At 44.8% G+C, this 288,358-nt stretch overlaps 1 protein-coding gene and 2 pseudogenes across 1 annotated transcript; all 3 read right to left on the reverse strand.

The window, feature by feature from the left end:
• Positions 1 to 32,407: 32,407 nt before the first annotated feature.
• On the reverse strand, positions 32,408 to 165,583 carry LOC126263297 (aminopeptidase N-like). Its single transcript, XM_049960384.1, has 15 exons — positions 165,477 to 165,583; positions 149,168 to 149,323; positions 134,845 to 135,031; positions 129,651 to 129,769; positions 119,976 to 120,159; positions 111,494 to 111,659; positions 101,776 to 101,857; positions 96,523 to 96,706; positions 84,903 to 85,086; positions 78,962 to 79,236; positions 64,376 to 64,566; positions 57,314 to 57,481; positions 45,980 to 46,114; positions 39,960 to 40,023; positions 32,408 to 32,653 (listed from the first exon to the last, which is right to left on the reverse strand). The coding sequence occupies exons 1-15, from the start codon at positions 165,581 to 165,583 to the stop codon at positions 32,408 to 32,410; spliced, it is 2,448 nt and encodes an 815-aa protein (XP_049816341.1).
• Positions 124,287 to 124,404, reverse strand: LOC126263828 (5S ribosomal RNA; annotated as a pseudogene).
• A 25,599-nt stretch (positions 165,584 to 191,182) lies between the features above and the next one.
• On the reverse strand, positions 191,183 to 191,300 carry LOC126191794 (5S ribosomal RNA; annotated as a pseudogene).
• Between the last annotated feature and the right edge of the window lie 97,058 nt (positions 191,301 to 288,358).

Here is a 288,358-nt window from a genome sequence, read left to right on the forward strand (position 1 = left end):
TACTTGCTACATTTGATTTCTTTTTCGTTTCTATAATGACTGCTACACTGATATTATAATCTTTGAGTAGTTTGCTAAGCTCGGTCTCTAGTGTGCCCAGACTCTATGTGTCCCATTTGGCAACATTGAGCAATTCTTTTATTCCATAATCCTTGACCTTTTCCTTGCCTGTTCGTCATCCATGATTTCCGGTTTTTATCCGAGGTTTACTTGGAGCCTTGTGAGCGTGCAAATTTTTACAGGGATTGGTTACCAGCCTTACAGTATAACATGTAACTTGGAGGAGCAGGGTTTGCCTTAAGGGTTTGTTCCCCTAGGAAAGCGGGCTTCACCAAGCCTGGGGAGGCCTTCCTTCACCGTGTATGATGAGATTAGACAATGAAAATGAAGGGCGTATTCGGGCCTCACAGCCTAATACCGTAGGGGTCGAAAAAAAAAAAAGAACAAGAACTGGCCAAGAGAGGTCGACAGAAAAGAAGACAGAAGTCTGACACAAGTAAGTAGAAGCCAAGTCAGACTTATCTAACGCGCCATGCTGTTCCCGGCTAAATATTCCCAAGAATGGAGTCACCTAGGGTGACTACACTTTGTCTGATGTTTCTTCTAATTTCTATTAATTACAATGAATGATTCTCACTTATAGTGTAACTTTGTGTTATCAAATTTATAATTTGAGTCCAACACAGAATCTGCAACTAAACTGATATTGTACGTTTCGAATCAACTGCTTTAACAGTCACTACGGCAATGAGAGTGTACCTTAAGGCAGCACTAGCCAGCTAGCGATGTTGTGACATGGCCACATTGTCAATTGGAAGATGCATTAACTCTTTGTTCCAATCTCACTGGAGATCTAGACTCTTTGTTAGCTTTGAGCCACTTCTCCTACCTAGCTGCAAGCTTCCAGATCGAAAATAGATAAGTAAATCTCAACTTCGTCATCTTAAGTCGCCTTGCAACCTTGAATTAGTGCCCCATTGATCTAACGCTGTAAAAACTAAGAAATTTCGACATTTCGTCCTTGTGAAAACTGTTATTTTCTTCTCACACCGATTGAATATATGTGGTATTAAATAATGTGTTAAATGGGTTTCTTTTAGAGTTTACTCTCATTGTAAAATTTATATACTTTCGCGATAGTCCTCAAATACTTATTGGGTATGAAACAGGAATTCGCACGGCCATAGATCAATGTCGAAAAAGCGCAGTATCTTACTAAAGAGTGAAGTTGGGCAGGCTCGTATTATAGATACTTCTGTTTCAGTGTAAGGTTATCATGGCAAGTGGTAATTCATTTGTAACAGAACAGTGTACGTGTCTATAGCTTTGTCACTGGTTTATCGAATAACACAGGAAAACATGAGATAAATCGTCAAAAATCTTGTCTGTCACACTTTACACACACTGACAAAGCTCGGGAAATTGTTGGATTCCACAGAAGTCTGTAGGTTGGAGGTAAACACGCATTCAGTTCAAGATGAAGCGCATTTTCGTCTAGAAAGAAACTTTCTTCATTGTCATCCGAGTAGGAGTGAAAAAGATAAGTATTTTTTTTAGAGCGTAAGGCCAAAATGAAAGGTGTAGTGACGAGTTTCCTCCAAACCAAACTGCTGGAGAATTATTTTTATCATATCAGCAGTGCAGCGCTTTATGTTTTTCTCTTGGTCAATTTTCTTACCTAAAGCGTTCTCGGATGTTGGCAAAAGTACCGATGTAAAATACACTCCTGGAAATGGAAAAAAGAACACATTGACACCGGTGTGTCAGACCCACCATACTTGCTCCGGACACTGCGAGAGGGCTGTACAAGCAATGATCACACGCACGGTACAGCGGACACACCAGGAACCGCGGTGTTGGCCGTCGAATGGCGCTAGCTGCGCAGCATTTGTGCACCGCCGCCGTCAGTGTCAGCCAGTTTGCCGTGGCATACGGAGCTCCATCGCAGTCTTTAACACTGGTAGCATGCCGCGACAGCGTGGACGTGAACCGTATGTGCAGTTGACGGACTTTGAGCGAGGGCGTATAGTGGGCATGCGGGAGGCCGGGTGGACGTACCGGCGAATTGCTCAACACGTGGGGCGTGAGGTCTCCACAGTACATCGATGTTGTCGCCAGTGGTCGGCGGAAGGTGCACGTGCCCGTCGACCTGGGACCGGACCGCAGCGACGCACGGATGCACGCCAAGACCGTAGGATCCTACGCAGTGCCGTAGGGGACCGCACCGCCACTTCCCAGCAAATTAGGGACACTGTTGCTCCTGGGGTATCGGCGAGGACCATTCGCAACCGTCTCCATGAAGCTGGGCTACGGTCCCGCACACCGTTAGGCCGTCTTCCGCTCACGCCCCAACATCGTGCAGCCCGCCTCCAGTGGTGTCGCGACAGGCGTGAATAGAGGGACGAATGGAGACGTGTCGTCTTCAGCGATGAGAGTCGCTTCTGCCTTGGTGCCAATGATGGTCGTATGCGTGTTTGGCGCCGTGCAGGTGAGCGCCACAATCAGGACTGCATACGACCGAGGCACACAGGGCCAACACCCGGCATCATGGTGTGGGGAGCGATCTCCTACACTGGCCGTACACCACTGGTGATCGTCGAGGGGACACTGAATAGTGCACGGTACATCCAAACTGTCATCGAACCCATCGTTCTACCATTCCTAGACCGGCAAGGGCACCTGCTGTTCCAACAGGACAATGCACGTCTGCATGTATCCCGTGCCACCCAACGTGCTCTAGAAGGTGTAAGTCAACTACCCTGGCCAGCAAGATCTCCGGATCTGTCCCCCATTGAGCATGTTTGGGACTGGATGAAACGTCGTCTCACGCGGTCTGCACGTCCAGCACGAACGCTGGTCCAACTGAGGCGCCAGGTGGAAATGGCATGGCAAGCCGTTCCACAGGACTACATCCAGCATCTGTACGATCGTCTCCATGGGAGAATAGCAGCCTGCATTGCTGCGAAAGGTGGATATACACTGTACTAGTGCCGACATTGTGCATGCTCTGTTGCTTGTGTCTATGTGCCTGTGGTTCTGTCAGTGTGATCATGTGATGTATCTGACCCCAGGAATGTGTCAATAAAGTTTCCCCTTCCTGGGACAATGAATTCACGGTGTTCTTATTTCAATTTCCAGGAGTGTATTATCTTTTGTTTTCGCACACTACCCTTTGCTTTAGGAGATGTTTGGCATTAGGACTCACCCATTAATATCTTTGTATGTATTTGACATAAAGGCACCCATCACGTCAGCTATGGCTGTACTGGATAGGAATCCTTGGTGAACAACTGAGGACACTGAAGCAAAAATGTAGACCTGGCCACCCTTTCTAATTTCTGTTGCTTTGAATTACAGCATGTAGTATCCATACACCCAACTTTCTGGCCACCCCTTTCATTTCGTTGCTTTACATTAGAGTATGTAGTATCCCCACATCCAAATTTCAAACCTTGTTCGTTGAATGAAAATTCTGCATAATAGTTAAATGTTCATAGTCCACGTATTTCGGGATTATCGATTTCTCTGACGTGGATCATGGTACTAACTACAAGCACATTCTTTATTAAAGCCCAAAGCCCTTCGTCTTCCTAAACGTCGAATACTTCACGTCAAAATGATCCTATCTCAAACGAGAAAACCATTTGTTGAGATGATTTCGTCGATGGCGTTTGCTCCATACACGGAACAAATGTTCCGAGCTGTTCCACTGCCTTCTCGTACGCTACAGATTGTAGGTGCAAAATGCGATGCATTGTAGGCGCCCGGCCTGCTCATAGCCAATGTCAGGAGTTCCGGTGTGCGCTACCACGCATCTTCCGCACCGGTCTGAAATTGACCTGCTTTGACCATGAGATCTTTCACGGAAATCTTTATGGATGTTTTGCTATTATTGGCGCGCTAGAACCTGAAATGAATTTTCTTTGAGCTTCCATCAGAGTGATAGTTTTAGTAGACGGAAGAAATGCGGTTTAAAAGATCTAGGAATTAGTGATATCGAGCTGTCATCCCTGCATTTACATTGTACGATGTATACCATTAGTCCTGAACACGTGCAGCACCGGAACAGTCCAGATGGATGGCAACACTTCCTGTATAAATTTCCACATACTATAGTGTTGCCAATTTGTGTAGATGGCCGTTTTGTGAATTTATTTCTGTGTTTCAGAATCAAGTCTAAAGTGCGCACTGGGTAGCCGAAGCAGCTGGTGAACTGCAATGTGGTCGAACAAGGAAATTAATGCATTGAACAGGTTGTAATCCACGTCTACGTACTCGGAATTTTCATTCGGTGTAGCTCATCTCCTTTTACAACAAAATCATGGTTTAGCAATTTATTGGAGGTAGATGATATGCTGGAATGATTCTACCTTAGGATGCTTAATCCTATCAATACCAACGCGTTTTCTAGGACGTGCGGTAGGCTCATATAACAACATATTTTTAAAGAGATACTGATGCGTAAATAGGTGCCAGAACCTGAAAACAACATTTAGCATACGCTTAGCAGTATTAGAGCACTTTCAAAGCGTGTGCTACCAACTGTACTATGTCCATCAAAACAAAATTTTAAAACGAAAATTCCGTTAATTATGGGTAACTTTTACTCAAAATATACATTTTAAAGAAATACTGATGTGTATGTAATGTCCTGAAACTGAACATTTCTAGAATCTGGTAGAAGAAATCATTAAAAACAATAAACATTTTTTTCAAAATTTGAAAATGTAAAGAAACTAGCACTTAGCAACGATCTTACGCCGATATACGTCCTCGTAAAAGTAGGAAACCTTCAGCGTCCATGGACCACGGTACCGGTATGTGAGCTGTCCGGGGAGTGTGACCGAGCAGACGTATGCTAAATGGTCGGTGAAAGCTGTGGGCCACAGTTCCGCGTCCCCTGTCGCGCCGCGGAGTCCTCGGGAGACCTATATCCGGTCGAGGCGACTGGCACAGTGGTCGGCGAAATATGTGTAGCCACGGCGGTCCCCGTGTAGGAGACGCCACGTGTCATGTAGCGCCAGATCTCGCACGAGTGCCCGTAGTGTCGGGTATGTGGTGTAGTGCGGTGTCTGGTCTGCTGGATCCAAGACGCTATTAAAATCGCCGCCTACGATGTAGTGTTCCGTATTCCCATTCATGAGTGGAGCAATTTCGTCGGAATAAAAGGTGACCCTTTCACTGCGACCAGATGACCCGGAGGGCGTGTAAACATTGACAATGCGGACTACTCACACCGTGATGGCAGATACGTGACTTCCGATGCCTCGATGACGTCGGGTAATAGGATGGCGGTTGAGCCAGCACCGTCGCTTGATGGGATGCTGTGGACCGTGTATCCATAAATGTTCAACTGTAGCTCTGGATGGCTTCTTGGAGGAGGATGATATCCAGGTCTGCCGCACGAAGCATATCATGGAACATGCGCGTTTTGATGAGAAAGCGTCTGCCGTTAACGTTGACGGTGCTCACACAGTAGGATTGAGACATCTTAATACGGAGTGTGTAGATGCAAATGGCGGTGATAATGGGGCTGCTTGGCTGCTGTGACGTCCCCCCCTCCGCCGCGTGCTGGTGTTGTCGACGCCGTGGAGCTGTTACTGCTACAGCTCGGTCGGTGGAGTCGAGACGCGATGCGCGATGATGGATGTCTCCGTCCGTTAACGAGAGACAAGATCTGAAAAAGCTCTTAAGAAATCGTTCCTCGCATAATGATTAAAGTTTGATTGCGAATCCGCACAGTTTCCTTATTAATGCGAACTGCGCACTCTGTCTCTTATGGTTTGAAGTTGAATTATTATAGGCCCGGTTAACACTTTAGTGCAGTAATTGATGAAACTTCCCTCATGCGCATCGTCAAAATCACCGAAAGCGAGGAAAAAGTTCAATTGCAGATCGTATTGGTCGTTGTTTATTCGTTGCTAAGTAAAATGGTTCGCTCTATATGACGCGAGATCCGCAGATACTCTTTAACAATGTCTCAATTATCTTGCGTCGCAATATTATGTGTGTCCAAACCTTCCTTGTCACAGCTAACAGTCCACGAATTTGCTTCCAAGTTAAATAGTCACTGTTCATTAACTTTTGATAAGCAATTACCAAATATTCATAGAAAGATGGAGGCGACACGTTTAATTTCCACTTTTGATGAACAATTTTATTGTTCCTTTTCGCTAAATACTTTATGAACATCACGCCACACACACACACGGTTAATTAGCACTGGCAGTTCTGTTAGTGTCAAGTATCGTGACAGTTACGACAGCTTTAACCCTCGGCGTAATTGTGTCTTCTTCATGTATTCGTGTCAATGTCTCCTACTCGAGACTAAACGTGTATTATAGTCTTTTGAAACTTTGTCCATTCCTTTCTATAAGTTCACTTATATGAATGTTAAGTCCAATATTGTCTACTTCCGTTAATAAAGTCCAACAACTCGGTATATACAGTCAGCATAGTACATCGGTTCAAGTCGCTAATCTGAAGATAAGTTCACAAAATCCGTGTGTCTACGTCACGCGACAACGACTCTTCAAACTAAAACAATCTCGTCGCGCTCCTTTCGCTCAACTATGGCAAGAGATGCTCTAGTATGACTTGATAGCACGATAGCTAGCAAGCGACTTACTTTTTCCGTGAATGAGTATTGTAGACGCATTAAATTTGTTCGTTGCGTTTACAACTCTCTTTCACATAAGTTATCTCTGACCGACATTTCTTTGGACTTAACTTTCATGGTATTAATTTGCAATTATTACTTAGATGTTTGGCAAATAACTAACGATGACCTTTCTTTCTTCTTCCTTTCTACCAAAAAACTCTCTGTAATGCTTAATGTTGGTGTTTATCAAGACTTTCTGGTGTTGTGTCATCGGCTAAGTTGTCGTACCTGTCAGGATAACTTTTCCCTACTTAACATCATGATGGTCTTTCCTAATTGGGTTTTGGGTTCATTATGGTGTTACACTACCCATCCTTGTGGCAGGTACCTTTAACGCGGCCCTTCTGCGGGTGCTAGGCTCTCCCAATGTGGGGTGCCGGTCCCGTGTGGCGAAGGAGCCTCAAGGGTGTCTGGTGCATCTTCTGCTCCATATCAGCTGTCCAGTCACTGAGCGGGGAAGGGGTTGGTGACGGCACGTTGTCATGGGCATTGGACTCCATCACCTGGTCTTTGTCCTGGGAGGCTTAGTCGTGGGAACGTCTGGGCTGGGTGTGGCAGGTATCTTTAACGCGGCCCTTCTGCGGGTGCTAGGCTCTCCCAATGTGGGGTGCCGGTCCCGTGTGGCGAAGGAGCCTCAAGGGTGTCTGGTGCATCTTCTGCTCCATATCAGCTGCCCAGTCACTGAGCGGGGAAGGGGTTGGTGACGGCACGTTGTCATGGGCATTGGACTCCATCACCTGGTCTTTGTCCTGGGAGGCTTAGTCGTGGGAACGTCTGGGCTGGGTGTGGCAGGTACCTTTAACGCGGCCCTTCTGCGGGTGCTAGGCTCTCCCAATGTGGGGTGCCGGTCCCGTGTGGCGAAGGAGCCTCAAGGGTGTCTGGTGCATCTTCTGCTCCTTATCAGCTGCCCAGTCACTGAGCGGGGAAGGGGTTGGTGACGGCACGTTGTCATGGGCATTGGACTCCATCACCTGGTCTTTGTCCTGGGAGGCTTAGTCGTGGGAACGTCTGGGCTGGGTGTGGCAGGTACCTTTAACGCGGCCCTTCTGCGGGTGCTAGGCTCTCCCAATGTGGGGTGCCGGTCCCGTGTGGCGAAGGAGCCTCAAGGGTGTCTGGTGCATCTTCTGCTCCATATCAGCTGCCCAGTCACTGAGCGGGGAAGGGGTTGGTGACGGCACGTTGTCATGGGCATTGGACTCCATCACCTGGTCTTTGTCCTGGGAGGCTTAGTCGTGGGAACGTCTGGGCTGGGTGTGGCAGGTACCTTTAACGCGGCCCTTCTGCGGGTGCTAGGCTCTCCCAATGTGGGGTGCCGGTCCCGTGTGGCGAAGGAGCCTCAAGGGTGTCTGGTGCATCTTCTGCTCCATATCAGCTGCCCAGTCACTGAGCGGGGAAGGGGTTGGTGACGGCACGTTGTCATGGGCATTGGACTCCATCACCTGGTCTTTGTCCTGGGAGGCTTAGTCGTGGGAACGTCTGGGCTGCGTGTGGCAGGTACCTTTAACGCGGCCCTTCTGCGGGTGCTAGGCTCTCCCAATGTGGGGTGCCGGTCCCGTGTGGCGAAGGAGCCTCAAGGGTGTCTGGTGCATCTTCTGCTCCATATCAGCTGCCCAGTCACTGAGCGGGGAAGGGGTTGGTGACGGCACGTTGTCATGGGCATTGGACTCCATCACCTGGTCTTTGTCCTGGGAGGCTTAGTCGTGGGAACGTCTGGGCTGGGTGTGGCAGGTATCTTTAACGCGGCCCTTCTGCGGGTGCTAGGTTCTCCCAATGTGGGGTGCCGGTCCCGTGTGGCGAAGGAGCCTCAAGGGTGTCTGGTGCATCTTCTGCTCCATATCAGCTGCCCAGTCACTGAGCGGGGAAGGGGTTGGTGACGGCACGTTGTCATGGGCATTGGACTCCATCACCTGGTCTTTGTCCTGGGAGGCTTAGTCGTGGGAACGTCTGGGCTGGGTGTCGCAGGTACCTTTAACGCGGCCCTTCTGCGGGTGCTAGGCTCTCCCAATGTGGGGTGCCGGTCCCGTGTGGCGAAGGAGCCTCAAGGGTGTCTGGTGCATCTTCTGCTCCATATCAGCTGCCCAGTCACTGAGCGGGGAAGGGGTTGGTGACGGCACGTTGTCATGGGCATTGGACTCCATCACCTGGTCTTTGTCCTGGGAGGCTTAGTCGTGGGAACGTCTGGGCTGGGTGTGGCAGGTACCTTTAACGCGGCCCTTCTGCGGGTGCTAGGCTCTCCCAATGTGGGGTGCCGGTCCCGTGTGGCGAAGGAGCCTCAAGGGTGTCTGGTGCATCTTCTGCTCCATATCAGCTGCCCAGTCACTGAGCGGGGAAGGGGTTGGTGACGGCACGTTGTCATGGGCATTGGACTCCATCACCTGGTCTTTGTCCTGGGAGGCTTAGTCGTGGGAACGTCTGGGCTGGGTGTGGCAGGTACCTTTAACGCGGCCCTTCTGCGGGTGCTAGGCTCTCCCAATGTGGGGTGCCGGTCCCGTGTGGCGAAGGAGCCTCAAGGGTGTCTGGCGCATCTTCTGCTCCATATCAGCTGCCCAGTCACTGAGCAGGGAAGGGGTTGGTGACGGCACGTTGTCATGGGCATTGGACTCCATCACCTGGTCTTTGTCCTGGGAGGCTTAGTCGTGGGAACGTCTGGGCTGGGTGTGGCAGGTACCTTTAACGCGGCCCTTCTGCGGGTGCTAGGCTCTCCCAATGTGGGGTGCCGGTCCCGTGTGGCGAAGGAGCCTCAAGGGTGTCTGGTGCATCTTCTGCTCCATATCAGCTGCCCAGTCACTGAGCGGGGAAGGGGTTGGTGACGGCACGTTGTCATGGGCATTGGACTCCATCACCTGGTCTTTGTCCTGGGAGGCTTAGTCGTGGGAACGTCTGGGCTGGGTGTGGCAGGTATCTTTAACGCGGCCCTTCTGCGGGTGCTAGGCTCTCCCAATGTGGGGTGCCGGTCCCGTGTGGCGAAGGAGCCTCAAGGGTGTCTGGTGCATCTTCTGCTCCATATCAGCTGCCCAGTCACTGAGCGGGGAAGGGGTTGGTGACGGCACGTTGTCATGGGCATTGGACTCCATCACCTGGTCTTTGTCCTGGGAGGCTTAGTCGTGGGAACGTCTGGGCTGGGTGTGGCAGGTACCTTTAACGCGGCCCTTCTGCGGGTGCTAGGCTCTCCCAATGTGGGGTGCCGGTCCCGTGTGGCGAAGGAGCCTCAAGGGTGTCTGGTGCATCTTCTGCTCCATATCAGCTGCCCAGTCACTGAGCGGGGAAGGGGTTGGTGACGGCACGTTGTCATGGGCATTGGACTCCATCACCTGGTCTTTGTCCTGGGAGGCTTAGTCATGGGAACGTCTGGGCTGGGTGTGGCAGGTATCTTTAACGCGGCCCTTCTGCGGGTGCTAGGCTCTCCCAATGTGGGGTGCCGGTCCCGTGTGGCGAAGGAGCCTCAAGGGTGTCTGGTGCATCTTCTGCTCCATATCAGCTGCCCAGTCACTGAGCGGGGAAGGGGTTGGTGACGGCACGTTGTCATGGGCATTGGACTCCATCACCTGGTCTTTGTCCTGGGAGGCTTAGTCGTGGGAACGTCTGGGCTGGGTGTGGCAGGTACCTTTAACGCGGCCCTTCTGCGGGTGCTAGGCTCTCCCAATGTGGGGTGCCGGTCCCGTGTGGCGAAGGAGCCTCAAGGGTGTCTGGTGCATCTTCTGCTCCATATCAGCTGCCCAGTCACTGAGCAGGGAAGGGGTTGGTGACGGCACGTTGTCATGGGCATTGGACTCCATCACCTGGTCTTTGTCCTGGGAGGCTTAGTCGTGGGAACGTCTGGGCTGGGTGTGGCAGGTACCTTTAACGCGGCCCTTCTGCGGGTGCTAGGCTCTCCCAATGTGGGGTGCCGGTCCCGTGTGGCGAAGGAGCCTCAAGGGTGTCTGGTGCATCTTCTGCTCCATATCAGCTGCCCAGTCACTGAGCGGGGAAGGGGTTGGTGACGGCACGTTGTCATGGGCATTGGACTCCATCACCTGGTCTTTGTCCTGGGAGGCTTAGTCGTGGGAACGTCTGGGCTGGGTGTGGCAGGTACCTTTAACGCGGCCCTTCTGCGGGTGCTAGGCTCTCCCAATGTGGGGTGCCGGTCCCGTGTGGCGAAGGAGCCTCAAGGGTGTCTGGTGCATCTTCTGCTCCATATCAGCTGCCCAGTCACTGAGCGGGGAAGGGGTTGGTGACGGCACGTTGTCATGGGCATTGGACTCCATCACCTGGTCTTTGTCCTGGGAGGCTTAGTCGTGGGAACGTCTGGGCTGGGTGTGGCAGGTACCTTTAACGCGGCCCTTCTGCGGGTGCTAGGCTCTCCCAATGTGGGGTGCCGGTCCCGTGTGGCGAAGGAGCCTCAAGGGTGTCTGGTGCATCTTCTGCTCCATATCAGCTGCCCAGTCACTGAGCGGGGAAGGGGTTGGTGACGGCACGTTGTCATGGGCATTGGACTCCATCACCTGGTCTTTGTCCTGGGAGGCTTAGTCGTGGGAACGTCTGGGCTGGGTGTGGCAGGTATCTTTAACGCGGCCCTTCTGCGGGTGCTAGGCTCTCCCAATGTGGGGTGCCGGTCCCGTGTGGCGAAGGAGCCTCAAGGGTGTCTGGTGCATCTTCTGCTCCATATCAGCTGCCCAGTCACTGAGCGGGGAAGGGGTTGGTGACGGCACGTTGTCATGGGCATTGGACTCCATCACCTGGTCTTTGTCCTGGGAGGCTTAGTCGTGGGAACGTCTGGGCTGGGTGTGGCAGGTACCTTTAACGCGGCCCTTCTGCGGGTGCTAGGCTCTCCCAATGTGGGGTGCCGGTCCCGTGTGGCGAAGGAGCCTCAAGGGTGTCTGGTGCATCTTCTGCTCCATATCAGCTGCCCAGTCACTGAGCGGGGAAGGGGTTGGTGACGGCACGTTGTCATGGGCATTGGACTCCATCACCTGGTCTTTGTCCTGGGAGGCTTAGTCATGGGAACGTCTGGGCTGGGTGAGGCCACCTTCCGGTCCGTAGTGTTGGACGCCTGCGTTGAGGTGGCTTAACCAGTCAAATGGCTACGACGCGTCAGTGATGGTGTCGGCAGCTTGCTCCCCGTCTCCGCCCCGTTGGTCGTCATCCGTCGAGAGGCGGCGTTTCTAATGACGCTTCGGCGACCGTTGTTTCCGCGTCCGTGTGTCCGCTCCCGTCCAAGGACTGGGGTCAATATCTACGGCCGTGAGACCGGTATCCGGAACCGACACCTCTGGTACGACGACAGTGGTGATGGTGGCGGCAGGCGTTGTGCCCTTCAAGGGCTTCTCGTCTTGCGGCGCCGCCGTCACGGCGTCGTCGGTGGCGGAGCTCGCGGTCGCGTGGGACTGCAGCATGGTGAGAACCGGCATCTGTGCACACCGATCATAAATATAGTTTAAATTGCAAATGGCAAAGTGTGTGCATGTTTAAAATAGAAATTATGTCACATGAAGATTGTTTTGACACGGAAGAACGAACACCCACATCTTTTCGTACTAGCTCTGGTTTCCCTTTTTTTTATCGTGGTCATCGTTTCTCACTATTTCGCATTCGGAGGAGAAAGTTGATGATTGGAATTTCGTGAGAAGATTCCGTAGCAACGAAAAACGCCTTTCTTTTAATGATGTCCAGCTCAAATTCTGTATCATTTCTGTGACACTCTCTCCCGTATTTCGCGATAATACAAAACGTGCTGCCCTTCTTTGAAGTTTTTCGATGTACTCCGTCAGTCCTATCTGGTAAGGATCCCACACCGCGCAGCAGTATTCTAAAACAGGACGGACAAGCGTAGTGTAGACAGTCTCCTTAGTAGATCTGTTACATTTTCTAAGTGTCCTGCCAATAAAATGCAGTCTTTGGTTAGCCTTCCCCACAACATTTTCTATGAATTCCTTCCAATGTAAGTTGTTCGTAATTCTAATACTTAGGTATTTAGTTGGATTTCTGCCTTTTAGATTAGACTGATCTATCGTATAACCGAACTTTAACGAATTCCTTTTAGCACTCATGTGGATGACCTCACACGTTTCGTTATTCTCGGTCAACTGCCAATTTTCGCGCCATTCAGATATCTATTCTAAATCGTTTTGCAATTTCTTTCGATCTTCTGATGACTTTATTAGCCGATAGCTGACAGCGTCATCTGCAAACAACCGAAGACGGCTGCCCAGATTGTCTCCCAAATCTTTTATAGAGATAAGAAACAGCAAAGGACCTATAACACTACCTTGGGGAACACCAGAAATCAGTTCTGTTTTACTCGATGAATTTCCATCAATTATTACGAACTGTGACCTCTCTGACAGGAAATCACAAATCCAGTCACATAACTGAGACGATATTCCATAAGCACGCAATTTCACTACAAGCCGCTTGTGTGGTACAGTGTCAAAAGCCTTCCGTAAATCCAGATATACGTAATCGATCTCAAATTCCTTGTCAATAGCATTCAACACTTCATGTAAATAAAGAGGTAATTGTGTTTCACAGGAACGATGTTTTCTAAACCCGTGTTGAGTATGTGTCAATAGACAGTTTTCTTCGAAGTAATTCACAAGGTTTGAACACAATATGTGTTCCAAAATCCTGCTGCATATCGACGTTGACTGTGGGAACTAATTACACAGCCGCCATCACGTGAATGGCAGACAGCAGATAATCGTCTCAAAGCTCGCCTACTCCGTCTCACCGCGGAGCAGCTTGACGGGCGTGTCCAGGCAAGGGTGCAGGATACCATCCCCACCGAAATGGCATCCGTATATCACGTTATCAGAGAGAGACGCCACCGGAAGCCCCACCTTGTAATATCAGCAGAGACAGCACAGGGTGGAAGCGTCGAACGCAGTGTGCCATCGCTGCGGCAGTCGTCGAGCATTACAGGATGTTTTATACCGAGGACCCACAGACTGTTCGTGAGTACTAAGACATCCCGTGCGATCTGCCTGACCCCAGACTACTGGCCCAAGATGACGCCCTGCTGGTTCCCATAACTGCAGAAGACTTAAGAGCGGCCTTGGCAAGCGGTTCCCTGAACAAGTCAACGGGCCCAGACGCGTTACCGAAAGAATTCTACATCGCCTTTTATTCCCTGAGAGACGCTCAGTGAATTCAGATGTTTCTAGACCTTATTCTTGAGGATTTTACAGTTCCCACAGATTCAGTCCTGAACAACACCTTGCAAGGCATCCGAGATGTGCTCAATAATGTTCATGTCTAGGGAGTTTGGTGGCCATCGGAAGTGTTTGAACTCAGAAGAGTGCTCCTGGAGCACTCTGTAGCAATTCTGGACGTGGGGTATCGCATTGTCCTGCTGGAATTTCCCAAGCGTTGGAATGCACATGGATGCAGGTGATGAGACAGGATGCTTACGTACGTGTCACCTGTCAGAGTCGTATCTAGACGTATCAGGGGTCCCGTATCACTCCAACTGCACACGGCCGGACCCTTACAGATCCTCCACCAGCTTGTACAGTCCCCTGCTGACATGCAGGGTCCATGTTTTCGTGACATTGTCTCCATACCCGTTTACCTCCATCCGCTCGATACAATTTGAAACCAGTTTCGTCCGACAGGGTAACATGTTTCTAGTCTTGTTGGTGTTGATGGGCCGAGGCAGGCTTAAGGTTTTGTGTCGTGCAGTCATCGAGGGTACACAAATGGGTCTTCGGCTCCGAAAGCCTGAATCGATGATGTTTCGTTAAATGGTTCGCACGCTGACACTTGTTGATGGCTCCGCATTCAAATCTGTAGCAACCTGCGGAAGGGTTGCACTTCCGTCACGTTGAAAGATTCTCTTCAGTCGTCGTTGGTCCCGTTCTTGAAGGATCTTTTTCCGGCCGAAGCGATTTCGTAGGTTTGATGTTTTACGGGATTCCTGATGAAACTTCCTGTCGGGTGAAACTTTTTGCCGGACCGAGACTCGAACTCGCGACCATCGCCTTTCGCGGGCAAGTGCTCTACCAACTGAGCTACCCAAGCAGGACCCAAGCCCTGTCCTCACAGCTTAACTTCTGCCAGTACTTCTTCTCCTATCTTTCAAACTTCACAGAAGCTCTCCTGCGAACCTTGCAGAACTAGCACTCTTGTTAGAACGGATATTGCGGAGACATGGCTTAGCCACAGCCTGGGGGATGTTTCCAAATTCCTGATTTTCACGGAACACTCGTAAAATGGTCGTACAGGAATATCCCCACTTCAGCGCTGCCTCGGAGATGCTGTGTCCCATCGCTCGTGCGCCAACTACACTCCTGGAAATGGAAAAAAGAACACATTGACACCGGTGTGTCAGACCCACCATACTTGCTCCGGACACTGCGAGAGGGCTGTACAAGCAATGATCACACGCACGGCACAGCGGACACACCAGGAACCGCGGTGTTGGCCATCGAATGGCGCTAGCTGCGCAGCATTTGTGCACCGCCGCCGTCAGTGTCAGCCAGTTTGCCGTGGCATACGGAGCTCCATCGCAGTCTTTAACACTGGTAGCATGCCGCGACAGCGTGGACGTGAAGCGTATGTGCAGTTGACGGACTTTGAGCGAGGGCGTATAGTGGGCATGTGGGAGGCCGGGTGGACGTACCGGCGAATTGCTCAACACGTGGGGCGTGAGGTCTCCACAGTATATCGATGTTGTCGCCAGTGGTCGGCGGAAGGTGCACGTGCCCGTCGACCTGGGACCGGACCGCAGCGACGCACGGATGCACGCCAAGACCGTAGGATCCTACGCAGTGCCGTAGGGGACCGCACCGCCACTTCCCAGCAAATTAGGGATACTGTTGCTCCTGGGGTATCGGCGAGGACCATTCGCAACCGTCTCCATGAAGCTGGGCTACGGTACCGCACACCGTTAGGCCGTCTTCCGCTCACGCCCCAACATCGTGCAGCCCGCCTCCAGTGGTGTCGCGACAGGCGTGAATGGAGGGACGAATGGAGACGTGTCGTCTTCAGCGATGAGAGTCGCTTCTGCCTTGGTGCCAATGATGGTCGTATGCGTGTTTGGCGCCGTGCAGGTGAGCGCCACAATCAGGACTGCATACGACCGAGGCACACAGGGCCAACACCCGGCATCATGGTGTGGGGAGCGATCTCCTACACTGGCCGTACACCACTGGTGATCGTCGAGGGGACACTGAATAGTGCACGGTACATCCAAACCGTCATCGAACCCATCGTTCTACCATTCCTAGACCGGCAAGGGAACTTGCTGTTCCAACAGGACAATGCACGTCTGCATGTATCCCGTGCCACCCAACGTGCTCTAGAAGGTGTAAGTCAACTACCCTGGCCAGCAAGATCTCCGGATCTGCCCCCCATTGAGCATGTTTGGGACTGGATGAAGCGTCGTCTCACGCGGTCTGCACGTCCTGCACGAACGCTGGTCCAACTGAGGCGCCAGGTGGAAATGGCATGGCAAGCCGTTCCACAGGACTACATGCAGCATCTCTACGATCGTCTCCATGGGAGAATAGCAGCCTGCATTGCTGCGAAAGGTGGATATACACTGTACTAGTGCCGACATTGTGCATGCTCTGTTGCCTGTGTCTATGTGCCTGTGGTTCTGTCAGTGTGATCATGTGATGTATCTGACCCCAGGAATGTGTCAATAAAGTTTCCCCTTCCTGGGACAATGAATTCACGGTGTTCTTATTTCAATTTCCAGGAGTGTATAATACCCGACTCTTGTTGTCTTATAGAGGCATCGCCGATCGCAGCACCGTATTCTGCATATTTACGTATCTCTGTATTTGAATACGCATGTCTGTGCCAGTTCCTTAGGCACTTCAGTGTAAAATGTACTCTTTCAGAGAGAAATTGCTATATATGCATAAATAAAGCTTAAAAAATTACAGTGCTTCACTTATTTTTTCGTAACAAGCGTATATATGTATTTAATGAATATGGAAGTCTTACCGAAAAGTAGTCCTACTAATAAACGTAAGTTTATGCGTTGTGTAGCGATTGTACACTTGTATCATAATATCACTACGGCGATTATTACGTACCAGTTGCCAAAAATGTGTGATATATTGAATACAACATGTTTTTGGACTACACTGCCTCACAGTACATTTGTATAAAAGAAGGAAAAATCATATTATTACAGCGCATTACTTCACATATGAACGTACACTATCTAATCAAAAGTATTCAGACACCTATCAGTAGACACTAATATGGTGTGTGTGTGTCCACCATTTACCTTCAGGCGCCTTCAACTCTGCTTAGGAAGCTGCCAATAGGACGGCTGAAAGTCTGTGTAGGAACAGCAGCTTATTATTCCTCAAGAGCGGAAAGCAGATAAGTTATTAATGTTGGACACTAGGTTTGGAGCAAAGTCGACGTTCTGACTCATCGGAAAAGTGTTGTATTGGGTCGACAAACCATTGCCGAAAGATGCGACTTTCGGACAGGGCGCTTTGTCATGATCACAGAAACACCGACTCCGAACTGTTCCTCTGGCATATGCAGTACACAATTCTGTAAAATGTGTTCATATTATTCCTCATTTAGCGTTTTCTTAAGCGTTCTTCATTGTTGGCGCTACGCATTATGGCAGGTAACGTTCATTACATATCTGCCAAACCCAAACCCTTCCGTAGATTTGCCAGAGGATACAGTGTGACTCATCACCCCAAATCGGTCTTCTCCAGTCGTCCATTGTTCAGCTGTATCGCTCTAAGCACCACCCCAAGAGCCTCTGAGCACTGGCTAAAGAAATGTGTGCCTGATGAGAAGCTACTAGGACACTGTTCTCCAGTCAATGTGCTAGATGGAGAGCCGGCAGCACTTTGGAACGTGATTCCCTTAGCTGATTTCATGCGATTTTTTACAACCACCCTCCTCAATAAACTTCCTGGCAGATTAAAACTGTGTGCCGCACCGAGACTCGAACTCGGGACTTTGCCTTTCGTGGGCAAGTGCTCTACCAACTGAGTTACCCAAGCACGACTCACGCGCCCCGTCCTCACAGCTTTACTTCTGCCAGTACCTCGTCTCCTACCTTCCAAACTTTACAGAAGCTCTCCTGCGAACCTAGCAGAACTAGCACTCCTGAAAGAAAGGATGTTGCGGAGACACGACTTAGCCCCAGCCTAGGGGATGTTTCCACAATGTGGACGGGGTTTGAGTCGTGCTTGGGTAGCTCACTTGCTAGAGCACTTGCCCGCGAGAGGCAGAGGTCCCGAGTTCGAGTCTCGGTCCGGCACACAGTTTTAATATGCCAGGAAGTTTCATACCAGCGCACACTCCGCAACAGAGTGAAAATCTCATTCCACCGTCCTCAATGTTCGACAGTCCCTCTCCATTAGTACATGAGGTCTGCCTGGTCTGGGTACAGTTGTGATTATTTTTTCACGAGTCCGCTTCACAGTCACGTCACTGGCAGTCACCTTGGAAGGGTTGAAATATACTGATAAGAGAAGATTGTGGCACAACTTGACCAGAAGAAGGGATCGGTTGGTAGGACATGTTCTGAGGCATCAAGGGATCACCAATTTAGTATTGGAGGGCATCGTGGAGGGTAAAAATCGTAGAGGGAGACCAAGAGATGAATACACTAAGCAGATTCAGAAGGATGTAGGTTGCAGTAGGTACTGGGAGATGAAGAAGCTTGCACAGGATAGAGTAGCATGGAGAGCTGCATCAAACCAGTCTCAGGACTGAAGACCACAACAACAACATTTGTTACAGAGGTGACATCCAATGAGAAGGCCACGTTTGATGTCATCTCTACTGACTGATCCATTTTGCTGTTACTGCTTCTCTACTGACAATACGATACTCCCGGCCTGCTTTCCTTTTATACTGGTGTGTTTGTCTCTTGTGATATCTTCCGCATTACGTAGGGTATCTGGATACTTCTGATCAGACGGCTTATGCAAGTCTTTCTATATTGCATTTTAGTATCTCTACATCTACATCTACACCTACATCTAAATCTACATGGATACTCTGCAAATCACATTTATGTGCCCGGCAGAGGATTCATCGAACCACCTTCACAATTCTCTGTTATTCCAATCTTGTACAGCGCGCGGGAAGAATGAACACCTATATCTTTCCGTATGAGCTCTGATTTCCCTTATTTTATCTTTGTGATAAAATGTAAGTCGGTGTCAACAAAATATTTTCGGATTCGTAGGAGAAAGTTGGTGATTGGAATTTCGGGAGAAGATTCCGTCGCAACGAAAAACGCCTTTCTTTTAATGATGTCCATCCGAATTTCTGTATCATTTCTGTGATACTCTCTCCCACATTGCGCGATAATACAAAACGTGCTGCCTTTCTTTGAACATTTTCTATGTACTCAGTCAGTCCTGTCTGGTAAGGATCCCACACCGTGCAACAGTATTCTAAAAGCGGACGGACAAGCATAGTGTAAGCAGAATCCTTAAGTGGGTCTGTTACATTTTCTAACTGTCCTGCCATTGAAACGCAGTCTTTGGTTAGCCTTCCCCTCAACATTTTCTATGTGTTCCTTCCAATTTAAGTTGTTCGTAATTGTAATACTTAGGTATTTAGTTGAATTTACGGCTTTTGGATTAGACTGATTTATCGTGTAACCGAAGTTTAACGCGTTCCTTTTAGCACTCATGTGGATGACTTCACAATTTTCCTTATTTAGGGTCAAATGCCGCTTTTCGCACCATTCCGATATTTCTTCTAAATCGTTACGCAGTTTGTTTTGATCTTCTGATGACTTTATTAGTCGATAAACGACAGCGTCATCTGCATATAATCTAAGACGGCTGGTCAAATTGTCTCCCAAATCGTTTATATAGATAAGGAACAGCAAAGGGCCTATAACACTACCTTGGGGAACACCAGAAATCACTTCTGTTTTATTCGATGACTTTTCGTCAATTACAACGAACTGTGACCTCTCTGACAGAAAGTCACAGATCCAGTCACATAACTGAGACGATATTCCATAAGCACGCAATTTCACTGCGAGCCGCTTGTGAGGTACAGTGCCAAAAGCCTTCCGGAAATCCAGAAATACGGAATCGATCTGAAATCCCTTGTCAATAGCACTCAGCACTTCATGTGGATGAAGAGCTAGTTGAGTTTCACAAGAACGATGTTTTCTAAATCTATGTTGACTGTGTGTCAATAGACCGTTTTCTTCGAGGTAATTCATTACGTTCGAACACAATATATGTTCTAAAATTCTACTGCATATGGACGTTAACGACATGGGCCTATAATTTAGTGGATTACTCCTACTATCTTTCTTGAAAATTGGTGTGACCTGTGCAACTTTTCGGTCTTTGGCTACGGATCTTTCGTCGAGCGAACGGTTGTATATGAATGTTAAGTATGGAGATAATGCATCAGCATACTCCGAAAGGAACCTAACTGGTATACAGTCTGGACCAGAAGACTTACTTTTATTAAGTGATTTAAGTTGCTTCACTACTCCGAGGATATTTACTTCTACGTCAGTTACCTTAAAATTAATATGCCGTTAGAGGTAGAAAAAATATTAAACAAGCCTAAAACGTACATTTTCGAGCGTACACGACTGTTCCTTATACATAATATGATACAACAGTCTTAATTACCGGCGCCGAATAACGGTCTCACAGATCTCTGTTTACTAATGAAAAACAACTGCCAATCACATACCAAAGATCGTACTATCCTGCTTCTTCCAGAGCCACCAACACTGCTCCTGTTGGTACTAAAATCTTTGAACATTTAGGTGTCATGGCAGCAGCCAAAGTCACGGATGCAAAATACTAACGCGAATTCTTTACAGTCGAATGGAAAAACTGGTAGAAGACGACCTCGGGGAAGATCAATTTGGATTACGTAGAAATATTGGAACACGTGAGGCAATACTGACCCTACGACTTATCTTAGAAGCTAGATTAAGGAAAGGCAAACCTACGTTTCTAGCATTTGTAGACTTGGAGAAAGTTTTTGACAATGTGGACTGGAATACTCTCTTTCAAATTCTGAAGGTGGCAGGGGTAAAATACAGGGAGCGAAAGGCTATTTACAATTTGTATAGAAACCAAATGGCAGTTATAAGAGTTGAGGGGCATGAAAGGGAAGCAGTGGCTGGGAAGGGAGTGAGACAGGGTTGTAGCCTCTCCCCGATGTTATTCAATCTGTATATTGAGCAAGCAGTGAAGGAAACAAAAGAAAAATTCGGAGTAGGTATTAAAATCCATGGAGAAGAAATAAAAACTTTGAGGTTCGCCGATTACGTTGTAATTGTGTCAGAGACATCAAAGGACTCCGAAGAACAGTTGAACGGAATGGACAGTGTCTTGAAAGGAGGATATAAGATGAACATCAACAAAAGCAAAACGAGGATAATGGAATGTAGTCTAATTAAGTCGGATGATGCTGAGGGAATTAGATTAGGAAATGAGACACTTAAAGTAGTAAAGGAGGTTTCGCTATTTGGGGAGTAAAATAACTGATGATGGTCGAAGTAGAGAGGATATAAAATGTAGACTGGCAATAGCAAGGAAAGCGTTTCTGAAGAAGAGAAATTTGTTAACATCGAGTATAGATTTAAGTGTCATGAAGTCGTTTCTGAAAGTATTTGTATGAAGTGTAGCCATGTATGGAAGTGACACATGGACGATAAATAGTTTAGACAAGAAGAGAATAGAAGCTTTTGAATGTGGTGCTACAGGAGAATGCTGAAGATTAGATGGGTAGATCACGTAACTAATGAGGAAGTATTGAAAGTAATTGGGGAGAAGAGGAGTTTGCGGCACAACTTGACTAGAAGAAGGGATCGGTTGGTAGGACATGTTCTGAGGCATCAAGGGATCACCAGTTTAGTATTGGAGGGCAGCGTCAAGGGTAAAAATCGAAGAGGGAGTCCAAGAGATGAATACACTAAACAGATACAGAAGGATGTACGTTGCAGTAGGTACTGGGAGATGAAGAAGCTTCCACAGGATAGAGTAGCATGGAGAGCTGCATCAAACCAGTCTCAGGACTGTAGACCACCACAACAACAACAACAACAACAACAACAACAATTATGACAGATCCTAAAACCTATATTCAGTGTTACAATGTTTCCGTCTATTGAGAATCGAGAGAATATGATATTCACTTATATACGAGTACCTTCCGAAAAATGCACCTATTAGGAGCCAAATGAAACTCACCACTAACCCTTGATCGACATTCGAAAATATGCTCGCCACGCTCATTAAAAATTACAAACAGGAAACATTGAAACTTCATGTCTACTAAACAGACTAAGTTTATAATTGCTTTTCACTAGAACTTCGCTAAAATAGGCACTGAAATGCTCCAGATCCACTTCTGTCGTTGAGGATGGTCTTCACTAGTTCCCCGACTTTATGCACCTTTATCCTATTTTTCATGCATGGAGGTTGTATGAGGTTTTCTATTTCTTTTTGAGTAAATAAAAATTGAGGTTCTTTTAAATGTTTTTTTTATCTTGAAGAGATGAAAGTGCCAAAATGTTAAACGAAAAGACAGAAGCTTCCATTGGGCGTTTCAGGGCACACTTTAGCTCTGTTGTTGTGAAAAGCGGCTACCAACCTAATCTTCTTAGTAGTCACTAATTTGTAATATTTACTGTTTGCAATTTATAATGTATTTATTGAATATGTTTTGAAATGTGAATCAAGAAATAATCATGAGATTCATTTGGTTGCCAAGAGTTGCAAACGTGAGAATATATAGTGGTGAATATTTACATTTCCTTCTTTGCACATAGTAAGTGATATGTTCCTAGTTTTGTTGAAGTAGATCTAGGAGTTTTGGAAGAGATGTGGAACTTTCATACAATCAACGACTTTTTTAGTAATGCAGAGGATATAAAATTGCTTTATTTTTTTCTCTACTACTGATCTTCATATTTCACATTTTTTATTTGTTGGTTTGTTTAGTATTTATTCATAGCGCAATGCATAGAAAAGACATTCAAGTTCGCATACATATGGTACAGATATCGCATAATGCGAATTTTTGATGGTTACCGAACTAACTTTTACATTTTTTAATCCGGTTTCACAAAATGATCAAACGAAGTCATATTACAGGTGTCGCTTAAAATGTCGCTTCTAAGCGTATTTGCGATTATAGGCAGTTCACTGAGAAGACGGTAGTCTACATATGTACTGACTCATTACTGGACAATTCGAAATACACTCCTGGAAATTGAAATAAGAACACCGTGAATTCATTGTCCCAGGAAGGGGAAACTTTATTGACACATTCCTGGGGTCAGATACATCACATGATCACACTGACAGAACCACAGGCACATAGACACAGGCAACAGAGCATGCACAATGTCGGCACTAGTACAGTGTATATCCACCTTTCGCAGCAATGCAGGCTGCTATTCTCCCATGGAGACGATCGTAGAGATGCTGGATGTAGTCCTGTGGAACGGCTTGCCATGCCATTTCCACCTGGCGCCTCAGTTGGACCAGCGTTCGTGCTCGACGTGCAGACCGCGTGAGACGACGCTTCATCCAGTCCCAAACATGCTCAATGGGGAACAGACCCGGAGATCTTGCTGGCCAGGGTAGTTGACTTACACCTTCTAGAGCACGTTGGGTGGCACGGGATACATGCGGACGTGCATTGTCCTGTTGGAACAGCAAGTTCCCTTGCCGGTCTAGGAATGGTAGAACGATGGGTTCGATGACGGTTTGGATGTACCGTGCACTATTCAGTGTCCCCTCGACGATCACCAGTGGTGTACGGCCAGTGTAGGAGATCGCTCCCCACACCATGATGCCGGGTGTTGGCCCTGTGTGCCTCGGTCGTATGCAGTCCTGATTGTGGCGCTCACCTGCACGGCGCCAAACACGCATACGACCATCATTGGCACCAAGGCAGAAGCGACTGTCATCGCTGAAGACGACACGTCTCCATTCGTCCCTCCATTCACGCCTGTCGCGACACCACTGGAGGCGGGCTGCACGATGTTGGGGCGTGAGCGGAAGACGGCCTAACGGTGTGCGGGACCGTAGCCCAGCTTCATGGAGACGGTTGCGAATGGTCCTCGCCGATACCCCAGGAGCAACAGTGTCCCTAATTTGCTGGGAAGTGGCGGTGCGGTCCCCTACGGCACTGCGTAGGATCCTACGGTCTTGGCGTGCATCCGTGCGTCGCTGCGGTCCGGTCCCAGGTCGACGGGCACGTGCACCTTCCGCCGACCACTGGCGACAACATCGATGTACTGTGGAGACCTCACGCCCCACGTGATGAGCAATTCGGCGGTACGTCCACTCGGCCTCCCGCATGCCCACTATACGCCCTCGCTCAAAGTCCGTCAGCTGCACATACGGTTCACGTCCACGCTGTCGCGGCATGCTACCAGTGTTAAAGACTGCGATGGAGCTCCGTATGCCACGGCAAACTGGCTGACACTGACGGCGGCGGTGCACAAATGCTGCGCAGCTAGCGCCATTCGACGGCCAACACCGCGGTTCCTGGTGTGTCCGCTGTGCCGTGCGTGTGATTATTGCTTGTACAGCCCTCTCGCAGTGTCCGGAGCAAGTATGGTGGGTCTGACACATCGGTGTCAATGTAGTCCTTTTTCCATTTCCAGGAGTGTATATCGGAATGTCGCGCAATACCTTCACGCTTTTCGTTGTAATGAATACAACTTCCTTAATTTCTAGTGCGATCTTTAGTGAAGGAAACAATTGTTAATGTAAGAGTGCACAATTAAATAGGTTTTTTTTCACTTATGTAAGTAACTCCTGCAGAAAACTCCATTTCAAAACTTCAAGGTGTGGGGTAATCTGCGTGCAAACATAAAGGTCACAGTGCAACCAGTTTGACATGCAATACAATGATCGTAATAAGCTGCTGAGCGGAATTTAACAGACGTAACATCGCTGCAGCTCATCTAGTATAATATGTGGCTCAGATTTCGTAATTCATCCGAAGCACCCACCACGTATCACCACCAACCAACAGTGAAAAAGGTAAAGGCCGTGGCGGAAGCCTGTTGCCGGAATTCGACCTGGCTGCAGGTGCGATTGAACCCTTTTTTCCACTACGGCACTAGGAGCACATTTTGTTCATCGGCTAAGCAAAATTCATACTGGCTGTCCTGACAAAGGCCATATCGCTAATTTTGCACACTGCTGCTAACTTGAAAGACAGGAAGAGCATCGACGGTCGGTCGAAAATGGTAATCGGTTGCTTTAGCAGATCGCCTGGACCAGGAGCTATAGTGGTAGAACGCTTCAGAGAGAACTTCTAGAGCATCATTAACAATTTTCGTGATCGTATTTTTGTACTGGGGGACGGGGGATGATTTCAACTTTCCAGGTATACACAGTCAGAGTAAAGCTGTCAATACTGGTGCCAGAGACAAACAATCGTGTGACATTGTTCTGAATATCTTGTCCGAAAAATACTTGAGGCAGATAGAGTACCAACTCGTGAAGGTACCGACTTACTCCCCCTAGCAACAAACAGACCGGAACTTATCGAATAAAAGACGTAGATGAGGGTATCAGTAATCACATGACTGTGATAGCATCTATGAATGCAGATATCACAAGGTATGCCTAGAAAGTTAGGAAAATATTTCTGCTTACGAAGAGTAACAGGATACAAATCCCATTGTATCTGAGTAGTGAACATCAGATATTCAGCACCGGGTGAAGATGTTAACAGAAATGGATAAAATTCATAAGCATGGTACAGTATGCTTTAGACAAATATGTTTCGAGGATGGTTTAAGGGGTAGGAAAGACCACCACGGTTTAATAGCCGTGTTAGAAAACTGCTCCGTAAAGAAAGAGACCTTCCTAACAGATTCAAAACAAGTCAAAATCTAGGCGAAAAATAAAAGTTTAACAAAGCGAAAATGAGCGCAAGGAGTAGAATGACACAAGCATTCAATTACTCTGAAAGTAAAATTTTTTCTATCGATCTGAGTAAAAACCCTAAGAGGCTTTCGTCTTACGTTAAATCAGTAAGCGGTTCGAAAAACCCTATTCACTCACTCAGAAAAAAATCAATAAGGAGCTCAATACTGGGCACCGAATTAAGATTAAAATACCTGTATCGCAATACCTTACTAAATACCAGCAGGCAGATTAAATTAATGTTCAGTTGGAATACGTAAAAGTTTTTGATAATCGCTTATTTGCGGTAGCAAAAGCTGCGCCAATAATCGAATGCCAGAGGATGCCAGAGGAATCAACAAATTATTATTCCTGTAACAACTCGTCACGAAAAGTTGGAAGAACAGTTACAACGGATCTACGGTGTTAAATACTTAACATTGATAGATGTGAGAGCTTGATGCTGATAGGTTCGGTTAGATGAATACTGAAAAAAAAATATATGGCTTTTATGTTTGCTGGCGGTAGTTACCAATGTAGGTCGTATTAATACACTCCTGGAAATGGAAAAAAGAACACATTGACACCGGTGTGTCAGACCCACCATACTTGCTCCGGACACTGCGAGAGGGCTGTGCAAGCAATGATCACACGCACGGCACAGCGGACACACCAGGAACCGCGGTGTTGACCGTCGAATGGCGCTAGCTGCGCAGCATTTGTGCACCGCCGCCGTCATTGTCAGCCAGTTTGCCGTGGCATACGGAGCTCCATCGCAGTCTTTAACACTGGTAGCATGCCGCGACAGCGTGGACGTGAACCGTATGTGCAGTTGACGGACTTTGAGCGAGGGCGTATAATGGGCATGCGGGAGGCCGGGTGGACGTACCGCCGAATTGCTCAACACGTGGGGCGTGAGGTCTCCACAGTACATCGATGTTGTCGCCAGTGGTCGGCGGAAGGTGCACGTGCCCGTCGACCTGGGACCGGACCGCAGCGACGCACGGATGCACGCCAAGACCGTAGGATCCTACGCAGTGCCGTAGGGGACCGCACCGCCACTTGCCAGCAAATTAGGGACACTGTTGCTCCTGGGGTATCGGCGAGACCATTCGCAACCGTCTCCATGAAGCTGGGCTACGGTCCCGCACACCGTTAGGCCGTCTTCCGCTCACGCCCCAACATCGTGCAGCCCGCCTCCAGTGGTGTCGCGACAGGCGTGAATGGAGGGACGAATGGAGACGTGTCGTCTTCAGCGATGAGAGTCGCTTCTGCCTTGGTGCCAATGATGGTCGTATGCGTGTTTGGCGTCGTGCGGGTGAGCGCCACAATCAGGACTGCATACGACCGAGGCACACAGGGCCAACACCCGGCATCATGGTGTGGGGAGCGATCTCCTACACTGGCCGTACACCACTGGTGATCGTCGAGGGGACACTGAATAGTGCACGGTACATCCAAACCGTCATCGAACCCATCGTTCTACCATTCCTAGACCGGCAAGGGGACTTGCTGTTCCAACAGGACAATGCACGTCCGCATGTATCCCGTGCCACCCAACGTGCTCTAGAAGGTGTAAGTCAACTACCCTGGCCAGCAAGATCTCCGGATCTGTCCCCCATTGAGCATGTTTGGGACTGGATGAAGCGTCGTCTCACGCGGTCTGCACGTCGAGCACGAACGCTGGTCCAACTGAGGCGCCAGGTGGAAATGGCATGGCAAGCCGTTCCACAGGACTACATCCAGCATCTCTACGATCGTCTCCATGGGAGAATAGCAGCCTGCATTGCTGCGAAAGGTGGATATACACTGTACTAGTGCCGACATTGTGCGTGCTCTGTTGCCTGTGTCTATGTGCCTGTGGTTCTGTCAGTGTGATCATGTGATGTATCTGACCCCAGGAATGTGTCAATAAAGTTTCCCCTTCCTGGGACAATGAATTCACGATGTTCTTATTTCAATTTCCAGGAGTGTAGATCGCTTGCTAGGTCCAAACTTACAAGACAGAATCACATTGTATGTGGACGACTTGTTAATTGCCACCCAAACTTGGCAGGAAGATGTTGAATTACTAAGAAAAGTCTAGAAAAATTTCACCATTGTGGTGTGACTGTTAATTTACAAAAGTCTAAGTTCCAAGAGAGAGAAGTAAATTCTTGGGACGTACTATTACAGCCCAAGGAATCTTACCTAATGAAAACAAGATACAAGCCATAAAACACTTTTCTGTGCAGTGAATAAAAAATAAGCTGAAAGCGTTTCTGGTTTCACTATATTCTGTCGTCGTTTTGCGCCAGATCAGATTCTTAAATTTCGAACTACTTCTGAACTTGCTAGAAAGCAAGGAACATGGATTTGGTCAGCAGGGTGTCAGTCAGCGTTTTGAAAAAAAAAAAAAAAAAATGAAGGATGCTCTGGTCAATTCACAATTATTGTAGCATCTAGGCATATTACAAGACTTTTGCTTGGCTACAGTGAAGACTTATCCTTTTTCAGGCTAGAGAAATTGGCAAGAAACTTACTGTTTGTACTCTCAAAGGCTATTTGATGAAAGCAAACAGATTTTTCAAGTGAGATGAGGCAGTATAAACTAATTAAAGTAGAATGTATATTATTCTTGTTTTTATTCAATACTTATACATTACATCATATTATCCATAAAAACTGTACATTAACAATTTATACAAATAAGTTTAAATAATATTATAACTAAATCAATACTGTTTAAGGTTTATAATATGCTTGTTATGTAATATTTGGCTCAGAAAACATCGTTTTATTTGAGGAGGAAGAAAGCAGTTCGTACTTAATTCCAGAGCGCTATTAATGAAAAACTAGCTTTCTTGTGATATATACAATGTGTTGTCTAAACTCTGCTAAAATGTGAAAGGCAGAGTTTTGAGTGTGGGTAGATGATGTGGGTAATTTTTCCTGAGCTACACTTGCAACTTTCTGAATGTACGTTTCTCCCCTGTGGCGATATTCAGTTCTACACCTCTTGTTTCTCCGGAGCATTATTTCTCCCCGCACGTATGACCAATTAAGAAAGTCTTTACAGTTTCAAAGTTCTCTCCATATTTTTAAGGAAGCTCGTACTTGATCTCCGGGCATGCATATGTAACATGACGCTGATGTAGTTTGTGCTCATAATTAACTGTTAGCCTTTAGTTGAAAATAAATTTAAGATTAATGACACGTAGGTAGCGTCTCGTAAGACGGCGCATATTTATTCTAGCGAAGCTCAAGATCACGACTGTATGACAGGAACCTATGTGTTATATCTCTTGATGATTCTGTGGAAAGTGGGTGATAATTGGACTATGTGTGGATGCGACCCTGTTACGAATACGAGAGGGTAACAAAAATGAATCAACATTGTCGGAGAAGGTGGCATGGTCCATGCTGACCTCGACGAATAGGACGTTTACCAGTCGATTATGTACACTCATGAGGAGGCGGTAGTTAATTACTGAAGTCAGCCCAAACAGGGTGTCAAAGAGGAGCTATAACAAAAACTCGACGCTACAACGCAGCTAGTTGGGCTACGGCCTGATGTACCTGTTATTGCATGTTTTCAAAATATTCATGGTTAAAGGTATGTAATCTATAGGTCGCATTATCATTTACGAGATAGGAATCATTCGAAGTTTCTGAAATTTCTCAGTCTTTTATCTAATTAATGTATAAGCTGGCACACACAGTTCTTGTGCAGTGGTTTTGATTTACCGTTTGCAATGTCCCTCACTACTGCTTGATATTACAACAGTTGCAATTTTCTACCTGCGACATATCTTGGTTCCCTACATCTTACTCTTCCGTTCAATGCTGTATGACAGTGCGGAATGAGAACCAGCCTGCGTTCTTTTCATACTGTATTGTACTGCCATCTCTCTACTGATGTGATAGGGAAATTAATTTAAAAATACAACATGAAAAACTTTGCAGTCATTAATAATATTCCTTATTTTTATGAAATTATTCTCAGGTAACTCTACCTTTAGCAACATGCTCATCTGGTAAAGACTGAACCACTAATGGCACCAAAACAACGTGGTAATGGACAGTCATTTTTCATGGAAATGTCGTGGTTATGGATGCAAAGAAAAAGACTGTTATATTTAAGTAATAATGCAATGAAGCAAATAATTATGGAAGCACATATTTCGTATCTGAAAATACAAAAAGAGGTAACACACATTGTAACTTCTAATTTTTAACATCGAGAGGTGAACAGTGTCGATTTTTTACCCGTATAGAGTTAGTATTGTGTTCAGGCTTTCAAAATTTAAGGACTCGGACATAACAGGCGCTAGCTTTCGTTGATTAGTGCGTGGGAACAGAGGTGGTTTGTCTATAAGCCGAGAGACAGGCTGTCAGATGCGCCGCAGTCAGCCTGCTATTCTTTTTCCAGGGAAAATTAACCTTTAGCAGTCTTGAATAGAAAATATTAACGCTGTTTAGGAATATGTACACATGATTTTGCAATATTTCTAAAGCACTGTAAATAATAGACGCGTCCATGGTGATCTGGCAGATAAAACACTAGACACGAATAATGGAGGTCCTGTTTTCATCTTGGATAGGGGCAGGCATTTTTCGAATCCCTTCAGGACAGTTCCAGATCCACAGGGGTTCCTTTTCAGGAGTAGAATGTGGCTGTGACGATGGGCCTGCCACCCTTCCCTTCTTAGTAATGTAGTGAAGAAAGGCAGTGCTCTACCTGCAGTCACGCCTATAGCCCTATCACAGGCTCGCAACACAGACTTTATCTTTGTTAGGAACAGATCACTGGCGTGAGAATGTGTCCTTTTTCCGAATGTCTGATGAATTTATTTTAGGTAATTCTATTTTATTACGCCATCTAAGCTCAACTAACATGGTATTTTAATATATATACTCGTAAAAATCAACCTGGACCACTCAGCGAAATCGTCGGAAACCAGAATATTCCCAATCCGTGACTGCTGCTCATCTGAATTGAAGTTCTGATAATCTAGTTCATTTAGTACCGATTTTGTCATCTTGTTACATCTTCCTTTCACTTGTTTGAGTTCAGGTACAGTCTGTGTTTGCAGTATGTTTCTGTTAAATTTTCGTGCGTACTTTAATGAGAAAGATATTCTGATGCGCCCATGTGCCTTCAGGTTCAAATGGTTCAAATGGCTCTGAGCACTATGGGACTCAACTGCTGTGGTCATTAGTCCCCTAGAACTTAGAACTAGTTAAACCTAACTAACCTAAGGACATCACAAACATCCATGCCCGAGGCAGGATTCGAACCTGCGACCGTAGCGGTCTCGCGGTTCCAGACTGCAGCGCCTTTAACCGCACGGCCACTTCGGCCGGCGTGCCTTCAGGATCTCGTGATGTTAGGCTTCCAGCTTCCACCACTTAGTAGGACTCCATTAGGCTTTCCCAACTGGTATGCTGTGACATTTTACTGTGTGAGGCACAGAAAAGAGATGTGAGTCGTGGAATTTTATACCACATAGAGATGTAAGCTTTATGTTACCTGTTACAGACAGTATAAATGTGTGTACGTCCAGATTCTCCTTCAACATCCCTGTATTAATTTGAACCAAATTTGGCATAGACACAGCAGGCCTTGTGAGTGTCACTAGCATGCATTAAAAACCTCCTAGATGCCACAGGAGTGGAGATATAGGCAAAAACGTGTTTTTTCCAGTCCCAGGGATAGTAAGTTGCCATGTACAACAGACATTTTGTTTGGGAACGGTATCAGCCTGCCGTATCAGCGTGCTTAGCAGGGTAACCTACAAGTCAGGGGCAAGGAATAGTTTTAGAGGCCCTGACATGTAGGCTGCCCTGTATGACAGGCATGTTGTGGGAATAGTATCGGCCTACTTCATTGAACTATATTGCAGGGGCTACATGTGCCGATGAGCATAGCTGGGGACAGGCTGACATGAATAGAGGAGGGGATGAGTGATAGGGAGTAGGATAAGGACAGAGAGAGGGGAGAAGGGGCGGGTGCATGAGGCAAATGGAAGATGTAGAGGAGTAGTGGAAAGGTGGAAAAGGAAGACTGGGAGGCAGACACAGAAGAGAAAGAGGGATATGGTCAAAGAAGAGAGGGAGGAGGAAGATATAGACAGATAGAGGGGGTGGGGCAAATGGACGAAGAGAGGGGAAGAGGAGATGAAGATGCAGAGAATGAGGAACAGAAAGTAGATAAAGATGGGAGGATTAGGTAGACAGATAGAGGGATGAAGAAGATAAAGCGTCTTATTCTTAACGTGAACTACAATAATTTATGATCATTTTCGAGACTGTGTGCACAACTGAAAGGATGGAATGGTGTGTGACTGTCAGTTCTGCATGCAGATCGAGTGATGGTAAAATCCTTACAGCAGTTATTTTATTCTTCCCTCTTACAGAAGACGACTGTAGGAACACGCTGGTCATTTGGTCAGTTTCTGTGTTACAGGGCCTGAGTATGTAGTGGTCCAAAAGTTTTACTTCAGTTTCATGATGGAGAAACAACACTTTTCCTCGCTATGTGGAGTCAACTGCTATGGGTAATCCTAATGTAATGTTAACTGTGTTGCCAAGATAGTGGTTCAGATACGAAACAAAGGTGCACAGCAGGTTTTAAAGCTTAATTTAGGTGTATAAAAGGTTATTGCACGTTAGCTCCACGTATTACGTGGAAGTAAAATACACATTAGGAGCAAACGGGTTCATATCGGTGAACAGGTTGTCTGGACTTCATCAGTGCTACATGGGCCCTGTGTGTGTTTGCGTGAGACAAACATGCGATCAGCTCTGAAGCGATCGGGAGGTAGGCCGAAGGGAGAGGGGTTGGAATGTCGTGAATTGTTGATGACGTAGCTGCAAAGTCAGCTTGTGAACTGTGGTGATCGACCAGTTGACGGTTTGAAGAGACCTAGGCGGCGAACAGGGACAACAGCAGGAACGACAGCAGCAGCGCCGCGGCGGAACCCGTGGTAACTACTGGCGTGGCGCCACTGCCGGGGTCAGCAGTGGTGGTGGACGTTTCCACGCGGGCCGCCAGCCACGCACCGACGGCCGCCTCGTAGCGCTGGTTCCACTGCACGTGCTCGGCCGTCGACTGCTCCAGGCTCGCGATGGCTGATTCGCTGAGTTCCGCTGCTGTCGCCACCTCCACCAGCTGCGAACACATTGGCACGTTCGTCATTTCATACCACGCAAATGGAAGTGCATAAAACCTGTTTGCTTTTGTTATTGAGTCATTAGACTACATCCAGATTTTAAGTGCTTATCATTCTTTTTCCGTTCCGAAACAAATTCTTCTCCTATCCTGTCTCCTCGCTTGTCACGACTTTGTCAACGATTTGGTTATATCTCAGGGTGTGCCTGATTAAGAGTAGTTAATGTCTTACCTTAAGTTGTGTTTTCCACAGAAATTTAAAACTTACACATTCTCGACTCAGAATGCTCTTTATATATTCCCTCATCAAGTAGTAAAAGCGATAAATAATGATACATCGCCAGTTCGTATTTTTGTGAACTTTTCAAGTGTTTTGATTGTGCAAATTATGTTAATCTATCAGAAAAATTTACGTTTTATAGAACTGATGGCTTTACACGCAGCTGGTTTGAATTACACTTAATAAACAGAATACAAAAGGTTGTGCTGAATAATTCAGAGAACGCTGGAAAGGTAGAAAATTTTAGTGAACAGTGGAAAAAAAAAAGAAAAGAAATCACGTAGTGGGTCCCGCAGGGGTCCATTTTGGGTCGACTCCTATACCATATGTATGTGAATGCTCTTCTACTTAACACTGAACTAGCTAAATAGTTACTTTTTGCAGATGATACTAGTATTATAATAAATCCCATTAGAAAGAAAGCAACAGAGAAGTTAGTAAATGATATTTTCCAAACAATTATTAAGTGATTCTCTAAAAACAAACTCCCAATAAACTTTGGAGAAACACACTACGTTCATTTCTGTACAGCGAATTCAGTCATACCAGCAATTGATGTAGCATGTGAGCAACAGTCAGTAAATGTAGAAGAATGCTCCAAATTTTTGGATGTACGTGTTGAAAACTTGAACTGGAAGAAGCTTTTCAAACAATTAAGTTCAGCTAGTTTTGCTCTTTGTATAACTGTTAATTGTGGAACATAATCGTTTCGTTCTCCTAACCTCCGACATATTTTGCTTATTTCCACCGAATACTGTTTTACAGAATAATTTTATGGGGTAACCAATCATTTAGAAAGGAAGTATTAATTGCATAAAAGCAGGCAGTAACAATAATATTTGGTGTTCACACACGGACGTCATGTAGGTACCGCTTCAAGAAGCTAGCCATTTTAGTTAGGCATCACAATACATATGTTCACTTATGAAATTCTTCATAAATAATTCATTACAATTTGGGAAGAACTGTGATATCCATGCCTACAACACTAGAGGGAAGAATGACCATTATTACCCAATGTTAAAGCTGTGAATGGCCCAGAAATGTGTTCAATATGCAGCAACAAAAATTCTTTATCGTTTGCCCAATAACATAAAATGTATGAGAGGTAGCGAAGCAAGTTTTAAATCTAATGTAAAATCATTTCTCCAGGACAACTTTTTCTACTCCATGGACAAATTTCTGCTTGAAAACTGGTAGCCAGTGAAAAATAAGTGTAGCTGCGTGAGTAGGACTAAAAATAATGATGTGTTTGCTAATTTTAATACTAATCATGCAAACACATCCTGTAAAGTGACTCGTTCCATATCATTACGATAAAAGATTCTTTCAAATTATCTATGGAACATATAACTAACTTATTACCGCTCACTCGTGCCAACAGCCTTGCCTGTGGAAACATCCTACTGGCATTTCAGTAGGAAAACTTAAAAGCCGTTAACTCTACTGGTATCATTTCTTTTCCTATCTCACCCAACAGCTTTAATAACTGGCGCCAGGTGAAAATGTCATTCTGTTTTTGTTCGTTCGACTAACACTGTTGACGTGAAGATGAGAGCGCACTTGCCGGCGCCCCGACCATTTTCTATAGTACACTTACGACAACGCCTTCCTTTATCCTCCCTCTGATCATCTCAACGGCCCCTCAAAGGGCTTATCTCCTGAGGCAACACCTCAAAACCAGTCTTGTGAAAACCCAGACAATAGTGTTAGGATGTACTTCTTTCTCCCAAGGTTCCACCTCGCCATCCATCAGCTTGTCATCTGTCTAGTGAACAAACTAAAATACACTGCCTGAGAGAAAAGTGAAGCACACAGCTCACAGGATAAGGAACTGAAATGAAGCTTCACGATTTGAGAAGGCGTGTGAGTCAAATTCAGAAGGAACTTAGTAGTAAAACTCCATTTATCAGTATGTCGTTGCACCTAATCTAATCTGATCTGCATGCTTTCACTCGTGGGTTCGGGAATGTGCCATAAAGTCACTGTATGCTCGCCCGCCTGGCTAGCCGCGCGGTCCAACGCGCTGCTTCCCGAGCGGGATGGCGTGCCGGTCGCTGGCACCAATCCGCCTGGTGGATTAGAGTCGACGTCCGGTGTGCCGGCCAGCCTGTGGATGGTTTTTAAGGCTGTTTTCCTTGTCCCTCGGCGAATGCGGGCTTGTTCCCCTTATTCCGCCTCCGTTACACTATGTCGGCGATGCTGCACAAACACTGTCTCCAAGTACACGTACACCATAATTACTTTACCACGCAAAAATTTGGGGTTACACTCGTCTGGTGTGAGACGTTCCGGGAGGGGGGCTCACTGGGGCCCGAACTGCACAATAACCCTGTGTTCGGTGTGGGGTGGCGGTGGGGTCTGTTGTGGGGTTGTGGGGTTGTGTACCATTAAAGGCTACGGCGGGACGAAGCCTCTCCATCGTCTCTAGGTCCCCAGTTCAATACACAATACACACACTATATGCTCTCCTGAAACAAAGCGGCTCACAACTAGTCCTTCATGACCTGGACACTAACACTGTGATAGAGTTGACATCAGAGATGGTATCACACACTTTGTATCTGGGACTCATTTGGGATCCTTGCTGGTCACAGGAGTACCTCAGCATCACGCAGACAGTTCACATTCATGTGCCGTGTGTGGCTGAACATTGTCCTGCCAATAATGATACCACGATACTGTCGCATGAGATGTAACACGTGGGGACGTCAGATGTCTGTCACGTGTCGTTCTTCCGTGTCACTACTAGCCATAACCTGATAACCCGATAGTTCTCTGAGCTATGACGCCATGAGTAACACCGCTGTGCCTCTCCAAAACACTGAAAGGATGGGACCTCTTCCCAGGCCGGTCTGTGTGGCCGAGCGGTTCTAGGCGCTACAGTCTGGAACCGCGCGACCACCACGGTCGCAGGTTCCAATCCTGCCTCGGGCATGGATGTGTGTGGTGTCCTTAGGTTAGTTAGGTTTAAGTAGTTCTAAGTTCTAGGGGCCTGATGACCTTAGAAGTTAAGTCCCATAGTGCTCAGAGCCATTTCAACCATTTTGAACCTCTTCCCAGACCACCGTTATACTCGGCGACGGTGGACACCAAGGGTAGTGCAGAAATGCGCTTCATCGCTGCGCTTCATCAAAGCTTGTTGTGACTCAGCAATTTACAGGTTTTCCTGTTTTCAGTGGTGTCTTCTGCTTGGTTCAGCTTTCATTACGGTGTTAAGTATCAATTTTCATACGTTTCCAAGTCAGTAAGGGTGTATACTTTCTTGGTTAAATAGCATCAATGCCACGTTAAGCTGTTACAGTTGATACACTGATCAGCCAAAACGTTTATGACCACTGCCCACCGCGACGTTGTATACCGCTAGGGGGCGCTGCGGGCAAGTTCAAAAAAATGGCTCTGAGCACTATGGGACTCAACATCTTAGGTCATAAGTCCCCTAGAACTTAGAACTACTTAAACCTAAGGACATCACACACACCCATGCCCGAGGCAGGATTCGAACCTGCGACCGTAGCAGTCCCGCGGTTCCGGACTGCAGCGCCAGAACCGCTAGACCACCGCGGCCGGCTGCGGGCAAGTGACGTGGTAATAAAAGTATATAAGCGGAACAGACACGGACGTGGGATCACCCTAGCAAGGAAACGAGCTGCAGAAGGGGGAAATACATTAAGATAGCGTTTTTGACGAAGGGTAAATTATTGTTACGAAGAGCCTGTGAACGAGTATCTCTAAAACGGGAAAAGTGGTCGAACGTTGACGTGCATCTACGGAAAGAGGTAGGACAGTGTAACTACCAAAAGGCGCTAAGTGGTTGGAGGTCCACGACTCTTCACAGAACGTGGCGTTCGCAGTCTTCTTTGTTCTGTAAAAAAGGATAGAGGGTGATCTGCGGCATCTCTGCAGAAAGAACACAGTGCTAGTGCATACACAAGCGTTTCGGAACACACCGTTCGTAGTACACTGTTGGACATCGAGCTCCGCAGCAGACTACCCAACGTTGACCCAACGGCATCGTCAATTACGATTTCAGTGGGCACGGGGCCACCGGGATTCGACCGTCAATCAATGGCAATTTTGGTGAAACACATTTTTGCTCCACAAACATCGAGGTGAACGGCGGCTCTTAAACGTGCAACGCGCCACGGACGCAAGCTAGTGGGAGCAGTATTATGATATGGGATAAATTCTCCTGCGTTTGCGTGGGATCGGTCATAGTAATCGAAGACATGCTGACAGCCACGATACACCTACATCGCTTCACACTTGATGTCTTCCCCGACCCCGATGTCATCTTTCAGCAGTATAATTGTCCGTGTCTCTGAGCCAGAACCGTGCTACAGTGTTTGAGCAACAATATAGTGAACTAACGTTGATGTGTGGGCGAGAAAATTCGTCTGATGTAGATCCTATGGCACCCATCTGTGTCGTTACTGATCGCCATCACCGCATACGCAAATCATCGGCCCGTTATTTCCCCGAGTTACATTTCCTGTGCGTACACATATAATGCCACATACCTCCACAAATCTATGAACAGACTGTCGGATCACTGATACGCAGAATCAGTGATGTATTTCGTTCCAAAGACAAATAAAAAAACATTGAGCAGTTGGTTATAATGTTTTGACTCGTAAGTGTATTTTTCCACTGTGAAGATGGTCCATGATTGAAAACGGTAGTGAATAAATGTATTGTAAGCACAGTGTGTATCAAACATTTCTCCAAGTATATCTATGAAGTCGACAGTTGGCTGAAATTCTTTTTGGAAAGTCGGAAAGAGATTTTAGTGGAATAAGTGGAAGCATTCTACCTAGAAATTAAAATTAAGCAGGCTGGTTGAAGCAATGAGGATATCAGATATTAGCACACGTGAAGACGGCATTCTTCATTAGACAGAGGTACTGGTATCAGATATTGACATGAAACTGAGGAAGACGGGCTTGAAAGTGTAAGCCAGGAGCTCATCATTGTGAGGATACATTATACAAGGTGTTACAAAAAGGTACGGCCAAACTTTCAGGAAACATTCCTCACACACAAATAAAGAAAAGATGTTATGTGGACATGTGTCCGGAAACACTTAATTTCCATGTTAGAGCTCATTTTAGTTTCGTTCTTCCACCTACGCTCAATGGAGCACGTTATCATGATTTACAAGTACGACACAACATGTGGTTCATGCACGATGGAGCTCCTGCACATTTCAGTCGAAGTGTTCGTACGCTACTCAACAACAGATTCGGTGACCGATGGATTGGTAGAGGCGGACCAATTCCATGACCTCCACGCTCTCCTCACCCCAACCCTCTTATTTATGGGGGCATTTGAAAGCTCTTGTCTACGCAACCCCGGTACCAAATGTAGAGACTCTTCGTGCCCGTATTGTGGACGGCTGTGATACAATACGCCATTCTCCAGGGCTGCATCAGCGCATCATGGATTCCATGCGACGGAGGGTGGATGCATGTATCCTCGCTAACGGAGGACATTTTGAACATTTCCTGTAACAAAGTGTTTGAAGTCACGCTGGTACGTTCTGTTGCTGTGTGTTTCCATTCCATGATTAATGTGATTTGAAGAGAAGTAATAAAATGAGCTCTAACATGGAATGTAAGCGTTTCCGGACACATGTCCACATAACATATTTTATTTCTTTGTGTGTGAGGAATGTTTCCTGAAAGTTTGGCCGTACCTTTTTGTAACACCCTGTATATGAAGTTTGAGGAAACATCTCAATAGTGTTGCTGTTCAAAAATATTAAAAGTTAACTGGACAAGTAAGATATGAAATGAAATACTGAAAGAATAGGTGAGGAACTGACGCTATGGAAGATGCTTATTAGGAAAAGGGTCAGACTAGTGAGACACCCGGCAAGCTATCCGTGAATAGTTAATTCCATACGGCAGTGAACAGTAGAAGGAAAGGTAGTAGGAACAACACAAGACTATAATAAACAAAACAGGTGGAAAAAGGTGTTGGGTATAAATGTATATTAGTACAAGATAAATGAAGACGAGGACAGTCTCAAACCACTATTGTTGTGTCACCTGTTGTCAGCTTATTGAGTTATCCCCTACAGGACCTCACCAGATGGCCCCTAAAGTACCAATTAAAAATCTCTGGTTTTCTTTTTCGCCTCAAGGTGGCCATGTCCCATTTTTAAACAGCAAATGACTTGCTAATGCTAACTGAAATTTGCAGAATGTGCATTAACCGAAATGCAGAACCATTTGATGAGTGGACCTGTATTGATTCTCAGAAGACAGAAAGTGTTACATTTTTGAATGAAGGTGCTCCACTTTTCTCTGACGACATTTCTACACGTCGAGTGCTGTTTATTACCCTCACGTGCGGAACCGGTTGTCGAAAATTACGAATCATCTGCGATCATTGAACTACTACAAGCTGCACAGGCTTTTCAATGTTCGTCTGCTGTCTGTTTGGACGATATAGGTTAACGACGGTGCCCTTTGTGTATCCGAAGTCTTGGAGTAGAGCCGCTATCTTAATTAACTCATTAAAGAACTGCCCTCCTCAATATAAAGAGTTGAGCGCTCAAACATCAACGCAGTACAGCTTCATTGTTCGTCCACATGGCCTGTGTCATGTTACATGTAGCCACTCTTCATGATTATACGATCCAGGTGCTGATTCGGGAGACGCCAGCGGACTTTTGTGAATGAACTAAAACGATACAAAAGGTCTTTGTTCTGTGAGACATGAGCAAAAATTCATTTTCAGAATAATGGACTAAAGAGGTATCAGTAAATATTTGTGATGTTATACATGACGGCACACTTTTTGATACTGTATCTGAAATCTGATTTCTGACGAGATGCGAATGTGATATATAAATGCACATTTTTATCAAATATTATTGTGCAGTGGAACTCTTGCACAGTGACAGTACCTTACGAATAGCAGTTCGTTCGGTGATTTTGACCAGAATTTTTCTATTGATTTAATACGAATAAAAATGATGTTGCAATTGTGAATGAGCTGCACGCAGTACACACTACTTACCTTTTGCACGTGGTCTTGGGAAGTAACCTTTGACGCGAGCCCAGCCAGGATTGTAGACGCACCACTGTAAAATAGATTTGACATCAACGCCATGAATGCATCATTACAGATTTAGTTAACATTAATATATCTTCCAATCAGTTTCCTCTTTGTTAATTCACATAGCTAGGAGGGATGGAATACCAAATGAACGATTGCCCAGAGAATACTTCGTTACAAGCTGAAGCATGAAGAAATTTATTGATGAATCTGTAGAAAGGGACACACCTCCGAGAGATGGGAGGAGGCAGATGCAGCTCGCTAAACAGTAACGCTTCGACAGTTTTCCACAAGGCAGGTAACACAAGGTTTCTTGTTTTTCACGTAGATGGTGGTAGGTGGTCTGGGGGTAGCGCCCTTCATAATCAAAACATCTTGGGTCCTAGGTTCGAACCCAGGCCCGGCTTATATTTTGAAAAAGGAAATAATCATCAATGGCAGCCAAAGTTATAGCATAAGAAGTCAGCCTCGCTCTGCCTTGTCAAAGAGGGAGGAGAAGCGGACAGCGGTTGAGGGCATTCTCAGTCATGGACTGTGCGGCTGGTCCCGGCGGAGGTTCGAGTCCTCCCTCGGGCGTGTGTGTTTGTCTGTAGGATAGTTTAGGTTAAGTAGTGTGTAAGCATAGCGACTGATGACCTTAGCAGTTAAGTCCCATAAGATTTCACACACATTTGAACATTTGAGGGCATTCTCTTTGCCCTTGGGGTGAAAACCTGCCTCAAAAAGGCGGATGGACCAGGAAAGATCAAGCCATGAGGATGCAGAAGGTAATGGAAACCACTACATTAGCGACACATAATCTGAATCCTCAGGACATGCGGCCTATATTTGAAATTTGTCGTGATGAGCTTTACATTGTAAAAATATTCCGGATCAGTCCCTCATTCGGATATCCTGGAGGTGACTGCCAATGGGGAGGCGAACATGAAAAAATGTTGGATTAACAAAAGAACGGATAACATTTCACGACTCGGAGCATGGAATGACAGAAGATTAAACGTAGTAGGAAAGCTAGGAAATCTGAAATGGGAAATGCAGAAACTCATCCACTGTGGGGACCAATGAAGTGACATGGAAAGAAGACACGGATTTCTTGTCAGACGCACGTACATTAGAGTACTATCAACAGCAGCAAAAAATGGTATAGCAGGGGTAGGGTTCGTTATGAATATGAAGGTAAGGCGTAGAGTGTGCTACTGTGAATAATTCTGTGATAGGCTTGTTCTTATCAGATTCGACATCACACCAGCACTGACGGTAGTTCAGGTATACATACCGATTTCACAAGCCGAAGATGAAGAGATATAGAAAGTATATGAGGATACTGTATGAGTAATTAAGTATGTAAAGGGAGATGATAATCTAATAATGATGGAGGACTGGAACGCTGTTGTTGGGGAAAGTACAGAATAAATGGTTGCGGGAGAGAATGAGATAGGAGACACATTAATCGAGTTCTGCAATAACTTTCAGATGGTAATAGGGAATTCTCTGTTCAAGAATCACAAGAGGAGGAGCCGTACGTGGAAAAGAGTCGGAGACATATGAAGATTCCAGCTGAATTACATCATGGTCAGACAGAGTTTCCGAAATCTGATATTGGAATGTAAGTCGCACCCAGGAGCAGGTATAAACACAGATCATAATTTAGTGATGATGAAGAGTAGACTGAAGTTAAAGAGAATCGTACGGAAGAATCAGTGTGGAAGTATGTGGCACACTGAAGTACTGAGGAAAGATGAGACACATTTGAAATTCGCTAAGGATGTGGATACTGCGATAATGAATATCACAGTAGGCAGTTTAGTTGAACAAGAGTTGACATCACCAAGAAAGGGTATCACAGATGTTGGGCAGTCAGAAATAGGTACAAGGGCTGTAACTCTGAAGAAACCTTGGGTACCAAGAAATACTTCAATTGATCGACGAAAGGAAGAGGTACTAAAATATTCAGGAGAAGACCAGAATACAGCGATTGAAATCAATTAGGAATGAAATAAAGAGGAAGTGCAGGGCAGTCAAGGCAAAATGGGTGCAGCAAAATTTGAATAAGTCGATAAAGAATGAATTTTGGGAAAGACTGACTCAGCATGTAGAAAATTCAAAATAACCTTCGGTGAAATTGAACGGTAGGGTGGTAACAGTAAGAGTGCAATGGGTATTCCTCTGTTACACGAAGATGACAGAGCGAATAGGTGGCAGAAGAGACGTATAGCAATACACTGGAATTTCTAAAATCATTGGAGGAAATGGCAACCAAAAGACTGTTCAAGTTGGTGTGTAGAATCTATGAGACTAACGACGTACCATAAGAGTTTCGAAGAAACATCATTCACATATTTTCGAAGATAGCAAGGGTCAAAAGGAGCGAAAACTAACCCACAATCAGCTTAACATCTCATGCACCCAAGCGGCTAACAAGGATAATATACAGAAGAACAGAAAAGAAAATTCAGGATGTGTTAGATGACGTTTAGTTTGGCTTTAGTTAAGTTAAAGGCACCATAGAGACAGTTCGGATTTTGCGATTGATAGTGGAAGCAAGACTCAGAAAAAAAATCAAGATACGCTCATAGGATTCGTCGATCTAGAAAAAACGCTTGACAAGGTGAAATGGTGCACGATGTTCTAAGTTCTGAGAAAAACAGGAATAAGCTGCACAGAAAGACGGGCGATATACAATATATAATAGAACCAAGTGGGGACAATAAAATTCCAAGACCAAGAACGAAGTGCTCGGATTATAAAGGGTGTAAGACAGGGCTGCAGTCTTTTGTTCCTACTGTTCAATCTGTACATCGAAGAAGCGATGACGGAAACAAAATTAAGATTCAAGTGAGAAATTATAATTCTGAGTGGAATGATATCAATGATACGATTTACCGATGATGTAGCAATCCTCAGTGGAAGTGAAGAAGAACTACAGGCTCTGTTGAATGGAATGAACAGTCTAATGAGTACAGAATATGGATTGAGAATAAACTGGAAAAAGGACGAAAGTGATGAGAAGTAGCAGAAATGAAAATGGCGAGAAACTTAACATCAAAATTGTTGGTTACGAAGTAGACGAAATTAAGGAATTCTCCTACCTTGGAAGCAAAATAACCCATGACGGACGAAGTAAGGACATCAAAAGCAGACTAGCGTATGCAAAGAGAGCATTCCTGGCCAAGAGAAGTCTACAGGTGTCAAACATAGGCCTTAATTTGAGGAAGAAATTTCTGAGAATGTTCGTTTGGAGCACAGTATTGTAAAGCAGTGGAAGAACCTGTGCAGAAGAGAATCGAAGAATTTGAGATGTGGCGCTACAGAAGAATGTTGACAGTCAGGTGACCTGATAGGGTAAGAAATGAGGAGACAAAAAAGAAAAAATGTAGGAGATAATGCACTACAAAGGATCCTAAGAACACAATGATTTAAGATATAACTGGACCCGGAGTTCTCTAGATATCAACAAACTATACTTTATTGTTTATTCATCTTTGGACAGTACTACAGCACTGCTGCTCCCCAATAGTTTACTGATTTGATGATTAACAGCTTCATTTGCAAAGAAGTTTTTAACAACATGTGTAAGTCATATATTCTTAATTTTGGTGCAGGAGCGGTTTCGGATTTTACATTGAACGCATTTTCCAGTAGAATGTGAAAACTCTGCTGGGCTGAAGCGAAGTCAGTATTCACTCGGAAACTGGTCGAGACGGACCCGCATTCAATGACAGTAGCAATTCTTGTCGGGTCTGTATTTGTCACTGGCAAAGCGTGACACCCGTCTCCAGTTCCAGCTAGTTAGGATATCTTCACGACTTCTGTCTCAGGCATGTTGAAAGGCAGAGACATTCATACAGTTCCACTGGAATATGCTAAAACTAAGGCACTATGAGTCACAGTGTAGATTACTGTTAAAATGACGAGAGTATATGTTCTTTGAATAGTCAGACTATATTTTGCTCCCTCCAACAAATATCTCGTCAAAAGTCCGCGAAAGTATAAACAGAGAAATTCGACCTCACTTCGCAGCTTACCAACATCAGTTCTTCCCGCTCACTATTCACGACAGGAATATGACACGGAAAGAGGTACATGAGGTATCTTCCGCCACAAACCATGAAGTGGTTGCGGAATACAGACGTAGATATACACTCATGCTCATAAATTAAGAATAATGCTGATACATGGTGAAACAACGCTCTGGTGGGCGATTTGTGGGTTTAAATCATCTCGGGTTATGACCATGCGGTGCATTTGACCTGTGGCCGTCACACGGTGGTGCTGGCAGCAGTCCACATGTGCAGAGGTGTGTTGGTGCATGTCAGAGTACGGTGCAGCAAGTAAGTGCGCAGATGTTTTCAGACGTTTTAATGGTGAATGTGTGTTGAATATGGCTCAAAGAACACATATTGATGACATTATGAAGGGTAGAATACAAGGACGACTGGAGGCTAGTCAAACACTGCAGGTCGTAGTACGGGCCCTCCATCTGCCACAAAGTGTGATCTCAAGATTATGGCAACGATTCCAGCAGACAGGAAACGTGTCCAGGCGCTACAGAACGGGACGTCCACAGTGTACAACACCACAAGAAGACCGATATCTCACCACCAGTGCCCGCAGACGGCCACGGAGTACTGCAGGTAGCCTTACTCGGGACCTTACCGCAGCCACTTGAACAGTTGTCTCCAGACACACAGTCTACAGACGACTGAACAGACATGGTTTATTCGCCCGGAGACATGCAAGGTGCATTCTACTGACCGCTGGTCACAGGAGAGCCCGTAAAGCCTGGTGTCAAGAACACAGTACATGGTCATTGGAACGGTAGTCCCAGGTTATGTTCACGGACGAGTCCAGGTATAATCTGAACAGTGATTCTCGCCGGGTTTTCATTTGGCGTGAACCAGGAACCAGATACCAACCCCTTAACGTCCTTGAAAGGAACCTGTGTAGAGGTCGTGATTTGATGGTGTGGGGTGGGATTATGATTCGTGCACGTACACCCCTGCATGTCTTTCACAGACGAACTGTAACATGTCAGGTGCATCGGGACGTCATTTTGCACCAGTATGTCCGCCTTTTCAGGGGTGCAGTAGATCCCACCTTCCTCCTGATGGTTGATAACGCTTGGCCCCACCGAGCTGCCATCGTAGAGGAGTACCTTGAAACAGAAGATATCAGGCGAATGGAGTGGCCTGCCTGTTCTACAGACCTAAGCTCCATCGAGCACGTCTGGGATGCTCTCAGTCGACGTATCGCTGCACGTCGTCAAACCCATAGGACACTTCAGGAGCTCCGACAGGCACTGGGGCAAGAATGGGAGAATATACCCCAGCAGCTGCTCGACCACCTGATCCAGAGTATGCCAATCCGTTGTGCGGCCTGTGTACGTGTGCATGGTGATCATATCCCATATTGATGTCGGGGTACATGAGCAGGAAATAGTCGCGTTTTGTAGCACGGTTTCCTCAACTTATCACCAATACCGTGGACTTACAGATCTGTGTCGTATGTTCCTTATGTGCCTGTGCTATTAGCGCCAGTTGTGTGTAGTGCCACGTTAAGTGGCACCACATTCTGCAGTTATCCTTAATTTATGAGCATGAGTGTAGATGAAGATTGTCTGGCTCTGTTTATCCACCGCGTACATGGTCTGTACAGCATGAAGGTTACTTCGAGTGTTGGAACAGATAAGGGATTTCACATTTACAAACAAGTGAGATCGATAGCTTTCTGTTAGCAAATGCCGGCCGAAGTGGCCGTGCGGTTAAAGGCGCTGCAGTCTGGAACCGCGAGACCGCTACGGTCGCAGGTTCGAATCCTGCCTCGGGCATGGATGTTTGTGATGACCTTAGGTTAGTTAGGTTTAACTAGTTCTAAGTTCTAGGGGACTAATGACCTCAGCAGTTGAGTCCCATAGTGCTCAGAGCCATTTGAACCATTTTTGTTAGCAAATCAAGAGTGTAAAAGTTGGTGTCTGTGCGCACCTGACGCCTTTGTTGTTGGTGACGTAGTTGATGGCGGCCTGGTAGCCGGTGGGGTTGCTGTACACGGCTGAGTACACCGCCGAGAAGTCTTGGCTCCTGATGTCCATGCTGCCATCAGACGTCGTCGCCAGGTACCTGCAGAGTCAAACACCATGACACTGAAAGCTCCAATTAAAGTGTGTGTTAAAAGCTACATGTAATGTTTAATTTTTTTCCGATATTGGTATTTCATTCACTCTCCCGCGTAGCAAATCATTTCATTTCGAGCAGCTACCCTAACGGAGTCTGATAGAAAACAACAGCGAAATTAAGACTTAATTTCTGATGTTAAACGTCATCTCTGTATACAGTTTGTCTGTGGAATTCATTCTGATTGGCTTTAGTTAAAATACTAGAATACAGTGCTTTCTTTCTTTCTTGCTGAGCCTCGCTGCTAGATAGCTGTATTATTACTGTATCTTTACTCCTGTTGCTAAATAATAATGCACTTCATCTTTAGTTTGTAGTCTAGGTCATAACCCTGCCTTCCTGTAATAGTGAAGATTTTTTTAATTTTTTGGGCCATTTACCTAATTGGAAATACTGAGTTTGGTGATGTGACAACCGCACGATTCAAGCCCTCTAACGTCGACTCATTTCAACATTTGTAAGTCGAATCTGCAATCTATGTTTTTAAACGAAGTCCGTTTATTATTATGCAAAAGATTTATTTACATTCACAATTAACAACAAGGTTTCTAGTCACAAAGCTCGCTGCATTTCAGTGACGACTTCCTGGGTTGCAGCTAATTGTTTCATGGCAATTAAATCAAACCCTCATAAAGCAAAATGTGATAACGTATTTTATTTTCTTGCTGGCATTGTAGTGGATCATTTCTTTCGATAACGTTTAACCATCACAAGTAAATTTAAAATAGTTTCCTATACCGCAGAGACAAAGGGTACATGACATTGGCGATTGTGTCAGGACGATTCTATAAATACTCTATGGATGACATTTTATTTTATCCGTTTCATGTACTGAACGGAAAGTTTAAAATACTGAAAACAATGGGCTAAAGAAAAGTGAGCCATATTGAGGGAAGCAATATTAGGAAAAGGAATTTCAAGCTGCTAATGAAACGAAGAGAAAAAACAGTCAGAATAACTTTTTTTTGAAATTAAAATTAATGATTTCCACTATTAAGCAACATGTAAGGTAAGGACAACAATACTTATTTCCCTTGACTATGGGTATCATAACTGTTGTAAGTCAAATTGATCGTTCATGGCCCCTCTATTATTCTAATCTGATAATTTAAATTTTTTGTGATTAATTGCAATTATCACGAACATATTTAAAATAACTACCTATACTGGGGAGAAAAAGAGTGCGCTACACTCGACCAGACATGGATTGGCTGCCAGAAATATATTGTCGCACTGTAGCCGACAGCATACACAAAGACATGGTCTGAAAAAATATAAGTATGTATAATTTTAAAATTATTATTGATACGTTGAAGAATTTAAGTAAAACATGGCTGCATTTTTAAAAATACTGTCAATTGATGACAGTCTTCATAAAAACGGACTAAAATGGAACCTCGTTTGTCCAGAAGTAAGTAATCCGACAAGAAAGACATCATGCCACCGCCTACCACTAAGATGGCCAGATCCAGATTAATATGGCGACCCGTGAAGAAACGGGATACGGACAGGAAAAAAAGAAGATTGCGAGAGAACTGCCTGCAATGGATATTTGCATTTGGGATCATCGAAACACACCACTAGTCACACCAGCTCATAATGCTGCACGTCTTCGATGGGCCAGCCACACATAAATTTGACTGTAGGAGAACAGTTGCGTGTAATGAGGTCCGAGTGTCACAATTTTGTCTCTTTTGAAATGATACAAGGCGTTGGTGCAATGATCACCTGGCGTGCACTTAACCTGGCGTGTGTGCAGTGTGTAGGTCATTCCGGAGCTGGTTTTGGAGGCGTTTCTCCTACCGTGACATGGGTCTAATTCACATTACCGTTAACTTGAACCAGGATTGTATGCGAACAGAGGCTTTCCCGATGTACATGCTACTTCCAAGGTTCTCGGGGGAGGGGGGGGGGGGGAGGGAATGCCCCTTACATCTGTCGAAAGTCCATAATATATCGGTGAACGGCTGTTCCATCATCAACAGGCGGTGTTGATGGAATGAAGTGTCCGTTGTGTGCTAGCGGTATTTGTACCTGTTGGTCCAGAGTTCGAGCCTCGTTGACCCCGCACCGTGCTCGACGATAGGTTGGGTTGGGGCTGGGGGGGGGGGGGGCGGAGGGGTTGGTGACTGTGGTGGTGAAGGGGAGAAGCGAAGGTAGGAGTCTCATTTGCTTTCCGTCCGCCGTCTGTCGCATCTCATGTTCGGACGTCACGTTCTGCTTTGTTGAAACTTAGTATTGGCTACCATGCCTTTCTCTGTGGGACGTCCGTGTCCTTGTTGATTAAATTATCAGTTACACGGATTTCAACTGCCTCTTTGAAAATGAAGTCCCCATTAACTCTGCAGTAGCGGAACACTACACTGAAAATGGGCATAAAATGAATTACCAGTGAATGGAAAGTCTTGGTTACCACCGATAAATTTTGGGACTGCATTTTAAAGCCACAACTTAAATTCGTCTAACTGATAATTTAATCAACAGAGACATGGGTTTCCAACTGTGCAAGAAACGGGAGCCAATCTCGAGCTCCATTAAAGCGAAACTTGGGTTCTGGGCACGAGATGAGATAGGGACAGTGCGCGGAAGGTGATTGGGGTTCTCTCCCTGCCTCCCACCAATGCAGTCGCACACCCCCCCCCCTTCCCCCCTCCTCCCCCCCCACTCCCATCCGCCAGACCACACACGCTCAACCGATCATAGTGCGGGCCGACAAGGTTCAAACTCCGAATCGGTAGATTTAAATACCGACAGCACCCAGCAGACACTTCATTCCATCTGCACCACCTGATGTTGCCAGAACTGTTGTTCGTCAAAATATTGTGATCATCAGTAACTGGATTCGGCAGTACACCCAAGCACCTTGGAAGCAGCATGCACCAGGATGTTTATTTCAACATTATTGGTGTTGCCCTTTCTTCTACATTTTCGTGAGGAATATCCAGTGGAAACTCCTGCCATCCAAGAGAGGTCAACAGCCATGTTCAAAGGGTTGCACCCATACATCGCTGGTTTCACGAACAGTCAGGAACTCTGTCTCATCTAGCCTAGCCTACTAATTCACCCAATTTTTATCACAAATAAAATGTCTGTCACTGTTTGTGTGGTATTACATCTCGGTACCATCCTACCAAGATATCACAGCTGGCAACGGAGTTGCCACTCTCCGTCCAATGCCGATAATAGTCGTGCGGGATCCGGCAGACCTAATGAAGCACGTCCGCTGCGCCACGCCTCCAGTGGCTCTGGAATACGACCGCCCTCTGACGCCATGGTACAGAACGTCCGGCGGCAACGACATAGCCCACTCGCACTTGGAGCTAATTCGATAAAGGATATAGCGACCACCTAGTCACTGCTCCGACTCCATCGCTGTTATTGTTGTGATAGCTGGACTCTGTTTCTTCCTGCCTGGGGATATATAAGAAAATCTTCTATTTGATGTCTTAATTTGTTCACTTATCACTTTTGCTCCTGTCATCTTTCCTACGACAACAGTTGCTGCACTAGTCTGTAGCCCACCACTCCTTACTTTTGTGTACGAAGTAGTACAGAACAGTCTGAAGCAGCTGTTGAAACTTAGCAACCGACATCTCCGACGTTAAGTATCTTATGGGATTTAACCACCAGTGAGAGGCTTCAGCTGGATATGACATAACTGTAGAATCTTGTGCAATGTCTAGTTCACCAGATTCCAGGTGAAAGGCTGTGCTGCGTGGCATTAGAACGATTTCTGCTGGAGATGACCTTGAAAGGTCTCTACATGAGCCTCTTCATAATTTTGCTTCACATTTAACTTAAAATCCTCACCTCTGGCACCTCAATTCTGAGAGCAAACTGTAAACTATCTTTTAAAAAAAGACTGAACAGCTGAGTGTGTCTGTAGTGGCTACAATGTATGTTATCTTTATTTAACTTTTCATTAAGGTTTTCGGTAATTATCGGAGCCCCAAATGTACACTCCTGGAAATGGAAAAAAGAACACATTGACACCGGTGTGTCAGACCCACCATACTTGCTCCGGACACTGCGAGAGGGCTGTACAAGCAATGATCACACGCACGGCACAGCGGACACACCAGGAACCGCGGTGTTGGCCGTCGAATGGCGCTAGCTGCGCAGCATTTGTGCACCGCCGCCGTCAGTGTCAACCAGTTTGCCGTGGCATACGGAGCTCCATCGCAGACTTTAACACTGGTAGCATGCCGCGACAGCGTGGACGTGAACCGTATGTGCAGTTGACGGACTTTGAGCGAGGGCGTATAGTGGGCACGCGGGAGGCCGGGTGGACGTACCGCCGAATTGCTCAATACGTGGGGCGTGAGGTCTCCACAGTACATCGATGTTGTCGCCAGTGGTCGACGGAAGGTGCACGTGCCCGTCGACCTGGGACCGGACCGCAGCGACGCCAAGACCGTAGGATCCTACGCAGTGCCGTAGGGGACCGCACCGCCACTTCCCAGCAAATTAGGGACACTGTTGCTCCTGGGGTATCGGCGAGGACCATTCGCAACCGTCTCCATGAAGCTGGGCTACGGTCCCGCACACCGTTAGGCCGTCTTCCGCTCACGCCCCAACATCGTGCAGCCCGCCTCCAGTGGTGTCGCGACAGGCGTGAATGGAGCGACGAATGGAGACGTGTCGTCTTCAGCGATGAGAGTCACTTCTGCCTTGGTGCCAATGATGGTCGTATGCGTGTTTGGCGCCGTGCAGGTGAGCGCCACAATCAGGACTGCATACGACCGAGGCACACAGGGCCAACACCCGGCATCATGGTGTGGGGAGCGATCTCCTACACTGGCCGTACACCACTGGTGATCGTCGAGGGGACACTGAATAGTGCACGGTACATCCAAACCGTCATTGAACCCATCGTTCTACCATTCCTAGACCGGCAAGGGAACTTGCTGTTCCAACAGGACAATGCACGTCCGCATGTATCCCGTGCCACCCAACGTGCTCTAGAAGGTGTAAGTCAACTACCCTGGCCAGCAAGATCTCCGGATCTGTCCCCCATTGAGCATGTTTGGGACTGGATGAAGCGTCGTCTCACGCGGTCTGCACGTCCAGCACGAACGCTGGTCCAACTGAGGCGCCAGGTGGAAATGGCATGGCAAGCCGTTCCACAGGACTACATCCAGCATCTCTACGATCGTCTCCATGGGAGAATAGCAGCCTGCATTGCTGCGAAAGGTGGATATACACTGTACTAGTGCCGACATTGTGCATGCTCTGTTGCCTGTGTCTATGTGCCTGTGGTTCTGTCAGTGTGATCATGTGATGTATCTGACCCCAGGAATGTGTCAATAAAGTTTCCCCTTCCTGGGACAATGAATTCACGGTGTTCTTATTTCAATTTCCAGGAGTGTATATTCAGTACATTTATGTGCAATGTATCAGTATGTACATCTTTTCCTCCTCTCACCTGATGAATGAAGAGCACGGATGAGACTGTACAAGATAAAATTCAGTATGTAGATTTGTGAGAGTAAAAGTAGCCTGCTACTGTGGCAGAATAGCCAACCGTATAAAGCACGCACCAAGTACCAAAGAGGTTTCTCTTCGCCTTACACGAAACTCTTGTATATATGCACCAGACAACAGGGAGCTCTCTAGACACTTCAGGAGGAACGGGCCCCTTGGGTTTCACAAGAGTTCGCTCGGCAGTGCTCCGGGAGACGCGAGACCGACTAAGTATGAGTTTGCCTATTCATAGTCAATTCAATATCTTATTTTTGTAGATTTCAACTCCAGTCAAAATTAACGTCTTGCTCTCATCGCTTATTGCTCGTTCAGCGGTACATGGAATTTTTCTTGCTAATTTCGGAACATTATACACAGTTGCACTTAACCACACATGCAAGCTATTGTTCTGCTCCACATTTGCTCAAACATGTGGACGCTTGATGTATCTTCTCAGTTCAATGTGATTTAGTTCGTTGATGGTCTCACGAGTATAGTATAACTGAAAAGATTTCTGAAACTTCGCTAATTTCGATTTCAGTTCGTAATCTAATTTCCACATATCTTTGTTGTCTCAGCACGTGTTAAGACGGATCTGAGAGCCTTAAGTTAGCAGATCGTGTCTCATAGTAAGGTATCTTGCCCAAGTTGCTTAGTTATTCTGAATTGTACCACTTATTTCATTCACAATTTTTGTTTGTCACGACCACATGTTCGTAGATTGTGAGGATCCTTACATGTCACAGTTAGTGATTCTCGGGGTAAAACTTCCAAATTAGTTTTAGGGTTTCGTGTATGGTGCAATTATTAACGGTTTACTTTTATCGATGAATCCTTGTTCACTTGCTCCGTGCACTCAAGCCAATGGAATGACCGTTTGCTAACTACGTGCACACTGGTGAACTTTTTCTTTATTCTTACATCTGTCGTGAATCTCTATGATATGTTTATATTCGCGTCAATGTCGCCACTGAAAGATTCCCCTGACCCTTCCATGATTAATGATCAATCATGCTGCGGTCTCCAAGACGCAGATGTAAATGTAATTTGATAACTCAGCTGAGAGTGTTGTGAAGAATAACAATGATCAGCCACTTTTTAGTTGTTTAGTTTGTTAGGTTGATCAGTTATGTCTTGAATGAACATGATATTTTTACCGGAGCACGTGCTTACGTATTCTCTCGCAAGCTTGCATTTTTACGCCCTACTGGTGTCCGTTGTGCAACAGATGAATATGGCCAAGTTATTTATTTAGTACGAGGGTTGCCCAGAAAGTAACGCACCGCATTTTTTTCTTCAACAATTCTTTATTGAACGTAATGAGAATTACACACACGAAAGAATCGTATTTAACCTACGAACCCTATTTTTCCACGTAATCTCTATCCCGCGTTATAGCCTTCTTACAGAGCGAAAGAGGGGCATGTACACCCTGTCGGTACCTATCCTTGTCCTGGTGGCGGAGCCAGTGCATCACTGAGTGAATCACCTCCACCTCGTCTTCAAAATGCCTTCCACGAATGGCATCCTCTAAGGGCCCAAACACATGGAAATTCGTGGGGGCTAGGCCACGGCTGGAGGGTAGATGGGGTAACACTGTCCAACTGTGTTTTGCGATGTGTTCAGCAGTCCTCAGATTTGTGCGGGGTTGGTTTGCTGTGGCGCCGAAGTCGCCAGAGGCTGTCTTCATTTTTTTTTATGTGTTGACATATGCTTCTGAATTAATGGTACCACCTCTTGGCATCACATCAATGAGAATCACACCTTCACAGTCCAAGAACATGGTGGTCACGACCTTATGGGCAGAAACAGTTGCTTTGAATTTTTTCTTTTGGGGGAGTGGGAATCGCGCCATACCAAGGGCTGTCTTTTTGTTTCGGGCTCAAAATGGTGAACTCAGGTTTGATCACCTGTCAGAATCCGGGACAAGGCCTTCCCCTCATCTTCAAAACGTTGCAACAAATCAAGACAAATGTTTTTTCTGTGCGATTTGTGATCCACTGTTAGACACTGTGGGAGCCATCTTGCACACATTTTTGAATATCCAAGAGGGCGGATAATTAAATCCCCACTTCATTTGCTGATTGACAGATCCAGTGCCAACTGACGAGTCGCACTGCGTCTGTCCTCGTAAATGACAACATAAGCTCGCTGCGACGTGTCAGGTGTGACAGCCGTGGATGATGTCCCCGACCGCTGCAAATCGTGAAGCTCCGCCGGACGCATTCTGATTACCTCACCCTCTGTGCCCAGCGACTAACTGTGCTTCTGTCGACAGCAGATGCTCTATATACTATACACAAACGTTTGTGAATATTCCCCATACCATCTTTCCCTGCAGTGAGAAATTTAATGATGGCACGTTGCTTGTAACGAGCATCTCCTACAGACGCCATTTTGAAACTGTCCTGCAGCTACGCTATCTGTCGGAAGTGACGGAAACTTGGCGGGCTCTCTCAGCAGACGTAACGTTTCGCATTCGTAGCATTGTTTTCGGCTGAGAAAAAAAAATGCGGTGCATTACTTTCTGGGCAACCCTCGTATGTACTCAGCGAACATAAATGTGCAGATCTGGCAACTCAGTTCATTTAAACATCAAAGACTTTTCTTTCATGTATATCCACATGTCATCTTCCCACTTTCCATGTTAACGAATACAGCATTTTTCACTTTCACCACGAGCACTGATGCCTATCTTTTATCCCACTGCTGGCATCCCCCAGGGCTCTGTCCTCTCCCCTCTCCTTTATCTCTTGTATACGGCTGATATGCCCAAGCCACCTCCACCTGTCCACCTTCTCCAGTATGCTAATGACACTGCCTTTCTGGCTCTCTGTCCTACCCTTCAACGGTCCCAAAGCACCCTCCAAACCCACCCTAACCAGTTCACCACTTGGTGTAACCAGTAGTTCCTCCATCTCAACCCCTCCAAAACGCAGGCAATCATCTTAGGCTGCACCCCCTGCTCCTTCCGTCTCCATGAGCTCTACCTCACCCTTGATGGTCGTCCCATCCAGCTCACACCCACCCTGAGATACCTTGGTCTCACCCTCGACCGTCACCTCACCGGGACCACTCACCTCCAGACCATCCAACAGAAAACCCATTCCTGCCTCTGCCTCCTGAAACTCCTGTCTCGCTGGACATGGGGATTGCATACTTCCATCGTACTCCACACCTACATATCCCTCACCTGTCCTATCCTCTGTTATGCCAGCGTTTCCTGGATCTCCACCCCCACCCGTTTTTACAAGGCCTTCCAAATCCCCGAACGCCATGTGCTCCGCCTTGCCCTCCGTATTTGCCTTCCTCCCCCCACACGGCTCCTGTATGAACTCATCCCCTTCCCCCACCTCCTCTTGTTCCTCCAACATCTCCGCATCCTTTAAATTGTCCGCAGGCTTGATCCCGCCCAGCCTCTGGTTTCCTCCTTCTTCTCCACCTCCACGCCCATTGCTGCGCATCTATCGCTGTATCCCTCCCTCTCTCCACCTCCACACCCTCTGTCTCCTTCATCAGGGCAATTTCAAGCACCTCCCCCTCCCAGATGATGAACTTTGCAATGACATATACACTTCCTTCCAACTATAATCTGGCCTTGTTCCCCCCTCCCAAGGGCCCCCTTTTCCTCTCCCCTCCCACAGCGGATTTTCCTCCTCCCCCCCCCCCTGAGACCCTGCACACCATCCTCGCCTCTTTCCCTCCCACGTCCCTCCCTACCTGGCCCTCCTCTGCGCGCCCCCTGCCCACCTCCCCCCTCTCTTCCCCACCCTCCCTTCTTCCCTTCACCCTCATCTCCTTGTGCCTGGCAGATCCTCAATTTCGATCATCGTCAGTGTGCCATGTCAGTGTTGTGTTTAGTGCTGTTCCTCCTGTGTGTTGTGAGGTGTGATTCTAATTGTGTGCTGGCTTTGTACTTAGTGTTTCTGTCAGTGTTTGTTATGTGCTACGCAAACAGACGATACTTTTATGCTCAGGTTATACTGCGCCTAGTGTTCTTTTAATTGTCCCATTGTGTGGTTTTTTTGTGTGCGCTACATTTTACGGTTATGATCTCCATTTTACAGTCGCCCCTTTTTTTGTCTATTGTCTTCCATGATGTTCCCCCTTTTGTTACAAGGTGCATTCAAGTTCTAAGGCCTCCGATTTTGTTTTCTAATTAACTACTCACCCGAAATCGATGAATCTGGCGTTACTTCTCGACGTAATCGCCCTGCAGACGTACACATTTTTCACAACGCTGACGCCATGATTCCATGGCAGCGGCGAAGGCTTCTTTAGGAGTTTGTTTTGACCACTGGAAAATCGCTGAGGCAATAGCAGCACGGCTGGTGAATGTGCGGCCACAGAGAGTGTCTTTCATTGTTGGAAAAAGCCAAAAGTCACTAGGAGCCAGGTCAGGTGAGTAGGGAGCATGAGGAATCACTTCAAAGTTGTTACCACGAAGAAACTGTTGCGTAACATTAGCTCGATGTGCGGGCGCGTTGTCTTGCTGAAACAGCACACGCGCAGCCCTTCCCGGCCGTTTTTGTTGCAGTGCAGGAAGGAATTTGTTCTTCAAAACATTTTCGTAGGATGCACCTGTTACCGTAGTGCCCTTTGGAACGCAATGGGTAAGGATTACGCCCTCGCTGTCCCAGAACATGGACACCATCATTTTTTCAGCACTGGCATTTACCCGAAATTGGTGAAAATGGTGAATCTGTGTGCTTCCATTGAGCTGACTGGCGCTTTGTTTGTGGATTGAAAAATGGCATCCACGTCTCATCCATTGTCACAACTGACGAAAAGAAAGTCCCATTCATGCTGTCGTTGTGCGTCAACATTGCTTGGCAACATGCCACACGGACAGCCATGTGGTCGTCCGTCAGCATTCGTGACACCCACCTGGATGACACTTTTCGCATTTTCAGGTCGTCATGCAGGATTGTGTGCACAGAACCCACAGAAATGCCAACTCTGGAGGCGATCTGTTCAACAGTCATTCGGCGATCCCCCAAAACAATTCTCTCCACTTTCTCGATCATGTCGTCAGACCGGCTTGTGCGAGCCCGAGGTTGTTTCGGTCTGTTGTCACATGATGTTCTGCCTTCATTAAACTGTCGCACCCCAGAACGCACTTTCGACACATCCATAACTCCATCACCACATGTCTCCTTCAACTGTCGATGAATTTCAATTGGTTTCACACCACGCAAATTCAGAAAACGAATGATTGCACGCTGTTCAAGTAAGGAAAACGTCGCCATTTTAAGTATTTAAAACAGTTCTCATTCTCGCCGCTGGCGGTAAAATTCCATCTGCCGTATGGTGCTGCCATCTCTTGGACGTATTGACAATGAACGCGGCCTCATTTTAAAACACTGCGCATGTTTCTATCTCTTTCCAGTCCGGAGAAAAAAAATCGGAGGCCATAGAACTTGAATGCACCTCGTATATCTATGTACACCATGTTTTCTCCTTTATGTTATTTTCAAATGTCTTCTATTGTTTGTTCTACGTCTTTCGGCTGAAGAGCTGCCAGCCCGCCCCAAAGGGGAATTGAAATATAATAAAGAAAAGAAAAGCACCGATGCCCAACCGAATCCTCCACATATAGATACCCTTCAACACTTTTTATTGTGCGGTGTGCTTATCCGAGCAAGGCGAATCGCTGCCAATATTCTGCGCTATGCTACTCACTCCTCGAGGACCGTGACGTTGCTTGAGCAGCCGAGTGCGGCGATGACGACGGTCTTCTCGGAGGCGACGTTGGTAGCGAGGTAGTGCTCCCACAGTCTCTGCCAGTCGTCTGCGCTGCCGCGCCGTACGCCGTTGCAGTAGACCACGCTGCGCACGTCGGCAGCGACGCTACAACATCGACAAGGAACGCTCCAATACACTACACTGCCAGTAGACTGTCAGGTGTGGCATTTACCAAAAAAATGGTTCAAATGGCTCTAAGCGCTATTGGACTTAACATCTGAGGTCATCAGTCCCCTAGACTTAGAACTACTTAAACCTAACTAATCTAAGGACATCACACACATCCATGCCCGAGGCAGGACCGTAGCAGCAGCGCGGTGCCGGACTGAAGCGTCTAGAACCGCTCGAACACAGAGGCCGGCGTGGAATTTACACTGAAGCGCCAAACTGGCATAGACATCCGTATTCAAACACAGAGATATGTAAACAGGTAGAATACGGCGCTGCGGTCGGCAACGCCTATATAAGACAACAGGCGTCTGGTGCAGTTGTTATATCAGTTACTGCCACTACAATGTCAAGTTATCAAGATTTAAGTGACTTTGAACATGGTGTTACATTCAGTGCACGACCGATGAGACACCATCTTCGAGATAGCGATGAAGTAGGGATTTTCCCACACGGCCATTCCAACAGTGTACCGTGAATATCAGGAATCCGTAAAACATCAAATCTTCGACATCTCTGCGGCAGGAACCAGATATGGCAAGAAGGGGACCAATGACGACTGAAGAGAATCGTTAAACGTGACACAAATGCAGCCCTTCCGCAAATTGCTGCAGATTTCAATGCTGGGCTATCAACGAGTGTCAGCGTGCTAACCATTCAACGAGACATCATCGATATGGGCTTTTGGAGCCGAAGGCCCACTCGTGTACCCTTGATGAATGCTCGAAACAAAGAACAAAGCTTTTCGACTCGCCTGGGACCGTCAATACCGACATTGCATGTCTGAAAAAATGTTGCCTGGACGGACGATTCTCGTTTCAAGTTGTATCGAGCGGATGGACGTGTACTGGTATGGAGGCAACCTCATGAATCCATGGACCCTGCAGGTCAGCAGGAGACTGTTCAGGTTGGTACAGGCTCTGTAATGATGCGGGGTGTTTGCAATTGGAGTAATGTGGGACACCTGATACATCTAGATACGACTATGAGAGGTGACACCTGCATCCATGTGCATTCCGACGCTTGGGCAATTCCAGCAGGACAATGCGATACCCCACGTCCAGAATTGCTACAGAGTGGCTGCAGGAACACTCTTCTGATTTTAAACACTTCCTCTGGCCGCCAAATTCCTCAGACGTGATCAGTATTGAGCATATCTGGGATGCCTTGCAACGTGCTGTTCAGGAAGATCTCCACTTCTCGTACTCTTCCGGATTTATGGAGAGCCTTGCAAGGTTCATGGTTTCAGTTCCCTCCAGCACTACTTCAGACGTTAGTCGAGTCCATGTCACGTCGTGCTGAGGCACTTTTGCGTGCTCTCGGGGATCCTACACGATATTAGGCAGGTGTACCAGTTTCTTTGGCTCCTCAGTGTATGATTTAGAAACATAACTGAAACTTAAATTTGAATGGTGCTATGGAATAGAATTTCACAGTATGATTTAGAGCACAATAACAGTTTTCTTCATGAGATGATAATTTGAATTTTATCTACGGAGAGTGCAGTAGAACAGTCGAGAGAAGACTTTGTGTACATCGAAAGCATTCTCAAATCCCTAAGCTCGGCAGTGACGAGGGTCGCCGAAACCCAATACAAAGAGTTCAGGCATCTCTTTGCTACGGTAACAAATGGCTCAAAAATGGTTCAAATAACTCTGATCACTATAGGACTTAACATCTGAAGTCATCAGTCCCCTAGCCTTAGAACTACTTAAACCTAATTAACCTAAGGACATCACACACAACCATGCCCGAGGCAGGATTCGAACCTGCGACCGTAGCAGCAGTGCGGTTCCAGACTGAAGCGCCTAGAACCCCTCGGCCACAACGACCGACTATTAACGAATCTTCGATCCTAGAGCGGGGCGCGTATCCTGATGGAGGATGCGTGCGTTAGCGGCAGAAACATTGGTTTATCATTTCGCTGTGCGACGCGATCTGCAAGACAGAAGAATTTAATTGGAACTGACTAAAGCAGCGAAAGCCTACTAAATATGTATGTTATATTCTCTTTAATGTTGTCAGTGACCTCTCTTATACAGTCGAATTTACGAAAGATGCTGGCGTTAGTACATTCTCACTATGTAATTCATGTACACACTGCCTGATCAGGAATATCTGGGCAGAAGAGGTGAACTCACGGCACTATCTGATGAGAGGTATATGGACAAAAGAGGCAGACCCAGAAGTGTAGATGGAGGCGGGGAGTAAATTGCTGTCAGCAGAGAAACTGTAACAGCAGAATGGGTCTGTCAGGAGAACTCACTGCCTTCCGACCTGGACAATAGTCCGATTAAAATTACTTGACAGTTGACGTCTGTCACTAGCCGCTACGGTTTTGCACCATCGGCTCCCGGCTACCGCTCGGTTATAGGTTACTCACAAACAGGGCGGGTCACTTCACAGATGCTGTTAATGTCTAACGCGCTGCAATGAGGTGCCCGCTGCGAGGTAGGTTAGAAATGAGAGACGCTCTGTCGACGGTTGATTTCAAGTGACCAACTACTGAACTGCGGCAGACGACCCGTTTTGTAGCCAGGATTTAAATTCGCGTCCTAACCTAACAACAGCCTCACGATGTGCAATTTATCCGATGAAACGGCGGTCAACAGTCTGCGGCAGAAGTACACTACTAGCCATTAAAATTGCTACACCAAGAATAAATGCAGATGATAAACGGGTATTCATTAGACAAATATATTATACTAGAACTGACATGTGATTATATTTTTACGCAGTTTGGGTGCATGGATCCTGAGAAATCAGTACCCAGAACAATCACCTCTGGCCGTAATAACGGCCTTGATACGCCTTGGCGTTGAGTCGAACAGAGCTTGGATGGCGTGTACAGGTACAGCTGCCCATGCAGCTTCAACACGACACCACAGTTCATCAAGAGTAGTGACTGGCGTATTGTGAGGAACCAGTTGCTCGGCCACCATTGAAGAGACGTTTTCAATTGGTGAGAGATCTGGAGAATGTGCTGGCCAGGGCAGCAGTCGAACATTTTCTGTATCCAGAAAGGCCCGTACAGGACCTGCAACATGCGGTCGTGCAATATCCTGCTGAAACGCAGGGTTTCGCAGGGTTCGAATAAAGGGTACAGCCACGGGTCGTAACACATCTGAAATGTAACATCCACTGTTCAAAGTGCCATCAATGCGAACAAGAGGTGACCGAGACGAGTAACCAATGGCACCCCATAATATCACGCTGGGTGATACGCCAGTATGGCGATAACGAATACACGCTTCCAATGTGCGTTCACCGCGGTGTCGCCAAACACGGATGCGACCGTCATGATGTTGTAAACAGAACCTGGATTCATCCGAAAAAATGACGTTTTGCCATTCGTTCAAAAATGGTTCAAATGGCTCTGAGCACTATGGGACTTAACAGCTATGGTCATCAGTCCCCTAGAACTTAGAACTACTTAAACCTAACTAACCTAAGGTCATCACACAACACCCAGCCATCACGAGGCAGAGAAAATCCCTGACCCCGCCGGGAATCGAACCCGGGAACCCGGGCGTGGGAAGCGAGAACGCTACCGCACGACCACGAGATGCGGGCTTTGCCATTCGTGCACCCAGGTTCGTCGTTGAGTACACCATCGCAGGCGCTCCTGTCTGTGATGCAGCGTCAAGGGTAACCGCAGCCATCGTCTTCGAGCTGATAGTCCATGCTGTTGCAAACGTCGTCGAACTGTTCGTGCAGATGGTTGTTGTCTTGCAAACGTCCCCATCTGTTGACTCAGGGATCGAGACGTTACAAGCATGCGGATAAGATGCCTGTCATCTCGACTGCTAGTGATACGAGGCTCTTGGGATCCAGCACGGCGTTCCGTATTACCCTCCTGAACCCACCGATTCCATATTCTGCTAACAGTCATTGGTTCTCGACCAACGCGAGCAGCAATGTCGCGATACGATAAACCGCAATCGCGATAGGCTACAACCCGACCTTTATCAACGTCGGAAACGTGATGTTACGCATTTCTCCTCCTTACACGAGGCATCACAACAACGTTTCACCAGCCAACGCCGGTTAACTGCTGTGTGTGTATGAGAAATCGGTTGGAAACTTCCCTCATGTCAGCACGTTGTAGGTGTCCCCACCGGCGCCAACCTTGTGTGAATGCTCTGAAAAGCTAATCATTTGCATATCACAGCGTCTTCTTCCTGTCGCTTAAATTTCGCGTCTGTAGCACGTCATCTTCGTGTTGTAGCAATTTTAATGGCCAGTAGTGTAAAATCACGTTCGCTTTGTTCACGGCGATTAATACTAAGGTCAAAGAGCAAAGTCAAGACAGAAAAAATTCATTTTCAGCGCTAAAAGCAGACCGTAATTTCTCATTGGTTACTTGAAATTATCACCGAGCGAGGCGGCGCAGTCGTAAGCACACTGCACTCACATTCGGGAAGACGGCGGCGTAAGTCGCCATGCGGCCGTCCTGATTTAGGTTTTCCGCGATTTCCCTAAATCGCTTCAGGCAAATGTCAGGGTGTTTTCTTTGAAAGAGCGCGGCAGACTTCCTTCCCTGTCCTTCCCTAATTGAATGAGACCGATGACCTCGCTGTCTGGTGCCCTCCCACAAACCAACCAACTAACCAACGTGAAATTATCTTCACATTGACTTCAGGAGCTGCAGCATTACCACCCGATGAGCTGTCCTTATTGACACTTGGTTGCAGATTAAGGGTAACACAGGCCGGTTCCAAACGCAAAAAGCATGACGGGACAAAAAAGAGCAAATAAAAAAACCAATAGGATGATGTAATGACGCGGTAAAGTATTAGAAATAAATTATTACGTTTGAGCCAATTAATTGAATAAAAATAATATCAAACGGTTTTAGAAATCAAGCTCTTTTGGAAATAAAAAAAATCGCACTGTATTTGCTAAGTTTCGAATCTAACCCTTTTACACGTCAGGTTTATAGACTGCTCATTGCGCTATGCTACAATGCTAGATTAAGCACTTATGTTTATCACTGTGGTCCCACTCACGACGATGAATTACAGTCTTAAAAAATTTGGTTTCATGCAATATTGTGCGAAGCTAATCTAATGTAAGCCGATCTCTCTGATTACGATAACTGTATCTGTGACGCTGAACCGTATCTTGTGCGGAAATATCCGGTAGTGTCTGGTTAGTGCTGCGTATGAAGCTTGTTTATTGCACTGGTGTCGTTGTGTGTGTGTTCGTGTTTGTGTGTGTGTGTATTGTTTGATGTGCTTATCATGTGTGTTGAAATACGAAAAAAAAACCAGACCCATGATTCGAGATACACACACCTCAGGAAAGAATGCCGATAAGGAACTGGAAGTGAAATGACCAATTGTTGTGCCAGTCTGGCAACTTGGTAACAGCGAACAGTTCGGGCCTGAAATTGAGCGCTCTGTTTTGAGGGAGGAAACCAGCTCCAACGCGTGAAGTGTCAACTATCAAGTAGTTTTAACCGGACCATAGTCACTGGATGTCACATGAGTGACAAATCTATCAGGTACGTTTCAACCTTCTAAGGCTGCACAAGTGAAGTGGAAACGCGAAGGAACAACCACGGCTAAATAAGTACCACGCAGGGACCGTCAAGCTTTGCAGAATGTGGTTGTAAAAAGTCGCATGAAATGAGCGGAAGGAGTCACGTGGGAGTTCCGAAGTGCTGCGAGCAGCCCGGCTAGCATAATGACTATGCGTAGAGTGTTAAAAAGAATGTTTCAACGATCGAGCAGCTCCTCATACGGTGCGCATATTTCTGCAGTCAGTGCTTGTGGACGCTTGAGGTGGTCAAAACACTAGGCCATTCGGCAGTGGACGACTACAAACGATTGAAACATGTGTACCCAGTGGCAGTCCGGTGGAAGTGTTTGGGTTGGGCGAATGCCTGGAGAATGCTACCTGCCATCATACGTAATGCCAGCAGTTAACTACAGAGTAGGTCGTGTTACTGTACTGGCATGTTTTTCGTGGTTAGAATGTAGACTCTAGTTGTGATTAAGACAATGGTAAATGCGAAAGGATATGAACACATTATACAGCTTCAAGTACAACAGAGGAACAGTTCAGAGACGTTGTCCGTTTTTATCAACATGACACAGCTTTGTAGAGCATCATGTGTGAGGCAATGTTTTTTCGATAACAACATTCCTGAAATGGACTGCCTGCCCACCAGAGTCCCACCCCGAACACAACAGAACACCTTTGGTATGAGTTTAGGGCGTCGACTTTGCTGCACACCCCAGCGTGTGACATCACTAGCTAGTATCACTAGCTTCTCTGATTTCGGAACGAGGAAGAATGGGCTGCCATTCCTCAAAAGACGTTTATATGTGTGTGAAATCTTATGGGACTTAACTGCTAAGGTCATCAGTCCCTAAGCTTACACACTACTTAACCTAAATTATCCTAAGGACAAACACACAAATCCATGCCCGAGGGAGGACTCGAACGTCCGTCGGGACCAGCTGCACAGTCCATGACTGTAGGAAAGACGTTTAGACACCCCACAGTTAAGAAGAGAGCAGGTGGTGTTACGGTACTGGGATGTTCTTCGTGGTTAGGAGTTCAAGCGCCACAAAGGCGACAGAGATGGGCAAAGCCACTTAACTGCCGCACGACAGCCAACAGATTAGCTATTGTTTTATCTATCGACTGAGAATATACCACCTTTCGCTTATGGATCACGCAGCAAATACATAATTGCCTTATTCCTCAAGATAATATTTGCATTAAGGCAAAAAAAAAAGTTTAAAAGTTTCATGCCACCTTTTTATCGTGGGAAGCTACCCTGAGGAAAACTTCTGCGCATGTGTCTTGAAATCAACTCACCTGCTGCTCCCATCTCCTGTGATGTCGCCAAAGATCTCGGCAGCCTTTTCCTGGCATGAGGTGTCCCCTAGTTCGCAGACCCACGTAAGCACTTTCTCCATTAGCAGACGATCCGTGTGCGACATTTCTGAGCTTACTTCGAAATTCTTGAACTTCTCGTACAGCGGGCTCAACAACTCCAACATGTAAGTCTGAAACAATAAAAGCATCAAGTTATCACAAATAACTTTATTTGCTATTACTGCTGCTGGCCGATGTTTCCACATCACGTAAGAGTAAGTAAACTTTGTAACTGCCTCATTCATATGCTACTATTAGCTTTTGTGACGTGCACAATTACTGAGCTGACGAGTTAGTTCGGTATGAGAAGTGCCTTTGTTTTTGGAAAATTATATGTACAGATTCGTATTACTTCGATGCCTTAAACAGATCAAAGAATGGGTTTTTATCAAATCCAAAAGCGGTCATAATTTTCTTTAAAAAGGTATCTTAGTCTATGAAGTAAAAAACTTTTGGATCCGAGAGATTTTGTTGTACATAGTCTGCAACGAAAACTTTGTTGAAGACGTTACGTTCAGACTGAAAACATCTCAAATCTTCCAAAGATTTTTTTCTGAAGAAAGCTAGCGTGGGCATCAATAAGGTTAAAGAACAGGATGATCAACCCAGTAAGCAATATAAGTAAGAATGAATGGTAAGGCCGTCCGCACACGGAGCAACTGAAAGGGGACGCAACTGTCAGGCAACCTACATCGACAACTGGTTGCCGACCAGCTGGCAACGCAGTTCCGCAGAGAAGGCACCTCAGAAATGAGAAACTGCAGTTGCTTGAAGGAGAGGGAGTACTGCTTGCCGCAATCGAGCATATTTCTGTTACACACGGCATGTTGAGGACAGATTTTAGCTCAGAGGAAGGTGTGGTTCTCTGTTATTATTACTATTGAATAAGAAAACGCAGAAAATCCCGGATTCTTCCGCACATCCAAAGAAATATAAACTGCAGACTGTATGTAGCAGCCAAGGACAGATTCGAAAATCATAGCTCTTTACAGAACGACTAAACAGTACTACAGTGTTTTGGCGCGGTTGATTTCTTCCGCCATAACCCATCGTTACTTTTATTTTGAAAACTCAGATATCTTCAGATTTATATACGCAGAAATATGGTGCTGAAGACTTGTGCTCGTTAAATCATTTTCATGAGAACACCAGTGTGTTTACACGTATCAGAGATATGTGGCTTTCTCACTGTTCTTTTTCACTTGACAGTGTAATTTTACAGAATGTCAAAGGCTGCTAGTCGTACAAAAGAATATTATCGGTATAATTTGCTATCTCTTGTACATTTGCTTCCTCTGACGTACCGTTAACTTTACTCTAAACAATAGATGTACAGTACATTGCACATGTAATATGAAATTCTCGTCCCATTTCAAAATCTGCTTTCTCTGTTAAATCTCTCCTGCAGTAACCTGGAAGCTTTTTGTTGCATAAAATGGGATGTTTTTCGACTTCCTATATGAAGATGGTGTTCACAACCAGCTCGTTCACCTTCAAAGTAAACTAGTACAAAGCTGTGATCGAGGACATGTAATTTTCAGATCGCTTGACAATGCGGGTGTAGAGTCGCTGGCAACAGGTTAGCCAAGCATTGCAAGCGATTTACTGGGGATCTCCTCTGCTGTCGCGCCGTCTGCGGAGCCCTATTTAAGGGGAGCCGGAACGATCCATCTCCTCCACGTTAATTTTAGCAAATAGAAGGAACATTTTTTCTAAAACCATTAAACATATTGCTCTGAAATTTGGACTACATGTTCAGTGAATATTTCTCTACAAAACTATAATGCCATGTTAAGAAATATTTATTGGTGTTTGTTTTACATTTTTTAAACAGATCCTTATTTTTTTCACTAAAATTTTGCACTTTTTCTACTATAACTTTTGAATTATACATTTTTTACAATTTGTTTTACATTTTTTAAACAGATCCTTATTTTTTCACTAAAATTTTGCACTTTTTCTTCTATAACTTTTGAACTATACATTTTTTTTACAATTTGTTATAAAAATGAAGGAAAAGAAGTAAACAATATTGTGTATAAATTTCATGTTTTGAGAAAATGTTCCTCAAAGATGAAAATTTTAAAGTTACGGGAAATGGCTTCCAAAGCTTTTTAATACATTCCTGCCCCATATGATGGATTATCAGCATTCTCTTCTTTCTCCAGTTTTAGTTTCCTTTTCACTGGTCTCTTCTTCCTTTTTGCTGCATGTTGTAGGCTTTTGTCTCTTCTTCCTACACCTCTTAGTCTTTCTTCACCAATTGGGTGCATTGTGGAAATGGTGTTGTGTCCTGGTTGGAAACCTAAACGTTTCAGCACATCACATTTGTTAGTGTTTCCTTCAATGTATGTTGCCACTGCTTCATACACTCCAAAATCCAATGTTTTATCTGTACAAACATTTTCTTGGGAGTCCTAATCCAAGTTAAATTATTTACACTTTCATTTGAATTTTGTGTTTACCCATGTAAACACTTTTCCAATAAACTTGGCTGTGATAAATCTCTGAATATGGGCTTAATTACATCAATTACAGCGTTTGGCACACTGTTTTTATGGGCGTATTCCTTTTCTGATTGGTACTTACACCATGAGTCATCACCTGTGGGGCACAATGCATGTTGTGGATACTCATTTGTTGATGCAGTATGAAGAAATAATGCCCATACTGCTCTCCTCATATGCTCAATGCTTCTTGTATTTTGTCTAATTGCACACCCATAATACCTCTGCAATCTGTCAATTGCTTCATCTGTCAATCTTCCTCTTCCTCCAAGGGTTTTACCATCACTAAGCTTCTGGGATCCTAATGTCTGCTTTAGTTAGCGCAAGCGAGCCCCCATGTGCTTCTGCACATGTCCAATGCACTCCTGTTTTTTAATGTGAATTTCATTGCCATAAGGTTTGAGTTACTCCACAGCTTTATATCCCTTAGGATCACCATGTCCTAGATAGTTAGTGCATCATACATTATACCACTCCTGTGATCTGGAAAAAAATTGCTTTCACTCTCGCTACTTCTATTGCTCCACTCGTGCCGTGAAAATTTGCTTCACAACTTTCACTATGTTTTCCTTGGTATTATTCTTACATCTAACAATGTTTTGAGAGAATAGCAACATCAATTACTTTGCAACTGTCTCCACTGGTAGCTGTCACAGCTCCATTTAGAAATTTATGACCTCTACGTTGCCTTAATCCATCTAAAGCAACAGTTAAATCTCTAAAATTCCCATTATCTGTCACAGGTTCTTCAACTGCTTTCTTCATTGTTGCTTGAGCAATATCTTCAGCAGAAGATCCCACCAATTCATTATAAAATCCAAACTTGGTTGATGGTTTTGGAAAGTTCGTAATTCCACATAACATTGTCCCTGCAGCACTGCCCTTGCCAATACAACGCAGATCACACACTAGCCTAACATTTATATCATACACCTTCTTTCCGCTATTACCATTACGAGGAATACTGTTAGAATTAGAAAACAAAACTTTTGCAGCACATTTGTTATACTTCAATAACATTTTACATGCCAAACCAATGTGTGAAGTTATTTTCAATTCCAGTCCTCATTCTTTGCAAAATATATGTTGCAAAATATTAGAGAACAAGGAAATGTTAATTATTTCATTCACATCATTACTGTCACTTTCATAGTTTTCAAATTTTTCTTTCCTGTCACAAAGTTTCTTGCTGGAAGTAGTTCTATCACATTCATTTGGAGTAGTCTGTGAAGCAGTCTGAGCAGCATCTCCCTTCGAAACAACAAAAGATTTCTTCTTCCACTCATTGTGCCTTTTTTTAAACACTCGATAGCTGAAACGGGGCATATTGATATCCACAAACCAAATACGTAAAACAGGTACGAGCAAAATTCGTCAAATAGCAAAATTGAACAGCTAAACAATGCAAAGCAAGCTCGACAAGTCAACACATACGGTATAACGTTTATGTTCACCGATATGAACAATCACTTGTCACAGATATAAAGCCATACAACGTTGGAAAACGAAACACTATCTAATTCCCCAAAGATATCCTGCTTGCAGCCAGTGAGCGGCGCCGTTGCATTCCAGTATTATTCGTAAAGTGGATGTGGCAGTGAGATGATAAAAAGCTAACAGTGATGCACATGTATAGAGATATTTTCCTATGGTTTTCGCTAGTCCATAACGCTATTGCATTAAAGTGGTGCTAATAATCGCCAAGATGGCTAATTCTGTTGAAACCTAGACTCTGCAGGAATTGGAACGCTTACACATGCCTGGATAATGAGCCGTGTGTAGCTCGCGTTGATGCCGTTCATAGCTTGTCATCTTGTAATAGCGATAGTGGCGTCTCGTTTTCTTAGTGTGTTCACTGGCGCTACTACGTGTGCCTGCCTTGTCTGTCCGTGAGTAGCAGAACCAGCACTTATCGATAGCGCGTACTGTGGTACCATCTTTGGAGCGGCCTCTACTATTTCCGCGTCGTCGTGTGTCGAAGGACCTCACCCACTGGTTGCTCCTCTCCTCTCCCATCCCCGCCCCCTGCCACGTCTTCACTGTTGTGTCCCCCCTACCCTCCATCTCTACACTCTACATCTCCTTTCCCAAGGTGGCTTCCATCAACTCCCCCTCCCGGATGGTGCCCTCTCTCCCTCCATTTATCCCTAATATCAACTGTGATCCTCACTCCCCTCCTTTCCTCCGTCCTTTCCCTGGGCTCCCTCTTCCTCCCCCCTTCCATCCTGTGTTTTCTCCCCACCTACCCTCTCCCTATCTCCTTTCTCCCCCCCCCCCCCCCGAGTCCTTTTGTACTCCCCTCCTCTGCCTTCCCCACTCCCCGGCACGTCTGCTCAGCACCCCCCACCCCTCTTATGGATCCTCATCTTCCATTGGCTCCTTTCCCCCCTCCCCCTTCACTTTTCCTCTCCGTCACCCCCTTTTTTTCCCGTCATCTGACCAGTTTCCCCCCACCTGCTCTCGGGTGTGGTATGTCATATTTTTGCCAACTTTTTAGTGCAGATTTTAAGTGAGTGTTCAGTGTTGTGCGTCTTTCCACAGTGTTGCGAACAGAAATCATGCTGTCGCTGGGCGTGCATTTTATATCTCTTGCGAACAGAACCCAGATTGTCGCCGTGTTTTTTAATTGTCTGTCTATTATTTTTCTGCTTCCTGTGTATTTTATTAGCATCATCAACCCTGTGTTTTATGTTTTAAGCTCCAGAATTTTCTGCCATTTTTCCTTTAAGTCAACGATTTTATCGCCAACTGTTATTATTTTTTTATTATCTTCATCTTTTTAAAACAAACTCTGTAGGCTGAAGAGCGGCGTAATAAGCTGCTGCCAGCCCGCCCCCTTTAGGGGGAATCGAAACTCAATAAAGGAAAAAAAAATGTGTCGAGGGAATGGAGTTGGAACGGAGCATCAGTGAGGTCCTGACAGCCAGTACTCGCCCGACCGCTGGCGAAACACATGCACTGTCCGACGGAAGGACGTGATTGCGAGAGTGCACGACCACGTCAAGGACTGAATTCAGCGAGTTTTAGTTGAATGGACCGTGATATACGAGCACTGCAATGTTCACGGGTGTGTGTGTGTCCGCCTGTCGAAGTGACCTCATGACAATAAGTTGTCAGTCGACGATTTATACTGGGATCTTTCCCGTGCCTGACTTGAGTAAGGACGACCGTTGGTTGGTCGTTCGGTCGGTCATCGTAGCGGGCGACGTGCATTTGGTCTTCCGACCGCTTCTGGCTTCTCTGTGTTTGTGACGACTTATAATTCGTCCGTGTTGTTTCACAGTGACTGGTTTTAGTATTGTGAGTTGTTGGTGGAATTGTTTTCCCGGATCCGTGTGTATCTTCTGGTTTTGAATGTGCAGTTATTTTAATGCTGTCTGCGTACTGGATTTGGTGAGTTGCGAACGGACATCAGGTCGGTTGGGGGCGCAGCAGGTTTTCTGAAGACGTAGTGCTACCTGTCTCTTCGCCCTTGCCTAAAAATATTCCATCGTTGTGCCGGTGATCGAACCTTAGGCGGATTAGTTGGTCGGTCGGTCGGCGCTTAAGTTGCCATCATGTTACGTGAGTACCACTTTTGCTTGCCTGTCTCGCCTTACCTCCTCAAATGTTTGAGTTACCTTCCCAGGACGACCCTTGGAACACTTGCTGAGAACCGCTTGTACTGATTCCTTGGATTGTGATGTTCGTTTCAAGGCTATTTGTAATTTTCTAATTATCGTTGGTATGGCCTTCAGCAGAGCAATAATTTCACTTCTTTGGTAATAAGGCCTTCAGCCGTGTTACTGTTCGTTTTGAAACGAAGTATTTATCTTAATATGTGCTATATGAAATTGTTGTTCTGACCTCTAATTCAGGTCGTCAGCCGTTTGTTGTTCGAGGTTATTGTTGGTGGCCTTCGACCCCAAAACTGTGGAATTTTTCCTGTGATAAGGCCTTCAGCCGTCATATAGTCAATGTGTTTTTTACGAGATTCTTTTAAAATTTTACGTATTTGTTGTGCAACCGAGAGTAACTGATTACGGCCCCATCCTCAATCGTAACATTATCCTGTCCCATCCTGAGAAACCAGCTCTGTTACACCAGCGAGACATGGTTGGCTGTTAGGTGTGGCACCTTAGCTTCGTACGGTGGTCCTTCCAGAACTGCTGCAGAATACATAGTGATGTTATCCGTAAAAGGTAGAGCTACTATTGCCTATTTTCTTTGCGATATGAGGTTTAAAATAGCACCCAGCGCAAGCAGTGAGTCTGTTTCACGACCACTGTGAGGAAGTCAACGTGCATTTCTCGCGATAGATACACTGCCGAGTAGCATACAATGTCTGACAAGTATGAAAACAAATTCAAAACTTATAAATGAAAAGCACAATGTTTTAGATATTCTACAGAACAATTTTTTCAGTTAACCAGTTTTCAGCTTACAAGCCCATCATCAAGTGATCCGAAATACAGTTAACCAAATAAATTAATCCTGTATAACACCCACATTACATGTTCTACCGAGAAGTGACGGAAGAATCAGTTAACTAGTTTAAATCTAACCTTAAATCATTTTTTCTGGACAATGCCTTTTACGCTATGGACGAATTTTTAATTTAAAAACACTTAGCCCATAAAAAAATGCTGTTAAGTGTAATTCCACGAGTACGATTGAAAAATATGTTCATTAATGTTAAATACAGGCTGTGTGCCATTTAGGAACTTGTAAGGGGCCAGCATGTAGCCATCTCCTGAAAGTAATCACAAATAGCCGGCTGCGGTGGTCTAGCGGTTCTAGGCGCTCAGTCCGAAACCGCGCGACTGCTACGGTCGCAGGTTCGAATCCTGCCTCGGGCATGGATGTGTGTGATGTCCTTAAGTTAGTTAGGTTTAAGTAGTTCTAAGTTCTTGGGGACTGATGACCACAGATGTTAAGTCCCATAGTGCTCAGAGCCATTTGAACCATTTTAATCACATATACGTATCGTGTAAATGACGCGTTCCACAACAGTTCCGTAAGAAATCATTCAAGTGATGTATGGAACATGTAACTGATTCTCAAGTTAACATAGACCAATGGTTTACGCATCATGTCGTAGCGGTGATCATGAGTGTTGAGGTTTAGTGCAAGCTGCCGGTTTTCAACGAAGAAACCATGTATGCATCGTGTAGCTTCTTCGTCGCGACAACTAGATTAATAAATATTACAATGATGGCTCGGAAGTACGACCTCAGTCGAACCTCTTTGTGACTCGTTCTGCTGCTTAGGTAAGGCTAAAAGTTCTATTGCAGCCGTGTCATGAATCGTCAAAACCTCTCCCTCGCTTGCATTCGTTTCTCGCATATTTCCTCATTTATTGTGTGTGTTTTCTCCTGTTGACCGAATCGTTATTGTCTGTCCAATAGCCTGTACAAGTTCAATAGTTTAAGCACAGTTCACCACTCAGTTCACTGCTAACTTATTGAATGACTGAAGTTAGTTTTTTGTACCTGTGTTTGAAGGTTTTATTCACAACAGCTTTTTTTTTATTCTGTATATGAATCCTATTTTAGTATATAATCTCCCCGTCTGTCCTTAATTTTCGTAATAAGGCGGAAATGAGTGAGTAGGAAGAGTGTTTCCCCGATCTTTTCCTGCCCCCCCCCCCTTCTTGTAGGCGGAAGGGTGCGGTTGGGAGAACTGTTTCCCCGATCCCTGACATCCGTGCCCTCATGTAGGTGTCCTGAGTAGGACTCTTGATTTTTTAAAAACATTGTGAATCCGATATATAGATATTTATAATATACATCTTTATCGACCCTCGACACATCGAAAAAAAGTTTAGATATATCGACGGAAAAAGATGCGACGTACTGGGCCAAAAAAATATTGGTTGCACATTGTAAATACACTGCCAGTTTTACAACTGTATATTTAAGTATTGCTTTATTATTGGATATTCTGTATATCAACTAGCTAACATCCTGCTTATCCCCCTTAGAGCAAGAATTGAAAGGAAAACGATGCACATTTACGCTTGGCGATAACTACTTTGCTAACAATGGTAACTGCTGGTAATAGGCACACTAGGTGTCCGATGGGTCCGTCATTCTGTTTCCTCACAAATCGGATCTGTCTGGAACACTTCATGTCGACTTCCCTGTTTTTCGTTTTTGCTACGCCAGCGACGTAGCATCTGTAGTGTAGTTGCTTGGTGAAGTTAAATCTTGCAGTTTCTGTTGATTGCACCGAACACCGATTACGTCAGAATTTTCCGTCGCACGTCTCCACCCACCGCAAAGACCAATCGCGTCATTTAGATTTTAGTTCATCAATTTCAGCAGCTGTTTTTGAAGAATACTGATGTGAAGAAATAGCACATTAGTTGAGTTAAAATTTGTTTTTTAACGCAACTGATGAATTATTTCTTTACGTCGGGTATGTTGTTATTCCACTCACACCACCAACCCCCAGTGCAATCGATCTTCTTCTCTGTGCCATCTATATTTGCTTCACAAAGTCAAAGAGAAAGACTGGACGTGATAAAAGCTCAAAAAGTACACTACTGGCCATTAAAATTGATACACCACGAAGATGACGTGCTACCGACGCGAAATTTAACCGACAGGAAGAAGATGCTGTGATATGCAAATGATTAGCTTTTCAGAGAATTCACACAAGGTTGGCGCCGGTGGCGACACCTACAACGTGCTGATATGAGGAAAATTTCCAACCGATTTCTCATACACAAACAGCAGTTGAACGGCGTTGCCTCGTGAAACGTTATTGTGATGCCTCGAGTAAGGAGGAGAAATGCGTACCAGCACGTTTCCGACTTTGACAAAGGCTGGATGTAACCAATCGCGATTGCGGTTTATCGTAACGCCACATTGCTGCTCGCGTTGGTCTAGATCCAATGACTGTTACGAAATATGGAATCGGTGGGTTCAAGGAGGGTAATACGGAACACCGTGCTGGATCCCAACGGCCTCGTATCACTAGCAGTCGAGATGACAGGCATCTTATCTTCATGGCTGTAACGGATCGTGCAGCCACGCCTCGATCCCTGAGTCAACAGATGGGGACGTTTGCAAGACAACAACCACCTGCACGAACAGTTCGACGACGTTTGCAGCAGCGTGGACTATCAGCTCGGAGACCACGGCTGCGGTTACCCTTGACGCTGCATCAGACAGGAGCGCCTGCGATGGTGTACTCAACGACGAACCTGAGTGCACGAATGGCAAAACGTCATTTATTCGGATGAATGCAGGTTATGTTTACAGCATCATGATGGTCGCATCCGTGTTTGCCGACATCCCGGTGAACGCACATTGGAAGCGCGTATTCGTCATCACCATACTGGCGTATCACCCGGCGTCGTTGAGTTGGCATCCCTTCGCTCCCAGCTTCAGGCAGTGTTGGCTTCGGTCACACAGCTTGAGGCTGTTGCCAATGGGCATCACTGTGGGGGTCCGGATGGGGGTTTGTCGGGGACAGCCAGCTCGTCCCACGCATCCCCCGATCGGACTACGACTGTGGTTGCCCGGGATACTGCCCGCATTGACGCTGATCCCTCACCTGTGGTAGAGTGGGAGGTCGTCTCAAGGTGTGGCAAGGGGCGAAAGACATTCCGGAGGGCTGAACGGAAGGCCTCTCCAGTTTGTCTGACGAACCGGTTTCAGGCTCTGTCTCAGGCTGATACTGATCTTCGGCATGACATGGCTGCTTGTCCTGTTCCAGAGGTTGCCCTTCAGTCTGCAAGATCCGGGCGGTCGCAGAGGGTGGGCTTACTGGTAGTTGGGAGCTCCAACGTCAGGCGCGTAATGGGGCCCCTTAGGGAAATGGCAGCAAGAGAGGGGAAGAAAACCAATGTGCACTCCGTGTGCATACCGGGGGGAGTCATTCCAGATGTGGAAAGGGTCCTTCCGGATTCGATGAAGGGTACAGGGTGCAGCCATCTGCAGGTGGTCGCTCATGTCGGCACCAATGATGTGTGTCGCTATGGATCGGAGGAAATCCTCTCTGGTTTCCAGCTGCTATCTGATTTGGTGAAGACTGCCAGTCTCGCTAGCGGGATGAAAGCAGAGCTCACCATCTGCAGCATCGTCGACAGGACTGACTGCGGACCTTTGGTACAGAGCCGAGTGGAGGGTCTGAATCAGAGGCTGAGACGGTTCTGCGACCATGTGGGCTGCAGATTCCTCGACTTGCGCCATAGGGTGGTGGGGTTTCGGGTTCCGCTGGATAGGTCAGGAGTCCACTACACGCAACAAGCGGCTACACGGGTAGCAGGGGTTGTGTGGCGTGGGCTGGGCGGTTTTTTAGGTTAGATGGCCTTGGGCAAGTACAGAAAGGGCAACAGCCTCAACGGGTGCGGGGCGAAGTCAGGACATGCGGGGACCAAGCAGCAATCGGTATTGTAATTGTCAACTGTCGAAGCTGCGTTGGTAAAGTACCGGAACTTCAAGCGCTGATAGAAAGCACCGAAGCTGAAATCGTTATAGGTACAGAAAGCTGGCTTAAGCCAGAGATAAATTCTGCCGAAATTTTTACAAAGGTACAGACGGTGTTTAGGAAGGATAGATTGCATGCAACCGGTGGTGGAGTGTTCGTCGCTGTTAGTAGTAGTTTATCCTGTAGTGAAGTAGAAGTGGATAGTTCCTGTGAATTATTATGAGTGGAGGTTACACTCAACAACCGAGCTGGGTTAATAATTGGCTCCTTTTACCGACCTCCCGACTCAGCAGCGTTAGTGGCAGAACAGCTGAGAGAAAATTTGGAATACATTTCACATAAATTTTCTCAGCATGTTATAGTCTTAGGTGGAGATTTCAATTTACCAGATATAGACTGGGACACTCAGATGTTTAGGACGGGTGGTAGGGACAGAGCATCGAGTGACATTATACTGAGTGCACTATCCGAAAATTACCTCGAGCAATTAAACAGAGAACCGACTCGTGGAGATAACATCTTGGACCTACTGATAACAAACAGACCCGAACTTTTCGACTCTGTAAGTGCAGAACAGGGAATCAGTGATCATAAGGCCGTTGCAGCATCCCTGAATATGGAAGTTAATAGGAATATAAAAAAAGGGAGGAAGGTTTACCTGTTTAGCAAGAGTAATAGAAGACAGATTTCAGACTACCTAACAGATCAAAACGAAAATTTCTGTTCCGACACTGACAATGTTGAGTGTTTATGGAAAAAGTTCAAGGCAATCGTAAAATGCGTTTTAGACAGGTACGTGCCGAGTAAAACTGCGAGGGATGGGAAAAACCCACCGTGGTACAACAACAAAGTTAGGAAACTACTGCGAAAGCAAAGAGAGCTTCACTCCAAGTTTAAACGCAGCCAAAACCTCTCAGACAAACAGAAACTAAGCGATGTCAAAGTTAGCGTAAGGAGGGCTATGCGAGAAGCGTTCAGTGAATTCGAAAGTAAAATTCTATGTACCGACTTGACAAAAAATCCTAGGAAGTTCTGGTCTTACGTTAAATCAGTAAGTGGCTCGGAACAGCATATCCAGACACTCCGGGATGATGATGGCATTGAAACAGAGGATGACACGCGTAAAGCTGAAATACTAAACACCTTTTTCCAAAGCTGTTTCACAGAGGAAGACCGCACTGCAGTTCCTTCTCTAAATCTTCGCACAAACGAAAAAATGGCTGACATCGAGATATGTGTCCAAGGAATAGAAAAGCAACTGGAATCACTCAACAGAGGAAAGTCCACTGGACCTGACGGGATACCAATTCGATTCTACACAGAGTACGCGAAAGAACTTGCCCCCCTTCTAACAGCCGTGTACCGCAAGTCTCTAGAGGAACGGAAGGTTCCAAATGATTGGAAAAGAGCACAGGTAGTTCCAGTCTTCAAGAAGGGTCGTCGAGCAGATGCGCAAAACTATAGACCTATATCTCTGACGTCGATCTGTTGTAGAATTTTAGAACATGTTTTTTGCTCGAGTATCATGTCGTTTTTGGAAACCCAGAATCTACTATGTAGGAATCAACATGGATTCCGGAAACAGCGATCGTGTGAGACCCAACTCGCGTTATTTGTTCATGAGACCCAGAAAATATTAGATACAGGTTCCCAGGTAGATGCTATTTTTCTTGACTTCCGGAAGGCGTTCGATACAGTTCCGCACTGTCGCCTGATAAACAAAGTAAGAGCCTACGGAATATCAGACCAGCTGTGTGGCTGGATTGAAGAGTTTTTAGCAAACAGAACACAGCATGAAGTTATCAATGGAGAGACGTCTACAGACGTTAAAGTAACCTCTGGCGTGCCACAGGGGAGTGTTATGGGACTATTGCTTTTCACAATATATATAAATGACCTAGTAGATAGTGTCGGAAGTTCCATGCGGCTTTTCGCGGATGATGCTGTAGTATACAGAGAAATTGCAGCATTAGAAAATTGTAGCGAAATGCAGGAAGATCTGCAGCGGATAGGCACTTGGTGCAGGGAGTGGCAACTGTCCCTTAACGTAGACAAATGTAATGTATTGCGAATACATAGAAAGAAGGATTCTTTATTGTATGATTATATGATAGCGGAACAAACACTGGTAGCAGTTACTTCTGTAAAATATCTGGGAGTATGCGTGCGGAACGATTTGAAGTGGAATGATCACATCAAATTAATTGTTGGTAAGGCGGGTACCAGGTTGAGATTCATTGGGAGAGTGCTTAGAAAATGTAGTCCATCAACAAAGGAGGTGGCTTACAAAACTCTCGTTCGACCTATACTTGAGTATTGCTCATCAGTGTGGGATCCGTACCAGATCGGGTTGACGGAGGAGATAGAGAAGATCCAAAGAAGAGCGGCGCGTTTCGTCACAGGGTTATTTGGTAACCGTGATAGCGTTACGGAGATGTTTAACAAACTCAAGTGGCTGACTCTGCAAGAGAGGCGCTCTGCATCGCGGTGTAGCTTGCTAGCCAGGTTTCGAGAGGGTGCGTTTCTGGATGAGGTATCGAGTATATTGCTTCCCCCTACTTATACCTCCCGAGGAGATCACGAATGTAAAATTAGAGAGATTAGAGCGCGCACGGAGGCTTTCAGACAGTCGTTCTTCCCGCGAACCATACGCGACTGGAACAGGCAAGGGAGGTAATGACAGTGGCACGTAAAGTGCCCTCCGCCACACACCGTTGGGTGGCTTGCGGAGTATGAATGTAGATGTAGATGTAGATGTCATGGTATGGGTTGCCATTGGTTACACGTCTCGGTCACCTCTTGAACAGTGGACGTTACATTTCAGGTGTGTTACGTCCCGTGGCTCTACCCTTCATTCGATCCATGCGAAACCCTACATTTCAGCAGGGTAATGCACGACCGCATGTTGCAGGTCCTGTACGGGCCTTACTGGATACAGAAAATGTTCGACTGCTGCCCTGGCAAGCACATTCTCCAGATCTCTCACTAATTGAAAACGTCTGGTCGATGGTGGCCAAACAACTGGCTTGTCACAACACGCCAGTCACTACTCTCGATGAACAGTGGTATCGTGTTGAAGCTACATGGGCAGCTGTACCTGTACACGTCATCCAAGCTCTGTTTGACTCAATGCCCAGGCGTATCAAGGCCGTTATTACGGCCAATGGTGGTTGTTCTGCGTACTGATTTATCAGTATCTATGCACCCAAATTGCGTGAAAATGTAATTACATGTCAGTTCTAGTATAATATATTTGTCCAATGAATACCCGTTTATCATCTGCATTTCTTCTTGGTGTAGCAATTTTAATGACCAGTAGTGTAGTAAGACTCTTTCACACAGTGAAAGTAAAATTATGTTCTACTACAATTTCTACTACAATTTTAAAAGAACAATTTCAAATATTTAGCGAAAATAGCGAAAAAGTATAATATGAATTAAAAATATCGTCACTCGAGATTGGCATTTGAGGATTGATTTGTCGATATGGAGTAGGGAAAGGTATCGCCGACATATAACAATACTTTTGGAAAAAATATCGACGTATCGATTTATCGATATCTATCGTCAGTCCAAATACTGAGCTGCCTCCCGCACTCACCTTGAAGTTGCCGTAGTGGTTCCCGCCGTAGAGGCGGTCCTTCAGGTAGGAGAGCACGCCCAGTGCGGCCGACCACGGCACGAAGTCGTCCACCTGGGCGAGGTGCAGCGTCGTGTCCAGCGCGACGCCGTAGTCGAGCAGGCCGGCGCGCGCCAGCCAGAAGGCGTCGTCCACCAGCTGCGCCTGCGTCAGCACGGGCAGAGCCGACGCGTTCTGCTGCAGCGCCGACGACACCTGCGCCCACGCGTCCGCCTCGTACAGCACGCGGTAGAAACCTGCGGATCACAAACACTGAGGTGACAGTCATGGTATAGCGATATGCACATATACAGACGACGATGGTATCGCGTAAATAAATGGGCAATGCGTAGGCGGAGCTGTCATTTGTACTCAGGTGATTCATGTGGAAAGGTTTCCGACGAGATTATGCCCGCACGAAGGACATGAATAGACTTTAAACGCGGAATCGTAGTTGGAGTTAGACGCATGGGACATTCCATTTCGAAAATCGTCAAGAAACCCAATAGCGAGAAATCTACAGTGTCAATAGTATGCCGAGAATACCACATTTCTGGCATTACCTCTCACCCCAGACAACGCAGTGACCGACGGCCTTCACTTAACGACCGAGACCAGCGGCGTTTGCACAGAGTTGTCAGTGTTAACAGACAAGCAACAATGCGCGAAATAGCCGCAGAAATTAACGTGAGACGTACGACGAACGTATCCGTTGGGTCACTGCGGCGAAATTTGGCGTTACTGGGCTACGGTAGCAGACGACCGACGCGAGTACATTTGTTAACAGTACGATATCGCCTGCAGCGGCTCTTCTGAATTCATGACCGTATCGGTTGGACCCTAGAGAACTTGAATGCGGTGGTCTGGTCAGATGAGTCCCGACTGAAGTTATGCTATGTTAGCCGGGGACCTAGAAACGACGGAGAGGCTCCGTCCCCGCCGCAGCCGCAGTGGTCCGCAACCCCACGACGACTACCGCAGTCCACTTCACCCGCTCCGCCGCCCCACACCGAACCCAGGGAACGTCTCACACCAGACGAGCGTTTGCGTGGTAGAATAATCGTGGTGTACGCGTACGTGGAGAACTAGTTCGAGCAGCAATCGCCGACATAGTGTAGCTGAGGTGGAATAAGGGGAACCAGCCCGCACTTGCCGAGGCAGATGAAAAACCGCCTAAAAACCATCCACAGACTGGTCGGCTCACCGTACGGCGCTCCTTCCCGCCCAGAAAGCCGTGCGTTAGACCGCACGGCCAACCGGGCGGGCTCCCGACTGAAGTTGGTAAAATCTGATGGTAGGGCTCGAGCGTGTCACAGACCCCACGAAGCCGTGGACCCAAGTTGTTAACAAACCACCGTGCAGGCTGGTGGTGGCTCCAAAATGGTACTCGCTATGGTTACATGGAATGAACTGGGCGTTCTGGTCCAACTAAGCGATCATTGACTGGAAATGGGTATTTTCGGCTACTTGGAGACCATTTGCAGCAATTCGTGGACTTCATGGTTCCAAAGACGATGGAATTTTTACGTGTTCACCATTGGTTTGAAGAACATTCTGGACAGTGCGAACCGGACATGAATCCTATCGAACATGTATGTAACCTAATCGAGAGGTCAGTTCGCGCACCGCCAATACTTTCGGAAATGGACAGCTATAGTGGTAACACAACTCAATATTTCTGTAGGAGATTTCCAGTGACTTGCTGAGTCCACGCCACGTCGAGTTACTACGCTAAAAAGGAGGTCAGACGCGTTGTTAATAGGCATCCCATGACTTCCTTCACCTCAGTGTAAACAATATAGATTTAGGTGAAGAGCTGGCGTGCGGCACGAGGGTCACATTTGCACGGCAGAGCTGCGCAGAAGCGAGAGGCTGATAACCAATCCGCATAAGTTTACTACTGAAATTTCTAGAGGATTCTTTCCGGGAAGAGCCGTCGAACGTATTGCTTCCTCCCACGTCTCTTGAGATGATCGAGAAACTCGAGATGAAACAGGGGCTTAGTGACAACCATTTTTCCCACGCGCCATTCGCGAGTGGAGCAGGTAAGGACGTTTAAATGGTTCAAATGGCTCTGAGCACTATGGGACTTAACTGCTAAGATCTAGAACTTAGAACTACTTAAACCTAGCTAACCTAATGACATCACACACATCCACGTCCGAGGCCGAATTCGAACCTGCGACCGTAGCGGTCGCGCGGTTCCAGACTGTAGCGCCTAGAATCGCTCGGCCACCCCGGCCGGCCAGGTATGGAGGGATCAGTTAGTGGTACCAGAAGTTCCCTCCACAACACACCGTCAGGGGGCTTGCGGAGAATTGATACAGACGCAGAAATAATGTGCAGTGAGGGCTCAGACAAAGGGAGGGCCCTCTTAGCACTGCCTACACTCGTGGCGTTCTATGACTGCTGGGTACATGCACTCAGGCCAGCATATGTAGGCGACATCGCATTGTAACATTTCTGGTTTTCGCTACCATAATTACAGCATTGTCTTTGGAAGCATCTGACGTGTTGTGGCAGGGAGCTGCTGTCACAAGAAGGTACTAATCAGTGTATGCGACCAAGTAATGATGCGAAGTGTCGGTTCACACCCCCAGAACAGTTTGGTGGACTCCTTCATTTACATGGCGTGAAACTGCTGAGGAAAGCATGCGCCTTGATTGGATACTATCAGGATAGTGCTTCTCAAAAAGTAGAATATTTTGTAAAAAAGCCTGATATTTTATTTTAGTAGTCCGCCAAACACGAATATCCGAGTGACGTATAGCAGCAGTATTTGACCAACAATACCTTGACCACAATCTGAGGCCTGGTCTCACACTACATTGGTACAGCTACGTGGAGTGAAGACGCCACGTCAGTAGAGTTTACAGAATTTCGCGATCTCTTCCGATACCTTAAGATGCGACTGTGACCTCAGGTGTCCACAAAAATATCGATGCGTGAAGTATACAACTCCCACCGTCATACCTTAGAAAAAGATCTATGCGAGATACCGAGAAAGTTGTGGGCTTTGTAGAATCGCTAAGCCATTTCAGTCACTCGTCGACCAAGCTGGTGTGACAATGTAGCAATACAAGGCAACAAAACGAAAGCTGATGTTATAAATCCCGCGTTTGAAAAAGTCATTCACGCAGGAGGATCGCACAGACGTACGTTTATTTGACCGTTTCATAGACGTCTATTAGGAACACACAGAAATAGGCATTCCTTGGCGCTGAGAAACATATGAAAGATCTGAAAACAAATAAATCACTAGGTCTAAATGAAATCAAAATTTGGTTTTACAGAGAGTACTCTTCGACAATGGCGCTTTACATACAATATCTCTCCCAGTGCAAAGTCTCAAGCGACTGAAAATAATTAAAAAATGTCATTGTTATCTCCTTCATATGGGGAGAGGAAAAGGGCGGACCCGAAAAATTACAAACCAATATCCTTAACACAGATTTGCTGTCGAATTCTTGAACATATTGTGAGTTCAAATATAATACATTTCCTTGATAACAAAAGCTTGTGTCCACTAGAAGCCTTCTTAAATAACAGAATCCAGTACGTTGTTCTGGATGGAGAACGTTCGACACACGAGTATCATCAGGAGCGCCCTAGCGCAGCGTGACAGGACTGCTGTTGTTCTCTGTATACACAAAGAATCCGACGGACTGAGTGGACAGTAGTTTGCAACAGTCTGCCGATACGCTCAGTATTTGGTAAAGTGTTGTCGTAGAGAGACTGGAAGAAGATACAAGACCACAGTGATGAAATTTCTGGTTGATATATGTCAATTGAACATCTAGGAGTAACTCTGAAGTACACGCCAAGTTAGCCGAGAGCGCTAACTCGCTGCTTGCTGGACCCAGTTAGGCGCGCCGGCCCCGGATCGAATCCGTCTGGCGGATTAACGACGTCGGCCGGTGTCGGCCAGCCTCGATGTGGTGTTTAGGCGGTTATCCATATCCCGCTAAGTGAATACCGGGCTGGTCCCTAAGTTCCGCCACAGTTACACGACTCGCAGACATTTGAACACTTTCACTATTCCATGGATTACACTAGACGCAGATAGTTGGGGTACACTTGGGGTACACTCCAACCACCCCTTAAAATTAACCTTGCTATATCTGTCCTAACCATGCCGACCCTGCGAAACTGCGAGACCAGGCACCAGCAAAAGAAGAAGTAACTCTTTGAAGAGATGTGAAATGGAACGAGCACATTAGATCGGTTGTAGGAAAAGCGAATAGTAAACATCGGGGTATTGAGAGTATTCTATGAAAGTGTAGCTCGTCTATAATGGATGGCGCATATAGAACGCTTATGAGACCCATTTTTGAATACTGCTGGAGTGTTTGGGATCCCCACCAGGTCAGTTAAAGAAGAGATTGAAGCAGTTCAGCGGCGTACTGCTAGATTTGTTGTTGGTAGGTTTGATCAACACGCGAGTATTACAGAGATGTTCTGTGAACCTAAATGGGCATCGCTAGAGAGAACAGTAATTGAGAAAGTGTAGAGAACTAAATAGAGAACGATTCTACTGACACCAACGTATATCTCGCGTAAGGACTGTGAAGACAAGACAAGAAAAATTAGGGATCTTACGGAAGTATATTCGAGCCGTTTTCCCCTAGCTTCATTTGCGAGTCAAACAGGAAAAGGAAAGACTGGCAATGGCATAAGATCCCCTTCACCAAGCACCATACGTTGGTCATAGAATGAAGGCTTTCACGACCGGATGACATAGCTGCTGGTAAAACTTTCGGGATGAGAGGTCGTGGTCCAAGAAACTCTTCTGTCCCTGACGTTTCGTCCAGGATTGCAAGACTCAGCGGAGGGGCGCCTGTGAAGATCTCCAGCGCAGTCCTGGACGAAACGTCAGGGACAGAAGAGTTTCTTGAACCACGACCTCACATCCCGAAAGGTTTAACAAAAGGTATACCATACATTGGCTTGCGAATTATGTACGTACATGTAGATGTTCTGTGTTTTCATCTTCCGACGTATTTTCGCAGGTTTAATAGCTCTACTGTTAAAGAAACGTATCACAGATCGCTGTTCCAACACGGTGCAAGTCCCCAATGGTGCGGCCATGTCTGTACTAACACAGCTTCATTTTCTGTGATGCAACAGGGAACCAGCTATACATAATTCGTCGAACACAGAGATAATAGCTCTTGACAACTGCAAAATCGATGGGACAACTATCAGGAATTTTATTGGACTTTTAAGTTTTTCATTTGAATTACCCTAGTGCTATACCTGTTATTCCTCTTCATTATTTATGTAGTAGTTATTTCAAAGCGTTGTACCCATGTTAAATCTAAGTCTTTGTATAACATGTGTCGTTATGTGAACATAACGTAAAACTTGTAGAAGGCCCGGTAAGATATACGAGGGGGAGTGGAATGAAAACCTTAAAAATGTATCGTGCCATTGTTCTGTAAGTTCGCAATACTATAGCCAATGATGTAATGAACGCCCTACAGGCGGCAGAATACTAAAGACAAACGAAACGCGTCCACAATACCAGTTCAAAGGGCTATCCCAAGAAAGAACAGCGTTCTGTCATACGTTTTCTGAACAGTAAAGGTACGAAAATCGGCGAATGAGGGTCCAGTATGGAACTACATGTCTGTCACTGCAGCAAGTGTATGAGTGGAGTAGAAAGTTCGGAAATGGGGAGACTACTGTGAAAGATGCTCAGTGCCCAGGTCAGGGATACCGCGTTGTGACACATGTGTCTACCGCAGCAGTTCAGGCCACTGTGATGGAAAATCGCTGTGTGACGGTGGACGAAAAAGTCGTAAATGTGTTGAGAACATATGGTGAAAGTGCTACTGTGATACGAAAAGAGTGGCACTCGCTAGGGCCGCATAAAACCAGCTACAAAAGATACAAGCGACACACAATGAGACAATTGGCTCACCTGTGCGCTGGTTGTTGAGCAGCAGCCAGCCGTCACCGGGGACGTCTTGCAGGGTAACGGTGGCCCCTGCCGCCAGCCACTGCTGCGGGCTAGTGTTCTCCAGCTGTTCTGCGGTCATCGCCCACGTCAGGGGCACGATCCACTGCGGGCTCTCCGTCGTCTCCTCAGTCAACAGGAAGCGGGACTGCAATGGCAAACACACACTCACTTGTGATGTTTATATGCAGACTGGAGTGAGGAATCTAAATTTGTACCAAGGCCGGGATTCGAACCCAGGTTTCCTGTTCAATAAGCAGATGCGCTAACCGCTATGCCGCCCTGACACCGTGACTTTGCACAACTGCACGGATTCCTCTAGCACCCTTGCCTAGTCGAAACAGATTCCCATTCACGCCTCAGGCCACTTGTTATGCCCCTGAAACTCAAACAACATAGTGTACTCAGAGTGTTTTGTGGCTGCATAACTGGATAAATTCTCGAGATTCCGATGGCTAGCTCCACCATCGTCGTCAGAAGTAAAACCACTGGCTGCCAGGACTCCTTGGGAGAGCCAGTCCTGACAAAACTCTACCATCTGGTGAGCAAGATGTATCAGACAGGCGAAATACCCTCAGAATTCAAGAAGAATATAATAATTCCAATCCCAAAGAAAGCAGGTGTTGACAGATGTGAAAATTACCGAACTATCAGTTTAATAAGTCACGGCTACAAAATACTAACGCGAATTCCTTACAGACGAGTGGAAAAACTGGTAGAAGCCGACCTAGAGGAAGATCAGTTTGAATTCCGTAGAAATGTTGGAACATGTGAGGCAATACTGACCCTACGACGGGCCGGCCGGGATGGCCGAGCGGTTCTAGGCGCTACAGTCTGGAACCGCGCAACCGCTACGATCGCCGGTTCGAATCCTGCCTCGGGCATGGATGTATGTGATATCCTTAGGTTAGTGAGGTTTACGTAGTTCTAAGTTCTAGGGGACTGATGACCTCAGATGTTAAGTCCCATAGTGCTCAGAGCCATTTGAACCATTTTTTTTGACCCTACGACTTATGTTAGAAAATAGATTAAGGTAAGGCAAACCTACGTTTAATGCATTTGTAGACTTAGAGAAAGCTTTTTTCAATGTTGACTGGAATACTCTCTTTCAAATTCTGAATTTGGCAGGGGTAAAATACAGGGAGCGAAAGGGTATTTACAATTTGTACAGATAGCAGATGGCAGTTATAAGAGTCGAGGGACATGAAAGGGAAGCAGTGGTTGGGAAGGGAGTGAGACAGGGTTGTAACCTCTCCCCGATGTTATTCAATCTGTATATTGAGCAAGCAATGAGGGAAACAAAAGAAAAATTCGGAGTAGGTATTAAAATCCATGGAGAAGAAACAAAAACATTGAGGTTCGCCGATGACATTGTAATTCTGTCAGAGACAGCAAAGGACCTGGAAGAGCAGCTGAACGAAATGGACATGGTCTTGAAAGGAGGATATAAGATGAACATCAACAAAAGCAAAACGAGGATAATGGAATGTAGTCGAATTAAATCGGGTAATGCTGAGGGAATTAGACTAGGAAATGAAACACTTAAAGTAGTAAAGGAGTTTTGCTATTTGGGGAGCAAAATAACTGATGATGGTCGAAGTAGAGAGGATATAAAATGGAGACTGGCAATGGCAAGGAAAGCGTTTCTGAAGAAGAAAAATTTGTTAACATCGAGTATACATTTGTCAGGAAGTCGTTTCTGAAGGTATTTGTATGGAGTGTAGCCATGTATGGAAGTGAAACATGGACGATAAATAGTTTGAATAGGAAGAGATTAGAAGCTTTCGAAATGTGGTGCTACAGAAGAATGCTGAAGATTAGATGGGTAGATCACATAACTAAAGAGGAGGTATTGAATAGAATTGGGGAGAAGAGAAATTTGTGGCACAACTTGACTAGAAGAAGGGATCGGTCGGTAGGACATATTCTGAAGCATCAAGGGATCACCAATTTAGTATTGGAGGGCAGCGTAGAGGGTAAAAATCGTAGAGGGAGACCAAGAGAAGACTACACTAAAAAGATCCAGAAGGATGTAGGTAGCAGTAGGTACTGGGCGATGAAGAAGCTTGCACAGGAGAGAGTAGCATGGTGAGCTGCATCCAACCAGTCTCAGGACTGAAGACCACAACAACAATTGTGATTTCATTCCCCAGCTCTAGATGGGCAGCGGAGGGCTGGCAGCGGCACAAACTGCCGTTCTTCAGCCCAGTGGCATTACAAAAAATAAAAAGTGGAAACTTATACATAAAAGGGCGGAGGCGATAGAAATACACAGTAAATGGAGACAATGGAAGTTAAACTAGACACTGATATGGGGACGTTCATTCAGGGACAGTTAAAAAATTCGACATAAAGTTAAAAAAAACGCACTGGAGTCACACACGCAAGCTAAAAGTCGGCCGCAGAATAAAAACACACAGAGCGAGAGACACTTAAAACCACTGTATGTCTCAGAGCATACACGAAGAATAAATACCGGTGGTAGGGACCTATCGAGGGATGGGAAGCCCGAGAGGAGGGAAAAAGAGGGGAGAGGAAGGTGCAGGGGGAAGAGGAGTTTGGAGGGGGTGGGAGGCAAAGAAGAAAAAAATGGCTCTGGGCACTATGGGACTCAACTTCTGAGGTCATCAGTCCCCTAGAACTTAGAACTACTTAAACCTAACTAACTTAAGGACATCACACACATCCATGCCCGAGGCAGGATTCGAACCTGCGACCGTAGCGGTCTCGCGGTTCCAGACTGTAGCGCCTAGAACCGCTTGGCCACTCCGGCCAGCTAAGCAAAGAAGAAAAGGGGGGTCAGTGGGCGCACAAAGAGGCTGGAGATGGGTGTGGTCGGAGAGGGAAGGCAACTCAGGAGGGAGTGCAGAGACACAAAAGGGAGCCACGGGAAAGGGGGGGACATAGGAGGGAGGAAATTCCGCTCAGGGAAAGGTAAGATGAGGGGAGAGGGAGCCCTGAGGAGGAGGAGGGGGAAGGTGGGTTTCGAGTTGGTAGGAGGGGTAGAGATCAGGGCATAGTTCATCATCAAAGAGGAATCGGTGATGGAAGTTGCGTTGGGAAAGGAGGTGGAGGGTGTGGAGATGGAGAGAGGACGGGACACAACAGCAAAGTCACGGCAATGGGCTGAATGTGGAGGGGAGTGGAGACACCAGGGGGTGGAGGGGGATCGAGTCGGCGGAAGATGTACAGGGTGCGGATGTGTTCGAGGAAAAGAAGAAGATGGGGGAAGGGGATGAGGCCATCGAGGATTCGCGTGGGGGACGGAAGGTGGATACGAAAGGCAAGGCGGAGTGCGTAGTATTCTACGATTTGGAGCATATATATATATATATATATATATATATATATATATATATATATATATATAAACAAAGTTGATGTGACTTACCAAACGAAATCGCTGGCAGGTCGATAGACACACAACCAAACACAAACATACGGTTGCTTCGTCAGGAAAGAGGGAAGGAGAGGGAAAGACGAAAGGATGTGGGTTTTAAGGGAGAGGGTAAGGAGTCATTCCAATCCCGGGAGTGGAAAGACTTACCTTAGGGGGAAAAAAGGACGGGTATACACTCGCACACACACACACACACACACACACACACACACACACACACACATATCCATCCACACATATACAGACACAAGCAGACATGTTTAAAGACAAAGAGTTTGGGCAGAGATGTCAGTCAAGGCGGAAATGCAGAGGCAAAGATGTTGTTGAATGACAGATGAGGTATGAGTGGCGGCAACTTGAAATTAGCGGAGGTTGAGGCCTGGTGGGTAACGGGAAGAGAGGATATATTGAAGAGCAAGTTCCCATCTCCGGAGTTCGGATAGGTTGGTGTTGGTGGGAAGTATCCAGAAACCCGGACGGTGTAACACTGTGCCAAGATGTGCTGTTGTCAGCATTCGCATCCCGCAACTACCCTCCCAATCTGGTACAGAAGCAAATAAACAGAGCCACTTCCTCATCCCCTCAAACCCAGAACCTCCCGCAGAAGAACCACAAAAGTGCCCCTCTTGTGACAGGATACTTTCCGGGACTGGACCAGACTCTGAATGTGGCTCTCCAGCAGGGATACGACTTCCTCAAATCCTGCCCTGAAATGAGATCCATCCTTCATGAAATCCTCCCCACTCCACCAAGAGTGTCTTTCCGCCGTCCACCTAACCTTCGTAACCTGTTAGTTCATCCCTATGAAATCCCCAAACCACCTTCCCTACCCTCTGGCTCCTATCCTTGTAACCGACCCCGGTGTAAAACATGTCCCATGCACCCTCCCACCACCACCTACTCCAGTCCTGTAACCCGGAAGGTGTACACGATCAAAGGCAGAGCCACGTGTGAAAGCACCCACGTGATTTACCAACCGACCTACCTACACTGTGATGCATTCTATGTGGGAATGACCAGCAACAAACTGTCCATTCGCATGAATGGACACAGGCAGACAGTATTTGTTGGTAATGAGGATCACCCTGTGGCTCAACATGCCTTGGTGCACGGCCAGCACATGTTGGCACAGTGTTACACCGTCCGGGTTATCTGGATACTTCCCACCAACACCAACCTATCCGAACTCCGGAGATGGGAACTTGCTCTTCAATATATCCTCTCTTCCCGTTACCCACCAGGCCTCAATCTCCGCTAATTTCAAGTTGCCGCCACTCATACCTCACCTGTCATTCAACAACATCTTTGCCTCTTCACTTCCGCCTCGACTGACATCTCTGCCCAAACTCTTTGTCTTTAAATATGTCTGCTTCTGTCTGTATATGTGTGGATGGATATGTGTGTGTGTGCGAGTGTATACCCGTCCTTTTTTCCCCCTAAGGTAAGTCTTTCCGCTCCCGGGATTGGAATGACTCCTTACCCTCTCCCTTAAAACCCACATCCTTTCGTCTTTCCCTCTCCTTCCCTCTTTCCTGACGAAGCAACCGTTGGTTGCGAAAGCTAGAATTTTGTGTGTATGTTTGTGTGTCTATCGACCTGCCAGCGCTTTCGTTTGGTAAGTCACATCAACTTTGTTTTTAGATATATTTTTCCCACGTGGAATGTTTCCCTCTATTATATATATAATTACATCCGCTGGCGCCGGCCGGTGTGACCGAGCGGTTCTAGGCGCTTCAGTCTGGAACCACGCGACCGCTACAGTCGCAGGTTCGAATCCTGCCTCAGGCATGGATGTGTATGATGTCCTTAGGTTGGTTAGGTTTAAGTAGTTCTTTGTCCTAGGGGACTGATGATCTCAGATGTTAAGTCCCATAGTGCTCAGAGCCATTTGAAACATTTTTGAACATCCGCTGGCACCAATCAGAGAGGGCCGAAACGACGCGAGCGCGGAAGGCGAGCTGGGTAGCTCATAATAGCTTCGGCCCGCTACGGGGCCGAGTGACGTCACGTGGCGCCACGTTTTGGAACTGCCGCTCCTGCCTCCCTACAAGCTTTATGTGTCCACCGTTGCTTCCTTTCAACATCCTTACGGCACTGGAATTGATTGACTTGAAAACCGAGAAGATTTCATCCTCAAACAGCATTTCCGAGGCTTTCCAGCTGTATTGGAATAGTACCTCAGCATCGAAGGAAACGAGGGATTCTGCCTGAAACACAGGTGTAGATGCTACAATCAAATGAAACTATAAACCGTACACTTTCATATGATTAAAGCCTCAGAGGAATTCACTTTGACACTGATGAAGCAATGGAAGCAGAGATTGGATTGTGGCTCCGTCGACGAAGTCAGACATTCTGCAGTGACGGTATCGACAAACTGCTCTCTCGTTGGGAGAAACGTCTTCGTCGCCAGGGTGAACGTCTTCAGAAAAAAAAAATGTAGACATCATGAATAAAGATGCAGAATGTAAATAAAGCTTTTTTTATTTAATAAGCTTTAAGAGTTTTCACTTTAAAAATTTCGGAGACGTTAGGTTTCAGGACTCCCTCATATATTGTTACTCTTTATCGACGACAGTAGGATACCCGTCTTTTATACCAAACTACATATAAAATACCCCTGAAGAGAGTAAAAAAACCTGTCTGTGAGCTTCAGGCGCAAGCTTTAGATATCGACTATTTCACTGGACACTGATTACACCTGTTTAGGTACTTTTAAGAATTTCTTCAAGACTAATGGTCTTATTTAGAATATAAATTCTCAGTTGGGAAATTAAGCTATGTCTGCATAAGAAGTATCAATATCACAATGGATAATGTATACAATCAAACATGAGGCCTTACCTTAAAGTTTATCCCCGAGATAGTTTGTGGAAGACAATCTGACTGCAGGTGCACTGAGCAACAACAAATTTACTTCTGCTCTGTCTAGTACGTGTGCCATATCCTCCGCTTATAAGCATTTCTTACTGCTGGGACTCGCCTTGATCTGAGCTGCCTGTGACCGCTAGAGAAGGAGGGATTCCCCTATAGTTGTGTGATAACCAGTTCCTTGCTAGGCTAAATTACAACGGGATACGTTTCTTGAAAAGCACTCTACCAAACATTTATTTCACACGTATTTGAATAGCGTGGTCTGTAGGTAGTGTCTTTGACTAGTAAAGAGAACGTTCTGTGTTCGAATACAGCCACTGCATAAATTTTAAGAAAAAAATCGTCAGCAGTGATGGTCGAAGACTTCCGGTGTAAAGAGTCACCCCTGTTCTGCCAATAGCCTTGTCAAAGAGGGCTGGGAGTGGACAGAGCTACAGGGCAGCCTCTTTCCCTTTGAGTGGGAAACTGCCCCCAAAAAGGCAGAAGAATCAGCAATGATCAACGGCATGAAGATGTAGAAGGCAACAGAAACTACTGCATTAAAAACACACAGTGTGTATCCACAGGACACGTGGTATCTAACGGAAAAAGAATTACGATGATCTCTCCAATGCCAAAAGATTCCGGATTAGTTCCACATTTGACTCTACCGGAGGGGACTTTCAGACAGCATGTAACCATGAGAAAAAGACTGAATAGGAAAACTAGAAAATCTGAAAAGGGAAATATAAAGGATTATGAATAGCAAGGTAGGGTAGATAGTTAACTGTGAGCAGTTTAGTGATAGGGCTGTTCTCATAAGAATCGACAGGAAACCAACGCCAACAGCAATAGCACATTCCACACGCCGACGTCGGAACCAGAAGATGAAGAGGTCATAGTTTCGAAGAATCCTTAGAAACTAACTGTCTGGAGATATGTGATACCAGCTGTCAACGCACAGGTCACACAATTTCCGTAAATTTCAGGCCGGTGATTCGTTGGCACCCAGCTGGCAGACAATAGCGTACTAGATGGATTCCACTGGGTTCAGATTGGCGAAGCTAATGGCCAAGATATCAACATAAGTTGACTGTCATGTTCCTCAAACGACTGCAGCATGATTGTAGCCCTGCGACACGGACAGTTACCCTGCTGGAATAAGCCATGACAGTTAGTGGGAAAGTTATCAAACACGAAGGAAAACAGGTGGACCGCAGTAACGTTCCCGGAATCCAAAGCTGTTGTGGCGCCTTCGATTACTACTGACACGTCCCACGGAAGCCCATATTAGCCTCCCCCACAGCATAATACCACCCCATCGACCTGTGTGTGGTGAAGTCCATATTTCAAGTAGCATGGGATGACAGCGTATTTGGACAGGACCACCGACCTTGTATAACAAGAAACATGATTCATATGACCAGGTAACATGGATTCCATTCATCCACGATCCAATTTAGATGATCGTGCGCCCAATGAAATTGTAATACACGGTGTTTTTGGATCAACATGAAAGCTCCTAGAGGTCGTCTGCTGCAGAGCATGAAAGTGTGCTCATCATTGTGAGAACTGAAGGTGAACGATTTCAGTTCTGCTCGCAGATAGCACCCTGACGTTTAAACGGCACTGTATCAACACCGAAGCGAAGGTCTATGCCAGGAACATCGTTATCAGGTCGCTGACGAGGAGGTCATGAATTGTCGATCCACCACTGTTGTGGACGTCAGTGTGTGTTTCTTACTGGCTACACTGCTCCTTTGTGCAGCGCATGTGCACGTGCAAAGGAAGTGGACGTCGCTGTGAACGAGTCAATACTGGTAGCATTGGGCGCCTGAGGCCAACACCAGGGCAGAAACAAGAAACCCATTGTATGGCATGGCACCTCCTCATGACTGTCAGAAAATTAGCAGATGTGGAGAGGTCGAACACGATAACAGACTCCCACCACCCAACTTGCAATTCACATATCGCTGAGAGATGCCTGCGAGCCAGCAACCAGGAACACCTTCACACAAAGAATGCATGTCTTTGTGGATGCCCATCAGAAGCATGGTGTAGAAATATGGAAGACTGACCAGGCGAACCTGGACATCCTCCCAATGCAAGAATCTCTCTTTCTGTCCTGTGTGGAGAACTTTGAAACGGATGAGGATGGGAACGCCGCGTTGTAAGATCAAAGTTCGCAAGTGGTGAAGCACATCATATGTACGAATGTGCCAAGACGTAAATTCCAGACCACCTGGTTCAGATGGTTCAAATGGCTCTAAGCACTATGGGACTTCACATCTGAGGTCATCAGTCCCCTAGGCTTAGAACTACTTAAACCTAACTAACCTAAGGACATCACACACATCCATGCCCGAGGCAGGAGTCGAACCTGCGACGGTAACAGACGCACGGTTCTGGACTGAAGCGCCTAGAACCGCTCTGTCACAGCGGCCGGCCCAGACCAGCTGCTCAAATTTCCAAATAACTTGGCAGTATGATCCCACTTATGAATATGGCATTGCGCGAACTCTGGACTCGACGCATGCACTGATTCGACTGGACCACAACTGTCGTAAGTGGGCCTTCAGACCCTGAACACTGACATTGTGACAGAAATAACACGCAAACCAGTCCAACACATGTTCTACTGGGGACAGATTTGGAGATTTTGCTGGCCACGGGGGTACCTCAGGATCGCGCAGACAGGTCTTACTAACACGTGCGTGTGTGTGTGTGGATGAGCATTGTACTGCTGAAAAAAGGACGCAGGATATCGGTGACGTACCGTAGTGCCATCCGAGTTCTCTCACTCATACCAGCCGTGACCTCAAGTCATAATTGACACCAGACCATGACCCCTGAAATAACAGCCACTGCGTCTTTTCCAAATACTGCAAGAAACGGAACGCCTTGCAGGTCGCCACCATACTTGCCTACGGAGGCAGTCCAGGACAGTGCAGAAACGTGACTCTTCGCTGAACACAATGCTATGTCATTCATCAGCAGTCTGTGTTCCTTGTCAGGTCACCATTCCAAACACATCCATCCGAGTTAGACTGTTAACGTTAGCCTACACATGGGACGGTAATACTATGGTCTCCCTGCTGCAAGTCTCCGACAAATGGTGCGGGATGACAGAATGTTGTAGGAAGCCCGTTACTTGTCACTGGACGGTAGGCGCAGATGTGAAAGAATTAAGATGTGACTGGCTCTCAATACGACGACCTCCCCTTTCGATGGTAAAATGTTGTCGACCTGAATCTCGACGACGAGTATACTTGCCCTTACGTTCCAATGCAGTCCAACATTGCACTCTGTCACATCCGGATGCTCCACAAATCTGGATACTGCACGTTTCGACCAGCCAACCAAACAGAGATCCACAACCAAGCCCTTTTCAAACTCTGTTAGGTGCTGCTAACGCTGTCTCACACGAGTATGCAGCATCTCCGTGTCCCCTTTCAAACTCTGTTAGGGGCTGCTAACGCTGTCTCACACGAGTGTGCAGCATCTCCGTGTCCTTTACAGTGATCACTGTTATCACTTAACATCTGACGCTATTCACGCACCTTGTATACCCTGGTAACAACACTAAACTCAAACAAAACTAATGCACTCTGGTGGCCGTTCTACCAGTCACAGAGAATTGCAACTCTAATCATTTTCAGTGTCACCGATAGTGTGTACGGAGTTACATTGAAACCCATCAAATCTTCTGGATGCTTTACCTCTTTCGTCAGGCAGCGTAAATAATAAATAAATATGTCTGGAAGCAACCAGTAAATGTGGGACAGGCATCTAGATGGCGAAAGGTGAAATGGACAATAAAAAGTTGTAGCCATGTTATTGAATCTGTGCTAAGAAACAATACAGAAAACAAAGGAAGTATTTAGAAATGGAATTAGAGATCAGAGCGAAAAAGTAATTACATTGATGTTCGCCAATGGCACTCTATGACCCTAATTACGTCTGCGATATCGAAGTACTTGGAAGATGGGCTCAAAGGTATGGAAAGAGTCTCAGAAACACGATATAGGAAAAAATCAATAAAAGTAAAAAATGATGTTGACTTGAATAAACACACACCGTACTGCGGGAACTAGATAAGCAAATTAGATATTGACAGTAGTAGAAAAATTTTATTCTTTGGAAAGCTAAGCAATTGACGAGGACCGAAGTGAAAGGAAAATAAAATTATCGACATTAAACTAAAAATAATATTCTTGAGTCCAGTGTTTGTTTCGAGTGCACTCTGTGGTGCGTTCATCATTAGATACAGTATGGAGCTATAAACATAGTTCACCACACACCAGGCAATCTCCAGTATTGTGCCACAAAGTAATAATCAGTCGCCACACAGGTAGCGCATGTAACAGCAACTGCATTATGCTTCTTCCCTACGACTTCCAAATTTTCTATAAATGTCCCAATAGTGTCGTCTGACGTTACAGAAGGTGCTGACAGTAGCGCTGCCTCCTGCTTCTTCCTGACGTCAGACAAATTGTTCGCAGATGAAAATATTTCGTCAATTGCAGGTTTAAGTGCCCGCACACGTTCACTCGGCCGGTTGTCGCAGATCGAGCAGTCCCATTTCCGGTCATTGCACCAGATAAGCACCAGTCGGTAAACAGCTGTTAATGAGTGATCGTCTACCATTCAATGACGTGTGTCGAGGTGTTTATTCACTGAGAGCCTCAACTTATAACTGTCTCCGACGCTAGTCCATACTAAGTTAGAATAGTTAGTCATCTCTGTCAGGTTAGACCAACGCTCAGAACTTTTACTTCAAATGGCTCTGAGCACTATGGGACTTAGCATCTGAGGTCATCACTCCCCTAGAACGTAGAACTACTTAAACCTAACTAACCTAAGGACATCGCACACATCCAGGCCGGGGCAGGATTCGAACCTGCGCCCGTAGCAGTCGCGCGGTTCCGAACTGAAGCGCCTAGAACCGCTCGGCCACCTCGGCCGGCTTTTGCTCCAGTGGGATACCTTTATTGTTAAACTAAAATTGAGTATTTATATTTACTAAATGATGGTTATTTGTTACTTAAGGTGTTTCCAACATTATCAAAGTTTAGGTTACATTGCCCTGTCACCAGACAGTCGCACCGTGCCAGCAGGCCACCTCATCACAGTAACTGATTCTGTGGTAGCTGGTTCCTTCTGCTACGTTCATGTGGGGCGCCAGGCTTGTTTGGTGAATACACCAATCTGTCACATCCAATCCACACTTCATGGCTTCCTGAGTCTAAAATCAGGCTGACGAGGAGGGAGCTGAATACGGAGTCCACTGTGGCTTGTTTACATTCGCACTCGTAGAGAAGTTGGTTGTACCTGTGTGACGGTGGCGGTGTTGGCCTCGCGGTCCCGCGTGACTCTGAGCACAGGGTATCCGGCGTTATTGGTCCATGAGTGGAGAATGTCGAGAAGGTTGTTGCCCCCGAAGCTGAGATTCGCCTCAGTCGCTGCCTCCACTAGAGAGGTGAGCAGGTCGTCCTGCATGGCCGCTTCGAACTTCCTGCAAAATAGAAACAGACCACATCCACTAAAACTGTGTATTGTGAACAGAAACCGACAGTGGTTGATTTGTTACAGTAAACACTTGTATCCTATACTGATGCCTCTGACAAAAAAAAAAAAAAAAAAAAAAAAAAAAAAAAAAAATCAGGAGTGCAAATTTTGGGAAATGGTACAATAGAACTTTCTTTTTCATCTGTACAGATTTTATATTCGCACTGTTGAAATGATCAGAAAAGCGTTAACACCAAGTTTTAAGGAGCCTAAATTTCAAAAACATCCCCCGCAAGGTGACAGTACTGGAAGTATCTTTTTTTTACAAATCAAGCACTGCAAGTAAAATATCGTCTGATTATCTACTTAAAATGTGAACAGCTTTATTTTCTTTTCACTCAAAGCTTTTACACTGAAGCGCCAAAGAAACTGGTATAGCCATGCGTATTCAATGTTAAAATGTGTTTGAAATCATATGGGACTTAACTGTTAAGGTCATCAGTCCCTAAGCTTACACACTACTTAACCTAAATTATCCTAAGGACAAACACACACACCCATGCCCAAGGGAGGACTCGAACTTCCGCCGGGACCAGCCGCACAGTCTGCAGCGCCTGAGACCGCTCGGCTAATCCCGCGCGGCCATGCGTATTCAAATACAGACATATGTAAATGGGCAGAATACGGCGATGCGATCGGCAATGCCTATATGAGACAAGTGTCTGGCGCAGTTGCTATATCGGTTACTGCTGCTACAATGGCAGGTTATCAAGATATAAGTGAGTCTGAACGTGGTGCTATAGTCGGGGCACGACTGATGGGACATAGCATCTTCGAAGTAGCGATGAAGTGGGGATTTTCCCGTACGACAATTTCACGAGTGTACCGTGAATATCTGGAATCCGGTAAAACATCAACTCTCCGACATCGCCACGGCTGGAAAACGTTCCTGCAAGAACGGAACCAACTACGATTCAAGAGAATCGTTCAACGTGACACTAATGCAACCTTTGCGCAGATTGCTGCAGATTTCAATGCTCGGTCGTCAACAAGTGTCAGCAACGGAACTACATCGATGTGGGCTTTCGGAGCCGAAGGCCCACTCGTCTATCCTTGATAACAACACGTCACATAGCTTTAAGTCGCGTCTGGGCCCGTCAACACCGGCATTCGACTGTTGATGACTGGAAACAAGCCGGCCGATGTAGTCGAGCGGTTCTAGGCGCTTCAGTCTGGAACAGCGCGACCGCTACGGCCGCAGGTTTGAATCCTGCCTCGGGCATGGATCTGTGTGATGTCCTTAGGTTAGTTAGGTTTAAGTAGTTCTAAGTTCTAGGGGACTGATGACATCCGATGTTAAATCCCATACTGCTCAGAGCCATTTGAACCATTTTTGACTGGAAACATGTTGCCTGTTCTGACGAGTCTCGTTTCAAATTGTATCGATCGGATGGACGGTACGGGTATGGAGACAACCTCATGAATCCAAGGACCCTGCATGTCAACAGGGGACTTTCCAAGCTGGTGGAGACTCTGTAATGGTGTGGGGCGTGTGCAATTAGTGTGTTATGGGATCCACGATACGTCCAGATACGACTCTGACAGGTGTCACGTAGGTAAGCATCCTGTCTGATCACCTGCAGCCATTCATTTCCATTGTGCATTCCGACGGACTTGGACAATTCCAGCAGGACAATGAGACACCCAACACGTCTAGAATTGATACAGAGTAGCTCCAGGAACGCTGTTCTTCCGCTGGTCACCAGACTCGCCAGACAGGAACATTACTGAGCATATCTGGGATGCCTTCCAATGTGCTGTTCAGAAGAGATCTGCATCCGCTTTTACTCTTACGGATTTATGGACAGCCCTGCAGGATTCATGGTGCCAGTTCGTTGCAGCATTACTTCAGACATTAGTCGAGTCCATGCCACGTCGTGTTGCGGCACTTCTGTGTGCTCGCAGAGGCCCTAAGCGATATTAAGCAGGTGTACCATTTTCTTAGGCTCTTCAGCGTAGATGCCTTCAATATTGCACTCGTCTCTTCGTTTCAGAGAATGTATCTTATATATCTTACTATTCACCCATATATAAAATGTAAGTTTCTGTGAATCACGCTCATGTTTGTGCCTACCACAATGTAGTTATATCCATAGACTTATTACAATATTCGCTATGTTTGGTCCTGTCCCAGTCACTGTATCTAGTAGTATCGTTGACGATATTTCTCGCAGTTTAACTAGTGGCACCTTTGACTTACAGCAACCACAAGCAGCAGTAACGATAGTGATGTCTCTGACTTACAACTCTGGCGTCAGCGTTACGCAATTTCCTTTACCTCCTGGTTTATTTGACACTGTGTGTGGAACCATATGTCTCAATACGTAGTAGAATTTGTCCTACTACTCCATACACCTTATGTGTTTCCAGTCTGCATTCTGGAATGATTATGGTTCAAATAAATAGAACATAAAATCGACAACCAAATTATAAGAATAGATTTTTTTAATTTTCATTGTCAATTTCCTTCGAATCAACATGAGGATGGGGAAGAGAGGCACGTAGCGGCCATATCGCTTCTCTTCGCCCTAATTATAAGTAGATACCTACGTATTTTTGTACAGTTAAGAGATATAAGATATATACTCTGTCATAGTATCGAAGTATAGTTCTACGCACAAACTTCTTGTCAATATCGTCAAATTCCGTAATTTCCGTTTTCATTTATATCCCTCTTTTGAAGAATCAAAACGCGTGCTCACTACTAGAGAGTCTGCAAGTGAAGTGTTAGTGCACTATTAAGGTGGAATGCAGGCAGTTCGGAAATATCAAGTATGGCTAACTATAGGCCTATGTCTGTACTGTCAGGGTTTTCGAAAGTTATTGAAAAAGTGTTCCTTTCAAAACAAACTACATTCTTTGACAAGAATAATATTATTTCTGGATGTCAACATGGCTTCAGACCCCAGCGATCAATTGAAACAACCACTTTTAATCTGATAAACCATGTTTTTAAATGCAGTGGGCAACCACATAAATATCTCAGGTTTATTCTTGGTCATAACAAAAGCTTTTGATGTGACTGATCATTCTGTGCTCCTGAGAAAGCTTGAACAGTATGATGTAAGAGGTGTGCCAAATCAATGGATTAAATCATATTTGTAATATCGCTCTCAGGTAACTGAAATTAAGTACATGGAAGGAAGTGAACTCCAGGTACACCTTTCAGAACCATGTGGACTAAGTCATGGTGTTCCACAGGACTCCATTTTAGGTCCCTTTCTTATTTTGGTGTACATTAATGATTTCCCATCACACGTTAGGGATTCTAAACCAGTACTGTTTGCAGATGACACCAGTTTATTGATTGAAGGGAATAAAGAAGAAAATCTTACTGCATTTGCAAAAGGTATTACAAAAGGAGTGTCTGAATGGTTTACCAGAAACAGGATAATAGTTAATCCCCAAAAAACAGTACTCATGAATTTCCACACCAAGCAAAATAAAAATGCGGCACAACCCGTAATATGTGTAGATAACTAAAACATTAGTGCTATCAATGAAACCAAATTTCTTGGGATTCATATCCAGGAAAATCATAGGTGGAACACTCATATCACATCTCTAAATTCAAAACTAGCAAAAATGAGCTATGTAGTAAGAATTCTTTGCAGCAATACTAGTGCAGAAATAGTTAGGTCTGTATAATTTGCTCATGTACATTCAATACTGAAGTACAGTATCATTTTCTGAGGAAATGAACACTAGACAATAACAGTTTTCAGGAAAAAAAAGACAATTATAAGAATAATGAAACAAGTGAGCAGCAGAAAACCATGCAAACCTTTCTTTAAGATCTAAAGATCCTACCATTTCCCTGCATTTATATACTGGAAGTAGTCATGCATGTCAAAAATGTATACTGAGAAAAGAAAACCTTTTTCCTCAAAACAAAAGTGTCCATGGTTACAACATCAGGTCAGAAAATGACGTACGTGTTAATCTTTGTAACACCACAATATGCCAAAAAGGCGTATATCATGCAAGAACAAAACTATACAACAGATTACCAAGACATATAAAATCTCTTCCTGAACTACAGAGCTTTAAAAAGTCTGTGACAGCCTACCTTCTGAAAAACTGCTATTATTCAATCTCACAGTACCTTACGCAAGAAAAAATGTAATTTGTATCTTTAATTGTAGAAATAAGTTATAAATATACAGTATTTTTAAAAAATTGTAATCATTAACTGTATAGATCCAAGTTGTTATAAAAATTTAAATAATGTATGTTTGACATTTGAAAACCCAGTAGATAAAAAGGTTTTTTGTCCAATACCCTGTGTACGATGTATGTACTGAAAAAGAAATTTATGTGGACAAATAAACAGTTAAATAAGGTTTTGTTATCATTTTATGAATTTACTCAAACTTTATATTATTCTTGGCTCCTCACTCTTGGCCATATCTGTAAAAGAAAATCTTCAGTACGTTCGATGCGGCAATTTTTGATTGTTTTTGAATGTTTTTTCAGCCTTCACGCAATTGGGCCAGAGTAGTGCTGCACGTGGGCCCTTGCCCCTACATTTCGCTCACTACCAAACACAAGTCAGCCCACCGTTCCTTGGAAAACTGACACGACGCGTGAATACATGATAAAGCACGGAAACACAGGACATTCAGCTTGCACTGACCAATGTACATGAGGCAACAAAGCTATGAGGCAGACGAATCACAGCACTTAGCGCTGGCGGACTGCAGGTAGCGTGTGTGACCACGGGGTGTCTACTTTCATGAGGGCCACTCTTGTAACAGACTGGATCCTACTGTGTAACTTTGCCCAACTCTGATTATAAAAATATCCATGTTACTGCCAAGAAAACGTGTATTGTTGTTCTTTATTATGCATCACTGAACAATGAGAAAGTCAACTATGAAGAAAAAATCCCGAATAAATATCTTTTCAATTAACTCAGCTCTCAAGGCATATTTATTGTTATAGTACATCACCTATGTTACAACATAAAAATGCAGTTTTTTCGATCTAATTTTATTTTCACGACAACATACTTACATTTTTGTCAGGTACTTGTTGAGGCCTTTCTTCCACACTTCGGTTCCTAGAATGTGTTCTATCATCCTTAGTACTGAGCCAGCTGTGGAATAAAAGTTTTTCAGTGAGATATTTGAATTAGTAAGCGAGTAAAACTATTTGTAAGTACTATCAGTTTTAACACAGAGTCATGTAAACAATTAAGTTCGAAATAATATTTTTGTACGTTTCTCTCCGGTAAATCATTTCGCACATACGCACAGACACATACCCGACATGATTACAAAGGTAACTACTGATTGTGTTATCATGTTAAATGGGAAATAAGGTGACGGGGGTGGTACTATGCCACTGCTAGTAAGTTTCAGTGTTTCTGACTCAATGGGACAAGATTTGACACATGAGAAGAATACTTGAGCTCAATACCTTAGGTGTTATTTAAGTTGAGAATGATTTAGGAAATAGTAGATTATGCAGTCTGGTTTCCGTACAGCAGGAGAGGTACAATAACGTCAAGAAAAGAATTATCCTCACATCACAGCAAACTTAAAATAACTAGTAGAATGGGGAGAGGAGTTAAATAACACCAAATTGGGAATGGTAGGGTTGTTACAAGTACTATGAAATATTGAATAAACATAGTTTTATTACATAGGGAAAGAAGAACAGAAAATTTTAACGTGAATGCGGGACAAAAGCTGAAGAACGAGTTTTCAGTCCAAAGTTTTATTTATTAATATACCAGATACCTCAGAAATTAATGGAATTGTCCGTAAAGAACATGCTTGTCTCTAAATTGTTCTTAACTGTATGATTTGTATAATAATGTATAGTTCTATAACATGGATTTGGCGAGGACTAAATCGAACTAAAATGAAAGTAATTACATTGTATTAAAAATAAAGGAACTTCAATAATATTTACTATCAAAAACAGTCTTGATCACAATTTATTTATTCCGGTGACTGGTTTCGACCACTACCGTGGTCATCTTTAGACCAATGAGTAAGAACCTCCTTCTGGTGGTCGAAACTGGTCACCCAAATAAATAAATTGTGATCAAGACTGTTTCTGATAGTAAATACTTGTAACAACATTGATCACTGTTTATTCCCACAACGTATTCAAAAGTAATTACTTCAATAATAATTTAATCATAATTTCAGTTAATTATAGAATATTAAATGTAAAGCAAGAAAGAAACAACTTACAAGAGAAAGCAAGAGTATCATGCCAATGTAACAATAATATTATAGAACACACTGAATGTAATAAAACTATTTGCATACGTTCTTGATAGAATGAGAGAAAGTACAAAGGAAATTTTATTAGGGATACGCCTGAAACCAATAAGACTGAGAAGAAAACAAAATAGTATCTGACATTGAAGAGACATACCATTTAATCAGTTCAGAGGGTTGGAGGCACAATGAAGAACAACAGAGGGACAACTGTATAACCAATCGAAGCTTTACTTAAGAGGCTGCATAGTTGAAGAGATGAATAAGTAACACAGACATTTAATAATGCAAATCATGACAATATATGTATTAATTCCTACAACAATACTGCTTATTTAAAAATGGTAAAATAAAGTACTACAGTACAGTAGTGAAAGCGCAAAAATGTTTAGCACTGAATTATAAAATTGGTACAGTGGTGAAAGCGCAAAAATGTTTAGCACTGAATTATAAAATTGGAAAATTAGAACTATAACAAAAAGGAGAAATAAGGAAAACATCGGGTCCGCTAAAACATCATAATTTTGAAATTAAGAAGTAACAATAAAAGATGAAAGTAGGAAACATGTAAGAAAATGAAGAAAATTGCTTTTCTATTGACACATTTAGGTAATGGATGACAAGGATCTTCAAATATCTTTGTGAAAAAGTGAACAACTGTCTGGATTCAGGATGTCAAAAACATGTTTTGGTAAGAAACACCATAAGATAAGAAGAAGGAAAGAGAAATGTTTAGGAGGAGTGTTTCCAAGGGGTCTAAGGTTTCCAAAGGGGGTAAGGGAAAGAGAACACACTGGAAGTGGCCTGAAGAAAGGAAAGAAAACCACAGTAAAACAACCAATGAATACTGGAAGAAAAGGAAGGAGCAACGAAAGATGAATTACAATTTGCAACGCATTTCCTAGAAGGCTGTAACGTTGAGAGCAAAGATTGTCATTCTGGAAGTCATGGCATGTGAGGTACGTAAAACTGTTCAAGATATATGAAAAGAAAAGGCAGCGAAAGATACTAAATTGTTAAAGATGAAGAGAAGTTGAAGTATAAGGTACTTGCAAAATTATTTACAAATTTCTGTGGATGAAGAGAATTTATTAAAGTGGGAACAACTGAGTAATTACTATAATACACAGGAGAAAACAGAAAGCTGTAGACGTAACAGCCACTCTCCGTCACGTACAAGATATTCACAAAAATATCACACACCACATAAAGCAACACCATATTTGGAACGCAAAGGAACAAGCTCTCTTTAGAAGCGTATACAACACCATAATCTGAAAGTCTTAATACAAATTATGTGATGGAACAATGAGTATGTATTTGAGATTTATAGATTCTGAAAATGCTTTTGACTCGGCTTCAACGAAATGTGTACTGATGGCCCGTAAGAAACGAAACACTGACGCAAATTATGTTAATGTACTGAAGAGCATATACATGTCAGTTCTGATTATGCGTCAGACTTCATCTACACAATGGGGAATTCTCATCCGGAGTGTGAAGACAAAAAGAGATTTCATATCATAAAAAATGTTCTCAGATACAATTTTCAAATATTTAAAACGGGAGAAACAAAGATGGAATACCCATTAATGGAACACTATTTCTTCTTCTTCCTCCCATTTCTCTACAGATTATATGCACGATGTCCCGGAAATATTTCGATGAACATCGAGAGACAAAGTTAAGGAAGGGCAACCACAGTTGCGTAGTTATCTTGGCTACTAATAAAAGGCTTCTAATGTATTTAGTCGTTTGTTATTGGATCACTACCGGATTTGTAGCACTAAAAGCTACATATCTGTGGTGAACATCAGCGTAACGATGGAACCACAAGGAATAACAATCCTGAGATATACACTGCCGTGGTAAATTATTTTAAGATTTTCAAAGTTTTTTAAAATAATAAATCTTTTACACGAGAATATCAAAATGTTAGTACTCGCATAAATAAGACATTAGAGCGGAACAGCTCGAAACCTTTTCATGCAAGATTCGTTGTCCGTCAGAACGAAATACCGCTAAAAGGCGGTATGTCATAGAATAAAACAGCAAGATTCCAATATAATGGATTGGCCTAAACAAATCATACAATGGTGATCCATTATCAAGGAGAAAATAAATGAAACTAATAAGACTTAATATTGGGCCAAAATGAAAAACCAATAAGTGGTTGCCACAAAATGGAGGGGTGTTCTACCTGGACCACATTCGTCAAGTAAATAGCTATTGATGGAAAAGCAGAACCTGAAAACAGCACTTACCGCTTTTCCGATCTTTACGAAATCACGAACAGCGGATGCGGCCGCATGCTCTGTCATACTGAAAGCAGGAAAACAACAGTTTATCTGTGGATGGGTCGCTCATGCGCTGATGATGCGCGGGCTCGACCGAGGAATACACGAATGGTGGTTGAGAACAAGGAATATTGGGATAAATAGTTTTTTTTTTGTTTTGTTGTTGTTTTTGGGGAGGAGACCAGACAGCGAGGTCATCAGTCTCATCAGATTAGGGAAGGACGGGGAAGGATGTGGGCCTTGCCCTTTCAGAGGAACGTCTTGGCATTTGCCTGGAGCGATTTAAGGAAATCACGGAAAACCTAAATCAGGATGGCCGGACGCGGGATTGAATCGTCGTCCTCCCGAATGCGAATCCAGTATGCTAGCCGCTGCGCCATCTCGCTCGGTGGATAAATTGTACAAAAACTTTTTTCGAAATCAGCCTGTGGAATAACAATATAATAGTGACAGCTGACATACTTTTAATTAATAACGCCGTAAGTTTTTCTAAAGATAGAGCGTGAAAGAGGAAAATCATATACATATAATACAGCAACGAAAAAGATCTGCGGGCAGTGTCCACTGAACAAGCTTTTTTAAATAAACTGTAAGAAATTTAAAATTCTAAAAAATGTTGTTTCATAAAAAATGCTTAGAAAAGTTTTTGTACTTTTTATCCCAATATTCCTTGTTCTAATTCATCATTCGTGTATTCCCCAAAAGACCGCCTATCATTGCGCATCATCAGCGCATGCGTGAGCGTTCCACAGGCAAGCTGTTTACTTTCTTGCCGTCAGTAAGACAGAGCACACGGGCGCGTCTCCTTTTCGCGATTCCGTATAAATCAGAGAGGTGACAAGTGCGGTTTTCAGGTTCTGCTTTCCCGTCAATAGGTATTTATTTGACGGATTTGGTCCAGGTAGAACATCCCTCCATTTTGTGACAACCACTCATTGGTTTTTCACTCTGGCTCAAAATTAGGTCGTAATAGTTTCATTTATTTTCTCCTTAACAGTGGATCACTGTGATATTATTTGTTTAGGTCCATCCACTATATTGGAATCCGGCTGTTTCATTCAATTATATACCGCCTTTTTTAGCGGTGTTTAATTTTGACAGACAACGAATGTTGGGTAAAAAGATTCCGATTTTCTCCACTCTAATTTCTTAGTTATGTGAGCAATAACATGTTGATATTCACCAGTAAAAGCTTTTGATATAAAAAAATTAATCTTAAATAATTTGCCACACCAATGGAAATCTTAGGGTTGTTATTCCTTCCTCATTTATCGTTATACAGATGTTCACTTGAAGACGTGGCTTTTAGTGCTACGAAACTGGTAGTGATCCAAGATGAAGGACTAAATACAGCTGAAGCGGTTTATTTATACCCAAGATGAAAACTTCGAGACGTTGTAGAAGGTGTCTTGAGACACAATCGAGGGTAGAAACCCGTGTCCGGAGACGTCAACCAAGCAGTTATAGCGACTGACTGCCACGATTGCCAGAGGAGAAGATGGAGCTAGCTTCTGCGCAAGAAGACCTTGTCTCCTACGAATGCGATGCTCTACGAGAGCTATTCGGAAAGTAAGGAACGATAGGCCGCGAAGTGGAAACCACAGTGAAAATCGAAACTGTTTTATTTGCAACAGTTAGCTACAACTTCCAGCTACTTATCTCGGTAGCCGCCGATCGGACTTAGAGGTTTGTCGTAGCATTGTACCAACTTTCCAATACCCTCGTTATAGAAGGCAGCCGCCAATTCTCTACGCTGGCCTACAGCTAGTTGTCTGTGCCAAAATGTTGTCTTCATAGCCAGGGGTTCATGTGAGCAGAGATGAATCTCAGAGGGAGACAATTACAGGCTGTATTGTGGGTAATCAAACGTTTCCAATTGAAAACGTTGCAGGAGCATCTTCATTGCCCCTGCCGAATGCGGCTGGTAATTGTCTTGAAGAAGTAAACGCACGACAGTTATGTAATGTTGGCTGCATTTCTTCAGGCGAAATTTCTCACCAGGCCCTCGTACTTGGCGGGAGACACTATTGTTCTATGTATCTTTACGTGTTCCCTGTGTGCTCAGAACTAAAAAAAGAAAAAAAGGAACGACGTAACGCGATCGACAGCCGTACTAGAGACACTGTCCAATACACCTGTGCAAAACTTCATCGGATTTTCACTGCGGTTCTCATTTCGCGACCGATCGTTCCTTATTTTCCGAATAACACTCGTATTACGTCGGTGGACGACGGTACCGGACACGGATTCCCATCTGCAATTTATTATTCTCCTGGAACTCTCTAAAATCTCCAATGTTTTCCGGTATACCCCGATGTGAGTCACAAGAATTGCTGATACCGTGTCGTGTGAAAGTGTCTTCATCAGTAAACAGTTTTAACGGGATTACTTGGCAATTTGCAATCAGCCAGCGACAAAATTTCAATCGCTTACCTTAGTCGCCTTCTGGAAGTATTGATTCTGCGGTGGATGATAAGGATGGACGCCCTGAACACCAAATGTCCGAGACAGTCTTATATGTGGACCATCGGCACATTTTGAAATTGTGTCGGCTGGTCCCGGCGGAGGTTCGTGTCCTTCTTCGGGCATGGGTGTGTGTGTTTGTCCTTAGGATAATTTAGGTTAAGTAGTGTGTAAGCTTAGGGACTGATGACCTTAGCAGTTAAGTCCCATAAGATTTCACACTTACTTGAACTTTTTTTTTAAATTGTGTGTGTGTTTGTTGAAGAATAATGTCTTTTGATTCGTCCAAACTGTGTTGATTTGCACGTTGGGATGACGCATGTCTGTTGGGGACTGCAACCGTCTCGCGCTGTTCAGTGAAAACACGAGTAAGCACTCTTGAATCTGGTATTCTGCGGTTAGGAAATCGTCTGCTATGTTTCCTACAAGCAGCAGCGTTTCCATTGCAAAATTTGCACGCAAACATCACATCGCCACACTCATCGTTTGTAAACGCGAGCAGAATACTTCAACGGTACAGTAATATTTGGAAACAAGTCACATTTACTGTTAAAAATTTAATTACGTACTTAAGAAGAACTTCACAGCTTGATGTTCGGAACAAAAATGACAGTCGATATATGCGAGGGTGGGTCAATAAATAAGTCCAAACTGGGATAGAGAGATCAGAGTCGCGTGTACAATATATCCCCCTCGTAAATTTAAACACTTGTCCATCTTTCGTCAAGGCTTTGAAAGCCTGCAGCATAGAACTCTTACGGCAGCGCTCGCATATAAAAAATGATCTCTTGGGGATATAACAAGTTTACTCGTTTTCTTACATTGCTGCAACCCACAAGGCCGATTTGTCATGGGGGTAGCGAAATACCCCTAGAAAGGGAAATAACTGCCAAGACACACAGGAATTAAGGACGATTGCTGCCAGTGGCATTAATATACATCAATGGGGCTAGCTGAAAATCTGTGCCAGACGGGCATTCGAAGCAGGATCTCTTGCTTACGAGGCAGAAGCCGTGACTGCTACGCTATTCGGACACAGTGATCACCACAACCGCACAACGTACAGGGTGGTCAATTGATCGTGACCGGGCCAAATATCTCACGAAATAAGGGTCAGACGAAAAAACTACAAAGGGGAAAACCAGATGGCGCTATGGTTGGCTCGCTAGATGCCGCTACCATAGGTGAAACGGGTATCAACTGCTTTTTTAGAAATAGGAACCCCCATTTTTATTACATATTCCTGTATTATGTAAAGAAATATGAATGTGTTAGTTGGCGCTGTAATAGTCACAAATATATGGCTCAAATTTTAGACGAACAGTTGGTAACAGGTAGGTTTTTTAAATTAAAATACAGAACGTAGGTACGTTTGAACATTTTATTTCGGTTGTTCCAATGTGATACATGTACCTTTGTGAATTTATCATTTCTGAGAACGCATGCTGTTACAGCATGATTACCTGTAAATATGACATTAATGCAATAAATGCTCAAACTGATGTCCGTCAACCTCAATGCATTTGGCAATACGTGTAACGACATTCCTCTCAACAGCGAGTAGTTCGATTTCCATAATGATCGCACATGCATTGATAATGCGCTGACGCATGTTGTCAGGCGTTGTCGGTGGATCACGATAGCAAATATACTTCAACTTTCCCCACAGAAAGAAATCCGGGGACGTCAGATCCGGTGAACTTGCGGGCCATGGTATGGTGCTTCGACGACCAATCCACCTGTCATGAAATATGCTATTCAATACCGCTCCAACCGCACGCGAGCTATGTGCCGGACATCCATCATGTTGGAAGTACATCGGCATTCTGTCATGCAGTGAAACATCTTGTAGTAACATCGGTAGAACATTACGAAGGAAATCAGCATACATTGCATCATTTAAGTTGCCATCGATAAAATGGGGGCCAGTTATCCTTCCTCCAATAATGACGCACCATACATTAAACCGCCAAGGTCGCTGATATTCCACTTGTCGCAGCCATCGTGGATTTTCCGCTGCCCAATAGTGCATATTATGCCGGTTTACGTTACCGCTGTTGGTGAATGACGCTTCGTCGCTAAATGGAACGCGTACAAGAAATCTGTCATCGTCCCGTAATTTCTCTTGTGCCCAGTGGCAGAACTGTACACGATTTTCAAAGTCGTCGCCATGCAATTCCTCGTGCATAGAAATATGGTACGGGTGCAATCGATGTTGATGTACCACTGTCAACACCGACGTATTTGAGATTCTCGATTCTCGCTCAATTTGTCTGCTACTGATGTGAGGATTAGTCGCGACAGCAGCTAAAACACCTACTTGGGCATCATCATTTGTTGCAGATCGTGGTTGACGTTTCACATGTGGCTGAACACTTCCTGATTCCTTAAATAACGTAACTATCCGGAGAACGGTCCGGACACTTAGATGATGTCGTCCAGGATACCGGGCAGCATACATAGCACATTCCCGTTGGGCATTTTGATCACAATAGCAATAGATCAACACGATATCGACCTTTTACGCAATTGGTAAACGGTCCATTTTAACAGGGGTAATGTATCACGAAGCAAATACCGTGCGCACTGGCGGAATGTTACGTGATACCACATACTTACACGTTTGTGACTATTACAGCGCCATATATCACAAAGCGAAAAAAGTTGTCCAAGTAAAACATTCATATTTCTTTACGTACTACACGAATATGTAATAAAAAATCGAGGTTCCTATTTTTAAAAAAACGCAGTTGATATCCGTATGACCTATGGCAACGCCATGTAGCGGGCCAACCATAGTGCCATCTGGTTTCCCCCTTCAAGCTAGACGAGTTTCATTCTTTGTAGTTTTTTCGTTTGATTGCTTCGTGAGGTATTTGGCCTGGTGACTATCAATGGACTACCCTGTATATAATTAAGGCGATCGCGGCCAATGGTGCATATGCACACCAAGAGCGAAATCTTACGGGAATCGTCGAGATGCCGCGCGTAATGAGGCTAATGAGCAGGGGCACTACATCAGTAGTGTGTGGTATAAGTTGAGAATTCGACTCTGACAGGAGAAATTCTAGGGTAGCATGTGCAGTTGCAGTGCCCACTGTGTTAGAATGGCGTAGTTGTCAATACATGTGCTTGGTAAGCAGGAGACGCGGTTCCGGAACCCAGTCTGGCACATACTTTCAACTTACCCCATTGATATAAATCGATGCCCAGTGGCAGCTTATGTCATTAATTCTTTTGTGTCTTGATTCACAGTGGCTGCAAGATCAAAACTGTGTCCGTTCTTTCGGGCTTACCGAAAGAACGGACACCACATATCAAAATAATGTGCCCTGTTTGTGACTTTGTTGCCTTTTGTTGAATACATGTATCCAGCCTAAACAAATACTTCCATGAAACATAATTTTAACCATATATAGGACGAATTTCGCTAAGGGCAAGCTTTATGGACAGTCTTTCGGCTCACAAAACTTGCATTGCTCTAGTCGGGTACACTCACCTGCCATCTTGGTCTGACAGCAGATCATTAATACAGAATACTGTGTATCGGCTACCTTCCACGTGACATGTGCTGCCACCTTCTAGACACCAGTAGGCCGGAAATTTTAAACGATGTCGGTATTCCGGAATTTTATTTATTGACCTACAATTGTACTATTGCTCCTCAAACAGCGTTTACTGAAGCTGTTCGAGCAGCACATCATGTGACCACGGTACAGGAGAGCGCGGAGGCGTTACCTTTGGCGTAAGCGATGTTGTCGAACTGGTCCGAGATCTGGGCTTGAGTAAGCACGGCGTCCTCTTGCGGCGTCATGGCGCGCGTGCTGAGGCGGCAGTCAGCAGACAGGCCCAGCTGCAACTCATCCAGCACAAATTGCTCGTCCAGACGCCACTCCGTCTCCACCTGTCAAAACACGAAGTGGAACATACCGAAACAGCACCAAAGTAGAAGCGCTGTGATCGTCAACCCTAAGGTTTGATACAATTGCGTAAGCTCCCACGACCTGCTTCAGTTCGAATAAAACCCTTTTGGGCCTGAGATGACGTCAGTTTGAAACCAAAAACAAATTTTAAACCGATCTTTCATTCCTCTTTGAAGTGGTACTCTTCACAGCCACTAAACTGTTGGTTTCGAGAAATGGTCTATCGTTCTATTTCGGCTGCCGGCTATTTTAGTCCAATGGGCTTCGTGTGTTCGCCAGTCAGAAGCTCCTCAAGGTACGACTTTATTTTGTTTTTTGGGTCATCAGTCTTATGACTGTTTTGATGCGGCCCGCTATGAGTTCCTCTCCTGTGCCAACCTTTCCATCTCAGGTAGCACTTGTAGCCTACGTCCTCACTTATCTGCTGGATGAATTCCAACGTCTCTCTTCCTCTACAGTTTTTATCCTCTACATTTCCCTCTTGCACCATGTAACTTATTCCCTAATGTTCTATCAGATGTCCCTCCATCCTGTCACTTCTCCTTGCCAGTATTTTCCATATGTTCCTTTCCTCGCCCATGCTACAAAGAACTCCCTCATTCCTTATGTTATAAGTCCCCCTAATTTTCAACATTCTTCTGTAGCACCACATCTCAAAAGCTTCTGTTTCGGTTTTCTCACAGCCCATGTTTCACTACTCTACAGTGATGTGTTCCGAACATACATTCTCAGAAATTTCTCTCTCAAATTAAGACCTATGTTTGATACCAGTATACTTCTCCTGGCCAGGATTGCCCTTTTTTACCAGTGCTAACTTGCTTTATATATCCTCCTTGCTTCGTTCGCCATGAGTTACTTTGCTGTTTAGATAGCACAATTCCTTAACTTCACGTATGTCGTGAACACCAGTTCTGATGTTAAGTTCCTTGCTGTTCTCATTTCATCTACTTCTTATTACTTTCGTCTTTATTTGGCTTATTCCCATTTCATATTGTGTACTCATTACCATTCACACCATTCTGCAGATCATGTAATTCTTCTTCACTTTCACAGACTATAGCAAAGTAATCAGCGAATCTTATCATTAATATCCTTTCGCCCTGAATTTTAATCCCACTCTTGAAGCTTTCTTTTATTTCCGTCATTAATTCTCCGATGTATAGGTCGAACAACACAAGTGAAAGACTACATCCCTGTTTTACACCCTTTCTAATTCTACCACTTCATTCTTGGTCTTTCACTCGTATTGTTCCCTCTTGGTTCTTGTCCATCCTGTATACTGCCAGTCTTTCCCTATAAATTATCCTTATTTTTCTCAGAATTTCGGACATCTTGCATCGTTTTTCACTGTCGAAAGCTTTTTCCAGATCGACAGATCATATGAATGTCTCATGGTTCTTTCTCAGTCTTGCTTCCATTATCATCCGCATCGTGAGAACTGCCTCTCAGGTGCCTTTACCTTTCCTAAAGCCAAACTGATCGTCATCTGACAGATCCTCAGATTTCTTTTCCATTGTTCTTTATATTATTCTTGTCAGTAACTTGGGTTGATGAGCTGTTAAGCTGATTGTGTATTCTCGCACTTGTCTCTCTTGCTATCTTTGAGATTTTTTGGATTAGCTTTTTCTGAAACTTTGATGTATATCGGCAGTCTCATACATTCCACTCACCATCATGGACAGTCATTTTTAAATTCTCATTCTAATTCTGGATCCCCTGCCTCTCCCTTGTAAAACAGAATAAACAAGCGGCCACAGAAAAATTGTCTTGCAGCATCGATGTAGTGCTACAGGTAAACGCAGGTCCGAGTAGAAGGCATCGATTCGTTGTTGTGAGAGTAGGAGAGGCCCTCTGTGTAACTACCAATGACGTCAGGTGTCACGTGAAAACCGAAATTGAAGGGTGTACAGGAAAGACCACCCCTAAAAATTAACTGTTCAGTTGCACTGAAGACTGCCACGGAAAGACTACTGGGACATCGTGTTTAACAGTTGCTTTTAGTTACAAAATGACCCCGGCTTAGTGATCAAAAGGATTTAATTAAAAAGAAATGCAAACCGAATATTAGTTTGTCACTGATGCTTTCAAAACACCCCTTTGCAATAGATTTTCGTGCTGATGGATATTTATCCCGTCTGAAGTATTACCTGAACACGTCCATAAGGCTGCTTCACTTGTTAAAAAAACTTAACTGACGCTTTTCAGACATGGCCCATAGGCAGAAAAATAGAAAAAATGATATAATCTATTGTGTAAAATGGTAATGCTACAGACGTCGGTACTACAGTTACCACTTGACACGATACTTTTTATCAGGTTTGTTTGCACCATACCCGAAAAGCACCAATGAAGTATTTACACTCCCTGACAAAAGAAGCGAACCATCTACAAGGGAAGGATACTTCATAGGTGAGAGGGTATGTGATGTTATTTCATTGATTACAAAGTCGAGTCAAATTTTCAATGATCTTCGTAGTACGGGTCGTCTTGTCAGTACGACGTTACACCACCACTGGCCTGCATCCATGCACTGATTTGGTTGGGCAGGGTGTCATAAAGTCGTTGTATCTTGTTACGAGTCAGACTGGCCAAAACTTGATACACTATGTGATCCAAAGTATCCGGACACCTGGCTGAAAATGACTTACAAGTTCGTGGCGCCCTCCATCGGTAATGCTGGAATTCAATACGGTATTGGCCCTTGATGACAGCTTTCACTCTCGCGGGCATACGTTCAGTCAGGTCCTGGAAGGTTTCTTGGGGGATGGCAGCCGATTCTTCACGGAGTTCTGCGCTGAGGAGACGAAAAGACGTCGGTCGGTGAGGCCTGACACGAAGTCAGCGTTCCAAAATATCCTATAGGTGTTCTATAGAATTCAGGTGAGGACTCTGTGCAGGCCAGTACATTACAGGGATGTTATTGTAGTGTAACCACTCCGCCACAGGCCGTGCACTGTGAACAGGTGCTCAATCGTGTTGAAAGGTGCAGTCGCCATCCCCGAATTGTTCTTCAACAGTGGGGAGCAAGAAGGTGCTTAAAACATCAATGTAGGCCTGTGCTGTGATAGTGCCACGCATAACAACAAGGGGTGCAAGCCCCCTCCGTGAAAAACACGGCCGGCCGCGGTGGTCTAGCGGTTCTAGGCGCTCAGTCCGGAACCGCGCGACTGCTACGGTCGCAGGTTCGAATCCTGCCTCGGGCATGGATGTGTGTGATGTCCTTAGGTTAGTTAGGTTTAAGTAGTTCTAAGTTCTAGGGGACTGATGACCACAGATGTTAAGTCCCATAGTGCTCAGAGCCATTTGAACCATTTTTTTTAAAAACACGACCACACCATAACACCATCGTATCCTAATTTTACTGGTGGCACTACATACGCTGGCTGATGACGTTCACTGGGCATTCGCCATACCCACACCCTGCCATCGGATTGCCACATTGCGTACCGTGATTCGTCACCGTACACAAGTTTTTCCACTGTTCAATTGTCCAATGTTTACGCTTACCAGCGTGATGCGTGGCTTATGAGCAGGGCTCGACCATGAAATCCAAGTTTTCTTTACCTATCATAGTACTTGTTGCGGATCCGGATGCAGTTTGGAATTCCTGTGTGATGGTCTAGAATTACGACCCTCTTCAACTCTCGGCGATCTCTGTCAGTCAACAGACGAGGTCGACCTGTACGGTTTTGTGCTGTACGTGCCCCTTCACGTTTCCACTTCACTATCGCATTGGACCTAGGGATGTTTATAGGCGTGTGGAAATCTCGCGTACAGACGTATGACACAAGTGACACGCAATCACCTGACCACGTTCGAAGTCCGTGAATTCTGCGGAGCACCCCAATCTACTCTCTCACGATGTCTAATGACTACTGAAGTCGCTGATATTGAGTACCTGGCAGTAGGTGGCAGCACAATGCACCTAATATTAAAAACGTATTAAAACGTATTTTTTGGGGGTGTCCGGATACTTTTGATCACATAGTGTATCTTGTATACACGTTTTGGGGTAGAGTTGACGTCCAATCTAGTACCACACGTGTTCTATTTGGGACTGATCTAGGGGCTCTTGCTGACCACACAAGCACATACGCATACGGCTGATACAGTCACTTTCCGTATGTGTATAGGCATCATCCTGTTGAAAGATGGCACCTCGATACTGCCGCACGAGAGATAAGTCAAAGTTTCCTCAGTCGCTACTATTCGGGATCTGAAGTGATACCCAATGGCTCCCCACTCCATGACGGCAGAACTGCGCCTCTCCAAAACATTTGGTGAATAGGACTTCCCACAGGTTGCCGCCATACTCACCAATGCTGGTCATCCTCTGTGGTGCAGAATCGCGATTCTTTTCTGAGCACTAAGGAAGCCATTCATCGGCAGTCTATGCCTCCCGACCACGATATCATTCCAAATGCAGGCGCTTGTGGTGTTAACGGCAGCCCAGACATGGGACGATGGCCTCCTGATCCAGCTGCTGCTGGTCTCTGACCGATGGTGCAAGATGACACAGAATGTTGCAGAGGGTTCAGTACTCGTTGCCAGATGACAGGACCAAATGATATGGTCAGTGGTTAGCACACTGGACACGCATGCGGTTGACGGCAGTACAGATCCCTGCCTGGCCATCCAAATTTACATTTTCCGTGATTTGTCTAAATATTTTGTAGCATATGCCTGGGTACTTCCTTTGAAAAGGACACAGCCGATTTCTCTTCCCCATCCTTTCTTAGTCTGAGTTTGTCCTCCGTCTCCAATGACTGCGCTGTCAACGGGGCGTCATACCCTAATCTTCCTTCCTTCTTTCCTTCCTTCCCGTGGCAGGTGCAGATATGAAGGCGGGTACGATGTACTTCATAATACGGTGACACAGACGTTGTCGACCGGAATGTTGACGACAGTTATGCCTGTCCTCACTTTCTCGTGCAGACCACCATCGGGCTGCTGTCACATCTGAATACCCGAAAAGTCTGGATACTGTGCGTTTTGACCAGCCTGCCAAATGGAGAGCTGTAATGAGCCCCTCTCAGACTCTTTCAGGTGCTGGTAATGCTGTCTCACACGAGTACACTGCATCTCTACAGTGGTCATACGACATCTAGTTTTGTTCACGTTTCTTACACTGTCGAGTCACATTAATGTGACCACCGCCTAAGTTCTACGTCAGCGTGCAATACCTACTCACAGACTGCAGGTGTCAACACTATTAGTGGAGGGTACATAAAGCATTTCGCTGGGGAACTAGGAGAAATTGCAGTCGTTGTCCTAATGTAGAAACGGAGCAATTTATCTGACGTACAAAAGGGCATCATCATTGTCAGTCAGGCCAAGGGTGGTAGCATTTCGAAAACGGCTAAGTCTGTAAAATGTTCGCATGACACCGAGATTAAAGTACACAGAGGTGACGAAAGTCATGGGGAACCTCCTAATATCGTGTCGGACTCTTTTTGCGCGACGTAATGCAGCGACTCGACGTAGCATGGATTCAACAAGTCGTTGGAAGTTCCCTGCAGAAACACTGAGCCATGCTGTCTCTATAGCCGTCCATAACTGCATGGATTCAACAAGTCGTTGGAAGTTCCCTGCAGAAACACTGAGCCATGCTGTCTCTATAGCCGTCCATAACTGCATGGATTCAACAAGTCGTTGGAAGTTCCCTGCAGAAACACTGAGCCATGCTGTCTCTATAGCCGTCCATAACTGCATGGATTCAACAAGTCGTTGGAAGTTCCCTGCAGAAACACTGAGCCATGCTGTCTCTATAGCCGTCCATAACTGCATGGATTCAACAAGTCGTTGGAAGTTCCCTGCAGAAACACTGAGCCATGCTGTCTCTATAGCCGTCCATAACTGCATGGATTCAACAAGTCGTTGGAAGTTCCCTGCAGAAACACTGAGCCATGCTGTCTCTATAGCCGTCCATAACTGCGAAAGTAATCCAGTGCAGGATTTTGTGCACGACCTGTCCTCTCCTTTACAATGATAAGCCAAAATATTATGACTACTACCCACCGTTGCGTCGGATGCCGCCAGGTGGCGTTGCGGGCATGTGACGCGGTAACAGAAGTATGTAAGAGAAGCAGACGCAGACAGGGGTCACACTAGTTAAGATATGGGCTGCAAATGGGGAAATCGATTCAGATAAGCCATGCTGACGAAGGCAGATTATTATTACGCAAAGGTTGTGAACGAGTATCTCGAAAACGGCGAAGCTGGTCGAATGTTCACGTGCTTCTGTCGTGACCGTCTATCGAGAGAGGTAGAAGGACACTGAAACTACGACAATGTGAGAAATGGTTGGCCGTCCACGACTCTTCACAGAATACGGGGCTCGGAAGTTTGTCTGCTCTGTAAAGTGGGATAGGTGGTGATCTGCGGCATCTCTGCGGAAAGAGCCCAATGCTGATGCACGCACAAGTGTTTCAGAACACACCGTTCATCGTACATTGTCGAACATGGAGGTCCTCAGCAATCCACTCCTACGTTTTCACTTGTTGACCCAACGACATCATCTGTTACGACTGCAGCGAGCACAGAGCGATCGGAATTCAACCATCTTTCAATGGAACCCTGTCCGCTCTTCGTGTAAATCACACTTTTGCTACGCTAGGTCACTGGAGTACAACAGAGAGTTTCGCCAGTGCACTATCCTTTTATACCTTGTGTACGCGATACCACTGCCATCTGTATATGTGGATATCGCTATCCCAAGACTTTCGCCACCTCATTGTATATTTTCGTGTCATATTTCCTTTTGGACGGCATATATCCATTACTTATTGTCCCGTCTCCACAAACGCCGTCATCGAAAGTTGGGGCGCGCCCAGCGCAGTCCGGTGGGAGTAGTCTTACGTTATTGGACACGTTCTCCTACGTTTGCATGGGAGCAGGAAGTCCAGAAATGGCTGCAAATGGTCTCGAAGTAGCCGAAAATAATTATTTACAGTTAATGACGGTTCAGAAGACCCAGCTCATTCCGTGTAAACACAGCCCATTCAATTATGGAGCCACCACCAGCCCGCACACTGTCTTGTTAACAACTTGGGCCCATGGCTTCGTGGTGTCGGCGCTACTGTAGCCCCTACCGTCAGCTCGTAGCAACTAAAATCGTGACTCATCTGAGCAGGCCATTGGTCTTCCAGTAGTCCAGGGTCCACGTCACTACTCTCGGTCGTTAAGTGAAGGCCGCCGGCTACGGCGTTGATCGTGGTGAGAGGTAATGCCTGAAACTGTTGTATTCTCAGCACACTCTTAACATTGTGGACCTCGGAATATTGAATTCCGTAACGATTTCCGAACTGGAATGTACGTACCATGATTCTAGCCTCAACTAGCATTCCGCATTCTAAGTTTGTTGATGCTCGTCGTGCGGCCATAAACACGTCGGTAAACTTTCCACATGAATCCCCTGAGTACAAATGACAGCTTCGCCAGTGCACTACCCTTTTATACCGTATGTACGCGATACCACCGCCATCTATACATGTGCATATCGCTATCCCAAGACTTTTGCCACCTCAGTGTATACTTTCTTTACAACGAAAGTGTCTACTGGTGCGTCTCATGTGTTTTCGTGTCATATTTCCGTTCGGACGGAATATATTGATAACTTATTGTCCCGTCGAATTAATTCACGCCTGAAGACAGGCAACGCAATGAACAATTTCCAAAATGGGCTACTGTCGTTTCGCAGCAGCAACGTCAATGAAATGCACACACTTGATTTTACGCCCATATGAACGTTCAACGTGTCACTAATGCTGCCCATGTTGAGCATGTACTCTAACCAGTGATTGGTGTCCGTTTTCTGTAGTTCTTGTAGGTTTTGCACAGTCATATTTTGTGACCCCTGACGTACTGATGAATGAAGGTAAATCAGTCATCAATCTGTAGAGTGTTTTGAACACCACACTGCTTTACTGCGCAAGGTCCTGTTGAAGGTGGTTTGCCGTTGTCTCCCTCAAACCTTTGAACATCGAGGCAGTTACATCGGAGGCTACAGTTTAATGTGGATTCCGGACCACTGTGAAATTCGGCGTTTTCACATCATCAAACATTGCCAAAAATGCAAGAATTGATACATGACAGAACAAAATCATAGGAATGACCAGGGACTGAATGCGAGACCTTTTCATTATCAGTCTAGCACCTTACCACTGACCCAGTGAGTCACTTTACTAGTGTCTGTTTAGAATATAAAATACGCTTGTTCAGAAAACTTTCAGCCTCCAGGAAACAGGTAGTTGGCGGGGGCGTGAAAGTTGCTGGAATAACAGACGAGAGGAACTCACAGCGTGCGTATTGAAGTACTCGAAGAAGGTGGCGAAGCCCTCGTTGAGCCAAAGAACGTTCCACCAGGAAGGCCCCACCAGGTCGCCGAACCACTGGTGCGCGTACTCGTGAGAGATGACGTTCGCCACGCTCTTCCGGTACGACGTGGGTGTCTCTCGCTCATCCACCAGGATGCGGCGCTCCCTGCAACACACAAGTCAAGTCCTGATTTTTGCATTACGAATCCAGGAGAGCACTAGACCCCCCTTAGGACTTTCGCAAGGCGCTAAAGCGGACATACTCCAAAAGAAATGCATACTATTTCTTTTAAAATCCATATTTTATCCTATATGTTTGAAAGTTTTACAGTGTGTAGATACATCCTTTAGGAACAATATTTTCATTTCCTCACATAATTTCCATCCCTCTCAACTGCGTTACGCCATCTTGGAACCAGCGCCTGTATACCCGCACGGTAAAATTCTGGACCAACTTGTTGGAGACACTGTTTGGCAGCGTGCACAAGGGAGTCATCATCTTCAAACCTTGTTCCACGAAGAGGGTCTTTCAGTTTCCCAAAGAGATGATAGTCACATGGAGCCAGGTTAGGACTGTAAGGCGGGTGTTTCAGTGTTGTCCATTCGAGTTTTGTGGTCGCTTCCATGGTTTCTGGACTGACATGTGGCCGTGCATTGTCGTGCAACAGCAAAACATCCTGCTTTTGCCGATGTGGTCGAACACTACTCAGTCGAGCTTGAAGTCTCTTCAGTGTCGTCACATATGCATCAGAATTTATGATGGTTCCACTTGGCATGATGTCCACAAGCAAGAGTCCGTCGGAATCGAAAAACACCGTAGCCATAACTTTTCCAGCAGAAGGTGTGGTTTTGAATTTTTTTTCTTGGGTGAATTTGCATGATGCCACTCCATTGATTGCCTATTTGTCTCTGGTGAAAAATGATGGAGCCATGTTTCATCACCTGTTACAGTTCTTCTAAGAAATTCGTCTACACCATTCTCGTACTGTTCCAAAAGTTCGCTGCATACCGTTTTCCTTGTTTCTTTGTGAGCCACTGTCAACTTCCTGTGAACCCACCTGGCAAAAACCTTTTTTAACGCAAACACTTTCAGTCTTCTGCGAACACTTCCTTCCCCTATCCCAACGCAGCGTGACAATTCGTTTACTGAGATGCGTCTGTCAGCAGTCACCAATTCGTTAACTCTCTGCACATTGTCTCGAATGTGTGCAGTACGAGGCCTGCCGCTGCGAGGACAATCCTCAATATTGCCGTGCCCGCTTTCATCACGTAACTTGCTTGCCCACCGACTAACTGTACTGAGATCGACAGCAGCATCTCCATACACCTTTTTCAACCTCTTGTCGATGTTTCCCACTGTCTCGTTTTCGCGGCACAGGAATTTTATGACAGCACGTTGCTTCTGACGAACGTCGAGTGTAGCAGCCAACTTGAAGATGTGCTGTGACGGCGCCACTCACGGGAACAGGTTGAATTAAGTTTGATAACAAGCGGGAAGGATGTATCTACACACTGTAAAACTTTCACACATGCAGAATGAAAACTGTATTTTTACAATAGTGTGCGCAGCCGGCCGAAGTGGCCGTGCGGTTAAAGGCGCTGCAGTCTGGAACCGCAAGACCGCTACGGTCGCAGGTTCGCATCCTGCCTCGGACATGGATGTTTGTGATGTCCTTAGGTTAGTTAGGTTTAACTAGTTCTAAGTTCTAGGGGACTAATGACCTCAGAAGTTGAGTCCCATAGTGCTCAGAGCCATTTTACAATAGTGTGCATTTCTTTTGGAGTGACGCTCGTATTATTGTTAAAATTCATGATGAATCCTTCAGATGTCATTTGCAGGGTTATTCTAAATGAAGGATCCATTTTCAAAAATTCGTATTTATTCAAGTACAAACCCAAAATGAACAAGGTTTATACCAATGAAAAGAGGACTTTTCAAAGTTTTTGGCGGTCGTTGGCGGAGTTCGCGAAAAATGAGTCGCAAATTGCAGTACAGGGGCATTTCGTACCAAATTCGGTATTCAACCACCAACTCGCAAAGCGTTAGCCGTTGGTTTAACCAATTTAAACAGACTGGGAGTATGTGCAAAAGGAAAAAGCACAGGCCGATCGCGTGTGTCAGAGGATGATGTCCGACGGATTCAAGAAAGTTTTGTGCCCAGTCCCAGTAAGTCTACCAATAGAGCCAGTCGAGAACTTGGAATACTCCAGCCAACTGTATGGAAGGTTCTGAGACGGTGTTTGCTGTACAAGCCCTTCCGATAACAAATTGCGTTGGCTCTCAACCCCAATGACAGAGAGAAGCGTCTCGCATTTTGTGTTTATATGGTAGCAAAGATGAGGGATGACGCATTTCTACAGTGTGTAATTTTTAGCAATGAAGCGTCGTTCCACCTTAGTGGAAAAGTCAATAGACACAATGTTCGCATAAGGGATTTGAAAAATCCACATTCACCATTGCAACACGAAAGAGACTCACCGAAGAGCAACGTGTTCTGTGCCGTATCCCGTACAAAGGTTTATGGACCATTTTTCTTTGGAGAAAGAACTATGACAGGAATCACGTACCTGGACGTGTTGGAACAATGGCTGTTCCCTCAAGTTATGCAAGATTCTCAGGACTTCACTTTGCAACAGGATGGAATTCCGTCTCATTGACACCGTGATGTACGAGGCTTTTTGAATGACTTCCTTCCTCAGCTCTGGATCGGACGCGGGAGACTTGAGGACCTGGCTCCGCACTTATAGCCACCGAAATCTCCTGATATCACACCCTGGGTTATGGGGTTATGTGAAGGAAGCTGTTTACCGATCTGAACGATCTGCGGAACTGGATCACTGCTGTCATGCACTCACAAGGGAACCTCCCCATCGCACCCCCCTCAGATTTAGTTATAAGTTGGCACAGTGGATAGGCCTTGATAAACTGAACACAGATCAATTGAGAAAACAGGAAGAAGTTGTGTGGAACTGTGAAAAAATAAGCAAAAATATACAAACTGAGTAGTCCATGGCCACATAGGCAACATCATGGACAATATGAGCTCAGGAGCGCCGTGGTCCCGTGGTAGCGTGAGCAGCTGCAGAATGAGAGGTCCTTGGTTCAAGTCTTCCCTCGACTCAAAATTTTACTTTCTTTATTTTTGCGTGGTTATTATCTGTCCGTTCGTTCATTGACGTCTCTGTTCACTGTAATAAGTTTAGTGTCTGTGTTTTGCGACCGCATCGCAAAACCGTGCGATTAGTAGACGAAAGGACGTGCCTCTCCAATGGGAACCGAAAACATTTGATCGCAAGGTCATAGGTCAACCGATTCCTCCACAGGAAAACGCGTCTGATATATTCTATACGACACTGGTGACGGCATGTGCGTCACATGACAGGAATATGTTGTCGACCCACCTAACTTGTACACTTGGCGAATGGGTAAAAAGATTCTTCTACCTTTCCTGATTTAGGTTTTCTTGTGGATGTGATAATCACTCCCAAAAAAGTGATGAAAACATAAGAGTTTGTCACATAAACTGAAAATAAAAAATTAAACTTTTCACTCAATGGAAGATTTGAACCAAGGACCTTTCATTCCGCAGCTGCTCACGTTACCACGAGACCACGGCGCTCCTGCGTTCCCGGTGTCCTTGACGTTGCTTATCTTCCCATGAACTACTCAGTTTGTATATTTTGCTTATTTTTTCACAGTCCCACACAACTTCTTCCTGTTTTCTCAATTGATTTGTGTTCAGTTTTTCAAGGTCCATCCACTGTGCCAACTTATAACTAAATCTGAGGGGGGTGCGATGTGGAGGTTCCCGTGTCAGTAACAGCAGATACGCTTTCGTGTGTTTGGGACGAGTTTGGCTACTGCGTCGATGTCTGCCGTGCAGCCAACGGTGGCCACATTGAACATTTATAACATTTATCACACTTCTAATTATTAAAAACTAATTATTTACAAATTATTGCAAATTATTAAATTTATTAAATTGATATAAAAAAATTTAAAAAAGTTTTTTTGAAACTTCCTCTTTTCATTGGTATAAAGCTTGTTCGTTTTGGATTTGTACTTGAATAAATACGAAGTTTTGAAAATTCCACTCCGTCTTCAGGCCACAAGTGGCCCATTGGGACCTTCCGACCGCCTTGTTATCCTCAGCCGAGGATGTGGATAGGAGGGGCGTGTGGTCAGCACACCGCTCTCCCGGTCGTTATGATGGTTTTCTGTGACCGGAGCCGCTACTGTTCGGTCGAGTAGCTCCTCAACTGGCATCACGAGGCTGAGTGCACTCCGAAAAATGTCAACAGCGCATGGTGGCCTGGATGGTCACCCATCCAAGTGCCGGCCACGCCCGACAGCGCTTAACTTCGGTGATCTGACGGGAACCGGTGTATCCACTGCGGCAAGGCCGTTGCCAAGTTTTGAAAATAGGTCAATTATTTAGAATAATCCTATGTTTTGCACACTTCGCTATTAGTGTCGGTCAATGACCATTATCAGCCTTAGCTTGCATAAACGGCAGGGAAGTTCTACCAGAATTTGAACAAAAATAACTTGGTCTTTTAAGCCCACCATAGTACGTAAAATATTTCTAGCAATAATAGCTGTGTACGAGGATTTTCGTCAAGAAATAAGTCCACATTGACTTAAGAAAAGCCTACATCACACACATGCTATACTAGGATGGAAAGAAACCGGCGGGTGGAAGGTGACTGTCAGCTCTCGCACCTCTCACTCATCTTCCAGTGAGAGACCTTCTGGTCAGACCGACTTGGTTTGTGACACCAAGCGTACGCTCTAACCACAATATAATTTCTGCGACACTGCTAACAACGACTATCATGCTTATAAACAACGCAGCAAAACCACAAATGGCCTGCCGTAATAGAGAAGTTAAGACTAGCTCCTAGTATATAAAAAAAATTATTTTCTTTGAAAAATAAAAGATTCATTCGAACTATTGGCAAAACTTCGAAGGGTATTCAGTGATACTTTGAGTACTTCTGTGTAAGGCACGTGTGGTCACTGGCGGCTCGTAAGAGTAGTAATGAAATTATAGACTATTCGGTAAACGTATGCATACTGCTGCGTATCAGCGTTTACGCACAACCAACACAGCCTGTAAAACAAACACGTGACTGAACGTGGACTACTCAGTTCAAGCTAGAGGACAAAGAGTAAAATGGGACATTGCAAGTGCAGTGCATGAGACAATTTTTTTAAACAAGACACACAGCACATCCGCACATACTCGTACTGTCGACGTTTGCACTGTTGTGCAGATATTTTCAGTGTATTAAATATACAAAGACAAATTCGGCACAAGAAATTAGATGAAATGCAGTTACACTCTAACTAGTCACCGGAGTCAATGGATCGTTTATACTAAAATAATCAGAAAATATTCCTGAAAAACTTCGGGAATTTTGTCGGGGGTTTGGATTCAGCTTGTTCTAGCGGAAAAATGTTCCTTTCGGAGCACAAAAAAAGCGAATCTGCTCCTTTTTAAGAGACTCAGACTGGAAAGTCGGGTATCAGCTGCCTCATTAGACCTTCTTCAGCACCTTCAAAAATATTCTCAAAAATTTTAGCATGTGAACATATTAGCGCTCTTTGTAACATGCAGCTAACCTCTCGCTGCCAGAAGTTCCCCTAGCTACAACTCTCTGACACCCACCAGCCCATCGCTGTAAGTCGCTCGTCGCCATCTACTCCCAGTTGCCCATACATCCACATTCATTCAGCCCAACTCGTTGTCATTATCTCTTTATGTCTCTCTCTGTCACTGTCCCCTGTCTCATAGCCACAGTCTCCTTCGTTCTGTTCAAATGGCTCTGTGCACTATGGGACTAAACATCTATGGTCATCAGTCCCCTAGAACTTAGAACTACTTAAACCTAACTAACCTAAGGACACCACACAACACCCAGTCGTCACGAGGCAGAGAAAATCCCTGACCCCGCCGGGAATCGAACCCGGGAACCCGGGCGTGGGAAGCGAGAACGCTACCGCACGACCACGAGCTGCGGACCATTCGTTCTGTACTACTGCTATAGCCTCCTATCTCTGTCACTAGTTCCCTCTTTCTCTTACTACTGCTATCCCTTCCAGTTCTTCCCAATGCTGCCGCCTCTTCTCACTCTCGTCCTCGCTGTCACTGTAATAGACTCTGACTGTAATTATCGTTGGCTCTCACCCACTTCCACTTCCTTCTCCTTATTCTTCTCCCAGTGGCACTGTCTCCTTCATTCTCTTCCTAGCACTGTCCTGTCATTCTCAGCCGGCCGGGGTGGCCAAGCGGTTCTAGGCCCTACAGTCTGGAACTGCGCGACCGCTACGGTCGCAGATTCGAATCCTGCCTCGGGCATGGATGTGTGTGATGTCCTTAGGTTAGTTCGGTTTAAGTAGTTCTAAGTTCTAGGGGACTGATGACCTCAGAAATTAAGTCCCATAGTGCTCAGAGCCATTTTTTTTTGTCATCCTCAACTATAATGCCACTGTGTCCTCTCTTTCTCTCACACTGTCTCTGTCTCTTCCACCATTTCCGTACCACAACCACAGTCTACTATCTCTCAATATTTTTTAATTTTCCGTCTCTTTCCCGCTGCTACTGTCTCCTTGTCTCTCAGCATCAAAAAGCGTGAATATGTTCGCATGCCAATATTTTTGGGAAAGCTTTTAAATGTGTTGAAGGATGTAGAATGAGGCAGTAGCCACCCCACTTTTCATTCAGCCTTTTCAATAGGAGGTATTCATCCTTTTGTGTTCCGATACGTGCATTTTCCCACTCGTTCTCTAATTTTCCTGCCACAGCGAAGCATGTCATTCGTATGAAAAGAACTTTATGCGTCAGTAAAATTTTGATGTTCTACTTACGTGAAATCGTAATACGGCAAAGTTAATTTTACACCTCAGACCGGATTTTACGTGCCCAGAAATTTTGCGTGTGGTTCAGTGCAATAACATGGGCTTTCCAGAACCATTCTAATGATCATGGAAACACTTTAGAGCATAATTCTCCGTACTGCGTTACTTTATAAACTACGTTTCCACCTCACACCGGATTTTACGTGCCTATTTTACGTGTGTAGGTAGAGTAATTTTTAACATTTGTGTCGCGGATGAAGATATCAAGTAATTTTTCAAGGTTATTCGCGTGTGAGATCTTTGGAATATATCGTAAAAATTCTAGCTATTTGCTAAGGGCAGCCGTCTTGCAAACCGATGATGGGTTTTGCTACCCAAAAATTAAGTTTTTTGGGTGCTTATCGATAATGGATAAATATTTTTGAAAACGAAAAGATGATACTTCTAGATAAATTTCTAGAGAACATACCGTTAAAATATAAGCAATTTCCTGCGTTTAGGTATTTAGATATCCCCTGCTGACCGCGAAAAAATGGTGAAAACGTTTTTTTCCCTTTTCTGAAGAACTGCCGAAGAGATAAATGGTGCTCCCTTAAGCACATTATGGCACAGCGTAGACCACATTTAAAGCACAAAGAATAACCGATTTGCTCCATTTGCCTAAGGTGCGAGAAGTGCGTAATATTCGAACTTTGACCCTGTATTGCAGAATAGTTCCAATAAGATGGACCTTACTCTGGCCCCTAGACCATGGACTGTCCAAAACACTTAGTCCTCCTTTCTATTACCAACAGGTATGAGCCCCTAAAAATGCCTGATTTTATATGCGGCGTTTGCCGTGGCATGCCTACTGAAAAATCAAATAAGATAAGTGATGGATGGAAGCTCGTGGCGAACAGATCCGAACAATATGATTATTGCGGCTTTTGATACTGGATTATTGCAGAAAGGACCCACAGTACGCGATGTACGAGGGCCATTCAATAAGTAATGCCCCATATAAAAAAATAAAAATAAATAAATAAATAAATAAAATAAATAAATAAATAAATAAAATAAATAAATAAATAAATAAAATATTAATATACATAACCACGTCCTTGTTGGTGCTGCACATTTGTGTTTGTTCTTTGCGCCGGTGAAGTTTAGAACCGTTCTGGGAGATAGCAGAGTCGTAGTACAGCGTCCAAATGGCGTCTACATCCATAAACGTTTGCGTGCAGTGTGTGGCGATGCTGCAGTTGAAAGGAGTGCAGTTGGGCGAAGGGTAAAAGAAAGTTGCAGCCTCAGCAAATGCAGAAACAGAGTTCCACAATCAGCTACGCTCGGGACGTCCTGTCACAGCCACTGGTCCAGACATGCTGAATCGTGCGGATGCCATTATTCGTGCCGACCGACGCATCACAACTCGACAATTTGCTCACAGTTGTCGGTCAGCTTTGGAAGTGCCTCTGCAATCACAGAGCCTCTCGGATACTCACAGAGGTGCTCACGATGGGTTCCATGAATGCTCACAGTGGACTACAAGATTCAAAGATAGACCATTTCATCTGATCTGCTGGAGGGTTGTGAGACACACTTTAAAGATGAGGAGAGTGTCAGTCATGCAGTGAAAATATGGCTACGCCTACTGGACGAGAGCTTTTACCAGCACGGAATATATGCTCTTCCACAACGTTGGCGTACGGCTGTAGAGCGTGATGGAGACTACGTAGAAAAATAGGACATGGACAAGACATTTTGATGTATATTGTCACCAAATTCTGACTCTTAACAATAAATATGCTCTGAGAAAAAAAAAAGTGGGGCATTGCTTATTGTACGACCCTCATAACATGGCTACATGGTGCCCTTGTTAGGCATGTGTAACGTTCCAGTCTGCTGTATTTTATACTTCAAAGAATCTCCACATCTGCACGTCGTGACCAATAAGAGAATAACACATGACAACACAGGAACTTCTGTTTCGGGAAATACAGTTCGGTAACAGATACGTTAACATATATTATTTGAAGAAAATGTTTAGTTTTTCGCCAAATAATGCCTCATTTATAAGTCTTGTGATCTGCCGTCCGTAACAGTCCGTTACACAGTATTGCTCAGTGGCTTGTGCATATGCAGCCTTCAAAAACTGATAGTACATAAATACAGAGTTTTACAGATTTTGATAGGTGGTAGACGAGACACACCTCCCTATTTTAAAATCAGTTTTACTCTCGTTTGAACTAGTGTAACTCCCCTAGATGTAGTTGTGAAACAGAGCATTTGGTTGTTGTTTTGTGGGATTTATTGTCACGGTTGCCAATTGCAAAACTGTAATAATTCCAATCTACTGCCAGTAAGTAATCCCCGTATAGGAAATCAACGGTCTAGTTGAAATTCTTTAAAAATGGATATTAAACAGTCTTGATCGCAATAAAATGTTTATTTGAAATGGTAACCGGTTTCGACCAGAATGTGACCATCTTCAGAACATTTACACCACGGTGGTAGGCGGTGGCGGTGAACGAAGCAGTTGTCGTGGCTCCACGAACGTCAACTGTTGGAGCAGTTTCAGTTCCCATTTCTGACAGAGTATTGACGCAAACCCTGTGACAGAACTTCTGGTTGTAGTGCTCGGAGCAATGAGAGGGAAATTTTAGTGATATTGGAAAACTGGGGCAGACATGCTTTGATGGTCTGCAATTACTTGCGATAAGCAGTAGGTCCTCGTTCGGACCCCTGTACCGTACTTATTTACATTTGTCACGATGTATTCAGATATCCAGAGATGCAAACAGCTGCAGCGAAGTTACCTGTAGGTGACGAGGCCCCAGTTCTCCATGGCGCCGGCAGAGAAGTCAGGGATGGACAGCTGGTCCATCTTGGTAATAGTAGACTCGCTGTATTTGATGCTAGTGTAGTTTTCCATAGCCTGTGGAAACACACACAGAGAAATCAATCTCTGACACTGCCACCTGCAGAAAAGACTTTGCTGAAACTATGTCGAAGTCGATAGTAATTTCAGGTGGCTCCAGATCACGTGAAACGATCTGAAGCGGAGGAAACTGCCTGGATTGGTCACCTGTTTCCCGTATCTTAATATTTGTGGTCTGATACTTCCTCATTTATCCAATGTGCTCCCATAGAGTTTTAGTAGTTATACAAGGCGCATTAAACAAGTAACGCAACACTTTTTTTTTTTTTTTTTTTTTTGAAAGCAGGTTGTCTTATCCCGTATTCCAACGAACCATACTATTCCATACTCTTTTGGGTACAAAACACTATTTTCCAATATAACCACTGTTCAATGCAATGGCCTTACGCCATCTTACTGGGAGGGCCTGAATGCATGCATGGTACCAGTATGCTGGTGATGAACCTATGTTTCGTCTTCTCTGACGTTGTTCGACATAAAATTATCACGATTAGCTTCGTAACGTGGCAAGCAATTCGGCACAGATGGTTCTTCGTTACTTTTTATGGTCTTCTGTTGGCAGTGGGGAACCCAGCGGGCACATACATTTGAGTTCCCCAGTTGTTTGACCAGTGTGTCAGCACTACCAGCAGAGACGTCCAGTTGTGCAGCGAGGTATTTCATTGAAATCCGTCGATCACCTCGAATGAGAGTGTCTGCACGTTCCAACAATGCAGGAGTCACAGCTGTGTGCTGCCGACCGGCACGTGGGAGATCGGACAAGTTTGCGGGACCTTGTTGCGATGGTGACAGATGCTTCGCCCAACTACTCACCGTGCTTTTATTCAGTGCCAGGTCTCCGCAGATATTATGCTAATGCCTATGAATACCTGCGATGCCCTGGTTTTCCGCCAAAAGAAACTCAACGAACCCTCTATGCTTGGAACGCACGTACGTTACAGATGCTATTTTGAAGACTAGTATAGCGCTGTCACCTTTCAGAACTTCATGAAACTATAGAGACTGATCTGGGAATGTTCAACGATGTCCCACAACAAATTCCGCATTTTTCCAACCGAAACTGCCAAAAAAAGCATTATTTGTTGAACGCCCCTCGTACAGGACTGGCTATTAAAATTTATACACCGGAAAGGATAGCAAATGATGAAATTTTATGTACTGCATGTATACAGTAGTAAGAAAAATACGATATTAAACTGTAGGTGATTTGGGGATAAACAGTGTTTGAACTTAAGTACACAGAACTGCCATCTCAGATAGCAGCAATGGCTCTAGCACGTCCCAGAATCGAACTTACGTTGGATGACAGTTACGGGCACGTCATTCCACTATTTTTTTTAAAGATTTATGGGACTTAACTGCTAAGGTCATCAGTCCCTAAGTTTACACACTGCTTAACCTAAATTAACCTAAGGACAAACACACACACCATGCCCGAGGGAGGACTCGAACCTCCGCCGGGACCAGCCGCCACTCCACGTTGCTTCAGCTCTGCGCCAGACCTGATCATTCTTAGTGACCGGTGATTAGTGCTGTAACACATGACCAAATTTTTTCAGTTAGTGAGAACTTTGGTTCAAATCTCCGTGTGGCCACCCTAATTTAGGTTTCCTGTGATTTCCCTAAATCTTTAAGACAAATGCTAGGTGGTACCTTCGAATTCCTTCCTCAATCTGAACTTGTGCTAGGTCTCTGATGACCTCGTTGTAGACGGGTCGTTAAACACTAATCATCTTTTTTTCAGTGCATGCCCTCTTGAGATCGTGCTGGCTGCGGCAACAGTGGAACACTCTCTTTAAATAGAGCAGGTCAGGACAGCAAGAGCACCAAGGGGTCCTATGTTATCTTGTTGAAAGATAACGTCACAGAGATCTGGAAGTTATGGTACAGCCACTGGCATTAACACATCAAAAATGTACTCCTGGTATCCAGGTTACCTGCTGTGCGAACGAAAAGTCATCGTATTTTCTTCATGTAAGGTCCACGGCCAGTAATATAATTTATATGCAGGGTGCATTAAAGGAATAAAACTGATAGCCTACAGTGGTTAAAATGGTTCCATCATTTAGATGTCATGTCACTCGGCTGAAGAGCGGCGGATTGTGCCACTGACGGCCCTCCCCTGCCCATATGGGGCAGAGGAATGAAATCACAATAAAAGAAAAAAACTATGGTAAACTTGTAAAATCTACAAGCAGTACCTAAGTACCTCACCTTTTTCTGCTCCTACTTGCTTACTACATTTGGCTTACCTTTCAGTTTACAGGTGCAGATCCACGCCCCGCCTAACCGGGCGGGATACAAAAAAATCGAGGATAGGAACTCGTGTCTGGCAAAGTCATCCAACGGCGCTGAAGAGAGTCCAGCTGTAGACATCAGAGTCTACCACTACGCTACCCGTTCTGTAGCAAACGTGGCTTTGTAGGCTGATGGACCGTAGACGGAACGTCTCGCAACGTCGTTTGTTATTCAGTGATGGCGATTGCTTGTCAGGATCACCACAGGAGAAGATGGAGCCAACTGCTGCATAGACAGGCCTTGTCTCCTATGAATCGATGCTCTGTTGCTTCGGTGGATGACGGTTTTGGACACGGGTTTCCATCTATGTACACCGAGAATCATTGAAGACTTTGGAGGATTCCAAGAGAAAAAGAAAGTTCAGAGGAAAACCCATGTCCGAATCTTTTATCCACCGAGGCAACAGAGTAGCGCATTCGTAGAAGAAAAAGCCCGTTTGCGCAGCATCTAGCTCCATCTTCTCCACTGGTGATCGTGGCAGTCAGTCGCGCGCGATCACTGAATAACAAAGTTGCGAGACGTTCCGCCTACGGCCCGTCAGCGTACAACGTTGCAACGTTGCAGAAAGGGTGACCTAGTAGCAGAAGCCGGCGCCTTTAACTCTGACGTTCTGCTGCGTCGTTGTAAGCGTTTCCGGACTCGTCTTTCTGTCCTTGATTTGTTCCTCAAAACACCCTTTACAACCCGTCGATGTTTGTCGTAACATTTCTAGGACCCCTATATAAAAAATGTAGTCATATCTGCGTTGTGTGGTTGCGCTGCAATGCTACTCAGTTGTATACCCAAACATGTAGTACACCAAATGCCATTGTGACGTACACTATTGGCCATTAAAATTGTTTCACCACGAAGATGGCATGCTACAGACGCGAAATTTAACCGACAGGAAGAACATGCTGTAATATGCAAATGATTAGCTTTTCAGAGCATTCACACAAGGTTGACGCCGGTGGCGACACCTACAACGTGCTGACATGAGGAAAGTTTCCAACCGATTTCTCATACACAAACAGAAGTTGACCGGCGTTGCCTGGTGAAACGTTGTTGTGATGCCTCGTGTAAGGAGGAGAAATGCGTACCATCACGTTTCCGACTTTGATAAAGGTCGGTTTGTAACCTATCGCGATTGCGGTTTATCGTATCGCGACGTTGCTGCTCCCGTTGGTCGAGATCTAATGACTGTTAGCAGAATATGGAATCGGTGGGTACAGGAGGGTAATACGGAACGCCGTGCTGGATCCCAATGGCCTCGTATCACTAGCAGTCGAGATGACAGGCATCTTATCCGCATGACTGTAACGGATCGTGCAGCCACTTCTCGATCCCTGAGTCAACAAATGGGGACGTTTGCAAGACAACAACCATCTGCACGAACAGTTCGACGACGTTTGCATCAGCATGGACTATCAGCTCGGAGACCGTGGCTGCGGTTACCCTTGACGCTGCATCACAGACATGAGTGCCTGCGATGGTGTACTCAACGACGAACCTGGGTGCACGAATGGCAAAATGTCATTTTTTCGGATGAATCCAGGTTCTGTTTACAGCATCTTGATGGTCACATCCGTGTTTGGCGACATCGCGGTGAACGCACATTGGAAGCGTGTAATCGTCATCGCCATACTGGCGTATCACCCGGCATGATGGTATGGGGTGCCATTGGTTACACGTCTCGGTCACCTCTTGTTCGCATTGACGGCACTTTGAACAGTGGACGTTACATTTCAGATGTGTTACGACCCGAGGTTCTACCCTTCATTCGATCCCTGCGAAACCCTACATTTCAGCAGGATAATGAACTAGAGCATGTTGCAGGTCCTGTACGGGCCTTTCTGGATACAGAAAATATTCGACTGCTGCCCTGGCCAGCACATTCTCCAGATCTCTCACCAATTGAAAACGTCTTGTCAATGCAAGCTGAGCAACTGGCTCGTCACAATACGCCAGTCGCTACTCTTGATGAACTGTGGTATCTTGTTGAAGCTGCATGGGCAGCTGTTCCTGTACACGCCATCCAAGCTCTGTTTGACTCAATGCCCAGGCGTATCAAGGCCGTTATTGGTTGTTCTGGGTACAGATTTCTCAGGATCTATGCACCAAAATTGCGTGAGAATGTAATCACATGTCAGTTCTAGTATAATATATATGTCCAATGAATACCCGTTTATCATCTGCATTTCTTCTTGGTGTAGCAATTTGAATGGCCAGTAGTATATGTTGCACGACACCTTCATGGTGTAGCGTTTGATGAGCAGCAGTGTGTTTCGAGCAGCAGTGTATTTCTTGAGAGAGAGAGAGAGAGAGAGAGAGAGAGAGGTTGGGGACCAGCCCAACATTGGCCTAAACGATCGTGAAACACAACTTAGTAAAGACACTAAGGGTGAGCGGTTTACGAGACCAGCTGTCATTCAACAAGGAGGAACCGGATCACTTATTTGTCTCACAATTTGCCGGTCGATGTGGCCGTGCGGTTCTAGGCGCTGTAGTCTGGAACCGCGAGACCGCTACGGTCGCAGGTTCGGATCCTGCCTCGGGCATGGATGTGCGTGATGTCCTTATGTTAGTTAGGTTTAAGTTCTTCTAAGTTCTAGGGGACTAATGACCTCAGAAGTTGAGTCCCATAGTGCTCAGAGTCATTTGAACCATTTTGTCTCACAATTTAGCCTGCTGCTCTTCATTCTACAGGGTCATCTCTTAGTGCGTTTGAGCTGTGATGAAATAAAAAGAAAATTCCAGTGTCTGGGGTCTGCCACGTGGAGAACTGTTGAGCGTACCTGGAGTAGGGCGGGGCTGAAGGACGCTGCGTAGTTGCGTTGCTCCGTGGCGCTGGGCCGCGACCACAAGTTGTGCGACTCGTCGTCGGCCGACGTCGTCTCGTTGAACTTGGACACAATCACGGCGAACAGGTAGGTCGACATCTTTGGCGTCTGCGCGAACGTGTACTGCGTGCTGCCGTCCGCCCTGTGGGAAAATGCCTGTCAGCTAGGCCGGAGAACTATGGCGTACACTCCCCAGAATCCTTGAGTTATCGTGGCCAAATACACGAAAATAAAATAGAGAAGCTATACAGAAGCAAGGATACAGTTATGCAAGCCGAAGAATACGATAGGGAGGTATTGACTGAGTGAGCCGTGGCGAACTGGCACCAGTGTAATTTTGTTCATGTATCGTTTAGATCGATTGTGGTTGAGCTAAGCTATCTTTGCTTTTCGCGTGTCTTACCTCCCGGGTTGGCGGGCGAAGCGCGTTGCGTTACATTCTCTGGGAGACGAGTGTCAACGGCTGCCGAACGAGCGTGATGACCGTTAAGCCGTCGGCACACGGACCGTGCATCCGAATGCTAAGCGTTGACCAATGAGATGGCACAACGCCACCTACGTCAGACACACGCCGTCTCCCTTCAGTACAGAGCTGTGAGGCGCCATATTGGCATTTATTTCAACCCTATATATATATATGCCGTTTCTGAGCACCAGAAAATTGAGAATCACTGGAAAAGGCGTTGTTAGTTGTGTGATTCGTTCCCATAAAATAATGAGAAACATGATATTCGAGATAAAAGAATTATTGTAATTTGCGTATTATGAGAGCTGGCTATTTGAAGGCAGCGACACACTGAAGATCCGCCAAAAACGCATTGTTCTTGGTAAAATTTGTTATAATTAAATTTCAATTAGTAACATAATTATCTACGATTAACGTTTTTAGCAAAGGTTAATACAATATGATTAAATACAAGAAGCATGTTGTTGGTTTGGTGCTCGCCGGTGCGGTAACTCAGCGTGTTCGGTCAGAGGATTAGCTACCCTCTGTAATAAAAAAAAACTGAGTTAATCGATCAACAACGAACTTAAACGGATGTATTACGACGTCCGCTCCGAGCAGATGCAACGAACGAAAGCGAACAAAATGAGATTAAAAAAAGGGTTAGCTGCTCTCTGTAATAAAAAAAAAACTGAGTTAATGGAGCAACGACGAACTGAAACGGGTGTCTTGCGACGTCCGCACGGAGCAGATGAAACAAACGAAAACGAACAAAATGAGATAACAAAAAAAAAGTGTAATGAGTGGCTGAACTGTCCATTCGCGTTTTTATTAAGTTCTGATAGTTTATTATTAGTTTAATATAAGTATATGCTATAATATTTGATGTTATGTAAATATTAGTTCACCTTTTTTGAGGGGTGACGCTGTTCGATTCGCTTAATCTACAGGACAGCTTGCGCTACTTGTATAAAGATATTTTGCTCCTTTTTCTTTTACGCTTCGTAATTCACATGTTGCAAAGATTCTGCTACTGGGTAGGAACAGTGGTCAAGCAAGACTGGCCTTTGGGTTTTACTAAATTGTGGGAATAATTAAATAATGTGTATCTTATGGGGAGAAGTATTCCAAATTTGTACCGCACTATTTGTAATGGCACTTTTATAAGCCTGTGTCCTTATTGATTGGACATGGTACTTTCCTTTTCGTGGACGATGGAGGAAATGTGCGTTTTAATAGATTTTTTTTCTTTATTGTGATTTTAAACACCTTATACAAAGGCGGGCTGTCAGCAGCACAATACGCCGCTCTTCAGCCTTGAGGTTGATAACAAGTAATACATAAAGGTGGCACAGAGTAGACAGTAAAAACGGTGGGCAAAAAATGTAGACACTAAAAATCGAAAAAACATGGAGCCGCTCACGCTGGACGAGAAACATCACTAACACTAGGCGACACAGTGCAAGAAACATGGATGATGGCGACGGCCCGTGAACGGTGGTGGCGTGACGGCGAACAACACTACACACAAACGAAGGCACACACACGAAACACTGACGGCGATGATCTCCGGCGCGCGAATGTTCACTGTGCGTGTATGAGTCCGGGGACCTGCCAATAGAGGAGGAGGAGGAGGAAGGGGAGTGGGAGAGAGAGAGGGGAGAGCAGAGATGCCACGGGCAGGGGAGATAGGGGGAGGGAGGAAGGGGGAGGGGAAGCCCGGGGGAAGAGGAGTGGAGGGGGGGGGACGGGGGAAAAGGAAAGAGAAGGGAAGGGAAGAGAAGGGAGGGAGGGTGCCTAAAGGAAAGGACACCGGAAGTGGGGGTGGGGCAGGGTCAAAGTTGATAGGAGGGGTAGATGGAGGGGAGGAGGACATCATCAGGGAGGGGGAGCTGGCGGAAGCCACCTTGGGAGAGGGTAAGGAGGGTGGAGAGATGGAGACCGGGTGGGATGTGGGAATACAGGCGCGGCAGCGGGCGGGGGTGGGAGAGGATCGGGGAGACGAGCGGGTGAGGGGGATCGAGTTTACGGGAGGTGTACAGGATCTGTATCCTTTCAAGGAAAAGGAGGAGGTGGGGGAAGGGGATGAGATCGTACAGGATCCGCGTAGGGGAGGGGAGACGGATGCGATAGGCGAGGCGGAGAGCATGCCATTCAAGGATTTGGAGGGATTTGTAAAAAGTAGGGGGGGCGGAGATCCAAGCCGGATGGGCATAACAAAGGATCGGGTGGATGAGGGATTTATAGGTGTGGAGAATGGTGGAGGGGTCCAGACCCCACGTACGGCTGGAGAGGAGCTTCAGGAGACTGAGTCGGGAGCGTGCCTTGGCTTGGATTGTCTGGAGGTGGGGAGTCCAGGAGAGACGACGGTCGAGGGTGACGCCAAGGTATTTACGGGTGGGAGTGAGGGCGATAGGACGGCCATAGATGGTGATATAGAAATCAAGGAGGCGGAAGGAAGGGGTGGTTTTGCCTACAATGATGTGCGTTTTAATAGAGCTAACATGGGAATTTTACGCGCGCTCGATGAGTAAACAGTGTGATTTACGAACTAGAAACATCCCTCAAACTGCCGCTGGAGTGCGTTGCGATCGCGTATACCACGATGGGCCCTACGTACCTATGCACAAGTCGCATCGTTCCTGAGCGTTCAGCAGCATGTTGAACTTGGCATGCTCAACGTTAACGTTCGACAGCGCGGTCCGTGTGCCGACGGCTTTATATGTTGTGGTATGAAGTTGGTCGGGCGTTTTGGTGACATGAGCAGCTTGGAGATACAAGTTCTGTGACTTCGCTGGGAACAAAATTTGAAGTGAATCGGCGAAGCTGTGCAACCCGCTCCTTCGTACTGTGTACGTGATATGAGTAAGTGGTCGTAATTGTGTTTTGTTGACCGACGCACTCAGAGGCATTTACATTTTATTATTATTGTGAAACTTTCATAGTCGAACTTTAAGATGGTGTGGAACAGTTCAGTTGGCCTAGTTAAATGGTGGCCGTTATTTGAATGCTTTCTCAGAAATTTTACTAGTGCTCTGTGTTTCTTGTAATCAAATGATTTTATGTTGGCATTTTCAAAGCCTGCACTCTATTAATACAGTTGTCCATGTGTAAAATGCTTAAGGTTGAAGTTGCGAATTTGTCAGTAGCGTAACGTGTTCATTTACACGCATACCCATATATCAAGTGAAAGGTTCTGCCGAGTGTTTCTATGTTTCAGAGTTACTGGAATGTCTTTGTGATTCGCGCAAAAACCTTTGATTGTGCCAGCGCCTTGACGGGGAGTGAAATGTCATCCGAGGTGTTAAAGAACCTGGCCACTCCCGGGAGTTGTTCACATACCGCCTTCCAGAGTTTAGTATTTGTCTCTCTTCCGCCAAGGCGGGTTAACCTGGTAAATACATTTATGTATATTGTATGTAACCCGTTCTTATACGAACCTGTTTCCTTAAATATTAGCGACTGGCAACTGGCTAAACTTTAAATTGCATAGCATCTGCTGAGTTCCTTGCTCAGCTCTTTCTAGTAGTCTTTTATTAACACGTCTCAGCACGTGAACATTCATTTTTAAACATCAGTGTTTCTGTTGTAGTTTTTTATGTAAGTGGTTCTGTCATGTTATGTAATTGGATCTTAGCTTGGCACTAGTGTTCAAAAAATGACTCTGAGCGCTATGGGACCTAACATCTGAGGTCATCACTCCCCTAGAATTTAGAACTACTTAAACATAACTAACCTAAGGACATCACACACATCCATGCCCGAAGCAGTACTCGAACGTGCGACCGTAGCGGTCGCGCGGTTCCAGACTGAAGCGCCTAGAACCGCTCGGCCACAAAGGTGTTGAAGTTTTGAAGAGTCATTAAGTCACCCTTTATTGGTAACTGTTTTCGTTATATATAGTTTGAGGGAAATCGTATATGAGAGTTTGAATATCTGAAGTTTGTCAGTAATTCTGTTTTATTAATAAGGGAAAATAAAGCGAGAAGGATTAGTGCCCGGCAACGTTAAGTTTTTAATTGACCTTTTAGCAAGTGCTTCTTTAACGGAGTGAAATAGTAAGTTCCTAAGGGTATTTTAGTGAAGAATCTTTTAATTGTGGCCATCTTAATGTAATAACTGGTTTTAAGGAGTTTATGAAGTTGCTATGTGAAGTAATTGATAATTGCTATGCTTAAGGTTTCTATAAATGCCTGGCACATAAATTTTTTTAACTTTCTCTTAAGGGAGTGTTTGAGTACTGAGTACGTTGGGTTCAAAAATGGCTCTGAGCACTATGGGACTCAACTGCTGAGGTCATAAGTCCCCTAGAACTTAGAACTACTTAAACCTAACTAACCCAAGGACATCACAAACATCCGTGCCCGAGGCAGGATTCGAACCTGCGACCGTAACTGTCGCGCAGTTCCAGACGAGTACGTTGGGTTCCTAACTGTATTTGCAAAGCTTTATTCTATATTGGCTCGTCCACAATTTGTAATTGTCAAAATCCTTAAAATGCGTAATGTCAATAAACTCTCGTAATTATAAATTGTGATTACCAACCAGGATTCCATCCCGCTTCCTCTTTTATGGTATCTAAGAGAACTTTTAACATTGCAGCGCGTCAGCAATCGTGAATAATTTAATGATTATAAAGAATCCGCCTCGATCGCAAATAGAAACCGGATGTTGACCTAGGTTTCGGCGCGTATAACCACGCCTTCTTCAGAACACACTAAAACTACAAACTGCCTAAAGAGGCATGGTCCAACGGGCTCACAGGTAAACTTTGGCTGGGGTGACGAAGCACGCTTCTGACGTTTGAGCTGAGTATAGCTACTGACATGGTACACACGTACCGTTTATTTTACATTTTATGCGAGTCTTTTGGTCTTTTTGGCGTTCTGTATTAATGATGGACCATGCCTCTTTAGGCAGTTTGTAGTTTTAGTGTGTTCTGAAGGCGTGGTTATACGCGCCGAAACCTAGGTCAACATCCGGTTTCTATTTGCAATCGAGGCGGATTCTTTATAATCATTATCTAAGATATGGTGGGTAAGTGTGGCACGAACTAGGGAATCCACGTACCACTGAGAAGGCTGTCAGACAGGGCTGTATAATGTCCCGTATGGCATTGTTTCTTGGGGCGGGGACTGTGCTTGGAGGTAGTGCACCTGGAAACACACGATGGTTCCTTGCTGGTGTTTCCGTCCAGGAGCCGATAACAGAATCCACTGAACGGACGGCTACAGATCGCCACTAGCAGTTTCTGGCATTTCTGTTTTTGTTAATGTGTTTTCTGCTGCATTTCTAAGTATTACGAGTCCACATATTTAAGTGCTGTTTTATAAAAAAGAAAGTGACGAACCACGTAGAAATTATAGGAATGGGTCAGAAATTGGTAGATGTAATGTACATGTACAGACAAACAAAGATTACACTTCCAGAAAAATTGGATAATTTATTCAAGAAAAAGGGATTCACAAGTTGAGCAAGTCAATAACGCATTGGCCCAACTCAGGCCCTTATGCCAGCAGTTATTCGGCTTTGCATTGATTGGTAGAGCTGTTGGGCGTCATTCACTCAAAAGAGATAAGGCCTATGGACCTGATGGGATAACAGTTCGATTTTACGCAGAGTACGCGAATGAACTTTCCCCCCTTCTTGCAGCAGTGTACCGTAGGTCTCTAGAAGAGCGTAGCGTTCCAAAAGATTGGAAAAGGACACATGTCATCCCCGTTTTCAATAAGGGACGTCGAACAGATGTGCAGAACTATAGACCTGTACTCTAACGTCGTTCGGTTGTAGACTTTTGGATCACGTATTATGTTAGAGTATAATGACTTTTCTGGAGATTAGAAATCTACTCTGTAGGACTCACCATGGGTTTCGGAAAAGACGATAGTGTGAAACCCAGCTCGCGCTATTCGTCCACGAGACTCAGAGGGCCATAGACACGGGTTCCCAGGTAGATGCCGTGTTTCTTGACTTCCGCAAGGCGTTTGATACAGTTCCCCACAGTCGTTTAATTAACAAAGTAAGAGCATGTGGACTATCAGACCAATTGTGTGATTGGATTGAAGAGTTCCTAGATAACAGTACGCAGCATGTCATTATCAATGGAGAGAAGTCTTCCGAAGTAAGAGTGATTTCATGTGTGCCGCAGTGGAGTGTCGTAGGACCGTTGCTATTTACAATATATATAAATGACCTTGTGGATAACATCGGAAGTTCACTGAGGCTTTTTGCGGATAATGCTGTGGTATATCGAGAGTTTGTAACAATGGAAAATGGTACTGAAATGCAGGACGATCTGCAACGAATTGACGCATGGTGCAGGGAATGGCAATTGAATCTCAGTGTAGACAAGTATAATGTGCTCCGAATACATAGAAAGAAAGATCCTTTATCATTTAGCTACAAAATAGCAGGTCAGCAACTAGAAGCAGTTAATTCCATAAATTATCTGGGAGCAGGGATTAGGAGTAATTTAAAATGGAATGAATATATGAAATTAATCGTCGGTAAAGCAGATGCCAAACTGAGATTCATTGGAAGAATCCTAAGGAAATGCAGTCCGAAAACAAAGGAAGTGGGTTACAGTACACTTGTTCGCCCAGTGCTTGAGTACTGCTCACTGGTGTGGGATCCGTACCAGATAGGGTTGATAGAAGAGACTGAGGAGATGCAACGGAAAGCAGCGCGCTTCGTTACACGATCATTTAGTAATCGCGAAAGCGTTACGGAGATGATAGATGAACTCCAGTGGAAGACTCTGCAAGAGAGACGCTCAGTAGATCGGTACGGGCTTTTGTTGAAGTTTCGAGAAGATACCTTCACCGAGGAGTCAAGCAGTATATTTCTCCCTCCTACGTGTATCTCGCGAAGAGAGCATGGGGATAAAATCAGAGAGATTAGATGCCAGACAGAGGCATACCGATAGTCTTTCTTTCCACGAACAATACGAGACTGGAATAGAAGGGAGAATCATCGATAGAGGTACTCAAGGTACCATCCGCCACACGCCGTCAGGCTTACGGAGTATGGATGTAGATGTAGGTATCGTGCAAAATTCTGTCCAACTGATAGATGTATTGACAAAATATGAAGCTGGTTGGAGAGCCTTGCCCTTAATTGCGGAGAGATCCGGCGACCTTGCTGGCCAAGGCAGGATCTGGCAAGCGCAAGCAGTAGAAAGCCTCGCCATATCCAGACTGGTATTGTCTTATTGAAATACATGCCCAGGATGGCTTGCCATCGAGAGCAGCCGGCCGGGGTGGCCGAGCGGTTCTAGGCGCTGCATTCTGGAACCGCGCGACTGCTACGGTCGCAGGTTCGAATCCTGCCTCGGGCATGGATGTGTGTGATGTCCTTAGGTTAGTTAGGTTTAAGTAGTTCTAAGTTCTAGGGGACTGATGACCTCAGATGTTAAGTCCCATAGTGCTCAGAGCCATTTGAACCATTTTTGAACCATCGAGAGCAACAAAACGGGGCGTAGAATATTGTCGACTTACAGCGGGTGCCGCGGATGACAACCAAAGGGGTCCTGCAACGAAAAAAAATTGGTACCCCGGACCATCAAGCGTGCTTGTCGGGCCGTATGGCGAGCGGCGGTCAGGTTGGCACTCCACTGCTGTCAAGGCTATTTCCAAACAAGTTTTCGGCCTGGAGTCACGTTATCTGCAGTGTAATTGTCTTCCGTGACGATATCCGCTTCGAAGTGACCCATGATAACCAGCGAAGACGTGTCTGGAGACTCCGCACACATATGTGGGGTAACAACCTTAGTGTTGCCCGTTCGTGTCCGCCAACCAAGAGTGACGATCTTTGGTGCCATTTCTTTTCAAGGCAGGATCCATTTGGTTGCATCTGCGAAAAACTTATAACGCAGTGATACGTCGATGGTACTCTATGCCCCGTTTTGTTACCCTTCATGGTAAGCCATCCTGGGCCTACATTTCAACAAGATAATGCCCGTCCGCATGAGGCGAGAGTTTCCACTGCTTGTCTTCGTCCTTGCCAAATCTTATCTTGACCAGCAAAGTCGTCGAATCTCTCCCCAACGGAGAGCGTTTGTATCACTGTAGGTACGACTCTCAGACCGTCTCGGGATTCTCACGATCTAATGCGCCAATTGGACAGAATTTGGCACGATACCCCTAAAAAGCAGTCAAACAATCCTATCAATCAATGCGAAGCCGAATAACTTCTTGCATAAGGGCCTGAGTTGGACCAATGCGTTATTGACTTGCTCAATTTGTGAACCCCTTTTCCTTGAACAAATTACCAGTTATTCTGAAATATTATTTGTTAGTCTCTACATATACATCTCATCTACAGATTTTTGTCCGATTCTGATGATTGCTTCGTGGTGCATTTATTTTCCTAGAGTGTATGTTGAAGTTATTTTGAGCTACTGTTAATTCTTCAGTTACATATTCTTATGGTGAATAAAATTCTATATATTTCTAAAAAGAGTTACGTAACGTATGGTCGATTAAGCTATAGTCCGCCAGTCGTGCAGCACCTTGAAATGGGAGGTCCACTACCATGGAACTCGTGATATTCGCAAATTAACTCTTTTTTATTGTCTTAACAAACCTTTGGGTTAGTTGTTAATAGCTTCAGTTTCAAAATCTTTTTAACTTGTAACTAGTTTTGACAACATTCCTGCTTAATTCGATTTCTCTTGCTGATTATTTGTGTTTATCAGAGTATTAACGCAGTAATGTGTTATATAACACATTGGCTTTTGCATTCGTTTTAGTATGTACACAACAGATTTCACCTGAAGATTTAAAAATAAGAATTCTATGGACGATGCAACGGTGTTGTGTACTGCTAGTACATTTATAAAATTATGTGTGGGAGGTTAATTCTCTGCAAGTTTTTAAAAGTAAGCCAATAACAATATTTACATAACTTCATTACTTAAGTCAGTTCTTCTTTTGATTTGTCTGTCCTCAGATCTGAAGATGGTAGATACTGGTAGCCATTTGCAAAAAGAAGTCTTTTTACCTTTTTGAAAAATGCGATTGAGACAGTATAAGATATAATTTTTATAGTCTAAATTTGATTATAATGCAAAATATTCTTCGTCCTTCACCTTTCACCTTCCATAAACAATCAATTCATATACGAAATGGTCGCACCAAGCGGCGAAGGGCAAATAGATCTAAATTAGAAACATTTCCCACAGCAGAATCACATAGTTCATTACACGAATTTGTGAAATGGAGGCTTCATCTTCCATTGTTTGAAGATGAAATTTTTTTCCTGGAATTCGACTACAGCTTTCCCTGCTTTAAATGCAACAGCAGGTGATCAATTCAGGTGAAGCAATTTTACGAAATACGCATGTTGATCTCCATCTTCTGAACCGTTATGTAATCAGGGAGTTCAGACCGCGACATTCTCACGGGCCAAGTACCACGAACACAATTAATAAATGTTGAAGGAATCTGAAGCCTATGAAAACGACGCAGTTTGCGAACGCGCCTTCGTTTTGACGCGAAAAGATCTTTCTCTGATTCCTGATCGCATAGCCGTGGAGATTAGAAGCGAAGATTAAGTGATAAAGGTAGGACTTTTGTAACGCATGGGACCGTCTTATCTCTTTGTGGAGAGGGGATTAGAGATCAGGCCAAGAACATCGTTTCAAATCCGGAAGACTCGGCTTAATAACATTCTATATTTGGGTTATCGATCATTAAACAGTCCCATTAACACTGACACACAAATCCTCTTATCACTCTCTGTTAAGAAATTGTCCCTACGGTCGTGTTCTTGCCTCAAGAAATCATGTTTGGCCCAGAAGTATCGCCGGCCGTAGTGGCCGTGCGGTTCTAGGCGCTACAGTCTGGAATCGAGCGGCCGCTACGGTCGCAGGTTCGAATCCTGCCTCGGGCATGGATGTGTATGATGTCCTTAGGTTAGGTTTAAGTAGTTCTAAGTTCCAGGGGACTGATGACCTCAGAAGTTAAGTCGCATAGTGCTCAGAGCCAACCCAGAAGTATCAAGTAATTCAGACTCCGACTATTGTGCTGCGAACAGCGATTCATCAGTCTAAATAATAAGGAATATTGAAATTTAATATTTGCGTATTTACAGGGTGATTCTTTAGTGATGCTACGAACTATCAGGGACGATAGTCAAAAGTAAATGTATAAATTTGAGGTAAGGGACTCTAATCCGGTAACCACAGAGTCGGAAGTTATAAGCGAAAATCGTTCTGACAATGGACCTCTTTTACTGCAGTCTTTTTCATTGTCTTTGTGTATGTGAAATCTTATGGGACTTAACTGCTATGGTCATCAGTCCCTAAGTCTACACACTACTTAACCTAAATTAACCTAAGGACAAACACACACACACCCATGCCCGAGGGAGGACTCGGACCTCCTCCGGGACCAGCCACACAGTCCATGACTGCAGCGCCTTAGACCGCTCGGCTAATCACGCGCGACTTTCAGTGTCTTTGCTTTCCCTATTTTGGGAGGAGGCCGTATCGATGAAAACAAGAATTAATGTTCAGTAAATATGGGTTCTAAAGTGCACACCTAGAGACTGAGACTTGTTCGTCTTTTGTTACTGTGAAATACACCTCTTCTACGGAACAAGTGCTCGTAACTCTTAACATATGCACTTTAGAGTCTTTGTTTACTAGACTTTTTATTGTTTCAGTCGATATTACCTCCTTCCAACATAAAGGAAGCATAGAGCTTGCAGTAGAACGGATCCACTGTCAGTCATCAGTACGATTTCCGCAAATAGCATTCGATTCGGTCGTTTCTGGACCAGGGCTCCTTAACTAAAATTGATTCGTTAACCCTTTTCTCAATATGCGTTGGATCAGCGCGACACGTGCGGAATATACGCGTCGTGCTATACACGTTTCAATTTGCACTTAGCCTTAGAGACACTTACTATGTGTCGACGAGTACTGTCCTTTTAAAATTGGCAACACATTACAGTCGCATAAGAGGTTACACATGAGGACGCAGGATGTGCACGACGTAACGTTATGCCATAATAGTTCCCTTAATCACTACCAGCAGTAGCTTGAAGTTATACACGATGGCTCTCCACATCATGATGCCAGGAGTAACACCTCTGCCACTGTCCAGAACATTGGAAGGAGAATGGGACATTTTCCCAGGGCGCCGCCGTACTCACCGACGAAGGTCATTTGGGGTAGTGCAGAGCTCCGAACCATCGCTGAACGCAATGCGACGCCATTCGATAGCAATCCATGCTTCCCTGTAGCGACACAGCCCCGCGCAGCCGTTTGTATAGTGGTGTTAACGGCAGCCCACGCATGGGACGGCTATTCGCTAGTACCACTGCCTCTAGTCTCTGACCAGTGATGCGGGATGACACAGATTGTTGCACCAAGCCCAGTCTGGTTCTCGGATGTCAGGCGCAGAATGAAGGGGTTACGATGTGCCTGGTGCACAGTTCGGCGGTCCTCGCTCGTGGTGGTGAGATGTGGTCGACCTGGACTACGACGACGAGTATGCCTGCCCCCACGCCTTTATACAACCCACCATTCGACTCCTGTCGCGTCCCAAAATATCTGGGTATTGTACGATTCGACCAGCCGGCCAATCGGAGACCCGCAATGAGTCTCCTTTCAAACTCTATCAGATGTCTCACAGGAGTTCACGGTGTGTCTGTGTCCTTTACGGTGATTACTCACCATCTGACGTCGTTTACGCCCCTTATATTTGTTGTAGAATCGGGGAACATATTTTGTGTTCAGACATATTGACCTTTCTAGACTCTGAGAAACTCATCTGCAGAAACCAGCTCGGTTTTAGGAAACAGCGGTCATGCGAAACACAGCTGGCCCTCTTTGTGCGTGATATACAACAGGCTCTAGATACCGGCTCCCAGGTTGATGCCGTGTTTCTCGACTTTCGAATAGCGTTCGACTCGCTCCGCACGGTTGCTTGCTCCAAAAAGTGCGAGCTTACGGTCTATCCAATGACGTATGCGGTTGGATAGAAAGTTTTTTAACAGACAGAGTAGTATGTCGGCCTGAATGGGGTGACTTCGACAGAAACAAGCGTAACATCAGGTATGCCCCAGGGCAGCGTAATAGGTCCTCTGCTTTTCACGTTTTACATAAACGATCTGGTTGATAGTATTGACAGCGAATTGGACTGTTTGCCGATGATGCTGTAGTCTACAGGAAAGTAGTATCACACAGAAGTTGTGAACAAATCAATGAGGATATGCAGAAAACAAATGCGTGGTGTAATGACTAGCAATTAACTCTCAATATTACTAAGTGTAACCTACTGCGTATAACAAGGCGAAAATCCCCATTAATGTAAGAATACAAAATAAATGCCCAGTCTTCGGAAGCGGTAACATCCATCAAGTATCTGGGTGTGACTATTCGAAATGATCTCAAATGGAATGATCAGATTACACAAGTAACGGGCAAGGCGAACTCTAGATTGCGCTTTATTAGTAGAATCCTGAAGCGATACAGTCCTTCAACAAAGAAAATAGCTTACAATACGTTAGTTCGTCCAGTCTTAGAGTATTGTTCGTCTGCATGGGACCCTTAGCAGTTGTGTCTCATTAAAGTGATTGAAAAGGTCCAAAGAAGACCGGCAAGATTCGTGACTAGTACATTTAGCCATCGCGAGAGCGTTACAAATCTCATAGAAAGTTTGAAGTGGGACACACTTGCAGATAGACGACGCGCTAAACGGAAGGGGCTGCTCACTAAATTCCGAAATCCGATCTTCGCCGAGGATGTAGGGCATATATTATTACTACCAACATTCAAATCGCGCAATTATCACTATTGAAAGATAAGGGAAATTAGAGCTCTTACTGAGGCGTTCAGACAGTCGTTTTTCCCTCGTGCGAACCGAACTTAGATCTATACTCGATGTTAACAAATTTCTCTTCTTCAGAAACGCTTTCCTTGTCATTGCCAGTCTACATTGTATATCCTCTCTACTTCGGCCAACATCAGTTATTTTGCTCCCCAAATAGCAAAACTCCTTTACTACTTTAAGCGTCTCATTTCCTAATCTAATTCCCGCAGCATCACCCGATTTAATTCGACTACATTCCATTATCCTCGTTTTGCTTTTGTTGATGATCATCTTATATCCTCCTTTAAAGACAAGGTCCATTCCGTTCAGCTGCTCTTCCAGGTCCTTTGCTGTCTCTGACAGAATTACAATGTCATCGGCGAACCTCAAAGTTTTTATTTCTTCTCCATGGATTTTAATTCCAATTCCGAATTTTTCTTTTGTTTTCTTTACTGCTTGCTCAGTATACAGATTGAATAACATCGGGGATAGGCTACAACCCTGTCTCACTCCCTTCCCAACCACTGCTTCCCTTTCGTGCCCCTCGACTCTTATAACTGCCATCTGGTTTCTGTACAAATTGTAAATAGCCTTTCGCTCCCTGTATTTTACCCCTGCCACCTGCAGAATTTGAAAGAGTATTTTTTTTAGAATGAATATTTAAGAAAATAAATACAGAGGAAGAACGATTATAGTGTACCTGCAAAATTATATCACTGTACGATACATAGTTCGGGAGATATGACGTTTTATACATGGGAGTTCGATTCCTTAAAGTCTTGAATGGGGGTCTTACTAGTTCGGAACAATCGGTAAAACGTGGCAGGGCTGTATGCAGTGAAGGGCCTAATTTATATTATTACTATTGAGTAGTTGTCATGTAGTAGGGCAGTGGAAAACAATAAAGTATCAACAGATAATTCTTTACAGTGAAGTGCACTGGGATGTGGATGTTGTGGCCACATTACAACCTGAAAGGCGACTCAGAGCGCCGATGAGAGAGTGATATACTTACATGGGGGCTGTGCTCGTCGCTTCGGTGTTGGCGCGCGCCGTGTAGCCCTGAGGAGCGATCACCGTCGTCTGGAAGGTGGCCCGCATTCCAGGCTCGTCGAAGCAGGGGAAGGCGCGCCTAGCTGCCGTGGGCTCCATGTGCGTAGTCGCCAGCCACCTGCAGGCATCAACACCGTCACTGCTAGTTTCCAGGTTCCACATGTCATCAACTATGTATATCAGGGGTCGTTGAAAACAAAGAGACTTAAATCAGGTTGGTTGTTGCCGAAAGTATCCAATATTCTGACTGGACAAAATATTAGTAACCGTCTTAAAACAGAAAATTGGTCGCTTTGGTTCAGCGCAGATAGTTTCTAAATGGTTCCAGGTGATCATGTCAACGTCTACCACTGACATAAATCTTTGGAGTTTGTCAGTTGTGCACTACATAGAGGCATTCGCCCTCACTACAAGCAACCCTTCTCACTCCTGCGTTATGCGTGTGGCCTAATCCTGTGAAGCCACAGGGGTCATAACGACAGACTGTAGACAGAAGACCACGCACGTTCAGCGGGCTGGCAGGTGGCAGCTTGAGTGCCACCAACGGTCTCTGACCCTACGAACCTGCCTCGTTCTGCGTGTCATGTGGCCGCAAATTCATCCAGCTGTATCACTAGCGCCGCTCGTATACCGGGTGATCAAAAAGTCAGTGTAAATTTGAAAACTCAATAAATCACGGTATAATGTAGATAGAGAGGTACAAATTGACACACATGCTTGGAATGACATGGGGTTTTATTAGAACCAAAGAAATACAAATTTTCAAAAAATGTCCGACATATGGCGCTTCATTGGATCAGAATAGCAATAATTAGCATAACAAAGTAAGACAAAGCAAAGGTGATGTCCTTCGCAGGAAATTCTCAATATGTCCACCATCATTCCTCAACAATAGCTGTAGTCGAGGAATAATGTTGTGAACAGCACTGTAAAGCATGTCCAGAGTTATGGTGAGGCATTGGCGTCGGATGTTGTCTTTCAGCATCCCTAGAGATGTCGGCCGATCACGATACACTTGCGACTTCATGTAACCCCAAAGCCAATCATCGCACGGACTGAGGTCTGGGGACCTGGGAGGCCAAGCACGACGAAAGTGGCGGCTGAGCACACGATCATCACCAAACGACGCGTCTAGCAATATGGGGTGGAGCGCCATCCTGCATAAACATCGTACGTTCCAGCAGGCGTTTATCAGCCAGGCTGGGGATGATGCGATTCTGTAATATATCGGCGTACCTCTCACCCGTCACGGTAGCAGTTACAAAACCATAATCACGCATTTCCTCGAAGAAAAAAGTCGCGATAACAGTGGATGTGGTAAATACAACCCATACCGTGACTTTCTCGTCGTGCAATGGAGTTTGCACGACAATTCTAGAATTTTCGGTAGCCCAAATTCTGCAGTTGTGGGCGCTGACAGACCCTCGGAGCGTGAAATGAGCTTCATCGGTCCACAACACGTTACTCAACCAATCGTCATCTTCCGCCATCTTTCGAAACGCCCACACCGCAAATGCCCTCAGCTTCAATAAATCGCCAGGTAACAGTTCATGATGCCGATGGATTTTGTACGGATAGCAACGGAGGGTACGCCTAAGTGCCAACCAAACAGTAGTGTATGGAATGCCGGTGCGACGTGCGACTGCACGAGCGCTGACTTCCCCGTGCATAGACGAACCCGCTACAGTCTCCATTTCTTCCTGAACTGTCTCAGCAGCATTACGCCTTGTGCTCGGTCGGCCACTACGGGGTCTATCGTCTAAACAACCCATGGCTTCGAACTTCGAAATCATTCTCGCCACAGCTGCATTTGTTAACGGGCCTTTACCCGTTCGAATCCCCTTCCTATGGCAATAGGATCGTAACGCTGAACTAGCACATTCTCCATTCTGATAATACAGCTTCACTAAAAGCGCCTTTTCAGGTAACGTCTACATGCTGCGACTGCTGGCGCATCTGATTCTCTCTCTCTCATTACAGCTCCTTTTATACACGATTGTCATGCGCAGTCACTGAAGTTTTGCTGTCCAGCGCCATCTGTCGGACATTTTGTGAACTTCGTTCTTTTTTTTTGGTTCTAATAAAACCCCACGTCCTTCCAAGCCTGTGTGTCAGTTTTTACCTCTCTATCTACATTATTCCGTGGTTTATTAAGTTTTCAAATTTATACTGACTTTTTGATCACCCGGTATATCACGACTCTTTGAAAACAAAGAGACTTACATCAGATTGGTTGTCGCCTAAAATATCCAATATGCTGACTGGACAAAATAGTAGTAACCCTCTTAAAACAGAAAATTGGTCGCTTTGGTTCAGCGCAGATAGTTTCTAAATGGTTCCAGGTGGTAATGTGAACGTCTACCACTGACATAAATCATTGGAGTAAAGTGGCGTGGGTTTGTGTCAGTTGTGCACTACGTAGAGGCATTCGCCCTCACTACCGGCAACCCTTCTCACTCCTGCGTCATGCGTGTGGCCTGACCCTGTGAAGCCACAGGGGTCATAACGACAGACTATCACTGGCGCCGCTCGTATATTTAGGCTGGCGCCGAGCCTCTCTAGGCTAGTCTTTTCCTTAAAGTCCTCTAGTCAAGGTGTCGATCACAGGAGCGGTTCATAAATCAGAAATCCCGCTAAGGGAAACATAGGAACAAGGGACACCGTACCGCATCTAGTTACCGCTACCAGTGGAACCGCCAATGAGTACTTCAGGCATTGCCAGAAAGTGACCACTACTAAAGGACTTTGGTATTGGCTGTCACCATTATCTCACATTATTACTGTTCTGCTAAAGAGCGAACTGTGACATTGACTTTATCCATTATTGCGTCACTCTGCCAATTTACGTACTTGTGTAAATTAAGTGATTGCCATGAATTAATGCAAACAGTTCCTGTAATTAACTTACTCCAGGAAGGAGATATTGTTTACGTGTTTGTTCAACAGTGTTCATCTGGACTGTGTTCTGACTGCTTAAACCAGTGCAGGACATATCAGGTTTGTTGTACGGAATCAGTGCAGTGATGGATCGACACAGAGACATGAAGAATTTCGGAAATGAGTTATCGTGTTTGGAAGTAACCATTACAACACCGTGAATGAAGTTCCCCGATATGTCGGTGTACCAGTGCAGACTCCCCAATGCGTCTACCACACGGGTGGCCAACATTTCGGCTCTTGGGCCATGCCCGCTCATAAGTGCTAAAGCGTTCAGTCTCGGTGCACATTTCTTCCATCGCCACGCCGCGCTGTCTGAGCGTCAGGAGGGAGAAGGGAAAACTGCGGTTGCACCGCATTTAAATTGCAGTGCAGTCGCCTTGGTTTTATATTTCACATTTCTCAGTAGCATACATCACAAACAAAAGAAAGTTTTGGTTTTATTTATTTTGCAGCGCACTGAAAAATACTTTTCGTGTGGTACAATCTGTCGGCTTGCAGACAGACGCAGACAGTTTCACAGGGTTTCACATTCAAGTTGCCACGTAATCATGACTTGCTTAGTTTCATAATAGAATCAAGGTCATTCACACAAAGATGTCGATCAAAATACTGTAGTACTTTCGCAACCTCATCATGGAGAGTTGGAAGCTCTAATTAGGAAAAGCATTATAGATGTTCTGGTCGGTTTAACGTAAAAATATTTGTCATTAGAACTGGAATTACCTTGCAGATAAGTCAGTTAAATATGTACACCTACTGGGACATATTCAACTGAAACGACGAAGATCTGGAAAACAGTTCCAAAATAGATTTGAGATTGACTCCTTCCTAAAAACTCTTTAGAAAACTATCCTCTTAATTCTTTCAAGGCCACAATGAATTCCTCAAACCTCACGTTTTCTTTAACGATAGTGAGCTTAGGGAAATGGACTGTCTTTTGTCAGAACGTGTCCCTTCTAGAACGCAGTTTTATTTTTAAACACATCCCCATCAAATCGGAAGAAGTTAATTCGCAGTCTCTTACTGTGAGCAGTGTTCAGTTAAGTGTATTTAAAATGCGAAGTCTGGAATCCATTCTGGATGTTCTAGTTTTCGTTCCTGCACTCATTTTTCTTTCATAAACTTGTCTCAGACTTCAGAAATTTTACTATTCGTACTACCAATTTCTTCACGTGCTCCAAGCCTGTAGCTTTAGCCCAGAGGTTGAAAATACTGCTACAGTTGTAAAGTTCTTTTATTATTACACGACCGGTTTTGGGCTCTTATACGCCCATCTTCAGGTGTCGTAACTTGGTGCTGTGACCCCCGAGCGCGGTGGTGGACGTGTACGAGGCGCGGTGTGCTACCTACGAGCGCAGAGTATGCTCTAAGCTCGATTATGTCCATTAATGTTCGATGGGATTCATATCGGGCGATCTGTGTCGCTAAAGCATTCGCTCAAATTGTTTAGAATGTTCTTCAAACCAATCACTAACAACTGTGTCCCGGTGCATTGTCACCCATAAAAATTCCATCGTTGTTTGGAACATGAAGTCTATGTATGACTGCAAATGGTCTCGAAGTAGCCAGATATAACCATTTCCAGTTAATTTTCAGTTCATTTGGAGCAAAGAACCCGGGTTGCTCCAAGTAGACACAGCCCACCCCATTATGGAACCACCACCACCTTGTAAAGTACTTTGTTGGTGACTTGGATCCCTGGCTTCATGTGGTCTGTGCGACACTCGAATCCTACCTTCAGTTCTTATCAGCTGAAGTCGGGAATCATCTGATCAGGCCACGATCCAAGAAAAGACGCTGCAGGCGATGTCATGCTGTTAACGAAGGCACTCGCGTTGGTCGTCTGCTGCCACAGACCATTAACGCCAGATTTCGCCGCACTTCCCTAACTGATAGTTCCGTCCTACGTCACATATTAATTTTTTCGGTTATTTTAAGCAATTTTTCTTGTCTTTTAGCACTGACAACTCCACGCAAACTACCGCCACTACGTTATCAGTGGTGGAATTTAATGCTTGAAATTGGTATTCTCGGCAGACAAGGATACTATGCATCTCGGAATATTGAATTCCCTAACGATTTCAGAAATTGATTGTCCCATGCGTCTAGCTGCTACTACCATTCCGCGATAAAAGTCTGTTAATTCTTGTCTTGCGGCCATACTCACGTCGCAAAACTTTTATCTTGTATCACCTGAGTAAAAATGACAACTCTGCCAATGCACTGCCCTTTTATACCTTGTGCACGCGATACTACCGCCATCTGCAAATGTGCATATCGCTGCACCATGACTTCCGTCACATCAGTATATTTTTCCTTAAAAGTAACTTCATTTCCCTCCCAGATAGGGTATGGGCAAAGTGACTGGTCTGTCGCTGCTCTTCTGATTGTTGTTATTATTCAAAGTGAAGATAAAGTTATACAATATAAAATGAATCAGATAGGAAGCGTTAAACAAAAAGAGACGATTTTTACTAATGACATTTTTTACATACAATTTTCTGTCTCTGTGTTGTCGATCACGACGCTACATCTAAAGCTACATTTACGTATAGTTTTCACAAGCCACCGTGAAGTGTGTAGCTGAGGATAAATAGTCCACCACTGTAACTACCTGCTCCCCCCTCTCTCCATCCCCTTCCTACTCCAACAGCAGACGGTATACCGAAAGAGAGAATGTGGGTACTGTAACGTTATGACAACTTCATACGTAAGCACATAATAAAAAAATTAGTTTTTCTGATGAACTATCTAATTTAGATCTATATTGTGATGTTAAGGAAGATTGTATCACTATATTAATTGTTTTCATATATGGATTATTAATTGCATTATGATGCGAAATAGGCTATGATCATTTCGTTTAAAGAGTAAATGAGTGTTATAGTCCCAATGTAAATATACAGGGTGATTCAAAAAGAATACCACAACTTTAAAAATGTGTATTTAATGAAAGAAACATAATATAACCTTCTGTTATATATCATTACAAAGAGTATTTAAAAAGGTTTTTTTCACTCAAAAACAAGTTCAGAGGTGTTCAATATGGCCCCCTCCAGACACTCGAGCAATATCAACCCGATACTCCAACTCGTTCCACACTCTCTGTAGCAAATCAGGCGTAACAGTTTGAATAGCTGCTGTTATTTCTCGTTTCAAATCATCAATGGTGGCTGGGAGAGGTGGCCGAAACACCATATCCTTAACATACCCCCATAAGAAAAAATCGCAGGGGGTAAGATCAGGGCTTCTTGGAGGCCAGTGATGAAGTGCTCTGTCACGGGCTGCCTGGCGGCCGATCCATCGCCTCGGGTAGTAGACGTTCAGGTAGTTACGGACAGATAAGTGCCAATGTGGTGGCGCTCCATCCTGCTGAAATATGAATAGTTGTGCTTCTTGTTCGAGCTGAGGGAACAGCCAATTCTCTAACATCTCCAGATACTGTAGTCCAGTTACAGTAGCACCTTCTAAGAAAAAGGGACCAAAAACTTTATTGGCTGAAATGGCACAGAAAACGTTCACCTTAGGCGAGTCACGTTCATACTGAGTTGTTTCCCGCGGATTCTCAGTGCCCCATATACAGACATTGTGACGGTTGACTTTCCCGTTAGCGTGGAAAGTTGCTTCATCACTAAACACAATCTTTGAAACGAAAGATTCATCTGTTTCCATTTGAGCAAGGATAAAATCACAGAAATCGATTCTTTTAATCTTATCAGCTGCAGACAGTGCTTGAACCAGTTTCAGACGATAAGGTTTCATAACTAACCTTTTTCGTAGGACTCTCCATACAGTTGATTGTGGAATTTGCAGCTCTCTGCTAGCTCTGCGAGTCGATTTTCCTGGGCTGCGAACAAATGCTTGCTGGATGCGTGCTACATTTTCATCACTCGTTCTCGGCCGTCCAGAACTTTTCCCTTTGCACAAACACCCATTCTCTGTAAACTGTTTATACCAACGTTTAATACACCACCTATCAGGAGGTTTAACACCATACTTCGTTCGAAATGCACGCTGAACAACTGTCGTCGATTCACTTCTGCCGTACTCAATAACACAAAAAGCTTTCTGTTGAGCGGTCGCCATCTTAGCATCAACTGACGCTGACGCCTAGTCAACAGCGCCTCAAGCGAACAAATGTACAACTAAATGAAACTTTATAGCTCCCTTAATTCGCCGACTAATAGTGCTTAGCTCTGCCTTTTGTCGTTGCAGAGTTTTAAATTCCTAAAGTTGTGGTATTCTTTTTGAATCACCCTGTATTATGTTGAATTTATATTTGCAATAATCATACCATAAGCCAGGAAACCACAACGTTATTTTGGTTGGTACGAAGGTTGGCTACCTTGATGTGCTTTGCGACCGATAGCAGAAACCAGCTGCGGGCAGAGTGGGGCTGGCTTGTTGGCAGTGAAGTAGTGCAGTCAGTACTGTGGAGCCCTCAGTTAAAAATACTCACTGTCCTCGGAAAAATAAAGCCATGGCCGAACCCACCCATTGTGGACACACATGGGGAAGGAGCACTGTGTCGCAATAATGTTGGCGAGAGTGTGTGCCGTGTTCAAAGGTCTGGAGGTCAGTGTGACCATGCAACGTTATGCCTCCCCATACCGTTTACAGGCAACGGCCTTGCCGCAGTGGATACACCAGTTCCCATAAGAACACCGAAGTTAAGTGCCATTGGGCGTGGCTGGCACTTGGATGGTTGACCATCCTGGCCGCCATGCGCTGTTGCCATTTTTCGGGGTGCACTCAGCCTCGTGATGCCAACTGAGGAGCTACTCGACCGAATAGTAGCCGCTCCGGTCAAAGAAAACCATCATAACGACCGGGAGAGCGGTGTGCTGACCACACGCCACTCATAACGGCATCATCATCTGAGGATGAAACGGCAGTCGGATGGCCCCGATTTTCCACTTGCAGCCTAACGACGGAGTGCTAAATACTGTTTACACCTGGACCACCAAAACGATCATGTTCGACAATGTTTCTGGGTGCATTACATATTCCCAATTCTCGCCACATGTGGGTACGTCCAGAATTGTCGAAGACGAACGTTTGGTGGTACAGGTGTCATTTTGTGGGGAGGCATAACGCTGCACAGGTGTATGGACCTCCAGATTTTTGAACACGGTACACTCTCGGGTCAATGTTGTTAAGACGTGCTTCTCCCCCAGGTGTGTCTATTCAGGAGTGCATTCGGCCCGGACTTCATTTTTATGGATGACAATGAGCGACCGCATCGCATCGCGCAGACAGAGGAGTTCTGGGACGAGAGGATATTCGGTGAATCTATTGGCTTGCCTGTTCCCCCTGACGTAAATTCCATCAAGCGTTGGAGAGACGTACCGAAGCACGTCCACAGGCACAGTGACCATCCAGCAGTTGTCAACCGCTTTGGTGGAGGGATGGAACGCTGTATCACAAGAACTCCTTACCAACCTTGTGGCCAGAACGGCGGGCATGCTGCGGAGTATGTATTGCTGCCCACGGTGATCACACACACTACTAAGAACTTTGTCTCGCCTTTTGTAATGTCCACGAAAACATCATAAATTATGTAGAATTTACTACCTGATGTTTTTGCACAGTCATAACTGTTCCGTGAAGTGGACTATACCTGGCATTATAGACTAAGCGCATTTTTACTTCAACACCTAACCTGCTGCCCAAGGGAAAATAAACATTAATGTCTTTCCTGTGCCACTCATACTTGGAGGTACTAACCAACCTAAAAACATACTACTCATAGTAGCTTCAATTATTAGACTGCAAATGAAGCGAATATTATGTTAACATCGACTATAGATTTAAGTGTCAGGAAGTCTTTTCTGAAAGTATTTGTACGCAGTGTAGCCATGCATGGAAGTGAAACATGGACGATAAACAGTTTAGACAAGAAGAGAATAGGAGCTTTTGAAATGTATTGCTACAGAAGAGTGCTGAAGATTACGTGGGTACACCACATAATTTATGAGGAGGTACTGAACAGAACTGGCGAGAAGAGAAATTTGTGGTACAACCCGACTAAAAGAAGTGATCAGTTGGTAGGAAACATTCTGAGGCATCAAGGGATCACCAATTTAGTACTGGAGGGAAGCATGGGGCATGGGGTGTGGGGTGTGTGTGGGGGGGGGGGAGGGGGGGGGAATTGTAGAGGGAGACCAAGAAATGAATACAGTAAGCAGACTCAGAGGGATATAGGTTGTTGTAGTTACTCGGAGATGAAGAGGATTGCACGGCATAGAGTAGCATGGAGAGCTGCATCAAGTCAGTCTATGGGCTGTGTGTGAAATCTTTAGTCCAGTTGTATGCTATTTTCGATATAAGGGTAATCAACGTTTCAGAAGATCGATGTTGTGTTATGTAATTAATAACGTTGTTTCAGGGAATGGTACACTGTGATGCATTTTTTATCCGTCTTTACGAGAGGAAATGAATTACCGAATAAAAAATACAGGGTGCCATTTAAAAAAGTCATACCGCTGTTCATGTCTTTGTAAAAAAAACAAAGCTAGAACGAAGGCAATCATGCAGATTGATGTCTCCTTGACGGCTAAAGAACAATAGTGTGAAACATTTTGTAATTTGCATCTGGACAAAGTGATTTATGGTGGTCAAGATAAATGGGACACCCTGTATATATGTATTAGTTAAATAAGCACCTACTTCAGTAAATCCATTATCGACCCTCTCATAGATTGAAATGAGCAGCTCATTTTAAAAGTCATCGGACAAAATTCGTTGTTCTAGCGACCTACGGTAAATTGATGCTAGAAGAGGGCTCAGTTCGTCCATATATTCAAAACAATACATGTTTTGTAGACAGTGAATATTGTTGTGCATGATGGTAAATTCCCAGTAAGTGTTAGGAGAGGGGGCAACAAGGATGGGACACTGTGTCTGGGGACTAGGTGTGGTTTTGAGTATTGTGCAATGTGTGAATAGTGTGTGAGAGTTGAAACAATGAGAAGGGTGTCACTTTCAGTAGAACAATAATAAATTTCCAATTTTCTGATTTTGCTCATAATTTTTGACTCAGTAGTTCTGGACAAGGGTTATTTATTTCAAAATGATAGATTTACCATTCTCCACTATCCATAAAGATAAGTATCACAATCATGGAAACACCCTGCATCTTGTTTGCGATGGTAGAAAAGAGAACGTATATGGTACCGAAGAAGTCACTTTACTAGTCTTGGCCTTGGGGATATGCGCAGCAGTTTTACTGATATCTCTGCTTTGAAGCTGAGAGAAAGTAATGATGCTAGTATTGCTTTTTTTCGGTACTGGATTGTTGCAATTGCAAAGTCGTGACTGATGTGCACGGATACAGCTCCATTGATGAGGGACGCTTATTGGCGTGTGTACGAGTGTACAAAGCAATCCTGCTTGGTTGAAAGAAAAAAAATGCTTTCGCTTCACGGGGTGTCACAAACAGGCCACACAGTGGATGTAAGGAAACAACGTGTGCCATCATCGCTCAGTCAACTGAGCAGTCTCCAATGAAATCCATTCCCAAACGTTCAGCTGAACTGCAAGTACTTTGGTTGGCAACGCATGATCAGATTACTAAAAGATTTGAAAACGGAAGGATTTAGGCTGATGACTGTGAGTGAATTACCTGACAACGACATGGAAGAGCAAGACTGCAGTCTTACGTGCTATATTGGCACAGTTTCCTAATGCACAGTTTTTCCAGAGTGTTACTTTCTGATGAATGTTTGAAATACTGCCGGACGGAGTGGCCGAACGGTTCTAGGCGCTACAGTCTGGAACGGCGCGACCGCTACGTCGCAGGTTCGAGTCCTGCCTCGGGCATGGATGTGTGTTATGTTCTTAGGTTAGTTAGGTTTAAGTAGTTCTAAGTTCTAGGGGACTGATGACCTCAGATGTTAAGTCCCATAGTGCTCAGAGCTATTTTTGAAATACTGCAAGTTACACAGGAGGAATTCAGTTTTCTAGTCCAAGGAAAATTCCCGTTATGAGCAAGAGTTGGAAAGGAACCTGCCTCATGTTATAATATGGGTCAAGATGTCATCACGGTAACTGTCCTTTCAGTGTGTGTTTTCTAAGGATATACAAATATTATTTCTTACTGAGGCATGCAAACATGGTCAACATCTCAACTCAAAGACAACATAATTATATACCTTGTTTGGCTACAGTAGGAATGGAGTTCCAGCACAAACGAACTGCTTGGTGAATAATTTCGAGGCCACTGGATTAGGCATGGTTCAGCAACATCTTTGGCCCCAATGAAATAATCATAACTAAGCCCGGATCTTACAACGCCATAAATCTCATTACGTGGCTCATCTTCGGTACAAGACTAATGTGAAATAAAAAAAAAACGAGCCATAACTCCTGGAATGTTTCACAAGATTTCAAAAAGGACATGATACCCCGTGTAAGGAGCAATGGTGCATATACTGATCCGCTACGTGCATGGATTTTTTATACATAAGTACTCAATACTGTTTTGACCTGCAGTATGGGGACATCTCAGACAAACTGTAAAGCGGGACCTAGTGCAGAGACACTGATAACTTCAACGTTTTATTTATTTTCTGTTGTTACTTCGTCGCTAGCATAATCATTAGTATCTTTTGAGGATAGAAGCGAAGCAAGTATGACAAACAAACAAACATTTTTTTTGACTTAGTCAAGAGACGGACCTTATCATCTAAAAAGATACTAACAGACGTGGCTAACTGTTTTAGGACACCTCCAACATTGCATCCTGGCATACCTTTCTCGTGCAACCAGCGTATCACCATCAGAAATGTCACATGTCGTCAGTCTATGACACTCTACAAATGCTTTTGGAACTCAGCTTGTGGAACTGACTCAGGTTTGGTAATTAAGATTCTTAGGCGACTATCTCTTCCACGACGAATTAATAGTCATAATATTTTTCCACCAGAAGAAACGGAACGAAATATCTGCCACCTGAAAGTCACCCAAATAGAGCTCATAGAGACCTCTGTTGCACACATTGACCGAAATGGAAAGTGTTACATGAACAACTTAAACCAATGCTACTAAATCTATATTTCAGTGTTGACTACAGTTTCATCCTGATGTCAGCTCATTTCCAGTATTTTCAGTGAAGTAAAAAGCCATTCCCACAGATGAAGAATGGTGTGAGCCCTTGATGACTTTTCGGATGTCCAATGTTACTGGAAACTTTCCAGGAGGAACCCGTCAACACAGAGGACGTGCAGGAGCAGCTGATCTCCATCTTTGAGAGACACCGAATCATTGACACAATGGACAGTATAGCTTCTCACCGACTGATCGCACAGACAGTTGGCTGAGTGCATTGACTGCAGGATGGGTGGTGACAAAATGGACTAATCAGTGTGGCAAGAAGAATAGTCACTAGTCTTTCCATAATCACATCACCACGAGAAGACCATAGGATTTTATCGACTAGTTCTGATAGATGAAAACAGATGAAATCCGGTCAAGGGTTACGGGAAATGAGTCACCACGAACCATATGGAATACATTACTGGATGCTGAGCTGAGGTTTCAAATTGCCATGCGTCGTTTACAGCTGACACCATGTCACAACCAACAGAAACTTGCATGGTGAGAAACCAGAGTTAGCGGGGACATCCAGTGTCATTGTGTGCTGTTCAACAATGATGTACGTCCCTTTCTGTGGCGATCAGATCGACGCCGAAGTGTCCAGAGGCAACCTGCTGAAACGTCAAGGGAAGCAGCGATTCTCGAAAAATTCAAATGGCTCCAAGCACTATGGGACTTAACATCTAAGGTCATCAGTCCCCTAGACTTAAAACTACTTGAACGTAACTAACCCAAGGACATCATACACATCCATGCCAGAGGCAGGAATCGAACCTGCGACCGTAGCAACCGCGTGGTTCCGGACTGAAGCGCCTACAACCACTTGACCACAGCGGCCGACAAAATTTGTGCCCCGACGATTCTTGAGACCCATACCACTTCAGCTCCTGAAATTGCGATGTGGAGAGCTGCTGGATACGACAACAGGGAACTCAGGTTGCTCTTTCCTCACATGATATCCTACAAACAACATATGGAGGACAGCAGGCAGATTCTACACTCCCAGGTTTGTGAAAAGCATTTGACACGGTTCCCCACAGCAGTTTGTTGACGAAGATCCGAGCGTAAGATTTTGGTTCTCAGATATGTGAGTGGCTCGAAGACTGTTTAAATAATAGAACCGAGTACACAGTCTTGGACGACAAGTGTTCATCCTAGACAATGGTTTCGTCAGGGGTGCGCCAGGGAAGTGCGACAGGAGTACTTTTATTGTCTATTTACAGAAATGACCCGACGGACAGAGTGAGCAGCAAATTACGGTTGTTTGGTGATGATACTGTGGTGTACGGAAAGGTGTCATCGTTGAGTGACTGTAGGAACATACAAGATGACGTGGACAAAATTTCTAATTGGTATGATGAATGGCACCTTGCTCTAAATGTAGAAAAATGTAAGTTTAATGAGTTGGAAAAACAGGGCTGTAGCGTTCGAATACAGTATTAGTGGGGTGCAGCTTCTCACTTCGATTAAATATCTAGGCGTGATGTTGCAGAGGGACATGAAATGGAATAATCACGTCAATTTGGTGGTAGGGAAGGCGAATAGCCGCGCGGGATTAGCCGAGCGGTCTCAGGCGCTACAGTCAGGGACTGTGCGGCTCGTCCCGGCGGAGGTTCGAGTCCTCGCTCGGGCTTGGGTGTGTGTGTTTGTCCTTAGAATAATTTAGGTTAAGTAGTGTGTAAGCATAGGGACTGATAAACTTAGCAGATAAGTCCCATAAGATTTCACACACATTTGAACATTTTTATTGACGGCGAATACTCGACTTCGTTTCATTGGGAGAATTTTGGGAAAGTGTAGCTCATCCATAGAGGAGACGGCGAATAAAACGCTAGCGCTATCCATTCTTCGGTATTGTTCGAATGTTTCGGATCCGCGCTAGGTCTGATTAAAGGAAAACATTGAAGACATTCAGGGGCGTGCTGCTAGATTTGTTACCGGTAGGTTCCATCAGCACACAAGTATCACGAAGTGCTTTCTAAACTCAAATGTGAATCACTGGGGGGGGGGGGGGGGGGGGGGGGGAGAATGCTCTTTTTTCGCAAGGCACTATTGCGCAAATGTAGAGAAACCTCATTTGAGGCTGACAGCAGTACGATTCTACTTCCGCCAACATACATTTCGCTCGAGGACCATGAGGATTGTGGAATATATATGCAGGTGTGCAAGTACACTCATGCTCATAAATTAAGGATAATGCTGATACATGGTGAAACAGCGTTCTGATGGGTGATTTGCGGATTTAAATTACCTCGGGGTATGACCATGCGGTGCAATTGACCTGCGGTCGTCGCACGGTGGCGCTGGCAGCAGTCTACGTACGCAGAGGTGTGTTGGTGCGTGTCAGAGTACGGTGCAGCGATTACGTGAGCAGAAGTTTTCTGGCGTGCTAACGGTGACTGTGTGTTGAAAATGGCTCAAAGAACACATATTGATGACGTTATTAGGAGTAGAATACTATAGCGACTGGAGGCTGGTCAAACACAGTAGGTCGTAGCACGGGCCCTCCGTCTGCCACAAAGTATGATCTCAAGATTATGGCAACGATTCCAGCAGACAGGAAACGTGTCTACGCACTTCGGTACGGGACGTCCACAGGGTACAACAACACAAGATGACCGATATCTCACCATCAGTGCCCACAGACTGCCACGGAGCACTGCAGGTAGCCTTGCTTGGAGCCTTACTGCAGCCACCGGAACAGTTGTCTCCAGACACACAGTCTACAGACGACTGAAAAGACATGGTTTATTCGCCCCGAGACGTGAAAGGTGCATTACACTGACCCCTGGTCACAGGAGAGCCCGTAAAGCCTAGTGCCAAGAACACAGTACATGGCCATTGGAACATTGGTCCCTTGTTATATTCACGGACGAGTCCAGGTATAGTCCGAACAGTGATTATCACCGGGTTTCATATGGCGTGAACCACGAACCACATACCAACCCCTTAATGTCGTGGTTTGATGGTGTGGGGTGGGATTATGATTGGTGCACGTACACCCCTGCATGTCTTTGACAGAGGAACTGTAACAGGTCAGGTGTATCGGGACGTCATTTTACACCAGTATGTCCGCTTTTTCAGGGGTGCAGTGACTCCCACCTTTCTCCTGATGGATGATAACTCATAGCCCCACCGAGCTGCCATCGTGGAGGAGTACCTCGAAACAGAAGATATCAGACGAATGGAGTGGCCTGCCTGTTCTCCAGACCTAAAGCCCCTCGAGCACGTCTGGGATGCTCTCGGTCGACTTATCGCTGCACATCTTCAAACCCCTACGACACTTCAGGAGCTCCGATAGGCACCGGTACAAGAATGGGAGGCTATACCCCAGCAGCTGCTCGACCACCTGATCCAGAGTATGCCAACCCGTTGTTCGGCCTGTGTACGAGTGCATGGTGATTATATCCCATCTTGATGTCGGGATATATGCCCAGGAAACAGTGGCGTTTTGTAGCACACGTGTTTCGGGGCGGTTTTCTCAACTCATCACCAATACCGAGGAGTTGCAGATCTGTATCGTGTGTGTTCCCTATGTGCCTATGCTATTAGCGCCAGTTTTGTGTAGTGCCACGTTGTGTGGCACCACATTCTGCAATTATCCTTAATTTATGAACATGAGTGTAGATTTGGAGACTAATTTGTTAATTGTTGATGGAAATCTGAATGCTAGCAAGAATGGTACACCTTGTCCTCATATCCTTCATGAGCAGGGTACCAAACATCATAATCCATAAGGATAATGACAGACCACACACAGTAGTTCACAGCTCTAACGACTTGCGGAGTATACGGATCCCTGACTGGCTTGTGTGGGCCCGTAAAATCCCATCTGTAAAACATGTATAGGATGCGATGGCAGTCATATACTTACATACTAGCCTCCAGTCAGCAATCTAAAAGAACTGACACTTCGCGTGTTTTTGGTGCGGCGAGGAGTTCCTCGAGATGACATTCGGAATCAGCTGGCTTCCATAAGACATCGAATACAAAATACCTTCGTACCCGTGACGATCAGACATCATACAGATGCTGTTGGTAGGTATCAGTTCAGCATGGAATGAAAATTTAACGATTTAATGCTTTTTATGTGATGAACATCTCCTCAAAATTTGGCACCTAACTGTGATACTTTGATTTAGCCATCGTGTTGTCCTCGAATGCGTTCATTGCTAATCACTATCACAGAACATTGATGTAGAAAAACATGGAGAAACTGTGTAGTGTATACTTACGTCACGACGCCACTTTCGTTGTACCAGCTCCTGTAGAAACCACGCATATCATCATTGAGAATACCGGTGTAGTCAATTTCGATCACTAATTGGTCAGTGGGGTCCATCCCTTCTTGGGATGTGATGGCAGTGCCCAGCGTTATAGTGTAGATCTCACTGTCACCCACGGCTTCTGTCTGAGGAGTTGCTGTGAGGCTGCCTATGCCATACTTAACTGTGACGCCTGTCACTGTGATGTCTTTGTGAAGGTGTAATTTCAGCTCCTTTATTTCCGCATTGGCTGCGAAATCAGGAGTTGCTGTGATAACGACTTCGCCATCGAAGGTAAATGCCTTATCACCCTGAAATGAAAGAGGAAGTACTGAATTAGTGGATAACCATTGAAAAATAAAACACAAAATAAAGATTCGATTGATTCTTGAAAATCGCTCATTGCGCAAATTGAGGATTTCTTTCTGTTCTTTACTTTTCTTTCCTTACACGAGAGCCTAAAAGTTTTACTGTGGGCAGTTTGATATTTGAGTCTGCCACAGAGCTCGGATCGTTTCAAACAATTTGGGGGTGGGTTCCATTTTTCCATTTGGGAATATAGCAAGCTCCTTTATGCGGACCTGAGACTGCTACTCACTGTAGTCACAAAACTTGCTACGTGTCACATTTTAAAGCCCACAGCATTAATTACCAGTGGTTACGACTGGCTGCGCATGTATGCAGATAACCACATCCCGTGATGCGCTCACAACGTGCACACCTAGCACACGATCCACACCGGTTGAGAGCGTAGTGGGGACTGTCAGTGTGAGTGAAGCTGTGCAAAGGGGACGATGGTACTCACAAGGGGGTAGCGAGTGTTCGTTTTAGAAAGTCACGTGACAACGAAGTCGTGGAAATAATGTGATCAGTTGTTTGCTGAAACTTTTAATGGTGTCGAAGTGCCAGCAAATAGTGCAATGTAAAGCTAAGTCGGAGAATGGTATCAGACAGGATCTGTTTTGAACAAGTCAGAAAACTTTCCGAAATGTGTCCGCAAATCAGAAAATGTGGCTGCAGTTCACCAGAAAATGCTTCAGGGTCCTAGCAAATCAACCCGATGCCTGTCGCAAGAGACCGGTATATTACGTCGATCATTCGGACGAATGCTCCACCTGGACCTGTAGTCTGGTTGCGGTGCTAGCTTGCCACTCAGGACACTTACAATTGTCAGTGTGCGATTACATTGTGTGGGGAGCCCTGATGTCTAATGTGTTGCAGTTCTTAAAGACTGTGAGGGGTGTTTCGATACACAACATTTCGGATGAGACTGCAGCAGTTCCAATAGTCCAGCTTCGATCTACCTCCAGCACCTTGCTGACCAGGCACCAAAATTGCCAAGAATGATGGTCACTTTCAGCATCTGCTATACTTCGGTAAGTAAGTAGTCACAATCAAGCTACAGTAGCCCATTACAAACAGTATTGAAAGGTGCTTAAAAATGTTATTAGGAAGGCAAAGAGTATGTGGTATGCAAATAGAATAGCTAATTGACAGGATAAAATTAAAACCATATGGCCAGTTGTGAAGGAAGTGTCTGGTCAGCAGCACAAGGTCGACGATATAAAGTCAGTTCTCAGTAAAAATATTTCTGTTACTGATAAATCAGATATGGGTACAGTATTTAACAATCATTTTCTGAACATTGCTGGTGTATTAAATAAAAATTTAGTTTCTACAGGATATCATATAACTTTCTTGGCAAATGCCTTTCCGAGATTGATGTCGGAAATACTCCTCTATGATACAGACAAGAGGGAGGTTGAGTCAATAAGTAAATCACTGAAGACCAAGGACTCTCATGGCTACGATGGAGTGTCTAGCAAAATATTAAAGTACTGTGCTGCGCATGTTAGCCCTGTATTTAGCCATATTTGTAATTTTTCCTTTAGGAATGGTCAGTTTCCTGAGTGATTAAAGTACTCAGTAGTAAAGAAGCTTTATAAAAAGGGAGAAAAGGATAATGTAGATAATTTTAGACCTATTTCTATGCCATCAGTGTTTGCTAAAGGTATTGAAAAGGCTGTGTATGTAAGGATAATTGATCACTTTATATCATACGATTTGCTATTAAAATGTACAGTACGGCTTTAGAAGTCGTTTAACAACTGAAAATGCTATATTCTCTTTTCTCTGTGAGGTACTGGATGGGCTAAACAAAAAGTTTCGAACACTTGGCGTATTTTTTGATTTAACTAAGGCATTTGATTGTGCTGATCACAAAATATTGCTCCATAAGTTGGACCATTACGGAATATGGGGAGTAGCTCACAATTGGTTCACCTCTTACTTTAGCGACAGGCAGCAAAAGGTCATTATTCACAATGTTGATAACAGCGGTGATGTGGGATCTGAGAGGGGTACTGTAAAGAGAGGGGTGCCCCAGTGATCAGTGTTGGGACCACTCCTGTTCCGTATTTATATAAATGATGTGCCCTCTAGTATTACGGGTAACTCTAAAATATTTCTGTTTGCTGATGACACTAGCTTGGTAGTAAATGATGTTGTGTGCAACATTGGCTCGGTTTCAAATAGTGCAGTACTTGACCTCAGTTCATGGCTTGTCGAAAATAAACTAACATTAAATCACAGTAAGACTCAGTTTTTACAGTTTCTAACACAGAAATCAACAAAACCTGACGTTTTAATTTCACAGAACGGGCATATGATTAGTGAAACTGAACAGTTCAAATTTCTAGGTGTTCAGACAGATAGTAAGCTGTCGTGGAAAGCCCACGTTCAGGATCTTGTTCAAAGACTTAATACTGCCATTTTTACTATACGAGCGGTATTAGAAGTGAGTGATATTTCGACACGAAAATTAGTGTACTTTGCTTATTTTCATTCTATTATGTCTTATGGTATTATATTTTGGGGTAACTCTTCCCATTGTACAAGGATATTTTTGGCTCAGAAACGGGCCGTTCGGGCAATAAGTGGTGTGAGTTTACGAACCTCTTGTCGACCTCTGTTCACGAGTCTGGGTATTTTGGCATTGGCCTCTCAATATGTATATTCCACATTGTCGTTTCTTGTTACCGATATTAGTTTATTTCCAAGAATAAACAGCTTTCACTCGGTTAATACTCGGCAGAAATCAAACTTGCATTTGGATCGGACTTCCTTAACTCTTGTGCAAAAAGGTGTGCAGTATACTGCTGCATCCATTTTCAATAAGCTGCCACTCGAATTCAAAAATCTTAGCAGTAATCCACACGCCTTCAAATCGAAACCGAAGAGTTTCCTCATGGGTCTCTCCTTCTATTCTGTCGAGGAGTTCCTTGAAAAATTAAGCTGATTCTTATTGTATTGCTGATAGCGTTTACTTAAACTTGTGGACTGACTCTTTTTTTTAGGTTCATGAACATTTATTTTTATCTGTTATTACTTTTATGTTGTAATTTCATGTACTGACACGTTCCATGACCTTGGAGATTTGCTCCTCAATTTGGTCCAACGGAACTTGACGTGTAAATAAAATAAATAAATCGGTATATTTCCTTTCCTCTGCTGTGTTTGTTTGTACCCTGGAACACTGTTCTCTAGGCCACCTTTATTTGCCCCACCCTGTATAATGCACTTGAGCGTGCGTGTACTTTTCTCCTTACATACAGGGTGACCCATAAGTGTGCAACCACACTACGAGATTAAAACAGATCCAAACAAAAATTTTAATTAAAGCAGTATGAGATGGAACTGTGAGGCTATGTTACCAAAGCGACGGCCATTTTGGAAGGTGTCATCCTGAATGCAACAAGTAATTTTCGAACGGAAAGGGTCATGTGACGTATCAAACAGATAGTGCCTTTCATTTGAGTAGAGGTTTATCAATCTCGAGTTAAGTCGCATTTTCTACAGAACAAGGCAAATACTGGAGATAACACATGAAGTCTACAGAACGCGGTCAAACGGTTGTCCAGCACTTTGTAAGGTTGTTGTTATCCGCTTCACTCTTTCATCATGGACGTTAACCAACACGTGAACAGGCATCACAGACCGCTCCCTGAGCTATGCAGGGTTTCTTACCTTCAGCGCCATTGCTTTCACGTGTGTCGGTAGATTGAAATGTAATGGGCTTAAATCGGGGTAGTTGCATATCCAGGTAATACCGAACACCTAGTCCGTAATGATCTGGGACATCATTGTCCTGAAAGGAAATTCCGAACGTTCCGTCTTCTTCTAACAACTGCGGTTACTGTTACTCCAACCTGAATGAAGAAGAGCCGAACAATACTAGAACAACATATTTGCCACCAAACATTCACATCGGACCACCACTTAACTTCGATAGATCCATCCAGTGGGGGTTGACATCAGTATCTCTGACTCTGTTTATTTACCTCTCCGTTCACACGCAAATGGCTTCATCCGCAAGCGGTGATTCACAGGGGAAACGGCGGTGTGCTCCCCATTCTGATGGTTCAAATGGCTCTGAGCACTATGGGACTTAACTGCAGTGGTCATCAGTCCCCTAGAACCTAGAACTACCTAAACCTAACTAACCTAAGGACATCACACACATCCATTCCCGAGGCAGGATTCGAACCTGCGACCGTAGCGGTCACGCGGTTCCAGACGGTAGCGCCTAGAACCGCACGGCCACTCCGGCCGGCCCCTATTCTGATGTTTTAGCATTTAGATTCTGTAAGGGTGCGGCTTAAGAGTGTCTAAATGCTCATTATTGATGTAAGGCTGACCCCGGTTCCATTCGAAATGTGGCGAATACTGCGCTATGGACTCTTACTGAACGATGCGATGCCAGAACGGCTCTTGATGTCGCTTCATCTGTAGCCGTTTTTCCAGCTTTCGATTTTTTTGTAACGTAGCTAGTTCCACGGAATTTCATGAGAAGGTTCACCACAGTACTGTAGGTAATGGGCGGTCTGTCCAGGAACCGTTGGTTAAAAGCTTTCGCGATCACGCAGATGCTTCACTCACCCTGTACCAGGATGATCTAAATGCGTTCCTGGTGTGTAACGTCATCGTCTTTGGTGCCACATGTTGTTGTTGTTGTGGTCTTCAGTCCTGAGACTGGTTTGATGCAGCTCTCCATGCTACTCTATCCTGTGCAATCTTCTTCATCTCCCAGTACCTACTGCAGCCTACATCCTTCTGAATCTGCTTAGTGTATTCATCTCTTGGTCTACCTCTACGATTTTTACCCTCCACACTGCCCTCCAATGCTAAATTTGTGATCCCTTGATGCCTCAAAACATGTCCTACCAACCGATCCCTTCTTCTAGTCAAGTTGTGCCACAAACTTCTCTTCTCCCCAATCCTATTCAATACCTCCTCATTAGTTACGTGATCTACCCACCTTATCTTCAGCATTCTTCTGTAGCACCACATTTCGAAAGTTTCTATTCTCTTCTTGTCCAAACTAGTTACAGTCCATGTTTCACTTCCATACATGGCTACACTCCATACAAATACTTTCAGAAACGACTTCCTGACACTTAAATCTATACCCGATGTTAACAAATTTCTCTTCTTCAGAAACGATTTCCTTGCCATTGCCAGTCTACATTTTATATCCTCTCTACTTCGACCATCATCAGTTTTTTTACTCCCCAAGTAGCAAAACTCCTTTACTACTTTAAGTGTCTCATTTCCTAATCTAATCCCCTCAGCATCACCCGATTTAATTTGACTACATTCCATTATCCTCGTTTTGCTTTTGTTGATGTTCATCTTATATCCTTCTTTCAAGACACTGTCCATTCCGTTCAACTGCTCTTCCAAGTCCTTTGCTGTCTGTGACAGAATTACAATGTCATCGGCAAACCTCAAAGTTTTTACTTCTTCTCCATATAAGGACACAATATAAGGACACATATAAGGACACAACACTAATCATAGCTCGAGACTGAAAGACATAATTGTTTTTCTGGTTTAATTCTCAGAAATAAAACAAGATAATTCCAAGTTTATCGTTTTTCACTCATGTTCTTGTTGTTGTGGTCTTCAGTCCAGAGACTGGTTTGATGCAGCTCTCCAACCTACCCTATCCTGTGCAAGCTTCTTCAAATCCCAGTAGCTACTGCAACCTACATCCTTCTGATTCTGTTTAGTGTATTCATCTCTAGGTCTCCCTCTACGATTTTTACCCTCCACGCTGCCATCCAATTCTAAATTGGTGATCCCTTGATGCCTCAGAATTTGCCCTACCAACCGATCGCTTTTTCTAGTCAAGTTGTTCCACAAATTTCTCTTCTCTCCAATTCTATTCAATACCTCCTCATTAGTTATGTAATCTACCCATCTATATTCGAAAACTTGTATTCTCTTCTTGTCTAAACTATTTATCGTCCACGTTTCACTTCCATACATGGCTACACTCCATACAAGTACTTTCAGAAACGACTTCCTGACACTTAAATGTATACTCGATGTTAACAAATTTCTCTTCTTCAGAAACGGTTTTCTTCCAATTGCCAGTCTACATTTTATATCCTCTCTACTTCTACCATCATCAGTTATTTTGCTCCCCAAATAGCAAAACTCATTTACTACTTTAAGCGTCTCATTTCCTAATCTAATTCCTGCAGAATCACCCGATTTAATTTGGCTACATTCCATTATCCTCGTTTTGGTTTTGTTTATGTTCATCTTATATTATCCTTTCAAGACACTGTCCATTCCGTTCAGCTGCTCTTCCAGGTCTTTTACTGTCTCTGACAGAATTACAATGTCATAGGCGAACCTCAAAGTTTTTATTTCTTCTCCATGGATTTTAATTCCCATTCCGAATTTTTCTTTTGTTTCCTTTACTGCTTGATCAATATGCAGACTGAATAACATCGGGGATAGGCTACAGCCTTGTCTCACTCCCTTCCCAACCACTGCTTCCCTATCATGTCCCTCGACTCTTATAACTGCCATCTGGTTTTCGTACAAATTGTAAATAGCTTTTCACTCCCTGTATTTTACCTCTGCCACCTGCAGGATTTGAAACAGAGTATTCCAGTCAATTTTCATTTGTAACGCTTGCAAATAAACCCAAACATACGAGAAGCGTTCAATAAGTAATGCACCATTCTTTTCTCAAAGTGGATCGGTTTTATTCGCGATTCAAATACACCATACTATTACCCACCCTTCTGACTACATAACCCTATATTCCTTTTAATACGACTGACTTACGCCATCTTATGGTAGTACTCTATCGGCCGACGTAGGAGCTAACGATTAGCTCCCTCTATAAACTCCTCATCATCCACATCATCCACGTACTGTTTCCCACGGGGCGCCAGACAGATGGAAGTAAAAAAGTGCGAGATCCAGGCTGCAGAGGGGATGCGAAAGATCAGTTTGTGAGCTCCTTGTGGGGACGCGGGCTTGTATGAGGCCTAGCATTGTCATAGGGAGGTCAGAGATGATACCTGCACTATGAGGGGGAACATAAAACAAAATAACGCATTCAAAGTCCCAGAAGACCGGCACCATGACTTCACCATCTGAGGTCGCAGCTTTGAACTTTATCCTCAGAGGAGAAGTGGTGAGACACCGCTTCATGAATTTCCGTTTTGTTCCCAGTTCAAACTGACGAACCCATGTTTCATAGCCTGTGACGATGTTCGACAAAAAATGACGTAATCAACCTCGAAACGCGCAAACACTGTTGAGCCAAAACATTACGACCACCCGCTTAATAGCTACACTACTGGGCATTAAAATTGCTACACCAAGAAGAAATGCAGATTACAAACGGGTTTCATTGGACAAATATATTATACTAGAACTGAACACGCAATTTGGGTGCAGAGATTCTGAGAAAAAAGTACCCAGAACAACCACATCTGGCCGTAATAACGGCCTTGATACGCCTGGGCATTGTGTCAAACAGAGCTTGGATGGCGTGTACAGGTACAGCTGTCCATGCAGCTTCAACACGATACCACAGTTCATCAAGAGTAGTGACTGGCGTATTGCGACGAGCCAGTTGCTCGGCCACCAATGAGAGATCTGGAGAATGTGTTGTCCAGGGCAGCAGTCGAACATTTACTGTATCCAGAAAGGCCCGTAGAGGACCAGCAAGATGCGGTCGTGCATTATCCAGCTGAAATGTAGGGTTTCGCAGGGATCGAATGAAGGGTAGAGCCACGGGTCTAACACATCTGAAATGTAACGTCCACTGTTCAAAGTGCCGTCAATGCGAATAAGAGGTATCAGAGATGTGTAACCAATGGCACCCCATACCATCACGCCGGGTGATACGCCAGTGTAGCGACGACAAATACACTTCCAATGTGCGTTCACCGCCATATCGCCAAACACGGATGCGACCATCATGATGCTGTAACAAAACCTGGAGTCATCCGAAAAAATGACGTTTTGCCATTCGAGCAACCAGGTTCGTCGTTGAGTACACCATCGTAGGTGCTCCTGTCTATGATGCAGCATTAAGGGTAACCGCACCCATGGTCTCCGAGTTGATTGTCCATGCTGCTGCAAACGTCTTCGAACTGTTCGTGCAGGTGGTTGTTGTCTTGCAAACGTCCCCATCTGTTGACTCAGGGATCGAGACGTAGCTGCACGATCCGTTACAGCCATGCAGATAAGATGCCTGTCATCTCGACTGCTAGTGATACGAGGCCGTTGGTATCCAGCACGGCGTTCCGTATTACCCTCCTGAATCCACCGATTCCATATTCTGCGAACAGTCTTTGGCTCTCGACCAACGCGAGCAGCAGTGTCGCGATACGATAAACAGCAATCACGATAGGCTACAATCCGACCTTTATCAAAGTCGGAAACGTGATGATACACATTTCTCCTCCTTACACGAGGCATCACAAAAACGTTTCACCAGGCAACGCCGGTCAAGTGCTGCTTGTGTATGAGAAATCGGTTGGAAACTTTCCTCACGTCAGCACGTTGTAGGTGTCGCCACCGTTGCCAACCTCGTGTGAGTGCTTTAAAAAGCTAATCATTTGCATATCACAGCATCTTCTTCCTGTCGGTTAAATTTCGCGTCTGTAGCACGTCATCTTCGTGGTGCAGCAATTTTAATGGCCAGTAGTGTACATCACTGATCCTGCGTATCAGGCATCCGACAGTCTGTTATAGAGGTATGTGGAATTAGATGTCTACGCACAGGTGTAAATAACGGGCCGCTGATTTGCATATTCGATGATGGCGCCCGATATGGCACTTCCTGAAGCATCAAGGAAAAGGTAATACGGTTATAGCTGGGATTTTGAAAAGGTGACCTGCGTTGTACAAGGAAGCCAAGGCTTCAGTACCACAAGCAGGTTGAAATGACTGTGAAGCGCAGTACTTTTGCAGATGTGAGAATACTTGCACATGACAGCATAGAGATGGGCATCAAACCAGTCTTCGAAGTAAGGAATGCAACAACGATAATTGGAATCCCGTATCGATTGTTAGATCTGGAAGGTTGTTGTTAGGTTACTGGACACATAACACAATCTTAGGTAGAGCCGGAAACGGCTTGCTGCGCGGCAGACTTACCTCGAAGTAGGGCTGAAGCGTGACCTTGTAGTTGCTGGGGATGACGTCACCGGGCAGCCGGTAATCGGCCCTCTCTGCCCTTACTACGGCGTCCGACCGAAGCTCCGTCTGCTGGGTGAGTGGGATGCCCACCACCAGGCACGGCGCCGCCAGCAACCTGTCGCAAAATATCCACGTGTTCATTGTAGCGTAGTCGTTGAACAGTGGGGGAGATATTCAGCTTGAGGTGATTTTTCTGAGTAATGTATTCCGGATTACAACTTTATTACGTTTTCGATGACCGGTTCGGATCAGTATAGTTCATCTGCAGACCTAAAACTTAGTTGTAGCATCTGTTGCACAGTTGCAGCGGCGAGTTTCTGAAACTGAAGATGGACTATACTGGCCGAAACCGCTCATGGAAAATATAATAAAAATTTTAATTTATACCATGTTCTTCATAAAATTATATTATACTGATTAATGTGGTGTGTCTACGACTGCGTAATAGCGTATTTTAGTTGTGGTGATTTTCTTCAGGAAATCTCACTACTTCTTTCCGTATTTGCTTCACCAATAAATAAAAAGCGATACACTGGTGGGCAAAACTTAAGAATGAAAGTAACTTTCGCATGATGTGTCACTGACACGTAACATAGTTTGATGAAACTTGGACCATGCACAGAAAGAACATCTACAGAATGATACAAAAGGTAACTAGAGAAATACATAATGTTACGCACAGAAATGACCTTTTACTCAAAGACAATAATTACACTGTAGTTGTGACGTCGTCTAGAGATCGCAATGCCACATCAAAACACTGGCAACGTGAATCTATCGCTACAATTCGCAACGATGCATGGGTGGTGACGGGGGCTCCAGAAAACTACATCTTCCTCTTCCTCTCAGCACAGCAGCGCCCTCACACTGAGGTCAATATAGTATCGAGCATGCAAGTGCTCAGTACATTTCGAGACCTCACCAACAGCAATCATTGTCTAGGATCACTGAGTAGTCAAAGTTTCAGATAAGCTAGTAGTGTTGTTAATGTTGAATACTGTAGCCCAAGAGAACAGTATGTTAGTGCATCAAGTGATGCTTTGCTAGTCCATGACAGTTATAAATTATCTGGTGTTCCTGTGGCAAAGAAGTTTGTTTAATTTAAGTAAATATTTTATTCATTGAAGTAATAAATGGAGCTAATATTTCCTGTGTTCTAGTTTGATGATCCTTCTCCCAGGCCAATCAAAGAATCCACAGTTGTGGAGGAGGAGGAGGAGATTTAGTGTTTATCGTCCCGTCGACAACGAGGTCATTAGAGACGGAGCGCAAGCTCGGGTTAGGGAAGGATGGGGAAGGAAATCGGCCGTGCCCTTTCAAAGGATCCATCCCGGCATTTGCCTGAAGCGATTTAGGGAAATCACGGAAAACCTAAATCAGGATGGCCGGAGACGGGATTGAACCGTCGTCCTCCCGAATGCGAGTCCAGTGTGCTAACCACTGCGCCACCTCGCTCGGTCCACAGTTGTGGACAAAGTAGTCGGACACCTAGTTACAAAAGTAGTCACCACGGGTCATTATGGATCCCTTGGGAAACGGCGGGACATGGTTCTTAATAGGGATTATGGTAACCATGGACGGCAAGCTCTGAAACGTGCTCCGATGCTGGCCACAAGGCGGCTAGAGAGTTTTTGTGGTAGCTCCACCAGCGCGATTGACAAATGCTGTATGTCCACTGGTGCATGTGGTCGTGTGCTACAACACGTCTCCCCAACGCATCCCACATGTGTTCGACGTTATTTAAGTCGGGAACAGGGGCAGGTCAGTCCATTCGCCGAATATCCTCCCATTCCAAGAGCCCCTCAACCTTCGCTGTCCGATGCGATAGCGTATTGTCAACCGTAAAAACAAATAATCAAAATGGGAACGCTCACATAGATACTGTTGTGGCTAGAGCAAACCAAAGACTGCTATTCATTGGCAGAGCGCTTAGAAGGTGCAACAGGTCTACTAAAGACACTGCTTACACCACGCGTGTCCGCCCTATTCTGGAGTATTGTTGTGCGGTGTGGTATCCGCGTCAGCAGGGAGGGATACATGACATCGAAAAAGTTTAAAGAAGAGCAGCTCGTTTTGTACTATCGCAAAATAGGGGACATAGTCCCACAGACATGATAATTGGAGTGGCAATCATTAAAATAAAGGCGTTTTTGATAATATCCTTCTCGGGTGTGCAGCCGGATCATAACGTGATCTTGACACAATATTTCGGCGGTCCAACTGGCCGCCATCTTCAGGTGAGAGTGCTGGTACACGAACTGACTTCTCAGCGCAAGCGGCGGCCCCTACATAGGCCGCAGAAGGCCCACAATGCGTGCGCGAGAAGGTGCCGTAACTGCCCTCTAGCGGAAGTAAACATACCGAGCCACCAGTGGTGGAAACCAGTGGTATGAATGCAAAGGAGATGATAGTATCATTGTCTCCCACCCCCGTTTTCTGTGTTTCTTCTAGCTGTAGTTAAATTGTGCTCTGTTACATTCTCACCAAATTCTTACTTAAATATTTCTAGTCAGGCACCAGTTACGTGTAGTTAGGATGTGCAACCAAATACTTAGATACAGTAAATAGCCTACGTGAAAGATAAAATCTGTGGTGTTGATCTTATGCACTTACTCCGATATCCAATCCTGAATTAATCAAGTTGCTTCATGCACGACACGGAGTACTATTTATCTGGCTACTTAAAGAAATTTGCATACTTGTAATTAAATTGTTAAAGTAATGAAACTAATAATTTTCGAGCTCCGTTTTTTTCTAAATGGTTAGCAAGGGTTTGAGCTAGGAATGCGAGATAACGTATATGGCTAGATGAGAAACGTCGTAAAGATAGCAATACGTTACACTGTCTTTCAATAAAAGTGTCATTTCTGTTCGGCTCATTGTGTATTTCTTTCAGTTACCTTCTGTACTACGCTATAGCGGGTCTTTGTATGTTCCAAGTTTCATCGAGCTATTTAATTGGAAGTGATATATCAAGCGAAAGAACTTCCTACCCTCCTAGCGGAAGCTGATCGCAGAACGCTGGGGCAACGAAGTGTACGTAAAGACTGGTCATTCCTGTTTTCAAGAAGGGCTCTAGTGCAGATGCCCAGAATTATAGAGCTATATCGCTAACGTCAGTCCGTTGTAGAATTATCGAACATGTTTTATGCTAAAGAATAATGGTGTTTTAAGAGAAAATCACGGATTACACAAACAGAGATCTTGAGAGCATCGGACCATATCTGCGACTGGATTCGAGACTTCCCTGCATATAGAACTCAACACATTGCTCTTAACGGAACAAAATCGACAAATGTAAAGGCAATTTTCGGTGTACCCCAAGGAAGTGTGATAGGACCGTTACTGTTTATAATATACAGATAAATGATGTAGAAGAGAGCGTCGGATGCTCTCTAAGGCTATTCACAGATGATGCGGTTGTCTATAACAAAGTAGCAACGCCAGAAGACAATGCAGAGTTTTGGAATGACCTGGAGAAGATTGATGGATGGTGCAGACTTTGGCAGTTGACCCCGAACATAAGTAGATGTAACATATTGCGCATACACAGGAAAAGAAATCCACTATTGTGTAGCTACATTACTGATGACAAACCGCTGGAAACAGTATCTGCCGTAAAACATCTAGGAGTAACTATCCAGAGCCACCTTAAGTGGAATGACCACACAACACAAATAGTGCGAAAAGCGAATGCCAGGCTCAGATTCATTGGAAGAATCTTGAGGGAATGTAACTCATCCACGAAGGAAGAGGCTTACAAAGCGCTTGTTCCACTGACTCTTGAGTAAAGTTTATCAAGATGGAATCGTTACTAGGAAGGACTGACAGAAAAGATAGAGAGATCCAACGAAGGGCGCGTTTCGTTACGGGATCGCTTAGTCAGCGAGAGATGCTCAGCAGACTGTATTGGCAGATGTTATATGACAGATGTGGTGCGTCACGGAGAGGTTTACTATTGAAATTTCGAGAGAACGCACTGAGGGAAGAGTCGGAGAACATTTTACCTCTTCCCATATACATCTCGCGTAGTGACCACGACGAGAAAATTCGAGAAATTCGAACAACTACAGAGGCTTACCGGCTATCATTCGTCCCACGCGCCATTCGCGAGCGGAGAAGGGTAGAGGGATCAGTTAGTTGTATCAGAAATACCCTTCCCCACACGCCATTAGGTGGCTTGCGGAGTGTGATGTAGATGCAGATGTAGTTACTTTTGTCCTTAAATTTTGCACTTCATTGTATGTTCTTGCACCACCATGATGATTTGATCACTTTGTTCTTTCTCTTTACGTGGAATATTTTCTCTCAATACTGCGCTGACCATAGACATCGCTATGCAGCCGCCTGGAGGTGAAGGAATACCTGCGGTGCTGTTGGGCAGAGCGTTACGTGCATCGAATCGCGAACAGGGCAACGAGGATTGTGTACAGTGCACCGTCTGCCAAATTACGGCTACTCTCATTTCTAGATTAGACCGTGGGTGCATTGTCACTTTACGACAAGAAGGCATGACACAGGAACTGGCGGAAATCAATCTGTTGGGGGTGTTTGAAAAAAAAAATGGTTCAAATGGCTCTAAGCACTATGGGACTTAACATCTGAGGTCATCAGTCGCCTACACTTAGAACTACTTAAACCTAACTAACCTAAGGACATCACACACATCCATGCCTGAGGCAGGATTCGAATCTGAGACCGTAGCAGCAGCGCGGTTCCGAACTGAAGCGCCTAGAACCGCACGGCCACAACGGCCGGCCGCGGTCTGAAAAGCTCTGTCGATCGACGAGGTCCCATGGTGGAATACCAGTCAGGCACACTGTTTTAGTCAACCAGGAATTTTAAAATCAGCGCAACTCCACTGCGGCGTGAAAAATTTATCCACTGCAGAGTGAAAGTTTATTCTGTACATAGATCGCGAATTTCTGTTTTCAATAAGCGTCAGATAAAGCATGTGCAGGAAATAGTTTTTGTTTCATTTATTTATTTATCACTTCATCCACGTCGTAAACTAGCTGTGTATGAGAACTGCGCCTCATTTTTACAGACGAAAGATCGATTGGTTGAATTAAGTTTTAATGAAGGAGCTTATAGTGCCTACATAAATAAGAGATACGGCGACTTATTATACTGTTATCAGTAGCTCCGTCAATTGTCGATGATTAATGGCGGTTTACGCTATAATCCTGTGGCAGAAGTGACAGCGATAAGAGCTGGAAATTGAGACGCAATTTAATATCGTTTAGCGGAATATAAGAGGTCTGATAAAAAGGCAACTATATTCCTGCTGCTAGGCAGCTATTTGTCGCGACGTAATAGTACAAATTTCTCCTGTCTAGGAATCAACGTAGATTTCTCAAGCAATGACTGTGTGAAATCCAGCCCAGTCTGTCGCCCGCGAGACACAGAAAGCAATATAGACACCCGCGCACAGCTTCATGCCGTGTTCCTTGACTCGCGGATTGCGTCCCATGCAGCTCCGAACTACCGCTTAATGTATAAAACACGGGCGCACGGAATATCAGACCAGCTGTGTGATTAGGTTGGAGAGTTTATGAAAAGTAGAACACACCTTGTCATTCTTAAAGGAGAGAACACGGAAGGGGCTGAAATATGGGTTGAAAAGTAATTTGAAAATATGTCGCTGTTAAGGCAATTTTCAAGCTAGAAATACGAAAATTGATATTTGGTTTCTCGGTCAAAAATAAAAAAGTAAAGCCTTCAGAATTTTTGGAAATTCTATCGTTAAGGGTGTGAAATAGTGCGCGAAAATTTATTTTCATTGGTTGGTTCGTTGATGGGGGGAAGAGACAAAACAGCGAGGTCATCGGTCCCATCGGTTTAGGGAAGGAAGTCGGCCGTGCCCTTTCATAGGAACCATCCAGGTATTTGTCTGAAGCGATTTTGGGAAATCACGGAAAACCTAAATCAGGATGGCCGGACGCGGGTTTGAACCGTCGACCTTCCGAACGCGAACCACTGCACCACCTCGCTCGGTGTCTTGGAGATAAATCGTTATTAAAATACTATCAACGCATTTTTCAAGTTACATTTATCAGAATGGGTGATTTCTCGATTGGAAATAAAAGAAATACTAGTTCCATTGTTTTTGGGAACTCAACTCCTAATGGTTAAAATAGGGGATGACAGTTTTACGGAAATATTTCATTACGAAAGCATTTTTGAAATTAAATCTCTAAAAACTTCCTGTTGGCTTTTCGGTTAGAAATAAAAAAAGTGCTTCAGAGTTTTTGGAAATTCAACCCCTAAGGGGATGAAGTAGGGGATGATAACTTTTATGATAATATTTTTTATATTAAAACACGTTTAAAGTTAAATATAAGAAAATTGGTATTTGACTTCAGGAGAAAGTCTGTGCAGGCTAACCGTCCATGCGAGCGCATCAGCGGGCGCTCTAAACTAGCGTGTAACTAAATGACTTAAGTGCACTACTTCGGAAGCTTTTCGCAAGTGATATTGTACATAGAGAAGTTGCAACTCCAGAAAACTGTAGCAAAATGCAGGAGGACCAGCAGAAGGTAAATTAGTAGAAAGACCCGTTACTGTAACACTAGACTAGTGAAGAACAATCACTGGAAGCAGTAAGACCTATAAAATATCAAAGAGTGTGAGCAAAGAGCGATCTTAAGTAGAATGACAACATAAAACTAATCGCAGATGGGGCAGATGCCTGACTGCGGTTCATTGAAAAATCCACAGGAATAGTCAGTCTACGAGCAAGGCAGCTCCCGAAACCCTTGTCCGAGCAATAGCTGAATATTGTTCGTCAGTCTGGGTCTCTTACCAGATATGACTGATAACTGAAATAGAGAAGATTTAAAGAGGAGGAGCGCATATCTTCACAACAGGTTTACTTAGCAAAGACGAAAGCGAGGCGGATATACAGATCCAAATCCAGTAGCAGATCCTACAACAGAGCCGCCGTGCAGCGCGGTGAGATTTACTGCTGAAGTTCCGAAAGCTTACATTCTCAGAAGATTCATCCGATATATTGATTCGCCCTAAGTATGCATAGTGAGAAGTTCATGCATGCAAAATTAGAGAGATTCCAACACACATGGAGGATTACCAACAATAACTCTTCCCGCGGATTGTTTGGTTCAAATGGCTCTGAGCACTATGGGACTCAACTGCTGAGGTCATAAGTCCCCTAGAACATAGAACTACTTAAACCTAACTAACCTAAGGACAACACACACATCCATGCCCGAGGCAGGATTCGAACCTGCGACCGTAGCGGTCGCGCGGTTCCAGACTGTAGCGCCAGAACCGCTCGGCCACCAGCGGCCGGCGCGGATTGTTTGTCTCTGGAACCCGCGCACTATAAAGCCTCCTGAGGAGTGTAGATGTTGACACAGAAAATCGACTGACACAGTGCCAATGTGGAGCAGCTTACTACAGATTCTGCACTAGAAAATGTAGTGTACCAGACTTGCCACAAATGAAACGATGCCGTTGCTACAGATTTGTGCACGTGCCAAATACGATCAGTTTGTGGCGGTCGTCTTGAAGATACGAACTACCATACATGAATTCACACACACCCGCATGTGCTCCATGTGCTAGCCAAAACATTTCTGAGCGTCGTTTTGCCGAAGCTACGCTGGAGTTCCCAGGTTTTTGCTTTCCGATCCAGCACAAGTAATGGCAAGAAGCCCATCACGCAACGTCTACATCTATACTCCGCAACCCAGCATGCGATGTGCTGTGGAGGGCACTTTGAGTAGCACTATCACTGCGCCCCTTTCCTGTTTCAGTCGCGTAGGGTTTGCGGGAAGATGCGAGGGTCACTTCAAAAGAAATGCACACTATTTTTGTAAAAATACAGTTTTCATTCTGCAAGTGTGAAAGTTTTACAGTGTATAGATACATCCTTCCCGCTTGTTTTCAAACTTAGTTCAACCTGTTCCCGTGAGTGGCGCCGTCACAGCATGTCTTCAAGATGGCTGCTACACTTGACGTTCTTCAGAAGCAACGTGCTGTCATAGAATTCCTGTGCTGTGAAAACGAGACAGTGGCAAACATCCACAAGAGGTTGAAAAGGTGTATGGAGATGCTGCTGTCGATCGCAGTACAGTTAGTCGGTGGGCAAGCAGTTTACATGATGAAAGCGGACACGGCAATATTGAGGATTGTCCTCGCAGTGGCAGGCCTCGTACTGTACACACCCCAGACAATGTGCAGAGAGTTAGCGAACTGGTGACTGCTGACACACGCATTATAGTGAACGAATTGTCACGCTACGTTGGGATAGGGGAAGGAAGTGTTTGCGGAATACTGAAAGTGTTGGCGTTAAAAAAGGTTTGTGCCACGTTGATCCCAGGATGTTGACAGTGGCTCACAAAGAAACAAGAAAAACGGTATGCAGCGAACTTTTGGAACAGTACGAGAATGGTTCAAATGGCTCTGAGCACTATGGGACTTAACATCTGAGGTCATCAGTCCCCTAGAACTTAGAACTACTTAAACCTAACTAACCTAAGGACATCACACACATCCATTCCCGTGGCAGGATTCGAACCTGCGACCGTAGCGGTCGCGCGGTTCCAAACTGAAGCGCCTAGAACCGCTCGGCCACACCGGCCGGCGAGAATGGTGTAGATGAATTTCTTGGAAGAATTGTGACAGGTGATGAAACATGGCTCCATCATTTTTCAGCAGAGACGAAGAGGCAATCAATGGAGTGGCATCATGCCAATTCACCCAAGAAAAAAAATTCAAATCACACCTTCTGCTGGAAGAGTTTCTCGACGCTTGATTCCGAAGGACTCTTGCTTGTGAACATCATGTCAAGTGGAACCACCATAAATACTGGTGCATATGTGATGACACTGAAGAAACTTCATGCTCGACTGAGTCGTGTTCGACCACATCGGCAAAAGCAGGATGTTTTGCTGTTGCACGACAATGCACAGCCACATGTCAGTCAAAAAACCATGGAAGCGATCACAAAACTCTGATGAACAACACTGAAAGACCCGCCTTACAGTCCTGACCTGGCTCCATGTGACTCTCTTCGTGGAACAAGGTTTGAAGATGATGACTCCCTTGTGCACGCTGCCAAACAGTGGCTCCAACAGGTTGGTCCAGAATTTTACCGTGCGGGTATACAGGCGCTGGTTCCAAGATGGCGTAAGGCAGTTGAGAGGGATGGAAATTAAGTGGAGAAATGAAAATATTGTTCCTAAAGGATGTATCTGCGCACTGTAAAACTTTCAAACATGTAGAATAAAAGATGGATTTAAAAAAAAATAGTGTGAATTTCTTTTGGAGTGACCCTCGTAGATTGCCGATAAGCCTCCGTGTGGCCTCTAATCTCTCCAATTTTACCTTCATTGTCTTTTCGCGAGATATACGTAACTGGGAGCAATATATTTGTTGACTGTTCTTGGAATGTACCCTCTAGGAACCTTTATCTCTTTTCGCGAGATATACGTAACTGGGAGCAATATATTTGTTGACTGTTCTTGGAATGTACCCTCTAGGAACCCAACAGAAAAACCACACCGTGATGCAAACGTCATTCTTGTGACACCTATCACTGGAGTTGGTTTAATTATCAGCGTGACGCTTTCGTGCTTACTGAATAAACTTATAACTGCTGTTCTTCGTACCTTCTCTACTTCCTTTATCAATCCTATCTGGTACGGATCCAATGAATCTTAGTCCGGCATCTGCCTTTCCTGCGATTAGTTTCACGTAGTCCTTCCACTCTATCCCAGACATTTTATGGAAGAAGCTGGTTCCAGTGATTGCTCTGCAATCTCTTAATCATACAACAATGGGTATTTCTACCTATTTATGCGTAATACGATTCGTTTGTTTATGTTGAGGGTCAACTGTCACTCCATGCATCAAGCGTCGATCCTCAACAGGTCTTCCTGTATTTGGATACAATTTTCTAGCGTTGTAATTTCCTTGTTAAAAAAAAAAATATCGCGAAAAGCCTCGCGGAGCTACGAATACTGTCTACTGTACTTATTTATAGTGTGAAAAGTAATGTGCCTGTAATACTCCCTTGGGGTACGCCAGAAATTATTATTACTCTTGAAGACTTCTCTCCATTGAGAATGACATGATATGTTCTGTTTACTAGAAACTCTCCAATCCAACCAAACAGTTGGGCTGATATTCCGCTCTCTCGTATTTTGTTCATTAGGAGCCAGTGTGGAACTTATCGAGTGTCTGCTGGAATCCAGAAACACAGCACGTACCTGGGCTCCGGTGTCTACCGCCTTCTGGGTCTCGTGGACGAACAGGCGAGCTGGGTTACACGGAACAGTTGTTTTTTGAACCAATGTTGATTCCTACAGAGCAGACTTTCGTTTTCTAGAAATTTCATGATGCGCGAGCACAAAAAAATGAGCCAAAATCCTACGACACATCTCCAACAGAGATATAGGCCTTGACTTCTGTGCGTCTGTTCAACGACCGTTCTTGAAAAAGGGAATGACCTGTGCTTTTTTGCAGTCGTCCGGAACGTTTTGCTCCTCCAAAGACCTACGACAGATTGCTACTAGAAGAGGAACTGGTTCTTTCGCCTGCTCTATGTAGAATCGTTTTAGTACCGCGGCAGGTCCAGTGGCCTTTCCTCTTTTGAGCGACTTCCGTTGCTTTTCGATTCCACGGTAGCTTATTTTGTCGATCTTGCGATGACTTAAAGGAGGAACTGCAGAGTGATCTTTCTCTATAAAACAGCTTTGGAAAAATACGTTTACTATTTCGGCCTTTTCTGTGTCAACCTCCGTTTCACTGCCATTATGGTCATAGAGTATCTAGACATATCTGGACAGATAGCTATGATCCGTACATTAATTTAGCATAAGACTAGAACTTCCTAGGATTTTCTATTAAATCGGTTGACAAAAATTTATTTTCGAACTTGTTGAAGCATCACGCATGGCGCTTTGCAAGCTAATTCTGATTCTGGCTAATTTTTGTCTGTCCATCAGGCTTTGACAACGTTTAATCTTGCTGTGAAGCTCTCTTTGCTTTCGTAATAGTTAACACAGGTGTCCAAACATAACCAGTCTTTTCCATTCAGCACAGCTTTGTTCGGGATGTACTGTCTAAAGCGTATGGTACAATCGTCTTGATCTTTGCCTACTCATGCTCAACGTTGTTAGCGCTGAAAGTGAAATTTTCTTGCTGACCTTTCAGGTAAACTGAAATCTGTTTCTTGTCGCTCTTGCTAAGCAGAAAAATCTTCCTGTTTCTTTGTACTCAGTGATGCTGCAGCGGCATTATGATACCTCATTCCTTATTCTACGCTGAGTCGAAAACTTCGGGTCAGTTTGAAACCAGTAGATCTAAGATTTTACCTTCACAAGTCGATTCTCTGATTAACAGTTGAAGGCAATTTTTGGATAAGGCATTTAGAAAAAATTCATAGGATTCTCTTTCGCCACTAACTGCCCTAATCACTTGAGCCTCCCACTCTATGGCTAATGTTACAGTACCTAATACTCCTACGACTACAAAATGATAGAGGAATTTACGCGAGATACTCTCCAACAGTCACCTCGAATGTTCCAGACAATTGCTCCTGAAGCAGGGGGCCTGAAGCAGGCGACCTGACCATGTTTGATCCACGTTTAACACTTGTCGTCGCCAAAATTATTTTGCATTCGGAATCTGTACTTAGCTCACTAGATATTATCATATTTTTATTGCTATAAACACGCTTCCACTACCAGCTTTTAACGAATTTTTGCGATACACATTCCAGTCAGAGTTAAGAATTTCGTTGCGTCATCATTGCCACAAGATCCAAAATGGTACAGTTTACTAACATGGCATCAAGATTTAAGTCACTGCTTTTTGGAGTTACGTATCTTAGTATGGACTGAGAGTATATCAAAGAAAGACGAAAGTCCTGATAAGTAGCAGAAATGAGAACAGCAAAAAACTTGGCATCAGTCCAGGTTATCATGAAGCAGACTAAATGAAGGAGTTTTGCTAGGTAGCAAAATAACCCATGACGGACGGAGCAAGGAGGACATGAAAAGCAATCATTGTCAAAAAGGGCATTCATGGTGAAGAGAAGTCTGTCAGTGTCAAACATAGACCTTAATTTAAGGAAGAAATTTCTTAGAACGTACGTCTGGAGTAGAGCATTGTATGGCAGTGAAACACGGAGTGTGGGAAAATCAGAAGAGAAGAGAATCGAAGCATTTGACATGTAGTGCTACAAAAGAATGTTGAAAATTAGATGGACTTATAAGGTAAGGGATGAGGAAATTCTCCACTGAAATATATGGAATGTATGGAAAGCACTGTCAAAAAGGGACAGAATGTTAAGACAACAGGGAATAACTTCCATGGTACTGGAGGGAGCGGTAGAGAGTAAAAACTATAGAGAAAAGGCAGAGATTGAAATACAGTCAGAAAATAACTGAGGGCGTAGGTTGCTATTGCTACTCTGAGATGAAAAGTTTGGCACAAGAGAGGAATTCGTGGCGGGCTGCATCAAACCAGTCAGAAGGCTAATGACTCAATTAAAAAAAAAATTAAAAAGGCCTCAATCGGTAAAAATGGAAACCTTATATAATCAGTTTCTTGTCCGTCTCTCTGTCTGCTATCTGCCTTTCTGTTCGACTGTTCGGAACACTTTTTCTCACGAACGGGTAAGCTTATCCAGTTGATACCAAGGTCTATGGTTCTTTGGCGATGTAAAAAATTTCAGCTTGAACGTCAATGCAGCCAAAAGATATGGTCATTCATGTCACATGTTTTGATACTCGCAAACTCACTCATCAATACCTATAGGGCACTTCCCGTTGACGTAGGATCACAAAATTTGGCAGGGAGCTAGGTTCAACGGTACAAGTAAAGGAAAAATACCGAAAATTCTTAATTTGTAATTACAGATACGAAAAAAGTATTTTTCGTCATTTATTATTGGTCTGTCTATTGTTCTCCTGTTAAGACCCCTAGACGTTACGTATTGAAATTTGTCACGTACTTAAGTGCACGTTCCCTTCGTGGTGTAAAAAATGAGATTCTACGTCAATACGACCGAAAGAAATGGCCATTTATGCCACCTAATTTTTGATATCTTGCCAGTATCGATAGCGCTAAAGGGGAAAATTCTTCGACATTCTCTATTCCCGTAATGGATGAAGTGTCTATATACATAATAAAGTTTGTACGGAACCCTCGGTGCGTGAATCCTATTCGCACTTACCCGGAATTAATTTACTTTGTTCAACGTTATTCAGTCTGTGCACCGAACACACTAAGAAAGACGTCAAGAAAAAACTGGGAAAGGAAATTAAAGTTCAATGAGAAGAAATAAAACCTTGAAGATCTGCTGGTTACACTGTAATTTTTATCAGAGACATCAAATAAATTGGAAAAGCAGTTGGAAGGAATATGTAGTGTCTTGAAAAGCTGTTATAAGATTAACTTCAATAAAAATTAAAAGAGCATAATGAAATGTAGTCGAATAAAATCAGGTGAAACTAAATGTAGTAGATGAGTTTTATTATTTACACAACAAGCTAACCAAAGACGGCTGAAGTAGAGAGAATATAAGCCGCAGATTGGCAGCAAGGAGAAAACTATTAACGGTAGGAGGAATTTGTAACACAGAATTTAAAATTAAATATTGTGAAGTCTATTGCGAAAGTGTTTGCAAAGTAGCCATTCACGGAAGTGAAACGTGCTAAATAAGCAGTTCAGACAAGAAGAGATTAGAAGCTATTGAAGTGAGGTGCCAGAAAATAAAGCATAAGCTTAGATTCGTAGGTCGAACAACTAAATTTATTGCGCAACTTTACAGAAAGAAGACATTGGTGGATAGGCCACATTTTAAGGATTCAAGCAATCGTCAGTATGGTAATGGGGAGATACGTTGGGGAATAAATTGTAGGGGGTGAGCAAGACTCGAATACAATAGTCAGTTTCGACATCAAACTGTGTCATCTTTAGGCCCCAAGCCTTACCTACCATCCACAACAACAATGGGAAAGACCAACGAAGTCTCCGAATGGGAACAGTTATCAAGCATGTACGCCAGCATTCGCAACGAACAGAGTCGTAATGTAGCAGGGTCAAAATTAGCTGGATTCCGTGCCTGCGTAGCAGTAACAAGCCCAGCATGGTCAGAGGTCAGACTGGATGGGCTTGTTACTGATACGAAAGTACGCAATTGTCCCAGTAAACCGAAGTCGACCGTTCGCTTTCCCCACTTTCTTACGTGCTCGTTCCATTTCATATAGCTTTGCAATATTACGCCTGGGTATTTAATCGATATGACTGTGTCAAGTAGCACACTGCTAATACTGTGTTAGAACACTAAGGGAAGTTTTTAGCACTCATTTGAATTAACTGACACCATTTTTTTTTACATTTATAACAAGCTGAAATTCATCACACCAATTAGAAAATTTGTCTAATTGATCTTGTGCCTTCCTACATTCACTCAACGATGGCTCCTTCCAGTACACCACGGCATTATCAGCATCCCGCCGCATGTTGCTGCTCACCCTGTCAGCCGAATCATTTACGAATATAGATAATAATAGCAGTCCTGTCACACTTTCCTGGGGCAGTCCTGCCGATACTCTTGTCTCTGATGAACACTCCCTGACGACGAGAACGCACTGGATCCTATTACTTATAAACGTCTTCGAGCAACGGGCATGTCTGGGAACCTAGTACGTATGCTCATATCTTCGTTAAGTCTTCAGTGGAGCACCGTGTCAAACGCTTTCGGAAATCTAGAAATAAGCAATCAGCCTGTTGCCCTTCATCCGTAGTTCGCAATATATCATGTGACAAAAGGGCAACATGAGTATATCAGGAGCGATGCATGTCTGGTACTATCAGGAGCTTTTGGCTTTTCTATTTAGAACGGCTATTTGGTTTCTTATTAGTCAAATTATTTAAGTTTGAAATTACTTCGACAGGAATCGTCACGCATATGAACATAGTTTTCTCCCCACATCCAGTACCGATTCCAAAAAGAATTTCATGTCAAAATGAAATACATATTTCAAAATTATATCTGGATGTGTTAAATTATTCCTCACACTACTTTTCCACAACAAATCAAATAAAAGTGTTCAGGAGACATAGTAATCAAATTAATAAAACACGTTCGTATTTGTAGAAAAAGCCGAAGTACCTACCATAAGAGGGGTAACCAAGCCATTGCAGCACTGTGGCGCTGGCCACCGGAACTTCATTATAAGTAAGCGGCACCCGGTCAGATAACGGGTTATCAGGGTGCGTCTGGCAGCGTGAGTGACGTAACTGTGGACCACTCTGTCAGGTTTGGAAGGACTCGCGTTATCTCCCGATGTTGGCAGATACTCTCCGACAGAAATCCCAGCCGCCCTGTGGCGTGTTGTATCGAACAGGACACGGATAATCAATTAGAAGGCGTCACGCGTGCGGCGATGTTCTCGGTGCGCGTTAATTTATCAGTTACGGAACTGCACGACGCAAAACCTACAGGCAACGGAGTCCTTCCGAACCTGATAAATGTGAGCATTGTAAGAAACACATATTCATTATCACATATATGTTAAAAATTTTACTTATTTTGTATGCCAACTTGCTGGACTTATGGATTCAGTAATTCTGGTTCAAAATGTCTCTGAGCACAATGGGACTTAACTTCTGAGGTCATCAGTCCCCTTGAAAAGTAGCGGTCGCGAGGTTCCAGACTGTAGCGCCTACAACCGCTCGGCCACTCCTCCCGACCAGTAATTCTGATTAAACTATAAACATGCCGTTGAATATAGAAATTCGCGTAGAATACGTTGGACACTGAGGTGACAAAAATCATGGGACACACTCTAATGTCGTGTCGGACCTCATTCTGCCGGGCGTAGTACAACTCGACGTAACATGAACTCAGCAAGTCGTTGCAAATCACCCGTAGAAATATTGAACCATGCTGCCTCTATAACTTTGACTTTAATTCCTCCCGAACAGCTCATGAAGGCCCAACGGTATCGACCGGTCGCCGTGTCATCCGCAGCCTATAGGCGTCAATGGATGCGGATATGGAGGTGCATGCGGTCAGCACACCGCTCTCCCGGCCGTATGTCAGTTTCCGAGACAGGAGCCGCTACTTCCCAACCAAGTAGATTCTCAGTTTGCCTCACAAGAGCTGAGTGCACCCCGCTAGCCAACAGTGCTCAGCAGACCGGATGGTCACCCATCCAAGTGCTAGCCCAGCCCGACATCGCTTAGCTTCGGTGATCTGACGGGAACCGGTATTACCACTGCGGCATGGCCGTTGACATGCTGCCTCTATAACCGTCCATAAATGTGAAACTGTTGCCGGTGCAGGATTTTATGCACGACCTGACCTCTCGATTATGTCCCATAAATATTGGATGGGATTCATGTCGGGCGATCTGGGTAGCTAAATCGTTTGCTCGATCTGTCCAGAATAGTTTTCAAATCGGTGACACAACGCATTGTCATCCATAAAAATTCCATCATTTTGGGAACATGAAGTCCATGAATGGTCTCCAAGTAGCCAAACACTACCATTTCCAGTCAGTGATCGGTTCAGTTGGCCAGAAGACCCAATCCACTCCATGAAAATACACCCCACATCATTCTTCAGTTTCCACCAGCTTACATAGTGCTTTGTTAACAATTTGGTTCCATGGCTAGGTGGCGTCTGCGCAACACTCGAACCATATCATCAAATCTTACCAACTGAAATTGGGGCTCATCTGACTAGAGCACCATTTCCAGTTGTCTAGCGATATGCTCAGAAGCCCCGGAGAGGCGCTGCAGATGGTGTCGTCCTCTTCGAAAAGCCACTATCGTCGGTCGTCTGCCATATCCCATTAACACCAAATTTCGGCGCACTGTCCTAAAGGATATGTTTCTGGTACGTTCAACATTGGTTTCTGCGGTTATTTCATGCAGTGTATTTTGTCTGTTAGCACTGACTGATTTACGCAAATTCCGCTGCTCTTCGACCTTAAGTGAAAGCTGTCGGCCACTGCATCGTCCGTGGTGAGAGGTAATGCGTGAAATTTGCTATTCTCAGAACAGTCTTGACACTTTATCTTGGAATATTGAATTCCCTGACGATTTCCGAAATAGAATGTCCCATGCGTCAACTACCATTCCGCATTCAAAGTCTCTTAATTCCCCTAGTGTGGCCACAACCACGTCGTAAATCTTTTCACATACACTACTGGCCATTAAAATTGCTACACCAAGAAGAAATGCAGATAATAAACGGGTATTTATTGGACAAATACATTATACTAGAACTGACATGTGATTACATTTTCTCGCAGTTTGGGTGCATAGATCCTGAGAAATTAGTACCCAGAACAACCTTCTATGGCCGTAATAACGGTCTTGATACGCCTGGGCATTGAGTCAAACAGAGCTTGGATGGCGTGTACAGGTACACCTGCCCATGCAGCTTCAACACGATACCACAGTTCATCAAGAGTAGTGACTGGCGTATTGTGACGAGCCAGTTGCTCGGCCACCATTGACCAGACGTTTTCAGTTGGTGAGAGATCTGGAGAATGTGCTGGCCAGGGCCTTCTGTATCCAGAAAGGCCCGTAAAGGACCTGCAACATGCGGTCGTGCATTATCCTGCTGAAATGTAGGGTTTCGCAGGGATCGAATGAAAGGTAGAGCCATGGGTCGTAACACATCTGAAATGTAACGTCCACTGTTCAAAGTGCCGTCAACGCGAACAAGAGGTGACAGAGATGTGGAACCAATGGCACCCCGTACCATCACGCCGGGTGATACGCCAGTATGGCGATGACGAATACACGCTTCCAATGTGCGTCCACCGCGATCTCGCCAAACACGGATGCGACCATCATGATGCTGTAAACAGAACCTGGATTCATCCGAAAAAATGACGTTTTGCCATTCGTGCACGCAGGTTCGTCGTCGAGGTCACCATCGCAGGCGCTCCTGTCTGTGATGCAGCGTCAAGGGTAACCGCAGCCATGGTCTCCGAGCTGATACTCCATGCTGCTGCAAGCGTCGTCGAACTGTTCGCGCAGATGGTTGTTGTCTTGCAAACGTCCCCATCTGTTGACTCAGGGATCGAGACGTGGCTGCACGATCCGTTACAGCCATGCGGTTAAGATGCCTGTCATCTCGACTGCTAGTGATACGAGGCCGTTGGTATCCAGCACGGTGTTCCGTATTACCCTCCTGAACCCACCGAGTCCATAATATGCTAATAGTCATTGGATCTCGACCAACGCGAGCAGCAATGTCGCGATACGATAAACTGCAATCGCGATAGGCTACAAACCGACGTTTATCAAAGTCGGAAACGTGATGGTACGCATTTCTCCTCCTTACACGAGGCATCAGAACAACGTTTCACCAGGCAACGCCGGTCAACTGCTGTTTGTGTATGAGAAATCGGTTGGAAACTTTCCTCATGTCAGTACGTTGTAGGTGTCACCGCCGGCGCCAACCTTGTGTGAATACTCTGAAAAGCTAATCATTTGCATATCACAGCATCTTCTTCCTCTCGGTTAAATTTCGCGTCTGTAGCACGTCATCTTCGTGGTGTAGCAATTTTAATGGCCAGTCGTGTATAAACACCAGAGTACGAATGACAGCTTCACCAATGAACTGCACCTTTATACTTTGGGTATCCGATACTACTTCCATCTGTATATGTACATATCATTGTCCCATGACTTTTGTCACCTCAGTATACTACTGAATAAATTTTGTAAATTGCAAACACGCCGCGTAGAATACGTACACAGCTGGACTTTCAAACGGGAACACTAGGACGTGAAGTAAAAGGGGCAGTCAAATGAAAACGGGACAGATGGAGAAAAAGTACGTAAACTGCTTAGTATTTCAAAAGTAATCGCCATAGCTGTTAATACACTTGTCCTGATGTGAGATAAGACGATCAATGCCTTCTTAGAAGGATGTTTGCGGAAGAGGTGTACATATTTCGGTTTTAACCTTCCCACGTTTACCTCCTGTTAGCACGATAGGCAAGCTTCCTCACGTTGTAGCAAAAGGTCGGCCTACTTTACTTCCAACCAAGCCAAGCTATGACCAATGCAAGCAGGCTGAAGGAATATTGCATGCCTGTCCGGCTTGCCTTCGCCCTTTCACTGTAGTGTTACGAGTAGAGTTCTGAAGGTGACTAAAAGTCTTTTTTTTCCAAGAAACACAAGGCGAGGCTCAGTGAAAGATATATTCAGTTGGGTCACTGTAGGCCATAAAATGGTGAAAATTTTATTTGTCCTTCTGTTCCTTTTCGGTGTATTTTTATTTCGATGTGAACGGTTTTCTGTGCAATTTCACCCTCTTTCGACTAGTATTGGCTGCTGTCAATTCGAACCATCATCAGGTTATGTACAGTACATGTTTTATGTAGTAAGCAGGACCATTTCTGAACGTCGCGATCCTTTTCACTTGAAAATATAAGTTCTACTGTTGTATTGTGTTGTATTTTATGGAACTGGTGACCTAGAAATGACGGAGAGGCTACGTTGCCCGCATTGGTACACAATCCTACACCAGGCTACAGCAGTCCACTCACCCCATCGCCGCCCAACGACGAACCCAGGGTTATTGTACGGTTCGACCCCCAGTGGACCCGCCCGGGAACGTCTCACACCAGACGAGTGTAACCCCATTGTTTGCGTGGTAGAGTATTCATGGTGTACGCGTACGTGGAGAAAGTGTTTGCGCAGCAATCGCCAACATAGTGTAACTGAGGCGGAATAAGGGTAACCAGCCCGCCTTCGCAGAGGCAGATGGAAAACCGCATGAAAAACCATCCACAAAGTGGCCAGCACACCGGACCGTGACACCAATCCGCCGGGAACCGGCACGCCTTCCTGCCCGGGAAGCAGTGCGTTAGACCGCACGTCTAACCGGGCGAGCTGAGTTCTACTACACTGCAATAGCAAGTAAAACATTGTCAGTCTAGTTTCTGTACTCTTCGCGTGTTTCGACCAATGATCCAAGTTATTCTAATTTTAATTAATTTTTCCATGATGTGTATCGTAGGGTCGCTGAGTTCGTTCTAAACGGCCAAAATAATTCATTCTAAGTTCTCCAAATGCATTGTAGCAAACTCGAAGTTCGTTTTTCATATTATGTTACTCTACAAAGAACAAGTATGAAAGAAGAAGCTTTTCTTTCATACTAATCTTTCTTCACGCTAAGTTGCATACAACCAGAATATGATTTTTAATAACCACTGAAACATGTATTTTCCTACTTCAATTAATGTTTGTCCTGAATTTAGAAAGCCTATATACTGCTGTATCGTCTCAAATCCTTAACACGTATTCCCAAACACGTGTCAACCACTAAGTCGTTGTCCTCGTACAAAATATTTATGGAGTGAGGGCACTGTTGGTCAAATTTCCAAACGTATCATAACATGTCGAATGAGCCTTTAGTAAGTTGTTAGTCAATTTGCACTGTGAGCTACACATCGATTTATATGAAGCTGCCTCATATTTTACCTGAATCTTTTTCCTTGCTTGCCCTGGATTCTGTTTCCTGACTGGTATGTATTTCCCAATTCTTAGTTTGTCCTCAGTCTCCTTTAAATCGGTTTTTTTCATTTCGCTGCTTCCACCATTATGATAAATGAGCTGTAGCGAAACTACATACCAAACATAAATCTGGCTAGTCACGCTGTATTGATACTGCAACCTGTTGTCAGGTGCAGCAGGCTGAATGGGTCCTGTGAAGGTTGCCGGGCTCGCAGAAACCAAAGCTGGCTTGCTTTAGCCACTGATCTGCAGTACACATGGACTTTTGTGTCTCCGTTGCAGCAGGTTGAGTTGCTTTAATGGTTGCTGTGAGACAGGGGCAGCCAGGTTGGAGGGAGAATTCGTACGCCCATGGTTGGCGGTTATGTAAGGAACCATGATGGTATCCAGGCGTGCAACTCTTCGTCCGAAACAAATCGGAGGTCATAAATATCTTTCTTCGGAGCTCAAAACGTGTGGAAATTACAAGAGGAGGGGTCGGGTCCGTAAGGAGGATGTGTAAGGGCTTCGCAGCCTTGAGGCGGACATTGTTCTGCAACAGGACGATACCACCCGTTAATATTCCTGGGCGTTTGGACTTGATGGCGCGCTTCAGTTTTTGCCAAGTGTCCACGTACCGCTGTTCTTTAGTTGTGGCGCTGTGTTCCAGAAAGTCAGTGAGCAGCGAGTCCTTGAAGTCGATGAAACAGGTCATCACGACTGAAATCCCTGGGCTAGCAGAACAGAGCGGATGCGGTTATATTTGTGGAAAGGGGTCCAAAATAAGTTACTGTCAGTTGCACTCAACATATTAGCTTTATTTCTTAAAACACACAATCACACAAGCAAAAATCAGAACTCCCAAGGTTTTAACGAAAGACTTCCTTTGATTTAATTTAAATCGGCTGAAGGCCACATCGAAAATCCAAGGCACAAGGCCTAAGCAAGGAACAGAGGTACAGGAGTTCTTCTCGAGGTTTCACTTCTTTAGAAAAAAATAAATAGGCTGAAAGCCTTAGCTTAAATTTTTCCCGTAGAACTCGGCTGAAGGGCTCACATTAATCAAGAACAATGTTACGGCTTAAGTCTGAGACAAAGATTTTCAAATTTTAATCTAAATAGGCAGAAAAGTCGGCTAAAGGTCTAGGAAGAAGAGCTTTCAATTTGAAAAGGCTGAAGGCCTTCGTGTAAAACTCGGATAGGGCCACATACCAACTTGAAACAAATTTATGGCTTAAGGCCTAGGCACAAGGAATTTTCAATATTAATTTTAAACGGCTGAAACTTGGCTGAAGACCACAAACCAAACAAGAAACTTTTTTTTTACGGCTTAAGGCCTAAGAAGAAATGCCTTGCAATTTTAATAAGCTAAACTCGGCTGAAGGCCACACAGAGTATTTAAGATTAAAAAGGAAATCACTATGTAAAACACAAGGAGCGGAGATCTGAAGGTTCCAAGGGTCGGCCTGGAAAGGTAACTCTAACGCACGTTTAGGTGAGACAGGTAGCCAGACCGACAACCTCTTAATCGGAAGGCAACCCAACCGAAAACCAGCCGACAAACCAACCAACAAAATCAGTTCTGCTCCACCCGACCAGCAAAACGACAACAAGATGCCAATAGCACAACGTTCTGGATACTGGTGCCCATCCAGCCAAGTCATAAACAAATGCCCAAAACTACCAACACCACCTCACCTGCCGAAATACACGCCGTGCTGGACAGCATCAACACGACGAGGAAAATACACTGCCGAAAACTACGTCAACGACCAGGGCAGGTCACCGGAATGTCAACAGCCACAAGGCAGAAGATATCGCTGGTACATTTCATTAACGAAGGAATGAATTAAATTAAGTTAAACACCACACAGGAAGACGGCTGCAATTCTAGCCGACTTCAATGGACACACATTGTTGCTTGCGGGAATCTCCCAGGATCAAACGAAGAGACGTGATTGCAGTTGAGGCTTGATAGCAGGTTAAGTGAGCGCTCAACTTTAGTGTAGAGGATCGGTGGGCAAGGAACTTGGTAACCCTCGAAAGAAGCGCCTCACAATAACAACCGCGCGGGATCGCCGCCAGCGGCTCCGGCCTGACGATGTGCCATGGAGACTTCTTCGCTGCTCTGCTCCAACCGACCGACTGCCACATGCCAGAAACTGTCAAAGACCCAAATACACGTTGGCCGATGAGACGATCGACCGAACGACCAACAAACGGTCGTGCCGCTCCAGTCTCCTTCCATTGGACAGTTCATGTGTGTCGCCAGCGGTTGGTAAGAACTGACTGTCCGCGCCTCACTGGCGCTCCGTCCCCGACTTCACTGCCGCTGCATCCCGACTGAGCTCCCGGCTGAACTCTGGACACACGACGACCCGGAAATACCATCGGTCGCTCCAGAGATGGTACGACAGTGCACTTATCGATAAGCGCTGCTGCTGCCACTCACAGGCAGGTAAGACAGGAAGTTAGTGACGCCAGTAAATGGAATAAGGAAAGGAGGCGGCAGTACCGTAAGAGAAGATGACAATAAATGGCATGAACACGAGCCGTGCATGGCTGAACAACATTCTCAGAGCTGGCGAGCCTGGTCCTTCGCCTAGGCTGCAGAAGTTGCTCTGGGAAGCCCTTATACACTTTCCGATGCCACTTCGATATTTTTGGATCGATGAAGAAAGACATACGTGATCGTCGGTTTGCTTATGACGAAGGGGTGCATACCTGGGTACAATCATAGTTCCTTAGCCAACCGCACACATTTTTCTATGAAGGCACTGATCGTCTTGTGTCTCAGAGAGACACACGCATTAACAGATGTGGCGACTACTTTTGAAATAATAAACAATATCTTCTTTTTTTCCCCACCTATCTCATTTTCATTTGACTGCCCCTTACACATAACTAGTATTTATTTATTGTACACGTGCATTGTATTATAAAGAATACGTAATTATGTTTGTAGGTGATTTTTGGAGTAAATGGCATGCAGAATTATTTACTCAAGGCTAGTACACCTAACGACAAAAAACATTCTGTCCTGGTAGGGTATCGAGTCGAACTGAGCTTCGATGACACACGGCGTACTTATTACCAAGCTATTACGGTTCTGTGACAGAAATCGTCACTTGCAGTGCCTGGAGAGCGGTGGTGTGCCAGTCTCTGGGTAATCTGTGATCTGGCCGAGCGGTTCTAGGCGCTACAGTTCGAATGCTGCCTCGGGCATTGATGTGTGTAACGTCCTTAGGTTAGTTAGGTTTAAGTAATTCTAAGTTCTAGGGGACTGATGACCTTAGAAGTTAAGTCTCATAGTGCTCAGAGCCATTTGAACCAATCTGTGACCAGATGGTTTCAGTGGATGAGAGATCTGGAGAACGTGCTGGCCAGGTGAACAGTCGTACTTCCTCTGTATCGAGGGGCATGTCAAGTGGCAGGGAAAGTGCACTCTGAGACAAAAAAAGACGTAACACGAAGGAATTATCCGAGTAGGACGGAAAGCGATAGATATGAAGTACGTGAAGAGAAAATAATTACAATTCCAGAAAAATTGGTTGATTTCTTCGAGAGACAGAGCTTCTTAAATTGAGCAAGTCAATAACAAGCTGTTTTACCTCTACCCTTATGCAAGGAGTTATTCGGTTTGGCATTGATTGACATAGTTCTTGACTGTTCTCCTGAGGGATAAATTCCCTAATTGTGTCCAATTAGCGCTTTAGAGCCTCAAAATTACGTTGAGGGCCCTACCCATAATGCTCCATAGGTCGTCAGTTGCGGAAAGATCCAGCGACCTTGCTGGACATGGTAGGGTTTGACAAGCACGAAGACAAGGAGTAGAAACTTTTGCCTTGTGCGGGAGGGCTAACTTGCTGAAATGTATGCCGAGGGTGGCTTGTCACAAGGGCAACAAACCGGGGCGTAGAATATCGTCGCCGCACCACTGTGCTGTAAGTATGAGACGGATGCCTACCAAAGGGTCGTGCTGTGAAAAGACATGGCACTCTAGACCATCCATCACTCCTGGCTGTCGGGCAGTGTGGTGATTGACAATCAGGTCCATATCCTACTGCGGCTCTACAGATATGTCTTTGCTGGTTATCGGGACTCAGTTCGAAGCGGGGCTTATCACTGGAGACAATTATACTCCAGTCCATGTGAGTCCAGTCCGAAGAAGTGCCTGGAGACGCCACGGACGGTGGTCGAATACCAACCTGACTGTCGCCTGCCACATGGCCCACCAACCCGATGTGATGATCTGGTGTGCCATTTCTTTTCATATCAGGAGCCCTTTGGTTATCATCCGCGACAGCCTTAACAGCACATCATCGATATTGCATGCCCCTTTCTCTTGCCTTCCAGGGCAATCGAGCCATACGTTTCAGCAAAAAGAAAAAAAAAAGTTTCAAATGGGTCTGAGCACTATGGCACTTAACTTCTGAGGTCATCAGTCTCCTAGAACTTAGAACTACTTAAACCTAACTAACCTAAGGACATACACACATCCATACCCGAGGCAGGATTCGAATTTGCGACCGTAGCGGCTGCGCGGTTACAGACTGTAGAGCCTAGAACCGCTCGGCCACCCCGGCCGGCTGTTTCAGCAAGATAATGCCCGCTCGCACTCGTTGACAGTTTCTACTGCTTGCCTTCGGGCTTGCCAAACCCTACCGCGGGGAGCACGGTCGCTAGATCTTTCCCAATTAAGAACGTTTGGAGCTTTATGGGCCGCATCTCCACCCATCTTGGGGTTTTGGAACTGCAATGCGGAAATTGGATAGAATTTGGCACTATATCCCTCAGGAGGACGTCAAAAACCTTTATGAATCAGTGTCAAGCCGAATAACTACTTGCATTAGGACCAGAGGTTGACCATTGCGTTACTAACTGGCTCAGTTTGTGACGCTCTTTCTCTCCAATAAATCATCAAATTGTTCCAAATTTGTATTCACTTGTTTATCTGTAGTTGTACATTACTTCTGACGATTTCCATTCCATTCATATGATTCCTTCGTAGTGAGTTTTTTTGTCTCATAGTTTGTGACACAATATAGAGGGCGGTCCATTGATCGTGACTTGGCCAAATATCTCACGAAATAAGCGTCAAACGAAAAAACTACAAACAACGAAACTTGTCTAGCTTGAAGGGGGAAACCAGATGATGCTATGGTTGGCCCGTTAGATGGCGCTGCCAAAGGCCAAACGTATGTCAACTGCGTTTTTTTAAATAGGAACCCCCATTTTTTATTACATATTCGTGCAGTACGCAAAGAAATATGAATGTTTTAGTTGGACCACATTTTTCGCTTTGAGTTAGATGGCGCTGTAATAATCACAAACACAAGGCTCACAATTTTAGATGAACAGTTGGTAACAGGTAGGTTTTTTAAATTAAAATACAGAACGTAGGTACGTTTGAACATTTTATTTCGGTTGTTCCAATGTGATACATGTACCTTTGTGCACTTATCATTTCTGAGAACGCATGCTGTTACAGCGTGATTACCTGTAACTACCACATTAATGCAACAAATGCTCAAAATGATGTCCGTCAACCTCAATGCATTTGGCAATACGTGTAACGACATTCCTCTCAACAGCGAGTAGTTCGCCTTCCGTAATGTTCGCACATGCATTGACAATGCGCTGACGCATATTGTAGGCGTTGTCGGCGGATCACGATAGCAAATATCCTTCAACGTTCCCCACAGAAAAAAATCCGGGGACGTCAGATCCGGTAAACGTGCAGGCCATGGTATGGTGCTTCGACGACCAATCCACCTGTCATGAAATAAGCTATTCAATACCGCTTCAACCGCACGCGAGCTATGTGCTGGACTTCCATCATGTTGGAAGTACATCGCCATTCTGTCATGCAGTGAAACATCTTGTAGTAACATCGGAAGAACATTACGTAGGAAATCAGCATACATTGCACCATTTAGATCGCCATCGATAAAATGGGGCCGCGCGGAATAGCCGAGCGGTCTTGGGCGCTGCAGTCATCGACTGTGCGGCTGGTCCAGGCGGAGGTTCGAGTCCTCCCTCGGGCATGAGTGTGTGTGTTTGTCCTTAGGATTATTTGGGTTAAGTAGTGTGTAAGCTTAGGGACCGATGATCTTAGCAGTTAAGTCCCATAAGATTTCACACACATTTGAACATTTGATAAAATGGGGGCCAATTATCCTTCCTCCCATAATGCTGCACCAAACATTAACCCGTCAGGTCGCTGATGTTCCCCTTGTCGCAGCCATCGTGGATTTTCCCTTGCCCAATAGTGCATATTATGCCGGTTTACGTTACCGCTGTTGGTGAATGACGCTTCATCGCTAAATAGAACGCGTGCCAAAAATCTGTTATCGTCCCGTAATTTCTCTTGTGCCCAGTGGCAGAACTGTACACTGCGTTCAAAGTCGTCGTCATGCAATTCCTGGTGAATAGAAATATGGTACGGGTGCAGTCGATGTTGATGTAGCATCCTCAGTACCGACGTTTTTGAGATACCCGATTCTCGCGCAGTTTGTCTGCTACTGATGTGCGGATTACCCGCGACAGCAGCTAAAACACCTACTTGGGTATCATCATTTATTGCAGGTCGTGGTTGACGTTCCATATGTGGCTGAACACTTCCTGTTTCAAATGGCTCTGAGCACTATGCGACTTAACTTTTGAGGTCACCAGTCGCCTAGAACTTAGAACTAATTAAACCTAAATAACCTAAGGACATCACACACATCCATGCCCGAGGCAGGATTCGAACCTGCGACCGTAGCGGTCGCTCGGTTCCAGACTGTAGCGCCTAGAACCGCACGGCCACTCCGGCCGGCCTTCCTGTTTCCTTAAATAATGTAACTTTCCGGCGAACGGTCCGGAGGCTTGGATGATGTCGTCCAGGATACCGTGCAGCATACATAGCACACACCCGTTGTGCATTTTGATCACTATAGCCATACATCAACATGATATCGACCTTTCCCGCAATTGGTAAGCCGTCCATTTTAACACGTGTAACGTATCACGAAGGAAACACCGTCCGCACTGGCGGAATGTTATGTGATACCACGTACTTATACGTTTGTGTCTATTACAATTCCATCTACCACAAAGCGAAAAAAGTGGCCCAACTAAAACATTCGTATTTCTTTACGTACTACACGAATATGTAATAAAAATGGGGGTTCCTACTAAAAAAAAAAAACGCAGTTGATATCCGTTTGAGCTATGGCAGCGCCATCAAACGGGTCAACCATAGCGCCATCTGGTTTCCCCCTTCAAGCTAGACGAGTTTCGTTCTCTGTAGTTTTTTCGTTTGATGCTTATTGCGTGAGATATTTGGCCCGATCACTATCAATGGACCACCCTGTATATATTATACAGTTATAGCTTACAAGCCACCTAACTGTGTGTGGAGAAAAGTACATACGCATGTAAGTGTAGCAGGGACGAATGGGGAATCACTGCAGAGACGATAAGGGCCGTAATTCGGGAAATCAACTGCCATCAGCGACTTTAACAAAGGGGAAGTTGTTATTAACCCGCGCCTGGGAATAATCATTTCGGAAACGGCGAAGTTGGTTAGCTGTTCGCGTTCTACTATCGTTAACGTCGACGAGAAGTGGTTGAAGAATGGTGAGAAGACGAGAAGGCAACACGGTACTGGACGCCTAGGCCTTATCAAGAACGAGGAGTGCAGAAGCTTGCCCGCCTTGTGACGCAGAATAGGCGGCGATATATCGCGGATATAACGACAGTGTTGGGGCACAAACGTTTTGGAACACACCGTTCAGTGTGCATTACGCAGCAAGAGGCCCCACACCAAATGGCCACTACGGGTATTCGTGTTAGTCTAAAGACGTCGTCACTTACGACTGCAGAGGGAACGGTATCATCGAGATTGAATCGTGGATAAACAAAAACGTGTCGCCTGATAGCATCAATTAGCTTTCTTGTTACACCGACGATCTGGCATTCTGGATGAATGCCCATACCATTTTACAGATTTTCTTTCAGCTCTATCACTGTTTTATTTGCCTTCATTCTAGCTCTTACTTCATCACTAGTTTTTTCTCAGTTCTTGATATTCTGGTATTCCTTTGTAAATACATCATTTTCACAGTCATTAGCGTTTGAGAGCATTTGACACCCATAGATCCAATCCATAGCACAGGACATGTTCAGCCATTAGCCTGCCCACTCTTTTTTTATTGTTCCCACCAAAAAGAGTTCCTGCATCGACTTACTTTACTGATTTTAAGCATTCTGGAAATTTACTTCTGTATTATTCAAACCATTTTGGCCATTATATGCACCTAGATATATAAAATTTTCTACCTCTTTCATAACTGCTGCGTCACTGATGTGTAATTCAAATCTAATGTCACTATTCACTACCAGATATTCGGTTTTTGTTAGACTCATCTGTAGCCTCCATTTGTCATACACTTGGTATAAACGTCGTATCTTGGACTGAAGATCGTAGTTATCTCGTGTTAGAATGGCTTGATCGCCGGCCGGTGTGGCCATGCGGTTCTAGGCGCTTCAGTCTGGAACCGCGTGACCGCTACGGTCGCAGGTTCGAATCCTGCCTCGGGCATGGATGTGTGTGATGTCTTTAGGTTAGTTCTAGGGGACTGATGACTTCAGATGTTAAGTCACATAGTGCTCAGAGCCATTTGAACCAATGGCTTGATCATCAGAAACACTTAACGTCAACACCTGTACGTAATCAGCAATGATTCCACTCATCCACAGTTGGTCATCCATCTTCGAAAACCTTCTTATAAGCATAAATTGAACAAGACAGGTGACATATGGCAGGCTTTCCTCAGCTCTTTACTGTCATTAATAAGTTCTGATAAGGGAATGAGATTTTCACTCTGCAGCGGAGTGTGCGCTGATATGAAACTTCCTGGCAGATTAAAACTGTGTGCCTGACCGAGACTCGAACTCGGGTCCCGAGTTGGAGTCTCGGTCGGGCACACAGTTTTAATCTGCCAGGAAGTTTCAGGTTCTGATAATTTTGTACCTCTTTTTAATCTGTAGCTTATTATCTCTGTACACTTCGATAATATGTAAAAGATGGTCGTTCACGTCTATACGTTTGATAAATTTCTACAAGTTTTCTGTAGGAGGCGTATCGTAAGCTTTTGCTAAATCTACAAAGGCAATGTGTAACTCCTTACCTGTTGCTATAAACTTTTCCACTGCCTGTTGCAAAATAATGAGGTTATCTGTACAGGATATGTTCTGTCTGAACGCACTCTGGTCTTCCCCAATATGGTGCTCAATACTCTACCTTATTTTCTCATATATAATTTTGCAAAACAAACAGCCTATCGTGTAGTTCACACTAATGTTCCTGTAGCAGTTAGTATCTCTTCTAGTTCCCTTCTTGCAAATTGAAACCATATAAATGGTCCAGTCATATTAATGTGACCACCACCTAAGTTCGGCGTCAAGTTGAAATAATAGCTCACAGATGGCATGTGGCAGAACTAGCAGTGATGGGTATATAAAGCGTGTCGGGGGACGCGAAAACCAGTCCAGTCATGGTAGTAATGCGGATCCAAGGCGATTTATTTGAAAGCCAAAAGGGGCATGATCATTGGCTTTCGGCCAAATGATGAAAGCACGTCCGAAATGGCTAAGTATGTAAACTGTTCGTGTGCCACTGTTTCCACAGTATACCCGGCGTAGCAAAATAACGCTACCCAAAACCGGCACCGAGGCAGCTGTAGTGCAACATGGATCACAGCTGACAGGGATGAACGATGACTGTGCAGATGTGTTCAAGCGAATAGACGTACAACTGTTGAGCTACAAAGGAGCTAACAACAGTGTTTCCTCAACGACCGTCCAGCGAACGTCGCTGCGTATGACCTCCGCATCAGGCGCCTGGTTCTTGCAACCACGCTGACTGCTGTTCGTCGGCAACGAAGGCTGGAATTTTCAAGCCAGTACCGTAATTGGACGTCCACTCAGTGATGACAGGTGGTATTTTCAGATGACAGATGGCCGTTGACGTGTACGGCTTCAAGCGTCTGAAATCAAACACCCTGCAACAATCGTCGAGAGGGTCCAGACTGGAGGGCATTCCCCATGTGATCCCGTCGTCATGGAAGGTGCAATAGAGCAACACAAGCATGCATCTATCCTCGGGAACCATGACCACCCCTACATGCAGTTTGATTTTCCGTGGCACAATGGCATCTACCAGCAGGACAATGCAACGCTGCTTCGATGGGGTCGAGCTCCGTCTTGCATGAACCATTACTTTTCGAAATCAATATCACTGTCGATAATGGGGATGAAATCATCTTCCAAGACCTTCACACATCATTCGGTAGCCACTGTGCCATCAAGGAATATCGCACCGATTATTCCGTGACTGGACGCTGCACACCACACAGTCACCCGTTGAGGGTGAAGAGTCTTCTCGATCGTGAAATGCGCATTGTCGGTCCCCCAAACGCGCCAGTTTTATTATTGGCGAAACCATCCAAATGAAAGTGGGCTTCGTCGCTAAACCAAACCATGCATGCGCACGCTAATTTCCATCATGACCCGTGGCCAACTGTGAACGTCCTAATGCAAACCGTTCAGAAGTTATGACGATTTTATTTCATATAGTTCAATAATTGTCATCTTGTATGTACTGCATTTTCTACACTGGGTTCGATAGGTTTATGCAAAATTCTCATTTTAGATGCTTTAGAACAAAAAAAGTAATATCTCCATTTCTGCCCAAGATAACCGATAGTTGTATCTATCTTTAGCATCACCTATAGTCATGGCCATTCTGGAAAAGCCTTCATTAAATATTCCTTCAGAGGAAATGCTGCATTCCCTAGGAAAACATATGAAGACTTGATACTGTCAGAGATTTTTCTTTATGTATTTTTAGTCTAGCATTTCTATTGCATGTCGGAAGTGGCAGTCATCAAAACCACCTGAGTTCTTTTCACAATAACAGACCAATAATTTGTACCAGTGACAGATAATAATCCATTCGAAAAGAAGGATTTGTAACAATAATACATGGAACTAGACTGACCCAAAAACATTGTGCTGTTTATTTTAACGACTTCTTCTGCTGGCTGAGGCATATGCTTTGTTAACAATGTTGACTATATAGCTTTAAAAACCTCTGCAACTACTGTGAAAATAGCCGTTTCTGAAATTCTAAAAGAATTAGCGAGTTGGCAGAACTATATTGCTTGAATTCGATTGAAGAACATGTTTTACAACGACTGTGGTGTAATCAAAGGTTGTAGGTAATATTCCAGCATAGCAGAGGCTGATATTCTTCATACAAGTGATGGCAGTGGCGGATGCATTTGAGGGGCACCCCGGCGCCACCCCCCCTTCCTATCCCCCCTCACTCCCCCCCCCCCCCCCTCTCCCGCGTTGCCAACCGCGAAGCCCACGCCAGTCAGCCCGCACGCTATTCGTTCGTCATTCGACTAGACTGAATCGAGTTACAGAGTAGTTGTACTTTCCTATGTAGCATGCGCGTCCGCGTCGTCGTATTTTATACGTTTCTGTCTGGCACACAGATAACTAACACATACCTGCGAGAAAAGTCCAGGCCATTCTAGTGATGTCGATACGTTATTCTGTCTGACATTTGTTCGAGAAAAGTTGCAAATATTCTACTGTTTTTTTGGACAGAGAACCTTCGATACGTAGTGTTATAAATACAGACTATTCGCCGAATAGGAAGCTATTTTACATTCAGAAGCAGAAATAATAAGACTGAAGAATGAATAAGTAAAAAGTCCTAGTTGTAGCAAGTGCAAGTGTGAAGATTAGTCAATCGTGAGAGTGATCAGTTGATTGTGAAGTATTAATAACAGTAATTCATGGTCATTTCTCGGTAAAAGTAAATTGTTACGAGACTCGTAACAGTATCTTTACTAATAACGTAACAACAGTAATATGAGTTAGGTATGGGAAACTAGCGATGCGTATATCTCTGGTAATAGTGACTTCCGAGAAGATTCCTAAAAACGCGTTGTTACTATAGAGGCCCTCTGTCGAGTGCACTAGAAAGGAACGGAATCGACAATAAAAGTTACGCACACACTGGAAACTCGCCCTCATATTATAGGTCGTGAGGTACCTATTGGCATGTCGCTTTCACAGTAGGTATTTTTTCACATTCCATAGAAGTCTGGAAGCGAGCAATCTGGTAGCGAATGTTCTCGAAAACAACAGAGCTATATACAGGGTGAGTCACCTAACATTGCCGCTGGATATATTTCGTAAACCACATCAAATACTGACGAATTGATTCCACAGATCGAACGTGAGGAGAGGGGCTAGTGTAATTAGTTAATACAAACCATAAAAAATGCACGGAAGTATGTCTTTTAACACAAACCTACGCTTTTTTAAATGGAACCCCGTTAGTTTTGTTAGCACATCTGAATATATAAACAAATACGTAATCAGTGCCGTTTGTTGCATTGTAAAATGTTAATTACATCCGGAGATATTGTAACCTAAAGTTGACGCTTGAGTACCACTCCTCCGCTGTTCGATCGTGTGTATCGGAGAGCACCGAATTACGTAGGGATCCAAAGGGAACGGTGATGGGCCTTAGGTACAGAAGAGACTGGAACAGCACATTACGTCCACATGCTAACACCTTTTTATTGGTCTTTTTCACTGACGCACATGTACATTACCATGAGGGGTGAGGTACACGTACACACGTGGTTTCCGTTTTCAATTACGGAGTGGAATAGACTGTGTCCCGACATGTCAGGCCAATAGATGTTCAATGTGGTGGTCATCATTTGATGCACACAATTGCAATCTCTGGCGTAATGAATGTCGTACACGCCGCAGTACATCTGGTGTAATGTCGCCGCAGGCTGCCACAATACGTTGTTTCATATCCTCTGGGGTTGTAGGCACATCACGGTACACATTCTCCTTTAACGTACCCCACAGAAAGAAGTCCAGAGGTGTTAGATCAGGAGAACGGGCTGGCCAATTTATGCGTCCTCCACGTCCTATGAAACGCCCGTCGAACATCCTGTCAAGGGTCAGCCTAGTGTTAATTGCGGAATGTGTAGGTGCACCATCATGCTGATACCACATACGTCGACGCGTTTCCAGTGCGACATTTTCGGGCAACGTTGGCAGATCATTCTGTAGAAACGCGATGTATGTTGCAGCTGTTGGGGCCCTGCAATGAAGTGAGGAACAATGAGGTGGTCGCCAATGATTCCGCACCATACATTTACAGTCCACGGTCGCTGTCGCTCTACCTGTCTGAGCCAGCGAGGATTGTCCACGGACCAGTAATGCATGTTCCGTAGATTTACTGCCCCGTGGTTTGTGAAACCCGCTTTATCGGTAAACAGGTAGAACTGCAACGCATTCTCTGTTAATGCCCATTGACAGAATTGCACTCGATGATTAAAGTAATCACCACGTAATTGCTGATGTAGCGACACATGAAACGGGTGAGAGCGGTGACGATGCAGTATGCGCATGACATTACTTTGACTCAGTCCACCGGCTCTCGCAATGTCCCGTGTACTCATGTGTGGGTTCATGGCAACAGCAGCTTACACACCAACTGCACCCGCTTCTCCTGTGACGGGCCTGTTACGGACCCGTTTGCGTGCTACGACCATACCTGTCGCATACAGTTGGCGGTAGATGTTTTGCAATGTGCGGCACGTTGGATGCTCTCTGTCCGGATACAGTTCTGCATACATCCTGCAGGCTTCAGCTGCATTTCGTCGACACTCGCCATAGATGAGTATCATCTCCGCCTTTTCAGAGTTCGAATACACCATGGTCACAGTTCCTACAACACTACACTATCACAGACGTCTGGTAACACGGTGTACTACAGTTGGTCTGCGTGCGGAGACGAATGCAGAATAACAATGGCAGCAAGCGCTACATGCGGACACTGCGACAGCTAGACCAAACCACAACAGTGCACTACAGCCACACTCGTAAACACGGTCGTCATCGTAAACATGTCCCTGCAGATGCTGCTCGCCGACCGTGGCCCGTGTTTGTTACAACACGCAACTGTACGTCGGAGGTTTCAAGCGTCAACTTTAGGTTACAATATCTCCGGATGTAATTAACATTTTACAATGCAACAAACGGCACTGATTACGTATTTGTTTATATGTTCAGATGTGCTAACAAAACTAACGTGGTTCCATTTAAAAAAACGTAGGTTTGTGTTAAAAAACATACTTCCGTGCATTTTTGTATGGTTTGTATTAAACAATTACACTAGCCCCTCTCCTCACTTTCGGTCTGTGGAATCGGTTCGTCAGTATTTGATGTGGTTTACGAAATACATCCTGCGGTAACGTTAGGTCACTCACCCTATATATAAGGGAAGCAGAGTCGCTGCCAGGTAGTCAGTTTGAAAGTTACAATCGTCGCGATAACTTGGAAGTGATAAAAAGTGAACAACTGCAATTATTGGCTATTACCACGGACTTCAGTCAGTGTTGTGCTTACAAGGGGAGGCCACGACGTTTGGAACGCATATTTACTGCAAAGTTCGTACACTCCTAGTACTCCATGAGGACAACAAAATGTGTAAGCAGTAGCTCGTACTCCTCAAGCGTTATTGAGAAAATCGCAAGATAATTTCGGTCGTCAAATATGTACCTGTGCGTGGCCGTTATTTTCACAAAGCGACGGCCGTTATTAACACGAAGCGGCGGCGGCTGAGTGGTCAGTGCGGCTCTCGCAGCCGAGCGAAGCAGACGTGCGGTGTGTGCTCTCCGCCATTAGCGAGGGCCCGCGCGCCTTGTTTACTTTCTTCGGCCGACACTAACGTGACGCCGTAGCGCTACAAGACCATGGCAAACCAATACAGAAGATCAACCTTGAAATTCACATTTCGGAACGACTTTACCCGACCAAAGGCGCTCGAAGTCGAACGCTTTTTAAAAGAGGAAGCCAAGATCCCGGCTGCCGACATTGTCGGCATTCACTTTTCGATCGTCAGTAGCACGGTCTATGTAAAGCTCATAAACGAAACTACATGCGACAAGGTGCTTCGTGAGATGAAACAAGAACTACGCTTCTGCCACGCAGATGGCAATGTTGGCAACGTCGAGGTCGGCCACGCCGCAATGGGACTGCGGACTATACGCATATTCGAACTTCCATTTGAACTCCCGGCGGCAGAAGTTGTAGCGGCGCTCCGCCCCTACGGCACGGTACACGAACACGTGGCTGAAAAATGGACCCAGTTTAAGACGTATCCAGTACTCAATGGAGTACGCCAAGTGCGCATAGATCTCCAACGACACGTGCCATCCTATCTACAGATAGGAGGATGCCGGGCCATAGTTATTTATGACGGCCAGCCGAAGACGTGTTCCGGATGCGGCAAGGAAGGTCACCTTCGTTCCGAGTGCCTCCAGCGTCGGATCACACAACTCCCACCGAAGGACTTTGCACCACCAGCGACGAAGACTATTCTACCCGTGACTTACGCGGCGGCGCTCACGACGTTCTCCGCACAACAGACACAGCCGACCGTTTCAGCGGTACAGGAATCACTTTCCACGGACAAAAACCTAGATGATCCGCCGACCTGGCCAGTGGTGGAAAATAGTACTACGACTCTGGAGCTACCGAACGCGACAGACATTGACGGCAGTAAGATGGCAAGTGATTCCCTTATTGTACCGACCGAAGCGTTTGTTCCGGCGGAGCGTGAGTCAGTGCCGTCTTCTGACAATGAAGGCCATGTACGGAAACAGCGATCACCGAAACGCCGAAAGCGCCGTCGTCGGACCGTGTCGGAACACAGTGGTTCGCATTCGGCCGGGGAAGAACAACTGACCACTCAAGAAGCCAGCCGCGAAGCTGAGGCTGTTTCCACTGACTCCAACCTTGCAGAACAGACAGAAAAACATGTAGCTTTCGACCATCAGCCCATTGACAGAAACAGTGAGCAGCGGGAAGGTACCAGTGCAGGCAGCGAAGTCGCCCGGTCCCTTACTATCAAACATTCCGAGGCTATGGAACATGAACAGACATCCGCGCCCGCTTCGTGGGCCGAGGACGTCGAGACACAAGATCCCGATCCGCGGCCAGCTGAAGCGTCGCCGGATCATGCCGCATAAGCAGCACAAGGAGGACCGCGTTTGGCGGGGGGTGACATCACTTCCGATGTTCGCTTCTCTCCAACTTCAACATGGATAACCTCGCCCAAACAACGCGTTGCCAGGCTTACCGCCTGGCGACTATGAATATCAATATGATCAGTTCTCCTGTCAAGATCCAACTTTTGAAAGAAACCATACCAGCCATGGGAGTAGACTTTGCTTTCCTACAAGAAGTGAAAACGACTGCGCTCCCACACTTTTACGGTTACGCCACACATGTGACGCCCGGTAGCCCTGCAGACACCGGAGTGGCAATATTAGTGCGTGAAGGTATTGAAGTTACCGACGTCACTTTTCTTCCCTCCGCGCGAGGAATAGCATTTACGGCACTCAACACCCGATTCATTAATGTTTACGCGCCGTCGGGTACCACAAGACGTCACGACCGCGCCAGATTCTACTCCACAGATGTCGCTCCCCTTTTCCTTGGACGATACGACCACAGCGTCTTCGCCGGCGATTTTAATTGCGTACTTCACCCCAAGGACCAAATCCCACATTACATGCCTTGTCCGGAACTGGGTGCGATGATCCAAGAACTTCACTTGAGCGACACGTGGGAAAAAGTCCACGGTAACCGCTCTGGCCACACTCACCCTACCAGTCATTCGGCCAGCCGACTTGACCGCATATATGTGTCACAAGATCTCACACAAGGTGTGGTGGACGCCGAACTATGGCCTCAAGCCTATTCCGATCACAGTGCCTATATCTGCACTATACACCTACGCCCCCAACAAGTCTGGCGCAGCAATGGCTTTTGGAAGCTCAACATAACTCATCTCCAGGACCTGGATTGCCGTCGGCAAGTTGCAGCAACGTGGACTGACTGTGAACGCCGCCACCCACGGTACACCTCGACCCTGGAGTGGTGGCTCCTCTGTGCCAAACCAGCAATCCGTAGGACACTTATGCAATATGGCAAGGACGTGACTGCGTGGCATCGACAGACCCTCGATTTTTACTACGCGGCACTCAGGGACCTCGACGCCTTACCCCCTTCCCCGGAGAGACAACATGACCAAAGCAGAATCAAGGCTCACATACTATCATTGACGAAGCGCCGACTAGAAGGTGCAGTAGTCCGCTCGCGACGGCACGACCGAACGGTTGCAGAGGAACCCACTATGCATCACGTTGTGGCGGATAAGCGCCGACAACGCCAACATTTAATCACACAACTCAGGACACACGACGGTCGCTTATGTACGACCCAGGCAACCATAGTAAAGGCGGTGGGGGATCATTTTCGTCATCTTTACAAGGAAAGAACCGTCGATGACGAGGCCACTACTGAAGTGTTACAGCAGGTAACACGTACTATCGACGAGGCTACCGTGAATGCACTAACAGAGGAAATCTCACTCGAAGAAGTCGAAGACGCTGTGGACAAAGGTGCGGCCAATAAGTCTCCTGGCCCTGATGGATTGCCCATCGAATTCTACCGGACTTTCCGTGACATCATGATGCCTCGCTGGGTTATAATGTTCCGCGAACTTATGTCTCCAGACTGTGTTGTGCCGCCAGCGTTTGTAGAAGGTCTTCTCATACCGGTACACAAGCCAGGTGGAGGGCTATCGATTAACGACTATCGGCCGCTTACAATGCTGAACGCCGATTACAAGATTTTCACCAGGATTATGGCGAGCCGTATTAAGACGACTTTGCCGATGATCCTCGCTCCAGAACAGACGTCGCAGGGGGGAGAAGCCAACATACACATGGCCACCGGTGACTGCAGGGACTTAATAGCGATCGCTTCTGCGTGCCGTCTGAGAGCGGCGATCGTCTCCGTCGATTTCAACCGCGCCTTTGATAGAGTGCACCACAACTTTCTCCTACGAGTGATGGGCCGTATGGGATTCCCCCCGGGCCTCATTGACACCCTACGGCGTCTTTGGACCGCAGCCAGCTCACACGTCCAGGTCAATGGAAGGACGGTAGGACCAGTACCCATTAAGAGGTCTCTAAGACAGGGTTGTCCCCTTTCTACCTACCTTTATGCAATCGCACTCGAGCCACTCCTAGGGGGCCTTAACCACCGCCTATCTGGCATCACGCTGCGGGACGTCACCTTTCGCTATAGGACATACGCTGACGACCTGCTACTGCTGGTTCGTTCCAATGACGAAGTTCGAAGCGTACTAACCTGGATTGAGCGATACGGACAGGCCGCAGGCAGTCTTCTGAACATCAACAAGTCGGCGGCGTTGGATATTGGGCGTGGTCTCGGACCGGAAGCCCTCGCTCCCCTCCCACCAGTTTCTGATCTGAGATATTTGGGAATCACGTTCAAGAAAGACGTACGTAAAACAGCTGCAGCAAACTACCGACGGTTATTACAGATCATACGCGCAATGGTGCGACAGAACCTGCTCCGGGACTTGAATCAGCTACAACGTGTTGAATACCTGAACCTCTACGTGGCATCAAAACTCAACCACGTGGCACAGGTCCTCCCACTACCGCTGCAGATAGGTCGTCGGCTTCAGGCGGCCTTCAGTGACTACGTTTCCGCAGGTCATATCTTTAAAGTACGATACGACACTCTTACCCTCCCAGTGCACAAAGGAGGACTGGGATTGGTAAACGTCAGGGCGAGAGCAGCTGCCCTTTACATGAGCAACATGAGGAAACGATGGAAAAGTCAATATACCTCTCTCACGGGTCGTTTACTACAGGTCCTGATGCCAGTCTCTAACGTCCCGCCGGTGTCGGTAGCGCACGTCGCACCACAGCTCTCCCATATGTCGACCTTCATTCTTGATTACAGCTATGTCAGCTCGAACTTCTCCGCCACACGTCCACTAAAGGCGAAAGATTTTTATACCAACCTTATGCGGGCTGTTCCCCATAACGTGGTGGAAAACAAGTACCCTACGGTTCACTGACCAAGAGTGTGGAAAACGATACACCACAACTTTCTGTCATCCACGGTGCGTTCGAAGTGGTATCAGATCGCCAACAAAAAATATGCCACACGACAGCGACTTCACACAATTGGACTGGCAGACTCCCCTTATTGCCCAGATTGTCACCATTTGGATACCGATGAGCACCGTTTTACTTGCGCATCATCGTCCGGAGTTTGGCGACTAACACAGAAGATATTGGCTTGTTACCTCCGGGTCGCACCTGAAATGATTGACCCTCAGACCCTACTCTGTCCCGATGAAACTTACTTTCCGGCTGCAAAATATCATGCGCTTACATGGTTCAAAGGACTTACCGTCGCCTACATCTTTAGCGACGGAGAGAAAGAGCAGCTTGATTACTGGTGGTTCCTACAAAATGCTCACAATGCCCTCGAACGCACACCAAAATACCGTACGCTGTTCGCAAATTATTTACGCAGCGTTTTCGTTAACCCCCCACTCAGCTGGGGAGTGCCAAGCTGCGGTTAATGTTATGTGCCGCATCACACTAACGGCTGAACGTTCTGCCTTGTCAGCCATGAGCGAAGGAAGAGACAAGCTGCTGCAAGGATGCTGTTCTCCTTGAGGCACTAGCGAAGCAGAATGCCCTTCAAAGCAGATGCCCTTCAAAGGCGCTATTGGAGATATCAGATAACGATGGCGAGGCTCCAAGTGGAACCAGTTACATTATTGAAGAACCTTTTAGTTGGAATTACATCAGTGATTTATATTTTTATTTTTTTGATTACTCTTTTATACCACCTTTGTTGTTAACACTTACTTGTAACACTTAGTTACTAGAATTCTCATTTGTACAAGTTACCTAAATGTAATCATGTAAAAAAAAAAAAAGTGCCAAGGATAGCCCTAACCTTGATTTCCTATATTTCCCCTGGTATATAGGCAGCTCTCTGGGGTGGGTTTACTCAGGAGCCAACGCCTGAAGTGGATCAGTTATTTTTGTTATAGGCTGAAAAGTGGCGGTGGCACTAAAAAAAAAATATATAAAATAAAAAAAAGTGGCGCAATCGGCTAGCGCGTTCGGCTGTTAACCGAAAGGTTGGTGGTTCGAGCCCACCCGGGGGCGGAAATTTTAATAATTTGTAATTAAAGCACGGAGAGTTCACGTGATCGCAGCAAATGCCACACTGAAGTTAGAACATAACGGCAGTCTATTGACATTCAAATTAGGTACCTGTCAAATCTAGATGGTGTACGGTTCCTTGCATTATTGCCAATTATTATATATTGTTTGATGTAAGTTCAATCGTATAACTGCAAAAAAAAGAAAAAATAAAAAAAAATAAAAAAATGAAAAAAAGTTCTAGGGACAAAAAAAACAAAAAAAAGAAAAAAAAAGAAAAAAAAGTGGTTAGCGTCAAACCCCGTAATCGGAGGTCGTCGGTGCGCTGTATCGAGTCCTGGTCGTCACTTTTTTTTTTCCAACACAGCCACATTCTTTACTATTTATATCACTGTTGATATAACGGGAAAATTACGTGTAATCAGACGAACTTTTATTACATTTACAATGTTATTTGGCAGTCTACAAAATTTTATCATCACAAATAATATAATATTCATAACTACCGGCTAGTAAACGACCAAACGCATAAGTAGTAGTAGTATGGGATTCTGCCTTACGGTAGGTCTTGTCATGGGTTAAGCCTCTTCCACTTTTGTCTGTCCATAGCCAGTCTTTTCATTTCTGAATATTTGTCTCCTTTGATATTGTCCAGCATTTCTTTCTCTTCCCCCTTTTCCCTCAACTATTCCTTCTACTCCTCCCTTCAATAAACAGTCGCTCCTCAAACAATGTCCAATCCAGTTCTGTTTTCTCTTTCTGATAACTTTCAGCATGTTTCTTTCTCATCCAACCCATCTTAATAGTTCTTCATTCCTTACTCGGGCTTCCCATTTCACATTTTCCAGTCTTCTCCATATCCACATCTCTAGTGCCTCCAATTTTCTTTCAGCACAGGCATATATTTGACAACCGAAATTATCTTGAGATTTTCTCAATAACGCTTGAGAAGTACGCGCTACTGCTTACACATTTTGTTGTCCTCATGGAGTAGTACGAGAGTACGCAGTCTGCAGTAAATCCGCGTTCCAAACTTCGTGGCCTCCCCTTGTTAGTGATATTAGAAATACGCGGAGTGTGACCGTGTGTGTTTTAGGGCTAAGTGTACTAGTGTAGTTTTTCAACATTGCGGCGTACAAAGACATGACTGAGATCGACAATGAAGGAGGATAGACTTAAAAGCTTAGCTCTGTTGAACACTCACCCTGACATTGATTGTCCTATTGACGATGTAATTAACCAATTTGCCAGGAAGAATAGGCGCATAGAATTTATCATTTAAGGAAGAGAACCACAACTGTAGCTTTTTTATATCATAAGAAGGCATTGTCTTGTATCTACGTATAATCAGTTTAAATAAAACTTTCTTAAACTTTGCACGTGAGTTGATTATTTTTTATTACGGTAAAAGTAAAGGTAGCTCAAGATACCTTTAGCGCCCCTTCCTTGAGGTTTCTCTGAATCTGCCACTGAGTGATGGGACTCTCCATGAATATGCCTGTCCAAATATCCTCTAAGAAAGCAGTTTTTCGGCTTGGCATTGACTGACAATGTTGCTGGATGTCCTTCTTAGGGATATCGTGCGAAATTTGGGCGTTAGATCTTCAAAATACCAAGCTGGTTGGTGGACCCTGCCCGTAATACTTCAAATGTTCTCAGCCGGGCAGAGATCCGGCGATCTTGTTGGCCAAGTTAGTACAAAGTCTCTTCGTGTGCTGGCGGGCATTATCTAGCTGAAATGTAAGCCCAAGATGTCTTACCTTGAAAACAAAACGGGGCGTAGAATATCGTCGACATACGGCTGTGCTGTAAGGGCAACGCGGATGACAACTAAAGGGGTCTTGCCATTAAATGAAGTGGCCCGCCAGGCAATTACTCTTTGTTGTCGCTGCGTGCTACGGGAGACAGTCATTGTGGTAAGCCACTGCCATCTGGACGTCTCCAGACACGTCGTGACTGGTCATCAGGGCCCAATTCGAAGCGAGACTCATCACTGAAGACAATTCTACTCCACTCAAAGAGATTCAAGGCCCCATTGAGCAGTAAGACATTTCTGGAGACGCCCCGGATGGTGGTGGGATACCAACCCGACTCTCGTCCGCCATACGGCCCAACAGCCAGAAATTAATCAAAATATCCACGGGTGTAGTACCAGTCTACAGTGTCCAACGGGCACAATATTTCGGCGATCATACATGTCGCCATCATCAGGTGACATGTATGATCGCCGAAATATTGTGCCCGTTGGACACTGTAGACACGCAGGACACCCGTGGATATTTTGATTATCAAATACGCCGGAAGAAACTCAAGAATCACAGCCAGAAATTATGTTATGGGTTGTCATTTCATTTCATAACAGGACCCCCTTGGTTTGCATCTAGTGCACCCTTACAGCGCAGCCGTACGGTGACGACATTCTACGCCCCGCTTTGTTACTCGTAATAGAAATCCATCCTGGGCTCATGATTCAGCAAGATAATGCTCTTTCACACACGGCTAGAGTTTCTACTGCTTGCCTTCGTGATTGGCAGCTCCTACGTTGGCCAGCAAGGTCGCCGAATATTTTCCGAATTGAGGACGCTTGGAGCATTATGGGCAGGGCCCTGCAACCAACTCGGGATTTTGAGCATCTAGCACACCAACTGGACAGAATTTTGCACGATATCCCTCACGGGGAGATCCAACAACTCAGTGCCAAGCCGAAAAACTACTTGCATGAGGGCCATAGGTGGACCAACGTATTATCGAATTTCTGAACTTGTGAAGCTTTTTCACTTGAATATATCGTACTGAAATTGTAATCACTTGTTTGTCTGAACATGTATGCACCCTGATAACTCGGCGGTCCTTGTGAGGAAATGACGCGCTCAAATAGAATACCTCAGTTTTTGTTTTCTCTAAACTGCAGCGAGCTGTTGCCTCCGTTTCAGCTTCAAAAACAATTCCCATATGAAACTTCCTGGCAGATTAAAACTGTGTGCCGGACCAAGACTCGAACTCGGGACCTTTGCCTTTCGCAGGCAAGTGCTCTACCATCTGAGCTACCCAAGCACGACTCACGACCCGTCCTCACAGCTTCACTTCTGGCAGTATCTCGTCTCATACTTTCCAGACTTCACAGTAGCTCTTCTGCGAACCATGCAGAACTAGCACTCCTGGAAGAAAGGATATTGCGGAGACTTGGCTTAGCCACAGCCTGGAGAATGTTAGCTGCGTTTGGTACGCAACAATGAATTACCTAAAATGAACAATCGTAAAATAGCCAGTGACCACATGTTTCACTGCAAACTCTTAAAACTTTATAGAATAGTTTACTTAGATATTAAGTATCACAATAACATCTCAGAGACTGAAAAGAAATAGACACTTCCTCCTCAAGCCGTGATGTACAACTATAAGATAAAAAATATTCAATTTGTGTACCAGTTAGCTTCCTCAGAAACGAAAGGTAAGTATAAGAAAAAGCATAAAACCGAAAAAAGTGGTTTTCAATTTTTTAAAGGAAAAGAATTTCTACCCAGTACGAATAAGACTCACGCACAGAGGGCTCCTTACAAACTTAATTATCTATATAGATAGTTCATCCATCCATCGATACTGACGATATCGTTTCCAGGAATTCCAAGATCGTATTAAATTCTCTACAGTTATTCTTAAGACTAGTCTGGACAAACAAAAAGAAACGATCAGGCGGCTTCGGTTAATAAAAGCAGAGAGAGAAGTATTAATAAAATATTTTAATTTACTTACTAAAACATGACTACAACATACATTTTACGTTTTCATGCAGTAACATTTTTCCCATTATGCTTTTGACGGATAATGAATGCAATGTAAGTTCTGAAGGTAGAAAGAGGTTTTTTATCATATAATTACAGTTTCACAGCTTTTGGATTTTTTTCCTTTAATACACTGCGAAACCACGCTTTTTACAAAATTTCATGATACCAGGTCAACGGGGGGAATCCTATAGGTTGTGACGCGTGTGTTCAGAGTATCAAAGTGTGTGACACAAATGGTCATATCTTTTCGTTACATTGCATCGCTGATATCGATTTTCGGCTGTCCTGCTATCTTTGACTTCTCCCCCAGCAGGTTTTCCTGGTGAGCGTGTGACGAGGGAGTCTCCGGTCGTTGTTCACCGAACCAGCTTGTGTTGAAAACAAGCCCCCGTCCCTAACCGTGGTGCATGGGCCTCGCCTTGCTCGCCGCTCTTGGCATTTGGCGCGCGCCGGATGTACGGTGCCAATCATTGGGCGCCTTGGGTGCAAGATTGTGGTGGGTTCGTCGTCTCACGCTGAACACCTTCCCAGCTCGTAATTTGCAAGCTCCGAGTTACGTATGACTTTTATTCTGTGTTTAACTAAGAAGATTGTTGAAACTTATTGTGGCTTGGGTAGCTGCCGGAGATGGTTCTGAACTTGGTTCCACAGTGGTTTTCTTAAGGAGGCTGATGTTCCTCATTCCATTTTTGATCATCCGTGGAGTGTTTTAAGTGGTTTTCATGCAAATTTTAACTTGTATTAGGACATATTGTCCGCTTTGGGACTGGCCGCGGTTGTGTACTTGCCGTACAGCCGCAGATGTAATGGTTTAATCATTTGTCACACCAGCATTTGGTGTGTTTCAAAATGGTTCAAATGGCTCTGAGCACTATGGGACTCAACTGCTGAGGTCATTAGTCCCCTAGAACTTAGAACTAGTTAAACCTAACTAACCTAAGGACATCACAAACATCCATGCCCGAGGCAGGATTCGAACCTGCGAGCGTAGCGGTCTTGCGGTTCCAGACTGCAGCGCCTTTAACCGCACGGCCACTTCGGCCGGCCTTTGGTGTGTTTATCAATGCTGAAAGTGCCTTATCTATGTGGTCTTTCCAACTGAAGTTGTTCATAATTTTAAAACCCAGGTACTTAGTTGAATTGACAGCCTTGAGAATTGTACTATTTATCGAGTAATCGAATTCCAACGGATTTCTTTTGGAACTCATGTGGATCACCTCACACTTTTCGTTGTTTAGTGTCAACTGCCACCTGCCACACCATACAGCAATCTTTTCTAAATCGCTTTGCAACTGATACTGGTCTTCGGATGACCTTACTAAACCGTAAATTACAGCATCATCTGCGAACAACCTAAGACAGCTGCTCAGATTGTCACTCAGGTCATTTATATAGATCAGGAACAGCAGAGGTACCAGGACGCTTCCCTGGGGAACACCTGATATCATTTCACTTTTACTCGATGATTTGCCGTCTGTTACTACGAACTGCGGCCTTCCTGACAGGAAATCACGAATCCAGTCGCACAACTGAGACGATACCCCATATGCTCGCAGCTTGATTAGAAGTCGCTTGTGAGGAACGGTGTCAAAAGCTTTCCGGAAATCTAGAAATACGGAATCAACTTGAGATCCCCTGTCGATAGCGGCCATTACTTCGTGCGAATGAAGAGCTAGCTGCGTTGCACAAGAACAATGTTTTCTGAAACCATGCTGATTACGTATCAATAGATCGTTCTCTTCGAGGTGATTCATAATGTTTGAATACAGTATATGCTCCAAAACCCAACTGCAAACCGACGTCAATGATATAGGTCTGTAGTTCGATGGATTACTTCTACTACCCTTCTTAGACACTGGTGCGATCTGCGCAATTTTCCAATCTGTAGGTACAGATCTATCGGTGAGCGAGCGGTTGTATATGGTTGCTAAGTATGGAGCTATTGTATCAACGTAATCTGAAAGGAACCTAATCGGTATACAATCTGGACCGGAAGACTTGCCCGTATCAAGCGATTTGAGTTGCTTCGCAACCCCTAAGGTATCTACTTCTAAGAAACTCATGCTAGCAGCTGTTCGCGCTTCAAATTCTGGAATATTCCATTCGTCTCCCCTGGTGAAGGAATTTTGGAAAACTGCGTTCAATAACTCCGCTTTAGCGGCACAGTCGTCGGTAACAGCACCATCGGCACTGCGCAGTGAAGGTATTGACTGCGTCTTGCCGCTTGTGTACTTTACGTACGACCAGACTTTCTTCGGATTTTCTACCAAATTTCGAGACAATGTTTCGTTGTGGAACCTATTAAAGGCATCTCCCATTGAAGTCCATGCCAAATTTCGCGCGTCTGTAAATTTTAGCCAATCTTCGGGATTTCGCGTTCTTCTGAACTTCGCATGCTTTTTCCGTTGCCTCTGCAACAGCGTTCGGACCTGTTTTGCGTACCATGGGGGATCAGTTCCATCTCTTGCCAGTTTATGAGGTATGAATCTCTCAATTGCTGTTGCTACTATATCTTTGAATTTGAACCACATCTCGTCTACATTTGCATAGTCAGTTCGGAAGGAATGGAGATTGTCTCTTAGGAAGGCTTCTAGTGACACTTTATCCGCTTTTTTAAATAAAATTATTTTACGTTTGTTTCTGGTGGATTTGGAAGAAATCCGAGAAATTAGGGCTCATACGGAGTCATATAGACGCTCGTTTTCCCCTCTCCGTATTTGCGACTGGAACAGGAAATGAAATGACTAGTAGTGGTACAGGGTACCCTTCGCCACGCACCCTCGGTGGGTTGCGGAGTATCAGTGTAGGTGTAAATGTCTGTTCTGTAATTCCCAACAGGCATTCTTGACAACGGCTTCTCCCAGCACTTGGCAGTAACCCTACTTTTTGAAGTCGCAAGCAGACCAGTGTGCGGACGTTCAGAAGCCACGAAATTTAAGAGCGCAGCCGACCCAGCCTCAATTTGCCAACTTCTCTTCAGTCCAACAGTTGCAGCAGGACAGCTCTGATATGCAGTCGATGTGCTCTCGGCAGAAGGCAGAAGGCAGAAGGAAGGAATTACGATCGTTTGTAGGCATCCTCATTTGAAGTCGACGAGTGTGACTATGTCGTGCTCTTGAAGTGAGACGACGCACTCTGTCATGCAGTAAGGTATCATCACAACCACCCTCTTCTAGACAACTCCACAGCTACCTCATAGTTTCATCTCCCTCTGTAATATGTTAATTCAAACATCTTCAGGGGGCGTGTAAGTTCTTTAGATAACTATGTACAGTGTAGTGGTTTTCTTTATACAACGTTCTGAAACTGGAACTTTAATTATCGATACCCTGTATATTGATTCCTGCATTCATTGATTACAGTCTTTGTATGTGAGTAGTTTTTATGGTCAGTGAAGGCTGCTCTTGACTACTTGTTTGTCAGTTATAGAAGAATATACGCTATGTGATCAAAAGTATCCGGACACCTGGCTGAAAATGACTTACAAGTTCGTGGCGCCCTCTATCGGTAATGGTGGAATTCAATATGGTGTTGGCCCACCCTTAGCCTTGATGACAGCTTCCACTCTCGAAGGCATACGCTTAGTCAGGTGCTGGAAGGTTTCTTGGAGAATGGCAGCCCATTCTTCACGGAGTACTACACTCAGGAGAGGTATCGATGTACGTCGGTGAGGCTTGGCACGAAGTCGGCTTTCCAAAACAGCCCAAAGATGTTGTACAGGATTCAGGTCAGGACTTGGTGCATGCCAGCCATGGATGTTATTGTCGAGTAACCACTCCGCCACAGGCCGTGCATTATGAACAGGTGCTCGGTCGTGTTGATAGATGCAATCGCCATCCCTGAATTGCTCTTCAACAGTGGGAAGCAAGAAGGTGGTTAAAACATCAACATAGGCCTGTACTGTGATAGTGCCACGCAAACCAACAAAGGGTGCAAGCCCCTCCATGAAAAACACCGACTTCACCATAATACCACCGCCTCCAAATTTTACTGTTGGTGCTACACAAGTTGGCAGATGACGTTCACCGGTCATTCGCCATACCTACACCCTGCCAACGGATCGTCACGTCGTGTACCGTGATTCGTCAGTTCACACAACGTTCTTCCACTGTTCAAAATGGCTCTGAGCACTATGGGACTCAACTTCTGAGGTCATTAGTCCCCTAGAACTTAGAACTAATTAAACCTAACTAACCTAAGGACATCACAAACATCCATGCCCGAGGCAGGATTCGAACCTGCGACCGTAGCGGTCTTGCGGTTCCAGACTGCAGCGCCTTTAACCGCACGGCCACTTCGGCCGGCTCTGCCACTGTTCAATCACCCAATGTTTACGCTCCTTAGACCAAGCGAGGCATCGTTTGGCATTTACCGGCGTGATGTGTGGCTTATGAGGAGCCGCACGACCATGACATCCAAGTTTTCTCACCTGCCGCCTAACTGTCATAGAACTTGCAGTGGATCATGATGCAGTTTGGAATTTCTGTGTGATAGTGTGGATAGATGTCTTCCTCTTACACATTACGACCCTCATCAACTGTCGGCGGTCTCTGTCAGTCAACAGAAGAGGTCGGCCTGTACGCTTTTGTGCTGTACGTGTCCCATCACGTTTCCACTTCACTATCACATCGGAAACAGTGGACCTAGGAATATCTAGGAGTGAGGAAATCTCGCGTACAGCCGTATGACACAAGTGACACGCAGTCACTTGACCACGTTCGACGTCCGTGAGTTCCGCGGAGCACCCCATTCTGGTCTCACGATGTCTAATGACTACGAAGGTTGCTGATATGGAGTACCTGGCAGTAGGCGGGAGCACAATGCACGTAATATGAAAAACGGATGTTTTTTTTTGGGGGGGGGGGGGTGCGGATACTTTGGATCACATAGTGTTCAAGGCAGCTTGTGGATGTCAGTCAAAGAGACAGAGCCGATTGCTGCGGTCTGAGACCTCGTTTGAAGCTATTTACGACCGGCCGCCTCGTGCTTAGGCACACAAGGATGGGGAGGAGGGAGGGGGGGGGCATGGGGGTGCGGGGAGGATATACAGTTCGTGGACTTGCTGTTGTGACCAAAAACAAAAAAAACAAAAAAAAAAAACAAAAAAACAGCTTAAAGAACTTCCATTTCGTGATGAATTTCAACAGGTATCACACCTTCACAACACAGAAGCCGACTCAATGTACTATAACACATATACAGGGTGTTCGGAAATTCCCGTTACAAACTTATAGGATTTTTAGAGCGGAGTGAGTACATAAAATTTTGAGTAGGAACCCTTGACCGTAAACGTACCGTTTCCGTTCTATGACAGTTTCAATTCAGATACGTAACCGTCTCCGCCTTTGAGGTAAAGAGAAAAGTTTCAGAGCTGCTTGTCCTGGTATGCGATAGAGTAGACAGGATGAGGTGTAATGCGTCAGATCGCCTAATATCCCTACAATGTGATGCAGTAAGACCCCTTCCAATGCGGGTGTGCGGCGTCTTCTTGGAGCACCTCAGTCGCGCCTTATGAGAGTGTAGCTACCACTTTCTCAAAGCTGTTACGTAATTGTGGCGGGAAGGGTATGAGATCTTGATAAAGGCGACAACCATTACCATGTGCTTCGCAATACAGATGAATCTTGTCGGCGTATTCTGCAAACTTGCACTCAGCCATGTTGCTCTGACTCTCATAGACACATGAATGAGGCTCGAACGAAGTCAGAGAGGTAGGACAGATGTCAAATGACATCAGCCGGTCCGAGGTAAGCATCCCCCACCATTACTACTCTGTTGCATACCTCGGCTAACTAGGAAACATGTTTTCAAACGGCTGTAGAACGGAAGTGGTGCGTTTCCGGACACGGGATCCTATTCAAAATATTATACACTCACCCCCTCTACAAATTCTAGAAGTTTGTAACGGGAATTTCCTGTATAACGGGAACGTGAACTTGCAGTCAATACTGTACTATTTCATATTATCGATCTGCGCGACATTTATTGTTAAATTGCTTTCATTCTAACATTCACTAACGTTAAATATTTACCTCACATGGAAACACCTACAACAATTATGTATTTCATGAGAAAGCAACGGCAAATATTAATTTTTAACTGGTATTGTGGTATTATTGACATAGAAATTTTTTATGTACAGATTACTCAGTTTCTTTCTTGTACTCATAATTTGACACAGGAGTAATATTGTCTTATAGTTCCTTGTCATCCTGTGTGCCAGTGAATTTTTGAAATAAAACGAAGATTTCAAAATCAGATACCAACGCAAATTTATACAAATATTATTAAATGATAGTGACTGGACTAGCAGATGAAGTATATGTGAGCCGGCCGATGTGGCCGAGCGGTTCTAGGCGCTTTGGTTCGGAACCGCTCTGCTGCTACAGTCACAGGTTCGAATCCTGCCTCGGGAATGGATGTGTGATGTCCTTAGGTTAGTTAGATTTAAGTAGTTCTAAGTCAAGGAGACTGATGACCTCAGATGTTAAGTCCCATAGTGCTTAGAGCCATTTGAACCATTTGAAGTATGTGTATGTGTCAGGTTTTCTTTAAAAAAGTCTTCAAATTTCTGAATAAATTTTTTGTTCGGTATATCTGCTTCTTCATTCAGTTCAAAAAATGGCTCAAATGGCTCTGAGCACTATGGGACTTAACTTCTGAGGTCATCAGTCCCCTAGAACGTAGAACTACTTAAACCTAACAAACCTAAGGGCATCACACACATCCATGCCCGAGACAGGATTCGAACCTGCAACCGTAGCGCAGTTCCAGACTATAGCGCCTAGAACCGCTCGGCCACACCGGCTGGCACACGCGGTTCCAGACTGAAGCGCCTAGAACCGCTCGGTCACAGCGGCCGGCCTTTCATTCAATAACTGGATGACTGATTGTGTGCGTAGATTTGAATTTACTTTAGCAGCTCTTTCTTTTTGCATTTGTTGTCAAGGTAAAGTACTTCGATGTTTAAACAAATGTGGCTTTATTTTTACGTTACTAAGCGCCAAGGATAAGATAAACGGCTTAAATTTTGTAGTGAAAGTGACACTACAGGTTTTTTGTGCTGTTGTTTTAATCTTGAGTTAAAAGACTGGCTTGTCGCAGGTCTCCATACTTTGGAAATCTCCTCATCTGTGCATGACTGAATAACTTTTGTTACCTGCATCGATTCGAACCTGCTTCTACATTCAAACTTTGGTATATCTGTAAAATTTTCCCTCCCCCCCCCTCCCACCCCCCCCCCCCCCCCACGACACAGTTCTCTCCTTTACCATTTCAGTTGTTCCTGGATACCCCCAGATGAGTACCCCTTCTTTTAGTCATTTTATGGTATAAATCTCTTTTCTCCCGAACTATATCCTGTACCTTTTCATTAATTATTTTGTCCACCCAAAAACCCTTGAACGTTCTTCCGTATAACCACATTTCAAAAATTTATATCCTCTTCCTGTCTGTTGTTTATCGTCCAGTTCTCTCTTCCACATAACGCTACACCCTAATCAAATAATTTCAAAAACGACTTCTTAATACTTAAATTTGTATTCAATATTAACAAATTTATTTTTTCCAAAAATTCTGTTGTTCCTACTGCCTCTTGCCTCAGTAATCGTTATTTTGCTGTCCAAATAGACCAATTGTTTATACGACTGTAACGTATTGTTCATTGAGCATGGAAATAAAATCTCCCCCTGTTTCCAATATTTTTGCTGGAGCAAGAATCATAGTTAAGTTTGTAAGCTCCTAACGTACTATTGGCAACGTTATTAACAGTATGCAATTATTTGTCATGTGTCCTACAGTCCGTGGTTAACATTTTCACAGTAGTAATAATAAATACATTTGCAACTTTAAATGCTAGGAAGCTCATTAAAGGCGTTCTGAAAAAGATTTAATTTTGTGGGGCATGCTAGGGAAAAGCAGTTATAAACATGGTTGTACAGTTATTTTTGAGTTTATATACTTTCATTTTAATGGAATTGTGTGGTGTTATCGATTAAGGCTGATCTATGGTCATTATTTTGTGCAATAGTTTTGTAAGATGCAGCTCCTGCTGTCGTTAATTTTGAACTGGTGGCAGTTCACAACCTTTTTTAAGCATTGTTCAGAACTGCGTTATTTTGTGTTACCTTGGTTAAGACAAAGTGGAACGTCTTGTTTGTGTCAGGTACATATTATTATTGCACATACAAATATCTTGCAAACAATAGATGTAGGTGAACTGGTCGATTCCATCTAACTACTGTTCGACAAGCGCTGCGTAGTCGACCACTAATCAAGATGATCAATCGATATTTGCAAATATGTTATTGGTTCATTGATTTTAGGATTAACAGTACCCAGTGCGTTGTACAGAATAGCGAACGTTACACGGAAACAAATGTAAGATCGCATGTGTAGCGTAATAGAACCTCTGATATGCTCAATACAGAGAGATGACTTATCAGATATGATGAGCAGTACTGCAGGACTATTCGTTGACAAAGTAGTTGTTGTCAGGGAAGTATGGTCATCTGACGATCGTAACGTATTGCAGAAAGACATGGACAAAATTTACAGTGAATGTAATGAATGGCAGCTCTCTTCAAATACGGATAAATGTAAACTAATGCTCCTAACAAAGAGAAACCCCCCTTATGGTATTGATGACAAGATTAGTGGTGAATATCTTGATCGTGCTGCATTGTAAAAGTGGTGAAACGATATGGAATGGGCCGATCTCGCAGAACAGCATTAGGCAAGGGGAATGGAAATCCTAGGTTTGTTGGAAGAGCTGTGGGGGAATGCAATTTACCTGTCAAGTAAATAGCTAGTGCAACGAATTCTAGAGTGCTGCTCCAGTGCTCGGAGTTCTTATCAGTCACGCAGGAAAACAGACATCGGACGAATTGAGAAATGTACTGCAAGGATCGTAACAGGGCGTTAAGTATAACAAAAGTTCTCGGCTAGTTGAAATGGAAATGCTTGGAAGAAAGGGGACGTAGGATTTGTGAACCCCTGCTGGTTGAATTTTGAGAACGTATATTCGAAGAAGACGGCGCGACCATCACGCGTATGGAAGTATAAGAAAATCGCTTGTCCCTCTCTCGGCACGCAGATGGAAGACAGAAAATATGTCATAGTGATACCATGTACCCCCGCCACGTACTACACGATGGCTTTCGGAGTAAATATATAGATGTATACGTTTATAAGAAACAAACTGCGTTTAGGATACATCATCTTGATTTCGGTACTCACGCTTATGACAAGAAAGAAGAACATGCAAGCGGAAGTGCAAGTGTAAGGGCCGCTGTTTGTCATGAATTTAAATGCACATCTTCCGTGTAACTAAACTTTTAGTTACCCTTCCACAGGGAACTCTGATATGTTATGATATTTGCTTTAAAATTACACTAAATAACTTAACACATTAATAGAAATGTCTTTTAAGTTACAGAAATTGTTGCAAAAACACTAACTGAAAAGTTGGAAGATTGTGCAGAGCCACGTACAACAAGCAGTTGAAAGTTCAGTCAACACTTAATCAAAAGTCTACTTCTTTCCTGAAATGATTTTAAGACAGTGTGACTATTACTGGACAAACGTAACGAGCAGATGCAGCAGTGTATTAAGATGGCAGTACCGTACTTACAGTATGTCGACACTCGCAGCACTGGTTGCAGCTTTATTCGCCGTTTTCCTTTTACCTGTTGTTCTTTCCCGTATGAATATTTCATTTAGTTAGTAGAAGAGCTCTAGTATGTCAAACACATTCATGCAAAATGTAGAGAACTTATGCACCGTTCGTGTTTCTTGGACAGTTGCTTACTACACGACAACACTAATAAATCTAATTAAAGAAACAGTGCTGACATAGTAAAGCAAAGAGATTGCTTATGAAGGGCAGGTTAATATACATATACTTAGCTTGGATTCTGCATGTGGCCCTAATGTCAGTGGCGTATTTTGCTCTTTAGCCGTCAGGAGCTGCATTCGGTAACAGCCAACTCCATCCTTTTCTTTTTGTGTTTAACAGGGTTAATTTCTCGCGAATGATATACCAGTCACTACTCAGTGCAAACATTATCTTCCCCTCGTAGCCGCTGTCAACTAATTTCGCTATACTTCCGTCCCAGCAGCCACCATTGGTGGCACTGCGTCCCCTACGTACCACAACATCTGCCTTGGACTGCCTCACTGGCTTACGGCCATTCCTCAACTGCTAACATCCACCTTGAACTGCCTTGCAGTTTGGCCGCCACTGGCTAACTGCCATTCCGCAACTGTCGACACCCACCTTACGCTCACGCTCTTTCCACAGCTAACTTCGAAGTGCAGTTTCATTGGATGTCATCACCATTGCTCTCTTAACGGTTTACAATATTCAGAGAAAAATGGGACAAGATTTCCAGATTAATGTGTAAATAGCGACACGTGGAAAGAATCTTGACGAATTACAGTAATATTTTAATTGGTAAGAGGCATGTTCAGAGAGTAAGTGTACTGTAACCATAAGAGGCTGTGATTTTTTTTGTTTTTTGGCGTTTGGCAACGCTGAGAGAGATCCCTTGAGCACAGGGAGCAGCTCAGGGACACGGCAGTACGCAAACTTACGTTATAATGTCCAGTTGCTTGAAAGATGCCGGTAATAAATCCCACTAAGAGCGAGTCGCGTACTGAGAACCGCGTCCTACAAGCGGAATGAATAACACCTACCGGAAGTTTTTCGCGAATCAAAACGGTTGACGGCAAAGGTGCTATGAACAGAATGAATGTGTTTAAGTAATGTAGGGAGTTTAGTGGTGGCGGAACAAAAATGTTAATGACGAGCAGGAAGACCTTCGATTTTCAGTGATGAGTTGGTGCAAACAATCGAGAAAACTGTTCGTGAACAATGCCGATTCACAGTGGATGAAATGTCTGCGATGTTTCCACAACTCTCTAGAACATTCTCATACGAGGCACTCACAGAAACCCTGGGATACTACGAAATGTGCGCAAGATGGGTCTCAGAGTAGAACAAGAAAAATCAAGTCAATAGCGTCCGTGAGTTTCTTGAACGACTTGAATTGTAAGGTCAGGATTTTCTGAGTGCTATTGTGACTGGAGATGAAACTTAGGTGACTCAGCACACGCCTGAGGCTTAAAAACAGTCTTCACAGTGGCCTGGCACCAATTCACAAAGTGTCAAAAAATTCAAACACAATTTTGGGCAAAAAAGCCATGGGACGATTTTGGTCGAATTTTTGCCTCAGAAAGAGATCAACAACGAACAACGAATTGTGAGGCCCTAAAAAACTCAAAAAGGAGTTTTCAGTACAATAGGACGGAAATGCTGACTGGAGCAATGTGGTTGTTGAGCGACATCGGCCGTCCCCACACCGCCTTGGCTACCGAGGCGCTCTTGGACTCACTTGTCTGGGATATTCTGAATCACCTCCCATATTCTGCTGACTTAGCGCCTTCAGACTATCATCTGTTCACCTCCATGAAGACAAACATAGGTGGGATTAAATTTTCAACCGACGACGAGGTACGGAAAGGGATTCTGAAGCGGGGGGAGAAGCTGGCAACAGATTTTTCGAAGACTTGAAGAAGCTTGTATCACGGCTCATCACATGCATTGAACAGGATGGCGATAATGTGGAATATTAGTCAAAGATGTATTAACAATATCCTATAATTTTGCTTCAAAAGCATTTTTCTGAAAGAATATAGAAATCTGCACTGAAGAGCCAAACAAACTGGTACATCTGCCTAATATCCTGTAGGCCCCTCGCCAGCATGCAGAAGTGCCGACGTGGCATGGACTCGACTAATGTCTGAAGTAGTGCTGCAGCGAACTGAAACCATGAATCCTGCAGGGCGGTCCATAAATCCGTAAGAGTACGAGGGGGTGGAGATCGCTTCCGAATAGCACGTTGCGATGGATCCCAGATATGCTCAATAATGTTAATGTCTGGGGAGTTTGGTGGCCAGCGGAAGTTTTTAAACTCAGAAGAGTGTTCCTTGACCCACTCTGTAGCAATTCTGGATGTGTAGGGTGTCACATTGCCCTGATGGAATTGCCCGAGTCCGTCGAAACGCACAACGGACATGAATGGATGCAGGTGATCAGACAGGATGCTTACGTACGTGTCACCTGTTAGAGTCGTATCTAGACATATCAGGGGCCCCAGATCACTCCAACTGCACACGCCTCACACCATTACAGAGTGTCCCCTGCTGACATGGAGGGTCCATGGATTCATGAGGTTGTCTCCATACCCGTATACGTCCACCCTATAGATATAATTTCAAACGAGACTCGTCCGAGCAGGCAACATGTTTCCAGTCATCAACAGTCCAACATCGGTGTTGACGGGCCCATACGAGGTGTAAAGCTTTGTGTCGTGTAGTCATCAAGGGTACACAAGTGGACCTTCAACTCCGAAAGCCCATATCGACGATTTTTTGCTGAATGGTTCACACGCTGACACTTGTTGATGGCCCAGCACGGAAATCTGCAGCAATTTGCGGAAGGGTTGTACTTCAGTCACGTTAAACGATTCTCTTCAGTCGTCGTGGACCCCGTTATTGCAGGATCTTTTTGCGGCCGCAGCGATGTCTTAGATTTGATATTGTACTGGATTCCTGATATTCAGGATACACTCGTAAAATGGCCGTATGGGAAAATACCTACTCCATCGTTACCTCGGAGACGTTGCGTCCCATCGCTCGTGCACCGACTAATTCGTGGTGTTATAGTCATTTCACTTAAATCTTGATAACCTGCCGTTGTAGCAGCACTAACCGATCTAACAGCCGCGTGGGATTAGCCGAGCGGTCTAAGGTGCTGCAATCGTGGACTGTGCAGCTAGTCCCGGCGGAGGTTCGAGTCCTCCCTCGGGCATGGGTGTGTGTGTGTTTGTCCTTAGGATAATTTAGGTTAAGTAGTGTGTAAGCTTAGGGACTGATGACCTTAGCAGTTAAGTCCCATAAGATTTCACACATTTTTTTCGATCTAACAACTGCGCCAGACACCTGTTGTCTTATACAGGCGTTGCCGACCGCAGCGCCGTGTTCTACCTGTTTACATATCTCTCTATTTGAATACGTGTACCTATACCAGTATGTTTGGCGCGTCAGTGTAGTACAACTTCCTTTCTGAACATGCTTCGTATTTCGACCTACTTCTGGCTATTGCACAAGGTGTTTCGCAAAGAATAGTAAATATTTTATGAGCTGATAGTATAGAACATTGTTAATAAAACATTCCATATGTTTTCAAATGTTATTGGTTACAGAAAACAGCCGTTAGTATGCAACCCAAAGACATACTTACAGAAGATATTAGACAGAGATGAAAGACTTCGTTCAAAGTTGGTTTTCGTAAATTCAATATCCACCTTCAATGCAATTTAGAATTGTCTTGGCGTCACTAAATGTAGCTCTTGTGAGGTTGTCTTCGCATTCCTTTATGAGGGAAACGCTATCCAAAATGAGAACGATCAGTTCGTCTCCTTTGTTTACCCCCCTCCCCCAGGGGGTCCACAACTCTTGTGGATACGTGCGTGGCGAGCACGGGGCCCCGAGCTATTGCAGCCTTCTTTCTCTCCAGGGCTGCATTTCCTTCCCCTTCCCCTCCTTTCCCCTCCTTGCTCCTTTCCCGGCGCCCTCTCCTCTCCCTCTCTTGGTGTCCTTGCTTATGTTGACCCCGCTATCCTCCTGGTTCTGTTGGTTTTACAATTCGGCTTTGTTGCGTAATCATCTCCTCCTTTTGGCATTCCTTGGTCCCCCTCTGGGGTTTGACCTCCACTACAAAATTTCTCCTCCGTAGTGTGAGCCATTTGGGGAAGAGCACCTTGCCTAGTGTCTCTGATGTGCGCTCTCCTAGTACATTCCACCTTTTCTTTCACATCGTTGTCTGATGCTAGGGTGCATAGCCAGCATGGTAGCCAGCCCGTGTGGTGGGGTCGCTATGTACCCTTTTGGTTGAGCCCCCTGAACACACAGGGATCACACTTCTGATACCTGAGCTGTGACCTCCTCATGCATGCCTTGGAGTGGTTGCTTGTCATCCTGGAGCATCGAAACTCCCAGCAATGGCCCTTGCTGTGGCTGGGTGGCGCCCGTGAGGAGAGCCCCTGATCGGAGTGGGTGGTATCAGGGCGGGCGCTATGCAAATGAAACGCATACGGGTCCAGAACTCTGGCCGTTCTTCTGCGGCCGTCTCTCTGCGTGGAACTGATTCCTCAAGTGCTGCTTCTCTTGCCCCTTCGGCCTTCCCTTCCATGGCTACCCCCTGAGAAGAGGGTCAGGCCCGTCGGCTAGGGGCAAAACCTTTCCCCCGTTATCTACTTTGCACCAGGACTGATGGAGATACTTTCACCAATACCAAACCTTTATTCTTTGTGGAGCACATTGAAAACAAGTTTGGCGAAGTGGACTCCCTGAGCAAGATGCGGTCAGGTTCGTTGCTGATCAAAACTGCTTCGGCTGCCCAATCTGCGGCCCTTCGTGCCTGTACCCATCTTGGCACAATTCCTGTGTCCATTACCCCCCACCAGTCTCTAAATATGGTACAAGGTGTGATTTTCCACAGGGACCTCATCCTTCAAACTGATTAGGAACTTCGGGACGATCTCGGACGGCGGGGTGTTTACTTTGTTCAGCATGTTCAGAAGGGTCCTAAAGACAATCGCATTGATGCTGGTGCCTTTATCCTGTCCTCTGAAGGGGATACCCTCCCTGAGAAAGTTAAGATTATGGTTTATAGATGTGATGTGAAGCTGTACATCACACCTCCTATGAGGTGTTTCAAGTGCTTGAGTTTTGGACACATGTGTTCCTGCTGTTCACAGGCCCCTCTGTGTGGTGACTGTGGACGTCCACTCCATGAGGAGAGTCCCTGTGTTCCCCCTCCTGTGTGTGTAAATTGTCGTGGTAGTCATTCTCCACATTCACCAGATTGCCCAGCATATAAGTAGGAAAAGAAGATACAGGAGTATAAGTCCCTCGATCGTTTAACCTACACAGAGGCCCGTAAGAAATATACACGTCTTCACCCTGTGTCCATAACATCTAGTTACGCCTTGGTTACACCTTCACCCCTTCCTCCCCCTTCCTTACCCCCATCCCGGACCCCTCTCCTCCCCCCCACCCCTGCGGCTCACACACCTTTTCCTCTGGGCGCTGCTCCCCCTCCCCTGCCGGGGAAGTGTCCCACTCCTTCGGCGTCTGCCGGTCAAGGGCGCCTCTCCTGGGATGCCCCTTCCCGGCACCTTCCAGGCCAAAGGTCTGCTGCCGAGCGACGACCGCGAGAGCCGCGGTCTGTCGGCCCCAAGGTCGCCTGGTCTCTTTCTGTTCCTGATCTTTCTGCAGCTGGCTCCTTTATACCACACAGCCCTCCTCGATCTCAGCCTGAAAAGAAGAAGAAACATCAGTCCCGGGACAAAGAGCCTCTGGTGTCACCGTCGTCCCTTCCCCGACTTCACAACCGGATTCTGACCTGTCGTTCATGGATGTCGCCCCCTCATCGTCGGTGACGGGTGGGGACCCGATGGTATGACTGGCTTTAGCGTGTTCAGCCCCCATTTAAATCATCGTTCTGTGGTTCTCCAATGGAATTGTAATGGATACCATCGTCACCTTCCGGAATTGAAATCCATTCTTTCGTCCTACTCTGCAGCTTGTGTGGTTCTCCAGAATCTCATTTTACTGATGCTCACTCACCGAACCTCCGTGGGTTCCGTGTTTTCTGTCGAAATCGGGTCGGACCCCTGCGGGCTTCTGGTGGCGTTTGTACATTGGTCCGTACTGACATTGCTAGCACGTGGATTCCTCTTCAAACTACATTGGAAGCGGTTGCTGATAGGGTCCACTTAGACTCTGCGGTCACAGTTTGCAATCTTTATCTCCCTCCTGACAGGACTCTTATACCTGCTGCCTTAACTGCCCTTCTTCAGCAACTTCCTCCTCCCTTCCTCCTCCTTGGGGATTTTAATGCTCATCATCCCTTGTGGGGCAGTCCCTTTCCATCTAGACGAGGTCTTCTTATACACCAATTTATTGCAGACCACGACTTGTGCCTTCTTAATGATGGCTCCCCTACACATTTCAGTGCCGGTCATGGTACCTTTTCTGCCATTGATCTTTCTATTTCTTCTCCCTCTCTCCTCCCTCTCTCCTCCCTTCATTACACTGGTCGCCACACGACGACCTTTGTGATAGTGACCATTTCCCGTTGATTATCTCGCTCCCTTCCCGCTCCCCGATGGACAGGTTACCTCGTTGGTCTTTCCAACGTGCCGATTGGCCTCTATACACTGCACAGGTCGTGTTTTCTCCCTCTTTGTCCGGTTGTATTGATGACGTCCTATGTGACGTGTCTGACGCGATTGTTCGCGCTGCTAGCCTTGCTGTCCCGCGCTCATCTGGGCCATTTCGTCGCCGGCAAGTCCCATGGTGGACTACGGCCATTGCCATTGCCATCCGTGATCACCGTCGAGCTTTGCAACACTTTAAGAGGCACCCATTCGTAGACAGCCTTACTACCTTTAAACGCCTCCGCGCTAAAGCCCGTTATCTTATCAAACAGAGCAAGCGGATATGTTGTGAACGATTCGTTTCTTCCCTTGGTTCTACTGTCCCTCTGTCACGGGTATGGGCTACACTTCGCTCTCTCCAAGGCTGCCATCGGCAGTCCACCCTCCCAGGCCTTCACCTCCCAGATGGCCTTTGTACGGACCCATTAGTTCTTGCAGAACATCTTGCGACCCATTTTGCAGTGGCATCAGCATCAGCCTCCTATCCAGATGCTTTCCTTCACCAAAAACAGCGGGCTGAAGCTTCCACCTTATGTTTCACCCCTTGTGGTTGGTTGGTTGGTTTTTGTGGGAAGAGACCAAACAGCGAGGTCATCGGTCTCATCGGATTAGGGAAGGACAGGAAAGGAAGTCGGCCGTGCCCTTTCAGAGGAACCATCCCGGCATTTGCCTGGGGCGATTTAGGGAAATCACGGAAAACCTAAATCAGGATGGCCGGACGCGGCATTGAACCATCGTCCTCCCGAATGCGAGTCCAGTGTGCTAACCACTGCGCCACCTCGCTCGGTACCCCTTGTGAGTCAGAATCCTACAAAGAACCTTTTACTGAATGGGAATTTCTGTCTGCTCTATCTTCTTCTCATGATACGGCCCCTGGCCCAGATTCCATTCATAACCAACTGATTCAACATCTCAGTGCTCCACAACGGCAACATCTTCTTCGGGTGTTTAACCGTATCTGGCTCCAGGGTGACTTCCCTTCTCAGTGGAGGGATAGCATCGTGGTTCCTGTCCTTAAGCCTGGTAAGAACCCCCTATCTGTTGACAGCTATCGGCCAATTAGTTTGACCAATGTTGTTTGTAAGTTACTTGAACGGATGGTAGCCCGTCGGCTCAATTGGGTCCTCGAATCTCGGGATCTATTGTCCCCTTACCAGTGTGGCTTTCGATAGGGACGGTCTCCAATCGATCATTTACTTCGCTTGGAATCCGCAGTTCGGCAGGCTTTTTCCCAGCGCCGCCATTTGGTTGCAGTGTTTTTTTGACCTTCGCAAGGCCTATGACATGGGCTGGCGCCATCACATCACATCTTACTTACCCTTCATCAGTGGGGTCTTCAGGGCCCACTCCCGATTTTTATCCGCCAGTTCCTGTTCCATCGGTCCTTCAGAGTTAGAGTTGGTACTGTTTTTAGTTCTCCACGAACCCAGGAGATGGGCATCCCACAGAGTTCTGTCTTGAGTGTCCTTCTTTTCCTCATTGCTATCGATGGACTTGTGGCCTCTGTCGGTCCTTTGGTCGCCCCTGCCCTGTATGTGGATGATTTCTGCATTTGGGTTAGTTCCTCCTCGATGGCATCTGCAGAACAGCAGCTCCACGGAGCTATATGGCGTGCCTCTGCTTGGACTCTCTCACACGGGTTTCAATTCTCTCCTTCACAATCGCGGGTAGTCCACTTCTGTCGCCGTACTACGATCCACCCTGATCCAGAGCTCTATCTCGATGCACAACGATTGCCTGTGGTCCCACAGTTTCGTTTCCTGGGTCTTCTTTTCGACAACAAGCTCACTTGGCTGCCCCATATCAGACTCCTGAAGGTAGGATGTTTCTGTAAACTCAATGTCCTTCGCTTCCTTGCCCACTCCTCTTGGGGTGCGGACCGTTCCCTCCTTCTCCGTCTTTATCGTGCTCTAGTTCTGTCTCGCTTGGACTATGGTTGTCAAGTTTATGGTTCAGCTGCTCCTTCCACACTGCACGTGCTGGATCCAGTCCACCATCATGGTATCCGTTTGGCCACTGGTGCCTTTCCTGCTAGCCCTGTTGATAGTCTCCTGGTTGAAGCTGGGGTCCCCCCCCCCCCTTTGTGTTCGGCGGTCCCAGCTTCTGGTGTCTTATGCACTCGCTATCCGTTCCTCTCCTACTCATCCTTCCTACTCTATTCTGTTCCCAGACCAAGGACGTCGCCCACCCGACTCCCGCCCACGGGCGGGTTTACCGGTTGGGCGCCGCCTTGCGTCTCTTTGCCGTGATTTTCAGCTTCCTTCTTTGTCCTGTCTTCCTCGCTCCCTTCCCTCCACCCCCCCCCCTTGGTTAGTTCCTCGGCCTCGACTTCGGATGGATCTCCGCCGAGGTCCGAAAGATTCCATCCCCCCGGTGGTGTTCCGTTCCTTCTTCCACCAAATTTTATGGGAGTTTCGGGATGCTGTTGTTTTTTACACTGATGGCTCTAAATCTGCTGATCATGTGGGGTATGCCTTCACGTCCTCTGTTGGAACGGAAAATCATCTGCTGCCACCTACATGTGGGGTGTTTACTGCGGAATTGATGGCAATTTCCCAGGCCCTTACCTTTATTAAACAGTCCCAACACAACCGCGTTTTGTTATGTACGGACTCGATGAGTGGCCTTCTTGCTATTGACCGGTGTTTTTCGCGCCACCCCTTGGTCTCTGCCATCCATGACCATCTCGCTGATATTCACCGTGCTGCTTGTTCGATTGACTTCCTTTGGGTCCCTGGCCATGTGGGTATCCCGGGTAATGAGCTCGCTGATCGTTTGGCTGGGGGAGCAGTCACTTACCCCCCGTTTTCTGTAACCCCTCCTGCAGCGGATTTACGGCTTCACATCAAATCCCACTTCGCACAGTCATGGGCCAATTCTTGGGAGGCTACTCCCCTGTCTAATAAACTTCGTACGATTAAGGTGACACCATGCCCGTGGCGTTCTTCCTTTCGCCTCTCCCGAAAGGACTCGACCACACTGTGTCGTCTCCGCATTGGCCATGCCAGGCTGACCAACAGTTTTCTTTTGCGTGATGAGTCACCCCCACTTTGTGGTTGTGGAGCCTTCCAGTCAGTAGCCCACATTTTCGTTGAATGCCGCCTTCTTTTGGCTCTGCGTGCTAAGTACAGACTCCCCCACACTTTACCTTTGATGTTGGCTGACGATTCCCGGATGGTCTCTCTGGTTCTCGGTTTCCTCCGGGAAAGTGGTTTTTATTCTCAGTTTTAAGGTTTTTAATCTCTCTGGTGTTGGGGCAGGGCGGTGAATGTTTGGGTGTCTCCCCCTGTAAGCCGTGTTCGGAGATTCCCGATTCACCTCCCTGACCGAGATCCTCTTTTCTTCCCCTTTTACTCTGTTTTTACCCTTTTTTAAGGATTGGTTAGTCTCCTTTTCCCATACGTACTTCTACATTCTAGCGGTTGCACCTTTTAAGTCACAGGTGGTCTTGCCTATGCTGCTTCATCATAGCATTGGGTTCGTTCCCTTGCTGACTTCCATCATTTTGTTTTTACCATTGACAACATGACTGCCCTTTTACGTTTTTAGCTATTTTCCTATTTATTGTTCTGACTTTCCTGAGATGTCCCATTAGCGGAATGGCCCATATTTGAAACAAGGGACTGATGGCCTTGCTGTTTGGTTCCTTAAACCTCAAACAAACAACCAACGATCCTTTGTTTACTTTTTATTTGTAGACTTCGCCTTTCAATCATCCACATAGGAAAAAATCTAAAGCGATAAGGCCCGGGGCCAAGAAACGTAGTAGTTTCTGTAGAAACTTACACTTACACATTTTGAATTTACATATTATATCACACCAAATCACCAAAGAGAAAAAGAAAATATTATTAAGTACCTACATGCATTTCTGAACTCTTACATAGGGCCCAATTTTGCTTTCCTAAGCGGAGTAGTTCCTAGATTTCTTGAGTAACAGAATCCAGTATGTTATTCTCGACGACGAGGGTACTGTCAGGAGTGTCGTAGGAATGTGTGACAGACCCGAGACTGAGTAGTAATCTACGGCTGTTTTCTGATGATGTTCAGGTTGTAACGGAACATATTAAACGCTTTACTTTAATGAAGTATGCGATACCCGCCAAATTCAAACAATTTAACGAGTATTTATGATTATGGAAAAGTTACTGTGTATGTTAACAATGATTGCACAACATGTCTCCATAAACAGTCAACCCATTAAATTATACTGAATAACTGACCCACACAAAAGTTAATATCACTTGATCACTGATACAGCAAATGTCATCCTGTAGAAACACTAAGTTTATCATAAATAATTAATATGAAGTACGAAAAATAGTGGCCAACTTAGGTATTTTGGATCTCCTTAAATAAAAATCACCCAGTGAAACCTATTTGTTCACTAGGAGCGTTTTCACTCAATATTCACATAATCAATCCTATTTTAGACGAAAACCAATGTAATTCTTAATAATTCATGTTATTTACTTATTTATGCAAATTAGAGAAGTCAATTGACAAACTTCTAAAACACGGCCTTTTCGTAACAAAGAATTATTTTGTCAAGTCAACAAATCTGTCTGTCATTTTAATAACATGTTAACTTATGTCACTCAATGCAAATTAATAACTTTTCTGCACAAATTATGATAACAGATGTACATGTGACTTATAAACTATATCTCTTTTTAGTAGTTCTTTGACAATGTTATAAATACAAGCAGCTAGAAGGGTCGAGGGCACAGACGGAACGTCACTTTGGTAAAGTGTGTTTGTGTGTTGTTGTTTGAGGTGGATAAACAATGCAAAGAACATGTAAAGGAAGTACTACTTTGTGTTGTGTCATGGTCTTTGGTGGACAGTGAAATTAAGATGGCCACCAGAGTAATAAATATTTGATGTTTACATATTTGTTGGTTTCGCTCGTTCTTTATCAACAGCACATAAAAAACACGGGACCTCATGTTTTTACCCTAGACAACCAGATTTAGAGCCAGCATCAGCATCGAGACACAGCAGCGATCCAGCAAGCAGCAGCGATTACTACAATGCATTTTAATGGCGCCAACCTAACATCAAGTGCTAACAAGCTCCGTAAATTGGAGTGAAATAGTGCGATTATAGCAATTAGGAATATCTACGACTAGGCGACCATTACAAGGTGTACGGCAAGATGTCCTCGTAGAGTGACTGTACGACGATATGAGACGACGTAGACAAAATTTCTAATTGATGTGACGAATGGCAACTAGCTCTAAATGTGGGAAAATGTAAGTTAACGATGATGAGTAGGAAAGAAATGCGAGATGCTTATAACAGTTTCCACATCGAAATTTTATCTCGGAAGCTGGCAGAAAATCCAAACAAATTCTGGTCGTGTGTAAAGTATGCTAGCGGCACAACACAGTCAATGCTTTCTCTGCGCAATAGCAATGGAAACGCCATCGACGACAGTGCTGCGAAAGCAGAGTTACTAAACACAACGTTTCGAAATTCCGTCACCAAAAGGACGAAATAAATATTCCAGAATATAGAGAACACCTGTCAACATGAGTAACGTAGAAGTAGATATCCTGGGAGTGGTGAAGCAGTCCTCCAGTCCAGATTGTATACCAAATAGGATCCTTTTAGAGTATGCTGGTGCAATAGTCCGTACTTAACAATAATGTGCAATCGCTCGCTTGAAGAAAGACCCGTACTGCCCGCATCTCGTGGTCGTGCGGTAGCGTTCTCGCTTCCCACGCCCGGGTTCCCGGGTTCGATTCCCGGCGGGGTCAGGGATTTTCTCTGCCTCGTGATGGCTGGGTGTTGTGTGCTGTCCTTAGGTTAGTTAGGTTTAAGTAGTTCTAAGTTCTAGGGGACTTATGACCACAGCAGTTGAGTCCCATAGTGCTCAGAGCCATTTGAACCATTTTTTGAAAGACCCGTACCCAAAGACTGGAAAATTGCACAGGTCACACCAATATTCAAAGAAGGTAGTAGTAGTAATCGACCTAATTACAGGCCCACATTATTAACGTCGACGTGCAGCGAGATTATGGAACATACTATGTGTTCGTACATTATCAATTACCTCGAAGAGAACGGTCTACTGACAGTCAGCATGGATTTATAAAACATCGTTCTTGTGGAACTAAACTAGCTCTTTACGCACACGAAGTGTTGAGTGCTATTGACAAGGGATTTCAAATTGATTCCGTATTTCTTGATTTACTAAAGGCTTTTGACACTCTACTGCACAATCGGCTTGTAGTGAAATTGCGTGCTTATGGAATATCGTCTCATTTATGCGACTGGATTCATGATTTCCTGTCAGAGACGTCACAATGCGTAGTAGCTGACGAAAAGTCATCGATTAAACCCCAGTGATTTCTGGCGTTCTACATCTACATCTACATGATTACTCTGCAATTCACTTTTAAGTGCTTTGGCAGAGGGTTCATCGAACCACAATCATACTATCTCCCTACCATTCCACTCCCGAACAGCGAGCAGGAAAAACGTACACCTAAACCTTTCTGTTCGAGCTCTGATTTCTCTTATTTTATTTTGATGATCATTCCTACCTATGTAGGTTGGGCTCAACAAAATATTTTCGCATTCGGAAGAGAAGTTTGTGACTGAAATTTCGTAAATAGATCTGGCCCCGACGAAAAACGTCTTTGCTTTAATGACTTCCATCCCAATTCGCGTATCACATTGCTACACTCTCTCCCCTATTACGTGATAATACAAAACGAGCTACCCTTTTTTGCACCCTTTCGATGTGCTCCGTCAAACCCACCTGGTAAGGATCCCACACCGCGCAGCAATATTCTAACAGATGACGAATGAGTGTAGTGTAAGCTGTCTCTTTAGTGGACTTGTTGCATCTTCTAAGTGTCCTGCCAATGAAACGCAACCTTTGGCTCGCCTTCCCCACAATATTATATATGTGGTCTTTCCAACTGAAGTTGTTCGTAATTTTAACACCCAGGTACTTAGTTGAATTGACAGCCTTGAGAATTGTACTGTTTATCGAGTAATCGAATTTCAACGGATTTCTTTTGGAACTCATGTGGATCACCTCACACTTTTCGTTGTTTAGCGTCAACTGCCACCTGCCACACCATACAGCAATCTTTTCTAAATCGCTTTGCAACTGATACTGGTCTTCGGATGACCTTACTAAACGGTAAATTACAGCATCATCTGCGAACAACCTGAGATCTGCTCAGATTGTCACCCAGGTCATTTATATAGATCAGGAACAGCAGAGGTACCAGGACGCTTCCCTGGGGAACACCTGATATCATTTCACTTTTACTCGATGATTTGCCGTCTATTACTACGAACTGCGACCTTCATGACAGGAAATCACGAATCCAGTCGCACAACTGAGACGATACCCCAAAGGCCCGCAGCTTGATTAGAAGTCGCTTGTGAGGAACGTTGTCAAAAACTTTTACGAAAATCTAGAAATACGGAATCAACTTGATATCCCCTGTCGATAGCGGCCATTACTTCGTGCGAATAAAGAGATAGCTGCGTTGCACAAGAACAATGTTTTCTGAAACCATGACGATTACGTATCAATAGATCGTTCCCTTCGAGGTGATTCATAATGTTTGAATACGGTATATGCTCCAAAACCCTACTACAAGCCGACGTCAATGATATAGGTCAGTAGTTCGATGGATTTCTCCTACTACCCTTCTTAAACACTGGTGCGACCTGCGCAATTTTCCAATCTGTAGGTACAGATCTATCGGTGAGCGAGCGGTTGTATATGATTGCTAAGTAGGGAGCTATTGTATCAGCGTAATCTGAAAGGAACCCAATCGGTATACAATCTGGACCTGAAGACTTGCCCGTTTCAAGCGATTTGAGTTGCTTCGCAACCCCTAAGGTATCTACTTCTAAGAAACTCATGCTAGCATCTGTTCGTGTTTCAAATTCTGGAATATTCCATTCGTCTTCCCTGGTGAACGAATTTCGGAAAACTGCGTTCAGTAACTCCGAAGGTAGTGGTATAGGCGCTGCTCCAAAGTCAATTACAGTTAGCCAGCCGCGCGGGATTAGCCGAGCGGTCTAGGGCGCTGCAGTCATGGACTGTGCGGCTGGTCCCGGCGGAGGTTCGAGTCCTTCCGCGGGTATGGCTGTGTGTGTTTGTCCTTCGGATAATTTAAGTTAAGTAGTGTGTAAGCTTAGGAACTGATGACCTTAGCAGTTAGGTCCCATAAGATTTCACACAGAGTTGAACATTTTTTTGAACTCGGTGTTAGGGTCGGCGCACGAGCGATGGGATAGAGCATCTCAGAGGTTGCGATGAGCGGTGGAATTTCCCGTACCACCATTTCACGAGTGTACCGTGAATATCAGGGATCAGGTAAAATAAAAATCTCCGACATCGCTGCGGCCGGAAAAAGATCCTGCAAGAATAGGACCAACGACGACTGAACAGAATCGTTCAACGTGACAGAAGCGCAACCCTTCCGCAAATTGCTGCAGATTTCAATGCTGGGCCATCAACAAGAGTCAGCGTGCGAACCATACAACGAAACGTCATCGCTATGCAGTTTCGGAGCCGAACGCCTAATCTTGTACCCTTGATGACTGCATGACACAAAGCTTTACGTCTCACCTGGGCCCGTCAACACCGACATTGAAGTGTTGACGCCTGGAAACAAGTTGCCTGGTCGGACAAGTCTCGTTTCAAATTGTATCGAGCGGAAGGACGCGTACGGTTATGGAGACAACCTAATGAATCGACGCACCCTGCATGTCGGCAGGGGACTGTTCAAGCTGATGGAGGCTCTGTAATGGCGTGGGGCGTGTGCAGTTGGAGTGATGTGGGACCACTGATACGTCTAGATACGACTCTGACAAGTGACAAGTACGTAAGCATCCTGTCTGATCACCTGCATCCATTAATGTTCATTGTGCATTCCATCGGACTTGAGGACAATGCGACACCCAACACTTCCAGAATTGCTACAGAGTTCAAATGGTTCAAATGGCTCTGAGCACTATGGGACTTAACTTATAAGCTCATCAGTCCCCTAGAACTTAGAACTACTTAAACCTAACTAACCTAAGGACATCACACGCATTCATGCCCGAGGCAGGATGCGAACCTGCGACCGTAGCGGTCGCGCGGTCCAGACTGTAGCGCCTAGAACCGCTCGGTCGCCACGGTCGGCTGCTACAGAGTGTCTCTAGGAACACTCTTCTGAATTTAAACACTTGCGTTGGTCACCAGACTCCCCAGACATGAAAATTATTGAGCATATCTCTACCCCCTCGTAGTCTTACGAATTTATGGACGGCCCTGCAGTATTAATGGTTTCAATTCCCTCCAGCACTACTTCAGACATTAGTCGAGTCGATGACACGCCTTGTTGTGGCACTTCTGCGTGCTCGCGGGGGCCCTACACTATATTAGGCAGGTGTACCAGTTTCTTTGGCTCTTCGGTATATTATATAACATGGCTAAGAATATCGGGCCGCACGAACATTTGAAGCGGGCCGCATGAGACCAGCTGGCCGCAGTTTCATGACTACTGGTCTAGATAAGGGGGGGTCTTCTAAACGATGCGATAATACAATAGGCCCAATCAGCTCATTGTCATTCTACACCACACAAAAATTTCACAGGGAAGCGATCTTGAAAATATTTTTAGAGAAAAGTGGAAAATTGGAAATTTGTGGTAAGGACTATGGGACCAAACTGCTGAGGTCATCGGTCCCTAGCCTTACACACTACTTAAGGGGCTCCGGAAAGGCTCAAAATCATGAAAAGTTCAATTTTTACTTTTTTGCGTTTTCTGAATCTGCAGACTATTACCTTTTAATAGATATATAATTTATTCAATTCCGAAGACTACAACTATTTTTAAATTTTTTTTTGAAATGTGTTCTACATGGGCGTGACCCACTGTGGCGCTGTTAAACTGCTATCAAATGGTGTTATTATTAACGTCCGTGTTCATCAGGTACATTTTAGTGATGTGAGATAAAGTATGTGTTGTGGCTAACCTGTGATGGTTCAATATATATCGCTGGTGTGATTGTCGATTGTTTCATGTTTATTTACTCTGTCGTTATCTCGAAAATATTCGTAATTAATTCTGTTTCTTGAGTCTCTGTTTTGTTGAAGTATAATAATGAGTAAAAGTAAAGTTATTAGAAATCCTCTGAAGGCTTTTAAGAAAAGGAGAAATGTTGGAAAGCCAAAGGTATGTGTTATTACTGTAAACAATAAAGACGATGAAAATCCCCAACATAGCTTGTGTCCCAAAGAAGAAGACAGTTGGTGTAAATATAACAAAGGATTGCTAACTGGTGAAGTGTACACTCATAGGCATAGTCTGCCTCATGCAATAATGGAGGTGATAAAACCTATTTTCAGAGACTTAGCAGCACCTGAACTGTTGAAAAAGTGTATTCACGGAAAAACTCAAAACCCCAATGAAAGTGTAAATAGTGTTATATGGTCGAGAATCCCCAAGACTGTATTTGTTGGAATAGAAACACTTCACTTTGGTGTGTACGATGCTGTTGCGACTTTCAATGATGGCAACATTGTAAGGTGCAAGGTATTTAGAAATATGGGAATGAAGATAGGTTCTAACATGGTACGAGCGATGCTTGCTTTAGACAAGGAACGCCTTCGGGCTGCAGACAGGGCTGTAAAGAGTCTAGAAATACAAGCAAGAGTAAACAGGAGGAGGAACAAGAGGAAGCTGGAGGAGGAGTTTGCAGAGGATGAAGATAATCCATCCTATGGACCTGGAATGCTCTAAAAAGTTAATCCAATCTTTGTCGCTCGATTCCCAAAACTTTTATTTTCTCATACTAATTACATGTTTTCTAAGGATCTTCCAAACATATTTGTTTCAAACTTTCAGTAAATGTTACACAGTACCTTCTGCATAATTTAACACAGCCTTTTTCCAAAAAACTGTATATTTTTGAATATATAAATAAAAAATTGCAAAAAAATGTTGTGAATTTTCATTACAATTGAAAAAAAAATCATCTTTAATAACTGAACTAAAATTTTGTAAAATCCCTGTGTTAAGTTGTAGCCCATATTCCAATAAATAATCTGTAAAAAGTTCAACTTCCTACCTCAAATACTTTGTGAGGAAAGATGTAATTTATAAGCGTTATTTTAACATTGCAAGTATAGGGCGTTCCGGAGCCCCTTAATCTAACTTAAACTAACGTACGCTAAGGACAACAGATACACCCATGCCCGAGGGAGGACTCAAACCTCCGACGGGGGGAGTCGCGCGAACCGTGACAAGACGCATTAAACTGCACGGCTACCCCGCACGGCAGAGAAAAGTCATGTGGGCTTTTGTCGCATCACTGACGTGAATTACGTGTGTCACTGATATCCTCTCAAGCGAAAGTGGCTACACCGGTAAACAGTATTACCTGGATTACTCGACGGTTTGCAATAGCCAGCGATATAATCCCAATCGCCTACCTTCGTCTCCTTATCGAAGATATTGGATCTGCTATAGATGATAAGGATAGAGACCGTGCGTATCCGCCATGTTCTTGAATGTCCAACACCGATACTTGTAGAAATTCTGCGTGTGCTTGTTCTTACCAACTGAGTAATGTCTCTTGCTTCATCCATTTGCACGTTCGGATGAGATACGACTGCTTGGCACTGTGCCAGTCTCACGCAGTTTAGTGAAAACACGTGTAAACACTCTTCAGTGTTGATGTATATATGCAAGCTGAAGAGACGGACGAAAATTTGTACCAGTGCCAGGATTCCAACCTGGGTCTTCAGCAGATGCGCTAACCGCTACACCACCCTGGAAGAATTGCTTTGTACTACTGCACGAACTACTCTAGCAGGCCTTCCTCTTCAGTCCAAATATCCATTGACTTTTCAACCTGGTGCCCTGCCGTTAGGAAATCGTCTACCGTATTCTCTAAAAGCAGTAGCAGCGTTCCCATACAAAACATGAACACAAATATCACATCGACATACTCAGAGTTTGTCAATACGTGATGCATTCTTAAACGATACGATTCAATGGGTCAACAAATAAAAAGTCACAGTTGAAAAATTCAGTTATGTAAACTAATGCACAACTTCACAACTTGAACTTCGAAACCAAAATGACGATCGACAAATAAACTGAAGCAACTGGAGTACCGACACGTCTGCAAGAAGTTGTATTTCTGTAAGCAATAAAAAACTGGACTCACGTTATGTGGAAGGTTTTACTCGAATTAATCTACAGTGTCGCCCCCTAAAATACTTAGTGTCACCCCTCAAACATCGTGTCCAACCGTATTCAGCAGCGATATGTAACACTGAAACTGTAACGCCCTGTTAGCAGTGGCGTATTTTCCATGAATTCACTACATGGATTGCATGCTCTATAAAAAATAATATGTATTCTGAAGCGTTAAGACACAAATATTCATTGTAAGTCCATTCGTAATAATATAAATCGTAATATAATTTCTATTTTACAATAAGTATTTTCTTTCCTTTGAGCAGACGGCTAGTTCCTGTGCTTCACACGAGGTAGTGGACCTATATCAACGCTTCCTTGTAATATTTCTTGACACGTACAGGCAAGGCGCTAGGGTAGTCCGACTCCTGTTTGGCCATTAGTGACGTCACACCAAGCTCGCGTGAAACATGGACAGAGGCATGCAACAGGAAGATTGCAATCGGCATATTTTCTCTTCTGCTACTCTGAATTCAGGGTGCGTTAGTGAGTTTAGTGACGTATGAATGCATCGTGTCTAAGAGTCTGAATGATCTTTTATCCAGCAGTTCGTCAAAATGTATGATTGTAATAGTTATCTTATAGCGAGTGTTTTTAATGAATATCTCCATTCACGGCCATTCAGTGAAAAGTTGGAACTTGTAAAGGATGGTCGAAAAACCTTCTGCTCAGCAATTTAAAGACGGAGAACAAATACAGAAATTTCATACGAACATTTAGTCCTGATAGTTACAATAAAACAGTTTTGTTATGCAGCAGTGGAACTATGTGTATACTCTTCTTTTCGCCACATTTGTTTCTCGGCAAGGACAAATCTCCTTTGAACAGTATATGCCGTGTTATGTAAGTCTGCAAGCTTTCGTGGCAGGTTGTCACTGAAGTTAAAATCTTCTGGGTTATCAGACCGCGTCATGTTTCTTCTAAAATGTTCGACTTTTCAACCCCTCTGCAAGTCACCTCGGCGGACAATAATACTTTGGGTAAACATTCCCCCTCTCTTGCTCTGTCCGTTTCGAATCTAGCCACTGATTACGACCAACCAATAGCGGTAGCAGGCATTTCAACAAATAACCCTTCTCCAGCATAAGTGTGGAATGGTGCCTTTCCATCCAATGACGATTGGCCACCAATGGTATCCACAGGAGATGAGCTACCAACGCCCCTTCTTCTGCCTCAGAGCGAGAATATTAGCCTATGACTATGGCCCACAAATAGTAGCCATATGAATTTTAACCAATAGTATCACTTCTCCAGCTCGAACGCCAGAAAACTCCCCCTTTATACGTGGACGCGACACTCGTCTCTGACAGTGTCCTAGTAGTAGTGGACACCAAAAGATCTTGAGAAAGATCCCAGCAGATGGGTCGAAACGTCGAACATTTTAGAAGCAACATGACGCGGCCTAAGAACCTAGAAGATTTTTACTTCAGTATATACCGTGGTTATTCGGACCTTAATAACCTGCACATTGGAGTTTCACTGTATGAAAAATCAGAATCTCATATCCGCGTATGGATACCACTGGGCACATTTGATACAAGTAGGATTTGCAGTTAGGTGAACAGAAACGTGCAAGCATTTTAAAAGCACAATGAACGAGTGAAACAGAACCGGGCAATACTTAAAGAGATTGACAGCAGCCACCTGGTTTTTGGGACAACAAGAATCATCATCTCACTGATACACAAAGGCTGCGGCTCTAAAAATCGAGGCCATCACTTTGCAAAATCAACAAAACTGGGACACATCAATGAAGCACTGTGATGTCTAATTGTGTTACGAGATATTCAGTTTAATTTTTTTTGTCCTCCTTTGAAGAACTGTTTTCACTGACAGACAACATGTAACATTATGGATTCGAAATCCTTAGAATTACATTTTGCGTCAAAGAAGTGGAAGACTTGAAAGCTGTACATTAAGAGATACAATTGCTTTGATAAAATATGGTGCAATGCTGAAAGCGTACCAGATACTTCAAGGAAGACAAGAAAGGAAAACTGCACAAAAAGATATGCAAAGGATCGCTGCAAGACGATGCAAAAATGGTTCAGATGGCTCTGAGCAGTATGGGACTCAACTTCTGAGGTCATTAGTCCCCTAGAACTTAGAATTAGTTAAACCTAACTAACCTAAGGACATCACACACATCCATGCCCGAGGCAGGATTCGAATCTGCGACCGTAGCGGTCTCGCGGTTCCAGACTGCAGCGCCTAGAACCGCACGGCCACTTCGGCCGGCAAGACGATGTACCTTGAGATATTAGATACTATAATCATTCAGTTAAACATCCGATTTGATTCGTTGCTGACTTAAAGTTTAGTGAAATGTTTGATTCAAAGAAGCACTCCAGCTTTGCAGATATATTTCTCAGGGAGTTGTTTGAAAAATTAAGGATAGTATGTGGGATATTTGATATTTTTGGGTTACATTCTGAAGTGACTCCTATGTTCACGTCATAACATCTCGAAGCCAAGTCTGTGAAGGAAATACAAAGTTCCCTGTAGCAAAATTAAATTTATATAGACCTTGCAGAACTCTATAAACACTGTGAGCTGATTTTAACGATACCGGCTACATCGTCATCAGTTGAACGATCCTCTGCCGCACTGACAAGAATACAGAACTTCATTAGGAACGCGCAAGGACAGCCATCTGTCTGCGCTCTTCATCATACCTACAGAAAAGGAGCTCCTGGTGCAGATTATAGTTCGAAATACATTTTTCGACGACGTTACTGAGGAGTTTTGCAAAACGAACTGCACAGCGGTGTTCCACTTTCAGATAAAACCATGATGAGTGGGCAATCACGCAGAAACATACAACTGATATCCTGATTTTCAGGATATGCCACCGTTGTTAGCCGAAAAAAAGTGATGCTAATGCGCGGTTATGCCTGACGCGTGGTTAAGAGTGCGGTCCTAGTGGTGCAAGTTCACGTATAATTATACACTCCTGGAAATTGAAATAAGAACACCGTGAATTCATTGTCCCAGGAAGGGGAAACTTTATTGACACCTTCCTGGGGTCAGATACATCACATGATCACACTGACAGAACCACAGGCACATAGACACAGGCAACAGAGCATGCACAATGTCGGCACTAGTACAGTGTATATCCACTTTTCGCAGCAATGCAGGCTGCTATTCTCCCATGGAGACGATCGTAGAGATGCTGGATGTAGTCCTGTGGAACGGCTTGCCATGCCATTTCCACCTGGCGCCTCAGTTGAACCAGCGTTCGTGCTGGACGTGCAGACCGAGTGAGACGACGCTTCATCCAGTCCCAAACATGCTCAATGGGGGACAGATCTGGAGATCTTGCTGGCCAGGGTAGTTGACTTACACCTTCTAGAGCACGTTGGGTGGCACGGGATACATGCGGACGTGCATTGTCCTGTTGGAACAGCAAGTTCCCTTGCCGGTCTAGGAATGGTAGAACGATGGGTTCGATGACGGTTTGGATGTACCGTGCACTATTCAGTGTCCCCTCGACGATCACCAGTGGTGTACGGCCAGTGTAGGAGATCGCTCCCCACACCATGATGCCGGGTGTTGGCCCTGTGTGCCTCGGTCGTATGCAGTCCTGATTGTGGCGCTCACCTGCACGGCGCCAAACACGCATACGACCATCATTGGCACCAAGGCAGAAGCGACTCTCATCGCTGAAGACGACACGTCTCCATTCGTCCCTCCATTCACGCCTGTCGCGACACCACTGGAGGCGGGCTGCACGATGTTGGGGCGTGAGCGGAAGACGGCCTAACGGTGTGCGGGACCGTAGCCCAGCTTCATGGAGACGGTTGCGAATGGTCCTCGCCGATACCCCAGGAGCAACAGTGTCCCTAATTTGCTGGGAAGTGACGGTGCGGTCCCCTACGGCACTGCGTAGGATCCTACGGTCTTGGCGTGCATCCGTGCGTCGCTGCGATCCGGTCCCAGGTCGACGGGCACGTGCACCTTCCGCCGACCACTGGCGACAACATCGATGTACTGTGGAGACCTCACGCCCCACGTGTTGAGCAATTCGGCGGTACGTCCACCCGGCCTCCCGCATGCCCACTATATGCCCTCGCTCAAAGTCCGTCAACTGCACATACGGTTCACGTCCACGCTGTCGCGGCATGCTACCAGTGTTAAAGACTGCGATGGAGCTCCGTATGCCACGGCAAACTGGCTGACACTGACGGCGGCGGTGCACAAATGCTGCGCAGCTAGCGCCATTCGACGGCCAACACCGCGGTTCCTGGTGTGTCCGCTGTGCCGTGCGTGTGATCATTGCTTGTACAGCCCTCTCGCAGTGTCCGGAGCAAGTATGGTGGGTCTGACACACCGGTGTCAATGTGTTCTTTTTTCCATTTCCAGGAGTGTAGAAATGAAAAAGACATACGCGCTGTTGATATCTTATCGAAAATCTATTCAGACTAATCCCATTCGAAATCAGCACACAGGAATGAATATTATTAACAGTAAGACCCTTCTTTCGACTATTGTCCGGTTGCTTTGAACTATCGGGACGTGCCGCAGCTCGCAACAATACAGGGGTCTCTGAAGCGGCCATGCCGTTGCTTAGGAACAGTTTGAAACGAGACAACTGACGAGTAACGTGAATGTTGTCTCCAGTCAGAAAAATCTTGAGAAAATCGTGAAATGCAGTGAAACCACGGAGCACCGACAGCAGTCATAAAGGTAAGTCATCGACAAAAATCTTAGTGATGACAATCAGTGGCACCAGTAGATATACATTCCGGGTGTTCACAAATTTTTAAATTCAGATAAATATGAGATTGTGAAATTAACAGCGTCTGCTGTGTAACAGTTATGCTCATCAACATATTTATACAACTTCAGCTGCTGTCAATAATAATAATAATAATAATAATAATAATAATAATAATAATAATATGCATAACTTCTCTGAAAAAAGGAAGAATTGTTTTTGTTGAATTTTGTTGTTTTGATATAATTAAGTACGGTTAATGGCAAGAACAAAATAATGTCTAAGCTGTCGGTACTCTCCATTTCGCATTTTTTGTGTACGTGGGAGTTTTCGTGGTTTTCCACTTCTTCGGACAAATGTAAAAGATCCCTAATTCGTGTATTAGTTGGTGAATTAACGTCTGGGCTGAAAATCAGGCATTCTTACGTTACACGCACATAACGACTTACGCTTACTATACACTTCTTTGTTAAATGTTCGCTTGTAATCACGCTTATTTGATTTAGTCACTTTCACACACAACGAATCTGGCATGGAACGCCCTAGTTTCTTTGCGGCTAACTTTTCCTGGTAATTTTCTTTTCTGCTAGCGCTTAATACAGCTTCAACAGAGTTCAAGTTGACACTCCACAGGTAACCCAATTCCTGCACAGTAGACAACCAGCTTCAAAAACAAACTACCCTTTGCGGAAATGATTAAATTCAAGTAGTACTATATACAAACAAGGTCACTTCACTAGAATACAAATGAGGCGCTGAGAGCCATAAGGGCCAAAAGCACACCGTCCTCGAACCCCTCCACCCCTCCCCCCCCCCATATTTAAGTAAATATTAGAGAAACTAGAGAGACAGTTTTTCGTGACTGTTCAAATATATATAATTTCGGCCTACAGTAGAGATAAACCATAAGATCAATAGATGTCATTAGAAGCACTAATAAATACTACAGTCTCACAGTCGATGATGATGTGCTTTATGGTTCGCAGCGCCTCAAATGGATTAGTCTGTGACAAAATCCAAAACTTTATGTACCATATCTCATTCAAAATCCCACAAAACAGGTTTTCCTCTCAGCATAATCATAACATGTACTGATGTCCGATCTAATTTTAGTATACAGTGTGTGAATTCGCCAATTTGTGAGTGTGCTACCGCCTAACAGGATTAATGGTGAATGTAGATAAAAGTCTGCTGTAGTATGCTACCACCTGGTGGCACTGACATAAACTAGTAGTTGGGTGGTAAGGGCTAGCAGTGCACGAAATTAACAGTGCACATTGCTTATCAAATCCGTATGTATTTGGCCCATAAGGCAATTACGTCATGACAGTAGCGCATGCGCACAAGCTCCTTAAAACGTGCTCAAGTGAAGGTGTTCTCGCGAATCTGATGCCAAGTTCGCCGAGTCAAGTGGAGCAATGTGTAGCATTGCGCGGTAGATTTAGTGCCTCGTATTTCAACTTACTGCATCTACATTACGTTTAACAGCATTTAAAGTAAAATAGCCAATAAACAGAAGGGTGTCAAAAGTTAGGGTGTTCACCTGTTCTTGTGCTCTAACACAGTAGCCGCCACTAAGTAGCACTCGAAACGCAGGCGTTAGACGGATTACACCTTTCTGCGGACGCGCAGCGTAAGTCCTCACATGCATATACAGAGTGATTCGAAAGTTACTGTACACACTTCATGGGTGTAATGTATGGATCAACATAAAATCGAAGTGTTAAATTAAGTTTTGTCTGAAACTGCTCTGTTTCCGAGTTATGACCCATAATGTCATTTGTGCTGGGCACTGCATCATGGGCCAGTACGGCTTTTGGGGTGTCGTGTTTGCCAACATATCGACTGCTGTTGCTTTGTCGATGGTACCCCTGCACGTTTCAATCGGTAGGCAAGAGAGCATCTCAGTGTTGATTACACCGTTACGTTGAAAAGTTGTGCAAGACCGGTTTCTAGGGCCACCAGATCTCCAGCTCTTATAAACCCTTGCGCTCCCACCTTTAGAGCCATCTCAAGGACCTCGTGTATGGAGTTGCAATTGAGAATGTAACACAGCTACTGCAGCGAATTGAAAATACACACATCAAAAAAAAGTTTTGCATCATCTCGGTTCCGAGAGTTGCGGAACTCTACAGAAAACAGGAATAGAGAGCAACATAAACATCATTTCCGCCCTTTTTATTGATCATGAAAACCACACATTACATGTTGTGCCACCATACAGCGAGACCTTCAGAGGTGGTGGTCCAGACAGACCAAGTAGAACGTCCTCTTGCATTGATGCATGCCTGTATTCGTCGTGGCATACTATCCACAAGTTCATCAAATCATCGTTGGTCCAGATTGTTCCACTCCTCAACGGCGATTCGGCGTAGATCCCTCAGAGTGGTTTGTGGGTCACGTTGTCCATGAACAGCCCTTTTCAATCTAACCCAGGCATATTCGATAGGCTTTATGTCTGAAGAACATGCTGGACACTCTAGTCGAGCGATGTAGTTATCCTGAAGGAAGTCATTCACAAGATGTAAACGATGCGGGCGCGAATTGTCGTTCCTGAAGACGAATGCCTCGCCAATATGCTACCGATATGGTTGCACTATCGGTCGGACGATGGCATTCACGTATCGTACAGCCGTTACGGCGCCTTTCATGACCACCAGTGGCATATGTCCGACCCGCATAATGCCACCCCAAAACAGCAGCGAGCCTCCACCTTGCTGCACTTGCTGGACAGTGTGTCTAAGGCGTTTAGCCTAACCGGTTGCCTCCAACACCTCTCCGACGATTGTCTGGTTGAAGGTATATGCGACACTCATCGGTGCAGAGAAAGTGATGCCCATCCTGAGCGGTCGATTCGGCATGTTGTTGGGCCCATCTGTACGGCGCTGCATGGCGTCGTGGTTGCAAAGATGGATATCACCATTGACGTCGGGAGTGAAATTGCGCATCATGCAGCCCATTGCATACAGTTTGAGTCGTAACACGACGTCCTGTGGCTGTATGGAGAAGCATTATTCAACATGGTGGCGTTGCTCTCAGGGTTGCTCCGAGCCACAATCCTTAGTTAGCGGTCATCCACTGTTGAGCGGCCTGAGCGAGGCATGTCATCGACAGTTCCTGTCTCTGTGTGTCTCCTCCATGTCTGAACAACCCCCCAGGGGATCCACAACTCTTTTGTGGATACGTGCGTAGCGAGCACGGGACCCCGAGCTAATGTGGCCCTCCTTCCTTTCCGGGCTGCATACCTTCCCTTTCCGCATCCTTCCCCATCCCCCATCTTCGCCCACCCGCCTCACCTCTGGCTCTTTCCTTCCCCTTCTCCCCATCTGGGAGTATGGTTTGTGCCTAGGTCCGGAGACGGACGCTCGAAACTGTTACCAATTCCTTGCTTTCTACGCTTGCAAGTCTTCGTCCTTCCTCTGTCCTTCTCTTTTCCTTACTTCTTCTCTTTGCCCTTTTCTCCGCTGCGGCGTTTGAGACCCCTCTTCTTTCCTTTCCCTTTCTCTTTTTTCCTCCCTGTGCGTGTCTGAAGGCCGACCCACGCATTTCCATGCATAGCCGGTGACGGGGTAACGCGTATTTCCCCGCCCCGGGTAGACAGGTAGGACACGTACGTACCCCCTGGTAACGGCCAGGCCAAGGGAGGGGTGATTACCCGACCTGATACCTTCCGAAAGTGCCGATTGGTCCCTCCGTCCGTTTGTCGGGAGGTGTGACCTGAGGTGTGAACAATCACCTAAGGCGGGAGTGCCCTCAGAGAGGGCCCCCACAAGGGAGGAGCGCTCCATCGGAGACGCCGGTAATCATGCGGGATTCTTCCGCAATGGTTTCCTCACCTTCCGCTATGTCTGCTCACAAGCATAAGTTCACTGAGTCTCAGCCACAGACAGTTCTTCCATCGTTGCCACAGTTCCTTGTTGTTTCTCGGTCTGACGAAGGTCACTTCTCCACGGTCAACCCTTTCATTATTCAGAAAGGTGTCGACGCAATTGCAGGTCCTGTAAAGTCTTGTTCCAGATTACGGAATGGCACCTTGTTGTTAGAAACAGTCAGTGCCCTCCAAGCACAAAAATTGCTGCGTACTTCCCTGCTCCACACCTTCCCTGTCCGGGTTGAACCGCACCGCACTTTAAATTCCTCGCGTGGAGTCGTTTATACACGCTCCCTCGATGGATTGTCTGACGAAGAAATTCAGCACTACCTGTCTGATCAGGGCGTAACGGCTGTTCATAGAGTTATGAAAAGGGTTGACATGAACATCATTCCAACCCGCACTGTCTTCTTGACATTTGACAAAGTTCAACTCCCATCGAAAATCAAAGCAGGCTATGAGATAATTTCCGTTCGCCCTTACGTCCCAAACCCTATGCGTTGCTATCGGTGTCAGCGGTTCAATCACACCAGCCGGTCCTGTTCCAATCCGGCCAAATGTGTTATGTGTGGCAAGGATGCCCATGAGGGTGCTTGTCCACCTCCATCCCCTCGCTGCATCAACTGTATGGGTGACCACGCTGCTTCCTCTCGAGATTGCCCCATTTATAAAGACGAAAAACTCATCCAGGAAATCAGAGTGAAGGAAAAGGTGTCGACCTTTGCTGCTCGGAAATTATTCGCCAGTCGAAAGCCCACTGTGCCTCAGACAGGTAAATACAGCACTGTCCTTGCTTCTCCTCGGCCAACAAAGGAGGCGGCCACGCAGACTTGCGACCTCACCTTTAGTACCACGGTCGTCAGATCGGCCAGCGCAAAGATTGCCCGTTCAACCTCACCACTTTCGCCTGTCCACTCTATGGCTCACCCTTCATCGGGTTCTGCTAAATCTCGAGCCCACAAGTCAGACACCAAGACTTCGAAAAAAGAGCATACTCGTGAAGATTTTTTACGTACCCCAACTTCACAACCATCGGTTCCTCCTTCATCTAAACATCATATTTCCAAGAAGGCTAATAAGAAACCCAATTCATCTCCTTCTCCGCCAAGGCGTGTCTCATCTACAGCACCACCTGGCGGAAATCGCGCTCGGCCGTCTTCGGTGTCGCCGAGGGCCACTGCTGGCGGCCGATCAACCGGCCGATCGCTGGTGGCAGGAGCTGCTCCTGAACAACCTATTGATCAGGATCTTCTGCCTTCGGCTGAGTGCCATTCCACGCTGTCGGTCGCAAGCTCTGAGCAGTCGTTGACTTGATGGCAACCTTGCTCACATTCTTCCATTTTCTGTCCACCCTATGTCCATTATCCACTGGAATATCCGCGGCATTCGAGCCAATCGTGATGAATTGCTACTCGCCGGTCATCTTCTGTCTTCAGGAAACAAGGCTACGTCCCCATGACCGCTTTGTTCTCCCTCATTTTCAGTCCGTCCGATATGATCTCCCCTCTGTTGAAGGCACTCCAGCCCGTGGAGGACTCATGATTCTTCTCCATGATACTCTCCATTATCACCCAATCCACTTAAACACTTCCTTCCAAGCTGTCGCCGTCCGTCTTTCCCTTTCTGGATACACGTTCTCTCTTTGTACTGAATACATTCCATCGTCCACACCAATGGCACGAGCTGATCTCCTTCATCTTCTTGGTCAGCTTCCACCCCCCTATTTGCTGGTTGGGGACTTCAATGCCCACCACCAGCTTTGGGGATCTCCACAACCTTGTCCACGTGGCTCACTATTCCTAGACGTCTTCCACCAAGCGGATCTAGTTTGCCTCAACACTGGGGTCCCTACATTTTTGTCTGCCTCCACGACAAATTTCTCTCATTTGGACCTTGCGGTCGGTACTGTTCCGCTAGCTCGGCGCTTCGAATGGTTCGCCCTTGATGATACACACTCGAGTGACCACTTTCCATGTGTCCTTAGACTGCAGCCTCAACTGCCATATATGCGCCCGCGACGCTGGAAGTTTGCCCAAGCCGATTGGACACTTTTTTCGTCTCTAGCGAAGTTCGATGACTGTCACTTTCCCAGCGTCGACGATGAGGTCACACATATTACCGACGATATTCTTACAGCTGCGGAACGTTCAATACCACGCACCTCCGAATTGCCCCGGCGCCCCCCAGTTCCTTGGTGGAACGAGGCGTGCCGTGACGCAATACGTGAGCGGCGACGTGCTCTTCGCGTTTTCCGCCACCATCCTACTTTGGCCAACTGTATCCGCTATAAGCAGTTCCGTGCGCGATGCCGTCGTGTCATCCACGATAGCAATAAGGCAAGCTGGAAATTCTTTATTAGCTCATTTAACACCTTCACTCCCTCCTCGGAAGTTTGGAGTCGGCTTCGACGGTTCTCAGGCGCGCCTAGTTTCTCCCCAGTCTCTGGGCTCACTGTCGCGCATGATACATTAGTGGACCCCGTCGCTATTTCTAACTTATTGGGTCAGCACTTTGCTGAGATTTCGAGCTCTTCAAATTACCCGCCAGCGTTTCTTCCGAAGAAACGTGCAGCGGAAGTGCGACATCTTGCTTTCCCCTCTCAAAATCGCGAAAGCTACAATACTGTTTTCTCCATGCGGGAACTCCAACATGCACTCTCTTCTTCTCGCTCCTCCGCCCCAGGACCGGATGGTATTCACGTCCAAATGTTGCTGCATTTATCAACCCATAGTCTGCGTTACCTCCTTCGCCTTTATAATCGAATTTGGACAGACAGTACTTTTCCCAGACGATGGCGGGAAGCTATCGTCGTTCCTGTTCCGAAACCTGGAAACAAACATCTCCCCTCTAGCTATCGCCCCATTTCTCTCACGAGTAGTGTCTGTAAGGTTTTGGAGCGTATGGTGAATTACCGTTTAGCTTGGTGGCTGGAATCCCGCAGTCTTTTAACACCTGCCCAATGCGGATTCCGAAAGCATCGTTCTGCAGTTGACCATCTTGTTGCTCTCTCCACTTATATCATGAACAATTTTCTCCGGAAACGCCAAACAGTAGCAATATTTTTTGATCTGGAGAGAGCATATGATACTTGTTGGAGGACAGGCATCCTCCGCACACTGTTCTCTTGGGGCTTTCGAGGACGGCTGCCCCTTTTTCTTCGCGAATTTATGGCAGAGCGCACATTTAGAGTGCGGGTGAACACTACGCTCTCCCGTACTTTCTCCCAAGAAAACGGGGTACCCCAGGGCTCCGTGCTGAGTGTTGTACTGTTTGCCATTGCCATAAATCCAATTATGGATTGTCTCCTTCCTGATGTCTCGGGCTCCCTCTTTGTGGACGATTTTGCGATCTACTACAGCTCTCAACGGACCAGCCTTCTTGAACGACGTCTTCAAGGATGTCTCGATCGCCTCCACTCTTGGAGCATCGAAACCGGCTTCCGTTTTTCTCCCAGTAAGACCGTTTGTGTTAATTTTTGGCGACGTAAGGAGTTTCTTCCGCCCTCCTTACATCTAGGTCCTGTCAACCTTCCGTTTTCAGACGTCGCTAAATTCTTGGGTCTTATGTTTGACAGAAAACTGTGCTGGTCCTCCCACGTTTCCTATCTTTCGGCTCGCTGTCTGCGATCCCTCAACACCCTCCGTATCCTGAATGGTACTTCCTGGGGAGCGGACCGAGTGGTCCTTCTCCGCCTCTATCGCGCCTTAGTGCGATCGAAATTGGACTATGGAAGCATAGTCTACTCCTCTGCTCGGCCGTCTATTCTTCGGCATCTCGACTCTACCCACCACCTGGATTACGTTTAGTGTCTGGAGCTTTTTACACCAGCCCTGTGGAGAGCCTTTACGCTGAGACTGCTGAACCTCCGCTGTCCAATCGGCGAGCAGTCCTTCTGAGTCGTTATGCTAGCCGTCTGTCTTCCATGCCTGCTAATCCAGCCCATAACTTTTTTTTCGACGCCTCCTTTGATGTAGGGTATGCAGGCCGCCCCTCCTCCCCACTACCACCGGGAGTCCGCTTCCGTCAACTGCTTCATTCTCTTTCCTTCCGCTTTCCTAAAACCTTCTTGACAACTTGGGGCACAGCACCGCCTTGGCTCCGTCCCCGGATCTGCCTGCTCCATGACCTTTGTCGATTTCCCAAGGATGGTACCCCTTCACCTGTTTATCGTCGGGCATTTGCTGCTCTATGTGCACAAATGACGGACGCCACATTTATTTACACCGACGCCTCGAAAACATCGTTATGTGTAGGGAGTGCCTATATTGTTGGCGACACCCAAAATCCCTTTCGGCTTCCCGACCAGTGTTCGGTTTATACTGCGGAGCTTTACGCTGTTCTCCAGGCTGTCCATTACATCCGCCGCCATCAGCGGATACAGTACGTTATCTGCTCAGATTCTCTCAGCTCTCTCCTCAGTCTCCAAGCTCTTTACCCTGAGCACCCTCTGGTCCACCGGATTCAGGACTGTCTGCGCTTGCTCCACCTGGGGGGCGTCTCGGTGGCGTTCCTCTGGCTCCCGGGACACGTTGGTGTCTGTGGAAATGAGGCGGCCGATATTGCAGCCAAGGCTGCAGTCTCTCTTCTTCGGCCAGCTATCCAATCGATTCCCTTCGCCGATCTATGGAGCGTTTTATGTCGTCGTGTTGTTCATTTATGGCACGCGCATTGGTCGACACTTCCCCATAATAAATTGCGGGACGTGAAAGCTCTTCCTTGTGCTTGGACCTCTTCCTCCCGAACGCGTCGTCGGGAGGAGGTAATTTTAACTAGACTCCGGATAGGGCACTGTCTTTTTAGCCATCGACATCTTTTAAGCGGCGATCCTCCCCCACTCTGTCCCCACTGCTCTCAGCTGTGGACGGTAAGACACCTTTTAATTGAGTGCCCCTATTTTAATCCGTTACGCGCCCGTCTACAGCTGTCGCCTGATATATCGTCGATTTTAGCAGATGACACGCGCTCAGCCGATCGCGTTCTCGAGTTTATTAGTGCCAGTGAAATGATGTCAGTCATTTGAAGCTCTTTTTGGGGACAACCAGCCCCTTTCTGTAGTGGATTTTTAAGCCTTCCTTGTGCTTTGTTTCTCCAATTTTATGACTTTCGTTCCCATTGCTGCTGGTTTCCATTTTAGGTTTTTTACTGTTTCCTAAGTCACGGACTGGGCGCTAATGACCATAGCAGTTTTGCGCCCTAAAACCAAAACAAAAACAAAAAAATGTCCGAACAACTTCGCTTTGGTTCACTCTGAGACGCGTGGACACTTAGCTTGTTGAGAGCCCTTCCTGGCACAAAGTAACAATGCGGACGCGATCGAATCGTGGTACTGACCGTCTAGGGAGCGTTGAACTACAGACAACACGAGCCGCGTGCCTCCTTCCTCGTGGAATGACTGGAACTGGTCGGCTGTCGGACCCCCTCCGTCGAATAGGTGCTGCTCATGCATGGTTGTTTACACCTTTGGGCGGGTTTACTGACACCTCTGAACAGTCAAAGGGATTATGTCTGTGGTACAGTATTCACAGTCATCGACTATCTTCACACGTTCATGGAACGGGAGTGATGCCAAATGTTTTTGATATGTGTAGGTATGCAACTGTGCAGAGCGAGGTGAACGGAGCTTGCAGCATTCCTAGAGAGGTAAGAATTCGTGCACGTCGTAGGCTTCGTCTAGATGGATATCATATTGAACACGTCCTGGGATATACGCACAGTGCATGTTGTTGTTGTGGTCTTCAGTCCTGAGACTGGTTTGATGCAGCTCTCCATGCTACTCTATCCTGTACAAGCTTCTTCATCTCCCAGTGCCTACTGGAACCTACATCCTTCTGAATCTGCTTAGTGTATCATCTCTTGGTCTCCCTCTACGATTTTTACCCTCCACGCTGCCCTCCAATGCTAAATTTGTGATCCCTTGGTGCATCAAAACATGTCCTACCAACCGATCCCTTCTTCTAGTCAAGTTGTGCCACAAACTTCTCTTCTCCCCAATCCTATTCAATACCTCCTCATTAGTTACGTGATCTACCCACCCTATCTTCAGCATTCTTCTGTAGCACCACATTTCGAAAGCTTCTATTCTCTTCTTGTCCAAACTGGTAATCGTCCATGTTTCACTTCCATACATGGCTACACTCCATACAAATACTTTCAGAAACGACTTCCTGACACTTAAATCTATACTCGATGTTAACAAATTTCTCTTCTTCAGAAACGATTTCCTTGCCATTGCCAGTCTACATTTTATATCCTCTCTCCTTCGACCATCGTCAGTTATTTTGCTCCCCAAATAGCAAAACTCCTTTACTACTTTTGCTTTTGTTGATGTTCATCTTATATCCTCCTTTCAAGACACTGTCCATTCCGTTCAACTGCTCTTCCAAGTCCTTTGCTGTCTCTGACAGAATTACAATGTCATCGGCGAACCTCAAAGTTTTTACTTCTTCTCCATGAATTTTAATACCTACTCCGAATTTTTCTTTTGTTTCCTTTACTGCTTGCTCAATATACAGATTGAATAACATCGGGGAGAGGCTACAACCCTGTCTCACTGCTTTCCCAACCACTGCTTCCCTTTCATGCCCCTCGACTCTTATAACTGCCATCTGGTTTGTGTACAAATTGTAAATAGCCTTTCGCTCCCTGTATTTTACCCCTGCCACCTTCAGAATTTGAAAGACAGTATTCCGGTTAACGTTGTCAAAAGCTTTCTCTACGTCTACAAATGCTAGAAACGTAGGTTTGCCTTTTCTTAATCTTTCTTCTAAGATATGTCGTAAGGTTAGTATTGCCTCATGTGTTCCAACATTTCTACGGAATCCAAACTGATCTTCCCCGAGGTCCGCTTCTACCAGTTTTTCCATTCGTCTGTAAAGAATTCGCGTTAGTATTTTGCAGCTGTGACTTATTAAACTGATAGTTCGGTAATTTTTACATCTGTCAACACCTGCTTTCTTTGGTATTGGAATTATTATATTCTTCTTTAAGTCTGAGGGTATTTCACCTGTTTCATACATCTTGCTCACCAGATGGTAGAGTTTTGTCATGACTGGCTCTCCCAAGGCCGTCAGTAGTTCTAATGGAATGTTGTCTACTCCCGGGGCCTTGTTTCGACTCAGGTCTTTCAGTGCTCTGTCAAACTCTTCACGCAGTATCTTATCTCCCATTTCATCTTCATCTACATCCTCTTCCATTTCCATAATACTGTCCTCAAGTACATCGCCCTTGTATAAACCCTCTATATACTCCTTCCACCTTTCTGCCTTCCCTTCTTTGCTTAGAACTGGGTTGCCATCTGAGCTCTTGATATTCATACAAGTGGTTCTCTTCTCTCCAAAGGTCTCTTTAATTTTCCTGTAGGCAGTATCTATCTTACCCCTAGTGAGATAAGCCTCTACATCCTTACATTTGTCCTCTAGCCATCCCTGCTTAGCCATTTTGCACCGCCTGTCGATCTCATTTTTGAGACGTTTGTATTCCTTTTTGCCTGCTTCATTTACTGCATTTTTATATTTTCTCCTTTCATCAATTAAATTCAATATTTCTTCTGTTACCCAAGGATTTCTAGTAGTCCTCGTCTTTTTACCTACTTGATCCTCTGCTGCCTTCACTACTTCATCCCTCAAAGCTACCCATTCTTCTTCTACTGTATTTCTTTCCCCCATTCCTGTCAATTGTTCCCTTATGCTCTCCCTGAAACTCTGTACAACCTCTGGTTCTTTCAGTTTATCCAGGTCCCATCTCCTTAAATTCCCACCTTTTTGCAGTGTCTTCAGTTTCAATCTGCAGTTCATAACCAATAGATTGTGGTCAGAATCCACATCTGCCCCTGGAAATGTCTTACAATTTAAAACCTGGTTCCTAAATCTCTGTCTTACCATTATATAATCTATCTGATACCTATTAGTATCTCCAGGATTCTTCCAGGTATACAACCTTCTTTTATGATTCTTGAACCAAGTGCATAGTTGAGTTGAATTTCGGGTCCCTTCTTGTCGTTGCTTTCTGAGAAGAATTAATTTTATGTTGTTTGTGCTACACTTGTGATTCCTACTCCACTGTATAACTCTGCAATAAAGCAGTTAGAGACAAAACGTTATTTAAAATTTTACTCTTATTTTTATGCATATATTACACCCACAAAGTGTTTACAGTTTCTCTGGAACTACCCTGTGTGGAGATCTTAGCCGCTGCAGTTATATTCAAGGTAATTTCATTTGATCACCTGCACTGTTAATCAAGGTTGGTGTGAGGCAGTTTGTTTTGGACAAGTACGAATTTTATAAACCGTGTGATCACATAAATATCCTATTTCTGCAAATTTTGCTTTTCCATGCAAACTTTGAATACCAGGTGATGTCCGTATTCATTTCTATAGACATCTTTCGACAAGTCGAGTGTGTAACTGTGGTGCTTTGAAACATGTTTCGCGTACACATTTCATAAAAAATATACGAGTAAATTTTTAAAGCAGTATCTTAACAATTATATCGAATTTCAATTATTAAGTTGTGTTTTTGTCTGAAAATAAATTTGCCTTTTAAAATGTAAGTGTCTTATAAACGGAATTAAATGGGATTTTTAACAGTTTGTATTTACGTATGATTACATACGTCAGCTTTTTTCCTTGTTCCAGTGTAGCTCATATCCCCAGTCTCAGTAAAATGCTTCCACATTTTCTAGGCTTCTCTTCTTCGTAAAACTGAATCGGTAGCTTATCTCGTCAGCTATCTTAGTGGCAAATACACATTAGCGTGCCGGCTTTTGGTAAATTTGACCGGCTGCATACGCTTCTTCCTTTTGGTCATTGGTGGCCCCCCAATAACAGTTAAAGTAATTTTCCGTAGATTTCAGTGCAACAAATTTACTTCTTTTGATCACCAACTTAATTGTATTCTTCAGTCACTACAGGGCCCAGTACTTCCTTGAATAACATCTATGAGGGGCATTTTGTTACTCGACATAGACCGACAGTTGCATATTTTAATTGGAAAGTGAACAGTTCACGACTGAACACAGGTCAGTACCGTTTTTGGCAGCTGACTCACGTTGCATGGGGATGGTCCCCACCTATTTTTCAAATGGTTCAAATGTCTCTAAGCACTACGGGACTTAACATCTGAGGTCATCAGTCCCCTAGACTTAGAACTACTGAAACCTAACGAACCTAAGGACATCACACACATCCGGGCCCTAGGCAGGATTCGAACCTGCGACCATAGCAGTCGCGCGGTTCCGGACAGAAGCGCCTAGAACCGATCGGCCACCACAGCCGGCTATGTCTTGAAGAGAAGGAGTTTGACGTAAAACTGCAGCACTGCGCAGCTAGCAATAATTATAATCAGATTGTTAATTTGCTCAGACCTGACAGAAACGCAACCCCATTTCCTGAGTCATAAATTAACATATGAACTGATTTAGCTGTTTTGTTTTTATAGAAATTCTCTGTTAACACTGTACCCTTTTTAAATCAATGTTCACTTTGTTAAGCATGTTGTTGTTGTGGTCTTCAGTCCTGAGACTGGTTTGATGCAGCTCTCCACGCTACTCTATCCTGTGCAAGCTTCTTCATCTCCCAGTACCTACTGCAACCTACACCCTTCTGAATCTGCTTCGTGTATTCATCTCTTGGTCTCCCTCTATGATTTTTACCCTCCACGCTGCCCTACAATACTAAATTTGTGATCCCTTTATGTCTCAGAGCATGTCCTGCCAACCGATCCCTTCTTCTAGTCAAGTTGTGCCACAAGCTCCTCTTCTCCCCAATTCTGTTCAATACCTCCTCATTAGTTATGTGATCTACCCATCTAATCTTCAGCATTCTTCTGTAGCACCACATTTAGAAAGCTTCTATTCTCTTCTTGTCTAAGCTATTTATCGTCCGCGTTTCACTTCCATACACGGCTACACTCCATACAAATACTTTCAGAAACGACTTCCTGACATTTAAATCTATACTCGATGTCAACAAATTTTTCTTCTTCAGAAACGATTTCCTTGCCATTGCCAGTCTACATTTTATATCCTCTCTCCTTCGACCATCGTGAGTTATTTTGCTCCCCAAATAGCAAAACTCCTTTACTACTTTAAGTGTCTCATTTCCTAATCTAATTCCCTCAGCATCACCCGATTTAATTCGACTACATTCCATTATCCTCGTTTTGCTTTTCTTGATGTTCATCTTCTACGCTCCTTTCCAGACACTGTCCATTCCGTTCAACTGCTCTTCCAAGTCCTTTGCTGTCTCTGACAAAATTACAATGTCATCGGCAAACCTCAAAGTTTTTATTTCTTCTCCATGGATTTTAATACCTACTTCGAACTTTTCTTTTATTTCCTTTATTGCTTGCTCAATATACAGATTGAATAACACCGGGTAGAGACTACAACCCTGTCTCACTCCCTTCTCAACCACTGCTTCCCTTTCATACCCCTCGACTCTTATAACTGCCATCTGCTTTCTGTACAAATTGTAAATAGCCTTACGCTCTTTGTATTTTACCCCTGCCACCTTTAGAATTTGAAAGAGAGTATTCCAATCAACATTGTCAAAAGCTTTCTCTAAGTCTACAAATGCTAGAAACGTAGGTTTGTCTTTCCTTAATCTTTCTTCTCAGATAAGTCGTAGGGTCAGTATTGCCTCACGTGTTCCAACATTTCTACGGAATCCAAACTGATCTTCCTCGAGTTCGGCTTCTATCAGTTTTTCCATTCGTCTGTAAAGAATTCGCATTAGTATTTTGCAGCCGTGACTTATTAAACTGATAGTTCGGTAATTTTCACATCTGTCAACACCTGCTTTCTTTGGGATTGGGATTATTATATTCTTCTTGAAGTCTGTGGGTATTTCGCCTGTCTCATACATCTTGCTCACCAGATGGTAGAGTTTTGTCAGGACTGGCTCTCCCAAGGTTGTCAGTAGATCTAATGGAATGTTGTCTACTCCGGGGGCCTTGTTTCGACTCAGGTCTTTCAGTGCTCTGTCAAACTCTTCACTGAATATCGTATCTCCCATTTCATCTTCATCTACATCCTCTTCCATTTCCATAATATTGTCCTCAAGTACATCGCCCTTGTATAGGCCCTCTATATACTCCTTCCACCTTTCTGCTTTCCCTTCTTTGCTTAGAACTGGGTTTCCATCAAAGCTCTTGATATTCATGCAAGAGGTTCTCCTTTCTCCAAAGGTCTCTTTAATTTCCCTGTAGGCAGTATCTATCTTACCCCTAGTGAGATAAGCCTCTACAGCCTTACATTTGTCCTCTAGCCATCCCTGCTTAGCCATTTTGCACCGCCTGTCGATCTCATTTTTGAGACGTTTGTATTCCTTTTTGTCTGCTTCATTTACTGCATTTTTATATTTTCTCCTTTCATCAATTAAATTCAATATTTCTTCTGTTACCCAAGGGTTTCTACTAGCCCTTGTCTTTTTACCTATTTGATCCTCTGCTGCCTTCACTATTTTATCCCTCAAAGCTACCCATTCTTCTTCTACTGTATTTCTTTCCCCCATCCCTGTCAATTTTTCCCTTATGCTCTCCCTGAAACTCTGTACAATCTCTGGTTCTTTCAGTTTATCCAGGTCCCATCTCCTTAAATTCCCACCTTTTTGCAGTTTCTTCAGTTTTAATCTACAGTTAATAACCAATAGATTGTGGTCAGAGTCCACATCTGCCCCTGGAAATGTCTTACAATTTAAAACCTGGTTCCTAAATCTCTGTCTTACCATTATATAATCTATCTGATACCTTTTAGTATCTCCAGGTTTCTTCCATGTATACAACCTTCTTTCCTTTCTTTGCTAAGCATATCATTGTTCAAACCTGTGTTATGTGTGAACATCACGCGAAGTATTACTGTGTCTTTTTGTATATAAACTTCATTCTAAAATCGTTGTCTTGGCATATCATCCCATTACGCATTACCACATGCAACAATTCCAATATGTATTTAGAAAAGGAAATCTAGCTTATCAGCTGTTTGATTTTTGTGCTTTCGAAAAATCTGCAACAATGTTGTCAAGACGCAAGGTAAGTGGAAATTTTGATTAGGGACAGATAACTGTTTTACTTCAGTTGCTCATTTAACATAAAGACAAAGTGCATTCAGATCGGTTACAGTTCAATTCATATTAAGTTCTGTTTATTCAAAGATTAGCATAAGATTTTATGTTGGATAACGGTTTGTGGGCACATTGTTTTTGGTAATACGTATATTTTATAGAGTGGGAGATAAAGCTTGGCTAGATTCCATACAGAAACAAAATATAGTGGGGAGGTTACATATGTCGACTTGTCTGCCAAGACAGCTCGTTGGTTATTTTGGTAATACGTAGTCAGTGTTGGATTACTCGAAAACAAAAAAAAACCACAAATTTTACTGATGTTGTACTTTTTCAGGCAAAGCATTCAAAATTCTGTGTTCAGTTTGTGAAATTTTGTGTCGTGCGACAATTATAGATTACGTAGTTGCATAAGCAATGGCATAATGGTACAGGTTCAGTGTGGATTTCTTTCATTGTTGAGTATTTGCGTGCACGATAGTATAATTTTGTTTCTTGTTGATTGTAACAATTTTGTTTCTCCAAGAAATAGTGTCATCATGTTTGGTACAAGAGAAAAAAAAATTATAATTGGACTCAGCACAAGACAACAGAGGATGTTACAAAATAACGAGTCGGTTTGTTGTTGTTGTGGTCTTCAGTCCTGAGACTGGTTTGATGCAGCTCTCCATGCTACTCTATCCTGTGCAAGCTTCTTCATCTCCCAGTACGTACTGCAACCTACATCCTTCTGAATCTGCTTAGTGTATTGATCTTTTGGCCTCCCTCTACGATTTTTACCCTCCACGCTGCCCTCCAATGCTAAATTTGTGATCCCTTGATGCCTCAAAACTTGTCCTACCAACCGACCCCTTCTTCTAGTCAAGTTGTGCCACAAACTTCTCTTCTCCCCAATCCTATTCAATACCTCCTCATTAGTTACGTGATCTACCCACCTTATCTTCAGCATTCTTCTGTAGCACCACATTTCAAAAACTTCTATTCTCTTCTTGTCCAAACTGGTTATCGTCCATGTTTCACTTCCATACATGGCTACACTCCATACAAATACTTTCAGAAACGACTTCCTGACACTTAACTCTATACTCGATGTTAACAAATTTCTCTTCTTCAGAAACAATTCGGTACAGGATGAAATAAACTAGCTTGAGTGATTAGCAAATACCAATTGGTTTCATGAGACAGCAGGAAATTGCGCGCATCCACAATTGTTAACCAGTTTAGCGAACAATAATGAAACAGAACGAAGGGTGGGTAATGAACCCGTGAATTCTGAAGTTGAGTCGGTCGGCGATAAGTCGTCACAGTGTAGCGAAAGCGTACTTAAGCCACCACAGTCGTGCTAAACTTTACAACTGGTAACAGACAAATCAGAATCACGTCCTGCACCAGTGTCTTCTGAACGAACACAACACACATCACCTTCAGTGAACAATTATATAGAATCACACTGCACGAATCCGACCAATTTCCTAGAATCCATTCGCCAGATGCTTAAAGAAACACAAGATGAAATGCGTAAGAAAATCGACGAAAAACAGGAAGAGAATAGAAAAACACGAGATGAGAATATGAAGTCACAGGAAGAGAACAGAAAAGCACGGGAAGAAATGAAATTGAAAATACCAAATTTATCATTTAAGATTAGGGAAGAAATTAAAAATGATCTTCAACCAATAATCAACAGTTTTGCAAGTAGATTGCATGACCTTGCAACTGACCACGAAAACTTGAAGACAAGTCAGCGTAATGACAAGGACGAATTGTTAGCTAAAATCAAGACTGTAGTTCCAAGTACGATAGTTACACAGGTAAGAGAAGAGAACGAACATCATAACTTAATAGTAAAAGAAATTAGCGAACAAGTGGAAACCTTAACACTAAATTCTGAAGAACAAAAAGAACAATTTTGTACATTAACCAACAACACAACGATAGCCGACACGATCATAAACAGTGAAACAAATCCTCGCAATGACAAAATGGGAAAACTATCAAAAGAAAACAATGTAATACCCTGTATCATTGCAGCTCATGGAGAACAAGCAATCGGACACCTGGCTATCCCAGCCTGTGAAGAACGGGTGAAGCTTTGAAGCAGCATACAGAGTGTCATGTAAGACTTAGGGAACAACTGCTTACACATACTGAAAGAGAATGCAAGTGCGATGATCTTTGTCATGCTTATCCATATTTTGGCGTTTTAGTTATCTGTACGTATTCATGGCATTTGGGTGACTTTTCTCGAGAACACAGTTTCTCTCGCATTCGAAACAGTGAACAACCTTGGAGGCATACCAGCGAAATTTTGTGGATACAGAAAGCTCACAGTTACTTTTACATACAGTTTCATACAGACAACTTAGGCGATTATTTTCTTATACAAAAACCGACTTACACACAAGACAGCGTACGGTCCGCGCGCAATTATACTGATCATGGACCAAAATAATTACGAAAAGAAGTGAAAGTCTGAATTACATGCACTTCATTACGTTCAGATGTAGTTAGGGGATCGATTACACTTCCTTGGATACATCAACAGGGGGACGATGCCTCCCCGAGCTGAGTGTTAACTTTTTTTAGTTTCTTGCTACACTTGTCTTCTCTTACTATCCTTTTCGTCGATAAGTACAAGGAACTTTCTTCTACTATCCTAATATAAATATGTTGAAATTGTTAGTGACTTGAGAGCTGTGATTAAGAATGTGTCATATTGACGACAAAGTACATTCCGATACCGACAAACTGAAAACTCTGATTACAAATATTTCATGACAGTAACAAAATTTGACCTGGTTAAAAAAATGTTAAAATGAAAAATCACTCGCATTTAATAGATATTTCATCCAGTTAGCAAAAGGTGTAGAGAAAATCAAACGGCAGTTCAATTAAACTGCCGTTCGACTGAGGCACACAGGTAACAATACGCGACAGGAATGTGCTACAGAGCAGCGACTTGCAATTCCGGCAGTTAATAGTCACACCATACAAGATATCCCGATGCCACAGCTCTAAACTTTGATGATTTATAGAAATATCTGGAACATCTTACTGACCGTACCAGAAATTGTGTTCTCAGTAAACATTTTCGGAAGTGAAATACAGATTGGTGAAACAAGTAAACAGCTTCAAACAGCATCACTTTTACGGACTGCAGTAGCAGTCATGAGCTATAAAATGAAAGATTTATACCAGTTCCGATGAGATAAGCAGATTAATGAGATAGTAGTTGTGTTCTCCAAATGGGACGTGTGATTTGCATGTTACGGGGTAAAGTCAGCTTCGGCCCGCCACTCGGGAACGACAGGGAAGAGAAGGCAGTGAGAAGAAGTCAGCTAATCGCACACTGACCGACCTCCCTTCCAGGAGACCAACACGACAGCAGCGGCCCCTACATGAAGAGGAAATATGCGCCGTTCCCGACTGGTAACGGCTACTTCGACACCAGCTTCAGTGTTGGCCACTTCGTTAGTAAACTCTATGTAGCACAGACTTGTGTTGTCTATTCTGAAGAAGACTGATTATCTGCATGTCGCTTGCGACTCATCTGTGTACTCAAAGTTAAGTACTGTAATTGACTTTGTAATGTTGTTGCATTAATTTATTCTGCAAGCGGTGCTGATATTCAAGACCATAAAAGTGGGTTAAAAGCTGTGAGCGATCTGAGGAAGTTAACCTTGCATTACTGCGCAACTGTTTCACCAGGTATCCAGTCTAGCTTACCAAATTTACAACCAGACTAACATTAATTATAATCTTTTAGTACTCACCTTACGATAACCGGTGATATATTTATATATGAAGACAATTTAAATAAAAAGAAATAAATCAGTTTATATTTGGACATTTATTTTAATATTGATCATTGTTCCGTTAAAATTTCAGCATATGAAACTTGATTCATAACTAAACTGGTGCCTTATTTAGGATTGTGAAAATGTGAGTTTGTAATCTTACGGAACACATCAAATAGGGAGCCAAGATTGGGAGACTACATACAACACTGCATTCATAAAATAACACACGAAGAACATTGAAACATATCCAAGAGGAAATTAACCACAACCAACCGATTCAATTTTCACCTAAAGAAGTTACGTTCGTAGCGCAATCCTGTCCGTCATGAAATTTCCACACACTGGTATACTAAATTCATACTAACTCTCTGTGAAATCTTCGCGAAAAGAATAGCTGAGGGCTACTTTGATGCTTACACCACATGCTTCACGTGGTCATCTTGGTTTACACAAAGAGTGTAACTCCACAATAATATTGATAATTAAAATAAATTACATCGAAACGCAATTTACAAAACAAAAACCTCGAACTGGTTACTATCGTCTTACTATTAACCTGATGGGTCAAACAATTGTATAAGCACGTGGTGCTGCTCTCACAAAGTACACCCCACGTGGGTTGAACATAAAGAAAAGTTGCTATATTGAAAACTATTGTCAAGACGAGACGTTATAATCTCACGCACATTCGCATTTAAGATTGATGATCTTAGTTAGAGTTACTGATCAACACGTGGTTCCACTTTACTCACAAATTAGTGACAAAGCAACCACCGGAAGATATTCTGAACTTCACAGTCGAATTAGACTGCGTTGCAATTTAAGATAACATTAGATATTTTAGAGCTAAACCTGAAATAAAGGTGATTAAATTTTCAGTTAGGCTGAACTTAAGAAATCCATTGTCCTACGGACTCAGCAGACACGCGCTGAGCCGGAGATCTTACCACTTCAGACGCTCGCTGCGGACAGACTGCCGTGGGTCCCTCCTGAGGGGTGCCTCCCAAATACAAACGGAAGTGACCAGAGAGGCAGCTTCCTATACCAACATGACAAGGGACGGACAGGACCATACTAAGAATAGAAACCTCTCTGCTTCTAGAAAGCGTAGTTACCTGTTCCGACGTTGGTCCTACTGTTCTCTAGCAGACAGCCTTGTCTGCTACCCTCAAGCATGCAACTAGAAATACATTTGCTCATCCATCCTCTCACACAGAAGGGAAGGGGATGACAGTATCTTATCATATACAGTATATAAAAGAAAGCGGATGTAGGTTCCGTATGAGACTGTGTGACATGAATTACATATAAACTGTGTTTTAAAGTGTAGGAGTGTGACAGATCGTTCTTGTTTATGTGTAAAAGTAACACGTTTCACTGCTCAGTCTCCTCCCAGATAGTCAGAAACACCATAGTAGATTTAGAAGAGGAATTTATGCCGTAAATGACAACATATTTAAGAAATTAACATGAAGGGAATCCAACAGAGACCTTTCAACTTATTGTAATAAAACTCATGAACACGAGTTGATTGACTGTTTGTCTAGCGAACCGAGTATGCAGGATTCCTAGACATAACAGTAAAAGAAGGCTTGTTTGCTCAGAAGTGTTATGTATGAAGTGTGACTATGGACTGTTTCACGTGTAAGGACTGATTAATGAAAAGAAACAGGGAGTATTTACTATTTATTTTTTTCAAGATTTGAAGGTATTATGATATGTGAGGTTATTGTGATTATGATACCGAGGAGATAAATACACACATTAAAAAGAGATTTGCACCTCCCCGGTACCCAGAACTCCTGAAGATAGACGTTGACTGTGACTATTGTGTCACAGACTATTCAGAGATGTCACTAAACCCGCCCAAAGATGTAAACAACCGTGCATAAGCAGCGTCTGTTACACGGAAGGGGTCCGACAGCCGATCAGTTTCAGTCATTCCACCGGGAAGGTGGTGCACAGCTCGTGTTGTCGGTTGTTCAACCATGCCTAGACGGTCAATACTGCGGTTCGATCGCGTCCGCATTGTTACTTTGTCTCAACAAGGGAAGTGTCCAGGCGTCTCGGAGAGAACCAAACCGATGTTGTTCGCTCATGGAGGAGATACAGAGAGACAGGATGATGCGCGACTTCACTCCCGAAGTCCATGGCGATGTCCATCTTTGCAACCATGACACCATGCAGTGAGGTATAGAAGGGCCCAACAACATGCCGAATGGACCGCTCAGGATTGACATCAGCTTCTCTTCACCGATGAGCGTCGCATATCCCTTCAACCAGACAATCGTCGGAGACGTGTTTGGAGGCAACCCGGTCTGGCTGAACGCCTTAGACACACTGTCCAGCGAGTGCAGCAAGGTGGAGGTTCCCTGCTGTTTTGCGGTGGCATTATGCGGGCTGACGTACGCCACTGGTGGTCATGGAAGGCACCGTAACGGCCGTATGATAGTGAAAACCGTCCTCCGACCCATAGTGGAAACATATCGGCAGCATTCGTCTTCATGGACAACAATTCGCGCCCCCATCGTGCACGTCTTGTGAATGACTTCCTTCAGGATAACGACATCGCTGGACTAGAGTGGCCAGTATGTTCTCCAGACATGAATCCTATCGAACATGCCTGGGATAGACTGAGAAGGGCTGTTTATGGAGAACATGACCCACCAAACACTCTGAGGGATCTACGCCGAATCGCCGTTGAGAGGTGGGACAAAAAATGTGTGAAATCTTATGGGCCGTAACTGCTAAGGTCATCAGTCCTTAAGCTTACACACTACTTAACCTAAATTATCCTAAGGACAAACACACACACACCCATACCCGAGGAAGGACTCCAACCTCCGCCGGGACCAGCCGCACAGTCCATGACTGCAGCGCCTCAGACCGCTCGACTAATCCTGCGCGGCAGGAGTGGGACAATGTGTCCAACGGTGCCTTGATGAACTTGTGGACAGTATGCCATGACGAATAATAAAGGCATGCAGCAATGTAAGAGAACGTGCTACTGGGTATTAGGGGTACCGGTGTGTACATCAATTTGGACCACCACCTCTGAAGGTCTCTCTGTATGGTGGTACAAAATACAATGTGTGGTTTTCATGAGCAATAAAAAGGGCTGAAATTATGTTTCTGTTGATGTCTATTCCAATTTTCTGTACAGGTTCCGGAACTATCGGAACCGAGGTGATTCAGTCTTTATCTTGTAAAAGCAAGCATCTTAGTCACAAATTGTTTCTTGTATTTCGTAGAATTGTACATGACAATGGTGTGGAAATTGAAATTATTCGGACACACAAGAGCAAGGGACATCGTCATGTTTCACATAGCAGACCATATACAGAATGATTATAACTACTCAAGTTATACCCTGATGACAGAACAACATGCCACCTTTTCGAAAATACGTATTGCATTACAGCGCACATGAACCGTCAGCAGTAAACAGTGCTATTGCACCGCATGCCAGAGCGACTACCGTCGCGAGACGGGAAACTTTTGACTAGAATCGGGCGACTATTGTCGAGCAACAAACTTCATTTATCGCGCAACAACTCGAGCGATTTTCTGCCACAATGAGTATTCTAAACAAACTGTTACGAACTTCGAAATTTCAGCTAGAAACCAAATAAGAATAAATAATTTGTAATAAAATGAACACTGACACTATATTCTTATACCAGTTCTGAGAGGATACACAAGTTACCAGCAATGTGTTGTTAAATTGACAAATATTTTTGCTGTATGCAGTGATGATAATACTGAGACATTTTACACTTTCTGCCTCTTTCGACGAGATATAGACTGTTAGGATCGTAATTGCGTTGTTTGGAAAGATGAGGGATAGATATTTTGAAGTAAGACGTTTTTCAGGGTCTATTGTGAGGTAGTGACGTTATATTTACTGAACAGTAATATTTATGATTATAGCTACGACGTGTTGTTTATGTGGAAATAAATGGATGACAACAGAGGAGGGAATTCTTATTTGAAATGTATATTGATACAAAGCGAATATGATTACTGTTGTAATAGGATAATGAGATTTATATTGGTGAAGTACATGATATGATAATTATGACATTTGTGATGCCTACTGTCATAGAATAAGGCAATTACTATGATGATTAATGTAGAGAAAGAGTGAGTTAGTAATAGTTATGTCATAGCGACTCCATTTCTATTTATAGTTCATTTTTATGCCATGTGAATGCATTTCATGTTTATAAGCGCAAAGCGTAAGTTTCTGAAATGATGTGGCTGGCTGACAGTAAGAAATGAAGGTAATGTGATTTGAGTTTGATGTGGAGTTTATAATTATCTGATACAAATTATTCAACTTTTTTATAAAACATATACTGTTATTTTTTCATCGGAACGGCACAACATGTAACAGTTACTCTTTACAATAATTCGAGAAGTGTATATTTTTGTCTCAATTTGTGCACAGAAATTATTTTACAAAGATATGGCTCAGCATTGATAGCTAATCTGTACTGTGACACACTCTTTTACTGTAGGTTACTTCACTGAACTTTTTGTGATTTGTCTTTGTGGTAGAATCTATTGCCTTGTTTTTACTGATGAATGACATTGGTTTTTTTTCTGAGTTGTATGTATCTGCATGCATTCAAATTTTAACTTCTACTGAATTCTTTAGAACTAATCCACCTTCTCATTGTCTAACAGATAAACTTTACATATGTATGAAACGATATTACCACGATGTCGCCCATCATTCTAGGTGTTTGGGAAATTTAAATTCTTGGGAAGTGAAGATGAAATTCATCACTCACGAGGTGTGACATGAACAGACAGTTTGCAGAAGTATAAGGAATATTAATGATGGTTTTTTTCACTTTTCAGCTTCACTCTTTTTGCCATGGCATGAGGATAATATTCTTTTATATAATTTTTTTTTCTATGAACGTGTGTGACATTGCAGTCAGTCTTCTTGTATTTACATATGATGTAACATAATAAGATGCACTTCTTTAACTTAAGGAATTTTCGGGTTGTATTTGCCTTTTATACTTACGTCATTTATTGAGTTTCTTTGTAATGTATATTCTCTGTATAAATTGTTACGATATGACGCAGCGCCATTAATAAAATGATTATGTTAAGTATAGTACTGTAGATGTATAAGAAATCACGAAAGTTGTGTAAGGAGGAAACAAAGAGAAAAAGGCAAGAAAGAGCAAAGAAATGGTTACAAAAATGAATGTGAAATGAAATGATTAGGAACGGCAAATATGAGAAATGATTTGGTAGGGCAAAGGTGAGAAACGGCTAAGAAGAGCAAAGATGACAAATGTTAGGTAGGGCAGTGCAGCTAAATAATATGAACTAATGGGCATGTATGAAACATGACTTAAAGAAGCAAACAGTACTGTAAACAACGCAATTTACTTAAAGTTTGATGAAATTATTGGTAAAAGGATTAAAAGGTGCACAAACTAAAGGATGAAATATAACTAGATAGATACTGACCATATTAGGTATAACTATAGACTGATGTTTGATTGACTGCATAAGGTATTCTTTGATGTGAACCTTGGTTACTCCCTAGCCCATGTTTTTCCTAATTATTTGTTTATGTTCTTCTTACCTGTGTGTGTGACCACGATCCTTACGTGTTTATTTCTTGTGTGTGATCACTAACCTTATGTATCTCTTTCTACCTTACTCTCTATACTTCTGTGTATTTCACTGATGTTCGCACAAACATATTTATTTGAATAGATTTAGAACCTTCTGTAGAGTCTTCCTGTACATTTACTATAATTATTTACTATCACACCTATTATTGTATATTGTTTCATAAGATTTACTTGTCTGACGTTTCTGTAATCCATTCTTGTAAAACCAGCATGCTACTTCTTTCTTAGTTTTTTATAGACATACAAATCTGTTGTTACCATTACACTACATGTGCATTCCATATATACAACGATGTAAAATCTTATTACTCCTATCTTAATATAGGAAATTATATATTTTTCTTATGTAACAAATTGTAACTGATTGACCATTCAACACGTCTTGGCGCGACGGAAGAAATATCTCTACTGATTACACACCGAAATATTCTGTCAGATGTTGGCATATTTTACTGATACAAGCTGCAGCTGACTTTCATAAGAAATTCTTCCATACTACAAAATGGCTTTGGACTTATCAATGCATCTACAGTCTGCTTCAAGCAGATACTACGACATTTTACTGTTTGCATTCATATGGGTTGTCAGTTGAGGACTGTGTTTAGTCTCACTGAGTCACCTTACACATAACTTCTCACAACAATTTGGTCATTTGTGACAAGGACAATCTTCTACGTACTTTCATCGTGCAAATTACTACTGCCATATGTGACTGTGCTTCAGAAATGTAGGCCTTGTGTGATATAACACCCTGACCTACTTCCTGTGTGCTACAAAAACAGTGTAGTTGCTTCAGTACAAAATGTCAAAGATAAATTTTCAAAATAGCCCTGTTCACAACGTTCTCATAGACATAATAAAAAATTAATAACCTACTATTGGTGAATTCTATTGATTAATCATTCACATTTTCCTGTAAAACTATTTGTAACATGTTTTGTATGTTAAATCCATGATTTTTAGAAATTTGTACTCGCCCCATTCCTGTCCGAAATAACCCTTGTACACAATTGTACTGGGAGTAGGAGGAGGATATATAGGGTGGTCACGTTATATTGCTTTTTGTATATTATCGATGTGCACGCCAAAGAGAGAGCAAGTTACGTTACTGTTAAACAATCTTTGATGTTGTCATGGCACAGTCTTTGCCTCTCTGAAGTCTAAAACATTCTTAGTTGAAGTGTGGTTGGTGATGGACGTATTCAGTAGTGCTGTGTTGACTTGTGATTGCATCTGTTAGGTGAAGAATATTGTAAAGGACAGCAGGGATGAATAAGATGGGTAAACTAGAAAGTTAAGAGAATATATATTTCGAATAATATTGTTTTGAAGAGAAGGAGTTTGAGGTAAGACTACAGCACTGCGCAGCTAGCAATGATTATTGTCAGATTCTTAACTTGCTCAGAGCTTAGAGAAAGATCATCCCATTCCCTGAGTCATAAATTAACATATTAACTAATTAAGTTGTTTAGTTATAGAAGTTTTCTGTTAACACTGTACCCCTTTTAAATCATTGTTCACTTTGTTAAGCATAGTATTGTTCAGACCTATGTTATATGTGAAGATCACGCGAAGTATTACTGTGACGTTTAGAATATATACTTCATTCTAAAACCTTTGTCTTGGCATATCTTTTCATAGGTACAGTTGTTCTCTTTATCCTACTGTTTGTCATTACGCATTAACACATGCGACAGTTCGAGTATGTACTTAGAAATAGAAGTCTGGCTCAGCAGCTGCGTACTTGCTGTTTGATTTTGTGCTTTCGAGTAATCTGCAATAATTTTGTTAAGACTCGAGGTAAGTGGAAATTTTGATTAGGGACAGATAACTGTTTTACTTCAGTTGCTCATTTAAGATAGGCAAGGTGCATTCAGATCAGTTGCAGTTCAGTTCATATTAGCTTCTGTTCAGTCAAAGTTTAGCATACGAGTTTATGTTGGATAACACTTTTTGGGTACATAGTTTTTGGTAATACGTAGATTTTATTGAGTGGGAGATAAAGTTTGGCTAGACTTCATACGGAAACATTTTTAGGTCTTACATTTGACAGGAAACGTAACTGGTCTCCACATGTGTCATATTTGGCTGCACGTTGTACTCGTTCTCTAAATGTCCTCCGTGTTCTCTTGGGGAGCGGATCGAACCGTCCTACTTCGCCTATATCGGCCGATCGTCCGCTCAAAGCTGGATTATGGGAGCTTTGTATACTCCTCTGCACGGCAGTCCATCTTACGCCGCCTCAACTCTATACAGCATCGGGGGTTACGTCTTGCGGTCGGAGCGTTCTATACTAGTCTCGTCGAGAGTCTTCATGCTGAAGCTGGTGAATTGCCACTAACCTACTGGCGCGATATACTGCTTTGTCGGTATGCCTGTCGGCTATTGTCAATGCCCGACCACCCGTCTTATCGTTACTTTTTTTACGACTGTCTCGACCGTCAGTACGGGTTGTATGTATCTGCCCTGCTACCCCCTGGAGTTCGCTTTCGTCGCCTCCTTCAGCACCTTGATTTTTCACTCCCTGCAACCTTTCGAGTGGGCGAGAGCCAAACGCCACCTTGGCTCCAGGCTCAGGTTCGCGTTCACCTTGACCTCAGCTCGCTGCCAAAGGAGGTTACCCCAGCTTCGGTATACCACTCCCGGTTTGTTGAACTTCGTTCGAAGTTCATTAATGTAATCTTCATTTATACAGATGGCTCTAAGACCAATGACGGCGTCGGGTGTTCTTTTATTGTCGGGGCACACAGTTTCAAATACCGGGTCCATGGCCATTGTTCGGTCTTCACAGCTAAGCTATTCGCCCTCTACCAGGCTGTTCTTTACATCCGCCGTCACCGACATTCTGCTTATGTCATCTGCTCTGATTCCCTGAGCGCCGTCCAGAGCCTCAGTGATCCGTATCCGGTTCACTCTTTCGTGCACCGGATCCAACGCTCTCTTCAGCAGCTGGTGGACGACGGTTCTCCGGTTACCTTTTTGTGGGTTCCTGGCCATGTCGGTATCCCTGGGAACGAAGCTGCAGATGCCGCGGCCAAGGCTGCGGTTCTCCAGCCTCGGACAGCTTCCTGTTGTGTGCCTTCATCTGATTTTAGCAGGGTCATTTGTCAGCGCATTTTATCGCTGTGGCATGCCGATTGGGCTACGCTTGCGGACAACAAGCTTCGGGCCTTGAAACCTCTTCCCACGGCTTGGACGATCTCTTTACGCCCTTCTCGGTGGGAGGAGGTCGTTTTGGCCCGGTTACGAATTGGACACTGCCGGTTCAGCCATCGCCATCTGCTGACGGCTGCGCCGACGCCGTTCTGCCCATGTGGGCAATTGCTGACGGTGCGCCACATTTTAACGTCCTGTCCGAATTTTAATAGACTGCGCGTTGATCTTGGCCTGCCATGTACTCTGGATGCCATTTTAGCGGATGACCCAGGAGCAGCTGCTCGCGTTCTTCGTTTTATCTACTTGACAAACCTGTCTAAGGACATTTGATTATGCTGTTTTCTTTAATCCCTTGCCTGTTAATGTACCTTTTATAGTGTTGTCCCTTTCAGTTGCTGTTTTAACCTTGTGCCTCGCAGTGCATTCCTAACTTAGTCTGGGCGCTAATGACCATTGTAATTGTGCGCTCTAAAACCACAAAAAAAACAGAAACAAAATATAATGAGTAGGTTAGAATGCTTAATATATGCAGAAAGAAGAAGAAGAAGTTGAAATTTTACTGTAACCTTTGTTTTGATTTTGATCTTCAGAAAAAAATAGAAGCATAAGAAAGTATGGCACAACACTTAGTTGATGGTGTGACTGATAAAGGGCGCAGAGTGTTGCTTGGACATTTCATTGGTGCAAGTGTCAGTCCACTAGGTTCTGTCATAAAAATATATCCTCATTTTTCCATGAATGGAACATTTCTAATTTGTTGGCTTTGCTACCTGAAACAATTACATTGTGAGAAAGACAAACAGAAAACGTAGCTTTATCGTTGCATATCAGCTGATGCGATCATGTAGTTAGGCCTGCTGCTTTCATGACGAAGAGGCAATCAAAGGCTGCGGAACATCTTGTTAGTGACTGACAGGTTGCCGGCACATTGTGAAATGCACTTACATAAACTGTTAAAGAACGTTGTCAAGTCCGTTAACTTCATCCGATGACTGACAAGTATTACCGTTTGAGAATAATCGATCTTTATCTGTTACTGTCCAGCAAGCCCCAAGGAAAACTGAGATTAATGATAAGCGATGTTTGTGCTCAACGGGAAACGAACAGCATTTCAGTGGGACTAATTCATCTTCCGTGACGTACCAGTCTCCTTTCCGTGTCATTGTCTCTACTTCTGAATAACAGGGGAATTACTCCTTCGCCTCAGTGGCAAAAAGAAAAACTCTTAATCTCTGGCTCGCTCCATCGCTGTAAGGAAACCTTGTGCACCACATACTGCGTTTTCAGCAGCGACCTTTTCTAAATCTACATATACGTCTACATGGCTACTGTGCAAATCACACTTAAGTGCCTGGCGGAGGTTCCATCGAACAACCTTCACACTAATTATCTGTTATTCCACTCTCGAAAAGCGAGTGGAAGAAAAGAACACCTACATCTTTCCATGCGAGCTTTGATTTCCCTTATTATGATGATCGTTCCTCCTTATGTACGTTGGCGTCAACAAAATATTTTCGCATTTGGAGGGGAAAGTTGATGATTGAAATTTCGTGAAAAGATACCGCCGCAACAGAAAACGGCTTTGTTTTAATGATTTCCATCCCAAATCCTGTATCGTGTCCGTGAAACTCTCTCTCCCCTATTTCTCGATAATACAAAACATGCTTCTTTAAACTTTCTCGATGTACTCCGATAATCCTATCTGGTCCAGATCCCAGACTGCGCAGCAGTACTCAAAAGAGGATGGAAAAGCGTAGTGTAAGCAGTCTCTTTATTAGATCTGTTGCATCTTCAAAAATGAAATGATCGGATGGCATTGTTGGCCGGAATGTCCCAGTCGGGTTCGGCTGCCAAGTGCAAGCCTTATACCCAGTTCCCCGAGTGGAGAAAATCTGCAGCTCGCCCAGGAATCGAACCGGGGCCCATTGCGTGGGAGGCAAGCACGTTGCCACCCAGCTGTGCAGGCGGACTGCATCTTCTAAGCGTTCTGACAATAAAACGCAGTTTTTGGTTCGCCTTCTCCACAAAATTTTCTATGTGTTCTTTCCAATTTACGTTGTTCGTAATTGTAATTCCCAGGTATTTAGCTGAATTTACGGACTTTGGATTTGATTGACTTATTATGTAAGCGAAGTTTAACGGATTCGTTTTAGCACTCATGTGGATCACCTCACACTTTTAATTATTTAGGGTCAATTGCCAATTTTCGCACCATTCACATATGTTTTATCTAAATCGTTTTGCAGTTGGTTTTGATCTTATGATGAGTTTACTAGACGATCATTTGAAAACAACCTAAGACGACTGCTCAGATTTCTGTTTCTTAACTTCATAAACAATTTAAGATACAGAGGGTCTATAATACTACCTTGGGGAGCGCCAGAAATCACTTCTGTTTTACTCGATGACTTTCCGTCAATTACTACGAACTGTGACCCCTCTGACAGGAAATCACGTATCCAGTCGAATAACTGAAATGATATTCCATAAGTACGCAATTTGATTTCAAAGAGTTTGTGAGGTATGGTCTGAAAAGTCTTCTGAAAAGCTAGAAATAAGGAGTCAGTTTGAAATCTCTTGTCGACAGCATTCTGCACTCCGTTTAAGTTAAGAGCTAGTTGTGTTTGAAGTACCACCTTATTCCAGAGCTTAAAGAACATATTTTTCTACAACGACATTAAGAGGAGAATAAAGCGGCTCCTCCTGCCGGAGGTTTGAGTCCTCCCTCGGGCATGGGTGTGTGTGTTGTTCTTAGCATAAGTTAGTTTAAGTAGTGTGTAAGTCTAGGGACCGATTACCTCAGCAGTTTGGTACCTTAGAAATTCACATACATTTGAACATTTGAGGCGCATAAAGGAGATGAAGAAAACACGAGCAAGGGTGGAGAAAAGCAAATTTCGGGCAACTAAATTATCTACCTTGTTCAATAATCTCCCAATGACTGTCCATGTTAAGTGACTGTTCGGCCTAGAATTAGCTCGACAGTTACTTTTCATTGACCGTTACGTCTATCATGCAATGTGTAATCTTCGACGATATGAAACTTACTTGAAATGTGAAGAATATTCAGATGAATGAACTGGAGGAAAATTGTCTGCGGAAGGCAGGCGTGAAGGAGCAATTCCATTCAGCATGCACTTTCAATCTAACAGTAATAATCACCCTGGATGCGGTTCTCCATATGATTGTCAACGGAGGGAGTAGGCGTATATCAGGTAGAAGCGAGGCGGTTGTCAATTGCAACGGCAGCCCGATCTGAGACTTCACTTTCGTTGCTCCGTTTTTCGTTCTTGTCTTGTTGTAACACCTTAACTACCTATGTAACCTGGTCGCAGGAGAATCTTAAAAGCCTGGGGTGACAAAAGTCATGAGATGCCACATAATATCTAGCAGGTCTCCTTTTTCCCGGTGTAGTGCAGCGACTCGACGTGGCAGGAATCAAAAAGTCGTTGGAAGTCCCCTGCAGGAATATTGAGCCATGATGCGTCCATAGCCGTCCATAACGGCGAAAGTGTTGCCGGTGCAGGATTTTGTGCACGAACTGACTTGTAGATTACGTCCCATAGATGTTCGATGGGATTCATGTCGGGCAAACTGGGTGGCCAAAGCTTTCGCTCGAATTGCCCAGAATTTTCATCAAACCAAACGCGAACAATTGCGGCTCAGTGACATTGTGCATCGTTGTTTGGGAACGTGAAAGATATGAATGACTACAAACAGCCTTCAAGTAGCCAGAAAATCGCCGTTTGCAGTCAGTGATCAGTTCAGTTGGGCCAGAGGACCCAGTCCAGTCCATGGAACACAGCCCCCACCACTATGGAGCCTTGTTGACAATTGGGTCCATGGCATCGTGGAGTCAGCGCCGCACTCATATCCTACCATCAGTGCTTATAAACTTAAATCGGGACTCGTCTGAGCAGGTCACGGTTTTCCAGTGGTCTTGGGTCCAACCGATATAGTCACGAGCCCAGCAGAGGCTCGGGAGGCGATGCCCTGGTGTTATCAAAAGCACTTGCGTCGGTCGTCTGCTGCAGCAGTCTATTAACGTCAAATTTCACTCCACTGTCGTAACGGACACGTTCGTTGTACGTCCCAGATTTATTTCTACGGTTATTTCATGCAGTGTTGCTTGTCTGTTAGCACAGACAACCCTACGCAAAACTCTGCTGCTCTCGGTCGTTAAATGAAGGCCGCCGGCCACTGCGTTGTCCATGGTGAGAGGTAATGCCCTAAATTTGCTACTCTAGGCGCGCTCTTGACGCTGTGGCCGGCCGGAGTGGCCGTGCGGTTCTAGGCGCTACAGTCTGGAACCGCGAGACCGCTGCGGTCGCAGGTTCGAATCCTGCCTCGGGCATGGATGTGTTTGATGTCCTTAGGTTAGTTAGGTTTAAGTAGTTCTAAGTTCTAGGGGACTAATGACCTCAGAAATTGAGTCCCATAGTGCTCAGAGCCATTTGAACCATCTCGACGCTGTGGATCTCGGAATTTTGAATTCAGCTATGATTTCCGAAATTAAATGTCCTAGGCGTCCAGCTCCGACTACCATTTCGCGTTTAGAGTCTTATTAATTCCGGTCGTGCGGCCATAATCACATTGGAAGCCATTTCACATGAATCACCAGAGTACAAATGACAGCCCCGTCAATACACTGTCCATTAATAGCTTGTGTACGCGATAATACTACCATCTGTACATGTGTGTCTCTCTATTCGATGACTTTTGTCTCCTCAGCGTATAAATCAGAACGTTAACATATTCTTCAAATTTCAATCCTGTAATGTGTTTCAGTATATTTGGAAAAATTCCTCACTTTCACAAAGAGTATCCATTGTACGAAAGAAAGTAACTGAAATTATACGCTGGGATTACATATGCCACGACCTGAAATCATCTGTTATAATACTTCAAAGTATGGCGTCATAATACAATGATTCTCTTCATGAAATTTTTTCAAGATCAATTTTAGTTAATGGATACATACACAAAAAAATAGATGAAAAGTCTGACACTTACTGAATCTGACCTTAGGGCAGAAAAGAAACTCTTTGATAATACGCCCAGCGTAAAAACAGGTCAACACCAGTAATGTTTCCCAGTGCAGAATACAGAGGTTCTTCTTGAAAACTAAACCTTGGTCTCCCTCTATAAGTTTTAAGCCATACTCATCTCAATTACCTTTTCTTGCTGCCGGATGTGTCATACCAGGCGATCCCTTACTTCTGTCAGCATATACCACCCACTCCTCTTCACCCAGTTAGATTACTCGATCAACCCATCTTACCTCCTACATTCTTTAGTAGCACCGCATTTACAATGCTTCTACTGTCTTCTTGTCTGCGCTGTATATTGTCCGCGTTTCATTCCTTTCAGAAAACATTTTCTAACGCTAAAGTTTATACAGACGTGAACAATTTCTCGTTTACAAAAACGTTTCTCTTGCTATGGCCACTATGCATAAAATATTCTCTTCTTTCGGCTAGCGACAGTTACTTTACTGTCCAAATAATAAAACTCATCTGCTATCTTTAGTGGCTTCTTTTAAAATCTAATTGTCTCAGCATCGCCTGATTTAATTCGATTACTTTTCCATTGAGCTTACCCTCAAACGCCGTTGTAGTCTCTGTCAGATTTACAAAATCGTCGGCAAACTTCAAAAGTTTTATTTTTTCTCTTTGAACTGTTGTTCCCTTTTCAGAGTTCGCCTCTATTTCCTTTAATGTTTTCTTGATGTTCATTTTGAACAACGGGAATAAGCTACAACGCTGTCTCACTTCTTTCTCAGTTATTGCTTCCTTTTCAAGTCTTTCGACACTCAGAACACCAATATACTTTCCGTCCAAGTTGTGATAAGTGTCCTGTGTTACTAAATCTACGTCTACATCTACATGATTATTCTGCGACTGACGCTTAAGGGTTCGTCAGTGTTTTCACAGAACCACTATCAGCCAATTTTTCAACCGATCCAGTCACGTACAACACGTGGGACAAATGAACTAAAACTATCCGTGCGAGCTCTGATCTCTATTTTATTGCGATGGTAGTTTCTTCCTATTTTGATGTGCGACAGCTAAGTATTTTGGCATTGGAAGGAGAAAGCTGGTAACTGAAAAGTCGTGGAAAAGTCACGGCGTAACAAAAAACGACTTTGTTTCAGTGGTTGCTACCGCAACTCGCTTGTCATATTCGTGACATTCTCTCCCCTATTTCGCGAAAATACGAAACGATCTCCCCTTCTTTGAACATTTTTAATGTCATCCATTAATCTGATCTAGTAAGCATCTCATACTGCGCATCGGTACTTCGGAAAAGAATGGATACTCTTCAGTAAATTAGTTGCATCCTGTACGTATTCCGCAAATGAAACGTAGTCATGGTTCGCCTTCTCTACAACGTTTTCTATGATTCCAATTTAAGTTGTACGTAATTATAATCTCTAGGAATTTAGCTGAGTTAACAAACTTTAAATTTGTGAGATGTGTCATGTAACCGAATCTAAATGGGTTTTTTTTTTCAGTACCCATGTGAAGGACCTCCCACTTTTTATTGTTCAGGATCAATTGCCACTTTTCGCACCATGCAGGTACCTTGTCTAAACAATTTCGCAAGAAGTTTTGATCTTCTTATGACTTTAATAGACAGTAAACGACAGAATCATCTGCCACATCTTTGTGACTTGTGCAGGACACAACGAATCTAGTCGCACGACTGAGGTGATAGTCCATTGGTGCGCAACATGATTAGAAGTCGGTTGTGAGGAACGGTGTCATTCTCATTTTGTCATTTTGTAAAATGATTGCGCTCGATCTCAATCGTCTAACACTTCTGCAGGGGAGTAACGATCTTCTTTGACTTTCAGGGAAGTTAGGAAGAAGCCTGGAACGCGGCAGATAGTAATATATCGTCGCAGACCACATTTCAAGGAAGTAAAACAAAACTAGAAACACATGACAAAGAGTTGACAGGTAACGTATTGTAATGCATTGCTCAAATGAAAAAAAAAAAACATCGAATTGCACGTGCTTGTCTCTGAAAATGAAGCGATGTCCGGGAAACGACAGTTACTTGTAAATTTTTTGAGGCAGTCCTTTTGA

Source organism: Schistocerca nitens, chromosome 6 (genome assembly GCF_023898315.1).
Source record: "Schistocerca nitens isolate TAMUIC-IGC-003100 chromosome 6, iqSchNite1.1, whole genome shotgun sequence".
Taxonomy (NCBI): Eukaryota; Metazoa; Arthropoda; class Insecta; order Orthoptera; family Acrididae; genus Schistocerca; species Schistocerca nitens.

Bases quoted from the DNA above. Each gene is read 5' to 3' on its own strand.
- LOC126263297 (XM_049960384.1), bottom strand. From the start codon at position 165,583: ATGGACCCCACTGACCAATTAGTGATCGAAATTGACTACACCGGTATT. The intron at 120,160-129,650 runs GTAACTTCGCTG...TGTGTGTTGCAG, and splicing joins TGGGGCCTCGTCACCTACAG to GGAGCGCCGCATCCTGGTGG. The intron at 46,115-57,313 runs GTGAGTAGCATA...TTGACTCTGCAG, and splicing joins AACGTCACGGTCCTCGAGGA to GTACCTGGCGACGACGTCTG.